General features: G+C 41.7%; 1 protein-coding gene, 1 long non-coding RNA gene and 2 other non-coding genes across 5 annotated transcripts; 2 read left to right on the plus strand and 2 right to left on the minus strand.

Annotated features, from left to right (window-relative positions):
- Positions 1-21,149: 21,149 nt before the first annotated feature.
- On the minus strand, positions 21,150-54,456 carry LOC119042048 (uncharacterized). The gene is made up of 6 exons (XR_005081154.2): positions 54,383-54,456; positions 51,381-51,469; positions 48,140-48,358; positions 39,054-39,147; positions 23,412-23,855; positions 21,150-22,299 (listed from the first exon to the last, which is right to left on the minus strand). It is a non-coding gene; the product is annotated as an uncharacterized LOC119042048 (long non-coding RNA).
- On the minus strand, positions 52,550-52,653 carry LOC119042067 (U6 spliceosomal RNA). The gene has a single exon (XR_005081156.2). It is a non-coding gene; the product is annotated as a U6 spliceosomal RNA (small nuclear RNA).
- KIF13B (kinesin family member 13B) lies at positions 54,339-229,246 on the plus strand. Of its 2 annotated transcripts, XM_053658474.1 has the most exons (40): positions 54,339-54,493; positions 71,389-71,482; positions 109,181-109,193; positions 113,443-113,503; positions 115,979-116,071; positions 117,135-117,315; positions 120,331-120,418; positions 123,102-123,236; positions 125,494-125,606; positions 126,761-126,872; positions 133,089-133,301; positions 134,614-134,724; positions 136,332-136,466; positions 143,807-143,937; positions 147,369-147,455; positions 148,948-149,138; positions 150,134-150,344; positions 151,212-151,374; positions 155,900-156,046; positions 156,950-157,099; positions 157,389-157,517; positions 162,546-162,716; positions 164,035-164,192; positions 165,203-165,335; positions 169,373-169,519; positions 170,129-170,158; positions 171,631-171,730; positions 172,269-172,395; positions 173,130-173,185; positions 175,159-175,283; positions 176,567-176,743; positions 179,630-179,722; positions 183,509-183,661; positions 184,645-184,722; positions 185,996-186,049; positions 195,118-195,229; positions 198,120-198,253; positions 215,647-215,709; positions 219,311-220,334; positions 223,616-229,246. In XM_053658474.1, the coding sequence occupies exons 1-40, from the start codon at positions 54,439-54,441 to the stop codon at positions 223,903-223,905; spliced, it is 5,838 nt and encodes a 1,945-aa protein (XP_053514449.1). In that variant the 5' UTR covers positions 54,339-54,438; the 3' UTR covers positions 223,906-229,246. The 2 variants fall into 2 exon arrangements, with proteins under 2 accessions (XP_053514449.1, XP_053514450.1); XM_053658475.1 differs by lacking the exon at positions 215,647-215,709.
- Positions 80,801-80,927, plus strand: LOC128626401 (small Cajal body-specific RNA 15). Its single transcript, XR_008390346.1, has one exon. It is a non-coding gene; the product is annotated as a small Cajal body-specific RNA 15 (non-coding RNA).
- Positions 229,247-233,420: the final 4,174 nt, after the last annotated feature.

Below are 233,420 nucleotides of genomic sequence, written 5' to 3' on the forward strand. Positions count from 1 at the left end.
AGGCTCAGATCGCGTCATTTCACATTTTCGGAGGGGAAACTTGAAAAAGCAGTTCAGGAAAGGCACCATTTTCGGAGGCGAGGAGGGAGATTTTGTCTCCTCTCCCACGGATGCTCTGGAAACCCAGCCTGTTTCACTTCCTTCCCCTAGTGCAGCTGATGCAGTGGGGGCAATAGCCTTTCTTCTTTTTTAAGTGTTCTTTTGCCTCATTTTATTCATATGGCCTGAGTTCCTTGATGTACAGAAGAGAGCACTTCCCTTTCCCGGCTCTCAGAAAAACAGGAAAATAAAAGTAAAAATCATAAAGACAGCAGGAAGGTCTTTCTTCGTCTTTTTTTTCTTCTTCCCTCATTCTGAAACAATGCTCTAAATCCTCTAATGTGCTCTTACATGTATCTCTAGCAGTTCTATAGCAACCGGCACAGTGCAGCATCAAAGTCACATGGAGAGGAAACTAGACTTCAGGGCAACTGGCTTTGGCTGAGGCTTCCCGGCCTGGCCCCTTCCGATGAACCGAAGGAGGCTTCCACCCCAGACTAGGAGGAGCTCTATGGTCAGATTTTTCTAAGGGCGGGAGGGGTGGTAGGGGCGAGTGCTGTGTGGAACTGGGACATTGTCAGGAAGGTGCCTTACACAGAAGGCTCAATGAATACCACCCAAATTGGATGTCATGAAATTAACAGCAGCTGCCCTTCTGTTCCCCCCCCCCCCCGCAGAAAAGCTACAATTATGCATTAAGGCCTCTTGGGCGAAGGATAGAGTAGCCTCATAGGAAAGGAAGGGGCTTAAAAGCGTTTCTGGTTCATTCCCTGGCCTCAGCCCTGCTTCACTCATCCAGTGTGTGGAGTCTGGTTTTCAGATAGTTCAACCTACACACCCAACCCAGACATACATTCAAAGAGGGAAAAAACAACAACAGCAACAAAAGACCCACCTTTTTTAGGCCCCTCCTATCTTCCTTGCAAAGCACTTCTTTTTCTTTCTAATGACTCTTATATTCAAACCTGTTCCTGCTTCACCCCCAATCCACGTCTCACCCAGGGTCTTCTCCCGGGGTAGGCCCTAAATAAATAAATAATCTATTTCCATGTCCTTCTACCCTCCTTCCCCAGCCCCTTGAAAGCATCTGCATTTTCAGCGATCAAGAGGTATCAGAAGACACGCAGTGAGGTTAAGCCATTTCACACTAACCTGTGCATTGCTGAGTCTCTTAACTTTCCCGGGGTTATTTACATTTTAGGAATGAAATCTAACTGTACAAGTTTCTTGTAAAGCCAGCTCAAAACGGGAGGGCAGAATAGCATCAGCTTCCCCAGTTTTGGGGTGAGGACAGTGGCATCCCTCCTCCATCCCAGACATACACGTGTCCTCCAAACACGTAGATGTGACCTAGTTAATGAGAGAACACATTCCAAAAGCCCCAAATGAGTCCTTGTTGTTCCCTCCCCAAACTCTGACCTTCTACTAGTCCCACTTGCAGGCAGGTAGGAGCACCCTGAGCCTTGAACAGGGACACCGGTGATTTTTGTGTATCAGTTGAGGTCAAAGGCCACTGCACTTAAAGCCAGCCTTTTCATGTCACTTTGCATAATTGTAAATAATTCTGATGTCACTGTTCCATGAATCGCAATTAATTATTGGGTTAAATAATGAACTATGTGACGGGGTGAGCCTGCTTCAGTCCAGTGACCCAAAGTCAACTCAGAGGACTTCCAGGCAAATTGGACGGAGCCTGAGTTTGTCTTGTCCCAGGTTGGTTTTGCTCACTCTCCTCTCCCTTGTCAACCCCTCCCTTGTTCAGATGGTGCGCCCTCATCTCCTTGACACCCTGGCTGCATCATGTTCCCACCATTCATCTGTGTTGTGAACAGTGGCAAATCCAGACCCAGAGCGAGTTTTTGTTTGGCCAGAAACAGAGCCGTTGTGACTTTTTAGTGACCATGAGGTCAACACCTACAGTACCTGTCTTTCCGGCTCCCCACCAGCCCATTAGAAAACTTGGACTTGGAAAATGTTGACCGTTCCTCCCATCTCTCTACTCTACTCCTTCCTCTTCAACATCTTGCCACCTTCACGTGGACGATGAACCAATAGCAACAGCATTCATTGTGTGAGAGGTTAGGACCGTGATCTGCTGCCAGCCCATCCTGCACCCTTATTGTATTAAACCTGTCTTACATGATTCCTGACTCGCTCATCATACTATTGACTAAAAACTATTCAACAGCATTTGGAGCAGCTAGGGAAATTATTTAGTGTGATCCCAGGGCCTCTCAGAAGTTTAAAGGGACTTGGTCTCTTCCATTTGCTGAAGCTTCCGGGATATTAAAAAAATTAAGAAATGCCAAAGCAAGGTTATATACTTATCTTTAAGAATGGGAAATTACATGATTAATATCTGCTTTCAATTTTGTTCCTACACCTGTGCTGTACATACAGCATCTTCCACAAATACTGCCAGAAGGTCTACATATAAGGCCCTCTGTTGTCGGTTTTTTTCCCCCCTTGGTAAGGCCAGTGTACATCTTCACATCCTTTTATTTTCAATTATGATTTCCATTTGATATTATTTTGTATTAGTGTCTGGTGTACAGCATAGTGGTTAGACAATCGCGTCCTTTACAGTGTCCCCCCACCCCTGCACATTTCCAGTACCTCCCTGGCACCATACACAGTTATTACAACTTCAGTGCATAGGAGGCCCTCTGTGATCCTGGCAGAGGCTGGTATGCTCAGGCCTATTTCCCAGCCCCCAGAGAGCGCGGAGCACAGTGTGGGTGACTGTAAGCTCTGGCATGACACGGCCTCTGTTTGATTTTTGGCTCTACCACTCAGCTATGTGACTTTGGGTAAGTTACTAAACTTCTCTGAGCATCCTTTGTAAAAAGGCGATAATAATAATTGTGCCTACCTTGGAGAATTGTTGTCCAAATTCAATTGGATAATGCATGTTGAAATGCTTAGTATAGTGCAAAACATTGTTCTGTAAAAATATAATGTAAACATATATGGAATTGTAAATTCTCTAGTAGGTACATTTTAAAAAGTAGAAAGCAACATGTGATGTTAATTTTAATCCTGTTTTATTTTATACATATTACCCAAAATATTATTATTTCTATGTATAATCAATATAAAATTATTAATAATAAAAATTCAAAGGGAAGGGACTTCAGTCAAGATGGCAGCATAGATAAACACAGCTTGCCCAATGCAGATGCTAAATTTTCCACAGAAATACTTGCTTTGCATATAGATTTTATAAAAATTTACAGTTGAAGAAGCAAATTCATATATCCAAGTTAGTTCAAACCAGTCTTAAATATTTTCTAATAACCCAATACAGTGTCTGTTTTTAAGCTTAAGTTCTGTTCTTTGGTTGCAGTAGCCACATTTCAAACACTCAGTAGCCAAATTCAGCTTGCAACTCCTGCATCAGACAATGCAGGTGTTAGTACAATACCTGACATACAGCAAGCGCTCAATAAGTGCCCACTAGCCATTTCTCTCGAGGTACTTCTCTGAACACAGGAAACAGATCCTTCACTTCCCTCAGACTCCAAATCAAAAGCCAGGCCTGTCATTTGCTCCACACATGGCCTATGTGATGAGCCCAGGCCCAGCATCTCCAGGGCCTCTTTGGGGTACAATTTTTCCAGTGACTGATGGAGCCACTTGCCAGGAACATCTTCCTGATGCTCTCCTCTGTAGTTCTGGGAAGCCTCTGGGAGTCTCAGGACTATTTTGCTACGTGCATGTGTGTGACAAAGTGGGGACAGCAAAGCTTTTGTGGAGGGTTATTCTTAGAAACCAGAATGTGGTACATCTGTGCAGCAGAAATGACAGGACTACCGTGGTCACACTAGTGACTGACATTTGTTCCTCTTCACAGACCAAACTGTAGATGGAAAAATGCAGGCATGAGTTGGGGCATGTTCCTAAATTTAGTTCTGTGCTTTCTCATACTGTGAATTATAAATCTTCTCAGCTTCCTCATATTCATTTTTCTAGCAATTTTTATTGAAATTTTGCTGTATGTAAAACACTGATGACAGCTAGGGGGGATGTCTGGGTACATAAGACTCACTCCATTCCTGCCCTCAATAATGGTACAATCCAGTAGAAAAATAAAACAAATATGTAAATAGTATGACAAAGCCTAAATGTGATTGGTGCCATGTAAGAGAGACAGTCAAGATGCCAGGAGGTGCCAAATGAAAGAGAGGTGTTTTCCAAAGACGGGGTTGAGAAAACTTCAGGGCTGAGCAAGGTTGGCAGGACTACGCCTAGGTATAATGACAATATATCAGAAAGAAAGTTTGGGAGCAGATTGCATGTGGGAATTGCTGAATCATATCGTGTCTTAGTCAGCTCGGGCTGCCATAGCAAACTACCACAGAATGGCTGGTGGGCTTAAACAATAGAAATTCGTTTTTTCACAGTTCTGGAGGCTGGAAGTCCAAGATCAGGGTGGCAGCAGAGTCAGGTTCTGGCGAGAGCCCTCTTCCTGGCTTGCAGATGGCTGCCTTCTTTCTGTGTCTTCACATGGCAGAGAGAAAGGGATGCAGAGAAGGCCCTGGTCTTTTCTTATAAGGACAATCACAATGCCCCCATCTTCATCTACCCCTGACCACCTGCCAAATACCATTTGCCCTCTCTAAACACAATCATGTTGGGGGTTAGCGCTCCAACATACGAAGTTGGGGTGGGGGGAGACTCAATTCAGTTTATAGCACATAGAACCCTATTTTTAATTTTTTGAAGAATTGCCTTACTGTTTTCCATAGCCAGGCACCATTTTACATTCCTACCAACAGTGCACAGGGTTCCGATTTATCAATAACATCCCCAACACTTGTTATTTTCTGTTATTACTTTTTGAAAAATAACAGTCATCCTCATGGATGTGAGGTGGCATCTCATTGTGGCTTGGATGTGCACTTCCTTTATAAGTAATGACGTCAAGCATCTCTTCATGTGCTTATGGGCCATTTGTATATCTTCTCTGGAGAAATATCCATTCAAGTCTTTTGCCCATTTTTTACACTGGGTTGTTTGGGTGTTATTGTTGTGACAGTCATTACTTTGACAAGTCTGATGCAGTTCTGACACACAAAGTGGAATCGCAGTTCCTTATCCACTGAATCGTCTCAGATCCCGAGTCTAGTACCAGGTAGATAGGTGCTCTGGTCACCTGCGTGCCCCTCATTGTCACGTGTCTCCTGGCTGTTTGTGCTTAAATCTTCATACTTTCCTCCTTGGTTGGGTCTCTGAAACCCCTTCCTGCGTCTTGCTTGCCCCAGTTTCTGAGGGTTAGGCTTGACCTCTGGAGGGGGTCTGATGAAGGAATTAGAACTGTAGTACCTTCGCATCCCTGGTCCTGACTCTAACACATTATTCTGAACCCTGAGGATTTCAAGTGACAGAAACCCAACATGAACTGGCTTAAAAATGGAGGAGAATTTATTGTCTCGTGGAACCCTGTACAAGAATCGAGTTGCGACTCAAGGACAGCCGAACTCAGATATCTTTCTTCAAGTCTCCCAACTCTGCTCTCTCTGCACACATTTAGTTCTCTCTTTCCACAAACTGGCCTCTGCTTCCCAGGTCCACACATCAAAAAGCATGGCCATTGAAATTTCCCAGGCTTTGTATTTCATGGCCCAGCTGAGGTCCGGTGTCTACCCGTGAGCCAATCAACTGGACTGAAGGGATGGAAAACCCCAATTAGTTAAGTATGAGTTAGGTGTACGTATGCATGATGCTCCTATGGTAAGTGTAGATGGGAGGAGGGAGGGGCAATCTCCTAGAAAAAGGTACTGGCTAGGTAATACCACAGGTATCTGCTAGGACCACCAGTTGCTATGAATATGCCCCTGGAGTTATGCAGTGCACACACTATGTGATGGAAATCCTGGTAGAATATCTTACTTCTAGACTCAAACCAATCAGATTGGCTTCCTCCTTCCGCATCCTCCCCCTTCAGAATATCTCAATACTGGAGTCCATCTGTCCTCTGGAGTCCCGTGGTTTAAAATGCTGACCATTTCTTCTAACCCTAGTACTAAAGTCCCAGCATTCTTCAGCACCCAAGTTTAGTTTATGCCAGAGCTGGTTGTGAAGACTACAAATTGTTACCTTTTTTTTTTTTTTTACCAACTGTGTAACATTTGGTGCTTTTCATAACACCACACTGCTTCTGTCTTACTGTGCAGTCTGTCTCCATAACAAGCCACCAATATTTCTTGTCTCCTCCCTAAAAAAGAAAAAAGGGGGGAAAGCACCAGAAATGCCTATACTCTCCTCTCCCAGGGGTTCCTGGATCAGAGAGCAATTTGGAACTTGAAGGAGATCCCTGTGGCGAGGCCCTGCTCCCAAGTCTCACTAATTTTGGGTTTAATTCTCTCCTGTAAGCCGGGCATTGAATGACTGCCCCCACCCACTCCTCCTGTTTTCCATTGTCTCATCTAATAAAGGTTCCAGATCTGAAGTCTCTGAGACCCTCACCCTAATCCAATTAAACCCTGCAAAAGCAGCTAGTCTCGAGAAAGACAAAAAGGTGAAGAGGTTAATAGCAGACAGAACCTCCACTGACAAGCTAAATTAGCCTTGCCCACCTCAGGAGAAATGTTAAAAGCAGATTACTACAACTGCTGTTGGTGATTAACATTTGCTCAAAATCTAAGTAGGTGATTTTTTTTTCCAAGTTAAATGTTAACCTGAGGAAGGAGGGACAGTAGCTATGGGAGAGGAATGCGGAGAAGAAAACAGAAAGACCAGCCTGCTGTGTGATGTCTTCTTCCCAAAGTAGTTGGGACTGAGAATGCTGAGGAGCAAGTCCCCTCGTTTCCTTCTCAGGCAAGACAGATGGAGATTTTCGACATCATCATCTAACAAGAAACTGTGTTTCTGGATGAGAATGGAAGGAGGGAAGCTGCTACCACGCCTGACCTTGGAGGAGCCAGCTGGGAAGCTTCTTGGAGGCCTTGCAGATCTGAATCCTACCTCAGTTTGGGCTGCTATAACAGATAGCACAGACTGGGTGGCTTAAGCAACAGACATTTATTTCTCACAGTTCTGGAGCCTGGGAAGTTCAAGATCAAGGTGCCAGCCAAATCAGTTCCTGATGAGGCCCCCTCTTCTGGTTTGCAGATGGCTGCCTTCTCCCTGTGTCTTCACATCTCTGGTCTCTTAGCTTCCTTATAAGGCACCATCCTATTACAGGGGCTCCACCCTCTAGACCTCACCCAAACCTACACATCAGATCTCTGTAAGTTCATAGGTTGACCCCAGTATGAAAAAGTGTCAGAAACACCAGAGACTTTTTCAAGCAGAGCAGGTACTTCCTTACTGAAGTCAAATAGTGACTATGAGCAGATCTGTCTCACCCCAAATTTTGACTCATCCCACCTGAAGTGCATCACAACCTCCCCACCCCCACCAGATCCATCCCTCCTGTGTTGGTCCAGACCCCTCAGCCCTGAGAGGCAGATGAAGTGGTGTGTTGGAGTGGCTTATACCAACCTGTGAGAGCTCTCCAGGAATTTTGCAAGAACCATTGGTAAAAGTCCACAGAGGTGGGAGTATTTATACCATGGAAGTCAGCCAATGCTACAAAAGCAGGCTTTTGGTTTTGGAGATTCAGTTTACCAGCACGTGATTGAGCAGATGCTAAGATGGCATTTAACATATCAGGATTCTATTAGGGAAGTCACCTGTATGAGAAAAAAGGGAAGACTGCAAGAGCCATGTCAGACAGCAAAGCAAGTCTGACCCCAAGTGAGGGAAGGAGAAAGGGAGGGGAGGTTGGCGGAAGCACCCTAAACTCTACATGCATTAGAAGGAAGGTTCTGCAAGAATGCTGGGGAGTCCTCAAGCCAAAGTCCTCAAGCAAGGATGCTGGCCATCACTGGAAGTCTCTCAGGACTCAGCCTGTCTTCACGTTCCTGCAGCACGTGGTCATTTACAGGGCGTAGCCTGTGGGAAACATGGCCTCAGTACAAACACAGTAATGGATTTCTGAACCCAGTAGCCAGGGCCCTAGGTCATTCATGGTCCCTGTGGTTGGTGGTCCTTGAGGCATGTTCTCATTACTGCCGCACTCTGTCCCTTGCCCCACACAGGGAAGCTCAGAAAACAGTTCCTCCAAGTTCCCATGGGCCTTTCTTCCTGAGGGGTGAGCCAGAGCTCCCCATCACTGCAGATGAACTTGGGGCTACAAATGGGCATCCTCATCTCTTCTCCATTATTGATTCTAAATCCCGCCACCCTTAGCTACCAACTCAGCAGGTGTGGGTGGCCTACCTCACAGTGTGACCTTCATTCCTAAAGGGTCTAACCACGGGTGTCTAACCCGCAGCCTGTGGGTCACATGCAACCAGGATGGCTATGAATGTGGCCCAACACAAAATTGTAAATTTACTTAAAACATTATGATAATTTTTTGTGATTACCTGTCACAATGTATTTAATGTGTGGCCCAAGACAATTCTTCTTCTTCCAGTGTGGTACAGAGATGCCAAAAGCTTGGATGCCCCTGGTAAACCCTAATCATGCCCTTGTCAGCGTGGAGTGGCTGCACGCGTCCATTCACAGTTACAGTGGGACACTGGTGCCACTGTGATGGTGGCCCTTCTTCTGCCCTGTTTTAGCTGTGCGAACACACACACTTCCCCTCCATGCCCTCCTACTGCCTTCCAGAGTAACTCAGCATTTTCCACTTTACTTGGTGCTGACCACTGTTGTTTTCCAGGCTTCTGAGAGCCACCCCAGTAAGCAGCTGAGTGTTTTCCATCTCCTGGGGTGCTCGGTAGGTGTTAAATCTCATGTTCTATGAAAGTGCCCCAAGTCAATACATTCTTGCTTATCCAGCCTCACTCTCCAGCCCCTTTGATCAAACACCCCTAAAATCCAATCCCAGACATGCCCCCCTGGCTCCTGCCAGTACAGGCTGTCTAGTTTTTAACAATTCTTTAAGTGCACACCTCCAGCCAGATTTACATCCATGCTGAGATTTAACTAGTTACCAGCCTGGCAACCATGAGAGGAGGTACAGTCAGCTCCTTAGGGGAGCACCTGGTGCCTTGTAGGGAAGAGGTTTCTGCAGCATATTCTAGCACAGTGGAAGGGCTGGCTCTCACTGGGGAAGGGGGGGTCCATCTGCAAGCCCAGAAGGTCCAAGGGTGACTACAGAGTTAACATCCTCAGCACCCAGCCAGGTGCCCCATCCCATGTGTCAGGGTCCCAGATCATCTTGGTCAGCTCAGGCTGCCATAACCAAATACCACAGATCGAGTGGCTTAAACAACAGACTTTCATTTTCCTGCAGTTGTCAGGGCTGGAAAGAACAAGATCAAGGGGCTGGCTGATCTGGATTGCTTTGGTTTGTGGTGAGAGCTCTCTCCCTGGATTGTGGATGGTGAGGTACCTTCCTCTTCTCAAAAGACCTCACTGTTATCAGACTGAGAGCCCTACCCTTATGATGTCTTTTAACCCTGACCACCACCTAAAAGCCCTATCTTCAAATACAGTCACATTAGGGATTAAAACTCCAACATATGAATTTGGGGGAACACAGTTCAGTCCACAGCACAGATTTTCCTGGGGCGCTGTCTTTGGTATAGCAGACCTGCCTTAGCCGAGCCTTTAAACATCCCTGCAGCTCTGTGGCTCACACTGGGGTCTTCAGCCTGCTGTTCAAGGGTCTTTGCCTTTTCACTCCAGGTGGTAAGGGCCTCTTTGTGAACTACCAACAAAGCATTCTGGCTCTCGCACTTAGCCATTATCTGCTTGTTAATAGCCCTCTCTCGTTATCCCTTTGCAGCTTCATCAGTAAAACTGCAGTAACCAGTCAACTCCCTTGTCTTTGTGGACATTGATGCCCCATGTTTTCCAGATTCGCACATCATCACACCTGCCACAGCATTCCTGTCCGCTGTGACATTTTCCAGACTACCACTGCGAATCTTTAGCAATTGAACCACCACATTGTACCAGACACTGTTCATGTCCCTCATCCCAACTTCTTCATATGTGGGGTGGTGGGTGATCCAACCCCACATTCCATCTTGACCCCTATTTTCTCAGACCACCCTCAATACCATCTGTGTTAGTCCAGGTCCTCTGAGAAGCAAACACCAAGAAGAGATTAAACATGCAACAAATTGACTAGGGGAATTGCCCCTAAGAGAGCAAATGGTGAGGGAGCCCAAAAGACTGGAGGGCCATGGGAGATCATGGGGGAATTGACCCCCAAGTGAAGGAGAAAGGAAGGGAGGGTGGTTGGACGGAAGCATCCTAGACTGCCCCGAAGTCTAAGGAAGTTTCAGCAAAGCTATCTGGGAGTACTGGAGCCAAAGTCAACCATCAGAAAAGTCCAGTATCCTTTCACACTTAGTCATTGGCTGGGAGCTCCCAGTGGGAAGTGTGGACCGAGCATACAGACTGCTGTTGATTTGACAGCAAAGCCAAGGGGCCCTGGGTCAGTCCTGATCCCTGTAGTTACAGGTCTACAAGGTGCAATCCCAACACTCTACGGTGCTCTAGGCCTTTTCCAACATTGGTTGGACCGAAAAAAAAATGTTACCATCAACAAAAGAATAAGCACATAAGGCTTTTTCATTCTGGAATGTTGGCCTAAATATCCACCCCTGCCAAAAACAATCACAGAGATCAACTTCCTAATCACTGCATAGTCTCTGCCATATGGGTAGGTGTTTGTTATTTTCTCCTTGGAGTCAAAGATAACACTGCCATTGGGAGCAGCCGATGAGGCCGAGGAGATGCTCAAGGCCATGTTCACATCTTGTCTCACATCTCTGCAGTAAGTGCACTTCAGAAAGCTCACCACCAGGAAATACTCACAGTGATTCGTTGTTGCCATGGGATTGCTTTTGTAATGTTCCCAGAAGTTAAAAGGTCGGTCAAGGCGTATCCCTGAGCGACCTCTGGAAGGAAGGGAGTGAGTAGGTGGGGTTCTGTTCCTTTACCCAAAAGAGAGAAACTCAAGTTCATGGGATTGGAGCAGCCACGGTGCAGGGAGGAGCTGTCGCAGGCCTGCGTGTCTCTGGCTGCCAAAGGCCTCCCATGGGTACAGTCGCCAGTCATTCCTGTGCCGATCGCTTTTCACACCACCGTGCCGTTTTTATTTTTTACTTCCGATCCCATCCCAAGTCCTCCTGACGCTAGTCAAAACCAATTTCTAGTCATCAATGGCAGAGCCCCTAAAGCTCCTTCTAGCCTACACTGATAAAAATTAAAAAGGCCTTTAGATTGTCAACTCAGCACTTATTGAGCTCCTGGTGCATACTGCACCGCTCAGGCCGAAGACGCAGAGATAATAAGAATCAGGCCCTACTTTCCAAAAGCTCCCAATCAGCTCTTTCGCCACCCGCACGCTCTTTCCTGCATTTGGAGTGCCAGGGTCTAAATTATTCACAGAGGATAAAATGGTCTATTTTGGGGTAATTCCTATCACACTTCATGGTGATGGCTTCCATTTTTAAAATAGCCTCAAGTGTGACTATTAATCAGGATATCATTAAAAATAATATCTGTCAGGATGACATTCATTTCTGTTCCATAAATAATGTCACCAGCATTGAATTTCTGAACAGTGGAACATTTACCAAGTTACAGAAGATCTCTAGGTAATGAGCTTCCGGAGGACAGGGTTGTGTCTTCTGCCTTTCTAACACAAAACACCTGGGACAGTGCCTGACACCTAATAGGGGCTCGGCGAATGTTTGCTGAATTAATTTAAAAACCCCCGCGCCTCACACTGAGACTCCGCTGTGAAAGTATGTGGTTCTTGGTGAGGTCGAGCTCTAAGTTTCAGAAAGATTCCAAAAAACTTAGTGTCTTCAATGTCCATTACCACTTTTTAAAAGTATACTTACCTATGTATCCTCTTACATCTCTTAGCAAATATATTTCGTAAGTGCACTAGTCAATGTGTGAAAACTTACCATAGTTCCATGGGTTTTAAATCTACTTCTATTAAAGGTCAAGAACTGTCCCCTTTGGAATTGGATAAAAATCAATGTCAATGTTGCTTTGTCCATTTCTACTTTTTTCTAGCACTAACATTCTAGGTTTGTGTAATGCTTTAAGTTAGATTTTTAGGTAATTTTAGAATCACATGCAGCGGTGAGAAATACTACAGAATGATCCCATGTACCCTATAGAGTCATATCACAACTGGGACAGTGGTGTGGACGCAGCCAAACCGCTGACCTCACCCAGATACCAGTTTTACATACACGTGAGTGAGTGTGTGTGTGTGTGTGTGTGTGTGTGGTGCATTTGCTTCTATGCAATTTTATCACCACCACAGTCAGAATAGTTTCATTGCCATAAATATCCCTCATGCTACCCTTTTACAGCCACAGCCAGTTCCCTGCCATCCCCAACCCCTGGCAGCCACTAATCTGTCCTCCATTTCTATGACGTTGTTTCTAGAATATTATATAAGTTGAACCACACAGAATGTAACCTTGGAGGTTTGAGATCCATCCAAATGGCTGTATGTATCGATAGTCTGTTTCTTTTCTGCTGAATAGTATTCCACTGAAGCACATTTGGGTTGTTTCCGATACAGAAATTTATTTGATTTTGTGAAATAAAAAATGGTGGCCTACCAGCCATCAGTTTTATAATATTCAAAAACTCATGTCCTTTGTTTCCTTTCTCCCCTCCATTCAGGCCTGTCCCTTCAGCTTCTTACAGTGTGTGCTTTTTGAGTCCTAGCATATTTTTCTAAGGTTGATCAACCACAATTCCACATAGAGTTCAGACTCAAAACTGCAATACTTTTATATGATAGTGCATTTTCTCTTCTGCTTCTAATACCTTTCTTAATTAGGTCCTACACTTAATCAATTTTTTCAGCTCCTTAAAGGTGATGTGCTCAGAGCAGAGTCTCCTATTGGACATAGACATGTATTTAGCCCAAAGAGCTCTAAGTATAGTTTAGATGTATTTTTCTCAGCATTCCAGCTTTCACACATGCATGCTGAAACTCCTCCACTACTTCTCCACGCAGCTCAGAGTGTCTGGAAAGAGCTTCTTCCATCATCTGACTCTTACTTAGCTCGTGTTTTCACCATCTGATAAGTCCTGCACGGTCTGCAAAATTGGAGCCGCACCTTGCAGTCCCCTCCCTATTCTCGTTCATAAGCCCAGGGCTCCAGGCCAGCTTTTCTCAATTTCCTGTCACTGTGTTTCTTGCTAATAAAAGTCTTATCTGTAACTGCTCTCTGTTCCTCAGAAGGAAGGGATTCATTTGACTTTTCAAAACCCCGAGCCAGCTTTCTGAGTTCTAGGAAACCAGCACCATCCCTGTCTAGGGTGAAGAAGAAAAGCCCGGATAAGCTATGCCAGGTTCCCACACAATACCCAGGTCTCATCTCCAGTGCATTCAATCTGGAGGAAACCCAGAGTATGAGCATTTTTTGAAAGTCCTCAGTTCTCACTATAGTAAATCCATGCAATAAAAAAATAGACTGAGAGAGTTGTTTACGTACTAACAAGGAACAAATCAGAGCATTACGTGAATGAAGCTGGTTTAGATCAGCATGCTGCCATTTGTGTAGGCGATGAAAGTATATATTTATCTGTACTTATATGTGCATAAAATATCTCTGGAAGGACTTTTAAGACTCTAGGGGTAGCAGTTGCTTCTGGGTGGGCGGGAGATTGGGACCAGGGGCAGCTTTTCACTGTGTACTTTTTTAAATCTGCTGGATAGTAAACCAGGGAAATAGATTGCCAATGCCAAAAGTCTAATTTAAATTTAAAAAATTGAAATAAAAACCAAGCAACGCTGATGCGTAGCCAGGGTTGAGAACCGCTGTTCACTGCGGTCCTGAACTGAGAGAGAAAACCCCAAGTCCAATGACACGCTTCCTGGACTATTTATCTGATTGTTTATTGGGGGGGATTGTTGAAAATGCCCTGTGAGGCGCTACACCTGCTTAGCTTTTACAAATTGAGCTGTGACAGAAAGAGAGACGGGCTAGCAGTAAGCGCCAGTCTTGATGAACTTCCATGTGAGTACGCCGGCGTTCAGGCCAAGGAACAGGCCGCTTTCAGCGCCCGGGAAGGCTCTGCACGGCTCCTGCCAGTCAATCACCCCCTCCAGAAGCAGCCGCTACCCGGGCTTCCACTGCTGCTTCTTGAACTTCATCCGCATGGGAAGCAGCATGTCCGTCTCTGTGCCTGGCTTTGCCATCCGGCCTTACGCCCGTGAGACTGATGCAGGCTGTCCCATGCAGCAGCGGTAGGGGGGGTTTGAGTTTGGTTAGGGGGCGTTGGATTTGGTTTTGGGTGGGCGCTGCTAAGTTGTCTCCCTATGTATGAATATATGGCAATTTAACTATCCCTCCTTCTGTTGGTTACCGGCAGTTTGGGCCCACAGGTGTGCCCCACTTTTCAAGTTGGCATTACGCCTCTTTGCCTTTGTACAAGACCTCCCTTTGTCCCTGTTTTTGCCAATGGAAAGAAACCCAAAAGGTATGTTTGCTTCTATGAAACAAGACTACAAGCAAAAACAGCTTTCAGCACTTGCTTTGCAGCCGTTATAAAGGGCAGCACAGGCAGAGAGAGGGACCCGCCCCACTCCTTCCCCGGGAACTACACACTGGAGGCGTCTCCCTCCGCATCAAGCCCCTCGGCTTTGAACTGTGTCTGCGAACATCTGTGCTTCGTCTCCATTTGTTTGGTGCATCCCTGCTTTTACTCTACGTTAGTGTCATTTGGGGTTTCATGCATTATTTGGAATGATTCGGTAGGTTATTTTTTGGGTCTGGGAACACGCAAAACTTTTTCCATGTAAATTAATGGTAATTGCTTCTTTGCTTAGGCCATTTCGGCTTACAGAAGGTTTCAGAGGGGCGCTCTACTTCCAGAAGCAGGAGAAACTTGTACTATAAATAAAACTATGGGACCATTCTTATAACTTTCTGGCAGACCTAAGCACTCAGTCTTCAATTGTGTGATTAACCGTCCAATGTTTATATTTCCTGAAGGTTTATAAGCTCTCTGCAGGTAGGGCAAGGCCTGTGACTGCTCACAGATCGGGCACCCCCTGAATAGAAGACAACCCCCCCCCCCCACTGCCCTTCACCTTCCCTACAGCCGAGTCCGGAGTAAGCACCTAATGTCTGGAGAGAGGGCAGCCAGCTCCTGCTCATGAGAGCAAAAGCAAAAGACAGGCAGGGCAGGCAGCTTTGAGGTATCTTGATCTTTGACGATGTCCTAGAACCATGGCCCCGACCCTGGACTGCCTACCTTCCTGGACTGCCTTTCTTCAGCAGAAAGAGAAAGAAGAAAACAAAAATAGATGCACAGAGTAGAGCAGAGGTAAGGAATGAAGAAGGTCTGATGGGTTCATCTCAAGTCCCGGTGTATTCCTGAGACCTAGCTGCACCCTGTGCACTCATCCTGCAATGCACCCTGTGTCTTTGCACAAATCCTTCCTTTGCCTAAGCCAGTGCCTCTGGATTTCTGTTACTTCCACCAAGGGACTCACCTAGATCAGTACTTCAGCACTGTGCTATTGCTGATGCTTATAATTTTGTCTCTAACTCTTCAAGAAAGGGTTAAAATATGCTTGATAATCTCTAATTTGTGGAAAGTAAGGGAGCTGTCGCAGTGCGGTAGCGGTAGCATGGGCTGCAGAGTTGGACAAAATTGGATTCAAATTTCCACACTGGCACTCACCCAGCACGTGATTTTAGCCAAGTTACATAATTCCTCTGAGCTTACATTTTTCTTCCTGGCTAAATGGTGGTGCTGTGTTTTTGTGGGGCCATTAAGGGCTGAATGAAATGATGTATGTAAAGAGCTGACAGATCATTAGAATTCAATAGCGATAAAAATATGGGGGGAAAGTGAAAAGGTGTATATTATATAGTAGAAAATTTACCTTCAATGTGATTTTTCTTTTTATGGGATGATGGGTTTTTTTAGAGAGAAAGAGAGAAAATTACCTTATTCCCTAACGATGCCAGATGGTAGACCATCAATGCACACTAGCCCAGACTTGAAGTATTGCAAACATTATTTTTAAGTGTCAATAAACCATTAGAACAATTATGTGCTAGCTAAATAATATCTTCAAAGTAAGATTTTTTAAATTTATAGGCACTGTGTAAAGAGATTGGCAGCCCAAGGCAGCTCCCAGCTTTACTTGCCGGAGCCTGGGGACAAATCGGGTGCTCGGAACACCAGGTGACTGTGCAGACCACATGCCTCCTATATTCTCCTAAGCCCCAGAGGCTCGGTGCAGTCTCTGGACTCGAAAACCACAGCCACAGGTCTGCTCTTCATCATGGACAACTATAGCTTTAAACACAAGACAGCACGTTACAATCAAACAAATCCAGATGGACAGCTCTCCCAAAGCCAAATCTATACCCAGGACACAGATTTCTGGAGGAAAATGCAGCCAAGGCAGATACACAAACAGCCCAGGGAACACGAAGTCCCAGTCACTATAAAGTCATTGATCACTCTGCTGCTCAAAACTGAGCACCACATGCGCAGTGTGATGGCAGGCCAGGTGGTGGGGGAGGACCAGGAACCAGACGTCCAAGCCCAAGAAACGTGCGGGGTGACTGGAGGTCAGCAGAAGACAGCAGTGACAGTGGGAGGGGCCTATGCCCCCCTAACAGCACAGCCCACTGTATCTCCCTCCTCTGTTAGCGTGAGGGCTCCATGATACCTTCAAGGATGAACTGTCCAGCACACTTCAATCTTCCTGAAGACACCGAAGCTCCAGCCCACCTCTCAGCATTGCAGGCCAAACCTCAACTTGGCCAGTTTGCTCAAAAGTGGCCTGGCCTAGGGGACTGCCCTGTGCTGACCAAACCTGTAAGAGACTCCTTGGTACACCAGAGGTCTACTGTTGTCCGTGTATGTCCATGACTTTTACTGGGCAGATAGACCTGCTTTAAGCTGCCCTCATTTGGTAACCCTCTTGCTTTAAATCTTCTTGTATTTCACCCGTGTATGTCCCCCTGAGTTCCCATGTCCATGTCTTCAAGACCCTTCTCTCTCTCTCTCTCTCTTTATCCTCAGCTAGGGACATATTTATTAATTTCAAAGAGAGAGGAAGGGAGAGAGAAAAACATCAACATGAGAGAAACATCCATCAATAGCCTCCCGTATGGTATGCACCCCAGCTACACCAAACCCACAACCTAGCCGTGTGCTGTGACTGGCAGTCAAACTCATGACCTCTCAGTTTAGGGGAGGAACCTCCAACCAACTGAGCCACACTGGCCAGGGCAAGACCTTTTTCTCTCTCTCTTTTTTTTTTGACTAACCTATCTGATAAACTGTAATGATGATGGTGGTGGCAGGGATTGACTATTTCTTCCCTAATTACCATAATAATAGTTACCATTTACTGAGTAGTTATCCCATGCCAGGTATTTTGGTGTTTGACATACATGATCTCACATAATCTCAACTCTCCGCAATGGATATGATTTTATTTGTTTCTAATTTTTATGGATAAGGAAATGGAGGCCCAGAATAATTGAGTGGCTCGACTGTTCCAGGTTGGAGTTATTGTGCAGCATGTTTACTGAGATCCACACCCATGGAGGGAAAGGGACGGGAACAGGAGCGGGCAGAGGAGAAGCTGAACTGTGATGCAACTCCTGGACAGCCCCAGCCAAACCATGGAACGCTCTGGAGCTAGAACGGGTCCCCCTCCATCTGTCACTGGACACGGGACCCCTCAGAATGGTGGACTTGGGCAAGGCAGTTCTGCTGCTGAGGCAGACCCCAAAGGGGTGGCAGCTGAAGACAGTGCGCTGCCCCTGCTCCCAGCAGCTGGAGCAGCGAGTCCTTTGCTGCCACGGGAACTGGGCAGTGTAGTGCCAGGTCCAGAATGTTAAGAAGGCCCCACAACTAGTGAGTGGTAAGGGCAGGCTTCCAACAGAAGCCTCTCTGACCCTAAAAACCTTCTCATTAAGCACCTTTCTCCCAGGGTTGCGGGGGCACAACCCTTCAAATTGAATGTCGAATGTTCATTACTCACAGTGTCGTCTTCCTCTTTTGTGTGCTTTGTTACACATCAGCATCCTCCTCCCCGGTGGTGGGCCCCTGGGGTACATTTATGATTCTTGCCTAAGGGAGCAGGAGCCTGTGCCCTTCTGTGGAGGAACAGTGGCCTCAGCAGTGTTGACAACTCCGAGCCTTTAGCCTGAAGACAGATCAGTATCTCTGTCCCCCTTTTAACATTCTCAGCAGTCACCTCAGCCTCGGGACCAAACACACACAACCAGAGTGAAAGCGAGTGTTCCAGCAGCCCCCACTTCTTCCCACCACCCTGGAACAACCTCCATCCATTTCCTTCTGTAAAAATTAACTTTTGAGATCCTTAGTTAGTTTGCTTTCTCCTAGCAGAGCTGTTAGCATAAATAAGAATGAATTAATTAAACAACATAAGAGTCACAGATCGATTTTGTAAAAATGATACTTCAGATCTGGAGAAATTTGAAACTATATCGTTTTTAAGTTTCTCAGAAGGACATCATTCAGGAGTCACTTACTGTTAGTTTTGAGTATATCCTTCCAGAAAGTTCTGTGCATGTATACAGACCAAAGTGTATGTATTCAATTTTACATCAGTGGAAATGAGCCACACAGGCTGTTCTGTAGTCTGCTTCTCCCCTCCCCGGCGTGACAGGGACATCTTTCCGTGGCTACAGACTTCCCCACGGGCGCAAGTGAGCAGCCGAAGATGGCCGTGGAGATACCGGCAGGGCTGGGGAGAAGGAACGGGCTGAGATAAAGGTATCTTCTCCCCAGCATAAGGAGAAGACAGTGAAGGACCGAAAAATTCAATTTACTTTTTAAATGGATTATTCTGACTGCTGGTTGCGACATGAGCGTTTTTTGCCATTCTTCAGTCAAAAATCTACATTTAAGTGATGTTTCCATGGTGTTCAACCTCAGAAACGACAGAGGCAAATACCAGCGGTTTCCACTCATTCCATTCCTACCCACAGGTTCCTTTAGTGAGAATAGATTAATTATCAGAGCAGGAGTCATCGAGCATACACAATTCCCCATCTTTGTTCATCTTACCTGCCTGCCTTCCAGATCCATTAAATGTTCACAGGAGAAAATGCAGGGAATTTTATTTATTCTTTTTTAATCAAAATCATTTTATTTGTTTCTAAAAATAAAAATAGAGAATTTTATTTTTTTAAGGTTTATTTTATTCTCATTCAAGGGAATTGAGAAGGGAGAAAAAGAGAGAGAGAAACATCAGTCGGTCGCCGACCACACTCACCCCAATTGGGGATCAAGCCTGCAGCTAAGGCGTTTGCCCTGATCAGGAGTCAAACCAGCAAACTTTCAGTTTGCAGAACAACACTCCAACCAACTGAGCCACACCAGTCAGGGTGAGAAGAGAGAGAATTTTTAAAAAGAGAAAATACTTAACTCATTTGTAATTCTATATCCAAGGATAACCACTAATCATTACTGTGTTGGTATAGATTCTGCCAGTCTTTTTTTTTTTAAGAATATTTTTTCCTTCATCAACAAAATGAACAAGCAAGCAAAGTATAACCAAAGACACTGAAATTGAGAACAGACTGACAGTGACCAGAGGGGAGAAGGGAGGTGACAGTGGCGGAGAAAGGTGAAGGGTTTACAGGAACACATAAGGGACACATGGACAATAACAAGAGGGGGTGGAGACAGGGGAGGGAGGTGGGGAGGGCTGGGGGGAAAGGCAGAAAATTGTATTTGAACAACAACAACAAAAATCTTAAGAATAAACAAATATATATATATATAATTTAAAAAAATATTTCACCTTTACAAACAAAGCAATCATATTGCACAAATGGTTTTATATTTCAATATATTATAAATGCCTATCTAGATCATTAAATATTCTCCTTCATTTTCAATGGTCGGCTAGTATCTACTGTGTGGTCCCATCATTTGTTGAATTAGTCCCCAGTTGGTGGCAATTTAGGTTGTTCGAAATGACTTGCTGTTCTAAACCGCACTGCAGTGAACACCCTTTCAGGTAAACATTTGCCTGCATTGCCACTGTGAGATTTCATAGCCCCTTCTATTCTTTACAGCCCCACCCTATGTCATACAAAAATGGTAAAACGGACCTCCAGCTGACATCAAATACCGTGGTTTTGCCACAAAACACTAAAAGGATTTTTATAAGTTGCTTTTGGAATTTAGCTCTGAAAAACATATTGAATTAGGCTATAACTTATCAGCGATCATTTAGCATCTACCATAATTCTTATGAAGTGAGAAGATCCAACCTACAGATCGTTTTTGACTATAAGAAAATTTTATGAACAATGCACTTAATAACATTAAATTGATGTAACATTATATTTTGTGAATGCTTGGTTCAAGATCTGTTCATTTCATTTTTTATTTTTTTTATCTGGAAACACACATTTTTCTCCAGGTCGCAAACATTTTTTATAGGCTCTTTAAGGCTTATAGGTCTCAAGCAGTGCGACTGGAGATCCTAATTGATACAGTTACACTGCAAACATTGCCACAACGGGTCAATAGTCTGGAAAGATTTATAAATAAAGCATGGCCACTATCACTGTTGATAAACTGTAACTGACTCTCTGACCCCCACATCCCCTCCTGCTCCCCCCTGCATGTGAGGATGACAGTGACTACCTGTCAGTCAACGGTCGTCCTTGGGACAAAAGCATGCTGCTTGGTTTCTCACAGTGGCCAGCTTTCTGTTTTTTGGAGGAAGGGTCACATGGGTCAGCCCACACTTTGGCTCTTGCCCAATGGACATCTGCTGAGGTGGACATGCCGATGTGTTTACCTGGACACCTGTCAATGGAGCTGTGACATAGTGATGGAGGCACAAGTCACCCAAAAACCCTGCATTTGGGCCTCAGGTCCTCTAAGCTATCCAGTGCTGCCCTTCTGGGTCCAGGAAAGCTCACTTTTCCCCTCGTGTTCTTATGAGGCTGAGGGATCTTCATTCGAAAGACATCTTCAGCACAGGAGACACGAGGAAAGAAAGCCACCGCCTCCAGCCATCTGGGATGAGGCAGGCCGAGCCTGCAGCCCCCAGACAGACCGCGGCCGGGCTTCTCAAACCCTCTCCGAATGTCAGGGGGAGGAATGAATTGCAGCTCGTCAATAGATGCTTTTTCCCTTTAAGAGACATTTTAGGAAGAGGAAAAGGTCACCGCCTGCCCCTATCCTTCCCTTCGCACTGTTTTGTTTTGTTTGATAGACTTTGTTTGTAATGGTTTTAGGTTCACAAATTGGGCAGATAGCACAGAGAGTTCCCACTGCCCCCTGCACCCACACACCCCGACCAAAGCTCGCTCATTGCTTTTTCAATCCCCTTATTTCTACTTTAGGATTTTTTTTTAAGCCTCAGAACTACTTTCTCTTCCACAAATGCCTCTCCTTTCATTTCCCACTCAATGTCCTTTTGGCTCTAGCCCCTTACCACCAGCCTGGACTCTGGGGCTTCACCCCAGGCCTTCCCCGCAGCTAAGTTTCCGGAGTGTGACTCCGCAGTGGCAGTGCTGCCCACAAAGGTGCTGGATGCTGTTTATTAACATATGGTGCATGGGAGAACTTGCGTGGTTATCCGGAAAAGGGCGCGTTTCAGTGGAATTGAAATGTCAGCTTAAACCAGCCATCTGTGGAAGCCAATATCATTTTCCTTATCAAGGAGACTATAACCATTTCTGGGGATAGGGACCCTGCCATCTATTTCTTGCGTCCCAACTCTTAGCACAGTCCATGTGCATAACAGGTTCTGCTGCTCTGAAAGTAATACCAAATTCAGCTGATGCCCCTAACCCAATCACATGGAAATAACCCCACCCTTACTCCCAAACCGCACCCACTCCATGCCATGGACCACCTATCCTGGGTCAATTCTACTACCCAAACGGTTTTCCAACCCCTCGCCTCCTCTCTGCCCCCAACTGCCATTGCTTCAGGCTGGGTCCTGGTCATCTCTGGCCTGGCTTAGGGCAACATTCCCTCCTCTTCCCAGGGAACCCTGACAGATTCTCCAAAATCCTAGTCTTCCTTCACTCCCCAGACTGCATTGATCTCCCTCTCTCAGGAGGGCTCAGTTCACTGTATTATGATGACCCGTAAATGTTTTGGTGGCAAACAATTAGACGTAGCTCTCCCAGAAAAGGTGTTATGTCTGTCCATGTTTTCACTCCTGCTGCCTAGCACAGGCTCTGGAGCACAACAGATATGTTTGCTGAATTAATGGTCTCCCGAAGAACTGAACTGCAGTGGTTTAAGATAAAAATCAGAGGCAAAAAAGCAAAATGTAAATTATTCAGATAATATAGAAATTACAAAATAAAGATTAACCTTCCTCCCAACCCTAGTTGTCCCCAAAGATTATCTGTATGTCTATTTCCCATTTACAAAACAGAGCATTACTCTGTACATATCTACAGCTTTTTGTACTTTTAATAGAATGAATTCAAGAGCTAAATTCCAAGTACTCAAGTTGTTGGATCAGAGCATGTGGTTTTGCATTTTGTTTTTTTTAAGTTGTTACTGTTCTTCAAAAAAGACTATACTGGTATAATTAATAATTAGTAAACATTAATTCAATAATTACTACAGTTGACTCTTGCACAGCGCGGGTTTGAGTTGCACGGGCGCACCTACGAACGGGTTTGTTTGTTTTTCCCAATAAACACCTGTACCAGTTTTGGTCAGCGGTTGGAGGCCCCGGATTCAGAGGCCTACTGAGCACCTTGACTCCGCCATCTTATGTAGAGCACTTGAACCTCTGTGGATTTTGATGTCTCTTGTGGGCCCTGAAGCCAACTTTCTGTGGACACCGAGAGACAACTTAAGTTTTGGGGGAGTCAAAAGTTATACCTGTATTTCCAAGTGCAAAAGCACCTCTAACTCCCACGCTTTTCATGAGTCAACTGTGATACTAATTAGAACTTAGTAAATATTAATTTATATTCTTTTTTCCCCTCTAATTTATATTCTTACCAGCAGCAAACAAATTTTGTTTCCCTACATCCTTACCAACACTGGCTACTTTCAAACCTGTAAATATTTGCCAAACTGATAACTTGTTGCTTTGATATGCGAGCCTTTAATTATGAGTGGAGGTGAGCAGCTTTTCATATGCTTATTGCAGTTTGAATTTCTTTTTCTGTAAACTGCCTATTCAGGTTCTTTGCCCATTTACTCTATGGGGTTGTTATAGCTTTCCTACTGATTTGTAAATTTTTCTGGCTTAGCATCCCTCCTGATACATTTAAAATTAAAACCGCACGATTCAAAATTTAAAGTTTCTAGTTAGGGGTATCACTTTTGTCTTCCCAATCAGATGGTAAATTCTTTGAAAACAAGGACCAAGAACCTACTTGAATCCGGAATTGCATGGCAAACTCTGGTTGATCAGCTGCGACCTTCATTCTGGGCACTTGGCATGGACTGAGATCCTCTGGGGAAGAATTGTGTCTTCTGTAGTTACAGAAAAAGATGAGATTTGCCTTCCTGGGTCAGCCCCTCCATCGATCCAGTCTAGCTTTCCATCTGACAGCAGCAGCAAGAAACACGTTGAAGAGAATCCAATTACCCTCTTTGACATCGGCTTCAAAAGGTTAGGAATTTATCCTCCGTATCGCCATTCGAGATCTCTCCCCCATCGATTCATCTAAACCTTCCCTGAACCTCAGCGCGTAGTCACACTCCAGGCACTACAGGTAATGAGTTCTTTTGTTTATAAAGCAATATATCAGCTTCTGAGTCAGGAGGGCAGTATTCTATGTAAGCATATATCATTCTTCCTGCTTCACTCCATATACCTATAAATAGTACATTAAAAATAGGTTTGAAATAGTAACACCATGTCCCCTTTATTTGTTCTAAAACTTTCTTCTAACTTTTCTTTGGCTTTTCTTTATAGTGTATAAGTACACACAGAAAAAGACAAAAATATATAAATATACAGTTAAATTAATAACATTAGAGGGAATAGCTACATACTCATGCCAAGTCAAAGCATAGCATTGCCAGGGTCCCCATACCTCCTGTGTGTCCCTGTCCACAAAGGAAAGGTTAAGCTCTCCTGGCTTGTGAGGACATCTCTGTCTTGCATTTCTGTATGTTCTATCATGTGCGGCTACGCCCTTAAGTGCTAAGCTCCTGTTTGGTCTGGTTTTGGACTTTATGTAAATGGACTGTCTGTATTTCTCATGCATCTTGTTTCTTTCTCTGAAAATTAAATTTTTAAGATTCAAGATGTTTGCTGAGAAGAGTTCCAGGTCATTCATTTTCTTTCTTGGTGGTCTTCCATTACATAACTCTACCAGAATTTAATTATGCATGCTCCTGAGGGTGGGCATTCGAGGTTTTTTTTCAGTTTGGAGTTATTATAAGTACTATTGCTATTCTTGTTAAGGATCCTGGTATACTTAGGAGTGAAATTTCTGAGCTGTAGGGATGCATATCTTCAGCTACTAGATATCACCAAACATCTTTCCAATGTGGTTCCTCTAATTTGCAGTCCTACCAACAGTGCCAGAGGGTTCTTTAAAAAATTTTTTTTTAATTTATTTGTTTTTTAGAAAGAAGGGAAGAAGGAGAGGGAGAGAAATATCGACATGGATTGGCTGCTTCTTGCACATCCCAAACCAGGAATCTGGCCTGGCAAGCCAAGCATGTGCCCTGACTGGGAATCAAACCAGAGCTCTTTTGGTTTGCAGGCTGGCACTCAATCCACTGAGCCACACCAGCCAGGGCAAGAGAGGTATATACATTCCTTCACACTCAGTATTGTCAGAGTTTTTCTTAACACCTTTATTGAGATATATTCATGTACCACCCAATTTGTCCTTTTCAAAGTGTTTGATTTGATGGTGTTTAATGTATTCACAGAATTGTGGTTCCACAATCAATTTTAGAACATTTTTGTACACATGTATCAAATCATCCCAATGTACACTTTGAATGTCTTACAGGTTTGTCAGTTATACATCAATAAAGCCGAAAAAAGGAAGAATTAATGTTTTAAAAAATCTTAGGAATTTTTAACTACCACACACACACACACACACACACACACCTGTACACCCCTTAGACATCCCTGCTCACAGCCCCAGCCCTAGGAGACCACCGATCTGCTTTCTGGCTCTATAGATTTGCCTCTTCTGGACATTCCATATAATGGAATCATAGGATGTGGAGGTCTTTGTGTGTGACATCTTTCAGGTACCAAAATTTTTCAGAGTTCATCCATGTGGTGGCATCTATTTGTATTTCATTTTTATTCCAAATAACATCCTATTGTATCTACCACACCTTGTTTATCCCTTCAACAACTGATGGACATTAGGGTTCTTCCTCTCTGGGGCTGCTATGAACAAGCTGCTATGAGCATTCATGTTCCTATGTGGACATATGTCCTCGTTTCTCTGGCGTCTATACCTGGGAGTGGAGGTCTTGATCACATGGCACCTCTATGTTTGATTACTTGAGGGAGAGCCAGCCTGTTTTCCAAACAGCTGCCCCGTTTCACATTCTCCCCAGCAGCACGTGATGGTTCCAGTTCCTTCACGTCCTCTCCAACTCTTGGTATGATTTGTTTAGAATAATCGTTTCAGTGTGTATGAAGTGGTATCTCACTATAGTTTTAATTTGCATGTCCCTGATGGCTGAGAGTTGAGCATCCTTTCATGTGCTTATGAGTCATTTGGATATCTTCTCTGCAGAACTGTCTACTCAGATCCATTACCCATTGTTAATTGGGTTATTCGTCTTTTTATTACTGAGTTGTTTTATATATAATAAGATTTGCAAAAATTTTCTCCCACTCTGTGGATTGTCTTTTTGCTTTCTTAATGGTGTCCTATGAAGAACGAAAGTGTTACATTTTGATGTCCAATTCACCTGTATTTTATCGCCTTTGTTTTTGGTGTGATATTTAAAAAACTATTGCCTGGTCCAAGGCCATGCAGATTTACATCTGTGTTTTCTTCTATGAGTTTCATAGTTTCAGCTCTTACATTTAGGTTTGTATCTATTTCGAGTTCATGTGTGTATATGGTATGAGATGTGAGTCCAACTTCATTCTGTGTGAATTTCTACTTGCATGTAGATGTCCAATTGTCCCAACACCACTGACTGAAACAACAACTCTTGTCAACTCTCGATTAACTGCAAACTCGAAGGCTTTTTCTGGACTCTCAATGCTACTCCACTGCTCTCTGAGTCTGTCCTTGTACCGTATCACCCCAGCTCTGTCACTGTGGCTTTGCGGCACAGTAATCAAGGTTCGGAAGTGTGAGGCCTCCCAGTTCATCCTTTTTCAAGATGGTTTTGGCTATCATGGGTCCTTTGTGTTTCCATATGAATTTTAAGATCAACTTGATTTCTGCCAAGTCAGTTGGGATTTTGTTAGTGATCACATTAGATATGCATATCAATTTGGGGACTATTGCCATTTTAATATAGGAAGGCTTTTAAAATTTTATTTAGGTTCTCTTTGATCACTTTTAACAATGTTTTGTGACTTTCAGTGTATGCATCTTGTCCTGCCTTTGTTTATTTATTCTTAGATATTTATTCTTCTTGCTGCTATTGCAGATGGAATTACTTTCTTCATCTCACTTTGTCCTGCTCATTGCTACTGTGTAGAAGTCCTTGTGGGATCATCCATTAGTTCCAAAAGATTTTTAGTGAGTAACCTAAAATTTTCCATACACAAGATCACGTCACCTGCAAATAAAGACCGTTTTGCCTCCTTACCAAGCTGTGTGCCTTTTATTTCACTTTCTTGCTGAATTGCCCTGACTAGAAACTCCTACACAATGTTGAATGAAAGTAGTAAGAGCAGACAGCCTTGCCTGGCCCCTTTTCTTAGGGAGGAAGCATTCACATTACGTGTGATGTCAGGCCTTTCGTGGGGGCCCTTTGTCAGACCCTTCTAATCCTGGTTTGCTGTGTGCTTTTATTATCGCGGGGTGCTAGATTTTTCCAAATGATTTCTGTGTATTAAGATGGTCATTAGTTATTGTCCTTTATTTTATTGATGCAATATATTACATTAATTTATTTTTTAATATTAAATCCCACTTGGTCACAACATGTAATCTTTTCACATATTGCTGGATTCTGTTTTCTAGTGTTTTGTTCAAGACTTTTGTGTCTATATTTATAAGAAAAGTTGGTCTGTAGTTTTCTTTCTTTTGTCATGATAGCTATGTCTGGTTTTGATATTAGACCAATACTGGCCACATAAAATGAAATGTTCTCTCCTCTTCTTCCTTTTTTTTGAAGAGTTTGTGAAGAATCGGCATTAATTTTCCCTTAAATGTTTGATACTTCTCAGACCTTCTTTATTTCCCCCAACTGAATGTATACTGGTATCTCACAGCAGTTTGTGTCTGCACTTCTCTGATTACTGAGAAGGTTAAACAATTTTTACACATTCATTAGGCTTTTTGACTTCCTTTTATTCAACTGTTTTGTCCAATTTGGGGGAAGCCTGATGTCTTATTTTACTAATTTATAGAGATTCTTTTAATGTTCTAGATACCTGTCCTTCATAAATTATATATGATGCAACAAAAATTTTATCTGTATAGTCTTTTGCTGACCATAAAGTCAGAAATGTTGTGTGTACTATGTAAAAAAAATCCTTTCCTACTCCAAAATCATTAAACTATTATCTAGTATGGTATATCCTGTTTTTTCCCTTTCATTCTTAAAACTTACCCTCCAGGAAATGATGTTAGATAGAAATCCAACTTATTTTTCCCCAAATGGACACATTTATTATGACATTATTTACTGGAAAGAACATTCCTTCTCCACTATCCTGCAGTGTCAACTCTAGTGCACATCAAGTATTCGTAAGTGTCTCTGGGTATCTATCCCATTCCAAAGGTCTAATCTGTTTATTTTTATTCTAATACCACACTGTTTTAATTATTGTAACTTTACAATACCTCTTGGTAACTTGTCAAATACCTGCCTCAAACATGTTCTCTTTGTGAGTGCCTGCACAAGTTTTCATTATTTACAAATGTTAATTTTGTTTCTCCCTTCTAGCCTTTTTTTTTTTTTTTACATTACTGTGCTGATTAGAACTCCTATTACACTGTTGAACAGAGTGGTGATATTTGGTCCTTATCTTGTTTCTCATATCAAAGAGAAAGTTGAATTTCATTAAGTGTGTTACTTGTCAAAGCTTTGTTTTTTGTTTCGTTCAGCTGTGTTTCCATATAAGTAAAGCCTGCTTAAGTGTGGTTGGCAGGTAATAATATGGGCTTTAATTTGAACCTAAAATGTCATATGGTGTGCTTGAGTGTCATGTTGCTATGTTACAAAATTTCATGCGTATGACTTTGTAATAAAAAAGATTTTGTAATAGAAAGAGGCATTATTTGTGCCAGACCCTATATTTTAGAATCAGCATATCAAATTCCACAAACAAATTTTGTCTGGAGTTGTGACAGGGATCACATTGAATCTACTAATAAAATTGAGTAGGGGGGATGGGGTGGAGGTGGGACAGGGTGCAAGAGGTCACACAGTGACGGAAAAATAAATAAATAAATTTAAATACAGACATACATAAAGAGATAATAGAGACTATGTTCTCTGATTACATTGCTGCAATTATGTTAGAAATCAATAATTAAAAAAATTAAATACTTTAAAAAATTGAGTAGAAATGACATATTGAGCCTTCCAATCTAGCCATGGCTTAGGTATGTTTTAATATCTCACGATGACTTTTATTTATTTTGGTAAAGCCATTGCACAGATACTTTAATGTACTTCATATTTTTATATATTTTTAAATTTTTATTTATTTATTTTTAGAGAGAGGGGAAGGGAGGGAGAAAGAAAGGGAGAGAAACATCAGCGTGTGGTTGCCTCTCACATGGCCCCCATTGGGGACCTGGTCCAAAACCCAGGCATGTGCCCTGACTAAGGAATTGAACCACTGACCCTTTGGTTCGCAGCCCACACACAATCCACTGAGCTACACCAGCCAAGCCTGATATTATTGTAAATTACATTCAGATAGTTTTCATTTTATTGTAACTAGAATTATAGAAATATTACTCATTTTGCAATTATATCGAGTCAGTCGGCTAAATATTCATTAGCTCTAACCTTTGAACTGCAAATTCTTGTGGAATTTCTTTACATACAACCAGATCATTTACCAGTGATGAAAACTTTTTCTCTCCTTCTAAATTTTGCTGTCCTTGCATTACTGTGCTCATTGGGACTTCTAGTACAATGTGGAATAGGGCGGTGATAGTGGATCCTTATCTCATTCTTCATATCAAAGGCAAAGTTAAAATCCATTAGGTGTGCTGCTTATCAAAGCTTTGCTTTTTGTTTTGTTCGGTTGTGTTTTATTTTGTGGATATCTTTTATAAGGTTAAAAAACCTCTTGCTGTTTGGTTATGGGTTTTTATCATACATGGACTTCGAATTTAATCTCACGCTTTTTCTCCATCTTTTGAAATGCTGATCACAAGCTTTTCTCCTTTAATCTGTTAATGTGATGATTCATGCTGATTGTTTTTCTATGGTTAAACTACCCTACTTTTTCAGAGTAAACCAGCTTGGCGATAATATTTTATCCTTTTTCTGTGTTGCTGGATTCCATTTGCTAATATTTTGTTTAGAATGTTTGTGTTTAGGAGAGATTGGCCTGTCATTTTCTTTTCACCGCTGTCTTTGTCAGGGTTTGTTCTCAAGGTTATAACAGCTTCAGCAATGAATTAGAAAAAACCTCATTTTCTATGTTCTAAAAAATTTGTGTAAGACTGGACTTATGTGTTTCTTGAATGTTTGGTTGAACTTGCCAGTGAAGTTTTTAAACTGAAGCATATAGTTCAACTATATTTAATGCCATTGCTTACATATCTGGGTTTAAATCTACTACCTTATTTTATGCTTTATAATTACTGCATGTATTCTTGGTTTCTTTTCCCCCGTTTTCTTGTCTCTTTTTACTTTATTATGTTTTATCATTGTTTTTCTCCCTGATGATTTATAAGTTATATATTCTGACTCTATTCTTTTAATGAATATCCAAAAATTAAAACATGCATAATTAATTCACCAGATTCTAAAGTTACTCAGTACTTATCCTTTCTCTGGAAAATTACAAATCTTTAGCACCTTTTAACTCTATTTACCCCTCTCCAACAATATGACAATAATTGATGTATTTCGATTGTATTTTAATCCTCACAAGACAGTATTTTATCTAATCAATGATCATTTAAATTTTATTTATATACATGGTGGAGGGGAGTGAAGGGGGGAAATGGGACAACTATAATAGCATAATCAATAAAATATATTTAAAATGCTGTTTTTAATAAAATTATTTATATATTTACTATTCTTTTCTTTATTTCTTAATTTGTTAGCACTTTATTTCTGTTGGAAATATACCCTCTGGAATTTGCTTTATTGATCTTCTGATAGTAGAAACTTCTCTCTCTCTATTATGCATATAAAAATCTCTATTTCACCCTCATTCTTGAAATATATCTTCATTGTATATAGGGTGGCAGTTGTTTTCATTTTAATGCATTGACAATATTATTCCTTTCTACTCTTAATCTTCTTGTCAGTCTTTTGAAGATCTTTTTTCTCTGACAGCTTTTAAGACCATTCTCTTTGTTTTTGGTCTTCTCAGACTCACTGTCATCTCCATGGGATATTTTCTAAATAGAACCACCTTGTTTTTCTTAAATTTTTACATCTTAGGGGTGTTATTTTTAATTGTTTCTAGGAATCTCTAGAAAATTCTGAGCTATCTTCTCTTCAAATATTGTTTCCCCAATCTCTCTTCTCTCCTTATGGTCCTTTGATTAAATGTATGTTAGACATTTTTCACTCTGTCTCAATCTTTTCTCTAACTTTTTTAACTTCTTGTTTTTCAGGGCTCCTTTCTGGAAATTTTCCCAGACCTCTCTTCAAATGATTAATTCTCTCTTCAGCTGTGTCTAACCCGGGGGTGAACCCAATCATGGAGCTTAGCTTCAGTTATTGTATGTTTTACTTCTAGATGCTCTGCGTAGTTCTTTTTCAAATTAAATTAACTTCGTTGTTGTTGTTTATTTCCTTTTTCTTATAACAATATTAACTTATTTTTCAACTACTTAAATACAGTGGGCACAGTCGTTTGATTGTCCCTGATGATCCCAACAGCTTGTGCTTTTTGTGGGTCTTTTCCTGTTGTTTCTTCTGGTTTTCAGCCACACTCCTATTCTCCTTTAGCATTGTGTGTGTGTGTGTGTGTGTGTGTGTGTGTGTGTGTGTGTGTGTGTTGCTACTGTGCTGGAGAGAATTACTTATGGGAAGTGCTGGAGACCTGAGATGAAACAGCTTTTCCCTAGAGAGGCTTTGCATTTGCTCCTGCCTGGCGTGCAGACACTGGTCCCAGCCCTGCCCAAGGTCTCCTAAAGCACCAGATGATACAGCCTGAAGGACAAACCCCTCTGAGGGCTAGTTTATCCCTACTCTAAAGGTAGGCCTTTTGAGTTTCAGAGTATGGTCATCAGTGTTCAACCCTTCGGCATCCTTGGGCCACACTGGAAGAAGAAGAGTTGTCCTGGGGCACACATTAAATGCACAAACACCAATGAAACTGATGAACAAAAAAAGGTTTTAAGTAAATTTACGATTTTGTGTTGGGCCTCATTCATATCTATCCTGGGCTGCCTGTGACCCGGGCTGGGCTGCCTGAGTCAAACTCTCCTTCCCTAAGACCTTTTCTTCTTAGAGTTCCAGAAATCTCAGTGTTCCACATGGGGAGAAACCCTTAGCTTTAGCCAAAGATGACACAAGGATGTCTGAGTTTTTCCTTTTTAATAACATTTCCTATGATATCGACAAGCTTGTTGTCCATTTAAGTCCAAGCAACATAGTATGTCAGTTTTTCTGAGAAGCAGTTTGTAGAACAAAACAGTATATAACTCAAGAGGCACTTAATAAATATAAGCACCTGCCATAAACCAGACACTGCAGTGCTGAGAATACAGTGGGGAGGAATACAGAAACCACCCCTCCCGTGATTCCTTAATTTCTCCCCCGCATATAATCGGCAGATTATTTTATTATTTTGATTTATGACTCTAAGGGTAAAATAAACCATTGTGTTTCCATTATTCTCCAATTGCTGCTATTCCTCACAGAACTCAGAGCCTATTTGGGGCTAACACATGAAACAGCTGGGCAATGCAGTTCTGTGTTATTCACATAGAGGGCTTTGGCAGGGAATACATGGGAACCAGTGGCCACCGAGTTCATACTTACCAGCTGCTCGGTACTCTACACTCATTTCTTGTCTCACACCCAGAAAAGAGGCTTTATTACCCCTGTTTTACAAATGAAGAGACTGAGCTATGAAGATATCCACCTTCCTGAAGCCCCACAGTTTGACGGGTAGCTTCCCGAAGACCCCTGCCTCCCGGTGCTCCCATACACACTGCTGTGTGAGCGACGCATCACCTCCTCTCCACCTCCCATCACCTCCTCCCCACGAGAGTGAGCTAAAAAGACTTCCACCTGGCGCTCTCGCATTCCCTCTGGCTTGTTTTGTTTGCTCATTCTGATGCACCAAGCCACAGTGTCCTGAGCTGCCCTGTGGAGAAGCCCAAGTGAAGAAGCTGAGGCCTGCAGTCCGACCAACCATGAGGAACTGAGGCCTACCAACAACTGCACAGGTGAGTGCGTGAGCAGATCCTGCCCCCACCAGAGCTGCCAGGTGAGATTGCAGGCTCTGATCTTGGACAGGTCTGCTTGGGACCACACTGTCTTCCTGGGCATGGTTATAACCTAGCAAATAAGCAAACCCTCAGGGGAGATACTTGCAATAGAAATGTCAGGAAGAGTCCAGACAATATAAGTCTTACAAAAGTAGAGCTAAACTTGCTTTTAAAACACAAGTAATCCAACTCTCTCATTTTATAGGTGAGGAAACAGAGGAATGGGGACTTTCCCGTGCCCGTGGCCATCTGAGTAGGGCCAGGGTTAGACTCCAGTCTGTTTCCCCATCTAAGTCTTTGTGCTGCATTGTTCTTGCTTCTTTTGCTGTCAATGTGGGGGGTGGAAATGCCTTCTTGGGTTTTTCTCACTAATGTGTTTTGAGTAAATGGCCAGTATGTGTTATGAAGTAATAAATGCCAGCTGTGAAGGCACAAGACCAATGACAATCAGCCCTTGATGATCGCAATGAAGGGAAATTGCTCAATGTTCCCTTTCCCCCTTGGTTCTCCACCTCCTACCCCGGCAGCAAGAAACTGACACTGAGTGGGCTAGTAGGAGCCCTGGGTAACGGGTTGCTGGGTTGCTTTAAGAATAGGAAACTGTAATCAGGCCACATGTAGGCAACAGAAAAGGAGTTAGGAGAGCTGGATGAGGTACTTTATCAACCAGAGAACTGCAGATATTCTGTGGCTCCTGGGACGTGAAAGGTGAATGTTTCAGGGTCCTGAGGAATCCGCAAAAGGAGAAAGCAGAGCAGTCTTTGCAGGATGCATTTGACGGCCACTTACTATGCAACCTCTCTTTTCTCCATGAGTTTCATTTATAGGCTGTCATGTCGCATAGGGCCACTAGAAGTCAGCACTTACCCGTTTCATTTTTTAAATTTTATTTTCTTTTAATTAAACGTATTGGGATTACACTGGTTAATAAGATTACATAGGTTTCAAGCATGCATTTCTATCATACACAATCTGTACATTGCATCATATGCCCACCACCGCTTTGATCAAGTAAAAGCATCTTCCATCACGATGTGTGTGTTTGACCCCTGTCCCCTCCACTACCTTGCCCACCCTGTTCCCTCTGGCAACCACCATACTTCTGTGTCTATGATTTTCAACTTGTTTCCAAAACAAAATTTCCACCGTTTTCATCTCAACACTAAACTGCCTTGAGATATTTTTGTCTGCTAAAGTAAGTAAGTTCATTAAGAAATAATTAACTTGGGTTTCTAATTTTTATTTACAAAGCACAGAAATAGCCCTGACCAGGTACCTGCAGAAATGGGCAATGCACTATACATCCATGATTTAGACATGTGATTTATGGGTTATGCTCAAGTTAACAAACAGCTGACAAAACTCAGAGAATTTGAAAAGCAATATTATGTATATTTGCCTATGATATGATGAAGGTCCATTGCAGGGGCACGTTGACCTCAGTAAAAATATGCCTTGGTCACAAGGTGGCACTGTTGCCTTAGCGTTAATCTTTCCTCGGCCTTGGTTCTCACTTCAGCTGGGTCCTTGTTTGTCTCTACGGATCAGGCTAAAGGAGCCCCAGGTTCACTTTAATTACTGAATCAGGGAAGGGGGGGGGGAATGACGGAAAGAATGATAAAATCACAGCTAGACTCTTCACCTTAGGTTCACCTAAGACTCAATTCGATTTTATAGGGGAGGAAGAGAGTGAAACAAATTTTACAGCTCATTTCCCTTTTCAGACACAATTACTCAGCTAGCTGGTTAAGTACAGTCTACCTGCGCTCCATTCTATCTGTCCCTACTATATGGGGTCATTAGTAAGACTTAGCCAAGGCCTTAGGCCCTGTGACAGAGAGAGAGAGAAATGAAGGTTGCATGTGTATGTGTGGGGGAGGGGGCGTTGAAGGGAGGTTTCTAGAACTGAGTTAAAATATCTGTTTTTCACCAGGCCTCGTTAGTGTTTTCAAATACACAAAGCTGGGAAGGTTATCAAACACTTTTGAGGTCCCTCCTTTGGTAGCTCAGTTGGTTAGGACCCCATCCCCATCCCCAAGGTTCTGGCTTGGATCTCTGGTCGGGGCACATACAAGAAGCAACCAATAAATACATAAATACATGGAACAACATATCAAAGTTTCTCTCTCCCTTATTCTCTTAAAAACAACTTAATAATTTTAAAAATAAATATGATGTTTATTAGAAAGAAATACTTTTGATCGCAATTCAGAACCACTGAAATAGCTACAATTAGCTGCATCCAGTTCATGAAATTAGCAGCATCCAATTCAATAAAGTTGAATCTGAAATAAATGTAAAGTCTCAGACCTGGGTGCAAATGAATGAACAGCACCAATTCAGCTCAACACCCCCACCGACCATCCTCTGAACACATTGGGTTTATGTCCACACTGCACCATGCTCTATTTAATCCTCACAACCGCCCACGAAGCAACTGTGCTCAGCCCCATTGTTACAGATGAGGAAAACTGAGGCTACTGCCGTGGCTGGGAGAGCATAGCTCAAGGGGTTGGAACACACCTTCCTCTTAGACAACGCTCTTTCCACTTTGCAGCCTCTCCCACAAACACCAGCAGAGCGGGGGCACCTATGGGAGGGGGCTCCCTGGAAGGCGGTTCTTGGTGAGGATCCCTGGGGGCCTCCACAGTAATATGTTCAGGGCTACATCGTTTTCCTCTAAGTTACTGGTTAAAGAGACACTGACTGTGGACTCAGCTGCCTGGTTTAAGATTCAGCACCGTGGCTCTGACTGACGTGGCTCAGTTGGTGGGGCGCTGTTTAGCAAAGTGAAAGGTCACTGGTTAGATTCCCAGGGCACGTTGCCTGGGTTGCAGGTTCAGTCCCCAGGTATGAGTGCAAGAGGCAACTGATGTTTCTCTCCCTCTCATCCACCCTTCCTTCCCCTCTCTCTATAAATAAATATTTTTTAAGAGCGCTGTCACTTAGTAGCCATTTACACTTGAGCAAGTGACTTAACTTCTCTGTGCCTTGGTTTCCCCATGTATACATTAGGGATAATAATACTCATGATAGGGTTGTTGTGAGAAGTAAGTGAATTAAATACAGGTAAAGCACTTTGTATTACACTTACACATAGGGAAAACTGCATTTTTGCTATTGTTTTCCAAAAAACAGAAAACCCTCTATTATTTGTTATTACTGTAATTAGATGGGTCACAGTAATCAAATTCCTAAGCAAAAAGAAATCAGAGAAAGCTTTAAACCAATCAAACATTATTCAGTCTTTTTTGAATTTGGTCTCTAGTTGGTTTTGGGTTTTTTTTTGTTTTTCTTTTCTTTTTTAGCAAATCAAGGCTGCTCTATCCTATGAGACAGCAGGCCTAGGCTTTTATGTGGCTTTGACGAGGAGAATCAATGGTTCCCATGTAAATACTTTATGTAATTCCAAAAAAAAAAAAAGTGGAATTTCCCTCTCAGGGCAGCATAGACATAAAAAAACTTTAAAAAAAATTTTCCTCCCCACATCTGGACATTTCCATTCTAGAATGACTTTGAGTTTTCGAGAGCAACAGACAGAATAAAGGCAGTTACATCTTCTTACATCCCAGGATTTAAAGCCCCTTAATTTTTTTTTTTACTAAATGCCATTGAACTATATTCTTAAAAAAAAAGTTTAAGTGATCAATTTGTGTTATATATATTTTGCCCCCCAAAAAATATTTTTAAGGAAAAATCACCCAAGAGAGCTCTGCTGTGTAACTTGGTCAGCTGGGTGTGAAGCCAGAAACCACGGCCTATTCATCCTGGAATAAGCAAGATGAATGTCTTGGATTTCTCGTGAGCAAATCGCCCTGCAGAGCCAAACAGCAGCGTTAGCTTTGGGAAAAGTGATATAATAACTGTGGCTTCAGTTCAGACATAGAGCCCCTTCCCAGGAGGAAGGTGGGGAAATCTCATGTGAAGGGGCTGCCTCCCTGTCCTCACATTTCTGACTCCTCCTCCACCAGTCCTCACCAGGGAGCTGACCCTCAAGATCATCCACCTGCCCACGATTTAGGGGACAGGGAGGAATGTGGGTGTTCTCCTGGATGCTCCTGCTCTGGTGTTGGAGTCCCTTTGTGGAGTCCGTCCAGGATTCTACCACCTTAGCCATTGCTCAGCTAAGGAGCTCCCGGGGGGCTGGGGGATTTCCAGGCTGCTGCCGGCGGTAGTGGCGTAATTCTGGTTCCAGGAATGGCTCCCAGACTCTGCTTCTCCCCAGACACACACCCAGGGCTAGACTGTCCCATTCGATTGCTCACTGTTGTCTGATGAGCCTTCTCAGACGTGGAGCAGCCCTCCTTCAAGGTGTTGAAAGCTCAGTTCCTCTTTTGGGGGTGCGGTGGCTTGAAATTAACCCCAGCCTTCCCAGGGATTGGTTTCTCCTCAATGAGTTGATTCTTATAAACAAACCCATTTTTTTTTAAATTTTTAAATACTGCTGATTGTCATTAAACTAAACGAGATGATGCACACGTAAGTGCTTAGAGTAGTGCCTGGTTCATAGTTGGTGCTCAGTACATATTTTTGCCTTCTACCTCCTACTCAGTCCATATGTGTCTTAGAAAACCCGTTGACTTACACAGTCTTTAAGCTAGTTCTATATCCTGGACTTGGTTTGGTCAGGGGGAACTACTAACAAGATTGGCTGAGGCAAACTGGGAAACCACGGCACAAACTTTAAGGAGGCAGCACAAGGGAGCCATGCTCTGGGTAGCACAAGCACAGGGGACTGCCGTGACACTGGGTGCCTCCTTAAATCTTGCATCCGAGGGACCTCCCTTGCCTCTCTCCTGTATAGACTGAATGTATGTACCTTCCCCCCCCATTCATGTTGAAATAACCCCCATAGTGGGATTAGGAGGTGGAGCCTTGGGGGTGATTAGGTCATGAGGGCAGAGCCCTCACGGATGGAATTAGTGCCCTTATGAGGGAGACCCCGGGGAGCTCCTCACCCCTATGCCACCTGAGCCCCCAGGCAAAACAGGACCTGCTCCTGGCCAGGAAGCAAGGCCTCTCTAGATATAGTCTGCTTTGATCTCAGACTCCCCAGCCTCCAGAACTGTGAGTGAGGAATTTCTGTCATCTCCCCCAGCCTGTGGTATTTTTTTACAGCAGCCTGAACAGACCAAGATACTCACCTTGACCCAGCCCTGTGACCTTCCTTCCCCTTCCGCAGCCCCAGTGCCGTCCCCTGATCTGACCCTCGCAATGACTGTCTGACCGGGCTCCCCATTTCCACTCTCTGTTTGTCCTTTAAGCCCCAAATTGAGTCTACAGTTGCTCTCTCCCAGCATCGGCCCCCTCGAAGACTACACTGCGCCCCTTTTGCGCTCTCGCAGCGTCTTGAAGGCACCTATCGCCCAGCACTGTGGGTATTTCTTGACACCCGCATCCCTCTTCTTGAAGGCAAAAACTGTGACATCCACCTGTGTGTCCCCAAAGACTACACTGGCACCATCGCTCATGAAACGAGAGGCGACACTACAAGGCAGCTGTGAAGAGCATGCTGGAGTCCGACTGCCGGATTCAAATCCTGCGTCTGCTCTTCACCGGCCCGGGACTCTGGGCAAGTCATTTAGCCTTTGTCACCCCAGGTTCTCCATCTACTGATGAGGGTAACAATGTGCACACCTGACAGGACTGCGGGCAGGATGGAGTAAGACTGTGGCAGTGTCGGCCCCAGCAGATGCTGGCTGCCATTGATAATAAACGTTTGCCCAACCAGACTGGCGCTTCCCTCCATGTCAGTGTCCGATTCCTCTTTCTGGAATCTCGCCTTGGCCATACCACTGGCCTGATCAAAAGTCCTCCAGGATCTTGATCAGGAGGTTGAAGTTCCAATTCCTTAGCTTTAGTAGGTATTGATTTATCTCTATTGTAAAAACATGTTTATTATTGTTTAAATATTTCTTTAAACACTGTTATTGTAAAGCTTGTTTTGTAATTACTAGTTGGTCACAAGAAAATGAATCTCTCTGAATTAACCTTCCGGAGCAGTTCTGAGAACCTACCTGTAACTCAGTGGTTCCCAGTCCTGGCTGCATATTAAAATCAGCTGGGGAGCTTTTCCAAGCGTGCCAACGCCTGGGCCAGCCTCCACAAATTCCAGTCTAATTGGTCTGGGTGTGGCTGGGCTCTGGGATTTTTTTATAAAGTTCTCCAGGGTAGTCTAATGTGCAGCCAGTGTTGAGTGGCATCCCTTGTCACCTCTGCCTTGTCACACCCGGTAGAACTTTCACGCAGACTCACCTGCAACCACACAGTTCTCCAGTGCTTGCTCTTTGGCTGGCTGTTCCTGTTCTCCATTCGTCTGGTATAGGCCCAAGTCCAGCCAGTTCCTGCCCTGAAGGGTTTACAAAGAAGTACCTTCTGATGTAAAGAAGCCTTGTCTTCAAATCAGGCCACAAACACATCTTAACTCAACCTCATAACTTCCTGAATTCTTGATCTGGTTTATGATTTCCTGATAACATCCTGGACGGAGGACCTGTTTCTGACTTGCCTTGACCTACTCACCCCATGGCTGGGGCTGGAATCTCACCTTGTCTGGGCTCCTCCCTAGTCCCAGACTAGCAAGGATAGATCACACCTTTGCTCCGGGTACTTTGCCTCCTGATCGTCACCTGATAGGTCCTAGCCTTCTGAGCTTTTCCAGCCTTTACTTCCTTCCCACAGTACTAACCCAGTCCTGGCCACTCACTTTTCTGATAGAGAACTAGATGAGAAGTTGAACATGAAACAACAAGGAAGAAAAGAGTCTAGAATAAGTTAGTACAAAGAAAGGAGAAGGGGGCAGTTTAGGGGGTAGTCCCAACACAGTTGACTGTTTCTGTGTGTTTTTGGAACCTGAGGGTAATGCATAGAGTGTTCTGGTAGACTGTGCAAAAGCCACAATCCTTTCTATCTTAACATCATGATTTTCGCTCCTTTTTCAGTCCCTCCTCTAGTTTTCTCCCTTTATCACACTTGGTCCATGGGGCCCAAACAGGAAGTCAGAGTTACTTGTCCAGTAAGAGCAAAAAGGAGATTTCAGAATCAAACCGGCCCATGTTGGACTATGGAGCTGGAAAGGAAGTTACAAGGGGCAAGGACTCCACATTTGCATAATTTTTCACGTGCTGTTTGTATCACTCATCTGGAAGGAATTTGCTCTTTAATTAAAGCCCCTGCAACAGACTCCAGACCGGTCATCTTGTCCCTCCTCATCCTGGGGCCGTGCAGGACTAAACTGAAGTCCCATTTTAGGAGAAGGGACTTTGAGCAATTAATCCCTCTGCACTTGTCAACTGAGGGCAACCGACTTCACAGATCTATCTACTCTGACACCCTGAAGAGTTCTTTAACTCAAGACTTTGAGAATCATTAAGAATATGAAAATCCATACTATGGAAGGAGAGCTGTGCACCATTCACTCTATAGTTAGCATCAACATAATTGCATAAAAGATAACTATAAAAAATGCAGAGTGGTGTTTTGAGACGAATTTCTTCTCTACATCTTGGTGAAACCTTAGATGAATTTCTTTGCAGAGTCTCCTACTGGGTCATGGTTAATCTCGCCATCAGCGTCCCATCCTTGGCTGCAGTGGAAGAGTCCTTTCCTGATATGGCCGTTATTACTGATTTCAGAAAGCTCACATTCATGGTTGGCCATGGCTCAACCTTCAGACGGCCGTACAACCTTTTACCAGGTTATTTTTAAGAAATCAACAGGGAAATCCACAAGACAGAGTCTGAAGGATAATGACAGCAATTGTCTGCCTCATCCATGTGAGAAATAATGACTCTAAGTCTGAGAAGAAGAGCATCTGAATGAAGACCAACTTGAATTTTACACTAAATGTATCTCAGTAAAGTGATCTGTTGGACAGGGTCCGTCAATATCACTCACTCCTACATGGGATGATGTCTATCAAGATTCTGTCTCGACCATTTCATCTTAGCAGTGGCTGACCACAAAATCTAGTCATGCCTTAAACTGCTCCTATTTCATCACAGCACAGGGAAGTTCCTTTTTTAAAATTTTTGTAAGGCTGTTTTTGTCATTAAATATATAACTCAGAAAAGTAATTAATTAGTCTCTGGCCATACCACCCTGAACGCCCCCGATCTTGTCTGATCTCAGAAGCTAAGCAGGGTTGGGCCTGGTTAGTACTTGGATGGGAGAAAAGTAATTAATTAAATGTTACAAAAGCAAAACAAATCAGAAAAAATGTGTTGGTTACAGAAAATTGGGAAAATATGAAAAGTATAATCAATTAAATTTAGCCATAATCCTCCCACTGAAATGTAACATTCTTGGGGTATTTCTAGTTTTTCTTTCATTGTATATTTATGTGTGTGTATAAATGCAAATTTTAGGTTAAAACGAGATTATGCGATCAACTGTTTTTTGTAGTTATTGTGAGGATATATTTTCCTGTGCCAGTAAATATTCCTCCATGAGTTTTAATGATTGCATTTAATGACTGCATCCCACTGTAAAAAAAATCAGTTTAACTATTTAACTATTTTCCTATTGTTGAAAGTTTAAACTATTTTCAATCTTTGAGTATGATAAATAAAACTCAGGTGACTCTATGTTATAATCAATGTTTATGGCCTCCTCTAATCATTTACTTAAGATAATAAATTCCTTAGGAGTGGAACGACTGGTTCAAAGGTATGGACATGTTTAAGACCCTTCAAGTTCACTACTAAGCTGCTCTCCAGAAAAGTCTCACCAACTAAGCATGCACTTCCTACTACAAGTATCTAAAGTCCTGTTTTAACAGGGACTGTCCCAGTTATTTTAGCAATCACAGTTTCACATTCCAGGAAACCCCATCACGAGACACCGTGGGTCCTTATTTTCAGCAGAAGAAGTGAAAGATCATGGGAAAAGTACAAAACTCACATGGTGACCAAAGTCCAGGGGCCGAGAGCAGCAACTGCTTTTAGTGTCAAATGGATACAATATAGATTATCCACCTTCCATGGTCACTGAATGCTGGCTGCCATGATTTTTGGTTCCCAGTCATTCAGTAAAGTCATTCACTTTACATTATTAGATGTGATATGACTTAACTGTGCAATTCCAGTGGCTCATACTCATGACCTTAACAGTCTGTCTTTGACTCTGACTGTGGGTTAACTACTGTGCTTTTTTTTGCACTGAGAATTTGTTTGTATTGGATGCCAGTTTAATTTTTAACATCATGAGTGTTTGTGTTTCTAAGAGTTCAGATTACAATACCAACACCAGCATGACCCAGATGTCACTGAAAAAGATGGCTAAGTGAATGTGATTTTAAAGACAGACAGAAAGACACAGGTACCTGATTAGGGAGACAAGTAACAACACAGCATAGCACACAGGAGCAGAAGGTAATTGGGGGTCAGGCATGATGGGGAAGGGGATGTTAAAGCACACATGGAGAGTGAATCTCAAAAGTCCCGGATGAGAAGGGCAAGTCCTTCTAAATCAATCAAAAGATTATTTGTTTCTCCAAAAGCCACCAAAGCATGCTTCCTGAAAAAAGAATGGCCACTAAATTAGTGTGAGCGTACTGTGCAATGGAACACGGATTCTGTTATGGTTCCCTTGATTGCGTTTCCTGATTCAGAGGTTAAAACTAAAGTGCGCTGAGGGAGAACAAAAGAGGAAATTTTGATAAAAAATGGATTGGTCTCTTACAATGTAGAGCTGATTCTGGTGGAGATTAATGAACCATTATGCTTTTCCTATAGTGTATCAAGTGACAGGGCAGTTACGGCAATGATGGTGATAAAGAAGGGACCAGATAGGCCACCTCAAAATACGCTGCTTCCACATGTTATTTTGAGTGAAGGCACTTGAGAAACAGCAGACTTCTCTGCCCCCCTCCCATCTGCCTAAAAGGCCATAACTTTCCCCCTTGAGAAAGGTGCTCTATCCCCAGCAACCTGGCCCCACAGAACAGAAAGAGAAGGGTGACTGTATCTCCCAAGACAGGAAGCCGACACTGAGGTGAGCTTTCATCAATAGCTCTCACTAAAACAAACATGTCTTCCTGTAGTTCTCCCATATATTTCCTAGTCACTTCTGTAGGATTTCTATGGTTCCTCACCCCTCAAAGCCCAAACCTCATTTTCCATTGTCAAAATGGTTTATAACCATCCCCCCATCCAAGTCTAATCACTTCTCTTTTTTGGTAAATGATGTTGTACCACTTAAAAAAAGATTTTATTTCTTTTTAAACAGAGGGGAAGGGAGAGAGAAAGAGAGGGAGAGAAACACCAATGTGTGGCTGCCTGTCGCACGCCCCCTACTGGAGAACTGGCCTGCAACCCAGGCTTCTGCCCTGACTGGGAATTGAACCAGCAACACTTGGTTCATAGGCCCACACTCAATCCACTGAGCTACACCAGCCAGGGTTCTAATCACTTCTTTGAGTTTCACTTCTTTTCTGTGAACTCCTGTGCACATAAATATTAAATAAAAATTGTACCTTTTATCCTGTTAATTGGTCTTTTGTAAGTTTAACCCACAGGCCCCGGCAACGGAACCTAAGAGGGTAAAGAAAAAGTTTTTATTCTCTCCCCCCAAAATATGTTCTGCTACATAGGTATTTTGCTATGAAAATGGCATTTCAAATCATCTTCATGATTTCTATGAAGTTTTTACTTTTTATTTTTATAAAGATATTAATTAATGAAACTACAGAAAATATAAAAGATTGTTAATGTATTATCTCACTACAAACTTGTAAATATCCAATAAAGAGTTAAAGAGTTAAGTAAATTACTGTATCAGAGAACAAAAATATATTATAAAATTATGTTTATATATTTCTCACACTTCTCAATTTGTCCAATTATTAATTCCAACTAGTTGTCCTTGCAAACTAGACTCATTGTGAGGTTTGTCTGGTTTTTTTTTTGTTTTGTTTTCTTTTGTTTTTATGGTGAAGAAGGAAACAATTCGCACAAACGGTGAAGCAGCAGGGCTGTGAGCCAGCCTGGGAACTGCCCCTGAGGCCCAGGCCCCCTTCAGCTGAGCAGCTCCGCTCTGCTCCCGACGGCCCACTCCAACAGGGTCTGGCCAGCTCCCGTCTTGGTCGCTGGGGAAATGCAGTCTTGAATGGAAACTGCACTCTCATAGTTTTGTTTAAACATCATTTATGTAACAGAAAAATAAATAACAGAATAAAACATACTCATAATTTAAAATTAGTACTGATTTTCATATTTTATGTTAAAGCAATAGCACATACATGTGTAATTATTTATTATACATTATATTACTATTTTTTTGTTTGGTATGAATGTATTCTGGGTTGGCTTTCTAAAAAGTTGGTCACGTTACCAACCTCACCTCCCCCAAAACTAGGCATTAACTTTTTGTGGAAAGTTTGTCAATGTGGCCCTCACTGGGTAGCTCAGTCTGTGAGCATCATTCTGATGTGCCAAGGTTGTGAGTTCGATCTCTGGTCAGGGCCCATACCAGAAGCAATCAATGAGTGCATAACTATTGGAACAACAAATCAATGTTTTTCTCTCTCTCTAAAATCAATCAATAAAAATTTTTTTAAAATTTAAAAGTTTGTCAATTTGTTGGATGATGAATGCTATGTCTTTGGTAAATGTGCATTTCTTTGATACTAAGACTAAACATTTTTCACAGGTTCATTTTCCCCCTTCTTTCTTTGGAAACCACCTGTTTGTCAAAATATCTATTGGCTTCTTCTTTCTGACTTTTTCTTTCTGGTTCATAAGTCTTTAGAACTATAACTCTACATCTATCATATATTGCCAAAACTTCCCAATTTGGTGTCTGCTCTTTCTGCACTTGGTGAGTTTCTTGGGCATGCCTGACAAGTCTTTGTTTTCTGAGCTACCTGTTCTTATGTTCTCCTTAAGGAAGCGGTTCCAGGCAGGGCTAGGAGTAAGGCTCTGGTGTTACACGGACCCCAGTTTGAGCCCTAGCTCCACCCACATAGACCTGGAAAACGTTTTTCTGTGTGTTTACCATTACCGATGAGTCCTTTCTTTGCTTGAGATCAGTTAAATATTCACTTCCGTTTTTCAAGTCTTTACCCGTAAGCCTTTAATTTGTCTGGAATTTAGACTGGCGAAGGATGGCTACTTGGTTCTGTGTGTCTAAGGGGGGCTTTCCTCCCATAGTCGATGCAAAGGAGGGAGACTGGAGCTGCTGTCCCCTCTCTGTCTCGGGTTGTCCTCAGCTGCCTCTGAGTCATGCTGTGGCCCTGGGAGGGTTTTAGAGCTTCTCGCTTTCTAGTGGGTACAACAGCTTTCAGACTGGGTCCCAGCTGAAAACAAGTCTCCCTCAGTGGCACAGAAAAATGAACACTAAGTTAACTTCCTATTACAGAGCCCCTGGGCTGCAGATGTCCTGGGTTTCTCTTTAACTGCTTCCTGCCCAGTGTCTAGTAGATGAAGACCATGTGTGGTACTCTCTGTAGCCTGGGTTATTTGCCCTGCCCTTCTCTTCCCTCCAGTATCTGGATTTGGGTGCCTCACCCTCATGCTTCCTGCCTAGGTGACACCTTCTAGATCTGAATCTGGGTGACTCAGAATGGTCCTTCTTTCTCCACCAGCCAGACTCAGGCTCCACCCACCTGTAGCTGCAATATGTGACAACATCCTGGGAAAACAGGATCTTAATTACCGGCCCAGTATCGAAGGAGGAATTCTATGGATGTTTTTCCCACTGTAACAGCAGTCAACCCTCTGTATTTGTGGGTTTCTGCATCTGTGGGATTTGACCAACTTTGGATCAAAAGTTGGTTGTATCTGCAGATTTGGAACTTATGAATCTCAGGACCAACTAAGGGACTCAAATGTCCTCAGATTTTGGTATCTATGGGAGATCCTGGAACCAACATCCCTGGGATACTGAGGGATGACTGTAATTATGTTCAAATAAATTCTAACCTTCTGGAAATGTAGTGTATCATGCTTTCTACTTCCTTACCAGTCAAGTACCTTGCATTGAGTATATATATATATATATATATATATATATATATATATATATATATATATGTATATGTATATATATATACATATATATACAATCAAATATTAGATTTAATTACATTTGGAAAAAAGTATCAGTAATAAATTTGGGATTCCTCCCTAGGTATATTTCTGGGGTATTTCTTTTTTTTTCCAACTGTCATTTCATCTAATATTTCTTCGATAGCCCTCTTAGTGAAAAAAGACAGTTGCTTCTCTTTAGGTTTGGAGCCTTAGACAAAAAAATTTACCTCCCCGCTACTCCACCCTTTTTTTGTGGTTTCAGAAAATCCCTTAAAGTTCTAAATCAGATTTGTTGATGAGCTGTGGAATCCTCTGTGGCTGCAACCGTGGATCCGACTCATCTAATCCCTTAGCCATGGGTCCTCAAGACAGGCCATGCGTTCGGACCACACTCTATGAATATTTTATGGATGTTCTTCTGTGCTCTCTAAAAGGGCCCGAACTGTGCAATTTGCCTTGAATAACACCGAAAGAGGCCCCTCTCCTGACCTCTGTCCCTAAATGATTTGTGGAGATGAACTAGGCCTTTCAGAGATTCATTATGGATGTTGTTTTTCAGCAATACTTTTCAACAAAAGGGGAAGTAATTTTTGTTCCTACAAACAGCGAACACTTTGGGAAAGTTTACTGAGAAATCTATGTGTCTTGGGAGGGCTTTTAGTTCTGGATCTTCAGAGATTAGGAAGGATTTACATTTCCTTAACATGGAGGGCAAAGTGATATTCAAAAGATCTTCTACCTGATGACGTAGGCTTATTTTATTCCTGGAATTTCTTATCGCTCTAGGTTATCAGTCAAAATAATTAACTTAAAGCCATCTCTCCTGCCCTGGCTCTTCCATCTCCGTGTCTTTAAATTGGAACAACTCGGTCCCCTAGAATAGATCATGTCGTCTGGGTGCTCATCCCTACAAGCAAAACCAAAGATGATAAGGCACCGTCCTGCTACTGAGTCCCCAATCTAATTAGAGAGACAAGACCTGCATATATTATTTAAGTTGGTTTGTAACCTGATGCTAATATGGTACAGTGCTAGAAAAGTTCCCAGAGGGGAAACAGTAATGTTTAGGATTAGCGAAGGCTGGCTTTATGGAGAAAGACAGGGTTTGAACGGTTAGACTTTAAGTGGCAGGGTGAGGGCATCCTAAAGAAGGTAGCAATCTGAGTGAGAGCAACCAAAGCAGAAGTGTGGGGGATATGAGAGACCCCAGTAATGGGGGTGGGGGGTTGGGGGGCAGGAAAGGGGTGAGGAGGAGGTAGGGAACAGCACCTCCCATATTAAAGCAAACCCCGGGGCTGTTAGGTCAGGATGAACCGAGGACTCTCCTGGAGCAGGCCCCAGGAACCTCACGGGTTCCCTCAGCGGGACTTCTGATTTGACTCTTGCTGTGGTCTTTCCCGTCCACACCGCCCTCACCACATCAGCCTCAGCGGTAGACTCCTTGCCATTCAGAGCTCTGTCCAAAAGTCCCTTCCTCTGCTTCCCCTTAGCACAGGTCAAAGAAACATCAACTCAACACAATTTCACTGGACACAAAGAGAACACAAAGGAGACTGATACATAAATAATAGAGTGTTCGAGGTGCACCTCTGCTGTCTGGGGCTCATGAATCCTGCCTTGTTCCAGTTCAGATCCAGGGAAAGAGGGCCTTGCCTGGGTCCCTCCTGCCCAGCATATTTCAGGGACGTATTTAACCTCCAATACCTAAAAAGACTCTTCTAAACATCTAAATTTCTTTAAAAAAATTTTTTTATTGTTGTTCAATTACAATTGTCTCCATCCCCCCATTATCTTCCCCTGTCCTACACACCCCCACTTCCCACATTCAATCCTCCCTGACCCCATAAACATCTAAATTACTTTAAAAATCTAGGTCAATTCCATTCAGCCTCCTAAACCCACAAGGTACGGCTTTGCCTTTTCAGGAGAAACCTCATTCTATGGCCCCAGAGTGAGTCCCATGTACAGGATAGATAGATACTCCCTGCCCAGAGATACCTTTTGGGGCAGGGTCATTGAAAGCGATGACTTTGGAAGGATTAGAATAGCATGATGGAAACAGGGGGAGGGCAAGAATAGTGTGGGAAATGTAGAAGCTAAAGAACTTAAGACACATGGACATGAACCAAAGGGGGAAAATGTGGGTGGGAGAGGGTATGCAGGGTAGAGGGGAATGAAGGGGGGAAATGGGACAACGGTAATAGCATAATCAATAAAATATATTTTAAAAAGAATGGCATGATGGCAATGATGGTGGAACAAACAGGTATAAGAGTTACAGCTTTTGATTTCCAGGAGCTTTTTGCAACTTACACTTCTGCAGCAACTCTTTGATGGAGACTACTGTTTCCTTCATCTCCTTTCTGTGGATTCCACTTTCTCTGCCTCTCAGCTGTCCGGGTCCTCATTCCCTCCATGCTCTGGAATGGGGTGGAGTGTCCTTGGCATTGACTGCCATGTGATCTCCCCAACCAGGCGTACAAACCTCCTGTTCTCCAGGTCATTGTCTTCTCAGGGGATTCCCACACATCCCTGACAAACAAACACAGAGGTAGCAAAACAGCTTGAAGAAGTTGCAAAATTTCCAGAAATCTAACCCAGCTTCTTAGTCCTTGAAGACCACCTCCACATCTTTTTTTGTTTTTGTGAGCCATGCACTTAACCCCGTAGTGCCGAGTACATGGTAGGGAGGTTTGATGACAAAGAGAATAAATGAATTAAAACAAGGAGACCAGAGAGATGTCATGGAAAGCAAGGGAATCATAAGCTTCAAGAAGGGGATGGTCAAGAACACCAACTATCGCAGAGAAATCAAGTAAAATGAGGACTGAAAAGACACCCTACTGGATTTGCAACTAGAAGGTTGATGGTGCACTTGGCCGTGACAGTTTTATTGGAGGGGGTGAGGGAGAATGAATATGCTATGGAATTAATAGTTGGTTGAGTAATGACAGGCAAGGAGAAAAAGACAGTGAGTGTAGATTATTATGTGGGGGAGTGTGGCTATGGGGGAGGCGACTAGAAGTGGACTATGAGCTCAGGGAAAGTTGGGCTTGTTTTTTTCCTTTAAGTTTTACTTCTGTTCTTGTTTTACCATGGGAGATTCTCAACTGAGGGGAAGGGGCTGGTGGAGAAGGAAAGGTTGAGAAGTTGGTGCTGAATATGGTCACAGATAAAACTGTGGGCACAGGGCGTTCAGGGAATTTTCACCTGAGAGCCCTGATCTTCGCAGTGAGGTAGGAGCAGCGTGATGTGGGAGTGACCATGTTGGGCTGGGGCTTGAAGAGAGTGGCGAAGATGTTAAAAGACCTGGGAGGGGGAGTTGAGCAAGGAAAAGGGTTTCGAGTGCCACACCGAGATCAAAGACCACAGATTTGTGGGGGCCTCCAAGTGCCCCAATGTGCAGCTTCCTCCAGCTGGGTTCCTGGCTAATATTGAGAGCATGAGAGGAGGGAAATGACCTAAACTGAGGGACTCACAGAGTGCGAGTGCTGTTGGCAACACCGTCAAGAGGGAGGTTTGGGTAGAACTGTAAGGAAAGGAACCCACAAAGGAGCTTGAGTGTGAGGAAAGGGGCTAAGTTAAGGAACTGGATGTTGAAGAATAGTGTGTTGGTACCCGAATGTAAGAGAACAAGTCAGGTCGGGTGAGGTTGAGGTTATGGATGAGAGCAGCCTCAGATCATGGGAGGATGCAGGTGAGGCCCTGCCAGGTGGTGGTAGATGAGGAGTATCAGTAAAGCACACAGAGCACCAGCTACTATGTAAAAAAGCAGGTTCAGGTCATAGTAATGGTTTGACAGTCCAGGCAAGGCACTCAGGGGGCCCCAGGATTTGCAGTCAGGAGCCTCCTACTTAGGCCAGTGTGCAAGCTAACTGGCCTCACCTGATTCTCAGATCTGTCAAAGGCCGTATCAAGAGCGCCAATCTCATGGGATTATTGTGGAAACTGAATGAGATCATATATTATACGGGGTGCTGAGCACAGGCCTGGCACATAATAAATACCATAACAAATATTGATAAATAACAGCTGTAGCCCTTTCCAGGTGACTCAGTTTGTTGGAGCATTGTTCTGTATACCGAAAGGTTATGGGTTTTGATTCCTGGTCAGGACACATACCCGCACTGTGGGTTTGATCTCAAGTAATGGCGTGAATGGGAGGAAACCGGTCAATGTTTCCCTATCACGTCAATATTTTTCTCTTTTCCCTCAAAATACTACTACTACTACTAATAATAAAACAGCTACAGAAAACTGCTATTACCCAAATTTAGGCTTCTACTAAGAATTCTCGATGTAGGAAAGATAACACTAACATAGAAATGCATAAGAGGATATGTAGGCGTGGCCTTCTTTGTGGAAACAGCATAGATTTGGGGAATCACACATTTGCATTTGCGATCCACTCTGTGGCTGGCTTCCTAGCAACACGGCTGGACGCAAGCCATTTAGTCTGTCTGAGGTTAATCTTGATCCTGTGTTGCTACTACCTTCATTCCCCCAAACGGGTGAAATGCCTGCCTACTAAGTACCAGGCACTGTACCAGGTGTTGGACATAAGGGGACTTGAAAAAGACATGCTCCTTGTGCTCACAGTGTACCCGGGGAGGCAAGAAGAGACCATTCTATTTGGGAGAACAAAGAGCTCTGCCAAAGCTAACCCTGAGGGAAGCCGGTCAATGCCTGTTCATGCCCAAGAGGTCTGGCCTCTGGTCTTGATGAAGTGATCAGCTTGTTCCCTCCTTTATGGAAAGGAAAAACATAAAAACCTAGTACGTAGCTCCCACTTTTTAAAAATACTGGGGTTTTAGATACTATTGGGGAAAGTTGAATGGAGAGTAGTAGGTCTTTTTGAGTTCCTATGGGCTCCATGTGGACAAAGCCCACCAGGGAAGGTTGTGGAGTTGAGATCAGTTCACCGGAGCAGTGCAGTGTCACCTCGGTAAGTGGCTTGGGTCCTCAGTTCCCCCATCTGCAATTTTGGAGTAATAACAGGAACCTCTTCACAGAGTTAGTGTTAGGATTGAGTGAGTCAATTCCTGTAAAGTGCTCAGGGCAGGGTCTGGCCCACAGTGAGCGCTCAGCATATGTGTGTGTGAGCTATCACGATTCTGTCCAGGGCGATCTTATGAAAAGAACACAAGTGTTTTCCTCAGCCTGTGCAGGGGGCATCAGAAACTGGGAAGGGTGGATCGAAGCAACAAAAAGTAAACTAGAAATCAGTTTTAGAATAAGTAGATTTGCAAAATGTCAGGACAAAAAAAGAAACGAGAAACTTCTTGTTGACACAGCTAAAATTCAACATTATACAGATCCACAACATCCTGAGTGTCTTGAATGTAGTATCTACACCATAAATACTGCACTGGTATCTTAAGTATTTGCTTTATTTAAGATCTAAGGGAGTGACTTATTTACTAGTTTTCTCTTCTTACTGCTCAGTTGAAAAGAGATAAACCAAGACTTCCCCTTTCACCTGGTGGAGGCTTAGTCACACCCCCAGACTCTGGTGGGTGGGTGGGTGGGTGGGGCTGGGCAGCTTTCCAGTCACCTGGTGTGAAAACCCCTGAGCTCCTGGTGCAGGTTGTAGCTGGCATCCCAGTCCTTTCTCAGGATTCCCTTGGAATCTTGTCTCCTCACCTTTATTGCAGAAGTCAGAAGAGAGAGACTAGTGTGAATAGAAGTCCAAAGGGACAAGAGCCCACAGGGGTTTTTCCTCTACAGTTGGGTAACAGTTTCTTCCAATCAGATGTTTCCAGGGCTATTTAACTGGTTTTGGAACTTTAGAGAAAGTCCTCACCTCTTCCCTATGATATGCCCCCTCCTTCAACTCCTTAGGGGCTTTCTCTTCTCTGAAATTTGAGCTTAAATTTAAACACAGTGTTCCCATAGAAACTGTAGCTTCTCTTTTTTTGCCTGCCTTGTTTCTGTTTAAAAGCTAGATTCAAGGTATCATCAGAAGAGGGAAGGGGGGGGTGCGGGGGGGGGGGGGAGAGAATATGAATGCTCAAGACCCACAATATCAATTATTGTGTGCATTAGTTTTTAAAGACTTTACTTGGTAAAATTAAGTAGCAGTTCTTAGTTGATTCTTTTTATTTTATTTGTTTACTTTTTTGGGCTGTGGAAAATCACAAGACTTAATGTGCTAACACTGCCTACTGCTTCTCTAGCTGAGAAGGCCCTCCTAAAACCTCAGAGGAAGTGCCTCTAAGAAAGAAATCCCCTTCTTTTAAAGAGGGCCTGCTAGCAGGCATTGCATTTTCTATTTTTAACCTTTTTCTTAAAAATCGAGGTAGAATCGATATATAACAGTAGTTTCAGGTATACAACATAATGATTCTATATTAACCTTTTAAAATTCTGGTAAAATATACATGGCATCAATCATTTTTTGATGTATAGTTCAGTGACATTGAGTACATTCACATTGCTGTGCAGCGACCACTACCATCAGCTCCAGAACTTTTCCTCCTGCCAAACTAAAAGTCTGTATCCTTTATTTGCAGATTTTTTCAATTTAAATTTTTAAAAATTTTATTTTAATTGTTGTTCAAGTACAGTTTTCTGTCTTTTACTCCCATTCCAGCCTACCCACCCATCCCTCCCCACCTCCCTCCCATATCCACCCCCCCTAGTTTTTGTCCTTATGTCCTTTATATTTGTTCCTGTAAATCCTACCCCTTTTCCCCTGAAATTCCCTCCCCTCTCCCCTCTGGTAAAAATATGGAACACTTCATGAATCTGCGTGTCATCCTTGCGCAGGGGCCATGCTAATCTCTGCATCATTCCAATTTTAGTATATGTGCTGCCGAAATGAGCACTAAAACTCTGTATCCTTTAAACGCTACTTCTCCATTCCTCCATCCCTGTCCCACCTCAGAAACCAACATTCTTCCTTCTGTTTCAGTGAATTTCACTACTCTAGGTACCTCATACAAATGGAATCATACAGGATTTTTTTATGTGTCTGGCTTATTTCATTTAGCATAATATCTTCAAGGTTTATCCATATTGCAGTATGTGTCAAAATTCCATTCCTTCTGAGGGTGTTTTTAACCTTTTTGACAACTCAGGTTTTATTGAAGCTCTTTGAACAGAGAGGGATGCTTGGTAAATGGGAAAGTCTTAACCAACTTTTTCTATTTATTCATCTGGTTCTGATTTCTGCACTATCATGTAAACACATCTGAGCAGGTGTCATAAACCCATGGTATCTAGACAGGTGAGTGGTAAAGCAGACTGCAGGGGGCTATGGTGAACTGTGGAGACCTGCCTCTTACAATGGGGCCACTGCTTATCAAGTCCAACCTGTATTTCCAATATGTAATATAGGCCCAGTATTGTATGTAAAAATCTACTGATTTTCATGCATTGGTCAATACTGTTGTGCCAAGCAGAACTCATTTGCAGACCACATCTTGCCACAGACTACCAGTTAATGGTCTCTGCTAGGGCTTAAAAAAAAAAAAAAACAAATGCACCTTGGACAGTGAGGCTCAGTTGGTTGGAGCATTGTCCAATAGACCAAAAAGTTGTGGGTTGCATTCCTGGTCAGGGCACATGGCTAGGTTGTGGTTCAGTCCCTGCTCGATGTGTTGTAGGAGAGGCAACTGACCAGTGTTTCTCTCTCACATTGATGTTTCTTCCTCTCTTCCCTTGTGTATAGAATCAATAAGCATGTCCTAAGTGAGGATTTAAATTTTTTTTGAGCTGTTGAATACTTCCCATCTTAAGACAGTCAGACACGTTTGATTTTAAAAACAAACAAACAAACAAACAAACAAACAAACAAACAAAAATCCAAGCGAGTATATTGGAACATCTAAGTAACTGGTGAATTGGGCAGCATCCCATCTAGCAACCAGAAGGGAGCTCTGAGTTGTACAAAATGGAAAGATTTTAAAGAAGGAAGGGTGAGACAAGGGAACTATTAGAAAAATGTTTCTTGGGAGGGGGCAGGGACTTCTCTTAAGTAAAAGAAGAGGAAGGGTTTTTATTATGTAGATTGCCTCTTCTTCCTATGGTGGCAGAGACCAGGGACTAGACTGGAAGGGGGTCAGGGAGCGGTATATACAATACTGAATATTATAAAGACTTCCAGAGCAGGTAGCTTTTGACTTGTCTCGAAGGATGATTTCGGTAAACAAGGCCTGGAGGATAATCTAAGTAGAGGAAATAATTTGAACCCGAAATCAAACACTAAATTGGCAGGTAATGAGTCTGAAGAGGTTGCATGGTCTCCAATTCCAATTATTTAATAGTATGTTTAGGTGAGGTGCCAGCTCATTGACGGCTTAGGAGGATAAGAATAGTACTGAAGCAGAAGGGCATTTACAAGGTCTCCTGTGATCCAAACGCCCACAGTTCTCCCCCAAGCGCCCTCCACCGCCGCCGCTCTGCCCACGACCACCTTCAGGGACTACAAGTCCCGTCAGGCAGCGGGGTCGCGCCAGGAGCCCCGCTGGCCGCCCCGCCCCCCAATAGGTCCCGCCCCAGGACCCGCCCCTCCTGCCGCAGCCCCCTACCGCCCGGTCAGCCCCGTGGAGTTACCCGGTGGCCACGGCAGACGGAAGCCGAGCAAGAGTCTCGGCAGAGGCGGCGGCAGGATGGGAGACTCCAAAGTGAAAGTGGCCGTCCGGATCCGGCCCATGAACCGAAGAGGTGAGAACCGAGCCCGCGCGGGGCGGCCTCAGCGGAGGCGGCAGGTGCCTGGTGCGCCCCTTCGCGGCGGCCGCCGTGTGGGGTCCAGCCGCCCCGCCTCCGTAGTCCGCATCCGGGCTGGAGCGCGGCCCGCGCACCCCGAAACCTTGTCCTTCCACGCCCGCCCCGCCTGTGCGGGACGCCCCTCCCCCGTCTGCACCGCGTCCTGGGGCACTACGGGCCCCACATCCCGGTTCGCTGTCCTTTCCGCCGGCGCTCCCGTCCCGCCCCAGAGCCCTTTCGCCCTCTCACCCTTTCGCCCTTTCCCTCTCCCCTGCCCTTCCAGGAGGGCGCCCTAGTCCCTCTCCCGCCCCGGCTCTCTTCCTCCTTCCCCGACCTTTCCCCCTCGGCCCTTGCCTGGAGGAGTCCCCGCTGTCTCCTCGCCAGCTGTCAGTGCGGCCCCCGCCCCTTGGGTCCTCACCGGTCCGGCCTGGCCGGGGCAGCCAGGGTCCCCGAAGCCCCACGTCACCGGCCCCGCCGCCCTAACCCTGCATTTTGGTGGCCCGCGGCAGGAAAAATGGCAGGGAATTTGGTTTACTCCTCCTGAGAAAGCACTCAAGTGCAAAAATTCCTCCTGTTGCTTTTTCACTTTATTTCCTTTTAATGTGGACGATCATAGAGAGTTGTAAATAACTGTGACGTTGAGTGGAAGAGATGCCTCCCTACCCCCACTTCTTTGACTGTTGAGAAAGTTTTGTTTTTACTTTAAGTCATATTGGTCATCTCTCAACAATAAATAGTTTTAAGTGCCAAGATTCTTGTGAAACTGTATCTTTCAGACATTCTCTTCATTCTGCAGGGAGGGTAGAGAAAGCAGATAAACCAAGTACATTTTAAATCCTCTTTAGACACTCAGATAGACTGGATAGAACCCCAAGTGGCATTCGAAGGAGAAGGTGGGCTGTGTTTTGTCATCTTTATTTAAATGCACCTCAAGTTTATTACTGTCACCGTGATTAAGAAAACTTAAATAAACGAAGCCGAATTAAACACAGGCTGATCTGCGATTTGATTCTGAAAGGATGATTTAGTGTGAGTGAGTTACTTTAAATGAAATAATATATTTGAAAACCTTTTCTGTATAAGATTTATTATTGGGGGGTCATATTATAATCCCAGGAGACGACTTTTCAAAAGATTCTTAACAAATTGGAATCATTTGTAAGTACCAGAGTCACGTTCTACGTCAGCGATTTTCAACCCCTGGTGCTCAAGAATTTTTGAAACGTGCAATACCTGACTGTTTAGTCAGGGTTACTGACCCCTTTTCCTTTAGAGTGCCAAATGAAAATACGGCAACAGCCAGTACAACAATATCTGTCAGGTGTGAATGAATCAAAATTTTACCTATTTTTTTGGTGTGCGGTAAATTCTAGTAATTAGTTTATGCATGCCATGAGATTAAAAAGGTTGAAAATCTCTTCTAAATTGTTCTTGCCACTTCTTTGTTCATTATGTCAAGTGTTGTTTAAGTCTATGTAGAGATTATGAGTTCTTTTCCAGTGTTCCTTTTCTTGCTGCCTTTTGTATAGAGTGAGGCATACAGATCAACCAGTTAAGATACATTTTGTTGGTTTGTCCTCTTGGGAGTTGGTTTATCTCTTATCTTGGAGTTACGTCTTCTGTTGGAATTGGTGATTACTTCTGTCCTTGCTAGGTCAGCTTACGGATGTTAGGTGACAAAGAATTTCCCCTAGGAACTTAAACTAGTTTAGCTTGGCCTCACTAGTTTCATGCTCTGGCAAAATGAAAGAACTGGGAGGAACTTTGAAAGTTTTGAAAAGCTCCTGTTCTTCAGTGTTCAGGAAAATTCACCTTAATTCACAGTGATTAGGACAACTTTAAAAAATAAAAAAAACAAGCCATGTAAAATATACTTGATCTGGGATTTGATTCTGGAAGGATGATTTTAGCATATCATTAAAATTTCTTTTTCAGAAAAAAATCTTAGCTATGTCAGTGCTAAAAAGAGACAGTTAACCAGCCACCACAAAAGACCTATCTCAGATGGAGTCCTTCCTCTCCTCCCACCATGGGTTTTGGTTTTTGAGGGGAAGTTCTATCCTTTTTACTTATAAATTGTCATTAATTAGGATGCAATAATTATCAATATCAGAGTTTGGAGAGATGCATAGAATTATAATTTTAGCTATGGAATGTATTTCCATAGCTAAATGTATTTCAAACTTAAGGTTTAGACATAGATCCATTACTTGGCAAATAGAAATGCCTTTGTGGTAAACTGCCTCATTCATTTAGTGCCATCTCTTACAAAGCCTTATATTTCCTGAAAGCACATGGACCATTGGTTTTATTTCTAGTTTGTCATGAAGTAGTTGTTTACATAAATCTAGAGGTTCTCATGGGATGTAGTGTAGTGAAATTCTAAAGCCAGCGATGTTTAAGAGCGGGGGAGACATTCCTGTGAGAGAGAAACATCAGTGGGCTGCCTCTTGTATGCACCCTATCTGGGGACTGAACCCTCATCCTGGGCATGTGCCTTGACTGGGAATTGAACCAGTGACCTTGTGCTTTGCAGGATGATGCCCAACCAACTGAGTGACACTAATCAGGGCTAGAGTTTGTTTAAACAGGCTAAAACAAAACCATATTCCTTTCCAGTAATTTTGAAAAGGGTCATATTGCTTTGATCAGTTACTACTTTTGGGAAAATTAATGTATTAAGTAATATAATTATGACAAATAGTAAACTTTTAGTCATAATTGTTTCTCTCTTAATATATTAGTGCTGGAATCAACCTCAGAAATCTCTCTTCACAAATAAGAATAAAGTGAGAATGGATTACTGGGGTGATGCAGTTTTGCTGTATAGACTTTGACATTTGGAATTACATCAGCTACTGTTTGAAATTTGCAAGCTTTTAGTGAACTATGAAGTTCTTCACGTGATTCAGCATCTGACTGTGCTTAGGTGTTAAGGTAGCTAGTTGGTTTATTACTTCTCATTTATCATGAAAGTAAGAGTTTCTTTCATTTTTGCTAAATTAGAGTTGCAATGGCTAACATGTGCTTTTATCTGGAATATTTTTCTTGTTGCCCATGTGAACATTACTAACAAAGCAAAAAATAGGAAGGAAAAAGTCTCTGACATCCTTCCATTTTGACAATTCATACTCTCATTTTCTTCTTTCCATTCTGCTTGTGTTCGCGTGCACATGTAATTTTACATAGTTTTAATTTTGCTTTTGTTCATCTGAAATATGAACTTAAGCTAAAGAATAAACTTGTGTTGTCATGAGCTCTCGAAGTTCTATTTACAAATATTGTTTGTCATTTATGTTATGTTTTAGACTGTACAACTCATCAGGTGACTCTGGTTGTGTTCTTCTATCTAGTGTAAAGAACACCAATTCATACATAATTAATCAATCTAATTATTAAATGAACTGCAAGTTTTACAAGCATAATTGATGGTACTACTTAGATCAGTGGATACTCTCCTGTTAGGAATTTGTAAAGTTCCTGTTTAGGAGCTTTAGGTGGTTTAAAAATACTAGATATTTATTGAGTGCCTGCCCTTTGACTAGCTTATTAGATATTATGGGATCTTATTACATTTCCTCAAGGCGTTTCCTGTGTTTAAATATGTACAAGATCAACTACCAAAATAAATAAATCTATATTAAAAGTATTTGGAAAATACCTTTGCTGTCTGCCTGGTATTGTGAAATCAGAAATTATACCTGAAATCTAGTTAGAAAAACATGCAGATGTTATTGTAGATGTTAGTAAATACGGACAATATTCTATTTCAGTAGGCATTTCTCAAGGCTTTACTTTGCATTTTACAGTACCTGATGCCATGAAGACACAAAGAAGAATGTAGTATCTAGGAGAAGTCAGTGTATAAGTAAATCATTGTCTAGTATCTCGGTGGAAAGACTATTACATAGCCATTAAAAGTGGTGAAAATCAAAGCCATTTAACAGGGAAGACTGTTTTCTATGTTAGAAGTAAAAGGAGAATGTAATATGGTTGTGCAACTGTACTAAATTTACTATTATAGTAGTCTACTATTCAATCTACTATAATGACTATTATTTTATAAAAATGTAAACAGAAATGGGCAAGGGCTAGAAAGAAACATGAAAAAATGAGGTTGATTGTTCTTTTTGGGAGAATTTTATTTCCTACAAAAACTTTTAGTGTTGTCTAGTATTGTAGTTTTCAGTTTTTTAAAAGTGTGTTTTATAGTTCTTGCTCCTGAGGAAATGACTGTCATGTGAAAAGATAAGATTTAAAGGTAAACACCTCTCTAGCAGATTGCTAGGTGATTAAGTGCCAGGTGAACGAGAGGGAAATACAGGAATTTGGAGGAGTGAAAGCCCTCTGGAAGGGGCTTCCCGGGAGGGAGAACTTTGGACTTGGAGGAGGGCGCTTATGATTGGAATCGGTGCAAGGAGGAGGCAAGGAAGGGCATTGGTTCTTTGAGGAGGAAATGTGTCCTGAGAGCAAAGGCACAGAAACAGGAATGAGCAAGGCAAGTTTAGGCAGCAGAGACAAGCTTAGCCTGCCAGAGAGGAGGGCTCTCTGAGGTTGACTAGAGAAGGATGAGTGAGATTAGAAAGGGCAAAATTACAGGGAGCCCTGAGGCTAGCTGGGCCCAGAAGTCTGGGTTTAGGGTGGCTGGTCCAATGTGCTCTAATTTAGCTTATTTTAGAGCTTTGTGTGGGTCTCGGACACAAACACGAAGGAGAAAGATTGCCAGATCTCAGGGCAGATTGCATGCCTGGGTAGATGACTGATTAGGGACATGCTGGGCCGCGTTTAAGAGCGAGAATGGAAATGAAGCCATGTGAGTGGCTTCAGTCAAAACCAAGTGAGCGGTCATGTATCAAAAGACAAGGCAAAACTGAAGTCGCTTTTATATCTTGGCTATTGTAAACAATGCTGCAGTGAACATAGGGGTGCATATAGCTTTTCAAATTAGAGTTTTGGATTTCTTGGGATAAATATCCAGAAGTGGAATTGCTGGGTCATAAGGTAGCTCTATTTTTAACATTTTGAGGAACTCTATGCTGTTTTCCAGGAGGATTCCCTTTTCAAATTAGTCAAAGAAAGACAAATACCACATGATTTCACTCACATGTAGAATCTAAAAAACAAAATAAACAAACAAAGGCAACAGAAAACAAACATAGTTGCCAGGAGGGAGAGGAGTTGCGGGGGGGGGGGGGGGGCGCAGTTACTGGGTGAAAAAGGCAAAGGGATTAAAAGTACAAGTTGGCACCCATAAAAATAGTCCTGGGGATGTAAAATACAGCATAGGGGATATAGTCAATAATATTGTAATAATTAGGTAGTATAGGTGGGTACTGGACTTCTCAGGGAGATCACTTTGTAATTATATATGTCTAATCACTATGCCATACACCTGAAACTAATATATTGAATGTCTCAACTATAACCAAAAAATTTTTAAAGTTAAAAAACGAGGTAAAACTAAGGAAATACGAGGAAGTTCAGAAGGCCCACATTCTGTGAAAAAACAAGTAATCCTTAGGAATGGAGGGAGCAGGGTAGAAGGGGAGAATCTGTTTGAAACAGGCAGGTGTTTTTGACCCTAAGGCCAGTCAGTGGTGGTTGTTTGGCCCTTTCAGAGAGAATTGATGTTTGAGTTAAAGATGGCTGTGGATGGAAATTTCTGACATGTTTTCTAAAACAGAAGATACTTGTTTTACTAGCAGCTGCTTGATATGCTAATGGAATGAGACACACATCTATTACAACATTCTTTTGTTTTATCGTCAACTCGGTGAGCGAAATGGGAAATAATACACATAGGGCCAAAGGCTTTTGGAGAAGAACATACAATTTTATAAAATAAAATAATATAAAAATTTGTTTGAATTGGCATTTACTTTGACCTCACCTCCATAAAACAATGACTAGTGTGTAACTTTTCCAATTCTTAAGTTCTGAAGGTGGAAGAAACCACTGACAATACTATTCATTAAGCAGATGCATTGAGATGTTTGTTGAGGAGAAATGTGTTTATTATTGCTCTTTATGCTTGCTGATCAAGTCTCCTTGTATAGGGCTTGTTTTTTAAAACCTTGGCAGTATAATCTGTGGGGAAGTGTGGGAAGCTAACCAGTCTCTGAGACACAATCCACAGATTAATTGGAACGGGTTTTACCTCTCCGAAGCTGTAAATATTGTTAAAATATGGTATTGATTAGCTCATTAAGTTTAAAGCAGGTCGATTGAAGAAAAAATAATAACTACTTTTTGAGGGCTTTCTCTGTGTGAGCTATAGAGTTAGGTGCTTTTTATTGGTTGTTTTATTCTTCAAACAATAAAAGCAGTAGCTATAGAATTTTGCCTACTTTGCCATTAAAGCCTATACTTTTACTATTATATTGGAGATGGTGATCATTTACATTTTTTATTTATAGATTTGAGAGAGAGAGAGAGAGGAAGGGAAAGAGAGAGAGAAATACCAACCATTCATTGGTTGATTCTTTTATGTGCCCTGACTGGGGTTCAAACCCACAACCTTGGCTTATTGGAACAATGCTTTAACCAACTGAGCTACCCGGCTAGGAAGGACATGATGATTTTTAAGAGGATTTTGTATTCCTGCATTTACATAAATTTCAAAGATGTGCTGGATACACAAGAAGAATATGATCTTTGCCCAAAGGAGCTCACTGCCTTGTTAATAAGAAGAGATGCACAGGTGGGTCAGTTACAAGAATATATGTGCACAATGCCGTGATGACAATGCATTATGAATTAAAGAAATGGGAGTGGGCCTTCAGAATGGTGAGGAATGAGTTGAAGACAGAGGTCAAGGAGGAAGGCATGGCACTTGGGGTGCACAGCAGGAATTGTAGGAGTTAGTAAAACATGGATGTAGGCATTAGCAAGATATTTGCAAGAACAGTGAAGAAATTAGATGTCAAAATTCAGACACCAGGAAGGAGACAGTATCTGTATAATTAACGTGCTATTGAGAGGTAACTGTGTGCTGACATGATCCCAGCACTGAATTAGATTATTTCAGTTAATCCTCACAACAATGCTAGGAAGGATTAACATGTAATTCCATTTTACAGATGAGAAAACAGGAATTTAAGCAAGCATTAACAACTTGCCCCAAATCACGTAACTAACAAGTGGAGAAACTGGCATGCCGTTGGAGCCTGGGCAGTTCAACTCTAGAGCCCAAGCCCTTGAATTTTATGCTTTCTTGGAAAAGTCAGGAGAACACAGGGAGTGAGGGATGGGAAGAGTGATGCAAGTTGCCGTTATGAAGTAGAGAGGTTTATGGTGTGTAGAGAGATAGGAAGTTATTTAAATGAGGTACAGGAGATTAAGAAGGGTGGCCTGGTTTGAGGAGTACAGTGACTATAGGTTTTGAATAGAGCAGTGTGGCACTGTTAAAGTAATACTTTAGGAAGATAAATTACTCTATGTGTCTTTACTGTGCCCACAAACTAATAAGTTAGCTTGCTACTGTTTCACGGGTGCTGGTAGAAGACGTGGGACTTCTGGGTCCAGACTTGTTGATGGCCCAGCACGCAGCTCGAGCAGTTCCCCTGGCCGGCAGATCCCACAGGGCTGATGTGGAGGAGTCCAGGTGGATGCTGTGCCAGCAGTGGGTTTGTGTTGCATCTGAGGAATACTGAGCTTGGGGAATCCATTGCTTTAAGGTGGTGAGGAAGCCTGCTCTTTGCCCTGAAGGAAGAACTAGTCCTGTAGCCAGGAACTAGTTACTGGCTGCAAACATATTTCTGAGATGGGCTGGGTAAAGAGCTTCTGTGGCCTTGCATTCTAGATTTATCCAGATAGAATGTGTCAAAGTGATATGAAAGCAGCTGAAATTTAAGAAATCCAGGAAGACTTCAAAGCTTCTGATTAAGATGACTAAATGAATGAATGCCGATGTCATTACCTTATATCAGAAGTATGGGAGAAACAGGTTTTTTGTGGAGGAACAGGAAATGATGAGTTCTATTTTGGGATGTTCAAGAGTATTTAGTCAGTGCTTATGTGGTACATGTACTGCACCTATAACTGTGAGTAAGATATAAGTGCATGCCAGAAGAAACTCAACAGATTTGTTGACCTTTAGGTGTCTGCAGTTCAGCCAAGTCTGGATGGATCTAGACAGCTGTTGTACATAGAGTCTGAAACAAAGGGCCGGGACATATACGTAGATTGGGGAGTCATTACTGTATTAAGAAGATAGAACACTAAAGTAAGATGTTTTTTATTTGGATGGAGGACACAGAGGCTAAGAACAAAGACATAACGAGAAGCAGGTGAAAGGTAATGTGGAAGTTATTACAGGGGGAAAATGTGTCCCCAAAAAGGTCAATAAGTCAGATATCACAGGAGTGACAACATATGATAATACTGAATTGTCTTCAGTCGGTTTAGCTTGATGGCGGTCAGTGGTAATTTTCAGGAGAATAATTTTGACTGAATGAATGGATGAGTCTTGGTGTGTTGGTAGTGAGCTGAGAAATAGTGGGCATGCCAACATGGAGGCAGTGAGTTACATGAAGATTCTTTCATGAAGCTCCACATAAAAGGGAGGGGAAAAGAGTGGTATCCAGCAGTGTAGTTAGGAACAGGCCATTTTTTTTTAAGTCTGGAGATGTTTAAGCTGTGTTAAGAGACAGAAAGAACAAAAAAATGAGATTGTTAGAGACAAAAATTTCCAGGAGAGAAATTTTTGCAATATGAGAGGAAGAGGATAATTTTATAATGGGAAAGCCCTGGAGTGCTTAACTTTCTTGCTGAGGTAGAATGTGAGAATATTAATTTAGAATAAAAAGAGTTGGGTGGGCTGAGATCTTCAGAGTAGTGAGTGTTGTAGAAATGTGGTTGAAGGTTTCTAACCATATTTTATATCTGTTGAGTGCAGTGAGGTCATTCCTTCTGAGTTTCTTGAAAGATGGAATTCACATCAAAAGTGTACAGTTCAGTGGCCTTTAGTATATTTGCAGAGTTGTGCAACCATCAGCACTGTCCAATTCCAGGACATTTTCATCATCCCACAGGGAGTCTCTCTCCCTGTGGCAGTCACTCTTCACCCACCCCCCACTCCAGTACCCTCCGCATCCTCCCAGCCCCTGGCAGCCACTAATGTACTTTAAGTCTCCATGGATTTGCCTATTCTGGGCATTGCTATGAATGAAATCTCACAATATGTGGACTTTTGCATTTGATTTCTTTCACTTGACATGTTGTATTTAGGGCTTACCCCATGTTGTGTGAATCAATCCTTCTTTCCTTTTTAGAGCTTAATCTATTCTGTGATGTGAATATGTTGTATTTTGTTTGTCCATTAATCAGTTGATGGGCATTTGCCTTGTTTCCACTTTTTGGTTATTATGAACATTTGTGTATAAGTTTGTGTGAAAATATACATTTCCATTTCTCTTGGGTATGTATATCCACAGAAGTGGAATTGCTGGGTCATATAGTAACTCTCACTCATAAGGAACTGTTAAAGTGTTTTCCAAAGTGACTGTACCATTTTACAATCCCACCATAATGTATGAAGCTTCCAGTTTCTCCATGTTCATACCAGCACTTGCCATTTTCCCTCTTTTTGATTATTGGCTTCTCAGTGGGTGTGAAGTGGTATCTCCCTGTGGTTTTGATTTGCATTTTCCCCAATGTCTAATGCTGTTGAGCACCGTATCATGCGTTTATTAGCCATTTGTGTATCTTTGGAGAGATCTCTCTTCAAACCTTTTGAAATTTGGTTGTCTTTTTATTATTGAGCTGAAAGGCCTCTTTATACATTCTAGATACCATTCTCTTATCAGATGTATGATTTGCAAATGTTTTCTTGTGGGTTGCCTTTTCATTCTCTTAACGGTGTCCTTTGAAGCACAAAGTTTTTCATTTTGATGTGGTCCAGTCCAGTTTATCTGTTTTTCCTTCTGTTGCTTATGCTTTTGATACTGTGTCTAAGAAACCATTCCTTAACCCAAGGTCATGTGGGTTTATGCATGTTTACTTTGAAGGGTTTTATAATTTTAGTTTTTACATTTAGGCCTTTGGTCCATTTGGAGTTAATCTGTGAATGTGGTGTGAGGTAGAGTTCCATTTGAATGTGGATGTCCACTTGTCACAAAACCATTTGTTGAAAAGACTGTACTTTTCCCATTGGATTACCTTGGCATCCTTGTTGCAAATCAGTTGGCCATAAATATGACATTATATTTTTGGACTCTCAATTCTGTAACATTGACTTATATGTCTATCCTTATACCACACTGTCTTGATTACTGGAGCTTTGTGGTATGTTTGGAATTGGTGAATGTAGTCTTTCTGTTCTTTTTCAAGATAGTTTTGGCTATTCTGGTTTTTGCCTTATAAGTTTTTCAATACCTATTTCCTAACCCTATAAAGTAGATTGTTTTTTTGAATATATACATTTTATATTTTGGGCCACATAGATTATTTTAATTATTTTCATCCTATAAACTCTATTTCCCTTATCAGCTGTTCTGTCTTGGGTCTTCCCTTATTCTTCAGTCTTTTCTTTAGTCATATTAGAGCTGACATTTTTATCTTTTATTTGTTGAATAGATTTTCATGTTCACTGGTAAAAACATAAAAGTAGGTTATTAAGATATTTTATATATCTCTCACTGGGAAGCAAACCACCAGTCTGCTTTTTACCTATGCGGCATCACATAATTTTGTTTTTCCTTGGGTCAGTGGGCCTTACGGGGATCCTAAGCAACTTTGTAAGTACAGTAAATAAGTATAAGTCATATTCCCCTTGCTGTCAATAACATTACATTCCACTTGGGAAAACAAGTCCTTTGTACATGAAATATTAATGATGCATATTTTATTTATATGAACATGCATATACATATAAAAGTATTATATGTGGCATGTGACACAAATTAGTTGAAAATAGAACTATATAGCGTAGCATACAAAGTTAAAATGTGAGTCTTACAAATAAGTTACTCTTTTCCTTTGAAAAATTGTGAACTTAAGAGTAAGTTATAATTAGCTCTTTAGGAATATGACTGGTGGGAAAAGGGAGCAACATTTATATTTCTTAGTAGATTTGTTTTGAAAAGAATTGCTAATTTTCTGGAGAGTTAGAAAAGCAGATTACTAAATAGGCAGCTCAGTTATTTTGTCCACATTTTGAGTGATGCCTGTTTTCAGATGGAACATGAGCTCTGAGAAGGGCGTCTCCCCCGTCCTGCCCATCCTTTACTATGATGTCACTGGGGGATGAGCCACAGCTGATTTACGCATTGAAGAAAGACTTGTTTCAATTATTGCTAATTTGGCAAGGTGACTAATTTGCTGCCTGAATAAGCTGAATTGTCAGCTGAACATAGTTTAATATTCAACTTGAGGATCTTGACCTAGACAGGGATCCTGTTTGGGAAATAATATGGGATCTTTAATGTTAGTGAAGTAATTTTTTCTTTTTCTTTGTTTTCTTTTCTTTCGTGGATACCTCAAAACATTCGTGGTTCTGAGTGCTATAAATAAAACTTGATTAGTCATGACATAAACTTAAAGTACTACTTAACTTTAAGATCACTCTGGTTTTTTATTGGTTTCCAGACATAGGACTAATTAAATCCCAATCTCATTATTTTAGGCTACATTGGGAATGAACTGTTGTCCATGTGTTACTTATTATAATAATGATGAGTATTTGGTGCTATTTTTTTATTGTGGTTTAGTACATATAGCATAAAATTGGGCATCGTAAACCGTTTTTAAGTGTGCAGGTCAGTGGCATTAAGTACACTCACGCTGTTGTGCAGCCGTCACCACGTTTCATCTCTGAACCGTTTTTATTGTGCAAAACTAAAAGCTCCGTGCAGTGAATCATTAGCTCCCCATTGCTCCTTCAGCCTGGCCCCTGGCATCCAGCTCTGCCTCTGAATCTGACTGCTCCAGGCACCGAGTACAGGTGGGCTCCTGCAATGTTTGTCCTTTTGTGATTGCTTGTTACACTTAGCATAATGTCTTCAAGGTTCATCTGTGTCTTAACAGAATTTTGTTCCTTTTTTTAAAAGATTTTATATATTTTTAGACAGGGAAAGGGAGGGAGACAGTTAGAGAAATATCAGTGTGTGGTTGCCTCTCACATGGCCCCCCACTGGAGACCTGGCCTGCAACCCTGGCATGTGCTCTGACTGGGAATTGAACTGGCGACCCTTTGGTTTGCAGCCTGTGCTCAATCCACTGAGCTAAATCAGCCAGGGCAAATTTTGTTCTTTTTTAAGGTTGACTAATAGTCTGTTAAATGTATACACTACATTCCGTTTACCACTTTTTCATCAGTATTCAGTTGGGGTGCTTCCACCTTTGGCTGTTGTGAATAATGACGATGTGAACATGGGTGTACCTCATTGCCGCTTTTGTAAAGGCGGTGAATAGCAGCTAATCCTTATCTTTTTAATCTAAGTATCATTCCAAATGAAGAGAAAGATGTTTATCTTTTGGAGTTTGGTGTTTTATTAAAATTGTTTTTTTTTAATTCAGATTAAATTTAAGACCTGAATTTGTTCCTGCTGTTTAATCACTGCTTTGCTTGTGATTAGCCATGTAGAACAAGAAGTTCTTCATGGAGAGAGTGTCATATTTAGAATCTTGTAGTGGTATAATTTAACTCAACCAACTAGTAGCATTCGATGGTACACTATATAGCATTTTGTATTAAAGTGTTTGTCATATACCTGAGCCTTAAACTCTCTTCATATGTAACTAATTTATTTGCTTGGGTGTGTGTCCTAGACATTCCACCCATATTCTAAACAGTCTTGTGAAAAGCCTTCTCTTAATATCTGTGTGTCAATCAACAGAGCTGGGGTGGGGATTTTGTTTGGTAAGTAAAATTGAACTAATAAAGCAGTGAAGACAGTTGTTTACATTTTAAAGGCCACCTTTGATGTAAGTTAGATGTAGGAACACTTAAAAGTATTGCATTTAAAAAAATCCTCACTTGAGGACATGCTTATTGTTTTAGAGAGAGAGGGGGAAGAGGAGGGAGAGAGAAGGGAGGGAAACATAGTTTGGTTGCTGATGTACGTACGTGCCTCAGCTGGGGACAGAACCCAGGCATGTGCCCTGACCAGGAATGGAACCTGTGACTCTTTGGTTTATGGGATGATGCTCCAACCAACCGAGCCACGCTAGTCAGGGCAAGTATTGCATTCTTAAGGGCAAAATGACTTTAGATTGGATATATTACTTAATAGGCAATTATTTGTATTATAGGGTTTTCCGTGGATTGGTTCCTTTTTCATGACATTTTTAATTTTTTTTCTCTTTTTAAAATTTTAGATTTTGCTTATTTATTTTTAGACAGAGGGAGAAAGAAAGGGAAAGAGTGCCTCTTGCGTGCCTCCTGATGGGGACCTGGCCTACAACCCAGGCATGTGCCCTGACTGGGAATTGAACTGGCAACCCTTTGGTTCACAGGCTGGTTCTCAATCCACTGAGCTACAGTAGCCAGGGCCCTTTTTTATTTCATGCTTACTAATTATTAGTTGTATCTGATGAAGTCATGAAAGGGAGGAGAAAAGACCTGTGAAGAGGACAGGGAAAAGCATACAAATATTGAAGAAAAAATGTTTGGATCTTTCCTCAATTCTAGATCATTTGAAATGAAGGCAAACTACTTGGGGGGCAGGACTTGGTTTGTGGTTTTTCAGGCATGCACTCTAGATGTATAGTTCTGTATACAGAACTATACATGCAGCTCCTCTGCTCAGACCAAATGTTCTTGCAAGAAACTAATAACCAACCTTGTGGTGAATGGTGAGATAGATTGAGTCACAGTACAGTTTCCGGAGAGTTGATAATGCGTTTGTTATAATACGGATTTGACTGCAAGGGGCCAGCCAATACAGTTTGTTGAGCTCTGGGCTTAAGGAAAAGGAGGAAGTAAGATTGCATGTTTGAAAAGTTTTTGCAGTGTGGCTGAAACTTTCTTGCTGCATTTCTGGTATAGTCTAGAGAGGATTTAAACACAAACATTAGACTTTATGGTAGTTGACTATAGTGGAACATATGCCGTTTTGATGGTTAGTCTTCCATGCCGAGGTGAAACAGCTGTGATGCTTCCCTTTCAGTTCTCTTTGCCAGAAAAATGTACTGGCTAAAAAAAAAAAAACCACTATTTTTTTTGTATTTCCAGGTTATATCTTTGAGAACTAATGTAGAATAACTGATACAACAAAAGTTGAGTTGTGGCAGGCATAAGAGGGGAATTTTTTTTTTTGGCATTTGTCTCAGTTATATAAGTTTAAAACCGCAACAACAAAAAGAAATGGCATTTCCTAGCAGTGGAAGTACTTTAAAAGTTATACTGGTAGTGTGATATCTGGCCTAGGTTCTTTGGGAAATGACTGGGAAATACATAATGACTCTAGTGGAGTACAGCTCCTTTCTTAGATAATATCTTTGGGTAGTAGGGATAAGGCAAACAGAAACAGTTTCGTACTTCGGGCCAGAAAAATATAAGACTATAACAATATGAGAACATAAACACAGCCTACATGTTTTTTAAAAAGCTTTATTGAAATATAATTTACATATTACACAGTCAACCAATGCAGTGGTTTATATTATGCTTATTCCAAGTGTGCAAATCTCAGCATAATCAGTTTCAGTACAGGGTCATCACCCCAAACAGAAAACCGTATCTACTAGCAGTCACTCCCAAATCCTCAGAAATAATGAGTCTATTTTCTGTCTCTATTTGCCTATTCTGGACATTTGGAATAAGTAGAATCATATGATATGTGGTTTCTTGTGACTGGCTTCTTAGCACAGGCTTCATCCATGTTATAGTATGTATCAGTACTTATTTCTTTTAATTGCCACATAATGTTCCATTTGACGGCTGTCCACTTTTACCCATTGATTAGTTGATGGACAGTTGGGGTTTTTCCACTTTTGGGCTATTATGAATAGACGTATAATACTGCTATGAACATTCATTTACAAACTTCTGTGTGGACAAGGGTTATCATTTCCCTTGGGTATATATCTAGGAGTGGGAATTGCTGGGTCTTGTGCTAACTTTGTGTTTAACTTTTGAGACATTGCCAGATCCTGTGGGTATTGCTGGGTCATATGCTAACTCTGTGTTTAACTTTTGAGGAACTGCCAGACTGTTTTCCAAAATGACTGCACCATTTTACATTCTTACCAGTAATATATGAAGGTTCCAATTTCTTCACATCCTTGCCAATACTTGTTACTTTCCATCGTTTTTATTATAGTTAATGTTAGTGGTGTGAAGTGCTATCTCATTGTGGTTTTGATTTGCATTTCCCCAGTGTCTAATGATGTTGAGTGTCTTTTCTAGTGCTTATTGGCCATTTTTGTATCTTTTTTGAAGGGATGTCTATTAGATCCTTTGCCCATTTAAAAATTAGATTTTTTTTTATTATTGAGTTGTAAGAGTTCTATTTTCCAGTGCAAGTCCCTAATTAGATAAATGATTTACAGGTAGTTTCTTCATTGTGTGGGTTGTCTTTGTTGTTGTGTGGGAGGGTTTTCTTTTTACTTTCTTGGTGCATATCAGGAATCAGATATTTTTCATTTTGATGTGGTTCAGTTTATGTGTTTTTTCTTTTGTCTCTTGTGCTTTTAGTGTCTGAGAACCATCACCTAACTGCAAGTCATGTGGCTTTACCTTTATGATTTCTTCAAAGACTTTTATAGTTTTCGTGCTTACACATTTATGTCTGTGATCTGTTGGAGTTAATTTCTGTGTGTGGTATTAGGAAGGGGTCTGACTACATCTTTTGCACGTGGATATCCAGTTATGCTGGCACCACTTGTTGAAGAGACTCTACTTTCACCATTGGATTATTTTGACACCATTGTCAAAGTAATTTGGCCATAAATGTGATAGTATATTTCTGGAGTCTCTGTTCCATTGATCCATCTGTCCGTCCTTCTATCCTTATGTTAGTATCACATTGTCTTGATTACTGTAGTTTTGTAGTAAGTTTGAAATTGGTGAATAAAGCCTTTCTACTTTGCTTTTCTTTTTCAAGATTGCTTTGGCTATTCTGGATCTCATGCATTTTCATATAGATTTTAGGATCAGCTTGCTAATTTTGGGGGGAAAAAGCCAGCTGTGATTTTGATAGGAATTGCCTTGAATCTTCTAGACCAGTTTAGGGATTATTACCATCTTAGTGGTTTTGAGTCTGTCAGTTCATGAACATAAATGTCTTTCCAGTTGTTTGTCTCTATTTCTCTGAACAATGTTTTAGAATTTTCAGTGTACATATCTTATACTTCTTTTAAATTTTCTGTTTAGTATTTAAATCTTTTTGATGTTATTGTAAATGGAATTGTTTTCTTAACTTTATTTCTGGATTTTTCATTGCTGGTGTATAGAAACACTGCTGATTTTTAGATTTTGATCTTGTATTCTACCACCTTGCAGAACTTACGTATTCCAGTAGTCTTTTAGTGGAATCCTTAAGATTTCCTGTATACAAGATCATATCATCTGCCAGTAGCGATACTTTTACTTCTTTCCAATCTGGATGCCTTTGATTTGTTTTTCTTGCCTCACTGCCCTGACCAGAACTTCCAGTGCAATATTGAATAGCAGTAGTAGACATCCTTGTCTTATTCCTGTTGTTAGCAGGTAAGCTGTGCATTCTTTCACCATTAAGTGCAATGTTAGCTGCAGTTTCTTGTAGATGCTCTTTATCAGGTTGAGGAAGTTTCCTTCTATTCCCAGTTTGTTGAGTGTGTTTCTCAGGAAAGAGTGTCGGATTTTTGTCAAATGCTTTTTCTGAAGTAAATTACTTTAAAATGACTATTTTTCCTTTTTTTTTTTTTTGCAGAAATTGACTTGCATACCAAATGTGTGGTGGATGTAGATGCAAACAAGGTTATTCTTAATCCTGTAAATACTAATCTTTCCAAAGGAGATGCCCGGTAAGTTAAGAAACAGTGTTATGATCAATGGATTTTTAAATGACTGAAAGTAACAGTGGCTATTGAATTGAGTTCATCTTAGCAAATATTGAATGCTTACTGTGTAGAGACATACTGCTGTCAAGGTGTAGAGATGAGATCTATAATATGGAATGACTAATGTGTTTTTTTAGATTTTATTAGAAGCTCAGAGAAGAGAGCTTAGATTAGATGGCAGAGTAACTAAGAAAGGCTTTTTGAAGGAGCCGATATTGGTTGGAGGATTAAGGGAGATGTAAATGGGAAGAAGTGGGGCAGAAGGGAAGGCTTGTAGGTTGTGCCTGTTTGGGTTGCTCTTACTTCTGCCAGTTCAAATCCTATGTGTCTGTCAGCGCATTTCAAGTGCTGCCTTCTACCTAAAGGCATTCCTGCCAGCCACCCTTAGTGATTCTTTTTTAGATTCCTGTAAGCTACAGTCTCTACTGCCCAGTTCAATTACTATGTATTGTTTTGGATGGTTCATTGTAGCTCTCCAATAGAACTTAAGGCCTTGGAGGGAAGGGACTCTCTGTCAGGGGTTGAGGGTGATACTTGAGCATCACTTTCAGATTTGGGCCATAGAATGAATGAGAGGGAGGGAGGGCAAGAAGATACAAAGAAAGTGAATTAGAGGAATAAGGAAGAGATTAATTAGTTTTATTTCAATAAACACAGAGGAATTAGTTTAATTAAATAAACTGGGATCAAATTGCAGAAGACCTGGAAAGCGGATCAGGAAATTTGGCCAGTATGGGTAAGATGTCACCTTTGACCATTTTTGAATATTGTGATTAAGGAAGTGGATTAGGAAAAGTTGTCAGTTGGCAATGTAGGGGATGGGTCAAAGTGGGGGAAAGCCTGGCTTTTTTATAGACATTAGCTATATCAGAGATGTTTTTGTACTGATCTCAGAAGTGGAGAGCGCATAGAGAGACAGCACCTGCCATGATGCTTTATACAAAGTAGGGACTTTATAAATGCTTGTAGAAATAGTGTTGTTTATAGAAATACATACACTATAATGTTCTTTGGAGTGAGTTCAACTGAGTTGACGAAAGCACTCGACTTGGAGTCAGAAAATCTGAAATAGAATTCTTACTTAACTATGTTATTGTAGCTGTTTTTAACTTTTTTGAGTCTCACCTATGTGATGCTTGCTTTACCTGTCTCATAGAGGTGTTTTCTGGAGATCAAAGCACGTTAAAGTGCTTTGTAAAGTGTTTTACAAATGGCCAGCTTTATTGTTATTGATGGAGAGGTAGTTCTTTGGCATGTCTAGCATATGGGCATTATCAGATATGCTGTTATTAGAGTGTGAAGGGTGTAGATGTGTCAGAAATGATCCTGGGATTTTGAGGTTGCTAATTGAATGACCTGTTGTCCTGAATATTAATTAAAATCATTAATTTGGGGGGCTGTTTATTGCTCTTCAATTTTTTAATCTCTAAGACTGTTGCTTTATTTGGAAATATTGGTACTGCTGAACAAACTTGGCAAGTTGTAGAGATGAGATCTTATGATAGAATATCTACAATATCTTATGATAGAAGGAGTTTGGGCTTTATACATAAACTGACATAGATTTCAATTCTGGCTTTGCCAGTTGCTAGCATGGTTACCTACCTGTGTCCTTTACTTATAAAATGTTAGTTTTCTATTGCAGTATAACCAGTTACCTCAGAAGGCTAGTGGCTTCAACCAGAATCATTTATTATCTCATGGTTTCTGTGCATCAGGAATTCAGACAGGGCACAGTGGGACTTGTCTCTGCTCCATGCTATCTGGGGCCTCACTGGGGCCCAGACTGGAAGGCTGTGGCTGGAATCATCTGGACGAGGCTTGGTCACCCAGGTCTGGTAGTTAATGCCACTTGTTGGTTGAAGATGTCACTGGGAGAGTGGGCAGAACACCTACTCACAGTCTGGTGGCAGGGTTCACGAACAGGCATCTCAGAGAAAGTCAGAAAGCCAGGTGGAAGGAGTATTGTTTTTATGTCCTAACTTTGAGAGTCATGCAGCGTCACTTCTGCCACATTTCCCTGCTCAAGGCTGATATAAAACTACATGGTTTTAGGAAGAGGAAGCAGACTTATCTCTCAGTGTACAATAGGAGCTTCATTGTCTCATTAAAAAAACAGTAGGGATGGGATATGTATTGTTGTGCTGTCTTTGGAAAACAGACCGCCACAAGTATGTCATAGCATCTACCTGGTAAGGTTGCTGTGACAATAAAATAAGCACATAGAAGCTAAAAAAGAAAGGTTTCCTTTCCTTTTGAGATCATTAGATCTTGGGGATTTGTGAAAGAATTAAATAGCACTTTTTGGTTTTATAGAATGTCTTGCATGGCGCTTTCCCTCCCACATGCTTAACACACAAATTGGGTGTTGTAGAGTACCGTCTGATAAAAACAGGGACAGCTTCCAGTAAGGTTGGTATGTTATGGGGTTTTTTGAAGTAGTGATAAGAAGCATGGCTTTTTGTAAAAAAAAAAACAGCTTTTTATTGAAGTATGTAATATACATATAGAAAAAGTATGTAAGCTGATGAATTTTTGTAAAGATACCCTATAATAAGCACCCAGATAAAAAAAACCAAGAGCATTGTTAGTATGACAAAAGACTGCCTTGTGAGAGCACTTTTTATTTTAATCTAATATCAAGGTGAAAAGAAAAAAATGGAAAATTTGAAATGTAGCAGTTCAGTGGTTCACTTCATTAAATTTGAGGAGACATAGGAAAGCACAAATTAAATACTATTTTATATGATATGAGATTAAATACAGTTTAGCTTATAAAATGACTGACTAATCCATAAAACAAGTTATGGTATTATATAAGCTAGAGAGCCAGGGATTTGAAATTAACATGTAAGTGATTTGAGTCAGTTTGAGTCACTAGTCAGAAGGCTCAAATTAAAATTTTTCCTCAAAAGCCACAATATCTTTGCTTTTAGAATAGTATTCAATTCTACCAATCTAAAACTGTGACTAATTTTACTTATTTTTAAGATTTTATTTATTTATTTTAGAAAGACAGGAAGGAAGGGAGAAAAACAGCAATGTGTGAGAGATACCCGGCCTGCAACCCAGACATGTGCCCTGATGGGCAATCAAACTAGCAACCTTTCAGTTTGCAGGCTGGTACTCAATCTTCTAAGCCATACACCACTCAAGGCTAAAACTATGACTTGTGTGTGTGTGTGTGTGTGTTATATAACCTAACAACTGAAGTTTGTATATGCTGAAAGTGAATATAAATTTTGAAACAATTGTTTATATATTTTTTCTGATTAATTTTGCATGAACTTCTTAAAGTTTTATAATTTGATGCTTATGTACATTAAAACTGATAGAAATCATGGTTAAATGAATAGGTAAGCCATTTCCAGTTTAACAGCTCAATCATGGGGATTTGGGAAACATTTTTGCTATGATATATATAGCATTTCACAACTGTTTTGAAAAATGAGATGCTTAAAATTCAGCAAATTGGATAGCAAAAGGCTAATGATATTAAAAATGCTGATTTTGGAGCCAGATATTCTGGATTTAATCCAAGCTACACCACTTCACACATGTGATATGGAGCCCTTCACCTCAGTTTATCCATCTGTAAAGTGGAGATTATAATAGTACCTGCATAGAGGTTGTTGTAAGGATTAAACAAGTTAAAATATGTAAAATTTCATTGCCTATTTATTTATAATGAACCTTATATAAATGTTTGCTATTATTCGAGCATTACTATTATTATTATGCCCTGTATTTAAGTTACAGTCCATAGTATGTTTAGTGAGCTAAACTGGCTCACATTTCCTTGCTCAAGGCTGATAAAAAAACTTCATAAAGGAAGTAAAAATTTTTTTAACCAAAATGTATTCAATTCAGTACTAATACATGCCTATTAAGAAATTACCTAGCTCACCCTGGCTGGTATAGCTCAGTGGATTGAGTGCCAGCCTGTGAACCAGAGGGTTACTGGTTCGATTTCCATTCAGGGCACATGCCTGGATCACAGGCCAGGTCCCCGGTAGGGGGAATGCGAGAGGCAACCATACATTGATGTTTCTTTTCTTCTCTTTTTCCCTCCCTTCCTGTCCCTCTAAAAATAAATGAAATAAAATCTCTTTAAAAATAGTTGATAAAAAAAAGAAATTACTTAGCTCTATAAAAATTTCAGCGTTACAAAGTCAAAATTTTTATTTTCTCTAGTTTGCTCAGTGTTGATGAGGTGAGGCTCTTAGGGACTAACATGCCATCTGTTAGAAAGATAGAGCCCTTTATTTTATGTTTACAGTGAATGAAATATTAATACTTGCAATCTGGGCTTTTCTTCTTGGTATCAACTAACTTGGGAAACCAGGTCAAAATATTGCTAGTGAACAAGGGTAAAAACAAAGGTACATTTTATCAAATATGAAAAAGATTAAAGATGAACTCTTTCTATGCCACAGCATGCGATTTGAACACTGAAGTGACGAAAATATACCAGATCGGTTATATATATATATAGTACTGGATACACACTGGTAGATTTGCTCTATTTATTTCTTCATGGTACACTGATTATACCACTAGTACAATTAAATGTCTTTTTGGAATTGCCTCTTTGTCCTGCATCAAATTAGTTTTCTAGATTGGTCCTTTAGGTTTCCCAAATCTTCATCTGCAACATATGTACAATCATCTTATAAATGACTAATTTGTTAACTATTCTGGGTAGACTTCTACAAGTGTAATTTTCAGTGTGTGAGTCTTAGCATTTAGGAGTATTTTCAGTCCCTTTTGAACTAATGACAATAGTACCATAATGTATAACAGTCCCCTTTTAAATAACAAAATAAATTTTAAGCCTTATTTTGTTTGAATTATATTTTAAAATGTATTAACATTTTATTCTATAATAAAATGTTATTATAGACTACTTAGTCTATAATAGACTAGTTAGCCTGTCACCACGCTAAGATAAAATAGTTTATTTTTTAACTTTATTTTTCTTCCTTTTTATTGAATTTGTTGGGGTAACACTGGTTAACAAAATTTCTGTGTTTCAAGTGCAGTCTACAATACATCATCTGTACGCTGCATGGTGTGTTCACTACCCCAGGTCAAGTCTCTGTCCATCACCATTTAACCCCCCTGCCCCCTGTTAATGTGGTGTGTGTCACTTCTGCTTAGGATCCCTTGACTAGAAGAGGTCACATGACCAGACCTGTCTTTGTGAGTGCCTAGAGGGAGAGGTTTCAAAATAGTTCCTTAGGCTAAGTTTGATCTCCTGCCTTTTGCTTCATTCCTTCCTCTACCTGCCAAACAGGCATTTCCTGCTAACTCAGGCTAAAAGGTTGATTAAGATACTCAAACTGTTTTAAAGGGAGTAAGGTGTGATTTCCCATGGAGAATGGCAGCCTCCGCTTTATGAAAGTTTTGTTATAAAAGTTATGTATAGGTGAGTTTGGAAATGTGAATGCTTTTTCCCGTTGGAACCAATAGTTGTTTCTAGTAAAAACACTTCTATTAAAATGTCTAGTTTGGCTCACAACTCAAATAATCACATTTTTAATATTTTGGTCTGTAGTAGAAGTGCTTCATAGCTACTTCCCATTTCATCACACATAATATTAAAAAATGCATATGTTGAGACTGAATAAGATTAATCATTTTTACCCCTTACTGAGGGTATTTTGAAGTGCAGAGGATTTTTTGTTGAGCAGCGTGTGGTGATAAAGAATGCGACGACTACCAGAAAATGGTATACTTTGGTGTCACTATGCCAAGGGTGTCAGCAGTTTTACCTACCATTGTTTTGCATCATTAATGTAAATATCAACACAGTGAAAAAGGCAAATGTCTCAGTATTATGAAAATAGTTTTGACCTCAGGACTCCTGAAAAGCCCTGGGGGATCCCCAGGAGTTCTTAGACCACAATTTGAGAACCACATTTAGGGGTTAATCTAATTCACAAACTTTAAGAAATGAGTGAGTATCTTTGTTTATTTTTAAACCACTTTACCAAGACATACATGCCATATAATTCATTCCTTTAAAGGGAACAACAGTTCAGTCGTTTTTTAATGTTGACCCTGACAAAGAAAATAACTGTTGAGAAGAGCTCCTGGTGGCTGACTGGGTTCAAATTAAAACACAGAAACAAAAACCACAGCCTAGCAGCCATTGCTGAATAGGGCTTCTCACTCAAGCTGTGCTTCAGGGAGAAACCTACACTAAACTGCCTGGCCTTCCACATTGAACGACCTTCCTGCCTGCACTGCGTTTCTGCCCCTTGAGCCAGCCCACAGACAGGAATTCCTGGAATCGTATTTCAACCAATAGGGCTGAGATTCTCCCTGTCCAATCAGAACTGCATAGCTATATCCTCATTGGCATCCTCAGTGACCAATCAGAGCAGCTCCATTTTGACAATCAGGACATTACTTTTTGGACAAATGAAACTAAGGATTAGAGTCTTCATTTGCATGAGAACAAGCCAATCAGGGACCAGGGACAGGGACTTTTTTCCCCCCAAATTTTTATTGATTGATTTTAGAGGAGGGGAGAAGAAGGGAAAGAGAGCGAGAAAGAGAGGGTGAAAGGGGGTAAGGGGGAGAAAGAGATTATTTGTTCTTGCATTTTACACTTATTGGTGCATTCATTGGTTGATTCTTGTGTGTGTTCGAAGAGGGATCCCTCTAGCAACCTTGTCGTGTTGGGATGGCACTCTAACCAACTGAGTTACATGGCCCTGTGACTTTTCTTTGTCAGTTCCCTTCTGGCTCAGGAAAGCATACTTTCCCTTTCCATCTAAGACTGTATTTTTCCGGGCTGGAACTGAAACACCAAAGACCTCTTGGCTCAGCAGAGTAGAGTGGAGCCATCATGGCATCCCAGACCAAACTGAGCAGAGCAGAGCAGAACTGACTAGCCAGAGAGGGGGTCAAGGACCACCTCATCCTGAGGGTCACCTCTTAGCAGTGCTTTCCACACCTGTGCTGTTTTCTAATTGAAAGTTAACACCATTGAGCTATTTGCACTGAATAAAGACCCCTCTTTCACCACACTTCAAATTAGGGTTCCTGTTGGCTTTTGAATTGACACCAACAACCACTGGTTGATATGTATTTACCAATTTGTGCAATGAACACCCTTGTCTAATTTTATGACATTTTAATCACCCTATTTATTAATCTAACTTCTGTCCCCATAGATTTGAGATATGCCTATTCCGAACATTTCATATAAATACAATTATACAATTTGTGGTCTTCTGTAACTGGCTTCTTTTACTTAGCATAACGTCTCTGAGGTTTACCTTTGTTGTAGCATTTATCAGTACATTCCTTTTTTACAGAAGAGTAACGTTTCATTTTATTCTATTTTGTTTATTCACTCATCAGCTGATGGATACTTGGGTTGTTTCCACTGCTGTGAACATTTGTGTAAAAATCTTTGTGCGGACATGTTTCCTTTTCCCTTAGGTACATCTCTAGGAGTGGAATCGATGGGTTATACGGTAACTCTGTGCTTATTAACATTTTGAGTAACGGCCAGCTTGTTTTCCAAAGCAGCTGCACCATTTTATATCCCCACCATCAGTGTATGAGCATTCCAATTTCTTTAGCTTTTGAAGAACTCATTTACTGTAAGGAAAATAAATGGGGGTGACTCTGGCTAGTTGCAGAATGCACACCCCTGCATGAAGGCATTCAAATTATAAGTAAAAAGCAAAACAAAACATTGTGTGGTCCAAACAAAACAGGTGGCCAGGTTCAATCTTGGCTACTGATTTGGAACCCCAGGTTTTAGTTTACTTTGAGCAGTAATTCTTACAAGGTTTTTAAAAAATGAGCAAAAACTTAACATAAAAGTTTAAAGAATAAAACACTTTCACTCACCTATCACTCAGTTTCACAATTCATTACCAATACAATTAAAGCCTTCAGTGAACTGCCTCTCAGTTTTAACCCTTTTTCTCTCTACTACAGTTAACCGCTTAGCTGAATTTGTTTTTATCCTTTCCTAGTGTTTCTTTATGTATTCACTATATATATGTATATTTAGTGAAATATATATATTTGTAAATTGCGCAATATTATGTGTACACAAATGCCTTTTTCTAGTAAAAGATCTGATTAGATATGAGACTCAAATGATTGCCTACTCAAAGTATTGTATAATACCTTAAATAGGTATTATACAAAACAAAGTATTGTACAAAACAAAGTATTGTATAGTTTGTTTTTAAAGGCAAAAACAAATTGTGTTGAAAGGACCCAAAAATGATATCACAAATTTATCTTGGGGAAGAAAGGTAAAAGTTTGTATTTTATCAGATACCCTGTTCCTCCACTTTTCTTTTAAAAAAACCAAAGCAAAATAAAAGCCTTTTCACCCTAATCTGTTGTTTGCCATATATTCCAAGTGCATGTGGCAGTGAAAGTTGTTTTAGTGACTTTCAATCCTTTTAAGAGGCTGTGGGTCAGTGAACCTGTTCAGTGGTGACCACGCTTTAACACCAGAACTGAAACCTGAAAAGGAAAGAAATCCTCAGTATAAATTGCACTTTTCAATCCACTGGTCAGTTAATCCATTTTCTTTTTAGCCCTGTTTTCTATTGTGTGTGTGCGTGTTAACACTTCAAACATTAATACATTAATTTAGAGTTTCTCTTATAATTTTTCCCTTATTACTCTGCCCCATCAAGTACAAGATTTTAGGACCAGAAATTTTCTGAAGTAGAAAACATCTGGAGAGTCAGACTTCAAGACCTTAATGAACCCGAACACTGATTTCTGTAGTATTTTGTGAAGTGGTCTGTTCTTTAGTACAAGTTAGAGAGATTCTCCAACATGGACAGAATAAGCCATAGATGACATAGTTATGTAAGAGATTTTCAGGTTTTATGGTAATATGTTTTTTTCCTCTCCTTCCCATTTGGTCATGTTTAACCTAGTGATTGATAGATAATGTGAAGGCTATAACTGCCAGTCCAGTAAGAAGAATGTCTGAGATGTTGATCTCAACTAGCACTAGTTAGTAAAGCCATTGCAAATATTTTTATGCCTTCTGATGGTTTACTAGACATCAATATAGTCAAGGTTATTATGTGTTTAGTGAATGCCTAATATGATCAAAGTATACCCAGTTCTTCTTTGGAGGTTCAGAGTGTATATGTGTGTGTGTGTGTGTGTGTGTGTGTGTGTGTATTCCTAATATAATATTTATTTTGAGTATATGCAGAATTAAGTGACGTTGACCCATGCATATACATTTTTCTTGCAGATGTACTGAGTAATGCTACTGAGGGGAGGGCCTTATGCCAATAATTGCTTTGAAATATGTGAAATCTGCTTTTAACCTTCTAAATGAAAAGTAGATAGAATGGGTCTTATTTGCAAAATAAATTCAAGACCTACTTATCTACCAGCAGCAAAAGAAAAAGAAAAAAATCTTTTTCAGACTAATTTCTTGTTAGTGGAAGTCATCAATGGGTCATTTTAGATAATGACATTTAAAATTTCTCTACTGCTATAGGATGCTAATTTAAGTAAAGATTTTAATTGAAGGAAATCATGCAAAATGTAATTATGATATGTACAATAGACCTGTTTGTTCTCTTTGCTGTGAAATGACTTGAGTGTGGCTAATAACTCTGCCCAAATAGAATTTACTGTTCTGGAGAAGGGTGTGTGGTATGTTTTAATTTCATAAAGAGGCTCCTCCTGGGGAAGCCTGTCATCCTGATCATGTCAGAGTAAAGTGGGGAGCACATTGGTCTGTGCACCCAGAACTTTTAGATGATTGTTCTCTTAAAAAGTACTATGACCACTGAGTGTACAAATCACTTACCATTCTGAATATAGTTGCAAAAATGAACCGGGGAAACTCTTAATAGCCAAAAAGGTAATAAAATATATATGGTTGGATTCATATCATTGCATAGTTAATGGTGACAGAGAATTGAATAGCAATAAATTAAGATTTTTTTTAAGTTTTGCCAGCAAAGGCTAGTAAGTTGTTAATATGGATGTTTAATAACTGATTGGTAAACCTGTCTGAATGAAAATTAGACTGTTATAGAGGAATTTATGATAATTTAGCATTGGCCTTGAATACATAAATATCTCATTTATTCTATTATTGGTATAGCAATAAGAAGGAACAAACTTTCTTAATACAAGAAGAGAAAGTCTCTACTACTGTGCCAGAAATACGACTTGGATGTTAGCATTTGATGTAATGAGGATCAGGGTTACGTGTGTATGGTTAGTTACTAGATTAAGCAAGTTATAGCTAATAGGAATTAAATGCTTTGAATTTCCCCAGAATTCTAGATTCAGCATAAAATTATCAGATAGTATATGATATATTAGATAAGATGTTTAATTACAAATAATGTTTAGGTGAAACTACCAAGTCCCACTATTGAGGTTTTAAAATTCATCCTTGTTTGGCAGTAGGTTCTTTCTGTTTTTTGTGTTTTAGGGCTCTTTGTCTCAATCACTAGTGTAGGAGGTGTTGCTAGTAAAACCAAATATTGTGTAAGAACATAGACTTCTGTTTTAAAAAGGAGAGTGGCAGAAGAACGTGGGCTTCTGTTTTAAAAAGGAAGGTGGCAGTACTCCATGAGGAAATATGGTCTGAGAAACCACTCCAACCCCCAAAAGTTGCTGTATCACAATACCTCAGGAACCTTTACCATCCATCCAACAGTTAAACAACTACTCTTGGCCAAGTATCAAGCTAAGAGATGGGATAATCTTTGTTAATCCTTAGTTCTATTAAGTTGTGGTTAAATTATGTATAGCACACAGTGGCTGTAAACATATTTGTAAAATAAAAATAAAGCAAAAAATAAAACTGAAAACTAGAAAGAAAAATGCGTTTATTCTCTTGTGGACTTTGTAAAATTAGATTTTTCCAGACTCAGCTTTGAAATGATCCTATTATTTAATTTTGAGCATTGTCCATTTTATTATGAGTGATAATTAGCTAAAATAAAAGTTTTCTTTACAAATTAGTAGTTTAGGTTCTGGAGTCTAGTTAAATTTGTTATTCATAGATATAGAGAACAGCTGATGGCCAGTTGAGGGGGGATGGGCAAGACAGACAGAAAGGTGAAAGGAGTTAAGAAGTATAAATTACCAGCTATAACTGTAGTCATGGGGATGTAAAGTAGATCACAAGGAATAGACTCAATGGTATTTCATAACTGGTGCCACATGGGTACTAGACTTATTGGGGTGATCACTTCATAAGTTACAGAAATGTCTAATCATTGTGTTATACACCTGAAATTAATAAACACAACATCAAGTATAATTTAAAAATAAATTTTAAAAAAGTTTAGTTTGTTAAGAAGTATCTTGTATGAGGGTAAATTTCACATTTGCTCCACTTTTATCATACCAAATTTATATATAGTTATAATTAAATAAAAATTTCTTATATGGGTAGAGTAATAATAAATGTTTATCTTCATGTTTTGACCTTGATTATGAAACAATTCAATAATCTCTTTGTCCTATGTTTAGGAAAACTAATATAGATTTTCCATAAAGGTCATTTAGTAGGTAAAAGCTGGATTTGCCATTTAATTTTTTTTAATTTTTGTTACAGAGAACTTAAAATATGCCTGAAGAGGCAGAATAGTAAAATGAACTCCTATGTGCTTGTCACTCAGTTCCTAAATCCAGTAACCCATGGGTAATACTATCCTATCCACTTGTCCATCTCTTTTTCCCATATTATTTTGAGGTAAATCCCATTTTACCTACAAATATATTAATATATATTTTATTAGTTTTAACATAACCACAATGCCATTATTATACCTAAAATTAATAATAATAATGTAATGCATCAAACTTTCAGTAAAGGTTCATGTGTCCAATTGTCTTGTAAAGTTTTTTCCCCAAAGTTTGTTTTGAATAGCATCCAAACATGATGTACACTTTGTGATTGGATTATAGGTCATGACTTGTTGGTTTCTTGGTTGTTGAAGAAACTGGGTCAGTTGTTCTGTAGATGGATTAATAAGTGAACTTGTTACAGAGGATATATTATTCTTATTTAGTCAGATGCCAAATCTTGCTAATTTTTCTTGTGAACAATTTTATCCTAACATTACTTTTCATTCTCTCTGTCATTACCTTGGGATCATAATTGCTTTATGTTTAGACTACAATATAGCCTTCAAACTGGTTTTGGGAACCCAGAATATCAGACAGATCTTTCTTCAAGTCTGCCCCTATTTCCTATTATCTGTCTTTTGAATTTAGAGCATGTATTACTTCTACTAATGAAGGAATGTACCTGTTTGGGTGACATCTTTGTGTTAGTTTCACTCTGTTTTCTAGTGCAGTACTTTTTAGCTCTTTTATGTATGGTTTGAGCCTCCTCACTTTTTAGACTGGCTACCTGAAAGCCTGGACCACTTCTTATTTGTCTCTTGTAGCACCTTGCAAGTAGGAAGTGCTTAGTAAATATTTTTTGATTGCTTATGGTTGCTCTACGAGTGTGTATTCTCAAAAGAGTTTGGGAATCTCTGATCCTAAAGGATAATTTGCTAGTCTGGACTCTGAAGTACATAGCATTATTTAACTAAGACATTTTAAGCAAAAATTGTATGAATTCAGGATTCCAACTTAGAATGATGCTAAGAAATGTGTGACCTTCTATTCAGTACAGTACCTTTTGGGGTGTGGAGTCAGGAATTCCCTGGTTCTAAGCCTTTCTGATTGTTCTCTTGATCTTGGCAGAGCCAGTTTGTTGGGAAAACAGTGGCAAGAGGATTGGAAGAACTAAAATGGAATTTTGGTGTGATTTGGGGTTTGGTGGGGCTTTCAGATGGGATTCAGATGTTAGAGGGGTAAGGGAAGGGGCAGTTGTGGAGAAGAAAACTGGGGTTTCTTGGAGACTAGAGGGGGAAGAAATAATCCTGTCCTTCCCTGTGAGAGGCAGACAACCTGGAAGAGAAGACCTAGGCCACAGATTCCTGAAGTTTCTCCTCCCCCTTCTTTCTATCCATCCATCGGTCACCCACGCTTGTCCCCAGCAGAGAACAGAGGGGATCTTTTTTCCTTTCTGTTTCCACTTTGACTTAACTCTGTCCCCTTGTATCACTGGAGGAGTAGAACAGTTAAAGGAAGATGTGAGTAGAGAAGAGCAGTTCTTTTGCTTTTGCTGTGGCGAGATCGGAAGATAGGCAGGCAGGATGGAGAGGAATTGCCCACAGCAGCAGCCAGGGCAGAGGAATGCCTGGGCCAGTTCCCTTGGCCAGCCGTCCAAGTAGGACAGTTCGTACAGTCAGGACACACCTATCTTTTTCTTCTCTGGTTGCAAACGCCTGTGTTCTCTCCAACTATGTTTTTAGATCCCTTTGGGTTGGAAATCGAATCATCTCAAATTATTATCTTTATTAGGATAGTGAGGATCCCAAAGAACTTACAGTTACAGGATATCTATATGTGTTCATATAGGGTTAGGCATTCAGGTGCTCAAGTAATACTTTTATTTTATTTGTTATTAAATTTATTGGGGGGCATTAGTTAATAAGATTATATAGGTTTCAAGTATATAATCCTGTGACACATCATCTAAATATGTGTGTCAGCCACCCAAAGTAAATACGGTTCTGTCACCATATATATGAACCCCCTTGCCCTTTACCAGCCCCACCCCCTTTCCCTCTGGTAAGCTCCATACTGTTGTTTATATCTGTCAGTTTTTGTTTACTTGTTTTTCTTGTTTGTTCATTTGTTTCAAGCAGTACTTTTAGATGGACAAACATCATGTATGTTGTCCTGTTACTCTAAGAGGAGAGTGGAAAGTCCTTAGCATACCCCTGATAAAATTTCCTTCAGGGTGTAGGACTGGGGCAGGCTCTAAAAGTCCTGCAGGAGCATAATTGGAGAATATAAGGTTTTTTGTTTAACTGTTGTACTGGTTACTAGGGGGACTTTGGTTTGCAGTTTCCAGTGCCTAAGGAGGGCCAGTTCCGATGGCTCTCATGAGCTCTGCTGCACTTTTCCAGAAGGAGCTTTCTGGGGGGGGGGGAGACTCCCAGGAAGTTCTTCTAGACTGGGTTATGGGAAGTTCCTGTGATGGCCAGTATATTGAAGAGGATGCAAAGGCCAGAAAGTACATAGGAAAACTGATCTGAAAAAAAGGAAAAACTTTGACAACTCGAAATTCTGCTTCTGACAACAAGATGGGATTATTTGATTATAAATTTGTATGTCAAAAGTTTATAGCAATTTAACAAAAATTTACAAATATTCAGAGATCGGCAAAATGTAGTTACTCTGAGGGAGAGAAGGATGGAAAGACTAGTTTTATTTTTATTTTTACTCAGAATTATAGTAATTCAAATTTCGGGACATCTGTTAGTTTTTATGTAGCTGGACTTACAGATTTCTTGGAAGTTGAATTTGTCATGCATAAGCAGTTTTGGTTAGAGTTCTTTATTTTGCAAACTGGGATTTTTATAGCAGTTTTATGCAATAATACATGTACATGTAATTCTCTATTAAGGTAAACCTTTTCCTTTTAATTTTTTAGATGGTGTGAACATTTCCAAAATTGCCAAGTTTTTAAAAAGTAAATTTTACCTCACAATATGAAAACCATTGTAAGGCTCTGCATAGTAGCTACTGTTTTTGTTACTGAATGTTATTATTTTGTTTGATTTACATATTCTTCTGTGTAGAAAATTGCGTGGCTTCATGTTTTGGTCATATGAAACAAATAAATGTCCTTACTCAACTTTATTCCCGTAAAGTGTTGCCACAACAGAAACCCCATGTGTAAGCAAAATCTTTGGGTGCCACTCATTCAGTTGTCACCACCCTTGTAGCGTGCTGTACTCTTTGGGGGTTGGCAGCTGCAGTGTAATGGGAGGGACCGGGCATTTTATACACATTTGGCACTGTTGCACATTAGTCATCGTCATTAAGTTATATAAGTAGTCCAGGGAAATCGTGTTGTGTGAAAATCCTTTCTCTGAAAGTTAGATTTATTCGGATGGGACCAGTTGTCACCTTTTTCCGTTTATCAGGAAGGGTGCTTACAAGTTGGATCCTGGGATGGTCTGGTTAAGATTGAGTCATATCTTGGCACTGAACTAAGACTTTGGGCCTTGCCATTTCCATAAGCTGCACTGAGGTCTCCGGAACTCTGATTTCATCTCTGTCCCCATATCAGACACCTCTCATGTGCCGCTGCAGATCCTCTTGGCCTCCCTCACTCTCCCCAGAGCCTTTGATCGCTTTTCAACCCTGTCCATTGCCAACACAGACTGGATCCTGACCAACTTTGCATGGCCATGATCTCACACCCCATGCCTCACTCCCCTTGCCCCTGTTCCCTGAGGCTTACATGATAAGCCTTTAGGCTTTGCTTTCTGAGGAATCCATGCTAGGAATATCCTTTCTGTATGCCTTTGGTTTGTAAAGAAATGGGTTCTCCTGCTTAAATATTAAACTGTCAGTCGATCTGATATATTTTGGCCTGACCTGGTACTACTAATAAAGACCTGAGCTACAAACTAGGAAGAAGATAGGTCTGTTCTTCTATGAACGGATTAATTTTTAAGTTCAGTGACCTCATAAGCATTAGAAAGGACCTAGGATTGAGGTACTGCTAGTGAAGTTTAACCATCATCATTGTTGATAAGGAGAGGAAAATGAAGGTGGGTTGAAGGGCACCAGAGAACTATGGCTCAAATGAGGGTTTGAGTTCTGGGTCTACTGTTTACCAGCTGTGCAACTTCGGGAGTTTACATCACCTCCAGGAGCTTCAGTTTCCTTTTCTGTACAGTGGTTGTGGTAACACCAAAATATGGATCTTGTTAAGATTCCTATGAGCGTAAATGAGTTATTTATGTAAAATGCCTGGCACATGGTAGGTACTTGGTTGATTATAGCTGCTGTTACTCTTGATTTATTTATTCTGGCCAACTTTCTTTATAAATATTTTATTCATTGAAACGTCATATTTTAAGTAATTTTTCTAAACAACACTGGTACATGCTAGATAGGTGCTCAGGAAATATGTGTTGGCTGGGTGAGACGTGTAGGAAACTATCATATCACGTTCCTAATAACAAATCATGCCCTTTGGCTTTTTTTAGTTGTCAATAATGGTAGGTGACAAGCCGTAGTTCTGAATGTGGTTTCGTAACCTTCCAGAGAGCAACTACAAGGTGTTTATTTATGGGATCTTGGGTTTCCTCTGAAGAGCATCAATTTACATAATATTGCCCAGAGTTGGTTTCCTTGTTCTGAGCAAAGAGCTATTATTATCGTAGTAAAAGAAACTCAGTGGTCAAGGTCTTTGAATGCTTAGAAGGTATAAGTAATGCAGAGACAGTACAGAGTTCTTGGAAATAACTCTGGTCACATAGCCCCAGGGAATTAGTTCACTATAAGTGAAGAGGGAATTTAGTTTTTGGACCTTCTCGTTGCAGATAAAAAACATTATATTTATAGGCATTATTATTATTTACAGTGTGCTGGATCCTTTTCAAGGGTTTTACCTACAATTATCACAAAATTACATCAAAAGATGTAGGCACTATGATTATCTCAAAATTTTCAGAAGGGGAATGAGGCACACAATTAGTAAGCGGCAGAGCTGGGATTTGAATTCAGGTCTACTTGAGCTTTTCTCTCCAAAGCCAGAGGTGCTCACTGCTTCTCACTGCCTTCTGAGATGTTACTGGAGTGTCTCCTTAGTCTTTAAACATTCAGAAAATACATTTGGTTAATTCAGATTAGAGTAAAACTATAGCATTCAACAGGTATTTACTAATATGTCATATGGGTAATGCTGGTAAGATGCCTGGTAAGGGAAAGATAGATATGATATACTCTTTTTTTAAAAGAACTTACATTTTGGAGTTAGGACAACCCATATACAGCTAAGCATATTATAGTCATGAATTCATTCAACACTGTTGTCTCTGTGTGTCTTGATCCTAAGAAAACAGTGATGAACAAAAGGAAGTTTGATCCCAGGCTTCATGGGCCTTATTAGTCCAGCAGGGTTATTATAAACTGATCTAAGCCATTTTGGCCCTTTTTAATTAGATAGTAGACGCCTCCTATGACTAGAGCTAGCTGAGAGCTTACAGTACTTCCCTCCATAGGCACACTACCAGGGGCCTTGTGACCTGAAATTCAGACCGAATTCTGTCACATGTTTATTAGCAGGCCAGCACAACATTGGTCATGCATCCTGTTCCTATAAGCTCAGTGAAGTCACAGCTCTCAGACAGTCACCTCACTAGAAAGTTAACCTTGAGACAAATGTAGGGGGATTTGATAGCCTCTGGTTAGAATTATGTGACAGAATCTGTCTTCAAGTCTGGATGGAGTCCTAGGCCAAGAACATTGATACCGATGGCACAGGATGCTAGTTTTGTGAGAGTCTTATACTTCATTCCCCCAAGAATGGAGGTACCTGTATATTATATTTCTAGTTCATTTTATATGGTTTGTGATATGTCTAGGTAGTTTTAACACTGCATTTTACTAGTGAAAAACTATTTCTGACATTCCTTGTGCTGGTTAACAGACCCTCTAGTGTTGATCAGAAAAAAAAGATAGCTGAAGGCACGTAAAAAGTTGTTTTTTAAAAATTCTTAATGTATTTTTCCATGAACCTCTTTGGCACTTCAATAAAGTGTATGGACCCTTCTCCGAACAATCTTTCAAAAGCGTAAAATGCAAAGGAAAACACATATAATGAAATGTAGTTATCAGAATTTGAAAATACATGTTGTTACAGTAGTGTGTTCTTCATTACTACATTAGCTAACACGATCTGGTGGTGGGAATAATTGCTTTAGTATCAAAGTTGTGATGCATGTAAATGCAAGATATTCGCCACAATTGGCATGGAGATAACTGGGATTTTTACTGGTGACAGTCACTGCTGATACTGTTTACATTACCTACATTTGTAATTGAGGGTAATCACTAAATTTCAGAAGTTAGTGAAAAATAAAAATGTAACTTTTTCCCCATCCATCTTCATAGATGCCCATTCATTCTATCTAGGTTAAGAATCCCTACTGTATTAGAGTGTGCTTTTTTTTTTTAATGTCACTTGTGATGTGTCTGTTGATTTTTTTTAAGAGAAAGGGAGGGAGAAAGAGAGGAAGAGGAACATCAATGTCGAGAGAGGAACATCAGTTCGTTGCTTTTTGTAGGCATCCCAACCAGAGGCCGAACCTGCAGCCTAGGCATGTACCCTGACCAGGAATTAAACCTGTGACCTTTTGGTTTGTGGAATGATGCCCAACCAACTGAGTCACACTGACCAGAGTTAGAGTATGCCTTCCCTTTTTAAATCCTCATCCAAGGACATTTTTTCATTGTTTTTTTTTTTTTTTTTTTTTTTTAGAGAGAGAGGAAGGGAGAGAGAAAAACATTGATGTGAAAGACAAACATCAGTCAGTTGCCTTCTTGTACATGCCCTGACCAGGGCTGGAACCGCAGCCTGGATATGTACTCTGACTGGGACTCGAGCCCAGGGTCCCTTTAGGCTACAGGATGATTCTCTAGCCAACTGCACCGTACTGGCCGGGGCTAGAGTGTGCATTCTCGATTACATCTTTCATATGCTGCCTAATCAACCCTGGAGTGTACATTTGTGATTAGGATGTCAAGTGTTAACTAATTATCCCTACATGTTGCTCAAAACTAATGCTTGCATTTATCACTGTTTTTCTTTTTTTGTATAATTTGGCAGAAGTCATTATATAAATAAAGAATACAATGTACAAAGAATGCCATAGGAGAAAGCTATGAAGTGTTCTGGGATTGTGCTGAAGTATTTTAAAATAAAGAGAAAAGCATCTTCTCTAAAATAAGGGCAGTATAATAAGAGCACCTAGACAAACATGCAGAGATGTACTGTGGCTGATATTAAAAAATGGGGAGAAAGCATGAAAGTTGTAATTACTGTAATTCTTTAAGGTTGGAAAAGAGGTCACAGAAAAATATATGGTTAGTGCTGTGTTCATTCTGGTTCAGAAATAAAGGTATTTCAGTTATAGAGAATAGGATGATGGTGGGGGTGGAAGGTGGAAAGGCAGGAGGGGGCCACACATGCAGGAGGGCAGGGCCCAGAAGCTTCTTCCTCATGTGAGTGACATAATTATGTAGTCACAGTTAGAAGCACTTTACACGTGTTAAGTAATTTAATCCTCACCACAGTCCTATTATTATTTGCATTTTACAGATGGAGAAACAGTCAGGGAGAGATTAAGTATCTCGTACAGAGTCAAAACTAGGCCTTGACTGGCTCCACTGGACTCAAAACAACTCAATACAAGATTACACTGACGACAATGTGGAGGATAGATGAGGCGGGAGCGTGACTGGAGATAGGAAAATCAGGTCAGAGACTGTTAAAATGATGCCAGTAAGAGGTGGTAAAAGAGGCCTGAACACTGAGCATTAAGAACAGTGAGAAGAATTTTCCAGCTTGGAAGTCTACACGTTTATGTTTTCAAGTTAGACAACAGCCACAACTAGGATATGAAAGTCCAGTGTTTCTGAGTAGACATTTTTACCAGCCAGTTTTAAATATGTACCTGGCTGGATCCATTCCTGTGTTACAGTGTTCCTCCCCAACTGAAGAGTGTTCTTATGAGTAGGATTTTATTATAATCACTAGTCAGTGTTTATAGCAAGCACCCCATTTGTCTAGATAGGAACACCAGTGGAAAGGTTTCCAAATGTTACATTGTATGGTGACTAAGTTTACCGTTGTAGAAGGTGGTGTAGAGCTTGTCACAGCAAAACAAACAGTCAAAATCTGGCTCATTTGCTAGCAGCCAGTTTGATAAAACTTCAGAGAAATGGGAGAGAAAATTTTAGGTCAATGCATTCAGGATCTGGAGCAGGATTGATTCATCTTTGATATGAAATATAGCAAACACCTCAGTAGGTCCTGACTTCCAAGGCACAGAAGAGGTTTCTGGCCGTATAGTGAGTTCTCAGACAGATTCAAGAGGGCTCAAAAAATGTGAATTTACCTGATTGCCTGGCAGAAAAAAACCAGTGTCTGTAATTTTGATTGGAGCTAAACGGGAGTTTATAAAACATACCTAATCCACATTCTGCATTTACAGAGGGCTAAGTCAGTTTGTTTCTGGACACAAAGCTTTTTATTGGCTGAGTCCCAATTCAGCCGTGGCATCATTGATTTGACAGACATATCTTAGGAGCCTATGCGTGAATGATAGGGAAGGCGCATAGATATCCTTTACCTGCATGCTCATCCACACAATGCTAGCTAGCTTTTTCATCACTTTCACAGGCCTGGGAGAGATGCCTCTTTATCTCAAACTCCCTGATATTTCTGCTCAGAAGTATCGTTGTGGTTGGTGTGGTATGGTTCAGTGGATTGAGTGCTGGCCAGCAAACCAAAAGATTGCTGGTTCAATTCCCAGTCAAGACACATGACTGAGTTGTGGGCCAGGTCCCCAGTGGGGGAATACAAGAGGCAGCTGATAATGTATCTCTGGCACATTGATGTTTCTCTCTCTCCCTTCCTCCCTCTCTAAAAATAAATAAATAAAATCTTTTTAAATTTAAAGTGTTGTTATGTTTATAGTCTAACAGGGGTGTTTATCCTTGTGGCATCTCTGCACCACACTGGAAGAAGAAGAGTTGTCTTGGGCCACACATTAAATACAGTGCAACATATAATCGCCAAAAAATCTAATAGTGTTCTAAGTAAATGTATGATCTTGTGTTGGGCCACATTCACAGCCATCTGGGCTGCATGCGGCTCACAGGTCACAGGTTGGACACCCTCAGCCATAAAACAATGAGGATTTTCAGGTCAGTCAAGACTAAATGTTCAAATTTACCCCCATAGTCACTTGGATATGTTCTCTTCATTCCCTTCCACATTTGTATGTTTCATTTTCTTGTTGACAGACTAATGGTCTGATTTAAACTGTGGTTTCTTAGTAAGTAGATTCTATTTAAGTTTTGTTGTTAATTGCAGATATCAAATTGTAGATTTTCAGGCTGGGCAATAAAAACTATTTTTTTTTCTATTCTGAATACTCATCTGTAGGCTAGAAAACTGGAATTATTCTTTAGGATGCATTGGTTAAACACACAGGTAAATTTTTATGCCATTTCATTCAGGTTTTTGATGTATCTTATTCAATAAGGATTCAATAAATAGTTAAAACCTATTTTTTTTTTAGTTAAAACCTATTTTTATTAAATCATACCATGAAATATTTCAATGACAGTTCTCATCTTATTTCAAGCTATAAAATAATTAACATTTTATGTCAACTGCTAAGTGGTTTACAGTTCAATTTATGTTTGTTTTTCATTAAATTCATAGGAAAAGTCTAATCTTTTTTTTTTTTTTTTATTTATCTTTAGAGGGGAAGGGAAGGAGAGAGGGAGAGAAGCATCAATGTATGGTTGTCTTTCATGCGTCCCCTGCTGGGAACTGGCCTGCAGGGAACTGGCCTGCAACCCAGGAATGTGCCCTGACTGGGAATTGAACCGCGATTGTCTGGTTCGCAGGCCCGCGCTCAATCCACTGAGCTACACCAGCCAGGGCGGAAAAGTCTAATCTTAATATTGAAAAAAGTTAGTGAACTTCTTTATCATTCTTAATCATTTAAAAAAACTCAGTGTGCCAAAGTTCATACACACATTAATGCAAGGAATACTGCCTGTTTCTCATACTCCTCATTGTGTAAATAGCTTAGTTATATGACAGCTTTTATTACTACAAATTAATGACAAATAGCATATTGTTCTATCTTGTTCTTTATCCACTTTAAATTACTAGGCATATATAATTTAAATATCTAATTATTTTTAGTAATTGCTTACAAAATGTATTTCATAAAATAGTTCTCTTTGAAATGAATGTTAAACTTCTATTTATATTTAAAAATAAGTTCAGGTTATTTTACAGAAAGATACGTTTAATTTAACTGGTTATTTTAATAATAAGATTATCAAGATTTGATAAGATATGTAAGATAAAGATTTGATAATAAAGCCGTATTCTAGTTAGATTTTAGGACAGACTTTTCCTAAATCAGCTAAATATGCAGCTTCAATGTTGAGATGAAAATATATTTAAAGCACACTATAAGATGAAGTCAGTTTGTCATATAGTATTATTTTGTCAAAGGTATAAAGCAGATTTGGTTTTTCTCAACCCTTTCTGAGTTTCAGAGGTTAGGCAAAGTTCCACGAATGAACCTGATAAGTTATGATCAAGTCTTTGGCGAGTGGCCAAGAAACTGAGCAAATGAGTACACTGTGGCTTGGGTAACAGCTCCTCTTGTAAGTCAGACAGTTTTCATTTCTTTGCTTTCAGGAGACTTGATTCATTAGCTTATAGGTCATTAAAAGTAATATTGATGGTAGATCAGTATATATTTTTGGGAGGGACATGTGCCATGGCAGGAGTGCAAACATTTGAGTGCCGTTGCTATGAAACGCCTTCTGGTTTCATCCCCTATATTTGAGCAACGCTTTCAGTGCTTTGTTTATGTGGGGGCGGGGGGAAAAAGACTAGAATTTGTGCTCATTGCTCTTTCATTTTAGTCATAAGTGATAGTCATCCCATGGATTCATTTCATTAAGCTTTTCTAATACACTTTTTACTTTTTATGTTTACCAAAATTTCAGATAGTCCTGGCAGAGTGGCTCAGTTGGTTAGAGCATTGTGCCAATACACCAGGTTTGCAGGTTCAGTCCCGGCTCAGGGCACATATAACAGTCAACCAATGAGTACATCAATACATGGAACAAATCATTGATGTTTCTCTCTCTAAAATAATAAATAATTTTTTTTAATTTGAAATATATTTGTTTTGTTCTGATCAATTATGTACTACTAATTGTACTGCTAGCTCAATGCAGAAGAAAAGTAACCAGAGAAACTGAAATTTTTCATTTATATGGATATTTTTACATAAAAGATTGATGGGATAGTAAACAAAGGTCTTTACATTAGGATAAAGTACTTTGTGGAAGGTAGAATGAAAATATGAGTTCTTGGGGGGAAAGTGAAGATGTAAAATTACTATAAAACAAGAGTTTTTTAAATTAAAAAAATAGTTGATAGTATCTGTAATAAAATATTTTACCCAAATTTACAAACATTTATGGTGTTTGGATACTGATGGATATATTTTTTTAAAGTTTATTTTAAAACACTATTTCAGAACTTATACCTTTTCAGTTACTTAAATTCATTTTTTGAAAAATTTATATGACAGCTTAAAAATGTACAAGTACTTACAAGGTTTTTGTGGGTACCTGAGCAAAAAAATTTGACAGTTACTCTAGGTAATGTGTGCACACCTTCATTTATTACTCTTGACATATATTCATTGACTCCCTGAAGATTTTAGCTTATATGTGCAAGCCTATTACCTCTTTCCCTACTGTTTTTTTGTTATTTCTGTTTCTTCTGTTGGTCATTTTTGTGATGTTTTTATACATTTTGAAACCTGTGTTTCTTACTAAATCAATTTTAAACATTACCCCTTCACTCCTTTTCTTTGCCATGATGAGACCCCCTGTTTCTGTTCCCTTTCACAACCCAATTACATTTTTCTTAAGTTGCTCTTACATGTCTATGTGCGTATCCATCTGCATACCCATCCGTCTGTCTGCTTGCCCGCCCATCCATCCATCCACCCACCCATCCATTCATCTCTCTATCTCAGTGTTGAACCATGTGGTATTTAGGATTGCTTGTCCTTCTCTGGGTTCATTATCACAACCCATAGGCTATTTGATGGAGTGCGTAATAGCATAAAATTGAAATGAAGTCTCACAAATTCCATCAGTTGCATCAGACTGTACCACATTTTTGTTTGCTTTGTATTTGGACCATGACTCACTTGGTTAGCTTTTATCTTTCCTGCTGTCTTGTTTATTTTTTATTCTGCCTTTAGTATATTCTGAAACTTAAATTCTTAGCTATACTATTCTATTAATTGCCTCCAAATATCTCCGTCTCAGAGCCTTCTGTCTTGTGGTTGCTCTCTAGATCTGCTCCTGTATAACTGTTGTCTGGAATTCAGTGAGAAATGATTTACATTTTCTGGCTCTTTTTATTTTTTTAAATCGTGGTTTCTTAAGGAAACTGGTAGTTTAGACTCTAATGTGTAACAATATGGGAAGGACAAGATGTTGACAAAGATATACATAGAAAGAGTGGTGTCTGGAGATTTGAGGAGAGGCTTATAAGGGAAATTTTACTTTAGACAGGATGTAGCCATGGTTAACCTAACTCCTAGTCTCTCATTTCAATAAACATTCATTGAATGCCTACAATTTGGCAGGCACTCGGCTAAATTTAGGTGTTGAGATATGAGGATGAGGGAGCTGGTAAGGAGGCAGCTGGCTGCAAGGCTGAGCACCTGTAAGCGGTTGATACAACGTTGTAACAAACAGTTAATGCATGTTATGAGGAAACATTCCGGGAGTTCTGGGAACCTTATATTTTCATCCGTAATTGCTGTAAATTCTCTTATCCCGTCCAGTAAGCACAATGTAACTATGCTCATAATGTCCTGAGACCAATGGGTGTTTCAGTTAGGAAATAGGTTTAAGAAGTTCAAGGGGGAATCATTTGATATCCATAAAAGAGGGATGGGAGAAAAAAAGAGGGATAGTAGAAGTGGTGTAAGGAAAAGCTACTAAACTTTAACATTTAGAATTTGTAGTTTACAGATCCAATTAATATAGCAAAGCATATTGAACCATTGGGCCGGGGTTCCTAACAGCCCTCCGCCTGGGAAAAAGCCATACTATTGCAAATGTATTTCCAGCTGGCGGGATATGACAGGGGAGATTTTAAACCAGACACCTAGTGCCTGGTCTCTGGACCAGCCCTTATTCTGGAATTTTCTCCACACTAGTTGACTGCAGAGTAAAATAAGACATTTGCTTCATCTTATCACCATATTCAAAGGCATTCATCTTGTCTTACACTTGAAAGAGCTTCTTTCTGTTGGGGTTTTAGGAAGCCCATACACAACACTCCCTTTATCCCCCATGCCGATTCTGAACTGGTACTCATGGGATCAGTAAGATAGAGAGAGGAAATAATACACATCAAAAATGAAAACACTAACACGTGCAGGTTTTTATGTGCCAGGCACTGTTCTAATCTGCATAGCAGTCCTAGCAGACAATAGGAGCTGGGTACTCCTATTGTCTACGTTTGCAGACATGGGAAACTGGAGCACGGAGAGGTAGTTGCCCAAGGTCACATAGTAAGTGGTGGGGCTGGTATTCAAAATCAGCAGGTAGGTTCCAGAGCCCAGTCTCTTTCCCACTGTTTTCTCCTGCATCCCATTTCACCTCAGTTACTGATAGAGCTGTTGGGGCTTTAGAGCTGTTGGTCAAGTGGGCTTCCTGATACTATACCCCTCACTTACAGTTTTGGCCAGGCAAGGTGGACAGCTGCAGGTCTCCCATGTGGTATGGGGGAGCAGAGCCCATGTACCAGCTCTTCCCCTTTAACGTCACAAATTTGATAATCCTCCTTTCTTTCCTGGGGGGCGGGGGACAGAGTGAAGGACTTAGAGACATCAGGAGTGTTACTTAGAGTTTTCTTACACAGAAACTGGAAGCACAAGGAATACAATATTTTCTCCTTAGCCCTCTCGTTTTAAGACCAGGTCTTTTGGGGAGAGTTACCATAGGTTGGACAAGAGCTAGAGAAGGGGCAGCCTTCCCCCAAACAATATTTCAGCTAAGCACCTGAAGGTGAAGCTCCTATAGCTTCAGCTGTGTGCCTGTGTGTACTTATCCACCTGGCTTTTCCTAGTTTATAGCCCACTCTCTCATACTGCCTACTTTATATGAAGGCGAGGGAAGAAACACACAACAAACAAAAAAACCCAAGTCATATCATTTTAAACAAGCATTCTTTCTCAGGATTCCTGAAATAAGCTGAGTTGTCTTTAACCTGTTCTCCCACATCATTTGCCATAGAAAAAGAGAAGCAGAATGTTAAGGGAGAAAGAGCATAGTTTTAGAATGAGAACTTATGTTTGAATCCTGACTTTGTCACTGAACAAATTTTTTAACCTCTCTGTGCTTTTCTTTCCTTATTATTCTATAAAAGAGCATAAGACCTGCCATAGGGTTGGTGTGAGGATGAGAACTCAGTTATACTAGGTATTTGACACACGGTAACAAAAGGTAGCTTCTGTCATTGATAAAGATGAAAACTACAGACTGGGTGAATACTTAGAAAATAATTTCATCAGTTATACAAGCAAGTTTTTTAGGCAGGTCTCCTTTCAACACTGCTGGGAAATGGGAATACTGATTAATATTTAGGTATTTCAACTGATTATCTTTAGATATACCATGTATGAAAGTGAGTATACAAAACGAATCTGCAGTACTGGTATATACAGTACTGGTTACTTATATGTTACATGGAAATTGAATTTTAATTTTAAGAATTCATGTCCTCATTTACTTTTATTTCCAAGAGCCTAAATTTGCATTCAGAAGCTTCCATTGTTTTTTTCTTTATCTTTAAGTTAATGTATTCAAAGATTGCTGCTTTCTTCCAAACATTTTAGCTTGACTGAAGAGGACCATAAGGTCTGAAGGTACACTTTCTCTAAGAGTTGGTTGGTTCTATCTTGGGACATGAAATAATCAAAGAATGTAGGTGGTTTTGTTGTCTTCTCTAAGATATTTCCGCCGTCCCCTGACCCATGTTTCTGTCCCCTGTAGCCTCTCCCTCCTCTGTGTTTGCACAAGAATTGACAAGTCTTTATAACCTAGATACTTGTATCTCCCCTACCTTCTTCCCCATATACCACTTAGTCTACTTGGGGACTGGAAGGCATTTCCTTGAGGTCTGTTTGCCTATTCAGGAGATCAGACTTTGTGAAGGAAGGAAGAAAGACCAAAACAGAAACATGAAAACAAATGCAGGGAAGGAAGAGCCACTACACATACTTGACTTTAGCAGCTGGGCCTGGAAAGAAAATGTAGTGTTGATGATCTCACCAGACCTACATGTTTTGATTTTGTCCCTTGAACAGAGTTTTGCTTCCACCTTGGTTTGAATCCCCAATCTAGTCTTGAATTGTTGACCTTGAACATGTTAGTTAATCTTTTCCAGCCTTAGTTCCCTCACTTGTAAAGTGAGGAAGATAATAGGGTCCATCCTTCAGGGTTGTTATGAGAATTAAAGAGAAGAGTTCTTGGACCTGGTAAGAGTATGAACATGTATTGAATCCAGATTTGAACCCAGGCATAGCTCCCAAGCTCTGTCCCCTGCCCACTTCCCTTACAAAATTGCATGGCAGTGTGCCATAAAGTATGCAGGGGTTCCCCCACCTGGTTACTGAAGTAGCAGAGGTCTGATGAGGACTAACTCCTAGGATGACAAAGCTAACGCAAAGCAGAACAGAAACTCAGCGAAAGGTTTCTAACTGCTAGTGTAGAGTACTTTTTCCTATAGCATCATACCATGAAGACAAGTTTTTAATATCTAATGATTTGTTATTTTATCAACAACACTGAAAGTTTCTTGGGACTTCAGCTGTCAAATCTATGGTACAAACTGATGATTATAGATGCTTTAATGGTTAGACTTAATGCAGTAATGTGTGCTAAGTCATCCAGTGTGGATGTTAGTAATTACTAAAATATATTTATGCATATTGACCTTGATCCAGAAAAGGTTGACCTGATTTTAAATAGGCGGTTTTACATATATGGGCCATAAAATGATATTAAGTGTGAAAGTAAATGTGTGCTGACCATATGACCCTGCAGGTTTACTCTCAGGTATCCAAGGGATTAAAAATGAATGTCTTCAAAAAAACTGTGAAGGAGCTCAAAAGTGGTTAGAGAAACATCAGTTGGTTGCCTCCTGTGCGCGCCCAGACTAGGAATTGTACACACCTGGACCAGGGAACGAACCAACAGTCTTTTGATTATTGAGCGAAGCTCCAACCAACTGAGCCACAGTGGCCCGGGCTGTGTTATTTTTTGAGTGCTTATTAACTCAGTTCTAAAATGAGGATATTATGTCACAGGGTAGTTACTAGTTATATATGATAAATGTAAAGTACTTAATATAATGCTTAGTACTCAGTTGTTATAATTCTGTGTGCATGTACATGATTCTGAATTAGAATTGTCCAAATTGAATAAGCTATCACCCTCACTTTCATTGGAGTGAGACACTGGAAACTCCTCGTGGGGAATTTACTTGTGTGTTGCTGGATCTTGGCTTGTTTTTAGCTTTGTTGGGTTGGGGCCAGGACAGCCTCTATACTGGGGAGAGTTTAGCCCTACTCTTAACTTGCGGCTTTTCTGGGCTCTATACCAAATGCTCCCTAGTGTTCAAGAAGATCTTTCCAGTGTGGCTGGTTGTAACCCTTGTCCCAGTGTAAGCTCTGGTAATTGTTCATTGTACACCTACTTGTCTAGGAGTAGTTCTTTCCCAGATAGTATTTATGGCCTCTGGAGCCTTATCTTCTGCACGTGCAATTGGGTGTTCAGTCAAAGAAAGGAGAGGGCCATGTAGATTCCTGAGTTCTTTTTCTGAATTTCTTCCTTTCTCACACCAGCAAATCCCAGCTGCCTCAGGTCTCAGATTTCCCATCTCTGTCTCTGGAGAGGTGGGAAGAGGTGATACTGCAGAGAACCTTTCTTGCTTAAGGAGTTTGAAATTTATCTTGTAGGACAGCAATTTTTGACCAGTATGCCACAAGAAATTTTAAAATGTGTAATACCGGAATGTTAGTCAGGGCACTGACCTCTTTTCCCTTGGATTGCCAGAAAAAAATTGACAACAGCATACACAGCAATAGTTGTCTGGTGTGAATGAATCAAAATTATACCCATTTTTTGTCAGATCAGCAAAAAATACATGTTTTGGTGTGCCACAGAATTTTAGGAATTAGCTTATGTGTTACATGAGATGAAAAAGGTTGAAAATCACATTTTAGGCAGAGTTCTGACCTGCTCAGCTATGCGGGTTAGATACATCCTGGGCGAGTGAAGAGTTGTAGAGAAGAGAGTGGAGCAGGGAGAGCACCATTAGGAAGCTGTGTGCTGGACGGGCCTAGAGGGAGACGAAACAGGGTGTCGCTGTATCTGCTGCCTGACCACACGGCCCACTCCGTTACTTCCCGTAGGCCTTGTGCAAACACCGTTTGGCGAAGCTTCTCCCAACCGCACTGTTCAAAATGTCAGCCCCAGCTCCTCTCTGTATCCCACTTCCCTGTTTCATTGTTTTCCATAGCACTATTATATTACCTATTTATGCATTTATTCTATCATAATCGAATTTAAAATCTTATGGGGCTAGTTTCTTCAGTTCTGAGAGTAGCATCTGGCTTCTAGTAGATACTTAGTAATTATTGTTGAATGAAAGAGTTAATGGGTTTGAGAGACATTTCAAAGATGAAAACAATGTCCCAGGAAAAGGATAAACACAGTAATCTTCAGTTAGTTAACTAAGCAGTTGAACCCTTGTCAGTAATGAAGTATTTAGTTGCAGCATGTGTGAAAATTGAGTTTCCACATAAGGAAGGTAAGGAATCTTTGATAGGCAATGGATTTGGACACTAATTATAGTAATGATCTAGAAATTTCAAGTTTTTGTCAATCTGCTAGTTGACTTAAACCCCAAGTTAACATTGCATCATGGATCAAAATTATAATAATGCTATATAACTTTTACTGAGTATTCACAAATATATGTGCACCAGGCATATGGTAAAGAAATTCCTACATCTAGAATTCAGACTTAAGTTGGGAAGCTTATTATAAAGACAAGGGCTTTAGCTTTTATTTTATTTCTTAGCTACTAATTCTAATGACATTACTCCTGCAAATTTCATTCAAGTGTGGGATTCCTGGTTTAGGGTTTGATAGCCAGGATTATGTGTTGGGGAATTAAACAGGATTGCATTATTTAATTGGGTGGTCAGACTCTTGTAGTGTAGTCCTGGTTTGATGGCACCCATGTTAGATTCTTGGGGTTGGATTTGGAAACAGTCTCTTTATTGGTATAAATTTGTAAGTCTCTAATTTCTTGAGTATGAAGAAAACCCTGTTCTACTTTCTCAATGGCAGGAATTTAAAACTCGGCTGCCTGCCTGGCAGGGCCATGTGGAAGATAGCAGTGTTGCTGTGTGGGAATTTAGGCCTAGTGTTTCCAGATTGTCTGGATTTTCAAGAGAATTGTAATATGAAGTTTTCTGATTTCCTGTTTTTGATCAATACTATGAGGACTAAACAAACAAAATAGAGCCATGGGCTCTGTTGAGCCCATCAACCCTGAGGATGTGACTCTAGTCTGCACACTGAAGTATGAATCCAGATCTAGAAAGGGTCAAGGCACGGGAAAGTTAGCTAACTCACACTCAATAAAAACCTTTTCCAGGTAAATCCAGTTCAGTCAAGAAGAAATCCAATTGCATTAATACCATTAAAAAACCTGGAGAAATATAGATTTATAAAATTTGAAACCTCAGATAACCACAAATACTGAGAGAAATAAAGATTATAAGAGCTTTCTTTGCTTGGAGTCTAAGAATGTTTCAATAATCTGTCCTATTCTCTATATATGCCTTGAAGTTGTTTAACATGTAATTATTAAAATGAATGTATATTACTCTGGTAACATAGGGTGTCAAAAATGTATTATAAAAAACCTCACAAATGCATCCAATTGATTTAATTTTTTTAGCCAGATTTAAACTTTCTTATAAATGAAAGTGGACAATGAATTAAAACTTACTCATGTGTTTGACAGATGAGAAAAGACAGGTAATTTGAAAATGATTGAGGTAATAGTGAATATATTCTTTGAATTATGCTATCCCAATATATTGTAATTTGAAATTATGGAGTTTGTAAACCAGGGCTTCATATTTCCCGAGTTTTGTGATTGTAAAATGCTAGTTGCAGGTCCATGCCCATGTTCTTTGGATGTCCCTGTGTTCTTGACCAGTTGTGGTTTGGGTGGGTGGGAGATTCTGATAGAAGGGAAGTGTCAAACTGTCCCTTCTCTTGCTCTAAAAAAGTTTCTCCAAGGGCTATACATAAGAGGTAGTGGCCCTAATGTCCTTCCATTTTTTTAAGGCCCCCTGCTCCCTTACCTTCTGGCATACCGACCACCGCTCATTTCTGATCTTTTCTTGAATTCTGTGTGTGCGTTGTCTGTCTCATATCATGTGTTCATTCATAATTACGTCCTAGTTTCACTGAAGATGGAATTTGTTTTTGTTTATTACTTGCTTTATTGTTTTGGGGATGTTTTAGAGAGCAGAAATGGTGGTGGACATGTTTTTATTCTTAAAAAATGTTTTAAATAATATCCTACTTTATTTCCCCTTGCCTCTTTGTTTTTAAAGTTTTATTTATTTATTTTTAGAAGGGAAGGGAAGGAGAGAGGGAGAGAAATATCAACATATGGTTGCCTCTCTTGTATCCCCTGCTGGGAACTGGCCTGCAATCCAGGCATGTGCCCTGACTGGGAATTGAACTGTGGTTGTTTGGTTCCCAGGCCTGCGCTCAATCCACTGAGCTACAGTAGCCAGGGCAAAAAATTTTTTTATATTGATTCTAGAGAGAGGGGAAGGGAGGGAGAAAGAGAAGGAGAGAAACATTTATGTGAGAGAAAAACATCAACTGGGTGCTTCTTGCATGTGTCTTGACTGGGAATCGAATTGATGATCTTTTGGTTTGTGGACGATGCCAAACCAACTAAGCCATACCAGCCAGGGCAGAAATGTTTTTATTCTGTCAGGAACACTGTGACTGAGAATAACATAAGGGATGAATTTATATTGGATGTTTAAGAAAGATGCAGGTAGGACTTAAATGTCAAATCCACCCTTGTGTTGGGCCCTGTGTAAGAAAAGGATTAACAGGCTTAACCATTCATTCATTCAACAAATGTTTTAGATAGATACAGATAGGGAAATAATAATTAAGCTGTGAAATGACAAATAAATGGGAGTTAGCCCCAAGAGTTCAAGGCAGAAAGAAAATCATATATTTAAGCCCTGAAACTAGGAAACTGGGCACACTGGGCCAAACAGAAAGGAAGATAGTGAAAGATGCTGCAAGATAGGTTTGAGGCAGAGGCAGGGGCAGGTCACCTAGAGAGTGTAAAAATTATTTGCTGAATAAGCAAAAAGCCTTTTTTGGGTAAATGCAGAAAGATACACGCTGTCCTTTAGAAGCTTATAGTCTAGGTGAGCAGATGATGCATATACTAAAAAGTTTATGTCGTATGAAATGATAGGTAATACCTGAGCGACAAAGATCGTTTTGATGTAGAGGAATTGGGGAAGGAAAACTCACTTTTGGTTAGGGTTCTTGTAGAAGGATTCTTGGGGGAGAATGAGTTTGATCTGAGTTTGTCTCCCATGAGTAGGGCTTAAATAAACAGAGTTGTTAGCGAGGGTGGAATTTTCTGAATTCAGGTCCGTGGGAGACAGGAAGTTAACTAGCTTGCTAGGGAGGGGGAATCTTCTTGAGGGTGTGATGTGGAGTATGATGCTGGAACTCTCATTTGGGTTGCCTCTGATGTACCAGTGGTCTGCAAGTGTCACTGACAGAGATATTGAAATGTGACTTGTTAAATGCTTAGTTGTTTTCTCGTTGTAAATAAAAAAGCATACAAGTAATCCAGTGTGATTTCTCTTTTGTTCTACATCCTCTTTAGATGTTTTTCTATTCTCTCTTTAGATAATTCCACTGATGGTAGCTGTTTTTTTTTTAACACAGTGGTAATCATTTTTCTTACTAAAGAGATATCCTTCTTCTTTTAACTTTGTCCAGCAGGTCCTACCGAGGTCTACTCTCTGAAGTGCCCCAGGCCACCCCAGGTGGGTGAGTCTCCTCAACTCTGAGGAGGGGCATCATGTCTTCCTTTAACCTTTTCTGGTCTGGGCTAATAGGTCCAGTTCTTTGATTTCTTTCAGTGGTAGCATTTTCAAACCTCTCTACATCCTGAATGCTATTCTCCAAAGTACTCTACTCTATCAGTGATACTTTTATAATTCTTCAAAATTGAATGGAGTATTCCACACGTCAAGGAAACAATGAGTGGGGGCTTTTAGTGATGCTAGTACTTCTTAAGTTCTCTAGATAAGCAAAGATTGACAGGCTTCCTTTGTGAGTTTAGTCAGTTTCTAATTTTTCAGTCAGATCAGCTTTATTTCTTTTGTGAAAAACACACTGGGGGAGGGGTGACAAAGAGAAAATGATGATCACCACACAGATTGTTGTTCAGTTGCTGGTACTACCAGCTAAGTCCAAAAAGGCAACAATATCATTATGTAGCTTAGCTCTGTTACAATGAGCTCTTTGTGGACTATACATCCGTTGTAGAGGGGGGTGGAGTGGGATCTTCTTAAAACAGAGATTCCAAATATTCTAATTGTGGAAATTTCAGAAACTTAAATCTTTAACATTAAAGGAAGTGATGATATTGGATATAATGTTTGATTTTGGTAGTTGACAGCAGGAATTGATTTATAGCTTGCCGTTCTGCTGGCATCACCCTGTGTTTTACAAATACACGATACTTCATGGTTTATATTTGGACTCAATATCAGTTATTTTTATAATTGTCAGGAGTATTAATAAAAATTAACAAAAATCACTAACATATAAAATCATCACCACATTTCTTCACATGGTGGCATTCTAAATGTTAGGAATAATTTTCTGGTGTAATTTATTGTTTAAATGAGAAATGAGCAGAAGACAGGTCAATGAAAAGAAGGAAGTGAGTAGCTTATTCATAGATAATAGTTCTGTCCAAAATATGGAACCAAATCATTTGCTGTTTCCCAAGCTGACCTCTTACTAAAAAGCATGTCCATCTCTTCCATCCATGTCTGTCCACCTGGGCTGTTGACATACATCTTCAGTAACTAGACAGTCACCATTTGGGAGACAGCAGTACTTCCAGGCAAGATTCATCATCAGTGGATGCTAAAATTTGTGGGCTAAAGTATGATGAGAAATTGTGTTTATGTAGTTTCAAAGTCTCCCCCACAAAGAATGTACAAAGGGAAAGCTAATAATGTTACAGTAGAGAACCTAGTAGATAACAACCATAACCAGGTGATCAGACTGACCGTCATCAGTAGGGAGACATGGTCCTTATCATGTGCCTTCCGCTGCGATGCACTGAGCAGGGCACAGCAGTACCTCTTGTTTTGCTTGCTGAAGTGCATAACCTGAATTTAGTCATGAGGAAGCATTAGACAGAGCCAGATGAAGGAACATGCCACAAAATAACTTGCCAGTACTCCTCAAGTATCAGGTTCGTGAGAGTCAGACTGTCCCAGATGGAAGGAGGCCTGACAGTTGCATGCAGTGTGTGATACTGGACCAGAAAAAGGACATCAGTGGGGCAGTTGGCAAAAAAAGAAAAAGAAAAAATTTTATAAGGGTGGCTCTGTATCATTTAATAAATCTTGTGATGCTTAATTTCCTGGTTTTGATCATTATAACTGTGGCCATATGATATGTCAACATTTGGGGAAGCTGGATGAAGGGCACACCAGAATTCTTTGTACTATTTTTGGAATTTTTATAAATCTGGAAGTATTTTCTTTTAAATTCTTATCCAAGGACATGCTTATTCATTTTAGAGAGAGGGGAAGGGAGGTGGAGAGAGAGGGAGAAAAGCATCAGTGTGAGGGAGAAACATCAATTTATTGCCTTTCCTGTGCACCCCAATGGGGAACAGAACCCACAGCCTAGGCATGTGCCCCAACTGGGAATTGAACCTGTAACCCTTCAGTTTGTAGGCCCAACCAACTGAGCCACACCAGCAAGGGCTCTTTTTTTTGGAGGGGGGGGGAAGGTTGATTGATTTGAGAGAGAGAGGAAGGAAGAAAGAGGAAGAGAGAGAGATTTGTTGTTCCACTTATTCATGCATTCATTGGTTGATTCTTGGATGTCCTCTGACCAGGGATCAAACTCGCAACTTCAGTGTATTGAGCCAACACTCTAACCAACTGAACTTCCTGGCCAGAGCTGAAGTTCATTTCAAAATGAACTTAAGCCACAGCTACAATATAAAATAATTCAGCTTAGCTGAGATACTAAGACTTTCATGCTTTTACCTTGTGACGTCTCTTTTGATTGCTTAGGGGTAGTTTTTCTTTGCTTCCTAAATCTCCACTGTGATCTGGGTAGCTGAGGTTTCTTATTAAGGAATTTTGGGATAAGTGAGGCATCGCTGGATTGAGTGGCAGCTACATTTTGAAAGGTTTTGTTTAATTAATTAATTTACTTATTTATTTTTGTACAGAGCTGTAATTACATCTTTGGGTTTCCAATGACTCTGTAGGTTATTTGAGCTTTACTCTTGTAGCACCAGAATCCCTAGCTGGAAACTTAGCTCTGTAATTAATTTACTGGTTTGTTTCTGTTTTTGTTATTATGTTTGAATTTAGGTTAGTCCTATGAATTCTTCTGCTATGTGTCATGAATTATTGAATTTCTTGTTCGATGGTTGTTGCCTAGGAAGAGCTGACTTTTGTATAAAAATATTTTATTTAAAATTGAAATACCATAACAGATATCTTACTTTTCTCTCAGAAAAGACAGTTTGTAATTTTTGTTAATAATATGAATAAGCAAACTTATACTGGCATAAGCACCAAGTGCTAACATTAGAATTTATTAGATAATAATTAGAATGGAAGAAAGTAATACATGGAAGTGTTGCTGTTAGTAGGAGCAGTTGTTAAGATATGACTCACAGATTCTTAAGTCTAGAGGCTGTTGTGATCAGTGTGGAAGAGGAAAGGAACATGGACTTGGGAGTCAGGAGACCTAGTTTTGCATCGCAGATTCATCACTGCTTATTCTTGTATCTTGGACAGGTCATTTAGTGTTTCTGAGCCTTAAGTTTCTCATCTGTAAACTGGAATAATAAGAGCATTTTGTGCCTTGGCTGCTGTGGCTCAGGGGATTGAGTTCTGTACTGCAAACCAAATGGTCACCAGTTCAATACCCAGCCAGGGCACATGGCTGGTTTGTGGGCCAGGTCTCCAGCAGGGGTATGCAAGAGGCAACCACGCACTGATGATTCTCTCCCTCTCTTTCTCCCTCCCTTCTCCTCTCTAAAAAGAAATTTTAAAAAACACCATCTTGCAAAGTTATTGTGAGAATTAAGTAGCATGCAGTGTGCCTGGCCTAATACAGGCATTCCATGTATGCTGTCTCTGTTCTGGCCTCCAGCTAGGTTGTAACTACACTGTCTGCAGTTGATGAGAATCTGTTTTGCTTATAAAGACCCATAAAAAGAAGCTAGCTTGTGTCAGTAAACTCTACCAGTATTTCACAAGTCTTTTCCTAGGGGAGTTTTTCCTTATCTCTTATTCTAGAGAAATTATGTGTTCACCTCATTAGCTGTTACTCCAAAATCTGTTAGACAAGTGTCACTCGTTTGTGAGATGCTCCTTCAGGTTTTAGTGTTCTTACTTGAAGTCATTTGATAGAAATAACATTCAGTTTATTTTTGGAGAAAGTCTTCTATGAGGCAAAGGGAGAAGAAAATGTACAGGCAGTTGCAAGGACGCATTTCCACATACAGTTTTCTTTCAAGTTTTAGGTTTGAGTTGGCCCTCTGATCCTCTGAGAGACCAACTCTTCCTAAAACTTCAGTCATTGTTTCTGTTTCATTCTGTTTTCAAAAGTGCTTTCATTTATTTTTAAATGTTCTGATTTTAATGTACTGTTGTTTCGTGAGTGAATATCATTCTTTTCAGGAATTACGACACTGAAGTGTTTAGAGCTGAAGGGGCATGTCTGCAGCTTACTCTCAGATGGTTAAGGAAAAGCGCATTGTGTGTGTGTCTGTGTGTGTGAGTGTGTAGTTGCTGTCTACATGTAGAGGAGGGGAGGCGGAGGGAGGGGAGAACGTTGTGGTAGCTCTGGCAGTGTTAGCAGTTGGTGGATTTGGGTGAAGGGAGTTCTGTGCTTTCCATACAACTTTCCTCTAATTCTGAAACTATCTCAAAATTATATTGGATTGAGATATATTCCTGTACCCTGAGGCGATGTGAGGGGCAGTTTCGGAGGGAGGGAGGTTAGAAGCACCTGGGGAAGCATAGACAATAAGGCATAAGTGAGTAATTCAGTAAATTCACTGGCAAAAAATTAAAATCAGTTGTTCCTTTAATGAACCTTTTTTTCTTAGCCAGAACAGAATTCATTTTGTGTAGAAGGCTCTGTATAGATACAGAGTAAGCTTTTTCTGTATTAAAACAGAGAAAACTAATTGGAAGTGAAATCAGATGATAAAGAGTAAAGAATTTTTAAATATACGAGGGTAAAAAGAATATATAAGGCAGAAATACTAGTACTTTAAAAATTATCCAGTGCTTGGGTAATCTTTTTTATACCAGAGAGATACAAGTTAACATTCTACCCTACCAGTTAATAGATAAATGTTAATTGATCCTTTATTTTAAATTTCTATTTGGTTTCAAAATTAATATTTTGTACTCTTAAATTCACATGATGTTTATTATCATTTTTGTCCTTCAAAAAGAGTCTTCTAAACTAAAAAAATGTTTTTGAACCTTCTCCCTTTCTTTCATGTCAACGATGCCATCTCTCTGGGGAACTCAGAAGCCAGCCAAAGGTAAGCGATTTGGGGTATTATGGGATGCTTGTAACCATCTTAGGTGCATATTTTTGATGTATTGGTAATTTTCTTCTCAGAAGTATTTTTCTTCTGAGAAGAAAATTACTTTTGTAAAAGTAACGCAAGCTCTCAGCCTGTTCATGAATTGGAAGCCATTTATTGGCTTCCCATAGAAGGGACTGGAGGTTTATGGAAAAACTGTATTTGTACTTTGACCAATTATGGCCGGTCTCCTGGCGACTACAACACAGATTCCTTTTGTGCTTTGCTGTTCACTATGGATTGGCTCAAAACTGGTCGTTCCAAACTGTGGTCAGACTGGGCCAGGCAGATTCCTCCTCCCAAGACAGCTGGGGACACATCCTCAAGCCAACAGAAACCCGCCCTGGCCCGCAGCTTTCTCACGGGGACATGCTTTCATCTTAGATTTGAGCCCAGATTCCAGAGAAACTCCAGTGGGCTGTGCCAGCCCTGGGCTCAGGGAACTGAGAGGTGTGCCAGAGTGGCACTAGGGCCATGTTTTCCAATTGACCATTCTCTGAAGTTACTCGGAACTTTCCAGGAAACTCAGATTTTTATCTGCATTCTTGGAGTTTTGTTTTTGTTTTAGAGTGTATGGTTGAATTGTAATTCCATTCTCTGTTATTGTTGTTCAAGTATGTATAGACAGGGCTGTTTGGGACTGTGAGTAATTTAAAAAATAGTACAATTTGGCACTCATTTCTTTATATATGTAAAACTAACACTATTAGTTTTACCTCATCTTTTTTATGTTAAGGTACTGGATTATTTTTCTTTTCTTATTTTTTGATGTGGAATCAGGGCTGGTGATTACAGTAAAGATGTGAAGAAACATTATATGACTATTTTAAAACTATTCATGTTTTATTTAATGCAACTGTACATTCATGTTTAGAGAAAGTGTGTTGACATAAAAACTGTGGAAGGACCAACAGCACATTGTTGAGTGTTCACCTGTAGGGAGTGGTATGCTTGGTGAATGGAAAGCCTTTATTTTTTACTTTATGGTTCTGTGTTATTTGACTTTGTTATATGAATTTGTGTTTTTTCTCTGTTACTTGAAAAAAGTTTTATTTAAAAAAATTTTAAGCAAACATGTTCATTTAGAAAGGAACGACCTGGTCTGCTTTAGTAAATCCATGGCTGGAAGATCCCTATACCTATAGTAATTTATAAAATTGCTAAAACTTAAAGAGGACCATTCAGTGTTGTTAGTAAGAAATAACGGTTCATTAGTTTCCAATTTTGTACCAGGCTATGGGGCCTTCAAAAAATTGGGAGAATAAAGCTAATTTAGACCAGTAGTGGAGAACCTAGTGGTGAGCAGGCACTGGCTCAAAGGCTGGGTTCAACCCCCAGGTCCCCTTCCTGCCTGCCACCAGGTTCTTAACCACCTTGAACCACAATGGCCTTTTATCTCAGTGACCTAGGGTGGAGTTACTAGCTGTTGTTATAGTTACTTTAGTGATAGCTTCTCTCCTGGAATTGATAATAAGAAATATAGTTGTTTAAGGAATCCCTGAATTAAAAAGAGAAAGAAAAGAAACCAACTCATAATAATGGAAAGAGGAGTACCATTCAGAGCCTAATCTTTGACAGTGCACAGTACAGCGACGGGACTGTGGAAATGAGGAGATCAGGCTCCAAGAGCAGAGTCAGGATGGTTTCTACTTAACCTTATCACAGGATTAAATAAAATGATCAGGGATGAGTGCTGGAAGCTAGAACAGAAGCATCTTAATTTGAACTTCACGTTTTATTTAATCTTACCATGCTGAAGTGATTCTCACCCTGGCTGATGAATGTAGGTTGAAAAGCAGTCCCTACCCCAAATTTTGATACACAGTCCTTTGGGACCACCTTCCACCTTCCACCTTCTTTTCCTCCTCTTCCTGTTGGAGAATTGCTGACATAGTGAGCCACCACCATTACTGATTGACGTATGTTCAGCTTTGGGAAAATGTTGAGAATTAGTAATGTACCACGTGGTACTGCAGCTGGGTGGTAGCTTCCAGGCCCCAGGGCCCTGCCCCCTTGGCCGTTGCCAGCCATTGGGCTTCTGCTTGCCTTCCTGGCCTGTCCTCTGCATCACTGCCCCAGCCCAGGGAACGTACGCCTCCTCTGCCTGCTGGTTTGCTCAAAGTATGGGTGGTCTTATCCTTCCCTGCTTTGAAGGTGTTTTTATTTTATTTATTTTTAATCAATTAATTTATTTCTAGGTACCAGGCATTTAAATTTTTTTGTCAGTTACAGTTGACATTCCGTGTTTCAGGTGTACAGCATAGTGGTTAGGCATTTATATAACTGATGAAGTGACCCCCCTCCCCGATCAGTCTAGTACCCACCTGACACCACACATATTATTACAGTATTGTTGACTACATTTCTGGGCTGAGCTTGACATCCCTTGACTATTTTGTAACTGCCATTTTGTACTTAATCCTTTTTGGTTTTTAAGCAGGCATCCTGTTGGTGGCCCCAGGGTCCCCTCTTGGTCATTCAGCTGTCGGCCTGGTGCGCTCACTCCCGGAACTGCTCTGTGCAGCCACCTCCTGCTGCGCGGTTTGTCTGTCGTCCCTCTGGGGCTCCCACTCCGCCTCACTCCCCGTCAGTCTCACTGCAGCTGTTTTTCAGGGATTCTCAGTTTCTGGTCCGAGTGTAAGAAAGCAATTCTGCTTTCAGAAGCTTGTGCTTCTTTCCCCCTTCTTTTTTCTTTTGGGCCCTTCCCCTCCATCTCTCCATCATTATGAGTTAATTTCAGGTGGATTGGGGGATATATGGTTTATATAATTTACTATCCTCATCTAACTTCCTTTGTTAAAAAGTAACTTTAAGACAGACCTCTGGTTCAGATAACCTTGTGAGTTCACACAGAAACATGCTCCTGCCAATTCCAAACTCATAGTCAGGACAGACAAAATATTTTAAAATATTAAAATCCCATCATATTCAAAAACAACATACGTAATTTTGGAGACCAGCAGCAGGCTGGGGCTGAAGCAGCATCTCTACTGGTCCTTAGGATCAGACACAAGTTCTCGGGGGTGGTAGAAGTTTAACTCTTGCAGATTACAAAGGGTGCTGGACTATGGTTGAGGGCTGGAGAAGCTTGCTATGTGAAAACTGATTTGGGTGCAGCTCCACCATGAATGAAGACTTAAAAAGTGGGTTTTGGCCACCAGTCCTGAGCTAATGTCTGTAAATAGGAGGGAGTAGAGACGTCACTGGGCTTTGGGAAGACCACAATCTGGGCTTAAGTAACTGGGATTGGCATTAGGGCTCATCGTATAAAGGTAGTTAAAGGGAGAGGAAAAAAATAAGCACTCCATAAGCCACAAAACACAAATTGCCAATGCACTTGTAGACCAAGATACAAGGATACAAGAGGCAACCTGTCATCAGGAGGCAAGGCAACAAACACCAAGAGTGGGAACATTCGAATGCAAGCTGAAGTGAATTTAAAAATAATTATACTTCAGATCTTTAAAAAGACTAACCTATAAAACCTGAAATCCAAAAAATGAAAAACACTTTTCAGAGATTCCAAAAACACCAATTTTAGAAAGTAATAAATGTAAACAATCTAAACAAATCCATCTGTGATGTCCCACCAACTGTCTGTTCTTCCTACTTTTTATTTGTGTAGACTTTTGTACAAATATGGGATCGTGGTCCGGACTCCCATAACTTTTACATTAACATGTAAACATTCTTACCAGTCTCTTACAATCTGGAAGCTATGCAGTATTGCACATGGATGTGTTATAATTTATTTAAAGAATCTGCTGTTTCATAGCTATTTCCAACTTGCTATATTAATCATCTTTACACTTTGTTTTTCAAAAGTATTTCTATTTTCTCAGAAAAATAAAAATATAGACTATATAAAAATGCAAAGAAAACAATACTTATCATGCAGAAATATACTTTATGTGTATGTAACTTGTGTGTGTATGTTTGTGTAATAGCCATCATATTGTACATATTGTTTTGTAACCTTTTTTTCATTTAACATTGTGAAGTTTTTCGTGTGAAGTAAAGATTTATATCATCTATATGGTGCTTGTTGTTCACTGTAAGACTATACTATAAGTAATTTAATAGTCTTCATTATGGGACAGAAAATTATTTTCATTGTATGTTATGAATAATGTTATGACATTGTTATTATAAGCATGTTAAAGTTGTGTTCTTAATACACACTGTTATTTTCATTTTTCAACAGGTGTTTGCATATGACCATTGTTTCTGGTCTATGGATGAATCTGTCAAAGAAAAGTATGCAGGTAAGAGTACAGCATCCTTTTAACTACCAATAATATAAAAAGGTGTTTTAATATTTTTCCATACTTTATCATAGTATTATTTTGTATAACTTTTAAAACTATATAGAGAATTTCCTCTGATCTTTGCCATTAGCAGCATTGTTACACTGGTTGGGAGATGGGAGCGTCACAGTGTGCTGTTCATGGTTGAAGCAGGCGCAGTTAGATCAACATGCTGAGGTTATCTTACATGCATGCCCAGGCCTTGCATGGCACCAGTGGCACACAGCAGTCACTTGGGTTCCCTTAGATGCTCTGTGATGTACTTAGAGGGGCATCTTGGTGTGACGAGTGACCAGCCACAGAGAAAGTGGAACCTCGAGTGTAAGCCAGGCTCTACTCCTGGCTGCCCACTGTGACCGAGTGAATCACTTAAGCCTTCCCTGTTCTGTTTTCTCTAATGAAGAGGACCATACCATGTTCTTTCTAAATTTGCTCTAGAATTCTATTATTCTCTTACTGTCTTCAATGATGACTGTCTCAAGCCCCTTTTCACCACAAGTGTAAGACTACAGTGACAGCCTTTTATTCCCTTTACTCATAACTGCTTACAACACCTGTTTCTAAGCAATCTCTTTTAGATATGAGTGTTACGTTGTATTGGCTTTCATCGTGAGAAACAGTAGTGCTACAGCTGTTTCAGAAGTTAAGGTTGATTCAGTCTAGCTGGCCTGATGATGACTTTAAGGAATGCTTCAGTATCGGAAGTATGGTGATGATGTACTAATCTGGTAAATTAACTAGGAAGTAAGGCATAATGGAATGCTATTTATAGCATTTAAAACATAACAAACATAACAGCATCCGGATCTCTCATACTTAAAGTGTGTCCAGATCCCAGTTCTAGTTCATGGGGGCAGAGGTATTTCCCCTGTATCACCAATAAGCAATGCTGCAGACAAAAGGTGGATGTCCTATAATTCAGTTCAATTCTGACACTGTTTACCTGGAGACAGCATCAGATTCCACAGGTTAGGACTGCCCCCCACCTCTATGCCCCACTTCAGATACCAGTCTCAAGTCCAGGTTGTTACCTGTGCTTCTGACCAACCAGCTCTACACTGCAGATTTCGGTGGTCCCCTCCTTGGGCTAAAAACACCAGCCACAAGTTCAGGTTGTTTCCTCTACTTCAGACCAATCGGCTGTAAATCATAGGTTCCCACCACTACCTCCTTTGGTTCAATTAATTTGCTAAAGTGTCTCACAAAACTGAGAAGAGCATTTTACTTCTAGGTTGCCAGTTTATTATAAAAAGGTATAACTCAGGAATACGCAGATAGAAGAGACACATAGGACAAGGTGTGGGGGAAAGGAAGCTCCCATGCTCTCTCCAGGTACACCTGTCTCCACAAATCTCCACGTGTTCACCAACCTGGAAGCTTTCCAAACCCTGTCCTTTTCGGTTTTTATGGAGGCGTCATTATATACGAGATATGAGTGATTAAATCATTAGCCACTGATGATTGATTCTCTGTCTAGCCCCTCCCCTCTCCCTAGAGGGGTTTGGCCCCAAAGTCACCTCATTAATATAAAAAGACATATTTATAACTTTTAACACTTAGAAAATCCTAAGGCATGTGAAAGACCTTCTTATAAATCACAACATCACCACAATATTCAAGACTCAAAGTTGAATGGCATATTTAATTTAGCCTGTAAAGGAGTGTTTGACCCTATTATTTATATCCATGATAGAAGGCTAGGAGAAATTTTCAGTATCTCCCACCCTCCCCTAGCTGGCATATGTTTTAGACTCTGTAACCTAGATTTGCCACTGAGAAAAAAAAAAAACAGAATCCCTGGAGAACTGCTACTCGCTACCACAGACCACTGGTTCCAAATGTTTGGCCGCAGAAGTAAAACCAGCTACCTGTGAATTTAACCACAACTGTATGTTTTTATAAAGACACTTGAAATTTTGTTCCAGGGTAGTATTTTCTGCCTGGTGAGACCATTTCTGCATTATAAACTTGTTTAAAAAATAAAAAGTAAATATTTCCAAATGAAAACACAGATCATTGGGGAAAAGGAGAGGGGATTGATATATGTGATTGTTTTGAACTCTAGTACCTACTGAATAAAATATTACGTGAGTGATACATAGTTAATTTCAGGTCCACCTAGGCCCCAAGTTTACATTTTGTATACCTAGGATCACAGTTTCCTGGATTAGCAGTTCATTAGCTTTTTGCATTGCAGATTTTAATCAGTGCTTACTGATGTAAATTCATATTATCAGGAACTTTTTACTCGTTTTGTCTTCTTATGAGCTAACTAGAAACACCCTGAAGAACATTACCCTTTGGAAGCATTCATCAAGTTTAAAAATCTTTTTGGAAATAAGCTAGGAAAATACATTTCCGAGAGGTTTTTTTCTTTAATTATTCATGTGTGGTTTTGGCTTAAAACATCCTCTCTCTCTCCCTGTCTTTTAGGTCAAGATGATGTTTTTAAGTGCCTTGGGGAGAATATTCTTCAAAATGCTTTTGATGGCTATAATGCATGTATCTTTGCCTACGGACAGACTGGTAACATTAAATATGTGGTTTTTTAAGCCTTAAGGGTCATAATAGAGAATATACCAAAAAGGATACATATTGTTAGCATCTTATCAGTTATGATTGATAAGGAGCATTTTGACTTCTGTACCTCTGTGGTCAAAGGAAAAAAAATCTACTCAAAGCGAAGGAATTGCTGTATTAAGGGCATACTGTATGGCTTGTCCAGTCGAAAACTATTCTTCATGGACACGTGCTTATATTTTTAAGAGGCAGTGTGTATAATGGTTACAAGGGCAACGACCCAGCTCCAGCCCTGCTCCTGCCATTGACTAGCTGTGAAACTTGAACCTCAGTGTCCTTATCTGTGAAATGTTGACAACCTTCCATACAGGGTTGTCACAGTGAGTTAACACGTTAAATCTTTTAGAGAAGGCCTGGGACCTAGGCAGTGGTGTGTTAGTTTTAGGTATCATGATACTGATAAAGTGATGGGTGACAAAAGCAACAACTTGTATCTAAAGGTGTGTTTACAAAATCACTGCTACAAAAAGGGGGAAAAGTATACTGAGGACTATGAGTGCTTGAATTTTTTTATTTCTATTTTCTGATGTTTCCTAAATTGTCTTTCATGAATATGTAGTCTTGATACAACAGAGAAAATAACTTTATAGTAGAAAAAATTACGCTGGTTTCTACACCATTGCCAACGTAGGTAACTTTGCTCTGGGGCCTATAAGGATAACATATATTTTTGACACTATGGTTGAAGCAGGCACAATAATATTATTAATCAGTGAATCTTCCCAGTTGATTTTAGAAAACTATTTTTTACGTGTTTTAGGTGACTTTTTAAGCTCTGAAGGTGCTTAGAGAAGGTTTTTGTTTTCTTCCTAAAGGATATTTACTTTTGACTTTTTCATGTGCAGTAGGAAAGCTTCAGTACTTAGTCTCAACATTATATTTGGGTATATTTCTTATTTTATTTTGGGTATTTTCCTAAGTGCTAGTAATTTATTATGAGCACTGGAAAGAGGTTTATGTGTTTCAGCTTCTCAAAGAGACAGTAATAACTGTGATTTTCCTTTTCTAGGATCTGGAAAATCTTACACTATGATGGGTACGGCTGACCAACCTGGATTAATCCCAAGACTCTGTAGTGGACTCTTTGAACGAACTCAGAAAGAGGAAAACGAAGAGCAGAGTTTTAAAGTAGAAGTGTCCTATATGGAAATTTATAATGAAAAAGTCAGAGACCTTCTTGATCCCAAAGGGTAAATAACTTTGAGGCTTTAATATTGTAATACTATGGACCAAAACAGACTTGATAAATTGGCTTAATGAAATTTTTTTATATTGCATTCTGGTAGAGAATTATTTATCTAGGTATTGTCTTTGTGATTTTATCTAGTTGTCTAGTTACTGTTCTTGTGATTTGCTGTTAGTTTCATTGAGTGGCTTCCTGCAGCCAATTCTGGGCTTTGGAAGTTTGAGCTAAAGTGGGACAGAGAAGGGGTCGAGCTGCATGCGTTTGGATCACACAGCCTTTCTCATATGCATCCAAATAAAAAATGTGTAATGAAAATTAAGTTACTTAGTATCTGAATAACTGGTATCCTTAATCAGGTAGGTTATTAGTATTTTTTTAGCCAAGAAGTTTCAGGGGGAATTCAGCTGTTTGGTGACAGACTGTGAAATGAGAGGGAGGTGCATAAGCATGGAACCTGGACTTTAGGACAGTTAAATTTAAAGATCCGGATTTTTAAAAGTCCCATTGTTTGACATAGACTTTGAAATAGAAGTGGCTCAGAAGTATTAGGAAGCCTTAAAAAATGCTGTTGTCACTCTGTAGTCATATCTGAACCTAATGAGGAAGATGAGGTATCTGAGGAAATCTGTTCATTGCACAGTGTTCTCTGAGCTCAGATTTTAAGGAAGTGCAACAATGGAGAGAAAGACACAGATAACAACCACAGCTTGTGGCTTATTGACATAAAAGCAGTGTTCGGGAGGTCAAAGAGCCAGATGAGCCGGGGTTTACAGAGCATGTGGAGGGTGATGAGGAGACATGTCCTTATGTTTGGATGAAGATGGTGATCAAGGGAAGATGGCATTAGAGTTGGTGAGTCATTGCGCCATCACAATGAGTATCTTCACCCAGAGAAGGGGAAGATTCACTAGAACGTGCTTGAATAATTCTGTGCGGAGTAGGAGTTTGTTTACTGTGAAGTTAGGTGAGAACCAATCAAACATAGGGGACAGCTCATGCCAAAGTATGTTCAGAGAAGACCCTTGTTTGGAGAGGGACCCAGCTGGCCAGAGTGGCTGGAGGGCTGTGTGCTGGGAAGTCGGAACAGCACAGAAGGAGACCGCAGGTAGGATGGCTATGGCCTAAGCTCCCACATCTTGCTGAATATTATCCCTTGTGCTTTTTCTGGCTGTCCCCTGAATACTTTTTCTCACACCTTCATCTTTGTGAAGACCATCATTTTCTTAGAGGTCCAGTCCACAGCTACTCAGAAAGCCTTAGCTGGCTTCATTCTTGTGTTTTGTATTCCACAGTACTTGTGTGGCATAGGTTAAACTTTATCTACAGTTTTTTCATAACTTTTCCTAATTTCTTACATATTTATCTTGTTTGTGGTCTAGTAATTAACAGCTTGGGCTTTGGATTTACCTAGGTCTGGATCTGGGTCCATTAATTGTTACCTGTTGACCAAGGTCTTGTGCCTTCTAGGCCTCGCTTGTGCAGAGGGCATGACAGTATTACAGAGACCTCAGGGGGCTGTGTGAAGGTAGGCTGGGATGGTGCACGCGAGGTCTTAGACCTTCGTGGCGCCTAGTAAGTGCTTGGTGAGTGTTCGCTGTTGTTGCCCCCTGGAAGTTCTGGAGGTTTTTGTAGTGTTTCTGAACAGTTGAAGTGAATAGATTAAAAAGTGTAAAAGTGGTACTTTTTCAGTGAAAGGCAAGATAACTTTTGTTATTCAAGTACTAATTTTATTAATTCAGCATGTACTATGTGTAATAATGTAATTACGTTTTACTCAGGAGATAATATGGTATACATTGTCTTTAAAATAAAGGGGAAAAGGGACAAGGAAAGGGTTATAATATATTCCAAAGTCAGAGCTAAGTTAAATAATTGTTCTGTGTCTACTTTATGCACAGTTTTATCATAATAAGCGAAGTTTTAAGTGGTTGATCCTAAGGTGATAATAGAGTCCACATCACTAGAAAACATTTTTACATAAAATAAGAATCCCCTGTAATCTCACCATCAGCAAATATTTTTACAGTATAATGATTTTATTTTTTAAAGAGGTTTTTGAGATATAATTCACATCATAAATCAGTCATCAACAAATATCTCTAGTATTTTTGGTTGATATTATTAACTGTGGTATATGCTCTAGGTTTTTGGCAGAAGTTGTTCCCTGGGTTTATCAGTTCTTTGTTTGCTAAGAGGCTTATTTTTTTAATATTTTATTTTTTTAAGATTATTTATTTATTTTTAGAAAGAGGGGAAGGGAGGGAGAAGGAGAGGGAGAGAAACGTCAGTGTGTGGTTGCCTGCCACATGGCCTCCACTAGGGACCTGGCCTGCAGCCTAGGCATGTGCCCTGACTGGGAATCAAACCTGTGACCCTTTGGTTCACAGCCCACGCTCAATCTACTGAGCTACACCAGCCAGGGCCAAGGAGGCCTATGTTTTTTAAAAAGTATGAGTATTTAATTTTATTGAAAACTTTATCCTTTGTTTATTGAAATGACCGTGCATTTTTTTCCCTCATTGGTCTGTCAACGTGGTAAAGACTGTGACTTTTTCCAGTTTTAGAAAACCCTGTGGCCCTGAGATAAGCCCAGTTTTAGGTTTTTCAGTTGTCATCAGATTCATTATTTGCTGTTTCTTGCTTGTCTTTATCACGATCAGGGTTGGCCTATAGTTCTTCTTGTTTGTGCAGTTAACATTTATTGGATTTCTGCACTCTGCACTACATTCTGTGATGGGACAATCAGATTGTTTGTATTTATCTGACCCTGCATTCTTTGTGGCAGTAAACAGACGTCCCACAGTGTACCATTTTGAGTGATGTGCTATTTTACCACATTGTGAAGTTTTATGACTAGTCGAGATTTAAAATTTTGGTTTAAATTCTTCTGGGAGAAAGTCAATCGGTTTTATTTATATGGGATCTTTGTTGAATTCAGTATGTATTTTGTGGTGCACAGTTGAGTCCTATAAAAAACAGGTTGTTGTTTAAAAATTGTTTCTTTGTTTTGAACGAACAGAAGCCGTCAAACGTTAAAAGTCAGGGAGCACAGTGTGCTGGGACCCTATGTCGATGGACTTTCTAAACTGGCCGTCACCAGCTACAAGGTAACAGCATCCTTTGTGTGAACTAATCAGATCCGGGTAGCAGTTTTTCTGTTTAATTTGTGATTATTACTATTTTTGAAATTAAAAAATCATAGCAGTATCACTTAATAAAATTTTTTACAACAATTTTTACTTAAAAAGCTGTGAAAGAATGTATTGATTTGCAAGACACACCTATTCATCTGTTGTGAGACATAATTTTTTCATGTTTCACCAACTCCAAAGTTGTGATGTTCTGTACGATGGTAAATGTCAGCTTTTTATCTTCCCTAGTAGTACATAAAATAATGAAGCTGTTTATGATTTGGTGGATTTAATGAAATCAAATGTACTGAGTTGAGTAGGTGGAGTTCAAATCCTGTTTCTCATGTGAGAGAATCACTTACTGGCCTTCTGTCAGTTCTCTTCATATCCAGACTTCACGGTTGTGCTCTGCGGGAACCCGTCCAGCTTTGTGCATTGGGGAAGTAGGCATGGGGTGACACGAGACGATGTGGTGGACATTGACTTAACATTCAGTGCAACGTTGATCTGGTGACACTTAATCCTTTTGTACAACTCCTGCGTGACTCCGGGTCATTTACTGTACTTCACTCACCCTTTTTGTCCAAGTTTTTAAAGTAGAAATTAGTTTCACTGTTTTGACTACCTAATGAGGTAGGTTCATTTGTTTTTTGTTCATTAATCAGTTCTATCATTTAAAATATTGTTGATACTTCATTTAGTAATTATCGAATACCTGTCTTGTGCCAGTAATTGTGCTGGGTGCTGAGGCTATAACAAATGAACGAGATGGTCCGTTACCTCTGTAAGCTTCTGTAGGCTTCTTACAGGTACTATTCAGGTATTATAAAACAACGTGGTTTATAGTGCTGTGACAGATGCACATTCAGGGTTCAGTGTAATTTCAAGGGGCGTACCTAACTTAAGTGGATATGTAGGTATCGGGGGAGGGTGGTGTCTGGGAAGGCTTCCTGGAGGAGATCAGATGGGTTAATGCAGGTGAAGAGTCTTTGAAAACTCTAGAGTATTTATATACAGGTTAGGTATTGTTAGTACATTAATAATGACCATTTGAGAACATATTTGTACAACATTGGAGAGAGATCAAGATTGTTTTGAGAGCTCAGAGATTGAAAAGTATGAAAAGACCTTTTGTTGTTTAAAAAATTAAAAGGCTAAATACAGAGTGCATACATGAGACAACAGATTAGAGACCAGTGAATAAATGCAGACTACATGGGGTGAGGCTTTCACACTAAGCCTCAGGACTGTCAGATTTAAGGGATTCAAAGTGGAGTTAGAATGGATCTAGAAAATTGTAATTTTTTTCCATTTTGGTACCTATATATATCTCTTTTTGCAGTTAATGTTTTTAAGTTGGGGTATTTTACTTATAGTACTGACTTTTTCCTTAAATATTATTCTTCTTAATTTATACAGCACCTTAGGATTTTCAGAGGTTTTTGTATGTGTATGTGAGCTAGGATTAAGTTTGGCTATATATAACAGAAATAATGTCACAGGATTTAAATTTCTTGGAATCTGAATGATTATGTTTTGATCATTCTGTGTCCTCAGTATCTTAAAATGTACCTGGCACATAGTAGGTGCTTTCAATATATATTTGAGTGAACGATGAATGGTGAAAGGGCTGGTATGTTGATTCCAAAGGTGCCTTTAGGAACCTAGATTTCAGCCAGCTCTATGGTAATGCCCTCACTCTCATAGTGTAAGATGGCTCTGAGAGCCAAGATGCAATGGCATGCCTGCCTACTCCCTTGTAGGAGAATTTCCAGTGACCCGTATCATACTTTACCTCTCATTTGCTAAAACTTACTCATATGGCCAGGCTGAGCTGCAAGGACATCTGGGAAATGTCCCTTAGCTCTGCTGCCATATGCTCACTGAAGATTGGGTTCCTTTACTGGAAAGAGGAGGAGACTGGATAAAAGAAGGTAACTGGTGAACTCTTTCACACAGACCATCTTTATTGTTGCTCAGTTAAGTCTTTGGAAGGTAGATGGTGTTAGAGCTCTGTATTGTTACTTATGAAACTAAAATTCAGACTGATTAGGTAACTGTGTTATAGCATATGACATTTTAAAAAATGAAGATCACATGATCCTTCTATATTGCACCATGCTGTCTTCTGTTTTAGCAGTAACAGCAACAGAGTAGTGCAGAAAATTAGTCTCCTGAAGTTTTTACTTTTAAAAATAGTTTTGGTAAGGTATACTTCAAGGATGGTAAGGTACTACACATCCTGCTTGAGGGGGGTAACAGATTACTTTTGCTTGTTGCTTATTCATGTAATCTAATTTGATTTAACAGTCAACTTCTATTACTTCTGTAATTAAAGAAACTAATTTTTTTCCAGATTTCCAGATGAGGATTGGCAGGGCATATTTGTCGATTTTGTGAGATTCAACACTTAATGTCTAAATTTTTCTAACTCTCAGTTGAAGCTGCCATTCTGCACACACAGAACATAGTGTGTTTTGTTTTCATGGGCAGTGTGGCTATTGTGCTCTATGGGGTTTCATGTTCACTGAAAAACAAAGTGTAAATGCCAAGTAGGTCTGCCTAATAGTGCAACTTGAAATGTATTTTTGTAGTATAGCAGTTTTACTATATATTAGGCAGATAACGAAATGTGTGTCTGTGACTTGTTCTTACTTAGGATATTGAGTCTTTGATGTCTGAGGGTAACAAATCGCGCACAGTCGCTGCAACCAACATGAATGAGGAGAGTAGCCGATCCCACGCAGTCTTCAAAATCACCCTCACACATACTTTGTACGACGTGAAGTCTGGGGTAGGTGTTCAGATATCTGACTTATTAAAAAGAGTTTTTGAAGTAGATCATGGTTTATCTTAATCCCTTCAGGTGTTAGATGACTTAAAATCCTAACCAAACATGTATATTACATGGGACATGTATGTCCACAGTTAGAAAACAGGACAAGAAACAGAAGTCATGCTGGGTAAACAGGAAGAGCTTTAAAGGAGGGATTTGCGTGACTGCAAAGTTATTGAAACACCTGAGGAGGAGGGAGTTCTAGACTGAATCTCCAGGAATAATTCCCAGAACAACACTTACTCATAGACCAGGATGCTACCTCTGAGGCTACCTCTATGCTGTGAGCTAGGAGTTCCAGGCACGCCCCATAGCTGTGATCCAGGGCAGCATAGGGACTTCATGGTCAAGGAGCGCACAATCCTGCTTTCCAGCTGAACAACCCTAAAAGAGGCATAGGATGACCTCTGCTTTCCTTCTCATTTCCAAATCTTAATCAAGTGTATCTGACTGGCAAAACCTAAGCCACGTCCTGAACCCCGGCCTGCACAGGAGTGTGAGTAATACAGTGTTTAGCTCTCCACCCTCTCCAGCCGGAGGAAGGCAGAGCAGAAGTTATACAAACAAACGGTCCAAAGTCTTTGCCACAACATTTTTTTGACCCATAAACTATGATGGCTAATGGTATAAGCTAATGTTAATATTCTAGCTCATTCAGTGGAGGTATTTTTGAAATACTACTTTCAGTTAAGCAGCTAAGTATCAGAAGGAATAAATTGCACTAGGGAAATTGTACTGTCAGATTGCTGCATTAATGGAATAAATATGGAGTCTTTGGTCTTCAAACTTGTAAGAATAAACAGAACCAGAGATGTATATGCTTCTACACATGGAAAACTCCTCTCTTGACTTACACATTTGTTTCCCTCTTTTAATATGAACTTTTGCATATTTTGTTATGACGTGGAACCCCCAGCAAATCAATTTCAAATACCAGAAGCTAAAATTACCACCCTGGCAAAGTGCTTTATTTTGGCAGGATTTTTGTTTGCTGAAAGCATATTTTTCTTCTTTTACCATCACAGCAATATTAGTAAAACAACAAAAAGTTCTTTGTTTCCTATTTCCTTTTCAGCATAAAACAAAAAACACACTGAAGACTTTTTTCTTTAAACCAAATGAACTTTTGATTTGGGAAGCTGAATTTCCTTTTGTGGTAACATATTTATTTATGGAAATAAATACAAATGTATATTTTAAAGGAAAAGTTTAAAAAATGATCCAGCCTATAGGATTTGGCATCAGTTTCCCATATTTTTATTGCTGCTGAATATAAAATGTTACATGTGTGATTTAATATAAAACATTTTTAAATTTTATTTTTAATTATATTTTGCATCCAATATTATTTTATATTAGTTTCAGGTGTACAGCATACTGGTTAGACAATCATATACTTTACAACTCCTCCCTTAGGTATTTCCAGTACCCACCTGGTGCCAGGTGTAGTTATTACGATATTGGTAACTGTACTCCCTGGGCTGTACTTGACATCCTCCTGACTGTGTTTTACTGCCCATCTGTACTTCTCAATTCCTTCACATTTTTCATCCCTCTGACAACTGCCAGTGTGTTTTCTGTATCTATGGGTCTGTTTCTATTTTTTATTTTTAGAAAACACTTTTGATGAAGGAGAATATCAGTATATGTATGTATACATTTATATACCATCTGAACTAGAGAACTGTATAAATTTAATACCTGAATTATGAGATAAGAAAATGACTATATATAAATAACACGAAACATTTTAGAAAGTGTTGAGTTTTTGAGGGATCCTTCCATTGTATATAAGTCAAATTAATTTTTTATGTCAATAAGAATTGCAAATATTTTTTCCTTAGAATTATTGGCAAATATTTCTGAAATTTTAAGCATAGCTTCAAATTATATCAAAATTTGTAACTTATAAATAGTGTTTTTGTATACTTCCCTATGAAAATTTTATTGAGTTCCCTTCAAAATGTCTCATTTAGGGAGGCTCTGTTTTTCTGAGACCACTTTAACTTGGTCCGGGATAGTAGAGTTTGTATAATTTTGTGTTTGCTAGATTGTACAATTTTCTTGCACTGGTTTATAGCAGCACAAACTAATTTTGAAATAACAGTAAGTAACTCTTTAGTAAAGGATTTCGATAATAAACTCATTCTGTACAGATGGTATCACCTTTTGCACTGCTTAACTGTGTGTTTGCATTTACCAACTTACTTTCTAGACGTCTGGAGAGAAGGTGGGCAAACTGAGCTTGGTCGATTTGGCTGGCAGTGAGCGAGCAACAAAAACTGGAGCGGCCGGTGACAGGCTGAAGGAGGGCAGCAACATTAACAAGTAATTTTTTCAGGAACTTACTTTTTATTGCTTTTGATTGAATAGCCAAATATGTGAATGCATGTGGTTATTAAAAGAATAAGATTCTGGGCCCATTAAGGCTATAATGAATAATAGTTTCAAATTTTCGCAGATGTATATTTTTGTATAGGCTTGACCTATTCTATGTTTTGGTCAGATGTTTGATGGGCTGAGGAGCACAGTCTCAGTCCAGAGGTTTCTCGAGAGCAGCCTTCTTGAAACTGGGCGCCTGGCAATTCTTCATTCCTGGTTCCCGTGTATTCTAGGGTGTTTAGTGGCACCCCTGGCCACTAGGTGGCGGTAGTCTCTGCCACCTCTCTCCCCTCATCCTCGGTGGTGGCACCCAAATTATCTCCAGGCATTGTCACCTCTGCACTCTGAGGGGGCCCAGTCACCTTCAATTGAGTATTGCTGTTCTGAGCTATGGAAAGTAACAGTCTGTCCGCCTTGACCTGCATTCACTGGCTGGACAAACAGCAGCATGTGTACCGGCCACGTCTGGCTTTCCCGGTTATGACTGCTGTGCTGCTTATTTATTCCAAGAGGTTGGGGCTTTATGAAGCAATGTTTTGTTCACCAGTTCTCTCATATGGTTGTATTTTATACCCCAGGCTACATCGGTAGCTCCTGTGGGCAGGGTTCTTCTCTGTCTTTGTGGCTCCCAGAAGGACACACAGTGAGATAATGAGTCATCAGTAGCCAGTTGACCAACTGGAGATCCTCGGTGTCACAGGACACCATCATGCTGATTCTGTGTTATTATCAAATGGCTATGTGTGTGCAGTTATGTCTATAATTTTTGCCTGTGATTACTTGTACTATGTTTCTGGCCTTCTTTCTTAAAGATGTGTGATGTTTGTATCATTATCTTGACTCAAAGGTTTATGATTTACACTTTTATTTATAAAAATAGGGAAAACTGTGCTAAGCAATTTTATTGCTTACAGTAGCATATGAGGGATATCATATCCCTCTTTTAGAATTTATGTATTTTTTAAACAAAGTAGCTAAATGCTGACAGCAGTGCCATTTTCATTCAGGTTCAAAGGCATCTTGATGTTCAGTCTTTGTGCTGAAACACGACACTTGATTACTCGGTCTTTCTGATTGTCATCATCTGTTGCACCATGCAGGTCCCTCACAACCCTGGGTCTGGTTATCTCGGCCCTCGCAGATCAGAGTGCTGGCAAAAACAAGAATAAGTTTGTTCCATATCGTGACTCAGTTCTCACTTGGCTGCTCAAAGTAAGTTATTTTTTCTTTCCTGGTCTGCTCTTGGTGGTTGGTAACAGGAAGAATAAAGGGTAGAATATTACTCCTTTCCAGTTACCCTTTCCTTTCAGTGTTCAAATTTATAATCATTAGGCTTTTAGGTGATAATTACAATTTTGATTGATGAAGCACAGGTTTCTTCCTGAGCCAGCAGAACCTAGAAGCAGTGGGAGTTCTGGGCACACTGGCCCGCACTGTTGCCTCAGACTCGGGGACTAGGAGAAGGACCCGGTGCTAAACTGACAGGCAAGTGAGTCGTAAAACAGGAGTTTGTACTGTCGTGCAGACCAGGCTGCACTGCTGTCTTTCTCACCCACTCCCCTTGTTTGGCTGACGTTTTGGACTTGGTATTTCTGTTCAACTTCAAAACTACTCACGATTATTTTAATTTGCTTTTAGCTTTTTACAGATATTGTTTAAGAATACAGAGTAGGTCACAGAGTTGTTCATTGCCTGATTTCATGTCAGTGAGAGAAATGGAAATGAGAAGGAAAAATAAACTGTATGAAATGTTGAGGAAAACATAAAGGAGTGTAAAACACTCTTTGCCATTTACTTGCTTAGAGTCTAATAAAGGAACAATGTTTACATAAAATACCATAGTGTGAATTAGTGATTCCATAGGAGTGAGAGTAATGACGTGTAATTGGAGTTCGGGGAAAAGAGGTTATTCCCAGGTTTCCCTTAGCCTTGGTGAATTGGGTGTTGGCCCGGGAGCTGGGGGTGTGCAATCTAGTGACAGTTTAACTCCTTACAGAGTGGCCAACCTGGGACAGAATATTTTTTTACGATTTTTTCTATTCAAAATGGAGAAATAATTTCATGAACCCTATTTAGTCTTGTGATAGCTTATTTTCTCATTGATCAATACTTATGTATTATACAGCTATTACTCACAGTGGCAGGGTTTGAGAATATAAAGATGAGTTAAGCAAAGGTCCCCAACTAGCTTAGTAGAGGATACAAGTTTGACTTAGTCTGTGGCATGTTTAGAGAACTGTGATCAGCAACATTTCCTGATCATTCATGACTATTCCCTGGATGTGTTTGTAAAGGGAGTAGAATTTTTTTCTACTTTCAACACCCTCTTAAAGAGTTTCTGGTATTCAAGTTTATGTTCCAAAACTCTGCACACCATCTGAACTTGCTTTATTAAGTGTAATTTGCCACAGCAGAAAATTGGGTACATTGCTTCCTTTGGTCAAACTGCAGTAAAATTGAAATTTAAAAGAATAAACAAAGGAATTTTGTAAAAAAAAAAAAGAACTTTAAATTTTATTTTTCAATTACAGTTTATAGTCAGTACCATTTTCTATTAGTGTCAGGTGCACAACACACTGGTTACACAATCACATACTTTACAAAGTGTTCCCCCTGGTATATCCAGTACCCACCTGACACCATATGTATTTATTGCAGTGTTATTGACTATATTCCCCATGCTGTACTGTACTTCCCCATGACTGTTTTGTAATGACCAATTTGTACTTCTTAATCCCTTCATCTCTTTCACCCAATTCTGAATAAACCTTGAATTGAAGGGATACTACAAAACATTTTACTACCAAGGAAATCATTGTACTGATCTTCAGGAACTAATAATTAAACTCATAACAATTAATCTCAGTTGTTTAATTTCCTTAAGAAATCTCAATAAGATGCTTATTTTGTCCTCAAACTTTTCACAGAAACATTTCCTGATCATTCATGATTATTCCCTGGATGTGTTTGATTTTAAAGACAAAATATTCATTGTCCTGTTGTTTGTGTTGCTACTTCAGTCCATTTATGGACCATTTATGGACCATTTATGGACTGAAGTGCTAAGTGCTATATAAATAATAAGAAAGTGCTATATATATAATAAGAAATATCTTGTGTTAGTTAACACAGTTACAATGACCTAGGTGATTTTTCGTGGCCATTTTATAGGCCGAAGGCCAGGAGTGCTTGTTCTGGGAGAAACATGGGCCATGCTAAGTGCTTTGTGCGCATTACCTCGGTCAGTCTCAGGAGGTAAACGTGGTGTTCCCGTTTTGCACGTGAGGCACTGGAGACAGAAACAAGGGTGGAATCCAGGGCTTTGCTGCCTGGGAAGAAGGTTATCAAAGGTTTTCTTGTGATTAGGAGAAGCACTTGACTGTTACCAAGCATTGATAGAAAGAAACTATTGGAAAGAGTTGAACTTGATAAAACAAAACACTTTCTTAAAAAGTTCAGTTTACCTTGTGTTTAGTAAAATTAGGTTAAAATTGTTATTTCTGTATGCTAATTCTCAGGCTAAAGAAAGGAATACTTTTCTTGATTTTTGTCTTTTTTTTTCTGAAAAATTACGTGACCTTTATTTTGTTTGACTTTTACAGCAAGGTGTTAAGTAGGGGAATTTTTGCAAAATGTATTTTGGGGTATAAACAGCTCTCCTGAAGGGCTCTCAGAATCCATTGTTACAAAAAATTGTTCTCCTTTAAAATGGCTTTCATGTCCCTATTACTTTCTCCTTCTTTTAATTCTTAAGTAGTCTAACACTCCCTGATCTTTGTTTGACCTGGTATGATCCTGGTATTCTCCAGTGTAACTTGTATTAAACTTGTAAATGTGCTCATCATTTATCAGATTTGTATTTTTTAAATTTTATTTATTTTTAGAGAGAGAGTGGAATGGAGGGAGAAAGAGGGAAAGAAACATCAATGTGTGGTTGCCTCTTGTGCACCCCCTACAGGGGACCTGGCCTGCAACCCAGGTATGTGCCTGACCGGGAATTGAACTGGTGACCTTTTGGTTCTCAGGCTGGCACTCAGTCCACTGAGCCACACTAGCCAGGACATCTCTCAAGCTTTCTTAGTCCATTTTGTTCTTTAAAATGAGGTTGCGATTTCTTTCTAAATTCATATACTTTTTAAACTTGAGTTTCTTTAATAACTGTCCAGAAGCCCTTACAATCAAGTCCAAATTCTTTAGTGACTTGTGATTTACTAGGCCCTTTGTAGTCTGACCACTCCCTACTTCTCATTATTCATCTTCTGCTCTTGACATTATCAGTTCCAGTTAAGTGACTTCTAGGACTTTGCTCTTACTTTAGGACAATCTTCCTCCTCTCCTCAGTTTCCTCCTACACTGCTCTCCCACCCCCTTTACATGGGTGATGCTTATTTGTTTTAAGGTCTCAAATGCCACTTTCTGTGGGAATCTTCTCTAAACTGTCAAGGTGGGGCATTCTGCTTTTTCTCTGTTTTCCCAGACCACGTTGTATTTATCCCCACTTCAGTTCTTATCATACAGTGTTTGGTCACCAGCATCACCCTCTAAGGTAAACTCCATGAGAAGCTGAATGAATGGACATTTCAGTTCTACTCTGAACTAACGTTATGACCTTTGGTAAGTCCGTCATTCTTCCCTGGTCTCAATTTCTCTTCTGTAAAAGGAAATCGTTTGATTAAATGACTTCAAAGAGTTTTCAGCTTTAAACAGTTCTGACTTCCAAAATTAAATATCTTTCCTAGGTCCATTTAATTTGCAGTTGCTACATTCAAGACAAAAGCTCAGCTGATTTGCCTAATGAAACAATTAAAGAGTAAACAAGAAGCTTTATACTTTCTCCTTGAATAAGTGCCAGGTCTTTTGTTGCCATTTCCTTTTTGCTAAGGCCTGAGGCCATTTCTGAATATAAGCATATTGTTACTGCTCATGCACAAGGGCTTTTAAAATATCAAGGATTTGTTGTTTGCCAGGTTTCCTTTCCTCAGCACAAATTGAAGCACAATGCTCATGCTTTTCTCCTTTGCTGCTTGTTGTTACACATTCCCTTGTGCCCAGTAGCATTTGCTGTTTATGTGGGCTAAGGGAACGCATGGTTCTGGGAGGGCAGCGCTCCTCCACGGCACTGCTGGTGAACTGGATTGCCATTTGAGATGCAATTCCTGTGGTCTTTATATATGGCATTGGAATTCCACTAATGTGCATGGGATTCTTCCTTGACATTTTTCTGGAAGTTGCCAAAGTGGGGCACCAACAATGTAAGGTCAGCGTCTAGAAGTAGAGTGAAACACACCCATACAGGCTTCACAGACATAGCTTCTGCTTTCTAAAACCCAGATTACTTACATTTCCTTCCTTTTCATGCATTGAAGTGCATTTTCTTCAAAGACAAAATGATCTTAGCTATGTTGACTGTGGAAAACCAAAATTTCAGTAATGCATGAATAAGTGGACATATTGTCTGTGATTATATTGAACAGTTAGGAATACCCAAGGAATTATTTTGTTTCTGGCACTAGGACAAAATAATCTGGGAAGGTGTCAGGTCACCTTCCTTATTCCTTGGGTCTGAACTCCATCTGTTGCCAAGTGATGTTTGTTACTCTGTTACTGGTGGTAGCTGCGGGGGAGCGGGAGTCATGTTGGACTTGAAGACGGAATACAGTTGGACTAGAATATTGTTCAATTTACTCACTGTTCTGGATCTTTAGGCAAAGTATTTCACCTTCTTTGTCAGAACAAACCTCTGTTTTTTCATTGGTAAATGGGAATACTAATAATCCAATTCATCAAAGGCTGAGGACTAAGTAAAGTCTATGCACAAAGATTGTGTAAATCACAGATTGCTCAAACAGATTTTAGATGCATTGATACTGGAAAAACTTTGTATCTTCAAAAGTAAAAATTTTGTATCGGTTAATGTTGTCCAAAGGTAATGTTGGCTTACTGGCCTGTTCAAGTATCCTTTCTAATCTTGGGACTATATTCAGTGATATTCTCTTACTGAAAGAGTGTATTGAATCTGTTCTTTTGGGTAATTCTTCTCATCCTGGGATGGTATACTAGTGTATAAGTAGTTATCTCTTGCTATACAACATAGTAGTCCTAAACTGTAACAGGTGGAAACACAGTCATTTATCATCTCACAGTTGCTGTGGGTCAGGATTCTGGGTGAAGCCTAATTAAGTGGTTCTGGCTGGTGTCTCTCACGTGGCTACGATCAAAGTGTCTTCTGGGGCTGCAGTTATCACAAGGCATGACTAGGGTTGGATCTGCTCACCTAAGTAGTTGTTGGCAGGCTTCAGAAGCTGTTTCCAAACTTATTCCTGCAGAGGACCACCTCACCTCATAGCGTTGGTGAGAGACAACATCCATGGCAGAACTACAGTCTTTTTATAATCAGAAGTGACTTACCATCACTTCTGCTGTGTTCTGCTTCTTAGATGCAAATAAATAAGCCCTGCCCACACTCAAGGGAAGAGGGTGACCCAGGGGTGGGACTACCAGGAGGTGGAAGTCATCAGGGCCATCTTGGAGGCGGCCTGCCACGGCCCTTGTGTGGTGGAGTGGAGTGGGGGTGGATTGACTCCCCAAGTCTGGTTTTGTAATTGGAGCTGTAGTTAGTTATTTTCAGTATTCTCAGGTGACAGTAGCATTTTGAACTTGTTGGAGCCTGGGCTAAAGCCTTGTGCTCTACTTTGCAGTTCTGATGTGATGAAGATGCATAACTATTGTTCAGCACCCTTGGCTGGACTGTGGAGGTGGTCATGTAGAACCTGAAGCCTGCTTTAGTGGTTTTTGAAGTGGTGTCAGAGGGAATAAAATGAAAACACCCTCAATGTAGCTTTTGTTTTTATAAGAATGTAATTGTACCTTTTTATGGTATAATTATGTTTTTAAAAATTTTGCAAGGGGCTTGATAACTTGTAAGAACAACACTTTCTGGGCTATAATTTAGGCTTCTCGGAGATCCCACGTACGTGGTGTTTGGAGAGGGTTGTAGGTATCATTCTTTGGTCAGATAAATAATATCATGATTGTTCAGTTCCTCTAAGGAAGATTTTTTAGGCATTTAAGAAATTACTGTTTTTTAAATTCTGAGTAGTCTGCTGACTTGTGTGGTATCATGTTATCTGTTAAAAGAGAACAAATTGACTTAAAATTAAATTTTATTAAACTAAAATAAATGTAGATTTTGTTGTATTTCTCTGTCCGTTTTCAAAACCAAAATTCCCTTTTGCAGAAAAGTAGCTCGGCAGAGAAGGAACAACAAAACACATGGGACAGGGAGTCAGTGTACCTGTGTTTTAGTCCTGACCTTGCCCTTAAATGTGTGTTTGACTGTGGGATGTTGTTTTACAATTTCTGGCTTCAACCTTCTCATAGAATGTTTTCTTCCAACTATGAAATGCTGCTGACTTTCTACCTCTCTAGGACAGTCTTGGTGGTAACAGTAAGACGGCAATGGTAGCTACCGTGAGTCCGGCAGCTGATAACTATGACGAGACCCTTTCAACTCTGCGGTACGCAGATCGCGCCAAGAACATCGTGAACCACGCTGTGGTGAATGAGGATCCTAATGCACGAATTATCCGGGATCTGAGGGAAGAAGTAGAGAAACTCCGAGAGCAGCTAACCAAAGCAGAGGTATAAGGCACCGCCGAGCAATGCTTTATGGGTCTAGGAAAATCTAGTTAAGCTAGAACTTGAATATTTTTCCCCTTTAGCTGACAGTGATGAGTAATTTACTTAAAATTTTTGAATTTCCTGTAGGAAGAGAAATTTGAGATGAGTAATAAGTAAAGGAAGATAGATTGTCCTGATTGGAATTTAGAGAGTTATTACAGGTATTAAAGGATTGAATGGGAGGAAAGAATAAAGAGAATTTAGAGAACGTTTTATTCCACAGTATAGGCAGCAGACTAGAGAGAAGAGGTGTAATAGAACAAGGGAGAGTAAAAGAGACATTTGAAAAGATGTATATAATTTATTTTTAGTGTGTAGAAAATGGTAGAGAGTGGGCACAGGCTACTTGGAAGAAGAATTAAATAGATTTTTGTATAATTTGCTTAGTGGTTGGAGTCAGAATGGAAGTGTTAAGGAGGACTTGCACACCTTAATCTAGTTGTGCATGTTGTGGCTCAATTTGGTTTGTAGAAAATACATTTTATACCAGCAGTGCCCATCTATTTAGTGGGATTCGCTTTCCACTATTCTTTGAACATTCTATTGTGGTATTTATGTTCCATTACTGAGTTTGAAACCTACACAGTTCTCACCTGCAACTGGATGCTCATCCTCTTGTCAAAAGAGGAATAAAATAGCAGCAGCATGATTCCTGCTTTCATTAGCCTTTCTGTTCCCACGGTTTGCCAGCACTGCGGGACCCTTTCCTGGGACTGGGACTGCAGTCCTTTGTTTGTCGAACCACGTTTTCTGGTCATCTGTTGGTAAAATACATGGTCCAAACAGTGATCCCAGTCATTTTTTGCCTGTTGAATTTTATCCTGTTTTTATAGTGATAATTTTCAAGTTCATCAGGAGACTTTGAAATTTTGTTTCTGTGTTCCTGATATTAATAACCCCAGCTAGTTTGCAACTCGTACAAATTTAGTCTAGGTACTTGAATTAATACCTGAAGTCATCAGTAAAGACTAGGGTGAATCACGTATGACTTTAGATATATGACTGATTGGGACTTAAAAAATAAGCCCTTCGTAATTTGAACTGTCAAAATGAAAAAGTTGTCTTCCTTTCAGACGCATCTTGGATGGCTGGGTTTGTTCATGGGACCCACACAGTGGGGTCACTGTGGGTCAGCGACAGTCATTTATGACTTAGGAAGATCAGAGACCTGAGTGAGAGGACATAGATTGTTATTTTTGTTTTTCTGGATTTATCTAATTCTTTCTTCAGTGTATTGTATGGACAGTTCATGAAATAAACATTTTGCTTATAGGCAATGAAATCTCCAGAGCTAAAAGAGCGGCTGGAAGAATCAGAGAAGCTAATCCAGGAAATGACCGTGACCTGGGAGGAGAAATTAAGGACTACGGAGGAGATTGCCCAGGTTCGTGGTTCTCGACCTAGAGAGAAACCGCATGGCAGTTTGTGTGTGGCAGTTCAGGTGGTGCTTCTGGTTCTTGTTAGTTTTTGCTTTGAAGATGGCAAATCCAGCACCACTAATCAGAATCTAGAGCTAAGAGTTTATACTTTACAAAGTTTATGTGAAGGATAAAAAAAGACATAATTACAATTAATTATTCATTATGTAATAAATAATTTTTAGGGCCATGAGAAAGGTTTTTAATGAAATAGCTACTTTGTAGTCCCTGGCTCTGAACATCCAGTTCTATTAAGGATTTTGTACACCTGAGGAAACGCACCCAGACCACAAAATTATTACTACTAGGTATTAGGCTATGAGATGTATGTTTCCCCGTGACAACTCAGTAAAAGTAATACGAAATTCCTAAATCTGCGGTAACTGTCTCTCGTTTTTTAAATGTTAATATAAGGAGAGTTGTGAGATGTTGGGGTGGGCACATTAATGTTTGGAGAGAATCCTGTGACCTCCAACTAGGTCACACAGGACTTCCACTGTGGCTTTCCTGTCAGATGCTTCATGCAGCCTCTGCTTTCGACCTGTGTGTGCTGCTGCGCAGCCCAGTGCCCCTTCAAGCAGTCTAGTCTGTGGTCGCTCAGCTCTAACTGTAGCTATTTAATACAAGTCTTTTATTCTTTTATTTCTGCTCATTGGCCTTAGTTTGTTCTTCCAAATAATAACAGCCAATATTTATTGCTTACACGCGTGAGTTGGGGCCTAGGCTGAGCACTTTTAAATGCAGTAAAAAAAGTGCCTCAAGAGGAAGAAAGGCTCATGTCCTTATGAAAATAGTACTTGAATGCATATGTAAGTTTTGTTTTGATAAATTTATAAGACCAACGTTTTGAGTGCTCACTCTGTGTTATGCATTGTACTTCAAAGCCACAGTAGATAGATGGGATTCATGTCCGCATAGAGAAATGGGCAAGTTAACTATTACCAAGTGTGAGAACAAGTATGCTCCAGCTAGAAAATACAGGTGTACAGCCTCTTAAGCTAAAGAGAACATTCTCGACTCTTTCAGGGACCTGGACGATGTCCCATACGACTGTAGCACAGGTTTTGCAAGCAGGAATGACATGATGTGCAGATGGGAATAAATTAAGTGGGTCAGAGTGAAGGGCCTGGTGCACTCTGTTGAGGGAATTGGGCTTTCATCCTGGCGGGGGAGTCACCGAGATACCAAACAGGAGAGTGTATTGAGAACTTGGCTCTTCAGAAACATTACAGTAGAGTAAAACAAGTGTACATTTGTTCACAAGTACAGAATTAAATGATTGAAAGATGAATTCAAGATGTTAGATATTTTCAAGAATGGAAATTGAGGGCTCAGTAGTATACTTGGTAGTTATTTGTAATGGCATTATTTTTCAAAATGGAAAAGTATTCATCAACAAAATAACATTATATAGTTTGGAAAGAAAAAGGTAATAATCTATAATACTGTAATGTAACATATTTACTAACATATTTGAATTATGAACTTATTCAATAATTACTCTAACATAAGACCTTTCATATTTCCTTATGTCGATAGCTGTGGAGTTAATACTTCTCTGATGCATTTACAGGAGCGACAGAAACAACTGGAGAGCCTCGGAATATCTCTTCAATCTTCTGGAATTAAAGTTGGGGATGATAAGTGTTTCCTTGTTAATCTGAATGCTGATCCTGCTTTGAATGAACTTCTAGTTTACTATTTAAAGGTGAAGTAATAGGCTTTGCTGTATTTCCTGCCATGAAATAGAACAGTGTTTCACAGCATTTTTTTTAGAACTTGGAGAACCACACTTATTCAAAATAATGAATTAGCCAATTGTTTTTCTTTGAATAAGCTTAAGTATAGAAAAATCTTGAGTTTCTGGAATAGTTTTTCTTTTTAGTTTTTGAGTGATGTCGTTCAAGCTTATAATATAAAAAATGATATTCTGACTTATTTCTAACAAATTAAGTAGCTTAACTACTATTGTTTAATGTAATTTATATCAGGGACTTAAGCAGATAACTTTAAAGCTTAAGGAATGACTTTTAAAACTGACTCATTAGTAGACTAAAGCTTTTATGGTTTATATGAAACCTGCCTTTTTGTGTATGGTTTGTTGGCTCCTAAGAGGAAATGTTTAAAGACAGTCATTTGTATAACCACTTGATGTGAAATTTGTATTTCCACTAACTCCTAGGAAAATTTAAAAATTTGGATTATCAAATTATAAAAAAAGAATGGGCCCTGGCTGGTGTCACTCAATGGATCAAGTGCCCAAAGGGTCATAGGTTCGATTCCCAGTCAGGGCACATGCCTGGGTTACAGGCCAGTTCTCAGTGGGGGGCACACAAGAAGCAACCACATGTTGTTGTTTCCCTCTCTTTCTCCCTCCCTATTTATCCCTCAAAAAATAAATAAATAAATAAATAAATAAATAAATAAATAAAATTTAAAAATAAAAGAGGATCTTTTTAAAAAAATTTTTTAAATATTGGGAGGGTCAGAGTGTGGAAAAGGAGAACAACAAATAATGGTAGACACTGAAAGCTATAACTAGTAGGTTATAGGAAGACAAGAGAAAAATTCATAAATCCCGAGACTACCTAAATTTATGAGATGCTACCCAAAACTTTTTACTAAGCTCAGAGCATAAATTAATTATATAATGGACTATATGATTTTAATGGGAGGTTAATAAATGTTAGGAGAAGAATTTTCTCCCTCATACTACATGTGGGTTTAACTAAGGTGACTAGGAAAGTAAAGATAATGAGCTGGTAAAGTTGGAAACGGCTTTAAAATGAGAGAATTGTGTGGTTTCATTTCTAAAGAGATTAAAGAATTCATGACTCATTGGCTAGTTTCCCAGTTTTTGTCAAAGTTATCCAGCATAATTGCTTGGTGTAATTTTTAATAGCATGTTTTCTTACTCTGTGAGTTAAATTGTGTCTTTGATACTTACAGTTGTGTGCATTCTCAGGTACTGAGAGTAGGAGGGAGTTGCCCTGTGTTTCTAGTCCATATCACTGTGTAACAGATGTTCAGTCTCAAGTCCAATCTCAAGTCCTTTGCTCTCCTCTGCAGATGCTTCCTCTATAAATGGGAGTTTTCTCTGGCTACCTCACAGAGTTCCGGTTAGGATTAAATGAGATTGTACATATAGAAGCACTGTATAAACCAAAGCACTGTACAAATATAAAATATTCCACATATCATACTCATATTTGATATTCTCTGTGGTACCTTATGTGCATTATTCTTATCTGTTGAAAAAATATATATTGCATATTTTATCACATTACTTATGTGCTTCTAGACAATGTTGCTAGCATTTTCTGTTAGAAATTTAGCTGCAGATATTTACATGGTTTAGGAGAGGTGCAGTGTTAGAATAGGACTTAAATATCCTGCCCTTTTTGTTTCTCAGAACTATGAATTCTTTCTCTTTCCGATGTGGCAAATTTCAAATTGGAACACACAAACACAGACACCCAACAAGAGAAAATCTGATTCATATCTGTTCCTTAACTAAAAAGTTAAACAAAGACACTATTTAAAGACTTTTGGAGGGGAGTCAAAATATTTCTGGTCATATTGTGTGGAGGTGTCAGGCTTCTGTTTCAGACTGTGTGGTCAGCCCTGCTCTGGCCGAATTTGAGGCAGTGTTGGTTTCTTCACTGTCCCAGCTAACCCCAGGACAAGAGTGTATTCATGACCAAGCACATTCAGAAGGATGATCTCAGTGCAACAACAGCTCTTGCTTCAGTAAAGCTGTATCATGATGTGGGATGAGGAATTCGGAGGCTGAGCATTTTGGTTTTTTTGCTTTCAAATTTTTAAGTCAGTTGAGATGCTGGACAGATGACTTCACATCTCTGGGTGACTTTTGGCAATCCATTTGTAAAGTGAGAGCGCTGGATTAAAATATCTCTGATGTTCTTTCTAGTTCCAAGTTGTATGCAAGTTGGATTCATCCAGAACAGAATCCTCCATTTATTTGTTCTGTCTAGAACTGGCAGCAGTAAGGTTTGGTGGCCAAACCATAGATAGAACATAAGTCACAAGATAATTTTGGAATTTATTTGCATTATAGGCAGTCCTTGCTTTGCATAGTTCTAATATACACAAATTCTAGTTCCAGGAGTTAGTAAATAATGTTGATACTGCTGCCAGTAGCGAGATTCTAGCTGCATAGCCAGAGGAGCGCAGTGAAGGTGAACTTATTGAGGTAAACAATGAAAGTGGTTGTGATGATAAAAATAAGGATGTCTCAAGACAACACTCAGATAAGGAGCTCCTGCAGATATTTTGCAACACTAAAAGCACAAAGGACAAAGTGATAGAAGCTTAGAAAGGAGTACGACAGTGTGCCAAGGCTTGGGAAATAATCTCATTCCCTATTTTACTGTGTGTGCAGAAGATGGCCAGCACTGTTCAGACAACTCTGGATAAACTTTAACAAAGAAATTAGATGCTTTAAATGTCAGTGTTTCTAATGTCCTAAATTATAGCATACTAAATAAACATGCTTAACTGTTTTTCATCTCCCTCTACATTATAACAATAAGAGAATCCTTAATGTTTTCACAGACACTTTTAAAGGTCACAAAATAATCGCAGGTTTTCCCATTGCTTATTAAGATCTCCTTGCACAATTATTTTTATGGTCCTGCCCTCTCTGGTGCAAAGCAAGTCTGCCTGGAGCTGTGAGGTGAATGTGGAGGTTAATCCCAGTGGGAGCCAAGCTTCCAGAGGGAAGAGCTGCTCCCTTTACCTTAAAAATACTGTGGTAGTGAAGCACTTTTTTTCCTAAAAAGTTCTATGAAAACATATTAGAAAAAAGAACGGGGTGGGAAGTTAGCATCCAAATTCAAACACACAGAGATGATCACAGTTAATATTTGGTATTTTACTGATTAGTTACTCCTAAGCTTATGATTGCCTGTACCTTCACAGAATTTATTTACTGATTAGTTACTGATAAACCTCCATAATGTTTTTTCCTCTTCATTATTTTTATTGCAGTGTTGAGAACACTATAGGAACCATCAAAAAGCTTATTGTTTAACTTGTTTAAATATCAAGGAGTAAGGCCTTGGCAGAGTTGAGCTTTTAGAACCTCATATTTGAAATTCCAGCAAATCATTATCCAGATTAGGATAGATTATAGCCTTACATGAGAGGTTTAAGTCATCATATATAGTGTGAGCTCTGTAACTAGGATCTTGTCTGTCTTTTGTCTGTCCTGGCTCAGTGCTTAGCTCAGAATAGGTGCTCAGTATATTTGTTGAAAAATAGAATTTTTTCTTCTAGAATTTGAATTAGACAATAATGTATTTGAGTTACTATCTTAGCTCTGATAATTTTTAATTCAGTCTACCAGCAGATATTTAGCGTCCACTGTGTGCTGTGTACGGCACTCACTGTCGGAGAAGATGAGAGCGTCCCCATAGGCTGCCGTCTGAAAACACTACTGCAGTAGGTAGTGTTGACCTGAGAAACCTCCAGACTGGAGAGGATTTTGATGAGTTTGTTTGAGCCAAGGGATGACATGCCTGGAGGCAAGATCTCCAGGGCTCCCCAGAATGACAGTTTTGAAATTTCTTTTATACTTTGGAATGAAGAAAACGTGAAGGTGGGAGAAGGCAAGGTACTGGATAGTTAAGATTACTCGCGCCCTCTGAAAGATCTGAAAAAAGGATTTCTCTGGCATTTCAAAGGTGTGTTAATGTAGATGCACAAAAACAATGGGCAGGGCTTGCTTTGGGGCAAAGGTAATAAGCCTTTTTTATAGACCTGGAGTGACTACCCTCCATGACCTGCCCAGCTAGGAATTCTGTGATCAGACCAGCTTGTGAGGTTACTTTTGGTCAGGTTTGTTGAAGAACCATGTTTTCATCCACAGTAGTAAACTGAGGAGGTACTAGTGTTGTCAGGGCCCAGAGGAGAGAGGGTCAGTGTTGGCTGACAGCGAACCTTCAAGGAGGAGATGAATTTAGAAGTGCAGGGTCCGGTACAAATAATGCCCTTATTTCATTCTAAATCTTTTATTACAAAATTATAAGCATGTAATTCTGTAACAACAATGTCACGCTCAAGCACACCATATGACATTTTAGGTGAAATGTTCAAATTAAAACTATAAATTATTATGCCCATATTATTACCCTACTAGTCACACTCAAGCAGGCCTTACTTCTGCCAGACTCTGTAGTGTTGAAAGATATTTCATATTTAGATAAGGGAGAAGAGCATTTCATACAAAGCAAACAGGAATAAGGGCAAAGACTGGGAATGAACCTGTCTGCAATCTTGGGGTGGCGTTATTAGGAGTTGGTTCTACATTCAAGCTCCAATCTAGGCTATAGTTCAAGGCTATTCTCCTCTTTTACCCTCAGGACAAAAAAGGATTCCAAAGGTACAGCTAGAAATTCTACTAGAATTTCTCAGGGGAGGGGGAAAGTGATTATATGTAGAAATGGCCTCAGGCAAGTGCAGTGGGGCTCTTTCCTGTTTTTAGGTGGTCTTGGGCCCTTTTTCTCTTTGGATTCTTTTTTCTTTTTCATTTTTTTAAGGGAAGAGGGAACCCAAGTGGGGAATGGAGATAGGCATGGAATAGATTCTGTTACTGAATGTCACAAAAGCATTACTTGTAGTTTAAACCGGGTCAAGCCCTGTTCTCCAGGTTAGGGAGGAATGCGATTGGCCAGGAAGCTTCAGCTAATAGTGAGCAGTAGACATTTGCCTGGAATGTCCTCTGTATTACATACATACCCTGAGGATCGAACAGGATATCACAGGGTGCTTCCGGATCCCACCTCTTTGTTTCCTTGGAAACACCACTGCAGTGTTGCTGAGAGAAGAAACCCCCAGAAAGGGGGAAGTGAAAATACTAGCGGGGAAGAGGCCTTGTTATGAGATAGAGATGCCAGATGAGATGGGAAGAATTGGAACGCAGAGTAAAGTTAGATGTATTACCTGTAAAGAAGAGGAGAGAATCATCTTCCTTTGAGTCTGAAAAGAAAGCTAAGGGAAATGATGGTTCATTTATTTTTCTTTTATATTTTTTAATGCCTGTAAGTGCTGAGCCTGTATTAGTGGGGGTGGGTATGACTGTTCTGTCTTCTCTCGAGTTTCCATGTTAGCTGTGGAGATGGCAGAGCTATGTCATTTCTGACACAGTCAGAGCTACATCGGGAATTCAAATAGGAAAGTGATGGGGTGGCAATTTCTGGTTGTCAGTTTAGGATATGCCTCTCTGAGGGTGTACCTGTAAAAACAGAGATGGAATTGGTAAGACACCACCAGGGTCAAGATCAGGAGAAGAACATTTCAGACAGAAGAACCAGCCAGTGTACTCAAAGAACAGGTAAAAGGCCAATGTGGCTGGGTATTGCTCCAGGAGAGGGAGGGGTGGGAGTGCACAGATTAGAGTGTTTTGTAAACCTGGTAAGAATTTGGACTTCATTAGACCTTCAAAGGGAAGTCATAGACAGAGGATTTTACATAGGGGATCACATGATCAGCTGTTATGATGGGAGTAGATGGGACTGGAGGGGGTGGAAGTGAAAGAATAGTGGGCAGCTCCCATGTTCACCCAGGCAAGAGACTGGGATGTGTGATGGTAGAAGTGGGGAAAAATGAGCTGATCCCTTACATGTTTTGGAGAGGAGAGTCTGTAAGGATTTTCCTGATTGACCTGGGGCTGAGGGAGGCTCCTCAGGGGTAGAGAGGACTTGAAGACAGCACTTAAGCTTTTTAGTTGACTAACTAGCTGGTGGCAGTGCCGTTATTGCTGGGGACAGAGTCATTGGGTCAGTGGTGGGGCTTTGGGGGTGAGCAGCAGTTCTGCTCTGGCCTTTTCACTTTGAAATATCTTTAGACATCCAAGTTGTTCCTGGTAGGCAAGAAATAATGGTGATTGAGACTAGGGTAGTGGAAGTAGAGGTAGGAAAATAATGCAACCAAAGTCTGTCGTTCGTGGTTGGTGATTTAATTGACATGTAGGCAGTATTTAAAGCTCAGGGGACTGGATGAGATCACTGTGGTCAGGAGTCTGCAGCCTAGTCCAAATCTGGCTTCCTGCTAGTTTTTATATGTCCCAGCAGCCATGAATGGTTTTTACATTGTTTAAGTGGTTGAAAAAAATCAAATGAATCTTAATATTTCGAGCACATGAACATGATATGAAGTACAAATTTAAGTGCTCATAAATCAGGTTTTATTGGAAAGTAGCCACTCTTACTGATTTGTGTATTGTCTGGCTGCTTTCACACTATAAGAACAGAGCTGAGTATTACGTGTGACTCACAAAGCCTAAAGTATTTCATGTCTGACCCCTGACCTCACTGTGTAGAAAGAGAAGGTGCCCTAGGACACATCCAGGTCATGTCAACACTTAATCATGACAGGCGGTCAAATGTTGAAGCTCAGAAGAGGGAGCTTGATTTTTACATCAGTTTTCTCAGCAACCTGCCAAAAAGTAATGCTGGTGATGGAGGTGCATAGAATTGAGTGAGTGGGTGGGTGGTTTATAGTAACAAGAACACATCTATTGTATCTTTTCTGAGGTTTAGGGAGACCATATGATTCACAAAATAATTATAGTCTTTTCAAATTCTTTGTGTTTGAATAATGTTTTATATTTGTATTTCATTTACCTTGATTGAGACACCAGGTAAGTGATGTGCAGCATTAGCAACTGCACTTTTCAGACTGATATCTTTGATCTGTCATTGACACATGGCTCATGGCCCTGAGAGTGGTATAAAGTACTTGGAATCAAGATTGCAATGGAAAATAATGATTATAGTATAGACATTACAATAGAACTAGTTTTTTGGTTTAAAGGGTGTAACTCGACTTGGTACATTATTCCTTAAAGGATGTAGAATTTGTAGAATGAGTTTCAGAGAAAGCCAGAAAGTCCCCATGCTGTTCCGTGCACTTTAAAAATCTCTTGGCTAAGGTAATGGATCAGTGTAATAGGGCTCAGAGCAGATGATTTCACTTTGCATACATGTTATAATACAGTATTAACCAGTGAATCTGATTCCTTTGTAGGATCATACATTGATAGGTTCAGCAAATTCCCAAGATATCCAGCTATGTGGAATGGGAATTCTTCCTGAACACTGTATTATAGACATCATGCCAGAAGGCCAGGTTATACTGACTCCTCAAAAGAACACCAGGTAATGTACTTTAATTAGTGTTACAATAATTTTTAAGAGCAAAAAAAGTATACCAGTTGCAGATGGTATACAGGACATTTGACCTTAGTTTGCTTTTTAAAAATGTTTTATTTATTGATTTTTTTAGAGAGAGAGAGAGAGAGAGAAACATCGATTTGTTCCACTTATTTATGCATTTGTTGGTTGATTCTTGTATGTGCCCTGACCAGGGATTGAACCCACAGTCTTGGCATGTTGGGATGACATTTTAACAACTGAGCTCCCTGGCCGGGGCTTGGTTTGCTTTTAAGTTCACTTAATGAGGGTAGCCAGTTGGTTAGTTTCCTGTTAACTTTTTAGTATCTCTTAAACCCATGTCTTCCTTTCTGTACCCACTGCCACAGCCTTATTTAAGTAAGGCCCTCATCAGATCCTCATCAGATGAGTGCAGCTGGACCCCCTGCCAGCACCCTCGACTTTTTCTTGTGTTACACACCGTACAGCCACGTGGCTTTCTACTGTTTTCAATACAAAATTTCTTACATCCCTCCTGTTTTTCTCCTGTATCTCTGCCTCTGCCATTTCTTTAGCCAACTAACTCCTCTCTGACCTCCAAGGGTTACCTCTGTCATGCTCTGTTTTGGGGATTCCCTGTTTGGTCTAAATTAAGGGGCCCCCACTACATATTCCCAGTGCACCTTATGCTTCCTGTTAGGTTAACACTGTATTGTATTCTTATGGGCTATTGATCTTTATTACCCCTTGGGACTGTTAGCTCCTTGAGGATGAGGACCTTTTTTATTTTTGCATTCTCTATCTTTAGCACTTAGTCTAAGACTAGTGTATATGTAAGTGCTCAGTAAGTAGTGAATGAGCAAAGAGGCATAATGTGATTTAATTAAATATTTGTTAATTCGTTTTCTTAAGCTATAAAACTGTTACTGCCCTGTTGGATAACTGTCTAAACTTACGGGTGATGGTTAACTGAATTACATTGATCTTCTGAATGTTGATCCATTTCATGATTAATATTAAAAAATCATTAACATCATCACTAATTTCATCTCCAAAGTTTAGACATTGGGAAGTTATCAAGCTCCCGGTGAAGGATACCACTGAGAAAGAAAAAGAGGGCAGAAGCTGGCCTGGCACTCCCGGCCTGGCCCCCCTAGCTAGGGCATGCTATTTCCTATTAAGTCACCTCACGGAACAGAACTTAGACAAGATTACTCCGAGGGTGTGACTGAGTGAGACAGAGCAGGCCACATGATAACTTTGTTTGAGCAATGAGAAAAATCAAGGTTACTGTGCCAAATACAAAACACCCAATGCTGTTTATTACATACCCCATTGAAGAATTACTCCTGCTTTCTGACAACATCCTGTATAGAGAGGCCCCCACTTCCTTAGACCCTCCTCCAGATCCTCCAGCCGCGGGCCCTTCTCAGCACTTCCGGCTGACAGCCTGCTTCCCCTGACATGCCTTGTCCCTCTGCATGAGTGATCCACCCAGCCCGTTCAACTGCAGGAATGATCCTGTGGTCTTTGGTTTGAGGATATTGACACAAGTTTCCCAAAACTCTCATTTTCACTTGAAAGCTTGCAATTTGCACTTGGCAACAAGTACTGTCGGTTGTTTTCCTTGAAGTGACAGGCTGGCTTTGTTTATTTTCAAGAAGATGTCTGCCAAAAGACCACTTTGTGTATGTCTCGTATTCAAGACAGTCACCATACTTTGGCATGTATCGACACAGTGCTTTTTTGTGCACTTCTCATTTTGTCACCTGAAATGCATGCAAGGTTGTGCACTCAAGGATGAAGATGTGATACAGATTAGGGTTGTTACTGCTCTATCAAGGACATTTGCAGTCAGAACTCGTTTTCGATTGTGTGGGTGTGGCGGTGAATGAGCCTGTGACTGCTGGTGGTATTTTGGCGCCACTGCCTTGGTTTGTGCTGAAACACCAACAGTTTTGCTCATTGTCAGTACAAATGTCAACGCAGTGAAAAAGGGCAGGTTAGTAACCCTTATAAAAATAGCTTTGTTCTCTGGGGACCTGTGCTGAATGTGCTTTGAGAACTATTATATTCATGCTTTCATTTACTAATCATGGCTTAACTGCTGTAGCTTTTTAAAATAAGGCTATGTATGTGTTTGCCTTGAATTAAATTTCTCATTGGATTTAGGGAATCTGGATCATAAAGGCTAAAATCTGCTGATTTTAGTAGGTCCCTTCTTGTCATGACTGTGTTTTCTGAGCTTGTACCTTGAATAATCCCATAGGAGTATAAAGACCAGTTACTTACCTGGTGGTGGTATAAAAAAACCACCAGGTAAGTGATATCTAGACAAAGAGTAAGACTTTGTGTGTATGCACATATAAAAAAATAACTGACAGTACAGTGCCGGGAAAGTGCTTTAGGAACTTAAGGAAACTAAGACACTAGGCTGTAGTGATGAGCAGCCTCTTACAGGAAGTAGAAATCAAACTGGGCCTTGAGAGCTGAGCGGGACCTGGGGGACTGGAGAGGAATGGGAGCCCTATCTCAGTTTGTAGGACTGCTGCGAAGCTGGCTTTGGAGGAAGAGTCAGCCATGTTTAGTGGACAGAACATAAAGTTTGTTTTTGTTTGTTTGTTTTTGCTGAAGTTGAGAGTTCAGTGGGAGAGGGAAAGGAGGAAATGAAGAAGACTTCCTTTTTTTGTAAAAGGCAAAAGAGTTGTATGATTTGAAGAGAAACCAGAGTATGGAGCTTCCTTTTTTGGACCTTTAATGTCAAGTTAAAGAACTTGACCTTTATCCTGTATCTAAGCAAATGAGTTATTCAGCAGGAGAGAGGTGTAATGACACTGGTATTCTAGGAATATCAATATTATAGCGGTAAGAATAATTTTCTGTTTACTTCCTGCCCTCTCCCAATTCTTCATTTAACATTTTTCTACCCACCATTTCTTCTGTTGAACTCCATTGTCAAGATAAGCAGTCAAGTCAGCCTGACAAATCTGTGTACTGACAATGTATGGACGTTTTACTATGGCCAGTGGCAGAAAAATTGGACATTGGCCTCATTTCCTATTACTGATATCTGTAGATCTGGAGCCCAGTTGGTTGACTGACTCTTTTTATGCATGAGATTGGACGTACTTGTTTTAGTCATAACATATATTGTTACCATCTTTCTGTTATTGGCTCTAATGGTTCCATACTTACTCCTTATTATGTTATATACCAAATTGAGAACTTCGATAAACAGGATAATTATTATACTTAGTACCATAAGCATTTTAGGTAAATTCACAAAGAAGGAGATATGAATAATAAAATTCACCAAGGGCAGGTTTTATCTTGGGGGTTTGAGTATTCTGTTTTTCCTGGTAACTGGATCTCTGTGGAGAATTAAAGGAGACAGCAGGATAATCACTATTTACATGTCAGGCCTCTTCTCCCCACAGGACATTTGTGAATGGCTCTTCAGTGTCCAGCCCTGTGCAGCTGCACCACGGGGACAGGATATTGTGGGGCAACAACCACTTCTTCAGGTATGACATCACTCACGGCTCTTACAGGAGGTTGTTGAAGGCCGTACTCTAAAACAGGAATGTGTATTGAAAATTGAACATAGCTCCACAAATATTCTGCATGTTAATGTATGTATATATTTGCTATGTGCACCATAATTATATACTTATACAAGGTGGGGCAAAAGTAGGTTTACAGTTGTGAGTACACAAAACAGAGTTTATTCCTATATTATTATCTACTCTTTTCCATAAAAACAAGTGTAAACCTGCTTTTGCCCTACCCTGTGTATATGTTTGTTCACTATATGGTTTGAGCCCGAGGGAATGTGAATGATACACTCAGGAAAAATACCGAGTTTCCTGAGACATTTTTCCTTTTTATTTCTCAGTGGAAGATGATTGTTATACCATGTGGTATAAAAATTCATTAAATTTTTTTCTGACATGCTTATCTTTTTATTTGTTTGGGGGTTTTTGTTTTTTGTTTTTTTGAAATAGGAGAAGCAGTGGTTTTAGTTTCCTTATTCATAAAAAAAGGTGTTTTTGTTTTTTTTTTTTTTTGCTGCAAGTAACAGCAAACTTGACCATAGTGACTTAAGTCGATAATTTGTTTCTTTGACAAAATGCAAAATCCAAAGGAAGATGGTTGTTGGCATTGGCTGAGCCCCTCAAAACTGTCATGGCAGAAGTCTTGTCATTGTCGTGATGTTTCCCTGTGGTCTAAAGAAGGCCACAGTGCTCCGGAAGTCTTGTCCACGTCCCCTGCAGCCTTCCACTTTGGTCTCATTTGCTGGAATTTGCTGCCTGGCTGAGAGGGAGGCTGAGAAAGAAAGAATCAGTCTGGGACTGCACACATTGCTTCTCATACAAAATTCCTGTTGTGTTATCAAGGAAAGGACGGCTGGGTATTGTATAAAATTAAAATTCTAGTCTGTTTCTCTTCTTGTCACTGTGCTTCAGATATGAAACTGACTTTTCTCAGAACTCTTGGAGATCTTTTGCTTGTAGGCCAGCTGATATTTTGATGACTGAAGAGTTTATTCCTATACTATTATTTATTTATCTCTTCTTCGGTCATCAAAATATCAGCTGGCCTATAAGCAAAAGAGGGTAGAGGGGTACAAAGTGTGTGGGAAATATTTGTATTTTTTTCTTTCTCAAACTGAATCAAGTGTACATGGCTTGGCTTAGTATTCAAGGCCTTCCTAGTTTGGGTTAAGTTGGTCTTTTCAGTATTACCCCTCACAACTTCTGCTGTGCAAATTTTGAGTCCTGTGTTGTTTCATTCGTGACTTTTCCTGGCTTGTAACAGTCATGAGGCCTTGTGTCACACTCTGGGTTGTAACTGTTTGCACTTGCATATGTGTTTTATTTCTACTACTGGAATGTAAACTGATCTAGTAATTGCCTTATATTTACATGATACCCCCTTGGCATCTAGAAAGTGCCAGTATTTAATGAGTGAAATTAATGTGTTATCTTTATTTAAAAAATAATCTTTTTCCCCAAGATTGAATTTACCTAAGAAGAAAAAGAAAGCAGACCGAGAGAATGAGGACCAAGACACCTCCATGAAGAACGATGCCAGTTCTGAGCAGCTGGACGTAGATGGGGACTCCTCCAGCGAGGTGTCCAGTGAGATCAACTTCAACTACGAGTACGCGCAGATGGAGGTTACCATGAAGGCTCTGGCTAATAATGGTGAGACCTGTTGTGCATTTTAGAATCTTTTTAAAATTAAACTTTTTTTTAATGTAAGTGTAGTTGGTATACTACCTTATATCGCTTATATTAGTTTCAGGTGTACAATATAGTGATTCAGCATGTTTATACTTTACAGTATAATCACCCCACTAATTCCAGTAGTCATCTGTCACCTTGCAAACTTATCACAATATTATTAACTCTATTCCCCTTTTCACCCATCCCCTCCACCCTTCCTTCTGGTAACCATCCCTTTGATCTCTGTTTCTTTTAAAGTTGATGGAGAGTTAAAAGTGTCTATGACTGACATGCTTTAAATATTAACAAAAAAAATTCATTAGGTTGTTCTCTGTACTCTATTCTCTTGTGTCTTTGGCTTCAATTTGTTATACTTATAAAAACTTGCCTTCTTTCTACCTTGATATACAAGTCACTGCAAACTTTGTTCTCACTGATAGAATTTCTCAGGTTTAAAACTTGATCATCTGGCCCTGACTGGTATAGCTCAGTGGACTGAGCGCAGGCCTGTGAACCAGACAATCGGGGTTCGATTTCCAGTCAGGGCACATGCCTGGGTTGCAGGCCAGTTCCCAGAAGCGGACACACGAGAGGCAACCATACATTGATATTTCTCTCCCTCTCTCCTTTCCTTCTCCTCTAAAGATAAATAAAATCTAAAAAAAAAATAGAATTATTAAAAAAACTTGATCATCATTGGATCATGATTGCAGTGGATTTCTGGAACATTAACCACATGTTGGGTAATGTGCGGAACACATAATAAACCTGCTTTTTCTGCAAGGGAGATAGTTTGGCACATATCAGACAGAACAGATAAGTAATTGGGAGTAAAGAAAGCTAAATTTATCCCAAACTCTCTTTAAAAATCTTATTTTTATTAGGATGACAACATTGTAGAATAACATTTGAAGTATATCGTGTTGTAGTTTACCTTTTGTTCATTATTTACTTTTTTATAAAAATCTTACTAGATCCAATGCAGTCAATATTGAACAGCCTAGAACAACAGCATGAAGAAGAAAAGCGATCTGCGCTGGAGCGTCAGAGGCTCATGTACGAGCATGAACTGGAGCAGCTACGCAGGAGGCTGTCCCCCGAGAAACAGAACTGCCGTAGCGCAGACCGGTTTTCTTTCCACTCCCCCAGTGCTCAGCAGCGCTTGAGACAGTGGGCTGAAGAGAGGTAGGTGGTGCCTAGGGTCTTTAGTGTATGCATAAGCGGGTGCTCATCACTTTTAACCCACAAGGGTAATAAGATACGGAGTGGAAAAATCTAGACCTTACTTTAGAAAAATTATATTAAAAGGGAGTGGTACAGCTAAGAACCATTTATGGAGAAAATGGAGATTGTCAGTTTATGTTGACTTATTTAAAAGCTGTCCGTGTTCAGTGCTGCCCTGTTTCCAGTTTGTATGGCTTTTGGATTTGAATAAACAAGTATCTGTACTTAGAAGTTATGCTCTATCATTGTATTATACTTTAGGTTCTGAAACTTGGTTAGATGCTTTTTTAAAAAGAAAGAAAGGTGGTTATCTGGATGATTAACTCAGGTAGGCAAAGCATGGTGCTAATGAGATGCAGATTGCAAGTTTGGTCTCTGTACTGCCTAATTAGCATTGCACTAAAATGTCTTATCCATGGTTGCACACTATACTTAACTAAACTCTGGCTCTTCAAAGTTTGGTCTGCCCACAGGCAGCATCCATGTCACCTAGAGATTAATAGAAATACTGCATTTCAGGTCCCACCCCAGTCTACTGAGTCAGAATCTTCAATTTATCAAGTTCCCCAGTTGATTTGTACGCAGAATCCAAGTTTTGAAGCACTTCCCTAATCTAGGGCCCTTTTGTTACAAGAGCATGTGCCAGTGCATATAACGTAGCCCAGATACAAGCGCGTGCACGGGTCAGTGTCGGCGATGCATTCCCTGTGCGCGAAAGACAGTTGTAAAGCTAGGGTGGCAGCTTGGCATTAAGTTGTCATGTACCGTATAATATTCCGATGTGCTGCTTGATGACTATCTCCTCCCTCCCCCCATTTTTTTTTTAAGAGAAACGACACTGAATAACAGTCTGATGAGGCTGAGGGAACAAATTGTTAAAGCCAATCTGTTGGTGAGAGAAGCTAATTTTATTGCAGAAGAACTGGATAAAAGAACAGAGTATAAAGTAACCCTACAGATTCTAGCCTCCAGCCTTGATGCCAACAGCAAGGTGAGCTTGCCGTTAATGGAAAAAACCCAGATGTCACTGGATAAAGCTGCTTCATATTTCACCAGTGTTTATTAAATGCCAGTGGGTTTGGCCTCATCCCCATCTAGACTCTCCACAATCCAGTTCTTTTACACTCGTCCTCCTCTCTCGAGTAGAATGTACTTCCTTTTAATTCTCTGCCTTTGTGCATATATGTCCATCATCCACTGGAAATACCCTCTCCACTCCCCTACCCAGACCTACCAATTTATGTCACTCAACTCTTTTTCTTCAAATCTATTTAAATTATTTCTGAGAAGTCTTTTCTGATGAGGTTTCCCCAAGTGTTTTTCCTTTATTCTGTTACAGCTCTTCAGCCACTGCCTTATTAGGTTATTTTGCTTAAACCATGTTGTTTTCTATTTGCTAATAGATTGCTCTGAAAAACTGTTCATCAGTTATTTTTCATGTGTATTCAAGATTATAAATCTCTCTTGGTATGGTGTTATAAACTTCATAAAATGTAGGGGGAAAGTCCCATCAAAATCTTCTGTCTCTGCCATTCAGGAACAACTCTTTTCTTTCATATTTAGGTTCTTTTCTAACTCTTGATCAGGTGGTTCATACATGAGTTCTGATGAATTAGGTAGAATTTTGTATTCAGGTAAACATTTGAGTGTCTTTGTGGTTTGTTTCTCTTACAGTATTTGACACAGCAAAGCTTTAATGAACCCTTCCTGGGTGGTCAATTCTAATTTGATAAGAGGGACTACCTCTTTTTTTCTCTTATAGCGTCAGAGCATCAAGGTCATTTTTTTGCTTAGTATAAATTTGGCGAATATGATGCCTAATGTTTTTAGTAAGAAAGGTATTATAAATGTGGTGTAATCATTATTTTGTAGAGAATTATCTTTTAACATCTATTCTGTGTGTAGTTGAAAGATTTTACTCACTCAGAACTTTATTTTGCTTGTTGGTATTGTAGGACAAGCCATACGTGCAGGTGGAATTCATGGATAGAAGATACTAGAGGAAAGCCAATTATGGTCAAAAGGTACAGGGCTCAGCTTCTTCTAGAGGACTGAGAAGAGGAAGGTCTTCTTCCATCCTGTAGGATTGAGTTGAAAAAACAGAACTGTGGATAGTTTTTGCCCATTAGCCATGACTGTAGCCCTTTTCTGTGTGTCCTGGCTTGGGCTTTGTTGGAAGTAGCAGCCCTGCCTTCTGGAAGCCAGGTCAACACCTAGAAGTAACTCAAGCCACTTTGAGCATCTCTCTCTTCCCAGACATCTGATAGTGTGTTTATGGGGGCATTTTTTTTTGTTTTGTCTTGCTGGTATAGAGATGACCCATGTTGCTAGAGTTGAAGCAGCCATTATTAACAGAAGGCTGCTAATCCCCTCCATTATTGATTTAATAGATTAGTAGTTTTAGATTTCAGCCAGAGAGAGGAGCTGGACAAGGAAGTATTTCTTGAGGTGGTCTCCTAAACTCAGGCTGGGTTTTGCACATTTGTATCCAACAAACTTTTTTTTTTTTCGTACTTGAAAACTCTTATTTCATGTAATGTACTGTCCATGGTGTAAACACTGTTTTTTCTGGTCCTTACTCTTGTCTTTGTACTCAACTGTGTCTGGTGATTTTTGAGAAGGGGCAGAAATTTCTTCTTCTTTCCTCCCACCCCTAATACCTGTCGTAGTTATGTGCAGGAGGAGCACGTCATGATGCTGCAGCATATTGCTCATTGCTATTTAGCTCCAGTTCCTGTATTGTCCCTCTGAAAGGCTACTACCCACAGATCACTAATGAGATTTTTGTATTTATTCTCTAGGTGGCTGAATATAAGGTAAAGGGGCCATTAGTAAGAGAGTGGTGGTTTTTTATCTTCAGAATTCTAAAGTCTTTGTTGTATTATGTAAATCCTGTTTTTTTTTAATGATCGTAGGCAAGATGTTAAGCATCATTGGCATATTTCATAATTCTATAAGGTTCTAAGTAGGCATTTCAGAACAGTTGATAAATTTATCCAGTAAATCACTTCCAGCCAAGATGAAGGCATAGGTAGACACACTGTGCCTCCTCGCACAACCAAAATTAAGGACAACAAAAATTGAGAAGCAAAAAAAACCCAGATCTGACAGAAACTTGAACTGTAGGGAAGTCCAACAACCATTCGTTCAGACCGGTAAGAGGGGCAGAGTCGGCAGCAAGCAGAGAGGGGTCATGGCAGGAAAAAGCAGTGGTTGGTGGTCCCAGGTACGCAGGTGGCAGCTGGTAGACCCCAGGTGTGGGGTGGCAACGAGAATACTCAGTGAGCCACACAAGGCTGCCGGCTGACTGGACACACATTCGTGCACAGATAAACCAGGCAAAAATGGGGAGCGAGTCAGACCAAGCAACCCAGGGCCCCAGTGACAGGAATTAAAGCCTAAAAGCAGTGATTGAAAACACTTGTGGGAGTTGAGGTGCCAGAAGAGACTCCCAGCTTCACAGGAGAATTTGTTGGAGAGACCCACAGGGTCCTAGAACATACACAAGCTCACCCACCCAGGAACCAGCACCAGAAGGACCCAATTTGCTTGTGGGAAGCAGCAGAAGGGACTAAAATAGGAAAGTGGAGCAAACACCATTGATCCCTCTCTGAACCCGCCCCCACATACAGTGTCACAACCCAGCAACATGGGTTGTCCCGCTCTGGTGAACGCCTAAGGCTCCACTCCTCATACATAACAAGTGCAACCAGACCCCTCTCCCCCAAAAAAGGCTCAAATGGAAGAACAGATCAAAAACCCAGAGCCAATATATCTAAGTGACCAAGAGATAGCCAACCTATCAGATGCACAGTTCAAAGCACTGGTGATCAGGATGCTCACAGAATTGGTTGATTTGGGTCGCAAATTGGATGAAAAAATGAAGGCTACACTAAGTGAAATGAAGGGAAATGCACAGGGATCCAATAGTGATGGGAAAAAAACTGGGACTCAAATCAATGGAGTGAACCAGAAGGAAGAAAAAACAACCAAACAAACAGAAAATAATGAAAAAATAAGATTTCAAAAAAATGAGGAGAGACTTACCAACATCCAGGACATTTTTAAACATTCCAACATCCGAATTATAGGGGTACCAGAAGAAGAAGAGGAAGAGCAACAAGTGGGAAACTTATTTGAACAAATAATAAAGAAGAACTTCCTCAATCTGGCAAAGTCAATAGACTCCCAAGGAGTCCAGGAAGCTCAGAGAGTCCCAAAGAAGGTGGACCCAAGGAGGAACACACCAAGGCACATCATAATTACATTACCCGAGATTAAAATGAAGGAGAGAATTCTAGAAGCAGCAAGAGATAAGGGGACAGTCACCTACAAAGGAGTTCCCATCAGACTGTCAGCAGATTTCTCAAAAGAGACCTTGTAGGCAAGAAGAGGCTGGAAAGAAGTATTCCAAGTCATGAAATCCAAAGACCTACATCCAAGATTGTGCTATCCAGCAAAGCTTTCGTGTAGAATGGAAGGGCAGATAAAGTGCTTACCAGATAAAGTCAAGTTAAAGGAGTTCATCATCACTCAGCTGTTATTATATGAAATGTTAAAGGGACTTATCTAAGAAAAAGAAGATAAAAAATATGAACAGTAAAAAGACAGCAAACCCACAGTTATTAACAACCATACCTAAAACAAAAGCAAACTAGGCAAACAACTAGAACAGGAACAGAACCATAGAAATGGAGATCACATGAAGGGTTAGCAACAGGGGAGTGGGAGGAGGAGAGAGGGGGAAAAGGTACAGAGAATAAGTAGCATAGATGGTAGGTAGAAAATAGACCGGGGGAGGGCAAGCATAGTATGGGAAATGTAGAAGCTAAAGAACTTAAGACAGATGAACATGAACTAAAGGGGGGGATGGTGGGGGAGGGGTGTGCAGTATGGAGGGGAATGAAGGGGGGGAAGTGGGACAACTGTAATAGCATAATCAATAAAATATATTTTAAAATGTATCCAGTAAATCTAAACTGATTAGAAAACTGATAGATACATCTCTCTGCAAGAGATACACAGGGGCATTTTTATTTTCTACTTCGTGTTTTTTAAAAGTTTAAATATTTTTTTTACATAAAAAAACACATTGCTTTTGTATGCTAGAAAACTTCAACAAATGCTATATTTTCAGGCAAAAATTTACATACAGTAACATAAAATTAACCATTTTAAAGTGAACAGTTCAGTGGCATTTGGTGCAACTAGCATGTCCAGTCATATAACGGCCTGAATAAAACAGTGTTGACTTCCTGTTAACCATGGTCTTGTCTTTTGTGTTTTAAATTTAAACTTCTAGCCGATTGCCATGAAAACTTAAATATTGCTTGCTTGGCTATAAAGGCATTATGTTAAGCTTGTGACATTTCTGGGATGCTTGGCAATTAACAGAATAAAGAACGATAGCAGTTCCAGTTTTGGTTGGTGTTAACTGGCGGGTATAGAGTGTTCAGGTTCGACTTCCATGGTGTGTATCTTTGTGTTTTACTTAGTCACTTTTATTGTCTTTGCAGCGAGGCTCTCTTCTTAGTGAACCTGCAATCCAGGTGAGAAGAAAAGGAAAAGGAAAGCAGATTTGGTCTTTGGAAAAATTGGACAACAGGTTGTTGGATATGAGAGACCTTTATCAGGAGTGGAAGGAGTGTGAAGAAGATACCCCAGTAAGTTATTTAAGAAAAATTACATAATGGGTACTTATCAAAGGGACCGAGCATTCTGCAATGAGACTGCCCATTTAGGGAAAATTGCCTTTTTTTCTCCTAAAATAGTAATCCTGTTTCTAGGGTATTTATTTTGATCCTTTAAGTTGTTTAGCTAATCAAGAGTTTTAATAACCTGTTCCTTGTGCATCTTCCTTTTCTAGTCACTGTATATTTTCATGGCAAGATTTTTACATAAAGGAGAAGAAACGATAAAAGTAATAATGTATTCATGGGGATATAAAGTATAGCATACTGTACTATAATCACTATGTATGGTGTCAGATGGGTACCAGACTAATTGGAGTGGTCACTTAGCAAGGTATATAATCACTGTGTTGTACTTCTGAAACCAAAGTAGTATCACATGTGAACTGTAATTGAAAAATAAATTTTTTTAAATTAAAAGAAAGAGCCCTGGCTGGTGTGGCTCAGTGGCTTGAGCATTGGCCTGTGAACCAAAGGGTCACTGGTTCAGTTCCCATTCGGGGCACATACCTGGGTTGTGGCCAGGTCCGCAGTTGGAGCTAGCAAGAGGCGACTACACCTTGATGTTTCTCTCCCTCTGTTTCTCCCTCCCTTCCTTCGTCTCTCTCTAAAAATAAATAAATAAAATATTTTTTTAAATTAAAAGAAATAAAGTAATGACATTATTAGGATTGCTTTCTCATAGTTGAAGAATGCTGACCATATATTCTAAAATAGGAATGAGCAGCTGGGGCACGGAGAGAGGGGGTGAGAGGGAGAGATACAGTGCTATACTTCAGCCATGTTTAATGACTTTATTAGAGTGCATCAGAAAGTGGTTGAGTTCATTTATTTTCATCGATTTTCTGAAGTTGTGCATTCTGAATCTCTTTCAAGGTGATACGGTCTTACTTCAAGCGTGCTGATCCATTCTATGATGAGCAGGAAAACCACAGTCTCATTGGTGTGGCTAACGTCTTCCTGGAGTCCCTCTTCTATCGTGTGAAGTTACAGTATGCTGTTCCTATTGTCAACCAGAAAGGAGAGGTTCGCTTTCTCTTCATGTGTCATGTCCTGCAGGGAAAAGGGTATCGATAATATATCATTGTTACCGTTTTTCATCAGTAATAACAAGTGATAGTTGTATGTGTGAGTAACACCTGTGGTGTGTTTTCATACTGCTTCATGGTGATTATTCCAAGTACTTTGGGGGAAAGTGACTCTTAGAACCTAGACTTTTAAATTCCCATATATCATTAACTTAATCACTTGAGTCTAAAACAGAAGAAAGAAGAAAATGTGGAAAAAGCATCCATTTTCCTCCTTACTGCGGCAGGTGGCAGGTCGGCTGCATGTGGAGGTGATGCGGACCAGTGGTGACATCGTGGAAAGGATCGCTGGCGGGGATGACGCTGCAGACGCCTCTGTAGATAAGGAAGCCCCTGAGAACAAACTGACATGTATGGTAAGTCCCAGTTTCATTTAAAAAACATAGAAGCGAGGTTGATAGGATTGTGGGTTTTTAAATGATGAATGTTGTGTTTTTTTTCAAATTTTGAAAAAAGCTTTCTGAATAAATGTTTAGTGCTTAGTTTTTCATCATATGTTCTGATGTACTTACTGGTTAGCCAAGCACTTCCACTACCTTCCTCTGTGAAGCCTTGGGTAAGTTACCTCTTTCCTCTGGGCCATTCCACTCCAAAATTGTATGAATTTGTGTTTATTGGAATTTCTTTATAGAGAAACCAAGTTTTTTCACACAAATTTCCTCTTTTTCTTGGGCCTCTTGATTCCTGCTGACGCTGGAAATTTATCCCAGCCCTAGTCCTGTTTCTAAGCTCCTGCCGTAAGTCACTCTTTACCCTCTTTTCCCACATGCTTTTTAGTCCTTTTCCCCCGTGTGCCTTTCGCTTTTGCTATTGCCATGCCCTCATTCCAGCCCCCTTTCTTCCTGCTCTTCCCATGCATGCCATTCATGAACTGTGCGTTGAGTCTCATCTGCCAGACACTGTGCCAGGTAACACAATATAAAGATGACTAAGATAGATTCCTGCCTCCAGGAGCGACCTGTGTAGTTCGTGGGTATGTGTAAGGGGGACACATGCTGGACAGAAGACTTCACTATTGTGTAACCCTGGTGCTCTGAGAGAGTAGACGAGATGTTCTGGGACACAAGAGGAGGTAATTCATTAATTCTGATGATAAGGTCCCAGGAAATTTTCTGGATAAATGAGATTCAGAGTGAACTTGAAGGAGAGTGTATTATGTAAAACTGTGCTCCCTAGTCTGCTGTGGTATTTTCAAAGAAAATTGCTAGGCAGATTTTTGGTGGGTCATCACATTTCTGACTCCTGCTCAGTCAGCAGAGGTAGTGCCTCCTGTGTCACTCGTGGCAATGAAAAAAAAAATCCCTCGTACATTTTCAGACACACTCTAGTGGGCCAGCGTGCCATTGGTTGAGAATCACAGAGGAACCAGTTGGAAAGGTTTTTGAGGGAAAGAAATCAACCTAGACTTCCAGCGTGTGAGTGAGGAGGAGACCATGAAAACGCCAAGTAGAGGAGGCCCATGCTGAACTCTTACTTCATCACCCATCCTAGCTCCAGTCCTGTGTCTCAGCAGATATTTCTGGAATGGAAGTTGGTATTGAAAGAACTAAGCAGGATTACCTGCAAGGTATGGGGAAGCTAAGGCTGTTAAAAGCTGGTTTATTTTCTGCAGGTTCTTGCATATATTTAAGGAGTCCTCAGATGTTTAAGTTAGTTACTTCAGTGTGAGGAGGGAAGTCCTTAATTCACTAAAAGGTGAATCTTCATTGTAGTATATTTGATTTCAGAACATGGCCTTGACAGTATGGGATTATCAAAAGTGGAGACATAGTTTTAATGACTCTATATGGCCCACCTTAAAGGTGACGGACAGTAAATGCAACTGTGTGAAAGGTCAGCTGCGTGAGTTCACTATTAGTAAAGTAACATACAAGGATACTATATCACTTGGGAAATTTTTCTTTATCACTGAAAAAAAGTAGTATATCCTGGGTAACAAGTTTTTTAAAAATATAAAGTTAAAAAATCTTAAGATATTTTAAAATGGAAGATGCCAAGCATATAAAAGTAGTGTGTTCTCATTCAGTTGTGAGTCCATGGTCAGTCTAGTCCCATTCATACACCCAAGCCACTTCCGTGCTGAGCCCTGCCCTTGGATTATTTTGAAGCAATCCCAGAAATCATATTTTATCTATAAATAGTTTAGTATCTCAAAAGAAGAACATTTTAAAAAATCCAATAAACCCATGTCATAATAAAAATTTATACTTTCTTAAATATCATGAAGTATCCAGTCATTTTCTTTGATTGTCTTACTTGATGTGTCTATGAGTCTGTTTTAATCTTCAGGCTATCACTTGTGTGTGTTCTCGCTCTGTCTCTCTCTTTTATTCTCTCTTAACCTACAATTTATTTATCATAAAAAGTGGGTTATTGTCTTATATTCTCTCATAGTCTAGATTTACTGATAGGTATTGTTTAACATGTTAAGATGTATTTTCCATACTTAGATAATTGCTACTTAGATACACAGGCGATGTATGGGGAGGGGAGTAGCAAGGATACTTGGTAGGCAGTGGTGTGTTCTTCCATTAGAAAGTACATTATGTTTGGTTCTCTTATGGAGTTGTTAGCAATCGTTGGTGTTTATTATCTAGATATTTCATTAGCCATTAGAAACGATGCTACTATGATTCTGCCTTTCCTTCATTTATTAGCTAGAGTTTTTCTATAGAAAGAATCTTTGTATTATCAACTATATTGCTATCCAGAGATACAGTTTGAATGGTAAATGTTCTTCTCTTCTATTATCTACTAATTTTCAGAATAATGAATTGGTTTTCGTCCTAATATCCAAAAGCAGCTAAGGGGATTTTTTTTGGTTTCAGTCTTAACATCATTATGAACCCTTGGATTTAAACATATTTGATGTGGTTCCCATCCATTGTATTTATTGCCTGTATTGAAATCAAATGATCCATGTTTGGCCTGTGGGGCCTCTTTGGTTGGTTCAGGGGTTCTTTGACAGAACCCTGACCCTCTTCGACTCTGCTAGCTTTCCTGCATTCCAATGTGATGAATTGGTCTCATCAGTGCATTTCCTGTCCTAGACTTGAAATCAGTCATTTTCCAGGGAACCTGATTCCTTTTAGTGAAATGTGGTTTTTAGAGACCGTATCCCGAGCATGTAATACAGCCTTTGGTATAAAAGAAGGAAGACAAATGATATGACTAAAAAAAACATTGTTAGTAAAAATGAAACCAGTCTGGGGACACTTAAGATACATGGGTAATGAGAGTCACTAGCCCATAAAAGAAGTTTGGATTTATTTTTCTGGGATGCAAAAAGGCTTGTGCATATTAACATTGATATTTTAAATTACATTAAATACAAGTAGTGGGTTTTAAAATTCCAGACATCACTGTTTTCTGATGTTCCTGGGCTCTGTTATCTTGAGCAGGGCAAGCTGAGTGAAGTCTGTGGTATTCTGACACCTTGTGGCAATTTTTGGTTTCTGTAGGCAAAAACAAAAAAGCACAAACCCTGCGTTCTAGACATCAGGATATTCCTCATTCCTGTTACCCTTCATTCCTGGCTGTCCCTTTCCTGAGAAGCTGCCTGTAGGGAAGAGCTCAGTATGTGAAATCTTGTTTTCTTGTTTATTTCAACCTTAAAATTGAGATTGATTTCTAAGAAAAAATGGCTTTCAGATGGAATTCAATCACAAGGAGATGCTCAAGGCCTGGTAGTGTTTCATTCATTTCATTTTGTTGGTAATGGTCTTCCTCACACCATTGTCATTGGGTAGCTATCCTGTTTGCCTAGGAGGAAAGCTAAGCCTATGAAAACTAAGATGTTGAGTAATTTGCTCAAAAAACACGCTAATAAGTGACAGATTTTTATTTAGATCTATGTACTCCAAAGTCTTGTAATCTTCCCAAATACCACAGTACCTCACCTTAAAGAATATAATAAGCACTTTCAATACTTAGTGAAAAAGTGATAGTTTTAAAATTTTAACAAAAAATTAAATGCTGAATACAGATCACTGTATTTGGTTTGGATGAATAAAATGTGTTCGTCAATCCATCTTTCACAGTTTGTCAGGGAATTGCTGTCTAGATTTTTCAAACTCTTATTGCCATCATGGGAAAACTTGGATAATAGCAGGAGTTCCCATTCATTGCTTCCCCACTGTGGACCTGGTATAGAAGAAAATAAAGTCATTTGCTTTGTGAGATTTTCTGAGTCATTATTAAGGCTTCCTGAAGTGTTAAGACATTTGTATTTGTGGTTGCTGACCATAATAACTTCTGCCACACACTCAGATCTAGTGTGCATTCTACAAAGTGCAAGGAAGTGACCAGGCAAAGAGTAAACAAATGATCAATGTCCAGTCATATGAAAGTTGGCCTAATCAGTTATGAAATCAGAATTTCATTTAGCTTAATTAATCTTAGAATATAGTTTCCTTCATAGTTCGAGGAGTTTTAAAATATTACAATTTCAAAGTCACAAAAACTTCAGCTTGAAAACTCAATTTGATGCTGCTTGTCAAATGAAATATTTAGAATACTTGGCTACTTTAAAATCTGTTATGGGCATTTCTTTGGAGACATTTGGGTCTGATTAGACATATTTCTAATTGCACATGGTTGTCACAAAATCCTGTACTTCTGTAGTCCAGGGTGCGTGTGTGTGTGTGTATGTGTGTGTTTTTATATATATGTATATTTTTAATTTGTCTCTCCTCCCTAAATGTGCATGGAAAAGGCATTCATTAAATGTTGGTGCAGAGAGAATGGTCAGTGTGTACCATCTTTAATCTCCATCATTCTTTACCCCTCCAAATCTGTAAAGTATACATTCCTAATGCCTTTACAGTTTTCTCCAAAATGCTCTAGTAGCATGTAATATTCAACTTGAGAGACTTGTTTTTTTATACTTTAAAATATCAAATACATTTTTGCCTCTTTCTGAATATTTACCATTTATTGGCACATACACTGATTTTGTTCTTCATTCATCATTCTTCTTGATAATCTTGTGTTTTTATGATATATCCATTAGCCACATTTTCATCATTTAATGGTGTCAGTGTTTGAGAACTATTTTCTTCTGAGTTGATTATTATAAGATGATGATTATGATGGTGTTGATGATGTTATAAGGAACTAGAATTTGTATTTTTCATTAGCCTATAAATGCTTTAAAATGTCCACCTTTGTAGTCAAGGATGTCACCCTATGTCAGCCTCTTGCTAAATAGGACTGCTGTTACCATTCCACAGATGCAGAAATACAGCCCCTGAGTGAATGGGATTTGGCCAACATAAACCAGTAGTTAGTGTGACACAGTCAGGACTGGAGTCCATATGTCTGACTAAAAGTATTTCTTGGAACTTTCTGAGTTAGAAACTAACAGAACCTTCCTTTTCTTTTAGGTTAAAATACTCCAAGCCACTGGGTTGCCACAGCATTTGTCCCACTCTGTATTCTGCAAATACAGCTTCTGGGATCAGCAGGAGCCGGTCATGGTTGAGACCGAAATGGATACCTCGTCCTCTCCTGTTAGCAAGGAACCTCAGTGCATGGTTGTCTTTGATCATTGCCATGTAAGTTTGTTTTCCAGACCTGGCCCCTATTTAATTCACTCAGGCAAAAACAAAACAATAAAGGGAGCCTTATTTTGTTGGATAATTTAGTTCCGATATGTGCTTTGGACCAGCATTTCTTGGGGTTGTACTGTAGTAAAAATCTGAAATGTTCATTATCAATAATATACCTTAAACTTACACAATGTTATATGTCAATTATGTCTCAGTAAAGCTAGTGGGGGTGGGAAAGCACCAAAGTAAAGTGTCAATGCATTTAACTCCTCCACTATCAAAACTTTGTGAAAATATATATACACTCACGTATGTGTATGTATGTGTACATATGTGCGCTCTTCCCCAAAAGGAATTTGTGTTTTGTATTAGATTATTGGAGAAATTGTCATCTAACAAGGTGAAGAAGCTAGTGGTTTGGAGATAGTGAAGACTGAAGAGGACAGGAACTAACTTTATTGAGCACCTGCTGCTCCTCTAGGCCCTCGAATGTCTCTCACTCATCCTTACCACCATTGTGTTTGATCAGTGTGCGTTTTCTCAGCAGAAGCAGCCAGCTTCAGAGAGGTCAATGTGCTGTGCTAATAACTGGCAGAGTCAGGACTGTCGGATTTCGGATGCTTTTTTCTAACTGTGGCACAGTTAAGCTATCTCATTTTTTCAAGAGAGAAGCCTCTTTCTAATTTGTTTAAAACTTAGAAATACCTTTAGTATATTAAAGATCAAGACAGAGAAAGAGATGGAGATTCTATCACTTTAAACTGTTTCAGAGATTAATCTTAACTATTGCAAAATGCTGTCTTAAATCTATCTTGTAAAGATGGACAGGTTGGGAGAATTTTTTTAAATTAGGTGACTTTCTTTTGTACTAATGACCATTATTTATTTCCTTCTTCTCCTATCATTGGAGATAGCATCCCCAAAACTGGGGAAAATTGTTTTTTCAACACACTGCTACCTTACTGCATATAATAACTTCTATATCAAGGCATTATAGACCATTGTTGTAATTCTTAATACAATTGTTTATACTCTTTGAAATGGCTCCCAAAATATTGCCGACCAAATAGAATACAATGCTAGTCTTTCACAATAGATTTTCAAGGTGAAACATCTTCTAAAAATCAGAGCTAAAATTATTTTTAAAGCCTAGAATCTTAGACCACGTGAACATTCATTATGGATGTACTGTAACAGCAGTTCTGGAACTGAAACATTCTTTTTTATTTCTCTTCTCCATGGGGAAGTAAATATATGATGTTGGGTATAAGTAGTCATAAGGTTGCCAGAAAGTGTTTCCTCTTCTGTAATTATTTTCTTTTAGGAGTTTTCTGTTAACATCACTGAAGACTTTATTGAACACCTTTCAGAAGGGGCGTTGGCAATTGAAATATATGGCCATAAAGTGACTGATCCTCGAAGAAACCCAGCGCTGTGGGATTTGGGGATTATCCAAGCAAAAACACGTAGTCTTCGGGACAGGTGACTCTGAGATACCCATCTGATTCCATGTGTAATTTTTACAAAGTGATAGGGATTAGTACTGCCACTAATAAAGGGTTTCCTTCCCTCAGCACTGTCAGTGTTCCAGGAATGGATGGTGGTGTCGCCAGGGTAGTAATAGCACAATTAAACTTCTTCAGAGAAGTGAACTTGGAAGACTGATAGAAGAGTTAAATATATGGGTATTTAAGAATAAAGAGTGAAATAAATTTTTGGGGAATGAATGGCTTATCATTATGAATTACCTGTAATTAATCAACTGTAGAGAAAAGGGACCATGGTGTACTCTAGAATTCAGGCTTACTTGTTCTTCTTCAGCTCAAAGTTCTTTTCAGCTGGTGTCAGTGATGGGAGGGGGCAGGCTCATTTGTTGACCAGGATTTTAAAAAGAAGAGTTAAAAGAAATGACTGAAAGTGCATATACTTGTACTTTTCACCTATTATAAATAAGAACCAGATTTTCTTTTTGTGGCATTTAGAAAGTTTTAGCAAATACTAAATTAGACATGGAGATTTTTTTCCCTGATGCTCTTTGATGTGAGCAAAGATACATGTCAAGTCACTAAAGCACACAGGTCCACCTTTATCTATTTATGAAAAGACAATCGCTGCACTTGCTTCTGTCCAACTGGTGACAGTGCTTAGATTTTTAAATAATCACTTTGAAATAGGCTTGTTATTATCACACATTTTTGAACAAAATAAAGGAACCATTTCAAATTCTAGTGCTCTGCAGAGAAACTCCTCTAGAAATGAACTGTAGAAATGATCCCCGAAAGTGTAGTCTTAGTTCTGATGCTGTTTGTTTAAGTTTGCTTTTAATATATCTGTTAATATGTACTTGCACATTACTCATTGAACTACAGATCATTCTATTGAGTTACTTGTTTTGGAAATCATTATTGTTGTTAATTCTCATGTGTAAGAGCCTAACCTGCTGTATTGACATAGAAATGTATGACTTTCCAAGAATTTCAACTATTTCTTAGATGGAGTGAAGTCACCAGGAAAATGGAATTCTGGGTTCAGATTCTGGAACAGAATGAGAATGGTGAACACTGCCCTGTGGAAGTAATTTCTGCAAAGGACGTGCCCACAGGAGGCATCTTCCAACTCCGGCAGGTAACATTATGAATGTTATTCCGAGTGTTCGCATTAGAGTCTTTGGTGCCATAGAGCTGAATATTAGATTTCTTTTTATAGAAATGTCAGCGATAATTACAGCTAGATGGCCAACTCCATTTCTGGTGTTAAAATAATCTACTTCATGTGTATTTTTTAATTTAAAAATATTTCTATTTATAATATTTTAAAACTAGCTTTTGTTAGGTTTAAGTAAGAAAGAGATAAGCTTTAAAGAACCACTTAAAATTGAATTGTACAAAATAAGGCAAACATGTTAAGCAGTGTTAGAATATTTATAAAGGCAAGGAGAAGCAATGTGACGTGGCAGAAAGAACAAAACTCCAGAGTCTTAACGTGCTAGGGTTCAGCTTTGGGTCTCCCATGGCTTAGCTGAGCATCCATGAGCAAGTCCAGTCACCTCTCAGAACCTTTTCTCAGGTGGAACTTGGAGGTGGTGATAATGCCAACTTTGTAGGACTGGTATGAAGATTGGTGATACTGTCCATGATGTACAGTGCTTGGTACATGGGAGGTGAGAAGTGTTTTTTCCTCCTGGCACCAACCAGTTTTCTGCATACACCAAGTGGTTTCCTGCAATTCAATTCAGTTTGGACCTTAACTGCCAGAGTTAGCTCAGACCCCACAGGTTTAAGGGTACAGACTTAATCACAAAACTACCCTCGTTTCAGGTACCAGCTGCAAGTGTCAGGTTCCCAGGTTACCCATGCTTCTGTTTGATTTGGTTACAAAGTCGAGAGTTCCTACAACTCTCCTCCTTAGGTGTGATAACTTGCTAGAATGACTCACAAAACTTGGGAAAGCCTCTTACATACTGTTACCAGTTGATTATAAAGGATACAGTGCAGGAACAGCCAAATGGAAAAGATGCATGGGTGGGCAAGGTATGGGATGAGCTTCCACGTCCTCTCTGGGTGTGACACCATCCCAGCACTTAGATTTGTTCATCAACCAGGAAGCTCTCCAAACCCCACCTTTGTAAGTTTTTATGGCTGTTCCATTACGTAGGCATAATTGAGGACAGCACTGGCCTTTGACGATACTTGGTCCCCAGCCCCTCTCACTGCTCTTGAGGGGTGAGGTTGACAGCTCCAACTTCTAACCAAGGCTTAGTCTTTCTGATGACCAGCCCCCTCTTGAAGTTATCTGGTGGCCTGCCAAGAGTTGACAAATTAAGTCACTTCATTAAAAGATGGGCCTATAACTGTGAACACTTAGAGTTTTAGGATCTGTCTGCCAGGAACTAAGGACAGAGACCAAGTATCTCTTTATGATACCATAGGAGGTGTTAAGTAAACACGGCCAGGTAGATGTGCGCACCTGCCAGAATCGGTTCAGCAGGAAGGTAGGTAGGAATCACCACTTACCCCAGGCAGGTTGTGATCTCTGGTGCCTGTGCCGCCAGCTGAAGAAAAGAGAGTATCTTCTCTCCGGGAGATCTGGCAATACTCTTTTTTTTTTTGCCATGCTTTACATTAATTCAACATATAGTAGAATATTGCATCCTGTGATAGTTTCCATGCTTTAGAACAATAGTCAAATACTAGAATAGCTGTAGGGAATGAATGTTTAAATCATTTCAAGCAAAATATGAGAAAAGGTTAAAGGAGAAAGGCAGTTTGCTTAAATATTTAAATTCCTGGATGTTTTAGTAGGAGGAAGATGATAAGCACTTATTTTCTGACCCCAGCAAATGAATTTTAGTAAATTAATTCATATATGGTCAAGGAACTAAAAGCAAAAGGAAATTAGTTTAAATTATAGCATGAGTTATGCATATAAAATAGGATTCTTAAGGGTGTGAAGAACATCTTTTTCTGAACGTCTGTTGAAGCTATATATATCTTTTTTAGATGCCTTAGAAATTCATCTCCTGGAAGGCCAGACCAGGTATTTTTGTAGTTTAGTATAAAGGGAATATTTGAGTATTTGTCATAGTTCTGATGACCTTTATTATCAGTATTCAAAGATATTTTGGGTTTATCAGGAAAGACTTTTTTTGAAGGATGTGCATCTTGACCTGGATGCTGAAAGAATCACACAAAGGCAGGAAAGGTGTTTCATATGTAAATGGCAACAATAAAGAATAAACATACAGAGACTGGAATTAGGTAAGTTTAGTTAGAAAGTAAAGTGGAAGAAGCTGGAAAGCAGAGGTTACAGAAGCATGTGGCAGGTAGTTAATTCATGGAGGGCTGTGGGTGATGGGCTTGTTGAATTCAATATATTTTAAAGTTGGAACTACTATTCTTGAACAGGAAAATGGCCAAGGAAAACTGATTAGGTCAACATACGAAATTTCTGTTTGTATATTTAAAAAATAGTCGAATATCAGCAGTTAGAAGTTCAATGTAATAGTTTACGCATACTTTTTCTTTGGAACATGTAGCCATTCTTTTCCCTCCTTTTTCCCCCTCTCTTTATCTTGATTTCTCCTCAAAGTATGGAAGTATGTTCTTTCCATACTTTGGGCACCTTTCACATTTGGGCACACATGTAAAGTGACTACTGTCAACCTGGCTGGGATGCTTAGTTGGTCAGAGCATCAGCCCGATTGAACACAGGGCACATACAAGAATCAGCCAGTGAAATACATAAGTGGAACAACAAAAACTGATGTTTCTCTTTCTCTCTCTCTTATTCTGTCTCTCTTCCCCCCTCCTTCTCTTTCTCTCTCTAAAATCAACTTAAAAAAATTAAAAGAGACCACTTTCTCTCTTAGACAAAATAAATAAACAAAAGGTAGGTAATTAAAATGACTGAACTGTTTTAAACAACTAAAATGTTTCCTTAGGTACTCTTTTCACAAAAGATCTGATGCTTAGTCCTTGGAAAAGATTTAATCAGAAGATGGCAGTAACCTGTCTTTTCAAATCTAGTTTGTTAGGTTGGTCAGTGCCTTAGCTGGTTTAGGGAAACAAAATCTGATGGAAGAGGGGAAGAGTAACTGACTTGACATTGTATATTCAAAATCAATTTTTTAAGTTCTATTTTATAATTCTAGAATTTATAAACCAACTTTGAAGTCAACAATTTGGGAATACTGGGAATTTAAACAATGCATTCATTGTAAATATACAGCCACCCAGTATTCTGAAAATATGCTTAAGAAGAGATAGGTTCTCCTTTATCATTCTTCCTTTTGCAGCTTGCTTTAAAATTGTTTTATTTTGGGATTAATGCAGTGGATCCAGGATAGTAGTAATCATTCTTATTTCTACTTTGCTTATTTTTTAAAGTAGGTTCTATTATATATGCTGGTTTGGTAGCCTGCTCTTCTTTAAAAGTCTAGTTAACATCTGTCACCCATACTCTTTAAACTTTAACTGCCTATTTTTCTACAGCCATATTTTAATGACTAACATTTTATTACCTATAGTAAAGTTGTAAGTAGTTATCAATATTGTACAACATTTAATTTCTAACTAGTTTTTTGTTATTCTTCACATTGCTTTGCAATTCTTTATGTACGTTCATGATTATTTACTTAGATGAGATTCCTGGAAAATTGAATTTCGAGATCAAGGAAAACTTACATTTTTAAGGCAAATTGCTCTGCAGAAAGCTTTGCCAACTTATATTCCTGCTAGTAATGTATGTAGTTACTTCAGGCAGTGTTGGAAGTTGCCTTTTTAAAAGATAATAGCAAGCTTAGTGAGCAGAAATAAGTGTGTATCTTGTTTACTTTATTTTGTATTTATTTGATTATTAGTAAGTTGAACATTGTTTATTGACTACCTATTTGCTCTTTAGAATGTTTTCTTTTAATGTTTCTTTTTGTTGAAAAATATGTAAATTATATATTTGGGCTGTGTCTTTCTACATACTTAAAAGATAAATAATTTTTCATGATTAATGTTTCAATTTGTGGTTTACTATTCAACATTTAAAGTACAATGAGATAGTGGCTCCAAGTTCAGTGCTGTTCCCAACATCAGCCTGTAGGGGTCTCTCTATACCAAACTTTTAGGAATTGAAGTGCTTTTAAGAAACTGTTCAAATCGTTGGTGATGCAGGGGCAGTCCCGGCGAGTCCAAGTGGAAGTGAAGACTGTGCAGGAGTCCGGGACATTACCTCTGATGGAAGAATGTATATTGTCTGTTGGAATCGGATGTGTGAAAGTTACAGCACTCAGATCCCTCAAGACACAGGAGACCTTCCATGTAAGTGTCTCTGCCTGTGATGTTCTTGTTGAAAGACCCAACCAGACAAGAGAGCCTCAGAAACCTGCTTTCTGCTGGTAATTCTTTCAGTATTTCTGAGGGAAATACTGTTTCCTTGATGCCTTGTTTTCCTTTGATGCCTTTAAAATTTTTTGTATTGTATCTGAATGGCCTCATTGCACCACACTGTTGGTTTTGCCCAGGTACCTGGCAAACCGAGGGTTAATAAAAACATCTCAGCCTGCAGAAACCAACCTCCCCCATCACCAGCCCTCCACAGAAACCCCCTACTGGCTTGTGAAGACTATTTGCCAGCAGGTGTTTGATTTCCCCTGGGGAGTGGGACTACAAACGCAGCAGGGAAAGTATTGTACTGGTTCCAGAAAAGGTCAAATATGTGTTTTTCACTTTCCCTACGAGAAACTCAAGGTTTTACTCCAACTTCCTGAAAACTGTAAAACCTAGAGCGAGGGTTCACATAGGTGGAAGATGAAGCAGTATATTCATTAAATTGGAAAATATGAAGCATGGGGAAAAATTCAGATTGTTTAGTGTAGACTGATTCTTGGATAATTGTTTTGGTTCTGCATCATGTATTTTTTCTTTTAGGAGGAAGTGGAGGACATGGACAGCTACCAGGTAATGAGGCACCTGTTAGCCTCACCGAAGTGGCCTGATTAAAGTACTGAATTACTCATTCCTGTACTGTCACTTAATGACACAACTCATTTTTATTCAAATATTGCTTTTTCCTCAAATTAAAACAGTGTGGGGAACCATGAGTGTTTAACAGACTAAAGCCATAGGTTAGAAAATCTGTTTAGTGTAGGAAAATTATTCGTGACTGTTATCCTTTTCCAAACCTGGAGTCTCCCCATCCAGGTTTCCTACAGATCTGTCTCTTCAGAGTCTCTCCCTTGCTCTGTCTGTCCGTGGGCGGTGTCACCTACCCCTTTTCCTGTGAGACTGCGTCACACGGGTCTTCAGTCAAGCCTGGTGCCCAGAGGTTTTCCTCATTTTAGGCCAGGGCTTTCTTTCCCACTGCATGGAGTCAAACAGATTGCGTTTTGTTTCTCCTCCTGCCCTCCCCTTTTCCTGATCTCCTGCGGGATTTGGTTTATGTCTGCTAAGTTTTATCGTGTTAGTCTTGTCAGGATGCTCAGAGCTCTTTGGATCCCCATTATGTCATCCAGTGTAGTCACTCTCCTGGTTTTGCATCGTTCTAATTGGATAAAAATGTCTGCCTTCCTATATAAGTCACTGATAAAAATGTTGTGTCAGAGGGGGTTAAATACAAAGTCCTATGGCACAACAACAGAGACTTCTTTTAAGCTGACGTTATTCCATTAATCACCGTTCTTTGGATGTGATATTTCAGTCATTTCTGATTTCATTCAAATAGACTCATTGTACATTTCTCCATCTTGTCCATGAGAATGTCTGGAGCTATTTGGTTAAGTGCCTTAGTGAAATCCAGATACACACCAGTTCCACAGCATTCCACTGATCTACCCAGTCTTATAACTTTGTTACAAAAGGAAATGAGGTAAGATCAGTATGTAGTCAGGTGTTGACTGGTAAAGATGTTTGGCTGTTGGTAATGGCCCCTGTTCCCTCTCCCTTCCTCCCACCGAAACAAGGGAAAGAAGCATTTACAGGTTGTTTATAGAGACTTACGAAACCTGCTGAAGGCCGGAGTGAAGAACTTTGAAGAATTGTAATGATTGTTCTAAGGGGTGTAAATCTGAAGATTATTGAGTAGTATTTGTGGTTTTTATCCAACATAAAGACCTCATAGAAGATCTTAGTTGAAAGTGCCTGGAGTTCTACACATTGAGCCAATAGGAAAAAGACTGGTTCTGGACAACAGAGAACGTCTGATGTCAGAAAGTCTCTCAGAAAGTCTTAGTCTAGAACAACAGTGCTTTAATTTCTGAAAGTTTCTAATCTGAATGATAGTTGGAGTCAACTACTGGTGGTAATAAAGACATTAGTGATGATACTTAACAGTTTCAAAGCACATTAGAGTAATGTAAGATAGAGCGTCAGTTTCAGATACATTGCCTACACTTTGTATATCCTATCCTATCATTTTCCTTGTTTTCTTCCAGGATCGGGATTTAGAGAGACTACGTAGAAAATGGCTAAATGCGTTAACGAAACGTCAGGAGTACTTAGATCAACAACTGCAAAAGCTTGTCAGTAAACATGGTAGGAAAAGCAAGTTAAATACTTCCCTTCCCCTGCATCAAGGCGTAATTAATCCCCATTTGCAACCACATAAATTAGAAGTAGATGAAGACCTCAATTACGGGGATGGCCAGAGCATAAGAATGTTATTTGTGTCATATCCATTCAAAAGAACATTCATCTAATTGTAATGACATCTTTGCATAGGTCTCCCACAGCCCCCAACAAAGAAAGAGAAAATACAGCACACAAAGTGCATATTGTCCTTCAGAAAGAACATTTCTTGATTTATTGTCCAGAAGCACTTGAATCCTCTGACTCTGGAGGAATCATTCATGTGCTTCTCCACGAACTGAGGATGGCCTCCGTAAGAGCACACCAACCTCTCTAGCTTATGGTTTTCTTATCACACAGTTTTTATCATGAATTAGGGAAGTCACAAGTTTCTATGAACCTTCATCAACCAATAATTGAAATGGAAAAGCCTGTCACTATGCAGGACAAAAGTGTAAGCAGCAAGTGAGGTAACCTTATTGGATCCTCATTCCTGATGTTCTAGATAAAACAGAGGATGATGCCGACCGCGAAGCTCAACTGCTAGAGATGAGGCTGACCCTAACTGAAGAAAGGAATGCAGTCATGGTCCCCTCCGCCGGCAGTGGGATTCCAGGGGCTCCAGCAGAATGGTACAGATGCCACTGTGTGTCTCCTAAAGTCCTAAATAAGCCAGCTGCTTTCTATATGATTTTTTGCCTGTGCTTTAATTAATGGAAGACTCATTATAGCATATGGGAAAAAAGTTGTTTGATTAGAGGAAGTGTTAAATTATTTTCATGAGTTGGAATAATGATAGCCTAAAACTGTTTTATTAAATAATATTGTTATTGGCTCAAATAATTAAGATTTCTGAGAATCAAAATCAATATTTAGTACAAGTGCACTTAGCATTTAAAAAAATAGTTAATATGTTAATTACTTGGGTCATTCCCTTAAAAGACCATTTGGTCATTGTAAATTGCATCTCTAGGAGTTTTTGCTTTGGGTGCTCTCTAAAACTGTACTGTCAGCAAGTGTCTGTGCCACTTTATAGAAATTAAAAATAGTAAATTAAGCCATATGTGGCCCTTAAGGATATAATTTTATAAGAAAGTAACTTCACACAAGGGAGCCTCATTTATAAACAGGTCTCTGTGTCCTAGAAGACTGCACTCTGGTTTCGGAGCGTGTGGTGGTGGAGCACAAGAGCACTGGTGAAGAGACACACCACTTGCTGTGGCATCTCTGATGTGAAATTATAGCAAAGCCAACAGCAGAGTTGTGATTGGCCTGACCTGGGGCAGCTCTGACTTTATATTAAGGCAGTATCATGAAGTACATGCTGCTGAGACAGTCTGCATGTGATTTGTTCATTATGTTTTAGGACCCCGGTTCCTGGGATGGAAACACACATTCCTGTTATATTCCTTGACTTAAATGGTGAGTCGGCAGGTGCTTCCTGAAGGCTTACCTCTACGAATTAGTGTCCATGCAACACTTAGATTCTCATGAAGTATGCGTTTAGGCAATTCTCTAAGCCCAAGGTTAAAGTTCATTTTATATGTGCCAAAGGACTCTGATACTTGGCCAGGAGTGACTTTTCTATAAGAACAGTATCTTGTAACAGTAATAGGTATGTTTCATCATGATACGTCCTCACACTTCATTCTACAACCCGTAGTGCTCTGTGTGTGCTTCGTTCTTTCATCAGTCTGGGAAGTTAAGTGCACTTAAAATATTTCCTTCTTTAATTCTTTTTTTTTAAAATATTTTATTTATTTATTTTTCGAGAGAGGGGAAGGGAAGGAGAAAGAGTGGGAGAGAAATATCAATGTATGGTTGCCTCTCATGAGTCCCCTGCTGGGAACTGGCCTGCAACCCAGGCATGTGCCCTGACTGGGAATCGAACCACGATACTCTGGTTCGCAGGCCCGCGCTCAATCCACTGAGCTATGCCAGCCAGGGCTTTCCTTCTTTAATTCTTAGGAAAAACTTCTCCCTGAAAAGGACTAATAACTAGTGACTGCTTGTGTAGCCTATTTTCTTTTATCTGCTGCTTCCTTAGCATTACCTAATAAATTTCTCACTTTTTCTGTGAGTTTTTATGTCATTCATTCCTATATTGCCTATTTTAAAAAGATTTCATTTATTTCTAGAGAGAGGGGAAGGGAGGGAGAAGGAGAGGGAGACATACCTCAATGTGTGAGAGAAACGTTGATCAGCTGCCTCTCACACCCCCGCAGTCCGGGACCTGGCCTGCAGCCCAGGCATGTGCCCACCTGGAAACCACACGGGTGACCTTTCAGCTTGTGGGACGATGTGCAGCCCACTGAGCCATACCCGTCGGGACTGCCTGTTTTTTAATGTCATTTTTTCTGACATTTTCCTGTCATGTAAAAATATTTTGGATATGACTGCATCTTACATATACTCTGTCTAAGGAGGGGAAAGATGAAAAGATGGATTAAGGTAAAAATAAGTTCAAAGCCAGCAGTTAAATTCCTAAAACATGTACAGAACAGCCGTGTACTAAAATGAACTCCCCTGAATGGGCAACATTGGACGTCCTCAGGTTTTTCTCCCACCTAGCTGGAGGTGAGTTGTGACGTCTGAGGGTTCTGCATCTTGTACCCATTAGCCTATTTAGACACGTGGAAGATCCACTTCTGCCGTCTGCCCACTCGATGTGGTTCTCATGTATTGCCGCAGCGCCCTTTCCTACCTTGTTCTCTTGAGGCTTGGAATCTGAGGGGGACTCTGGCCTAGTCTTATGTTGGGTTCCTGGATAGGTAAGATGGTGGGGGGGAAGGAGAGAGAGAGAGGATAAGAAAGTGGAGAAGACTAACTCTAAAGAAGACCTGTTGGTATGGATATTCCTAGACATGATTGGGACCTTGGTCAGCCTTATGCCCATTCTTGGTCAGCCTAAGTCCACATACTAAAAGAGATACAATCTTCTGATGGATAGAGAGTTGGGAGAGCACAGGGCAACGCTCCAGTTTCTAGTTCATGTAGCCAGTGGCTTCTTTTGTTGAATGTAACTGTCAGATAATTGGAATCACTTTCACTTCTTGTTTCTTCAGTGCACTAAAATATAGGGAGTTTGGGTTATAATCTTATCATTAACATTTATGGACTGACTTTGAGTAACCCCTTGGGGTATTTTGGCTTCAGTTGCTTCTTTCATGGAAAATAAGGCATAAAGGTAGGAGATGGGATAAGATAATTTCTTGAGGCAGTGTTTAAGATCTGTGAGCTGTTTAATGGTCATCACCTGTGTCATGTAAGATCTTAGAGTGAAAAGAGTGAAATTTGAGGCAGAAGGATGTTAGTACTGAGCACTTTGAGATTTAATTGGCAGGGGTTATCCTTTAAAATGATCTTCGTACTTAATGGAACTGCTTTCATTTCAGTTGATGATTTCAGCTCTCAGGATAATCTTGATGACCCAGAACCTGGTGGTTGGGATGCTACCCTCACTGGGGAAGAAGAGGATGAGTTCTTTGAATTGCAGATTGTAAAACAGCATGATGGAGAGGTAAATAAAACATTACTCGGGAAGACTGGATGAAGAGTAGTTTCTTTAACTTTTCCACGAGCCTTTTGAAACAATCAGCAAGGTCATTATTTCATTGCTTACATTTCTTAAGAAACATAAATGAAAACTTTTCATTATGACTTCCAGAAAGCAGGGAACCACCCCCAGAAGGCGTGGCCCATGAGATCGCGCCCACGCACTGCTGCGCCGCCTCTCCTGGTGAAGGCTCTGTCAGTGTGCTCAGGCCAGGCCAGGCTGGTCCGCTCCCTGGGAGATGCTACTGAAGGGGAGCAGTGAAAGGGCGCCATGCTTGGGATTCGCTTTGAAATTCTTCAGTAAAGCTTTTTAAAAAGGAAAAAAAATCAGTGAAGCCAGTGTGGCAAAATCCTAATAATGTTTGAATCCGAGGGGGCTCATTTTAAAATTTGGAGTATATTAGAAAAATTAGAAACGATTTTAAGGAAGGGAAGCTGATAGGATGCTTTAAAGGCCACATCACCCAGGGGTACAACTAAGATGTGCAACCTGAGTCTCACAGGGTGGAAACAATCAGACACATCCAGTTGTGGTCCACTCTGTGAAAGGGAGGGCCCGCACCCTTCCTTAGTAAGTCTGTGTAGTGAGCGATCGAGAAAGGCTGCAGAACCATTTCAGATTAGAGTAGACTAAAGGGACAGTGACAACTAAATGTCATTTGTGATCCTGGATTGGAACAGTTGAAAAATTTGAGCTTGAACTCTGTGTTACAATATATAGTAGTATTATACTGATGTTAAATTTCCTGAATATGGTAATTATCCTATGGTAAGTCAAGGATGCCCTTGCTCTTAGATGAGAGTTGCTGAAGTATTTAGGGGTGTAGAGTTGTATGTCTGTTACTTACTCTGAAGCAGTCCAGCAAATAATAACAACAATATTAATAATACTGTGTGCATGTGTTGTGAGAAAGAGGAAAGGAAAAGTGGCAAGTCTTAACAGCTGATGAAACTAGATGAAAGATATAGGAGTTCATTCTACTGAATTTGAAATTTTTTTTAATGTTTGAACATTCTTCAAAATAAGAATTTCAAAGCCAGCCAGCCAAGAACATTCTGTCCCATACTTCCCAGACTAGGGTGGTTGAGGCTGCATCCTCACATTCCACGGCTTCGCAGGGCAGGTCTCTTAGCAGACTCCCTCATGACGGGCACGCAGCAGTTCAGCCCCAGCCAAGGTGTGTCTTTGTCAGGCTTCTTGTTGTTAGGAGGAGATGGAGAAGCATGTTCTTTCTGTCTTCTGTGCAGGTGAAAGCAGAAGCCTCCTGGGACTCCGCAGTGCACAGCTGTCCTCAGCTCAGTAAAGGCACACCTGCGGATGAGCGGGTGTATCTGATTGTGCGGGTGACGGTCCAGCTCAGCCACCCAGCTGACATGCAGCTGGTATTACGCAAACGAATCTGCGTCAGTGTTCATGGCCGGCAGGTGAGGCATTAATCCCAGTTGAAGAAATGACTTGAACTACATGCCTGACATGAGAGCAGGGCCTTGGAGTGACTGCTCTGGCCTCCTGTCCCCACAGGCGCCGTGAGGCATCGAGCTCTTCTTTTCAGGGGAACTGTTCCTGTCCTGTCCTGTCACTGTGCTGGCTTCAGTTCTAGAACATGTCATCCTGACTGCCTCTCAGACAGTATTAGATTGTTATGCTGAATCTTTCTGACTGCATGTTCACACATTACGCCCATTTTCCGGGGTGTCACAGAGCAGCCTCGTCAAGGTGAAGTTCGCTGTGTGTGTTTTGACTTTTCATCTGGGTTGGATAAGATGAGAAGGTTCACTGCAGTTTAGCCTTTGTTTGTACTTCTCACCCTTTGCTTTCCATACCTTTCCTTTCTTTCAGTCATCTCCACTCATTTGCTGATTCATAAATTTAGGAAGTGTACCCTGTCAGGCTTTGGGGTAAAAGACGAGTAAGAAACAGGCTCTGTCCTTAAAGAGCCGATGCCCGTGGGCATGTACGGATGGCACTCTGCTCTGCTGTGACGGTGCCCTGATGCAGGTGCCCACCGTGCGCTGGAGGTCGCAGGAGCAGAGGGGACGGGGCAGACAGGCAGTCAGGTCAGGCTTCGGGGAGAAGAGGATTACAGGGAACTGCTTGTTCACAGGCCGGGAAGGCGCTGCTGGCTGTTCCTTGGGAGGGGAAATGCCATGCGGGGCAGTGTGGATGGGGGGCATGGCAGGGTGTGCTGCGGAGGCCAGGGCTGTGGCTGCCCTTGCAGCTGCAGCCAGGTCACAAAGGGCTGGGTGCCATGTGAGGGGCTTAGTAGAACATTTCTAGGTGGGTGTAAAGTATTTCTGTTGTTGGTTTTGCAACTATAGGATTTGGGAGGTTGGTTCTAGGGATTCTTTTTAACTGCCTGTGCTCACTCTTCAGAGGCCTTCTCAGTGCACTGACTCAAACCAGGAGAGATGAACATAAGTCTTTTCATTTAAAAGAGCACAGTCATGGTTGACAGAGTCCTAGATGTAATCTCCATCCCTAAAAATTAATCTTTAGCTCTAAATGTCACATGGGTATTGGTCTTTGAAATGAAGACTGGCGGTAATGCTGTTAAAATTGCCGCTCTTTAGCTGGGCATCCAACATCAGTCTAACCCAGGTCGTCGGGTTAGCCGTAGATGCATATGGTGTGTCTCCCACTCACTCTCCTCTCGGTCTCCCTCTTCTCGGAAGGCTTGCAGGGGTTGAAAACGACATGCTGTTCCCGGGGAGCATTTTAAAGAGTTATTTGCCACTCCAGAACTGGAGAATCTGGTTCCCGGCCACTGAGACAGACCTGGTACCAGCTGCATAGAATTTGTAACAGAAAGGGCACTTCATGCCGTCACTAAGTTTTTCTTGTTTAAATTTTTTGTTGTTGGGACAAGGAATTGTCACATTTCCCCCCCGTTTGAAATGATTTGATAATATCAAATTGATATTGAATGAAACAATAGTATTTTAGGGCATGGCAGTTTCCTCCCTCTTTCAGATATTTAATTTCTTACAGCAAGAACAGGGACCTCCTTAGGACCCTCATACATGCAGGTCAGCTTCAGTCATTCCATAGATGCAGAAAATGAGAAAGAAAGATGAGAGCAGCACTCACACTTCCCGCTGCACCCCCAATTCCCCCCGCACCCCAATTCCCCCACACCCACAATTCCCCTGCGCCCCCAATTCCCCCACACCCACAATTCCCCCACACCCACAATTCCCCCACACCCACAATTCCCCCGCGCCCACAATTCCCCCACACCCCCAATTCCCCCCCACCCACAATTCCCCCACACCCCCAATTCCCCCACACCCACAATTCCCCCACACCCCCAATTCCCCCGCACCCACAGTTCCCCCGCGCCCCCAATTCCCCCACACCCACGGCTGCACTCTGACCAGTGTGACTGGCAGTGGCTCCAAGCTGCAAGGCTGACAAGAGAGTGAAGGGATGAAATAAATGGTCTCTTTGCATTCTGAGAAGCTACAGTCTTTTTAAAAATTAACTGAAGATTACTAAATAGGACTGAAATTATTCAGTAGGTTTATAAAAATAGTATTTCTAAGATGAAGCAGCTTGATTTTTAAAAATTTTCTTCGGAGGTTTTCACATATTTCCTGCTTCCCTTTTGCATGAGGAAACAGGTTCAGTGTTAGTTTAATATTCTCTCTTATCTTTATGCACCAATTGTATTCTGCCCTCATCCCTGCTCTCTTCAACCTCTACAGGATGTTCAGTCTTAGCAGCATCTTCAAATGAGTCATCTATGCATTAATTCAACAGTTCAATTCTGAACTGTGCGAGGAGCACAGTCAGCATAAACAATGACCATGCACTCTTAAATCATTCTTCATAACGATCCTGCTTTGGTCAAGAATTTAATGCCTGAACTTGTCAATATTCATGGTACAAGATGTCTGTCGTGCTGCCAAAAAAAAAAGTGTAAGAGTCACCAGGCTTTGCTTACATCTTAGTAAGAAGGTCATTTTGTTGTGCAGAAGTCAACAGCCTTATTTCTGTAGCCTTTAAGGGGGGTTGAACCAGTGGCGTGATGTCAGTTTCCAGAGGGTGGGGTCTGTTCTATCCATAGATGGGGGATGGGACCTGCCACCCACTGCACACATGTAGACACACAGGTATCTAAACTTGGTTTTGTGTGCCGAGACAAAGTTGAGAAACCTGTATTTATGGATTTGGATTTCCACTTGCGTATATCGGAAATATGCTGTGTTTCTTTTTGGCTGGAGTGAATGCAATATCCTTTATGCTGTTTCTATGTTAATGTAAACTCAGTTTTTGAGGTGGGGAACCATGCCTTCTATTTTGTTCTCTAGGGTTTTGCTCAGAGTCTCCTAAAAAAGATGTCTCATCGAAGTTCTATTCCTGGCTGTGGAGTGACTTTTGAAATTGTCTCCAATATTCCAGAGGTAAAAGATCACATGAAATTTGAATTTACTAAAAATAAACATGTAAAAAGAGCTAACACCCTATAAATCACCTACCCAAGAAACATGTGCTAAATGGAAATGTATATTTAGGGAAATACTATAGATTTTTAGAGAAATTTCCTAATCTTAACCTGGCTCAGTAAAATGTACTTTACTGAGTTTAAGGGTTCTGGTTTTAGTATTTTGTCAAAGAAGAACATTGTTTTGAAAAGCAAATCAACACCTCTTTACACATAAAAGGTAAAGAGTAATAAGAGGTACAAACTTTCAGTTATAAAATAGAGTCACAGGGATGTGATGTACAGCTTAGAGGAAATACTCAGTGATACCTTAACGACTTTGTCTGGTAGCGGATTGTTACTAGACTCACTGTGATGGTCACATTGTAAGGTGTGTAAATGTCAGATCGCGATGTTTAACACCTGAAACTAATGTAATATTGTATGTCAACTATACTTTAATAAGTAATATATCTTTTAAAAGACATAAAATAATATCATAACCCTCAAAAGGAAGTGATGATGCACAGCAGAGAGATTTAGGGTTTCGTTTTAGAATCACACAGAAATCTTGTGTAGGTTATTCTGAGCCTAATTTTTTTCATTTATCAGCTGAGGTTAACGATACCTTCTGAAAAGGGTTAAGGTTTATATAAATGAGACGGTGCATGCAAATTGTTGTGTGTACGCTAAACTATAAGTTAATTGCTGTTATAATAAGTTAGTTATGTTTTATTATCATTTCTCTTACAAACTAAGTGAAATATTCATAAGAATTAAACAAATGGAGCTTACAACATCCCGGACAGAAGCTTATTGGGGGGTACAGTGCATACAGCTTCTGAATATTTAACCCCTGATGTAGACAGACTTTTTCCCCTGGGCACCAGCCCTAGTGGCAGTGCAGGCCCTCCCTGCAGCGGTGGACAGACGGGAGAGCGGTCCCTCTGTCACGCTCAGGGCCAGAAGCAGGGAGGGAGTGAGGAGGTGCAGACACCCACTGCAGAAGAGGGACCTGGGGTGTGACCCTGGGGGGACACTCCCTCCAGGCCACGCCATCCCCACCAGCCTCCTTCCCTTCGTTGAGGGTTCAGTAGTTGTGCATTGATTTCTGTTAAGTTTTTGAACAATACAGGAAATACATCTTTTAATCCAGAGATCAGCATTTGTAAGAACAAAAAGATTCCACAGTATTGGGGCTTTATTTTATATTTCTTGTATTACAAAACACTGCCATATAGTAACTTTTTTTCCTGGATATTCAAAGTGCTAAACTTACACAGTAAATATTAACCGTTAAACTATTTAATTTGGAGCATGCTGAACAAATGTTAAGTCTGTTTTCAGAGGTAGACTACCTGCAGAATCTTGGGTCTGTAATAGGTCTCTCTCTATATTATGTGTTTAACTGGAGACTTGCTGTTTGTTCTCTGCATCTGAATGTTTCTATGTGTTTCCAGTTGTTTCATATCTTAACTCTCTAAATGGTCCAATGCAGCTGAGAAACTGTAGTGAGCCACTGTCACCTTTTCCTCTTCCCTCTTCGTCTCTGTCCCCACTCACTTCTCCCCTCCTGTTTGTAGTTTCCTTATGCTCTTTAAGAGTGCATTTATTCTTCAGGCGATACAGTTTTAAAGGGAAGAAATGTGGGGGAATCAGCTGAAAGACAAACGCATGAGGTAGCCCTCATGTGGTTGGGCTACCTGCTGATAATTAGCTGAGCATCTCGGTTGGCAGACTTTACTTTCACATTACCAAATCCCGAAGATAGAGGAAAAGCAAGACTTAAAGCTTGGAGCGTAAGGACTACACTTAGTTTATTTTTTATTTAAAAACAAAAAGATCTCTTAAGCTCATTTCATCATGAAAAAGCCCTGAAAACCTCTTTTGTCTTCCATACTGCAGAAGCTTGGTGGCGAGAAGGGGCCTTAGGCCATAGGGCAACAAGAAACACCCTCACCTCTCTCTTTTTAATTAGCAACCAGATTGCTTCCATTGCTGGTGGGAGTACAGAATAATTCCCAGTAATTCTGCTTCCACGCCCTTACCCAAGAGAAGGAAAGCATGTGTCCATACAAACTTGCACAAGTGTATTCACAGCAGCTGATTCAGAATAACCTGAAACTGGAAACAACCCATACGCCCATCAGCAGATGAATGGGGAAATAAACTGTGGTATCTCCATACTGTGGAATCTTGCTCAGCTATACAAAGAAATGAACTATATGAATGAGTCGCAGAGTCACTATGCTGAGTGAGAGAAGCTAGACACGAAAGAGTATGATTCCATTTAAAGCTTTACACAGGTGGAACTCTTAACATCTGTGGTCAAAGAAATTATCGTGTCTGAGGAAGGCTAAGGATTGACGGTGAAGCTCACAAATGAACTTCCAGAGGCAAATGAGATGTTTTATATCTTGATAAGTGTGTAGGTAGCATGGAGATATGTGCATTTCTTAAAACTCAAGTTCCCCTTTCTTAGAGAATCAGGATAACGTCTGTTGCCTTCAGACACCAAAAAGTATTGTGTTGAGGGGTTAAAAAAATATGTACTCTATCAGAGGCAGGAGATGGAAGTTCTAGTCTTGTGTCTTTTGCTAATTACATGGCCTTCCTCTTTCCTCATCTACAAAACAAAGATGATTTCTTCTTTTCCGGGTTAGTAAAAGGCTCAGATACATTACTGTAGTAGTCAAAAGTCTTCCAAAAATCTTCCAAAGGTATCATCTTCCAAAGTCTTCCTTATTTTCTCTGTTCTAATGTTCATTTAAAATTTTAAAAATATTTTTGAAGTTAGAATGTGTCTTATAATTCATGATATCTTAAAATCCTTTAGCAGAACTTTTTTTTCTCCTTAGGAGTATATAAATGACGTTTTTTTCCCCTTAAAGTTGATGACATCTTAAGATGCAATGACATATGGATATATGTTGTGTAGTTTTTGACATTATTCCAGCAAATTCACAAGTGAAATATCTGATTTTCCCTAAGCAGAGTGATTTGTTATGACCTAAGTTTGCTTGGCCCGATTAAACACATCAACAAACTCTCCCCCTGACTTGTGAATACCCCATTTATACGCACGGCCCACCCTGGCAGAGGAGAGGGTTGGTCTCTACCAGAAGGCACAGTGGGATTGGCCTAGATGCTTCTCTTCATGGTCAGCTCTGCCACTCCAGTGCCGAGGAGGGAGGCCCGTGGTGGGGGCTGCCGTGTCTTGGACATGTAGTCTGTAGCAGGCCTCGGAGTGCCCGCATTGCAACCCAGCCCTTCTTCCCACTGTCATCCTCCGTACCCACATCTGCCTCCGCTTGGTGTTTGGATCCCACTATTGTCCAGCTGTCACCCCAGCTCCCCGTTCTTCTCTCCTGCCCCGTGAGATATGTTCCTGAAGTGCTGTGCTGGATACATTTCCAGCTGGCCCACCAAATCCTTTTCAACCTGGGATGTCTTTGTTTGCGATGGGAATAAAATACAGAACAGTTTTGTTGAGAGTGTGCTATTTCAGCTGTGCTGTTTAACTAGCTTTTCAAGGCAACCTGACCACCATTTATACATGGATTTTTGTGGGAAGATACATTTTGAACTCCTAAAGCTGACTTTAAAATAGAACTTTGGAATACATCCCATTTGTTAGTTCATTACTTGGGGGTGTGTGTGTGTGTGTGTGTGTGTGTGTGTGTGTGTGTGTGTGTAGATCGAGAAGCTTTTACAGTGTTTTCTTCTGCAATGTACTTAATTTAATACACAACCTCCCATTCTCCAGGATGCCCAGGGAGTAGAGGAACGAGAAACATTAGCAAGAATGGCAGCTAATGTTGAAAACACGGCTTCTGCTGACTCAGAGGCCTATATCGAAAAATACCTCAGAAGCGTGCTGGCTGTGGAGAACCTCCTCACTTTAGACCGCCTGCGCCAGGTCAGCCAGTGGGCCGATCCCGTGGGCGGCTTCCTGCGGCCCGCAGCACTGCTGCGTGCAAACTTGGGGAGCATCTGCCTACGTGGGGCACAGCAGTTCGGCTCGACCCTGCCAGTGTAGTCTTCGAAGATGCAGAGGCTCCGTTTGGAGAGTTGCTCTTTCCTAGATACTGAAGGGTATCTAGTTGCCTTGAAGTAATAGGAGAAAATATTTAACTCTTGCTGGCTAAAGAACTATTTTAAAAATTCTTTCATACAGAGAAGTAATGTTGCTGAAGAAATATGCAGAGCCCTGGTTGGTGTAGCTCAGTGGACTGAGCGCGGGCCTGCGAACCAGATAGTCACGGTTCGATTCCCAGTCAGGGCACGTGCCTGGGTTGCAGGCTGGTTCCCTGCAGGCCACTTTCCAGCAGGGGATGCACAAAAGGCAACCAGACATTGATGTTTCTCCTCCTCTGCCCTTCTTTTCCCCTCTAAAGATAAATAAAAATCTTTAAAAAATTACTTAAAAAAATATGCAGTAACAAGGCACAGTGGGCCCTTCTTTGCTTAGCTGGATGCACCTGCTATAGCATTAGGGCAGTTTGTAGAAGTTCTGGGAGAACAAATGCTATCAGTAAACTTAACCTTAGGGAAACCCTAAACCTTATTTTACCTAGCAACATTGAGACCTTTTTTTAATCAAACACACTAATGAAAAATAAAAGTGAGTGGTCTAATTTTCATGATCTTTCTCTGGAACTGACTTCTGTCAGCTTGAGGCTGGAGTCAGGAGGTGAAGAAGAGAATGGTCTAGCTTACCCGTCAGCTATATAACGAACTTCGAGTAGTGCACGGTGACTCTGATGGGCCATTCCTCCTGTGCCCATCATTTACAGAACTCGGAGTGTGTGTCTGTGGCAGGTAGCTCAAAGCTTGCTGTTGATAGTGTCCCTTCGGGGGTGTGCCTCTAACCGTAGTCTTCCTCTGTTTTCCAACTGACAGGAAGTTGCAGTGAAGGAGCAGTTGACAGGAAAAGGGAAGCTGAGTAGGAGGAGCATTAGCTCCCCCAGCGTGAACAGAGTGAGTAGCTCCCCCGTACCGTGCCCTGCTTATGGTCTCCCTTCTCTTCTCCTCTTTCCTCGAGTAGCTCTTTGCCATCCTTTAAATCTCATCTCGGGTGTCGTTTCCTTTCCTGAGCTGATCAGAGTGCCTCGGTTCTCTTCCCTGGAGCACCTGTGCGTGCCTCTGTCACGGTCCTCAGCAGTGTCAGGGGGAAGGTACTCGTTTGAGTGCCTCTCCAGCATTTCTCGTGTATCCTCATATCCCCAGTGCCTAGTCGGTGACCGGGAGCTCGGTGTTTGCTGAACTAGAGCAAAACCAGCCAAGAGCCGAGGGCGAGCCATTTGAGTTTTCTGGGCTTAATTATATTTAAATTGAGGAGACGCCTGGGCTAGGTTACAAGCTCACTTTCTTACAGGATAGTATAAAAGAGTAAAATAAGTTAGGTTTGTCTTAAGTTTGTTGTTTTTCAAAACATAAATGTATAATTTCTGTGCATATTAAGCATATAAATAATTCTTCACAAAGAAGTGTGCTGTGGCCCTGTGATTTGTCTCTCCTTTTCTTACTTTTGATAAAGATGTGGATGCGAGGAGCATTATATCTTTGTCTGAACCTCACACCAAGAAAAACCACAGTACAAGCATTGTGATGAAAGGCAGATGACCCTTAGCATTAGCGTTTGAGAGACAGTGGTGACAGGTGGCCCCTGAATGACTGAATGACATCACTAATGGTCTCTGACTGAAAGATTGGAGTGTTCTCAGAGTTTAAGAAGTATCACTGTACTTCAATAGTAATACTTCTTATTCCTTCAGAGCAGGGTATATTAAAGTGGACTGATATATGCAGAGATTTGGTAAGAGAATCTCCTGTGGTTTAAAAGAAATGGTTTGTTTGTATACATTTGCTATGAATACTCAGGAAGCAGACTCTAAGATCAGGAGAGGGTAAGATAACCAGTAACCTGGTACCTTTTAAATGGGAGGGGGTAAACAAATGAATGATCTCTTACTTAGGCCCAGTTGGTCGTTGCCTCAGTGGACACTGGATATCTGATCTTGTACAAGCCCCCATCATAAAGTTGTTGATAACCAGTCCAGTTAAAAAGCACGTGCCTGACAATGTTGCAGAGACCACGGGTCTGAGTTTGCACGGCTGGCTGTGACAGCCTCTGAGCTGCCGTCCGACTGTACCATCCTGCTGTTGCGGTTTTCAAAGTCCTGCTTTCCAGGACCGCAGGTCTGCATGCCTTCACATAAACAGGACTAATCGCCCTTTGTTTCTTCCTCAGTTGTCTGGCAGCCGGCAAGACCTCGTTCCGTCCTGCAGCCTCGGCAGCAACAAGGTACGCGTTCTGAGCTGCCCTTGTCAGTCTCAGGCCTCTTTCCCAAAGGTCACACCCTCGCCCCGTCGTCCAGAAGCTCTCCCGCCCTGCCGGACACATGAAGTCTGGTGGAGTGTGTGCACAGGTTGCATCTTTGTATCTGACAGTCAGAATGCGAGTTAATAAACCCTCTCGTTACTCTAAATTTGTAGGGGTTAAACTGGTTAGTAAGTTCATATTTCTGTTTAAAACATTCTTCCTGTTTCTGTCAGAAAAGGACTTCAAATCAGGTTTTTAATAGTAAAATATTGATACAATGATGGAAAATGTATGAGGAATAAGAAAAATATACCTAAAAGTTAGTATTTTTTTTTGTTAGAAGACAGGAAATTAAGAGAGCAGAAATTCTGTTAGCTGGAATTTACTTATTTGTTAAACTGGCTTCCCCCAACTTAACAGTTTTAAGCGTGGATAAATCATTATTATTTATTTAAAGGGATATCTTGAAATTTTCATAACTAAATGTCACATTACAGTTTTTTGTCTGGTATGTTTTTGAAGGTTCTAGTCAGGTATTGGTACTCTCAAATGTGGGTAGCATGCTCTGTATTTGATATCTTAATCCTTGAGGAGGTTAAAAGTGAATGGTGTTTATAAAGTAGTCTGATATCAGGCAATCATTTCAAAATACAATGTAAAAAAAAAGAAAATTCTTACCAGTTTTGCAGGTAACATTTGAATGTTTGCTTTGAAACATTCAGCATTCCTATATTATGCTATATCACAAACTTTTCAGACATAATTATTCAAAGGATGGATATAGAATGAAAATAAAAATATGATATGTATGTGTAAAAATCTTTTAGAGATAAACTAGATGGAAAATTTTTTTAATTTCTTGAACATTGTGGCCAAAATGTCTTCATGTTTTCTATTTCCCTTTCATTTCGTTATGTGTAAATGAAGAAGATAGTAGTATCTACTTGAAAGAAAATCACTGTGCTTCACTGACACCAGATAAATAGAATAAAGGAACAAAGGCGCTGCAATAGGCACATGACTAGGTAGAGTAGGGGCCCAGGGGAGGGGGCGGGGGATCCAGAGAGGGCAGAGAGGAGTTTCAACTCCTGTAAGTTTCACGTGGAAAAGATGGTAAGCCCCCCACCCCTCAGACAGGGCGGGACTTGGAGCAACAGCCTGAACGCCTCCCAGAGGGATGAACACGCTTGCTATGTGGGCGGCAGTACATGCAGCGTGAGTCAAGCAGAGGGCCTGCGGCGGGTGGAACGCAGAGAAAAGGGGCCTGACTCTGAGTTCTGGCATGAGGTGCCAAGGCGCAGTGGGGGAGTTGGGGGCCACTGAGGCAGTAACAGGGCAGCAACGTGCTCACACTGGAATTGGAAAGGCGGTTTTTACCACTTCACCCGAACCCCACTTGTGTTCCTGGTTATGACCCGTAAAATTACATTAGAATAATGTAGGCCGTACAAGTGTATGCCATTATCAATGCAAAGGTGTGCAAACAATTTTAATTGGAGGGTGGCGAGGTGAGGTAGAGGAGGAGATTCAGCAGTGGAGAGGGGAAAGAGAGGTTGACAGTATATGAGACAGAATCTCCAGAATTCTGTGGAAGTGAAGAATGAGCAAGGGAGGAGACTAGGGTGACATCTGGGTTTCAAGGTGACAGTGTACAGAGACAGGCTTGGGGAAGAAAACGATTTAGTTCAGTTTTGGGCATTAAGGTGCTGTGGCAGTTCAGGCATCTGGAAGCCGGGAGTGAAGACACAGTTGAACTAGTGGGAGGGATTCTGTCACAAGGGGAAGCCATGAGGGCAGGTGCAGGAGCAGAAGCGCCGGAGCGCCTGACCGGAGTCCTCCTAGAGGAGGAAGACCCAGGAGGCAGAGTGGCTGGGAGACGGGAGAAAGGCTTTACGGGCTCCTTCCAGGATTCTTTAGAGACTGTCAAATGACTGGAGAGACTTTTGATGTGATAGCTAAAGAGTTTTCGGAGCCCTTTCCCTGGGCAGTTTCTGTGAGGGACTGGGGAGAAGTTAGCTGGACACGTCATTTAAATAATACAATGTGACACATTTCTGTCGCTGTACCAGGGCTTGACGTGTTTGAACCATCTCGATTTCTTACTTCTTGGTGTGCCTGGGGAGCTTAGCAAAGACGCGGGAAGTCTGACTTCCTTCCTCTCAGACTGTCCTTGTGTCCTTTCCCCGCTCTGTTGCAGTATGTAGTTTAAGTTGTCAGACACTTCAAAAGGATTAAATAGTCTTTCCTTCCCAGTTTGTGGTCTTTCTCAAACTTGGCCTCTCGTGGCCCTCCCCGAGCACAGCAGACCCACCCTCTGACAAACAAACATTGGACGTCATCAGGGAAGACGGAGGTGCCGGCACCCTGTTACTGTGTTCCCAGTTCAGCTGGGGACCTCTCGTTTTGTCTTCTTTTGAACCCTTGGCAGCCACGAGCCCTGAAACTGTAACTGGGCTTTAATCAGCATCGTCGGCGTCCCGTGGGCATCACTTAACCTTCTCGCCGTTTCCAGATCTGCAGGGTGAATGAATGTTCACATAAAATTAGAGAGACCTTCTGCTTTTCTCTAGGGGAAAGGCAGAGGAAAACTTTCTGAGACAGCTTTGTATGGGCGGGCCTGTTTAATAAGTAAGGAAATTCATGGGATACAGGGTTGTGACTGTGATGTTAGGAAACCAAGTGGAAAGAATACAAAGCTATGAAGTTTGGATTTCAGGCCCACGTCAGCAGGAGGTACAGAGCAGCTCCCTCATTTTCACGTGAGGGGCCCCCCAGTAGTTCTGTCATCCACAGCAGAGCATCTTAAAAGATTTTCAGTGGAAATAAATATTCCTAAATTTTTATTTTCTTACTAGTGAGAAAAGAACCTCTCCTCATCCCACCACCATTAATAAATAGCAAGGAACAGATTTCTCCCTGTGGCCTTTTAAATGAAACAATGAACAACATCTTCACATATGGCATTGCCTTGAATTCAAAGTTTGTTATTAATGCTACCCGTAATAGAGTTCCTTAGGACTGGGTAGTGTTTGAACTGATCGACATGCAATTATCCAAATCCTGTTAAATCACTTTGCACAGCAGCAGTGCTTACGTACATGTGAACTGGCCTGTACAGGAGGGTGTCCACTGTAACGTGGTTTTTAATTGCAGATGATTAGAAACAAACTAAATGTCCCTTGGTTTAGTCTGGTTAAGTACATGTTATCTGTGCTTGGGTGTGCACACACATGCACAACTAAATAAATGGGATGCCACATAGCTGTAAAAATAATTAGCAACCTCTCTGGGTACCAATATGGAAATTTAGTATATAAACTTAGTGTATCACCAGGATACACTAAGGGAATAAAAATAAAGTGCAGGATGTAGTGTGCTTTGTTTACTGTGTATGTATATGTGCAATATATTCTATATATGTATACTATCTATACTGTGTACTATATAGCATATAGTATAGTTTGTATTATTAAAGGAAGCGACAAGAGGGAAGCATGTGTGACTGTTCACGTGTTTGCTTATACAGCCACAGGAGGACATAGGAGACACTAATGCCACTTCTTACCTACCTGTGGAGAAGATACAGCTCTGGGGGGGACTGAGCAGGCAGGGTTGAGGCAGGCCACTTCTCACTGTATGAATGTATGTATGTATGTACGTATGTATGCTTTGTTGTATTAATTTGGGTTTGGATCATGTAAACATACCTCTTTAAAAATAAATTAAAATGTAAAAATTGTTTACCTTTTAAGTCATTAGAAGTTTTTGTTTTTTTCGTATATAGTGGTTTGAGAAGGCCTCTAGTTGGTTTATCGTTAACAATTTGTGCACAAAACACTAAAGGAAAGATTACTGAAGAAATCGTTTTGGAAAATCTCCGAGACCCATGATGTTTTTTCTTTTCTTTGGGGGACTTCCTGTGTTCTTCAGTTTGCAGAGACCCAGGGAGAGGTAGTTAATCCACTGGGTTTTCCTAATGAGTGGGGTGCAAGTGGCCCCCTGCTACCCCAAACTGCCCACTCTTGCTTCTGCCTTGGGGTTAGGAATGCATTTTTAAATGTGGCTTTGGTAAGATGACTAAATCTGACATTGCACTACTAATTTTTTTTATTCTTACCCTTTTGTAAAAATAACCCTGGTTGTCAGAACGTATGATTCCTTTCAAATGTTCCTGTTAACTGAATCTAAGACTGTAAAAGTATCTGTCGAAGGGACCGGGAGTTAAGGCATCATGTTGAATTTAGGAGGCTCTGGAATAGGAGGAGATGGAGTTAACTTGTAGTAAGCAAACAGTATAAATAAATACTTGAAAATTTGTAAGATGTTCTTTTCTTAAGCATGGGATGGGGGGGGTGTGAAAAAATGGCCAAAGTGCTCTGAGCATCCTTTTGACATCATAGAACTTTACTCATCTGGGGTTTTTTTGCACAAAAGTACATAATGTTACAGAGAGTTGAGTCAGAAATACAGTTTTACCCTGTACTTGATGATGCTTAAAATGCTAGAAAATTTGTTTCGAAGTAATTGAAAGTTATAATTACATCAGTTACATCCACCTTACAAACTTGCATACCCTTTTTTTCTGGGTTCTTTGTTTACATTAACCTATGTGTTCATTTCCTGATCTTGATGGATGCTGTCAGAACTATACAGTAAGAATTTGGCGTGCGCTGTCTTCCCTGTGTGGAATTGGAACATTGAGGTTAGCTGAAATAATGTGTCAAAGCAGGAGTGGCCACAGAGTAGGTTCAGGTCACCCTTCTCTCCTGATTTTCAGTTTTAGTATCATGGTGAAGATTAATCACTTGGAAGCAAAGCCACACTAAGAGGTGTGATGGGGGCAGGAGCAGAGAGTCTGATAGGGCTGGGGAGGTGAGAGGAGGTAGTGGGGGTACTGAGAACGATCTCAGTCTGACCTGGAGCACTTTAATTCTGGCTAGTTGTGCCTTGCGTTCCCTTATTTACTGATGCTGGACACATATTACAGTTGCAGTAGTTTCACTGAGCTCTGTCAACATTGATTTTATTAACTACTCCCAACTTTTAAGTTTACCTTAGGGCCTACAAGAAATCACTGTTAATAAGCTTTTCAATTAAAAATATAAAATACCCCTAATTGCAGTGATGTTGTCATTTATTGTCACTGAATATTTCATCATGATTGTTAAGGCAGTTTTTTTTATAGATCAAATGAAAACTTTGCAAACTTTTTTGAAAACAGATTTTATTTTTATTTTTAGAGAGAGAGGAAAGGAAGGAGAAAGAGGGAGAGGAACTTCGATGTGCAAGAGAAACATCAGGTGGTAGTCTCTTGCACGTTCCCAACTGGGGACCTAGTATGCAACCCAGTCATGTGCTGTGACTGGGAATTGAACCAGTGGCCTTTTGGTCTGCAGGCTGGTGCTTAATTCACTGAGCCAGGGAAGCAGCAAATGTTCTATGACCAGACTACCAGGATAGGCTCATATTTAGGTGCACAGTTAATTTCAGCAGATTGTTTTTTCATCTAAAAATTTGCTGTGTGTTGAAATCTTTGCAATTCATGGAATACTGTCAGCGTTTGAAATAATGGTATTTCTAAAGCCAGTTTAGATGGAATTGTATTTTTAATAAGTTAGTAAGATAGTGTGTTTGTCATCTTCTGATTGGAGTTTTTGATATAAATTAAAGCAGCCAGAAGCTCGAATGAGTATCTGGTTAACAAAACTGAACTCTGTGTTGTGGATTGAGCATGGGCCTGTGAACCAGACAATCACAGTTCGATTCCCAGTCAGGGCACATGCCGGGGTAGCAGGCCAGTTCCCTGCAGGCCAGTTCCCAGCAGGGGACGCATGAAAGGCAACCATACATTGATGTTCCTCTCCCTCTCTCCTTCCCTTCCCCTCTAAAGATAAATAAATAAAATCTTTAAAAAAATATTTAAAAAAAAACTGAACTCTGTGTTTTGCACACATTACTTTCCTGAAAACTGCCATCAGTGGGTCAGTTAATTGGTAAAGGCTGATGCCGAATGTGAACACTTCTTTAGTTGCATTAGAAGGCACCTTTGGATCTGGAATGTCACTTCTCTGTATTACATCTTTGTCATTTTCCCAGTGAGAACGGACCTCTTTACAGAAAGCCTGCAGCATCTCTGTCAGAGGAGCCATAATGGGGAGGCCGAGGGCGTGCGGGGGACCAGACCACACTCTCAAGCCATCTGAGAGACTCCTGTGTTTCTCCCTGTTCAGTTTCGCCTTTCAGCATGGTGCTTGTTACAGATAACGGCTCTCTCGAAGAGGGTTGTATTTCCTGGATTCAGCCTGGGAGCACAAATAATCCCTAAAACGTGTGAAGCCAGTGTGGGAATTCAAAGTGAAGTCAGAGTTTTTCTTTCTTGCCCCCTCATCTAGGCTGATTCTGAAGTTTGATAGACAGGCAGAATGTTAGAAACAAATCACAGATTTATCTTTTTAGATTCAAAGTGATGGGGTGAAGATTACTGTGGTATAAGTGAAAAAAAAAACAAAAACCCACCAAACTCTTACTTTGAGAACTGAGCTCATAAGAGAGCAGACCAGTCCAGCGGTCCATTGTCTGGCCAGGTGCTTTTTATTTGTTGTCCTGAGTTCATCTCCCTCTGAAGCACCTTTGACTGAGATGCTTCCATCCCCACCCCCAACAACCCCAGTGTGTCAGTAAAGGAATAGGATTTCAGAAGGAATATGTTGGTGTAGACATGTTTGGTGGGAAGCAACTGTAGAACATCAAGCATATACAATTTATTGGAAAGACATGAATGGCCTTGTCCCCGGGGGGCAGTGTGTATAGCTAGCCCCTGGACCTCGGGTTTCATTTCTGGCAAAAGGATGGCACGTGCACTGCAGGGGAGACAGAATGGAGTGAATGATGCCAGCGGAGTGCTTCTCCAGAGATCTGCCCGAGTCCGAGAGGAGGGGGGAGCGTTATACCCGGTTTATCATCCAAGTTTGTTGTCCCCTCGGAAGCAGAGCTCCATCTATCCCAGAGTGATTGGAGACACTCTGTGTCCTTGTGTCTGGTTGGCGAGACCTGGGAACAGTCAGCATTCGAGATTGTTCAAGGTTGAGGTGACAGTTAAGGTAGATGGATGAAGTGAAATGTGTCTCCGTTTTTCATTATCTGATAGGGCTAACAGTATGGCTAAGGCGGTATTAATTAAGGTACTGTGTGCATCCTTTCAAATGTTCTCACCTGCGATATTTGAATATATGAGACAGTAAGAGCTGTTGCTTTCATTCTGATTTGGGAGCAGCATTGTGTGTGGAAATGTCAACTGGGAAAAATTACTTGGGAAGCTAGCAGGGCCCCGAGAGCACATGGGGGAGAGGTGGCACCTACGTTATTTGTCACTGGACCATTATACACCAAACAGCCAAGGTGCTGACTCCAGATCAGCTACTTAGTTTTACTAAGGGACAGAATACCACTCTGTCAGCTGCCAAAGAAGGCAGAAAATGCTAAAATCTGAAAATAAATTTATTCTCAAATTAACATGTTTTCAAAGCAGCCTTGCATGAGCTTGACACTGTAAACAGCATGAGGCTTCTCCTCTGCAAAGCTCCACAGAGACTGACCTTAGTGTTCAGCCACCTGACTGTAACGTCCGGGAATACACAGAGCTGTAGCTTCCCAGACAGATAATCAAATTTAAATGCAAAAAACATTAATGAAGCATTAACGTATGTAAATTGTTGTGTGATTCATAGTAACACAACTGCTCCTGCCGTGAAGTATTTCAGAAGTCACAGCTTTTTAAATCGTCCCTTTGTGTCTGTTTTGTTTCCTTGCTTCCCAATGCTAAACATCATACCATTTTTTAAGAATATCAAGTGCTGAGAGCATTCCTAAGGAAAAGTGTTCTCTAAGGTAAACAGAATCCAGATCACTTAGGGCTTATTGATTTTATGATCAGTACTTACAATGTTGCTAAAAGCAGATAGGTTTCCAATACATATCTGAACCCGAAGAGGTCTTTTACACCTCAGTCCATCTTCAAGAGCAGTGGGGAACTGGCTTTGCAGGCCATTACTAATGAAAACTCAAGTGGTCGTTAGGGTCGCTCATCTGTGAAACACTGGCCTAAATTAATATAAAATACCTTTATTTAACTCTAGTGAAAGAGAAGTCAGAATGATTATCAGAGGATCACAAGGGAACTTAAAACTTTTAAAACATTTAAAAGATTTGCATCTCATCTCCATTGCTGGTTGCAATATTTGGTTGGGGTTTGCTTCTTTTCCTAAATGAGACCGATGTTAAAAGTGCTTTGATGACATCACCATTGGTATGCCTCACCACAAGTATCAGAATGGTAAATGGTAAATGGTAAAAGTATACATTGCCTGGCAGGCATTGTTCTGGTATTATGCAGCAAGATCTCTGTAATGAGAATTTATAAAATAAGTTGAGAGTACAATAAAACTTGTTAATTCAGAGACTTCCATTATTGGCATCCTGTGATTACTTGATTGGGGCTTACCTGGAACTTATCTTCAATGTCCACTTAAAATGAGAAGCGTGGTAATGCACTATTTGAGAGTCTTGACTTCCGTGAATGATACATGAATGGGTGGAAAGAGACCCTCCTGAAAAGGAGAGACCCCCACCACTGCTAGAGTTGTTGCTGCATTTCAGGAGAGAATCTGCGATGAAAAAGGTACCTTGAGGCAGAAGAGCAGGAAGCAGGACGTCCGGGAGGATTTCAGAAGGAATATGTTGGTGTAGACATGTTCGGTGGGAAGCAACACGGGGTGGTTGGAGGGATGTCAGGAGGAACTGAGGATACTGTGTGTGGTAAACTGGAGAGGAATCCAAGTGTGAGTTGTCACTGTTATTAGGGAAATTAATACTCTAAAGAAGATGCAAAGTACAAGAGGAAGAGCACTTATGTAATCAAACTGATCGTGTCCTGTCAAAGAAATAAAGCTTTAGTAATGTACAAAAGTTTTTTTTCTTAAATATCTTCAGATTTCTGTTGTTGTTGTTAAGTGATTGATTTGAATTGAAATTTCCAATTTTGTCCTTAATAGGGCCGGTGGGAAAGTCAGCAGGATGTGTCACAGATCGTGGTTCCCAGAGGAGCAGCTCCAGTCGCCCCAGCCCTCCCTGGTGGTCCCCAAAATAACCATTCTCCTGACCCAGGTAAGTTTCATCTTTACTTGTCAGCCACTGTCATGAAATTTGAACAGCTTTCAGAAACAGTTTAAGTCAGGATGGCCTATCAGGTAACCACCATCCTACCAGGTCATGTCCATCTGGGATTTTCCCTTTGTCTCCACAGGTTAAATTACATTGCGTTTTGAAAGTCAAACTTGGCTTGCATTCCTGTGACAGATGCCCCTTGATCATGACATGTTCTCCTTTATACCTGCTTTTCTTCTTGCTAGCATTTCATGGATTTTTGTGTACATGTCTACAGTGAATATCTGTCAGTACTTCTCTCATAACGATAATGTCTTTGATAGCGTTAGTGTCCTGATCCTGTTGGTCTCATAAAGCGACTTGGGAGATATTTTCTTATTTGTTTTTCTGAAAGTTTTTGTAAGTATGGTGTTACTTCTTCCCTAAATGTTGGACAGGATTCACCAAGGACATTCTCTGGGCTTTTCTCTGTGGGAAGATTTGACATTATGACTTCACTTTCTTTAATACAGGGCTGCTTAATTTTTTGTCATTTCCTTCTGAATCCATTTTCATAAGTTGCATTTTTCAAGGATTTTCCTATTTCATCTAAATTATTAAATTTGTTAATAAATGTTTCAATGTTTCCTTATTGCCCCTTTAATATTTATAAGATCTATGTTTTTTAATTCTCCAACAGATAATTTTTGTTTTCGTTTTTCTTGAATACTTTGAGGTAGGTTTATCAGTGTCCATAGTCTTCTCACAGAACTAAATTTTGGCTTTATTTTCTGTTTCATTGATTTCTGTTATTTCTTCATTTCACAGATTTTGGCATGCTGTGCTTTTATTATCATTATATTCAAAATATTTTCTGATTTCCCTCTGATTTATTTTCTGAGCCATGGATTATTGAGCATGTTCATTTATTTCATATACTTGAAACCAGTAAGACTGGTTTTTCATTTAATACCATAACTAGAGAATAAACTCTTTAACATTTCAGCCATTTGAGATTTTTGAGACTGTTCTGTCTTACGACCATTCTATTTATACTTGAAAAGCACGTCTCTTCTGTTTCAGGCACCGTGTTCTGGATAGTGATTAGGTCAGAGTGGTTGATAATCTCAATCTCCATCCTTACTGATTTTTTTTCTATTTGTTCTATCAATCACTAAGCAGAGGCATTGAATCTCCAAATATGGTTGTGAAAATTATCTGTTTTGAATCACAGAAATGGAGATCACATGGAGGGTTATCATTGGGGAGGGGAAGGGGGAGAGGGGAGAATGGGGCAAAGGCACAGGGAATAAGCATAGACGGTAGGTGCAAAACAGACAGGGAGAAGTTAAGAACAGTATAGGAAATGGAGAAGCCAAAAAATGTACACGCATGACCCACTGACATGTACTAAGGGGGTGGATACCAGCTAGAGGGGGCAGAGGGGGAAAAAGTGGGACGACGGTAATAAAATATACTTAAAAAAAGAAAATTGTCTGTTTTTCCCTTTAATTATATCAGGTTTTGCATCATTCAGTCACAAACACTGTTATTAGGTATATACTCATTAGGATTGTTATTTTTTTCCCTGAAGAAGCAACATTTCTCATTATGAAATGTCCCTGTAGATCTCTGGCAATAAATACTTTGAAATATGTCTTGCTTGATATTAATACAGCCATATTGACTTTCCCTTGCTTATTGTTTGCATGGGTGTATCTTTTTCTCAGTTTTTAAAATTTTAGCCCATATTTGTCTTTAAGTTAAAAATGATTGTTTATAGAGAGTGTATAGTTAGGACTAGCTATTATTTTAAATACTCTGACAATTTCTGTCTTTTAATTATTTTACATGTTTAGTTATTTTACATCTAACATTATTGTTATATCTGTCATGTTGCTGTTGGTTTCTGTTTAGCCTGTTTTTTCCAGTGTGACTTCCTTTTGCCTTCTTTTTGATTGAAAAATGTTTTAGACGATCATGTACTCTAACCACTAAGGTGTATACCCGAAACTAATACAAAATAATATTGAATGTAAACTGTAATTGAAAAATAAAAAAGAAAGAAACCAGTTGGGGAAGGATGGAGCTTTATACAGGCCCTCATAGCTATAAATGAGATAGTTATTCCTAGGAAAAGAAAAGAAAAATATTTTTTAGTGTTTGATTTTTATTCCCTCTTTTGGCTTTTGGGTAGTCCTGTATTTGTTTGTTCACTTATACGGATACAGTGTTTTATCCTTTATAAGTTGAATTAGATTTTCTTAAAAACTTAGTTTTATCCACTAAGGGGAAAGAAATCTCATGTCACAGGCAATTATCTGCACATTTGATCCCCGCCTTTGAGCAGTTAAGAGCAGGTAAGAAGGCGGTTGGTTCAGGACCTCCGTTCTTCCCTTGTAAAAGCAACTGAAACACTACTGTCTTCCTCAGAGGTCAGTTTCATCATTTTCACACAGGAAATAGCACGAAACTCTAAAGTTGAATAAGACGTAGTCCCTGACTTTGAAGAGTTTAAAGTCTAGGTAGTGAAGTGGTGCACGTGTGTGTCATCAGTGAAGTGAGTTAACAATGAAAAAGCCCGTTTTATTCCAGGGCAGAAGTTAGTGCTTGAACTAGTTAGTGACAAGGACTGGGGTTGGATTACCCTCTGCACACTAACAGGGACCCTGGAGACTAGAAGATTTTAGAAGTTACCCCAATTACTTCTCCTCGGTTAGAAAAGGGAACTCCAGCATGTCTGAGGGTAACTATAATAATACTGGGTTTTTAATATTAATTTGTAGAAGATAACCTATTTTGGTTTATGTTGTTAGACTTGCTTACAAATGATATATGTCAAGTTTACAATAAAGAAAATGTCTATGTAATTGTTTTTGCCTTATCTCTTTTCCTTCCCATGTTTTTACAGGACTCAGTAGCCTAGCAGCCTCCTACTTGAATCCAGTAAAATCCTTTGTGCCTCAGATGCCAAAGCTACTGAAGTCTCTCTTCCCCGTTCGAGATGAGAAAAGGGGCAAACAGCCATCTCCCCGTGCACATCAGGTAAAGCTCCGCGAAAGCAGCAGTGACCCTCCTCTGTGATGGATTGCAGGCAGACAGGTGGGATTGCCGGCAGACGGGCGCTCTGGTTGCGCTGGAGCTGGAGGGAGAGTGATGGCAGCAGTGAGGGCCATTGGAACTGGGCTTTTAGACCTGGGAAAAGCTTGTGGTAATTTCTCTTCCACTCTCTTCAGAGATAACAGAGCTGTTTAAACTTACTGACACTTGCAATCCTTTTTGCTTTTAAAAAATGCCAAGTACACTACTAATGTGATTTATGGTAATATCACTTAGAGCAACAATAGTAAAATTTATGAAGTGCACTTAGCGTTGCCTGTGTATTGCCAAACAGAAAATGTAATTCTATTTTTAATTCTTGATTTCATTTCATATTTCAAACAATTTTGTATGATTACTGTCCTTGCCACTCAACCTCTCTTTCCCCATTTACCTGTTCTTTCACTTAAAATATTAAAAGTGATCATTTGTCTTATTTCCCCTTTTTCTGTAAAACCCAACGCAGCCTTGGGATAAGTTTTAGAGAAAATGTTAAAGGGCTTTCCAGACAATCAGGAAACTATTCTTCGGAGATGGTGAATAGGAAGCCTATTGGAAATGCAATATCCAGACTTAACATAGGTGTGAATTCAGCAGCAAATGATGAATGAGGATTTATTTATACTCATTCAAAAACACATACAGTGCAAGTTCAGCTGTTGAAATAGGTCTTTTGACATCAGCTCCTCCACAGTCACTTAAACATTCAAGTGACAGAAATGCAGCTGAGTCCTTGTCTGAGACCTTAACTATTGAAAAGAATTTTCTGAGTTTATGAATGCAGATGCAGGGGCGATGGTGTTAGTTTTGTAAGGCCGCTGTGTGGATGTATAATTTTTCAGTATAGTGTTATATAAGCATACACATATGTATCCATGCACACATACTGGATGAATAAATTAAACATTGAGGTTTTGGAAATGTTTACATTTAGGCATACAGCAGGTACTTGACACATACCACAGTGAATCTGAGCTAAAAGGAATCACAAGTCTGATACTTAGTGGGGTTGGGGTAGGCAAAAATGGTCTTTCCAGGCATTTGTTATCACAGACTCTTCTCTTCTAAACTCCCACATCATTATTTTGCAAAGTATGATTAATGGACTGTCAGAATTTCCATAGTAACTTGTTTTTAAAGATTTTATTTACTTTTAGAGAGAGAGGAAGGGAGGGAGAAAGAAAGGGAGAGAAACATGGATCTCTCATACCCCCAGCCAGGAGACATGGCCTGCAACCCAGGCACATGCCCTGACTGAGAGTCAAACCAGCGACCCTTTGGTTCACAGGCCAGCACTCTGTCCACTGAGCCACACCAGCCAGGGCTCCATGGTAACTTTTTTAAAAAAGGTGACTAAAAAAGTATATATAGCCTGATCTCAACCCATATCTCACCTGGGGCACCTTATAATCTGCCTTTATAAGCAGCCAAGGTGATTCATATTCACTTTAAAGTTTGATAACTACCATTTTTGTATTGCTATTTGGTGAAGACAGAGTTAATATATATTAAAGGAAATTGGAATGGCATTAGAAGTCATTGAATTAGTCTACTATAGTTATAATTATTTTTTCAACTACTTTGAGGTTTTTTTTTCACTCTTGAGTTTTTGGTGTAACAAGTCAGATCACCTGCTACAATAAGTAATTATTTTTACCTTTTGACAATAGGTGATTGTTTCTTTTGATAAAACAATAATGTACTAGAAACACTTTGAGAACAATCTAGTGATTGGAGGATAACTGTAATTTGTAATGTCCAATTTAAGAGAGTTAGTCTTGCACTATTTTAGAATATCTTAGAGCAGCATTTACTCATTCAGCTTATTGTTTGAGCACATATGAGCAAAGCTGTTGGGGAAGTGGTCCTAAGTGTTTTATATTGTATAAGTAAATGAAAAGATAAATACAAAACTGGACTTAATGAAGATGCCCGGTAGTAGAGCTAAAATGTTCCAACTGGTTTGTGAACCACCCACTCCAATGAAGGAACTTTTGTTAAGGTCACCAGGGAGCTACATCTCTGCAGTCTGTGTCCCCACCTGGTGTGACCTTGCAGCAAGGTCAACATTCTCGAGACATTTGCATCCCAAGGTTTTATTCAGCACCACATGTGCCAGCTCTCCTGCTGACTGCTTAATCCTTTCTTTTTTTTTTTTTTTTTTCAGTTTTACTTAAGTATTTAATTAAGGTCATACTGTGCATTCTGTTAAGTTTTGTTGCAGTCTTTAAACTTTCTGATCGCCTTTCCAGGTTCATGTATCCTGGGAGCCGTACTACGTGCGCTGGAGCTCTGTCCTGGGCCCTCTTTTTCTTTTTCTTTCTAAACCTAATTCTTTCCTTGGGTAATGTCATTCAGTTCCATGGCTTTGACTGTTTATACACTGACAATGCTCACGTTTCTTCCTCCAGCCCAGAGTTCGCCCCTGTACTCCGGCTTTGTGGGATCTTCCTGGCCATTCAGCTTCTCTACTTACATGTCAGGCATTCACATTTCACAAGTCCAAGCATTACTATCTGTTTCAGCTCACAAGTCTGCTGACTCCCAACACACAGAATGCTTACCAAAAGACACGGCCATCTCAGTATGTAGTGTGAACATCCCCCTAGCTGTTTACATCTTACAAGTGGTGCATCTGTAAACATTGCATAGGTACGCTGCTTCTTCCAGTCGGTTCTTCCTGACCATGTCCATTTCCCATCGCTCACCCTGCCACTACCCTCTCTGGACTATTGCAGCTGCTACCTCTTGGTCTGCCCTGCCACTCAGTTACAAAGTAGCCAGAGTGACCCTCCAAAGCCTTACAGTTCGTAGCTTGAAACCTTCTACTACTTCTCACTGAAACTGAATAAAATCTAAATTCCTTACTCTGCTTGACAGCAACCTATATGATGTGGTCCCCTGATATTTATTTACTCTTATTCCCTTTATTTGCCTCTTTGTTCACCATACTAAGCCATGTTTTGTTTGTTTGTTTTTAATCCAGCAACATATGAAGCTCCTTTTGGTCTTAAGAGTTTTTTCCTTCCACTTGGACTGTGTTTTCCCAAGAGTGTTTCACTACTAGAGTGGCCAAGAAAGGCTGCTCTGGGGAAGTATCTTTGAGGTTGGAGTGGTCTTGGCAAACCACACTAAACCAACAGCCTCCACCGCCCACAGTGCACTGTTACCCTACTGTGTGTGTTCCTTGAGAGTCCTGTTGTGTCTCTGTGTTCATTATCTCCCCTCTGGAATGTAATCCTTGAGGGAAGGGCGTGTCCACAACAAAACATGTGGGTTAACTGTCTGTGACCTATAAACAGATGGTACTGGATAGTTAGCATGTACCAAGTGTCACACGGTGGTATGGGCTGTGTTTACAGTTGGAGGTGAGAGTGTCACATCTGAGTGGGAATTTGAGAAACAAGACATACTGATGAACTTTCTTCCCTAGACTGATGCACGGTTCCACTAAAAAACCACTCCTAAAACCAGGACACTGTCTTATCATGTTGGGGTTTAGTTGATCAAAGATGTTTATGTTCTTCTCAGTTCATGACTATATCTGCTAAAGCTCTAAGAGTAATAAATTCTAATTTTAAATGGCAATATGAATATAGAGGTTCCATTACTGGAGCCACTATAAATATGCTTTAAGTTCTTATACCCGTATTTTTTTATGCTTGGAAATGCAACACTTTATGCCAGCTAATTTCACAATAACAGTGAAAAGAACAGTGTGGTATTGGCTACTTTAGTATTGCCCTTTTTTTTACTCTAATGGCACCCCATTCACTTGAAAATTGAATTTGAAACCTAAGTAAGTTGAAAGTAAGTTGAGGTTCTTACTTTTTTTGATAACCCAGCCCTCCCCTCCTTATGGAGCCGCCAAGTCTTCTAGGGAAATTTTTGGCTTATTTCCAATGAGTTTGTGCCTCAGAGTTTCTCTACCACCAGGAGTCAAAGGGAGTGGAGGAGGAGGTTCTGTGATCTCCTAGGCTTACTCCGGACTTTGCAGTTCTAGAGTAATTAGCTCTGTCTCCTAATAGTGCTTTATCACTCTTCAGTAGTCTTGTCAGGGCCTTGCTTAAAGCAGAAGAGACCAGAAGTGATATAGTAGCTACTATGCTGGAAAATAGTGCAGCTGTTATCTTCCTCTTCTCAGTAATGTACTTCTACCAAAGTAGCATATGATTACACATGCTCTCTTTTTTTTAAAGGCAAGCATTATTATTGAGCCCTGGCCAGGTAGTTAGTTCAGTTAGTAGCTAAAACGTGTAGGTTTTAGAGTACCATCAAGACAGAACCCAAGAAAATAGAAATCAGTATATATACCTAAAAATAGAAATTAGAATCTGGATCAGTTTTATAGTATAGGAAGGGGTAAATACTGATATTAATATTGCATGACATAATAAATAAGATAATAAGTAACATTGTTTAAGATTTATAATGTGAAACAATGCACACAAACCCCTCGAAGCCCCGAAGTGGTTTGAGCATCAACAGACACATTATGTGGTACCCAGGTAGACTGCATTTGACAGCACATTCTTCTTTCTACCCTGCCTGCAACTTTCTCTTTTCATCAAGTTTCAAACCATTTCTCCATTTCCCACCTAAGTATGGTGAAAGCCATTAAAACTTCTTCCTTTTCCTGTTTCTGTCTGAGTTTAGTTTGGAGACTTTTAAAACTCCTCTGAAACAGTAACAGTACTGAAAAACACCAGCCCACCTACATAAACACTACCTGTGGGTGCTCTCTGGCATAATTGACCACGCTTAGATTACTGCGCTTGGTTCTGGATATGTTACTAGTAGAAATACATTGACCAATTGGAGTGATTTCAGAGAATAACGTCAGAAATGATTTATGAGGGAAGATTAAAGGAGTTATTTATAGTGGGACCAAACAGTGACTGAGAGAGCTGACTGTAGGCATTCACAGCAGAGCAGCACCAAAGGCGGGGAAGAACCGAGTGAGGCTGGCTCCTGAAGCAGAGGCATGAAAGGCGTAGAGTGACAGAAATGAAATTAATGAAGGGAATGGTCCCAACTATGAATAAATACAATAACTTATAGATAGGTAGCAGGGTACTCTCCCTAAAAAAACCATGGGATTTCTGTCACTTCTATTTTTAAAAAATAAGATTTTGAGCATGTAAAAATAGTCCAGCTAAGAACCAAGGAATAGAATAAGTCCTGTTCCACTTATTCCTCATATTTTTCTTGTTAGCTCAGGTGGAAGAGATGCAGAAGTTGTATAATGAAGGAATGATTATTATCAAAAATGTACTTTTAATCAGAGTGTCCTTGACATTTTCAAACAAGAATGTTCAGTTCCCTCCTTCATGCAAAGATACAAGCACAGAGAAACTCTAATGAAAAGATTAATGTTTATTAACTTGTTCTTTGGAATCAGCAGGTTCTCAGATCAAGATGCTACAATTTGGGAGCATTATATTTCAGTATTTGAAAAGACTCATGGATCTCTTCTTGTAAGGTAGAAGTTAACAGTTTATTCAGAAGATTTAAAAACAAAGATTCTAATATTTCACAAAATCTTTTGGTTTGACCATATTTGTAAAGACTTATGTTTCTCATATTTATGGAGATCTGTTTTTGTTTGTAATCAATTTCTGTCTGAGTCCCAGAAACACAAAGACACTGCACTGGAGGAGGTGACAGCTGACAAAATTGCTGTCTTTGACCTTCTGATGCAAGTTTAGTAACTAATCTGGAAAATAATGAACTGCAATTAATGAAATCTGTACTCATATTCAAGTGTGTTTCTCAGACAGCACATACAATAATTGAAAGAACTTCCTGCTCTCTAATTAGTTAGATTGAATTAATTTGGTGTAATAGCTTTCTTCATGTATCTAGGAGTTTGTGTTCAGATGAAGCTATTTATGTAACTCAAACTTAGGGACTCAAAATGGCCTGTTTGGTTCGTCTGGGGAATTAAAAGAGTTAATGCTCAGATTCAACATCCACCATGAAAAGCACAGTCACATTTCTGGCCTATCTTTGGTCCACTGTCTGCCCCTTTCCAGTGTCCTGCACTTGGCCTAAGATGGCCTTGTCAGCCACAGGGACTTTGCTCCAGAGTCCCAGGGCTTCTGGGGTGGGAGATGGACGAGCCTCGAGGCGGGAGAGCAGCACCCTGCCCCTCTGTGGTGCCAATTAAAAGGATGCTTGTCTGGTTACCCCATCTTTCATGTCAGTGGTTCATCCACATAGAAAATGGGAAAAAACAAAACAGTTACTGGTCCTTCCCTCATGCACGACAGTGCCATTTTAGACTACTCGTGTTGCGCTCCCTTGATGAAGGGAACCACGTAAATACCTATCCCTGTGTCTTGATTAGGGTTCATCATCTTAACTAACTAAAGCTAGAAAAAGAATCTAGCCTTGTTTCTCGCCTTTGTTTTTTCTTAATTATTCAGGTTCTTGAACAAGTGATGTATATGCGCATTTTCGTAATTTAGTGCCTCGTGTACTAAATACAGTTGGTTATGGTACACTGGAGCGCCTGTGCTTCAGGGGACGGGGAGGCGGGACAGGCCTTCTGGAGCACAGGCTTCTTGTGAAGTCTGAGGCAGGTGAGTTCTGTGCAGCTGCTCCAGGGAGGAATGCTTAGGCACTTGTTCTACTGATGGAAGACACTTGACTCTGTTCAGTTTCCAAAATCATATTTTGCTGTCTTTGCCCCAGAAATGTATGGATACTGTATTGACATACTTAGAGACTCTGAGCTAACCAAGTTGTTTTCGGAATCAGAATTAGTAGCTGATCTGAAGAATAATGAAAATAAGACAGTTTCTGAACCTGGTTGTAGTTATTTTTTCAGAAATTGGCATTGTATGGCTTTTGTATGATTCTGTAGATCAGGGACCGGCAGGCTTTTCTGTAAAGGGCCAGGTAATATTTTCGGCTTTGCAGGCCATACAGTCTCTGTCAATACTAGCCATAGACAGTGCTAAACAAGTCAGTCTGATTGTGTTCCAGTAAAACTTTATTTCTAATGCTGAAATTTGAATTCATGTAAATTTTACATATCACAAAGTATTCTTTTATTTCAACAATTTAAAAATATAAAAACTATTTTTAACTGAATAACCAAAATTTCAGCCAAGATGGAGGCATGGGTAGAAACCATTCGCTTCCTTGCACAACCAAAAGGAGAATTATAACCAATCTAAAATTCATAAACAACCAGAAGTGCCAGAAAATCAAACTTCATGGAACTCGGACAACAGAGGAATTAAGGAAACAGTTAACCAGACCATTAAGACGGGCAGACTGAGAGAACTGGTGGCAGGGCAGTGGACTGAGTGGGCGGGGCTGGCTGAATGGAAACTGAGACTCAGAGTGGACCGCGGACTACAGCGGTTGCCGTGGTGGGAGAAACTCCCAGTGTCACAGGAGGGTCACTGGGAAGTGAGGCTAGAGCCCAGCAGTCAAGCTGCACTGTTCCCTCTCTGACGCCTCCCCCACGGGCAGTGCCTCAGTGCAGCAAGGAGGGTTGCCCCGCCCGGGTGAATACCTAAGGGCTCCTCCTCCTTATAACGTAACACATGTGCTAAGACAAAGAAACAGGGCCCAAATGAGAGAACAGAGCGGAACCCCAGAAAGAGAGCTAAGCAATTGGGGAGGAAATGCCAGCCTGTCTGGTGGAGAGTTCAAAGCCCTGGTAGTCAAAATGCTTACAGAACTGGTTGAGCTTGGTTGCAAATGAAAGAACAAATGAAGGGTACCCAAAGTGCAATAAAGCAAACTATTTCAGGGAACCAATGATGACAGGAAGGAAACCGGGACTCAAATCAACGATTTGGAACGAAAGGAAGAGATAAACATCCAACCAGAACCGAATGAAGAAACAAGAATTAAAAAAAAATGAAGAGAGGCTTAGGAACATCTGATACAACCTGAAACGTTCCAATACTCGAATTATAGGGGTGCCAGAAGGAGAAGAACAACAGCAAGAAAGTGAAAACTTATTTGAACAAATAATGAAGGAAAACTTCCCCAGTCTGGCAAAGAAAACAGACTTTCGAGAAGTCCAGGAAGCCCAGAGAGTCTCAAAGAAGTGGACCCAAAGAGGAATATACCAAGGCACATCATCATTTGAAAGTTACCCAAGATTAAAGATAAAGAGATAATCTTAAATGCAGCAAGAAGAAAGGAGAGAGTTACCTACAAAGTGCCCATAAGACTACCAGCTGATTTCTCAAAAGAGACCTTGCAGGCAAGAAGGGGCTGGAAAGAAGTATTCCAAGTCATGAAAGGCAAGGACCTACAGCCAAGATTCCTCTATTCAGCAAAGCTATCCTTTAGAATGGAAGAGCAGATAAAGTGCTTCCCAGATAAGGTCAAGTTAATGGAGTTCATCATCACCAAGCCCTTATTGTATGAAATTTTAAAGGGACTTATCTAAGAAACTGGAGAAGATAAAAAAGTATGAACAGTAAAATGAGAACAAACTCACAATTATCAACAAGTGAATTTAAAATAAAAAAAACCCTGCCCTGGCTGGTGTGGCTTGGTGGATTGAGTGCGGGCTTGCAAACCAAAGGATCATGGTTCAATTCCCTGTCAGGGCACATGCCTGGATTACAAGCCAGTTCCCAGTAGAGAGGGCACAAGAGGCAACCATACATTGATGTTTCTCTCCCTCTCTGCTTCCCTTCCCCTCTAAAGATAAATAAATAATATCTTTAAAAAAATAAAAAAAACTAAGCAAACAGCTAGAACAGGAACAGAATCAGAGAAATGGATATCACATGGAGGGTTTTCAGTGGGGGGGAGGGGAGGAGTGGGGGAAAACATAAAGGGAATAAGAAGCATAGTTGGTAGGCATAAAATGGGTGGGGAGCGGTCAAAAATGGTATAAGAAACAGAATTCGAAGAACTTCTATGTACAACCCATGGACATGAACTGGGGGGTGGAATGCAGGAGGGTTGGGGGTTGCAGGGCTGAGGAGGCATAAAGGGGGAAAATTGGGAAAAATGTAATAGCATAATCAATAAAATAAACTTAAAAAAAACATTTTTAGGTGATACAGCATACTGAGCTGGTGACAGTCTAGATTTAGACCCTGTTTCTAAGTTTTTAGATTAACAAATATTCTGTGTTTTAAGTAAACATCCTTCATCCTTCATGAACATTTGAAGAAATGAATAACCATTATTTTGGATGAAGTAAATATACAGTCTCTGTTTTTAAATATAAGTATTTAAATAAGTTTTAATAATTATCATGTAGAAGTCTAAAAAGTAAATTAGGCTCTGGCTGGTGTGGCTCAGTAGATTGAGTGATGACTTGTGAACCAAAGGATCGCCAGTTCAGACGAGATCGGACGCGTTCAGGGTGGTATGGCTGTAGACGGGATCGCCAGTTCAATTCCCAGTCAGGGCACATGCCTGGGCTGTGGGCCAGGTCCCCAGTAGGGGGTGTGTGAGAGGCAACCACACATTGATGTTTTCCTCTTCTCCCTCCTTTCTCCTCTCTCTAAAAATAAATCCTTAGGAAAAAAAAGTAAACTAGCTAAATTTTAAAAATAAGAAGTTGTATCTTTTCTGACAACTCCAGAAATATTAGTACTTAAATTCTCCTCTATGTAAAACCTCTAACAACTTGAATGAGTACATGTATTATATGGTGAAATAAAAAGTCGATTTGGATGGTCTCATTCACTTGCATACACTGATAAAATAGTTTACCTGTTGATAGGAGAAATGGGTCTCTTAGTTATTTTGTGTAATTAAAATTGAATAGGAGTGTCAGATGTGAGACCCTGCGTGCCTACATCTGAGAAGCATAGGGACCGTGCTCGGTTTGCTCCCGCTGTGTCCCCAGCTCCTGGCACACTCTTTGGAATGTGGGAGGCACCCGGAACATGTTTGTGAACAGGTAAATTAATAACTCCTAGGGTTCCGTGTTTGAAAGAAAATGGAATTAATGTTATGTCCTGAATGGCTTTGGGACAGCTAAACACAGGTAGAAACTTTAAATTGTTTTATATCAAATAGAATTGTGGATTGTGTAAAAATGTGTTTATAGTCGGCCCACCCAGGACTGTCCTGGAAGACAGCACACGGCGGTGTCCTAGTGAGTGGAGAGCCGCAGGGCCTGGCAACGGGCGGGCCACTCACCGTGCGCCAGGCCTTCCATAGGCATGGGCTCAGAACAGTGCCGAGGTGGGGCCGTGGTGTCTGACAGGAACAGAATGGAAGTCATTGGTGTCCTTTTACATCTTCTAGCAGCTTCATTTAAAAAAGTAAGAAGAAACAGGTCATATTAATTTAATAATGTAACTTACTTAACCCCGTACATTCATAATATGGCCATTTCTTCCTGTAATCAGCATTAAAGCATTTAATGAGATGTTCCCATCTTTTCTTCCTTACAGTCCTCGAAATCAGGTGCATATTTTACATTTCTAGCACATCTTAATTCAGACACTAAATTTTTGTCGGAAATACTTGATCTGCATTTAGAGTTCATAAGGCTGAAAAAAAATAGATCTGCATGCCAAAGCTGTTCCAAACATAAAGGCACTTTAATTTCAAAATTTACATATTATCAATTAAAATTAAGTAAAATAATTTCACTTCCTCGGTCACACTGGCTGCATCTCAAGGGCTCAGTAGCTACATGTGGCTGGTGGCCCCCATGTCCAACGGGGCAGAGTCGGAGGGAGGTGTTAGGTCGTGAGTCAGGTGTGGAGGTAAACGAGGCTCAGGTGGCTGGGCTTCCTGTCTGAGGGTGCAGAGCCCAGTAAGTTGGCACAACTGAGGTTTATATTCAGGAAGCACAATTAATGCGTGCTTCTTTAGAGAGTTGTGATCTTTAGAGATTTTTCCTGGATTTGATTAAAAATCGCAAGTGGTTATTGAACAAATCTGTACAAGATGTGAAGGCGGGACCGGCAAACCTTGGAAATAGACTGAGTAGCCCCTGTCCGTACTCCCTGTCTTGCCCTTTTCCTTTCTGAAAAAAAATTGCCTGCGGGCAGTGGGGCATCACTGACAGCTTTAAAGCAGGGAAGTGACACAGTCTGATGTGTATTTGGGAAGGTTTCTCTGGCTGCAGTTCCAAGGGTAGATTTGAGAAAGATAAAACTGGAAGACTATTCAAGTGTTGTAAAAACCTCATGAGGAATAATAATGTTGGTCAGAAAAATGAAGTCACCTTTCCATGCTTGACACATCCATACTTTAATGTCACCAGTTGAAAGGGGCATGTGGCAGGTAGGGTAACAGTGTCTGGTGGGGACCAGCTGGTGGCCCAGACCCTTGCTGGGCAGCCATTCTTAGAGAATTCTTGTGGACCTGGACTGGATTACCACCTCCCGGAGGAGGGTCAGATCTACACAACCAAAGACTAGTGGATCAACTCAAGTACTGTTGTTCACTTAAAATAAGAAATACAACTGCATGATGGACAAAAGTGCATCATGGCAAACACACTCTTACCCAGCTCACCCTGGAAAGCAGTGCGCACATCCAAAGGCTGCCCTGTGGGGTATGGGGAGCTGGCTGTGATGGGAGAACCAGTCACGGAGGCCTCAGGTGCCAGGGCTGGGAGCGCCCTCTGTGGACCATGGCAGGGCTTATGCCTTCCTCCCGAGACTTTCCAGTTCCTGCTCTTCCAGCCCCACCCCCTGCCGCCGATTACCTAACCTGTAAAAAATATGCTTATAGTCATCAGTATTGTAAGTGTTGGTTTTTAGGTAATTGTACTTGTCTGATTTTATTTATTATTTTATCAGAACACACTAGAAGATGAGGAAGCACTTTGCTTTTATGTACCACCCCTGCTTGGTTTTGTTTCTTATATTTTTCTCAGTTTATTCTCCACATGGAAATCAGATTATTTGTAACAAAAGTAAATCTTACATCTCTTGTATACTTCTATGCTTGGATTTAAATGATTGGTTAGAGTTCTTTTTAAAAAATGTAGGGAATCATATTAACTTAGGAACCATTCAAGAATGACATTTAAGAATTTATCAAATTCAGGCTAAGGGGTGATTATTAAGAAAGGTTCAAAGTGATTATTTTTGGCTTCAGCTGATAGTTCTTCTCCCCTGTATCTACACCTGTGCCCAAACTTCAGAACGTCCATTCTTTTTCAAATTCTAACTGTATAGATCGGCCTTTTTCCAGCCACTTAAGTAATTGATTCGTTCACTTATCTGAGTATTCATTCAATAAGTTACTGTTTTATCTGTGGAAAGAGATAAATGAGACAGAATCCTGCCCTTCAGAGAGCTTGGTTGCCTTAGAGATGTATCAACATAAATGGAATGATGTTATAGATGCCGAAATATGTATGTGTCTGGGGTTGACACCCCGAAGGCTCTGTGCACTTGTGTCTACAGTTTCAGGAAGAGTAGGTCATGCTTGGACTGAGACTTAAAAGCAAGTGGGTATTCCCCCGGGTGGAACACGACTCCCTAGGGGCAGAAGCAGCAAGAGGAAGGCTGGGGAAAAGCCCTGAGTTTGGGGAGCTCAGAGTGGGTGAGCACAAGGCAGGACGGGACGCAGCCTCACAGAGGAGCGAGGTCTTTCACGCCAGGCCAAGGCAATCAGACTCTGTTCTTCTAGGCAAAGGGGTCTCCAAAATAGCTTTTGTGCCTAGTTACAAAATCCTAAGCTATTGTGCCCTATTTTCATTCATGTGGCCTCCGAAAGCCAGAGTTAAAAAATGACGAGATCTGATAAGAAGAGTGATCTTCCTCTTTCCCCTGAAATACTTCTGAGCAGCTCTTTCACCAGTAGCCTGCTCCCCCCTTCAGTTCTAGCAGTGCTCAGTGGACGGTGTGATTGCAGGGCCAGGCGGCGCTGAAGGGCGCAGTCTTTTCCCGTCTCTTTCACCGACTCACTGGACACCCGACTGTATGTAACCACTAGGTCACTATTGCTGAGCCTTGGTGTGAAATGTAGATAATTATACTTATATTCACTGGCCTCATGGGACTTCTCCTTAATATTTATAGCTGCAAAATACTTTGCAGTCATTTTTATTAATAGTTACCAGATGTGTCATAAGGATTAATGAGTTTATGATCTGAAGTGTTTTGAGCTCCTGAAATAGGAGGCAGCCGCCCGCACTGGGGATATGTAAAAGAGCGCTGAACTGCAGACGGTACACATTTGGAAATTCGAGCTGTTACGTGTGAAGGACAGACGGCACACTTAAAATTTCAGTATACTTTGTAGGTATTTTGGGGACCCTTAATAAGGTTGCTGGATTCATCACAGGCCATTGCCAAAAACAGAAGTAACCCCCACCACCCCACACACGCACGCACCCACCCCGATGCTACTTCAGGTTCCACTGTTGCTCGCTGCTCGTGCATGGTCTCTGACTCTGTTTCCCCGCCTGTAGCCAGTTGTTTTCAAGTATCCAGCAGTCTCCTTTAGAGATCTAAATTTGTATTTCTATTTTCTTTTCCTTTTACTATCCAAATTCAGGCTCTTATTAGCTCTCCATCAAGCCATTCTTAGTTTATTTCTCTCCATTTCATATCTCCCTTATTTAAGGATTAACCTTCTGTGGACATAGCTCTTATTACCACTTCCTGCGGGAACCTTCAGTAGCTCTTCATTGCCTGTGAACACCAACTGTAGGCTCACCAGGCCTCTGCACGGCCCTGACCTTCTTTCCCTCTGCCCGGGGCTTGCCAGTCTAGATCCTTCTCTCCTCCCCAAGACCTCTGGATGCCTGGGTAGCTCTTCCCAAGGCAGAGATGAGAGTAGGGGGACACATAAGACACAAGGGGGCTCTTTGGCCGTCCCAACTCGTCTCACCCTGGGCCTTCGTCAGAGTAAAAGCACCGTCGGGAAGGTGGTGTGGGCCTGGGCCACTCATGTTCTCTTCCTCCTCCAGATGGTCTCCGCTTTTGAAATGTCCGTTCTCACATCTACCCAATTTCTCGGCATTTATATACGTGTCCTTCCCACAGACCGGATCGCCGGTCTGTTGAGAACGAAGCCTGTGTCTTTGTGTTCCTCCCAGTGCCTGTGGTCACCGGGAGGCCTGACAAGTCTTCGCTGAACTGAGCTTTACATCGACTCGCAGTCTCAGTTCCCAGTGCTGTGGACACATTTGGGAAATGCACAGGAGAAAGGGCCCTGCGGTGAATCCCTATGCACTTGTCACCTGGCTTCGAGAAAAATGAACACGTGGCCGGTTTTGCGTGTCTGCATCCTCAGTCTCGTCAGCACGCACATTTCGGACACTCCTTGGTGGGGGAGTGTCTCCCTGTGGCCCTGTTGTCCGGAGCTGGCAGCCACCGCTGCGCGGCGCCCTCGGAGGCAGGCACACACGCTGCTAGTGCTGACAGGGAGGCTGGGGCGCTGCCGCTGCACTCGGACCCCATCGGGTCTTATTTTCCACGTGGTTTTCAGATGCGTTCCCTCATCCTCTTTTTCCTGCTTCACACTTCAGGGTGTGAGTCGGGTGACATCTGTGTGGAACCTGCCGCCTCAGTAAGAAGTGGCCGTGGGCTGAGAGGGAGTAGGGTGACAGGAAGTCTGTGAGTGGGGACCCGAGGTTCCCAGCCTCGCCGCCCGGAGCCGTGTGAGGTCGGAGGAGCAGGAGTCCCCGAGGTCCCCGGGCTCCTGTGCAGCGTCACTGCCTGTCTGGTCCTTAATTCATTTCTGCTAGTATTTTCTAAGCATTTACTGGAATTTTCTAATTACTCTGAGTCATAAAGAAAAGTATAAATTATGTTTCTTTGCTTTATTTAGGAGGGCAGGAAATGTATCATCTTAGAAAGGGTTTCATCCTGGCTACCTATAGTCCCATCCTTGGTAGGATTTTCATGTTTTATATTTTAAGAGGGAATGTTTCATCCCAATCCTATCTGTTTGGGACCTAACTGAAGAATATACGTACACTGGAGTTCAAACTTAAGAAACTTTTTTTCTACTTTTACTAAAATATGCTCTGAGTGCCTTCCCATTTGTGGGAGACTTCAACTAATATGCAGAAAATAAGCATAAAGGTGCAGCCCCTGCATTCCAGGACTACGTGGTAGGGTGGAGGCTACTTGTTTGGAAATAACTCCCTTATCAAGTTGTTGGTGGAGTGAGGACACGGAGAGATAATGTGAGAATGGACCCGGAGTGGGGACACGGAGACTCCTGTGAGGGACAGACCGGGACTGGGGACACGAAGACTCCTGTGAGGGACAGACCGGGAGTGGGGACACGGAGAACTCGTGTGGGGAAGGCCTGGGAGTGGGGAAGTGGAGAGCCTATGTAAGAATGGACTGGGAGTGGGGACACGGAGAGCTCATGTAGGGATGGACCGGGAGGTGTCGTGAGCGAGGGAAGGCGCCATGTGTCCGAGACTCTTTCCAGGTCAAAAAACTGAGGGACCGGCTGGAGTTCCTTGTGTTGCTCTTGCTGCCATCGTTACGGTGTCCTCCCTGTGTCCTCTTGGCCTCTCACTCTGACTGAAACATAACTGTGACCCTAGCCCTTCCTGGCCTTAACCCCCCCCCACCGAGAACTCCCCAGGGTTTGCAGGGTGAAGCGTGTGTCCCTTCAGTGTTTCCCTAGGTCCTGCCACCTGTTTAGCCTTGTTGCTTCGTGTTTCCTACTTAATTGCCTCTCCTTTGTGCCTCTTCTCAGATCTCGTCACTGTTCCCTTATCTTCAGCAGAATGAATTTCTTTAACACTTTGCTTTCAAAAGCAGTCCCAAGGCCCGATTGGTTATCATGGTTCCCACTGCAGCAATGCGGTGACCTGGTGCTGTGAACTCAGGTCGCTACCACCCTGGCTGAGCCATGTTTTTAAAAGACTTTATTTATTTAATTTTAGAGAGAGGGGAAGGGAGGGAAAGAAACATCAATGTGAGAGAGAAACATCGATTGGTTGCCTCTCGCACTCACCGTACCAGGGGACCTGGCCTGCAGCCCAGGCTCACGCCCTGACTGGGAGTTGAACTGGCAATCCTTCACCCTGTGGAGTGACACCCAAGGCACTGAGCCACACCGGTCAGAGTGAGGCGTTGTTTTAGGTGGGCTCTCTTCCCTTCAGTTAAGAGTTGGGCCTGCCCTGTAGTAAGTGAGACTTCGGCTGTCCAGTCTTAGTGTCTATAGGCTCAGCTCAGAAAGCGTCAACAACATAGGCGCCTCGGGTGCCCAGAGACACCACTGGGAGGACCTGGAGTGCCCAGGACCAGAGGAGGGAAGTGGAAAGATCTGGAATCCATATCTCCGAGCAGTTTAGATTGGTGACTACCTGCTTTTCTTATGGACCCAACAAATGCAAAGACCCTCATACTGCACGGAAAGCAGCTTCAGCAGCCAATTTTCTCTCTTACGAGAGAAGACTAGGAGTGATGTCTGTCCTGAGAGCCGAGCACCCGGAGGCCCCTGCTCTTGCATCAAAGCAGGGAGACCCGGGAAGGGGAGAAAGGCTTGCTGAGGGAATAGAGGCAGAATTGGCAGACTCTTGGTGCCTCCGAGATCATCATGTCCACTTCCATGTCCCACTGCCACTGTAAACTCCGCCACTACTAGATCAATTTCTGATTCCATCTCCTTTCTCTGGCATCCTTTTTCTTATCCCGATGCTAATTTTTAAAATTTTTTTCTTTAATATTACTTGAATGGCAGGTCTACAAGTACTGAAGTCTTTTGTCTTGTGACGTTGCTTGCACCCATTATCCAGGCTCTTAACCACTCACTCTGCTGCTGGGGTCTCTTTAGTGATTTGCCTCCTTGGCCTTTAACTGTTCCTCCAGCCAGTGTGCCGTCCACCACCAGGCCATCCTTCTCAGCCCCTGCCTGCTCTCTCAGGCATGTGTGGCGGTCCGGCCATATTGCCTGCATGGCTTAGTTTCAGGTACCAAAGCTTCTCCCTCTCTCTGCCCTGCTCTGTCCGATGCGCAGAATTGTGCCGCAGCCAGGCCAGCTTCCTGTGACTGCACTGGCCAGTCCTCCTTTTGTACATGAGTCTTCCCTGTCCGCCAGGGCTGGGCTTGGGTTCTCCCTGCTGCCTGGAGCCTTCCTGACCTTTCCCGATGGTTTCTCGTTAGTCCTGTAGGGCTTGTCTTTGCAGACACAGCCCTCGCATCGCACGTGAGTGGAAAGAGCCTGAGGTGTGTGAGTCTGCCATGTGTATCCCTGTTTCCAGCGTGTGTCTTGTGTTGCTGAACGGGGATGGGGCAGGGGCCGCTAGCCCCCTATGTCTTCCATTCCCTTGCGTAGTGTAACACCCCTCGCACTTGGCGTGCCTGGTTGGCAGTGACTCGTCTGTTCGGTCTAAACCTTCTCTGGTCATCTCTGTCCAGCCCCTCTGGATCCTCATGCCCGCCTGTTTGCTGTTTCCTCAGCCGGTGCCCCGGATCCTGGTGCAGCCCGCCCCGCCGGACGCCAGGCCGACCAGGATGGCGGAGGTGAGCTGGCTGGGCGGGTGGTGCCTGTGCTGGAGGCTGCCCCACGGGCGGTGGGTGGCCAGTGCGATAATTGTCGAGTCCACACCCGTGGTGGTTTTATTTTAGCTTTCCCGTTTTGATGATTAACCATAATATAGGCCACTGTCTTCTGCCTCTATATTTTTCTTGTTACACTTGGCTATTTTCAACTTGTTAATCATATGATTGCTAAACTTTTAGGTGCTTGACTGCTAATGTAGTCTGCTGCTTTAATAGCCCACCACCAGGCAAAGGCGATTTCTATAAACAGAACAATCTCCTTATTCTAAGTGTTTGCTTAATTCTCAGTTTTACATTTCATTCTGATTCATGATATCAGCGTGAAAAGACTAATGCTAAACTCGGGAGAAAAATAGTCTCTTATGATCTCCCACAGATGAACAGCACTTCTAATCTTATGAATAGCAAATCTATTTTCTCCCACTGTGTGCTCATTCTCTTAGGAAGTGCTGTATCTTCATAGGGAAATTTTATTTATTAAAACAACAGTGAAAAAGGCCAAGTAATTTGAAAGGAAATTCAGACCTCCATGATGAATTCACTTTTTTCAGTACGGCCCCTTTCAATCCAGTGTCCCTTTTGTGTGCACGAGCTGAACTGAGGTAGGACCAGGATCCCCCAGCTCTGGACGATGGCTGATGTTCATTATCTTCCTGGGACGGGATTGGGGCCCCAAGGCCAGTGGGACCAAGTGAGAGCAAGCGCCCTGCTGCCAAGGGCACCGGCCTGCCCCGGCCTCTGCAGCGCAGGGCCGTCTCGCTGCCTGTCTGGTGGTTTGCTCCAGTCCAGGCCTCGGCGGCGTCTCTGAAGTGTCGGCGGAGGCATAACCCACAGAGGCCGGGCAGGTTTCCACTTGTGCTGCCACCTGCCAAGTGGGAGCGGGCCCTGCGGTGCGGTGGCGGCGGGAGGACTGGGGGCCCCTGGCTTCGGCTCAGCAGAGCAGAGGCGGCAGTCAGCGCTCCCTCCGCCGCTTACCGCGTCCTCTTTGCCGTGGTTGCGAGTCTGACCTCTGCTCCCTGGTGCTCCCCTTCCTGGTGGCTCTGGCTAAACCTTCAACCTCCCTGGGCCACAGTGTGAAATGAATGTGATAATACTCTTTGGCCTACACCAGACGGTTTATGTGGAAGCAAATAGGACAATGCCAAGAAAATCTAAGGCACTGTCTCTAGACTGTCACCTCCTCAGGACAGGACCTCGCTGGCCCTTAGTGGACAGCTGTCATCTGGCAGTGGTGGGGTCTTACCAGGAGGGGACGTGAGAACACATACTGTCTCAGGGTCATAGCTGTTGTTCAGGCTCTAGACTCTTGTGATTTGTTTGTGTATTCCTCCCTGCCTGGTCAGTGATATTCAAAATAAAATATAAAAGAATAAATAAAACATGTATAAGTTACAAGAGAAAAATGATTGAAGGATTGCCTAATCTTTTAGAGTATTTATGCTGGTGACAGTTATTGATCTATTGGATTTAGTAAATTTTGCAGCCTAGAGATCCATCACAAAAATGGGCTGTTAATCTCCGGAGGTGCCGTTAGTCCTGTGCCCTGAAAGTGTGCCTTGTGGGGAACGGAGGGCCTCCGGAGACAGGAATATAAATGACAATTCACGTGAAAATGCATGATTTATCAGACTGCTGACTTGAGCCAAGTAACTGTAAGAGACTTATAGATCTCAGCTGTTTCCCCGTTCAAATAAATCCTGTATTTCAAATGGAAAATGGCCATTCCTGTAATATAAATAATCTTTTCGTAAATATTGGAAAACATATTTCTTTCTCCGAACGGCATTCTCTCCACCGGCCCGTCCCATTCTCCACTCCCGCCAGTCTCTCTTACCCCGTCATTGTGAGTTGGGAATAGAAAGACAATCTGCCAGCTTCTTCAAATGACTGAAATTACCCATGAAAGAACACTCACAAGCACCTCAGCAACAGTAGGGTTTGGATGAGCCGTGGCTGTCGTCATTCCCCATGAGATGGGCTTTGTGCGTGTCCCTGCCCGAGTGACTCAGACAGAGCAGCATTAGAGGGAGAGGCCAGCCTCTGTGCCTTCCTCCTCAGCTGCTCCTGGGGTTGGGGGCGGGGGAGCACTGCTGCCGGGCTGAGTCTCCTGGGATCCGAGGGCCTCCTGACCTGTGACATAGGGCCAGCTTGCAGCAGCAGCCTGAAAGATGGCCCCTCAGAGAGGGCATGGCCTACAGCCTCCATCTCCCCGCCCACTGCCTCAGCCCGGAGCAGCCCGGCATCAGCAGGGCCGGGGGGCATTTCTCTGGGGCTGAGCTGGGCCAGCTGAGCTGAAGCCCTTTCAGGCCCTCCCGTGAGATTTCACTTCAGTTTTTCAGAAGAGGGTTCTTCTGTCTTCTAGTGATTCTCTCGGTCTCCCTGGGAAGTCAGGGTGGGCAGGGGATCTGTTTCCAAGGGAGCAGAGTTCTTAGGAAGGCAGGGGATGCTGGGGGTGGTGCAGGGGTGGAGATTGTTGTGCACACCTACTGTGTGCCATGCTCTGCGGTGAGGCCTTGCCTGCCTTGTACCACCTGACCCCAGAGAGCCCACCATGTGTCATTTCCCACACTGGCTGTCTGAGGATTCAGCTCCATCCGATGCTGTGTCCCCAGAGGCGGCGTCAGATCCCACAGCTTAAGGGCGTAGTTTCAGGGGCTGCCCCCCACTTCGGACACCAGACTGAAGTCCAGGTTGTCACCTGTAAATCAGACGTTCCCATGTCCTGCTTCATGGAATTGATTAACTTGCTGAATGTCTCACAAAACTCAGAAACATTTTTCTTACTAGACTATGAGTTTATTATAGAAGGATATAACGCAGATATGGCCAGATGGAAGACAGGTGGAGGATAAGGTGTGGGGAAGTGGTGCGAAGCTTCCACACTCTCTCTGAGCACGATTCTCTCCTTCTACCTCCACATGTTTGCTACCCCCAGGAACTCCAAAACCTGTTCTTGTTACGGAGGTTTCATTATATGGGAACATCTGATTAAATCATCGGCCATTTGGTGATTGGTGATTGATTTGGTCTCTAGCCCCTTTTCAGTGCCCAGAAATCAGGGGGTGTGACTGAAAGTTCCAACCCTCCAAGCGTGGTTTGTCCCCGCTGGCAATCCTGCCCCTATCCTCAGGGGATTTCTAAAAGTAATCTCAGGAGTTGTTGGAGGGGAGTTGTTCTGAATATCAAGACACGTTTACTGCTCTTATCTCTTAGAAAATCCCAAGGGTTTTAGAAAGAGCTGTGTGCCAGAAATGGAAATGAAGACAAGACATACATTTCTAATGGTAAATCACAGGACCCAGACATCTGTTAGCATCTATGCACAGAAGGGGGGCGGTGTGCCCGGTGCTGCAGGGCCCTCAGCATCCACGGGGGGAAGGCAGGTCCCGTGGGTGACGCGGCAGAGCAGATGCTGGAACCAGGCTGCCCTCCTGCACAGCAGCGCCCTTCCCGCAGCAGAGCCCTGGGGTCCAGCTAACTGCATAGCCCCTGCCTCCCCCTGTTAGAAATGGACACCTAACCTTGAACTCTGACCATTCGCACCTCCCCTCTCCTGCTTCAGGCTCTCCGGGAGAACACCAGCGTGAGAGTGGCCCCCGATGCGACCATGACCGTGCAGGCTGCTCCAGTGCTGAAGTCCAAGGACAGACCAAGTCAAGTGCCTTCACCACCAAGCACAGCCGCCAACACCCAGGTCCCCGAAGCGCAGGATGGGCCACCCAGCCCCTTGAGCGAGGCCTCCAGCGGGTACTTCTCACACAGTGTCTCCTCCACCACACTGTCTGACGCCGTCGCCCCGGGCCTGGACGCCACAGCCCAGGCGGGTGGGCAGACGCCCAGCTCGCCCCCTCCTGTCCCCTGCCAGGCCGGCCCGGACTCCGAGCCCCCATTTCCTTCTGCTGCCCCAGGTGCAGACAGCACCCCCCCTGCCCTGCTGGCGGGTCAGAGCAGCCTTCTGTCACTGCCTGTGCCAGCAAAGCAGACTCCACTGAGTGACAGTGATGGCGACAGAGCCAGTGTGGTCCAGGCCAAGGGAGCGGTTCCCTTAGAGAAGCAGAATGAAGAGGCAAGCACTTCCCCGACGCATCTTCCCACTTCTACGCCCCAGGAGTCACCCAGCCCACAGAGCAGAGATGACAGCTTCTCTGCTACCAAGCAGCTAGGAAGACCCAAGGGCCAGGCCAGGCCAGACATCAGCTTAGAACCAGACGTCTCCAAACCACAGCTGCCTCCTGATGTCCGGTCTCAGCTGCCCACACCAGCGTCCCCGTTCAGAATCCGGAAGGTGCGAACCTCAGAGCTGAAGTCATTCTCCTGCATGCTTGGCGGGGACCCCAGCTGTCCCTCTGGTGCTGAGGATGACCCGCTGGCCTCGGGAGGGACTGGCGATGGCAGCTCTGGAGGGCAGAGCCTGGAGAAGCTGGAAGTGTCCTCCGATTCCGAGGAAACCAGTGAAGTCCCGGAGTGGCTCAGAGAAGGAGAATATGTTACCGTGGGCACCAGCAAATTTGGCATCGTCAGGTACATCGGGCCCACCGACTTCCAGGAAGGGACCTGGGTTGGCGTGGAGCTGGACCTACCTTCAGGTGAGCGCTGTTCGGGGTGGACCCTGGCACTGGAGGCGCAGGCAGGCGTCCCAGACCGTGGCCTGCGCCCTCGGGGCTGCAGGTGGTCTGTGGGCCTCCTTTTCACACTGGGGGTTTTTTCTACATAAAGTTTTTCAGAATGGTTTAGGAGTCAGGTTCTCTCTCTCTCTTTTTTTTAAATTAATTAATTTATTTTTAGAGGGGAAGGGAAGGAGAGAGGGAGAGAAACATCAATGTATGGTTGCCCTTTGCGCATCCCCTGCTGGGGACTGGCCTGCAACCCAGGCATGTGCCCTGACTGGGAATCGAACCACGATTGTCTGGTTTGCAGGCCTGAGCTCAATCTACTGAGCTACACCAGCCAGGGCCGGTTCTCTCTTTTTTTAGCCTCCAGAAATTTCTCAGAAACCTAAGACATTAATTAAAAGCTATAAATTTGGTAATGAATTTTAATGCCATTATTCTTTTTTTAGTCACAGTTGCATTTGCATTTGAACTAGAACTTAGCTCTGTCTGCAGTTTGGCTCAGGTCACAGACACTTAGCCCCTGTGGGTTCTCAGTTGTTCCCAAGACACCCAGGCTGCTTGGCCCACACTGTGAGACCCGAGGACAAGCCCATCTCAGACCCCTCGCAGGCTTGCCGGTCTAAAGGCTCATTCTAGAACAGTGCAGTGTAAAGCGAACTGATCATCATTTTCAGAAAAACGAGGGCAGCCTTTAAGGAAGTAGTCGGCTCTTCAGATGCTTCATCGAAACGCCTTTATTGTGAGACAGCGTACACGCCATAAAACCCAGTCTGCATGCGCCAGCCGGTGGTTCTGGTGCATGCGCAGAGCTGTGCACCCATTCCCATCACCTGATGCTGGCAGGTTCGTCACCCCCCAGCGTCCACACGTTCCCCACCTCACACCTCGGTCAACCTGCTTGTTAGTTGTCTTGTCTCTAAAGTTACAAGAAATGTATGGACTTCCATGTAAGTGGAATCCTACAAAATGTGGGCGTCTTTTGTGCCTGGTTTATTCTGCTGAACCTAATGTTTCCCACGTGTGTCCAGTTGTAGCGTGTTACTATAGCACGTGACCTCTTTGTGGCCGAGTAGTATCCCACGTCTGGCTGGCCCGTGTTCTGTGCAGCCAGCTGACAGACATTTGGGTTGCCCCCCTTTCTGGCTTCTGTGAAGAATGTTGCTGGGAATGTTTGTGTGCACGCTTTTGTGTGGACACACGTTTTCGTCTCTCTGGAGGAGATCCCAGGAGCTAACTCTCAGTCTGATGCCTTGAGGGCACCCCTCCAGGGGGTGGGGGTGTGGAAATGGGCAGGTGGCTCGCCTTGGCAGAACAGGGCCCGCTGGGGGCGGTTTGCTCAGTGACATCCTTACATGCGAGGCCTGCCTTACAGGGACTCTGTCTCTGAGCCCCTTGGCCCAGCTGCGAGTCACTCACTGGTTTTAAAAATAATGTTGGAAAGAATATCATAAATTGGAAGTGGTTCTAAGAGATTATTGTAGCACAGGCTGGAATATTTTTTAAACTCCATTTCTGTTGAAATGCAAATGGGAATTGGAAAACAATTTGTATTTGGAATTAAATTTAAGAGTGAAAGGGAGATTAGCAAATGGATGGATTCATCCAACAATGCACCTACTATGTTTCAGTCACTGTCCTAGGACTCAGAGTTACCTTCTGGAGCAGAACAAAGTTCTTAGTTTCACTGGACTTTGATTTTAGAGGGAGACCATTACTAAACAAACAGTCACACCTTGATAGTAGTAAGTGCTATGAAGGAGATAAAATGGGCTGAGCAGATGGGGTGGTGGGTGTGGGGATGCGGTAAGTCAGCGGTCCTCAGCCTTTCGGCCACCAGGGCCCAGTGTTATGGAAGACAGCTCTTCTACCACTGTGCAGCCCGGCCCCCAACAGGCCACGGACCACTACCGGTCCGTAGCCCGGGGGTGGGGCCCTGCTGCGAGGAATACCAAGGAATTGGGTCAGGAGTGATGTAAGGGGGAAGAGGAGCTGGGGCAGCGTCAGGCCGAGGGCACTGCAGACACTGGCTCCGCACAGGGACCTGCTCGCTGCATTTGAGGATCCTGGAGAGATGAGGTGGCCAGTTCCAGATGGACAAAGTGTGACAGGAAGCTGCTATTAGGAGAACAGACTCAGGGTGAGGGCGGGGCCAGGAAGGCCACGAAGGAGGCTGCCACGGATGTCCAGGCTGGGCTGCACCGGGGAGCCAGGAAAAGTATGGTGGGGAAGCCCCAGGACTGAGGGGCAGTGGCCTGATGGGTAGAAAGGAGTCAAGCTGGCCCCTGAGAGTGGCCTGAGACCCCAGGGATAGAAAGAGCATGACCCTGTGGGAGAGCCTGAGAGAGCAGGTGGGAGGAAGCCAAGTTCTGCTGGACACGTGGAGCTGGAGGTGTGGGTGACACTCCAGGGGGAGGGGAGGCGGCAGAGGGGGTGCTCTGGGACTGGAGGCACAGCGGAGAGGTCAGTGTTCAGAGCCGTGCAGCCGTGAGCCCCAGGGGGCGGGACCCAGGAACCCTGTGATGACAGCGGCCACACAGTGGGAGAGAACACCGGCTCGATTCCCAGCCCCCAGAGAGGTGGTCCCTGGGGACACTGCGGACTGTGGCTGGAGGGAGGGTCTGCTCAGAGTGGGACAGAGAGAAGTGGGCAGGTGAGGATATGCAGACAGGGAGTGTGGAGAACGCATGATCGTTTTTTCTCACAAATCGCATGCCCCACAAACCCATCACTGTGGGTGCAGACATTTAGGGTGAGGGCGGCCCCTTTGTTCCGGCTTGTCCGCTCCCACCTGGGTGCATTCTTCACTTTAAAGCATTTTTTATTCACTTTTGCAAAGGAAGCTTCATTCCATCTTGATACATCAGGTGTGACAACTGGATACACATCAAGCTACAATTTGGAAATTTGCTAGTTATTATCTAATAGGTTATTGTACCAAAAATTATTCTACCAAAAACATTCGTTTTTGGTTTACACTTTGACCATCTAGATTGAAAATAGAGGGGGTGTGCCAGCTCTGCCTCGGCAGCACTGGACACAGGAGGATTAGCTCAGCAGCCTGACGCCCGCAGCCCCGGGGGTGTCTGTCCCCGTGACAGGTGTGTGCTGCCCGGGAGGTGGCTCGGGCCTCGCTTGTTGAATGGTGAGCCCCTGTGCCCCTGTGCAGGCCTTTTGGTGCTCGGGGTCCTGCAGGAGGGGCCGTGGGGTTGCGAGCTGCCCGGAGCCACCTCCGTCTTCTTTTCCTCTCCCCTCAGGTAAGAACGACGGCTCCATTGGAGGAAAGCAGTACTTCAAGTGCAACCCGGGCTACGGGCTGCTGGTGAGACCGGGCCGAGTGCGCAGGGCGGCAGGTGCAGGCAGGCGGCGCAGTGCGGGGCTGCGGCTGCAGGGTGCCCCTGAGCCCCGCAGGAGCGGCACCCTCTCCGGCTCCACCACCAACCTGGCCTCCCTGACAGCAGCTCTGGCCAAGGCCGAGGGCACCTCAGCGCTGCGGGTGGACAGGAGCCCCAAGAACCCTGCGGACCGGAAGTCCTGGGCTAGCTGAGCCAGCGCTGTGCAGTGCACGCTGACAGCTGGGCACCGACAGCCCCGGCTGGGGTTGCAGCTGGGCAGCCCCGTCCCCTCACACCCCCTTCCCCGAGGGAGCAGGCAGAGAGGGCTTGCTGCAGGACACAGGGCTGGTGACCTCCCCGTTCCTCCCAGGACTCTGGGGCTTCGATTCTTCCTCTACCCGGAGAACGAGGCCTCTCCTCAGGGTAGTGGGTCAAAGGTTCTGGGAACCCAGACTGGCCCCAGCTCATGGGGAAGGAGGCCCTGGGGGCACCTGCCACCCCCTCCACCCCCCAGTCATGGGGCTCTTCCCATCTGGGGCTGCCACGGCCCCTTTTCTCTTCTGGCAAACCCATTAACCTCTTAATTTAAAGAAGAGCCCTAACCAGTGCCTTCTCTTCTCCCCGAGGCGGGGTCCTCCGCTTGTCCCCAGGGTGGACTTGCTCCACGTCCCAAATCCCTACACCAGGTATTGCCCAAGCACCTCTGGTCGGCCCCCTGGGGCTCCCGGCCCAAGGTTAGGTCCCGCGTGACCTGGAGAGGCCACAGGTCTGCCCGCCCACCGGCCCCTCGTCCTTCGCCCTGCTTTGCTGAGGGTTTTCTCTGTGGTGGTTTTAGCATCTTTATACCCAGAAAGTTTTTCTCCTTGCCATTTATTCCCTTAACAGAGTGTTTGGAATATATTTATTTATATTTATTTTTCAAAATCTGAAATGATTCGCGAGTCACAATCGCCTGCCCAGGTGCAAGTGCCCAGGACCAGCCTCCTGCCTCAGGCAGGGGACCCAACAGGGGCCGGGGGTGACCCCCCAATTTTCCTTGAATGAAGACACACAGTGGCCTTCCCCTAAGACGATGCAAAAACTTGGAGAGTTACATTGTGCTTTCAGTCAGCGACAGAGGCAGTCAGGAGGCATAAGACCTTATTTGGTGCAGTCCTGGGGTCTGGGAAGGTCTTTAGGCCAGTTTAACCTTTTGGCAGTTCTATCCCTGGGCTCCAGCAGAGAGAGCCCACCCCACCTTCCCTGTGGAGCCGCACACCAGGCCCTGCAGGGCCAGGCCCACCTCCCGCCAGGCACCCTGCCCGGCGCCCCTGGAGGGCATCTGCAGAAGCGGGGAGAGGGCAGGTGCGCTGCAGACAGGCGTCTGCAGGGTCCCTCAGGCACCGGAGCCTCCACAGGCCCCCGGGCCTGGGACTGGGGTCTGCGCACAGCGCTCCTGGCTGCCTGTCTGTGCTTCTCTCGTTTAGACTCTAAAAACAACACTCAGAACGCCTTTTTTTTTCCTTGAAAAATCTCTGGTTCTCTAGTTATTTGAAGCCCCTTATGAGAAATAGTGCCAGGTTTCCTGCCCCTCGGTGGGCTGCCACGGGGACACTCGTGGGGCACGGCTGCATACGCTCGGACCCATGGGGAAGGGGCCGAGGATTGGTTAGCTCCTGGCAGTTCCTCGTGGTGATGTCCGGCCGGGCCTCGAGTCCTGTGTCTCCTAACCACCCCTGGAGACCAGGGGAAGCTGCCTGCCCTCCCCGGTGCCCTCGGCGGGTGGAACTGCAGGAGAGAACCGCTCTCGGCCTGCGAGCAGCACGGCCGCTGCCGCTCCTCCCCTGAGTTCACGGAGGGGCAGGCCGGGAGGTCGAGAGCACGCCCCGCGTTTAGCCTTGTCTCTGCCCACGTTCACAGTTCTGGGTCTTGAAGGATCTCACAGGGAACAGGCTGAAACCAGGGAATGTTCAGGGAAGTTCCCAGAAGCCCCAGCTTCTGACTCCCAGCCTGGGCTCTTTCACTGTCCCCATGAAACAGACTGCCAGTCCCGCCTCAGGTCACCTTGGTGGCAGCCTGTCAGCCCCAGCGTAGGAAGCTCAAGGGCCACATCCAGGTTTTAGTAGTTTAACCCACCGCCCTCTTAATGAGGCCCTGCTGGCCCCGCCCCCAGCTCGGGCTCCTACGTGGCACGAGCGGGAGCGAGCGGTCAGCTCCCCCAGGACAGCTGCCTGCAGCGCCCCGTCCTCCTGCACGCGTCACCCCTGGCTTGGGAGGTAGGTGTCTGCGGTTTTCTAGTCCCGGCGCCTAGACACGAGGGCACCCGTGGGTGGTGGTTTGCCCTCCACAAGGGCTGGCCGGGCGACTCCGCTGTCTCCTCGGGCAGGGCCTGTGGGCCTGCTGCCTGTGCCTTCCTGCCCGGGCCCCTGAGTGAGGTGCGCTCAGCTCTGTGCTCTGCGTTTTGCCAACCTCCAGCACAGGTTCCCAAGGTCCCTTTCAGTTGGAGTGTCCCCCATCAGTGTGGTCTGTGGGTGGCAGTGCCCCCCCCCCCCGGCCTTTCTCAGGGCAGAGGACCCGCCCGTGGGCAGGAAGTCGTGCACCCGCTTGCTGTAGGGGAGGCACCGCAGAAAGGGAAGGTCGTTGGGCGTGTGTGGTCCTTTCCCACTTGGCGAGGTGCTCACTGGAGCTCGTCTGCTGCGCGACGTGGGGGCAGTGAGAAGGGTCGGGGGCCGCCCAGTGCGGGTCTGCCTCAGGCCCACTTGGTGCAGGAAAGGTTTTGCAACACGAGCCCAGGTGATTCTGCGAGGACATTTATTAGAGCTGCAGGCAGTGAGACAAAGGAAGGCCTCTGGGTAGAAGCAGCAGCAGCAGGAGAGAGCCTGGGCGGCTCTGTGCGCTGGCTCCCCCGGGAAGTTACAGGGAAGGAGTGAGCCCAGGCAGTGCTGCTGTCGACTCACTGGGAGGTCGAGAAAAGGGGCCTTGGAGACAGGGTCTGGGGGAGCCCAGGACGAGCTGCCACGGCCTGCTGCTCCCCTGGTTGCATGTCTCTTGGGGACCCTTAGAGGTTCAGCAGAAATAAAAAGTCCATGCCCAGCAAGGGGCATGGGCCTGCCCCAGAGCCAGCTGCCCAGGGTCTGTGATTGAGGGCCTTTCCCTCCTGCAGGTGAGAGTCGTAGGGGAGGGTTTGGGCAGAATAACCCTTAGCTTCCAGGTGCATCAGAGTGAGCGTGTGGGGAGATGGGGGTTGTTCTTTGGTCTGCTTTTCCATTTTCCTCTTGTCTTGGGTCCTCCGGCTCTAATCTGGTCTTTGTTATTATCTGTTCCCCTGACTTCAGCGTCCTTTGGTTTGGCTGCACAAATGGCATTTACTGGGTTTCTGCCCCCTCTCTCCCGACTAGGGAGATGTGAGCTGTGCATTCTCTGCTCCAGGAAGAGAGGTGGGAACCGTTTGCTCTCAGGTGACCTTGGTTGGGGAGATAAGGTCTTGCAATTCACTAGCTGGCTGCAGGTTGTTCGGATTCACCTCGTCTAATTATCTTGTCTGTTTCCCCATTCTGCTTGCCCAGGAAGTTTCCCAGCTTCTCACTGTCCTGCCTCAGCAGTTTTCCAGAACTGCCTTGGGAAGGTCAGTGGGGAGTGAGGGTGTCATGCTCTCTGTCCTTTGGTTTGATTAAAATGGGACAGACCAGGATGGAATTGTGGGCTTAGATGGGTTTTTCTCAGCTGAAGTGCAAACCAATGGGTGAGCTTTGAGTGATCAGTTCAGGGCGGCCCTGTTCTCTGAAGAGGCTTCGGGACCCTTTCTTTTCTTTTACCCGAACTCGGTTTCCTGTGCCTGCGTTGCTCCTACTAGTTCTGCCCCCAACTTGAGCCTGGGCAGCACTGTGCTCAGCGCCAGGAAGCCAGCGGGCCCCTCGGCCTGGTACAGAGTGAGGCTCCCAGAGACTCTGAGCAGCCAGGTGGGGTTGGCCAGGACAGGGGGTGTATTCCTAGCTTTTAGCAGCTTGTGCCCATTTCCAAACACAGCCCTTTCTCCAGGAGGGAAGCGCTCCTGGAGCTGTCAGCTTGCCGGGGGCTGTCTGAGCACAAGCAGGTCAGGGAGCAGGCATGGGTTCCGTCGGCCCCCTTGGTGAGCCATTGCTGGGCAAGGCATTTGCGTGGTGGTCAGGCTGGCCCCTGCCAGCAGCACCCAGCTTGGCCCATCCTGCTGAGTCCCCGCAGGGGGCAGCGTCTGTGGTCCTGGGCCCCTGCTTGCTCCACTCCCTAGACATCCCTTCAGGGCCAATGTGTTGATGGCTCCCTTGGGGTGCGCAGAGGACACTGGTGCCCTTGTCGCCCTGTCACTGCCCCCCTCTTCCTGGGGGCTGAGCCCTCCTCCTCCCAGGGGTTTGCTGTGCATGCTGGAGGGAAGGCTGTCCTGCTCCCCTCTCCTGGTTCCCCTCGTGTCATGGTGCAGACCAACCTGACTTGTTACTGGAACAGCAGTGCCACGCAATTGTCACTAAAGCCACAAGCCCTCACAGTCCACAGCCCAGCAGGTATTGGGCCTCAAGTGCAGGCTTGAGAGTCCTGTGAAGACCAGAGCCCGAGGGAGGGGCTCTGCTTCATCCCCCTTCACTCAAGCCTTACTAATCAACTGACCTAGTTTTAAAGACAGTGTCAGCATTAGGGTTCACCACGTGGTTCCTTGCAGGGCCCAGGCTCTGGATGTAGGGTGAGGCAGGAGGGAAGGGCCACACCGCTCGGAAGTGGGAGGCCAGGCGAGGACGTGTCTGAGCTGCGAGTGCCACACGAGCACCCCCAGGCAGACACTGGGTGGGACCCTCCTGGCCTGCGCCTCCCACTCCCAGGGGGCTGAGGGTGGTGGGGAGCGGCTGTCCCACCGCCCAGCCTGGCCGGGGTGGGCAGGAGGGTGGGCAGACACAGCCAGTGAAGGGACCGCACATCTAGTGAGGGAATAAGCTCCAGGCAGAACCATCGAAGAGTCTGAAAGGCTGAGAAAGTGTTTAGATGCCCCTTCCTTAGCTCCGTCTGCCCCTGCCGTGAAGTTCCCTGTTCACGAAACTGACAAGGAGCCCATGGGATTCACTGTCCTGGCCCCAGGCCGCCCGTGGGCCACATCTCATGGTGCCCTCCGTTCCCGGGGCCGCCTCAGGCAGTGCTGAGACAGCGGCCACTGTCTGCCTGCCATGCCTCCCTTTGGGGCCGGGAGTGCGGCCTGTTTCATGCCCTGGACGTGGACGTGACCGTCCCCATGTGCGTTTTGCTCCCCGAGAAGCCCGTCGTCCTGCCTGGCTGCTGACACTGTGTGGGGCCGGTCTGGGGACAGCACCTCTGTGTGTGGGATTCCCTACGTGTGAGGGGTCACGTGTAAGGAAGCAGTTTTGCTTGAGGGAGAATATGGATTTGCTACACATGAGATGGGCGTTAAAACATCCAAAGACTGTAATGACTTGTAAAGACTTGATGATTTGTGTTGTATAATGAACTAAACCCCTGTAATTTTGTACCATATATGCCTTTCCACCACATGACCAGCTGCTTCTAAATAAAATCAGATGATTTCTTGCCTGAGGTCAGTCTTTTCCCTCCCCTCGCCTGACATAGGGGTGTTTGGGCTTGTTCTAGACCGTTCCACAGGCACGGGGCAGCCTGGTTCTGAGTGAGTGAGGCAGGGCTCGTCACGATGGAGCCGGGAAGCGGTAGCCCCTGTGCTCGTGCCTTCGGATAAAGCGTCAGGGAGGCCCAGCTGGTTCTGTGGAGAGTCTTCCACCCCTTCGATGAAACTTCAGGAGCCAAAAGCCAGTAGAATCCTCCTGGTGGCCTTAGACCCAAGGCAGTTAGAGCTGCTGGGCTAAGGGCAGACAGCTGGTCTGGGAGTGGAGGGCTGGGGACGGGTCACTTCCCAGGAGCAGGGAAGTCCCAGCTCGCAGGACATGGCCCCACTGCCTGCCTTGACTACAGACCTGGCCCCATGGCAGACCCCCGACCTGGGGGGCAGAGGACTTGCAGCCCGACCCGTACTGCTGCACCGGTGGGCTGACCCCGCAGGCTGTGTCCTGATGGGCCTGTGTGCCCTGAGGTTGACATCCCAGACTCCCAGCTCCGGGTGCGGGTTCCCAGCAGCTGCGATGGCGGCCCCACCCCCCTGGCCTCCTTTTGGTCACAGGAGCACAGCCCAGCACCAGCAAGGGACACAGCCGGCCCCAGGGCACCGGTTCCACAGGACACCGACTCACTGGTGGCCCTGTGTAATGCTGTGTCCTTTCTGGGTGTGTGAGTCACTCCGCCCTCGTCTGATGATATAAAATGTGCCGGCAAAGGCAGGGCTTCAGCGCTGACCAGAGGCAGCCCTCAGAGCACATCCCAGCAGGACTTATGTTCATAGTGCCCGAGAGTTGTTCTCAGAGGTAAGTGCCCAGCAACCACAGGAGTTTGGCTGCCAGGCACTGCCCTGTTTGGGGGCAGGGGTCTGAATGTGGAACTGACCTACCTCCTAGGATAAATGTTATTTTCCGAACTGCTACTTACTCTCTTGCAACTCAATGAGATCTCTCTCCTTTGTCTACATAAGGCTGTGGGGCTTTTATAGTTGCTCAGACCCCAAAGTGGACTCCAGTGGATTTGTCATGTTTATTTCACTCACTCACCGCATGACTCAGTGAACTGCATGCATGTCTTGTGCCGGGTCTTAGGGTGCAGACTGCAGGCCAGTTTATCCTGAAGAGTCCGTGGCTGGGGGAATCCAGGATGCACATGCCCTGGAGGGCGGGGGAACGGGGGCTGGGCAGAGGTGTTGGGGATTGAGGAGGTTACCGCTAGGGAAGTGGGTTTGTGCTGGGGGAGATTTCCTGGGGGGCATAAAGGGCAGAACAAGAAGGCATTCTTGCCCTGGCTGCTGTGGGTCAGTGGATTGAGTGCCAGCCTTCGAACCAAAGGGTTGGTGGCTGGATTCCCAACGAAGGCACGTGCCTGGGTCCTGGGCCAGACCCCCCAGTAGGGGGTGTGCCGAGAGGCAACTACACATTGGTGTTTCTCTCTTTCTCCCTCTTTCCCCCTAAGTAAAATCTTTTCTACCAAAAAAAAAAAAAAAAGAGGCTGTCCTAAACCGCGGAGTATGGGGTGGGGATGGTCCTCTGTGTTGCCCCCTGGCCCCATCCCCTGCCTACCTCCCCTGTGAACTCAGTGTTTGGGGACGGCCGAGTCCTTTAGAACGAGGAAGCAGACTTTTCTCTGAGAAGTGGGGCAGTGAATCGATCCATCTGTTGGGTGAGCAGGGAGCTTGGACTCTTTGTTCTTAAGTCCTGCTTAAGCATTTTATTCCAGCCATTGGGCACCTTTAAAAAAACACAATGACAAAGCTGCTGCTTTCTTTCATTTCGTTCTGGACTGTGTGCAACAGAGGAAGCCCCAGGAAAGAGGGCTCTGTAAGAAAGTGAGGCGCCCAGGGTCTGGTTGGAGTTGGGGAGCAACGGTGTGTGTGCCCAGCACAGTAGTGGAGACATTGCGGGGACCCTAGAGGTTTCCGGACAGGGCAGAGGGTGGGAGGAAAGGCCGGCCCCTCCCTGCCTGAGCCCAGCAGTGGGGGCAGACGGGGAGAGCGCTGGTGGGAGTCTGGGGGTGTGTGTGTGTGTGTGGATTCAGGGCAGTCCCTCAACCAGGTGGCGATGGTCACCTTTACCCCTCCATGGGTCCTCGGTCCCCAGAGCCACCAGTCCTTTTTTTGAAGCTCACGGGACTGATGTTCAGAACAGAAGGCCCCTACCCCTTGTTAATGCCGGGCAGCTCCCGAAGCCGCCTTCTTCCCCAAATAAGTCCCAGCCAGGCTTTGTTTGGTTATACATTTTATTCTCTAATAGGTACAATACTAAAATAAACACAAATTAAAAAAAATTTTATTAAAACAAAACTGTACAAAAAAGCAGTATATACTACATTTTAATTACAGAACAGTCTACTGTCCAAAAGGCACTAATCCAGAATAGGAGATACAATGATACAGGACTCATTGGAACTATTTTAATCAATACGATAGAGCACTTGTTTCTTTGACCATTTACATCTAGAAACAAGGGCTTTTGCTACAGCCATTACACACTGTCATAAACATGAGTCCCACGGGGGAAGGTGCAGTATCACTCTCCCCAGGGAAGGTTCGAGTCGGGAGGGACTATGGTGGGGCTGAGAGGTGGGTGGGCAGCGGGGCCAGGCTGGTTGCTGGGCACCTCCCTTGCGGAAGGGCTGACTACCCCAGACAGAGGGACGCACACACAGAGCCAGTCTGCCAACCTGGCTGCCCCGGCAGCCGCTGCCCCTCTGTGTGTTAGCACCGGGAAGGTGGGTTCTGAGACGCTCCAGGGGACTGGGCTAGAGGTCCCAGTGGAGAAGGGCCAGCAGCCAGGCAGAGGGGAGGCATTTTGGTAACTTGATCTGAAAAAGGCAGCAGCTACACAGAGGGACAGGGAGCCCTGGGCAGCCAGAGCTGGCACCGTGGCCAGGCAGAGCCTGCTGCGCCCCTCCCAGTGCGCCTGGACAATCTGCTGGGGGGAGATCTGACAGTCTTGTTTTGGAAGCTGATTTCTAGAAGTGGGATTTTGCTTCCCAGAGGCCCTGCCCACTTATCCGAGTTTGGGGGCCTGAACAACTCTCTAAACCCCAGATTTCATTAGTTAACGGACTCTGGACCGAAGGAAGAGAGATACTGCAGCTTTCCCAACAGTGTCATACACGTGTAAGACGAAGACAGGCATCTGATGTTAACAAAAATAAGTAACAAAGAAATAGGATTAAACCAAATCTCTTCTCACAGCATCCTATACTACATCCTCCTTCTGCTTAGCAGAAAATTGTACGTACACAAAAATACAAATACACAATTTGTAGAACAGTCTGATTTTAATATATTTATATATATTTATATTTATACGAGTGGCAGGTTAGTTCATTATATAGAGCTTTTTGCACTTTTGGCTCATATGCAACAAGGCTTATAAATTCAGCTTTAGCTTTCATTCAGGTTTTATAGCTTTTGAACAATTGTTTTCACATTTAAAGCAGCATCCAATTTGCACTAGGAGTCTGGCGACTGCGGGGAGAGGGGGGCGGGAGGTTGCCGACAGGGAAGGCAGGGCCAGGGGCACGCAGACATTCCAGTGTGTGTGGCGATCGGAAGGACTGCTGTGGGACAGAGCTGACCATGAGGACCCCTTGAGGTAGACTGAACACCTTACAGCAGACTCAGACACAGGTGTGACTCCCCTCAGGGACACATGGTGCACAGGATGGGGACAGAGACCGGAGACGCCAGAGGGAAACACGAAGGCTAAGACACACGACCACCAAGGCAGGAGGGCTCTGCCCCAGCCCGTCCGCGGGGCTCCCACCCTGCCTGTGCAGACACCGCGTTATTTGGTGGATGCTAAAGACTTTCAGGCAGTCCCAAGGCATCTGGTCCGTGGTATCTGATCAAACTGCAACCGCCAAGCTTGCTTTCCATTCTCCTAACTTGCTGTGCCAGCTAGCTCCCACCCTACAATGACAGTAAGAGTGCACATCGTCCGCAATGGAATTACTCCCCAGCCTCTGCGCTCGCTGGAGAGTTCAAGTCCAGTTAAGTGGAAAGAAAACGGGGCCTGTCGCCCTGCCTCTCACTGCACTGCGCTGCCCGTGACCAGCGTGCTGCACCCCCTGCACACTCACCGCTCTCTCAGTTACAGCCGGGCAACGGACACGCACTCGGTAGAACCCA

The sequence above is a fragment of the Artibeus jamaicensis genome, unplaced genomic scaffold (genome assembly GCF_021234435.1).
Source record: "Artibeus jamaicensis isolate MK-2021 breed Jamaican fruit bat unplaced genomic scaffold, CSHL_Jam_final scaffold_537, whole genome shotgun sequence".
Classification (NCBI taxonomy): domain Eukaryota; kingdom Metazoa; phylum Chordata; class Mammalia; order Chiroptera; family Phyllostomidae; genus Artibeus; species Artibeus jamaicensis.

Excerpts from the sequence above, each read along its gene's own strand:
- KIF13B (XM_053658474.1), top strand. The coding sequence starts at position 54,439 with ATGGGAGACTCCAAAGTGAAAGTGGCCGTCCGGATCCGGCCCATGAAC. Across the intron at positions 125,607-126,760 it reads GAGGGCAGCAACATTAACAA|GTCCCTCACAACCCTGGGTC; the intron begins GTAATTTTTTCA and ends TGCACCATGCAG. Across the intron at positions 176,744-179,629 it reads TCAGTGTTCATGGCCGGCAG|GGTTTTGCTCAGAGTCTCCT; the intron begins GTGAGGCATTAA and ends TTTGTTCTCTAG.